This window comes from Leguminivora glycinivorella, chromosome Z, assembly GCF_023078275.1.
Source record: "Leguminivora glycinivorella isolate SPB_JAAS2020 chromosome Z, LegGlyc_1.1, whole genome shotgun sequence".
Classification (NCBI taxonomy): Eukaryota; Metazoa; Arthropoda; class Insecta; order Lepidoptera; family Tortricidae; genus Leguminivora; species Leguminivora glycinivorella.
The window spans coordinates 37,884,421-38,172,778 of record NC_062998.1 but is presented as its reverse complement, the minus strand read 5'-3'; the positions used below and the strand labels follow the sequence as shown (position 1 = coordinate 38,172,778).

The 288,358-nt window shown below is 37.6% G+C and overlaps 2 protein-coding genes across 3 annotated transcripts; both read left to right on the top strand.

Moving 5' to 3' along the window:
- Positions 1-100,313: 100,313 nt before the first annotated feature.
- LOC125240887 (potassium channel subfamily T member 1) lies at positions 100,314-226,393 on the top strand. The gene is made up of 24 exons (XM_048149036.1): positions 100,314-100,830; positions 179,697-179,776; positions 191,902-192,001; positions 193,248-193,446; positions 193,721-193,795; positions 194,363-194,446; positions 195,745-195,839; positions 198,449-198,632; positions 199,340-199,567; positions 200,794-200,951; positions 201,454-201,651; positions 201,728-201,877; positions 201,982-202,394; positions 210,389-210,538; positions 210,907-211,054; positions 212,481-212,561; positions 213,286-213,636; positions 214,251-214,385; positions 214,634-214,745; positions 215,784-215,969; positions 216,195-216,329; positions 219,902-219,991; positions 224,356-224,561; positions 225,033-226,393. The coding sequence occupies exons 1-24, from the start codon at positions 100,634-100,636 to the stop codon at positions 225,649-225,651; spliced, it is 4,374 nt and encodes a 1,457-aa protein (XP_048004993.1). The 5' UTR covers positions 100,314-100,633; the 3' UTR covers positions 225,652-226,393.
- Positions 226,394-231,143: 4,750 nt separating this feature from the next.
- Positions 231,144-243,362, top strand: LOC125241481. 2 transcript variants are annotated; one of them, XM_048149995.1, is made up of 10 exons: positions 231,144-231,295; positions 231,367-231,390; positions 232,526-232,543; positions 232,664-232,690; positions 234,556-234,582; positions 237,845-237,871; positions 237,973-237,999; positions 241,548-241,574; positions 242,085-242,117; positions 242,920-243,362. In XM_048149995.1, the coding sequence occupies exons 1-10, from the start codon at positions 231,236-231,238 to the stop codon at positions 242,953-242,955; spliced, it is 306 nt and encodes a 101-aa protein (XP_048005952.1). In that variant the 5' UTR covers positions 231,144-231,235; the 3' UTR covers positions 242,956-243,362. The 2 variants fall into 2 exon arrangements, with proteins under 2 accessions (XP_048005952.1, XP_048005951.1); XM_048149994.1 differs by having other exon boundaries at positions 231,361-231,390; positions 242,920-243,341.
- Positions 243,363-288,358: the final 44,996 nt, after the last annotated feature.

Sequence of the window (288,358 nt, the reverse complement as noted above, 5' to 3'; positions counted from 1 at the left end):
GTGATTGTATGTGTGTGTGATGTGTGTGTTTTTATAAAAAGGTAAGTAAACATATAAGTAATTTTTAAAATATAAAGTTTATGTAACTGCGAAATGATTACACCTAAATAAGTTTCTTCTCGCCTCGCTTCGAAATGGTCCGTATTAGGCTTGTGTCGTTCACGAACTATGAACTGTTAGGAATAAAATCCCATCAATGACCGAAATGAACTGAATCTTTCCGTGGTCTGAGAATCGGTCTTTGCTCATTTAGTTCCGTATAGGATCGGCGAGCGCGAGCGGTTTGGATCGAGAACGAATGTGTGACTGCGCCGACCGAGAGCGATAGCTACTTAGCAGAGCAACAAAAAAAGTCAAGTTATCATATTAAACTTCGGTTACTTACAACCTTTCGGCCTGGAATGTTACTATCTGTGGACTATTCGTATAATTTTGACACTATTCGGTCCCATTCGTTCTGATCTTTCCGACCGCAGTGGTCGCTGGTCTGGCTGAACTAAATGAGCAAAAGACCTAAAAGAGCGAACTAGTTCAGCGATTGAACGAGATCGGAGCGCTCTGATTGAACGAAACGATCGGAGCGCTCTTTGATCAACGAACCGAAACTTTGTGCTTTTTGACATACTAAAAATATATTTATGCCGACCGGCAAAAGTTGTATGAAAAATTACTATGGAAAAAAAATCCTAAAATTTAAAAATCGTTTCTGGTATCAACTTATGGGGAATTAGGCGGCAAATTTTTTTATAGCGTTGATGTTTAGCATAAATATAAATATTTTTCAGTATTTTGGTAAAATAAAAAATGATAAAAATCATAAATTTGATGAAAGGAAGTAATTAAAACATAAATTTCAGCAATGTAATTTTTTTCATATGTCCCACACCATGGTAAATACGGGTACGATCCGCCTGGTGATTAACAGTTACGGTAGCCTATGACGCCTGCCAATCTAGAGCCTCCACATGCGCGTTGCTGGCCCTTTAGGGTACCTTTCCGCTAGAGATGCGCAACGTGATAGTGTTTGATATCCACCAATCATGTTCACTGTTCACAAAGCGTAGCGCTAGTAGGAACGGGTTCGACTAAGCTGATTGTGGATATCAGAAGCATCCATAACACATCTCTGGTGGAAAGGCACCCTTAACAGTCCTCAGCTAGCTCGCAGGATAACGCGCGTCCGCGGGAGAAAAATCCTCCTAAGCCTACATCGAAAACAGATGCCTTAATCTCGCTGTCCAAGGCTCTAAGTCACGCGGCCCCGGTAGCCCAAAGAAGCGCTGGCTGGACGTCGTGGGAGCGGACATACAAGAGAACAATCTCACGTCTAAGTATGCTGAAGACCGGGCAAAGTGGAGAAGACTGAGTAGGAAAGCGGACCCTGGCGCTAGGCCGGGAAAACGCTAGGTTGAAGAAGAAGAAGCCGCAGTGTGCGACCATATACGGGTCTAGGGTGTGTGGATGCGCAGATTTATGACTAGAAAAACCGATGATTATTAGGTTTTGGTTTTCTCTCGTGTTCGATATAATGCTTTATCGACAGTTTTTTTATGGGATGCGACAATTTACATACTTATATTGAACCCCACCAAAATACAAGTTCATGGTAAATACGGTTACCCAATAGGAGGATTTTTCTCCCGCGGACGCGCGTTATCCTGCGAGCTAGCTGAGGACTGTTAAGGGTGCCTTTCCACCAGAGATGTGTTATGGATGCTTCTGATATCCACAATCAGCTTAGTCGAACCCGTTCCTACTAGCGCTACGCTTTGTGAACATGATTGGTGGATATCAAACACTATCACGTTGCGCATCTCTAGTGGAAAGGTACCCTAAAGGGCCAGCAACGCGCATGTGGAGGCTCTAGATTGGCAGGCGTCATAGGCTACCGTAACTGCTAATTACCAGGCGGATCGTACCCGTATTTACTATGGTGTGGGACATATGAAAAAAATTACATTGCTGAAATTTATGTTTTAATTTTATTTTACCAAAATAGTGAAAAATATTTATATTTTTGCTAAACATCAACGCTATAAAAAAATTTGCCGCCTAATTCCCCATAAGTTGATACCAGAGACGATTTTTAAATTTTAGGATTTTTTTTCCATAGTAATTTTTCATACAACTTTTGGCGGTCGAAAAAACGCATTTTGCATAAATATATTTTACTATATTTTTAGTATGTCAAAAAGACACACACAAAGAACTAAAAAAACCAAACTTCGGTTCTGTGGTAATTATTATGACCCCCAAGGCTATATCTCCTCTACTACTAGTCCGTATGCATGTTCCTAAGTGTCATTTCTTTGGGACTAATGTAAAAAAAACCTGTGAAGTATATACGAGTTGGTGCATGAGTTCATGGGCATGGGAGCATGGGGCATGAGAGAATCCGGATATGCTCCTTATTAACTAAAAGATAACTTGTCAAGAAAGAGGAGTGATTTGATAGGTATGTACCTATTTTTAGACGGACGGACGGACGGAGACGAGACCATCAGTACGGTGGTAATACCGTTTTAGCTACAAAATTTGAACAACAGATTAGATGTAATGTCACTATTACTACTGGTGTGCAGTCTTCATCACGACTTCTATCGAACTAAAATATGATAAGCATCTTCTACTTAACGTTATCCCTTTTCTAGTATTCTTAAACATTTCTCGGAACGGGACCGTGGGGTTCAGTACCTATGGAGCCGAAGCCAACAGCGCAGAGGCCCTTCATGACATTTTAATCTACAGGTAAGGGATGCCACCCCCGAGCGCACAATATGATAATTTATAAGAAAAAAAAACAGCCGCCTTTGCGGTTCTGGTGAAAGCTACTTGCGAATGTTCGATTATGTAGAAATGTGTAGGTATTTTTTTAAACTGCTTTTAATACTTTAATTATTTGATGGCAACACAAATGAATTAAGGTTAAGGTTGGAGGAGTTTCCTCAACAATTCCTCATGTATCCGATTATAAGAAATCGAAGCTTGACAAAATTTGACTTGAAAACTCAATATTCTTAACAAACATAACTAAATAAATGTCATTGTTCTGAACTTAAATGCATGCTATTTTTATAAAAATACCAAAGTCACTATAAGTGTGCCGTTCAGCTTTAAGGAGTTCCGATCTGATCTTCATCAGCAGTTCCACTGCACCAAATGTTACTGTTCTGGATGTAACTGCATGCTGTTCTTATAAAAATACCAAGATCACTATAAGTGTGCCGTTCAGCTTTAAGGAGTTCCGATCTGATCTACGTCAGCAGTTCCACTGCACCAAATGTCACTGTTCTGGACGTAAGTGCATGCTGTTCTTATAAAAATACCAAGATCACTATAAGTGTGCCGTTCAGCTTTTAAGGAGTTCCGATCTGATCTTCGTCAGCAGTTCCACTGCACCAAATGTCACTGTTCTGGACGTGTGCATGCTGTTCTTATAAAACTATCAAAGTCACTATAAGCGTGCCGTTCAGATTCGAGGAGTTCCGATCTGACCATCATCAGCAGTTCCACTGCACCAAATGTCACTGTTCCGTACGTAAATGCATGCTGTTCCTTAAAAAACACAAAAATCACCATATGTGTGCCTTTCATATTTGAGGAGTTCCCTCGATTTCTCCAGGATCCCATCACCAGAACTGGGTTCTGAGAAAAATGGGACCAATCTGTATGCATATACATTCAATCAAAAAAAAAATTTCGAAATCGGTCCAGTAACGACGGAGATATCGAAGACAAACAAAAAAAAAACAGACGAATTGAGAACCACCTCCTTTGAGATATTTGAGGCGGCGGTTAAAAAAATACAGACGAATTGAGAACCATCTCCTTTGAGATATTTGAGGCGGCGGTTAAAAAAATACAGACGAATTGAGAACCACCTTCCTTTGAGATATTTGAGGCGGCGGTTAATAAAACCGTCCGTCCCCGCCAGGTGCAAACACTTATGTAGTGGCGAGCTGGCGAGTGCAGCGCGTTTGTGCTGCGATGGGAGCAAAGATCATGGGTTATCGTTTTGTAAGTTGGAAAAACTGGATAAAGGAAGTACTATCCGTTGACATATATATATTAGAATTAGGATGCCTTGTATGCAAACTTCCACAGTTTTTCAAACTAGTTTCAACTAATAGTTTAAGAGCAAGGGATGAATTTAAACACAGATGCCACTATGTAAGACATCCTTATTTAAGAAAAATTGCTACTTAATGAGTATTCTTGTATACAACCACTTGCCCTATGAGATAAGACAATTACCCGACAAATTATTTGCTACCAGATTACGCAATTGTGCACATTCAAAGAATAAAAGTATTTGAAGACAAATGCTTTTATTCTTTAAATGATTTTATGCACTATTCTGATAATCTAGATGTGTGACTTTAAATTAATTTTGGAATGCTATTTTAATGCTATTATTTACTGTCCTTTTTTTTGTAATTTCATTTGACTTTTTTTTTTAACTGCAATTGCGTATTATTATTATTTATTAAATGTAATTTTGGTTAGTTAAATGTGTTTATAATGTAATTAATATTGAATTCTGAATTGCATGTGATTATGTACAATCTTGAATATGAAAGCTTTAGATTTGAGTTAATTTGCATGCCATATTTTTTGGCTAATCATGTGGTACAATTTAATTCGTAATTACTTTGAACATCTGTATGCAATTACCATGTTTAAGCAAATAAATACTTTCTTTCTTCTGTCTTCACAATATTAGTCTCTCGATTGTAAATTACAGGCGGTGAGTGGCTAAATCGTTGAGAGAATCGTGCAAAACGGCTGCACGTATATTCGACAACAGAGCAACACTTGAAGAGTGCACGTTTAACCGTATCATAACTAATGATAGGTTGTCGAGAGCGAGACTGCGGTATCCAGATTCCGGTGATCCATTCAGCAGCCGCCATCGTTATGACATTCTACACTTCTAACCTGAAGCATATATAGGTCCCGCTCTTGCGAGTCCACTCTGGCCGGCCGGTTAAGGCAAGCGCAGAGGCAAGTAGGTACCTACCTATATAATGACTCGAGTTTGCAATATTCATACTCCCCGAGTTACATGCAATATGTTTCATCACACTTTAATATAACATAAAAAAGTTAAACTTGGTACTAGAATATTAATATACTATAACTCCCTTTGGAGAACGATTTTTCTATAACTCCCGCCTGCGCGCAAAATCACATTTAGTGTGCGAGTGTGATGAAAATACTATTATACCATGCACATCGATGTAACTACGAGATAACTACATCGACTACTGTAAATTGTATTTTAATCTTTAATACCTTATTATTATTATATAATGCAGGTTGCAGGCAATTAATTGTAAGTAGTGTAAAACCAAGGTAAGATGGCAGCGTTTTTGACTAGTTTTGATAGCCTCACCGGTGGAAAAGTTTTTTTTAAACGCCAACTTCTATAGATAATGATGTTATTTATAACCCGTAGGTTGCCAACTTATCTTGACTCGACTCAAGACTTCGAGAAAAATAACTTAATGATAATGTTGAAGCTCAAATTTCGGTATTTACATGACAGTAGGTACGTACCTATTGCCAAACCCGTAACCATCATATATGTATTATCTAAGTAGGAACTTCATCAACTCATTATATGTGGGCACCGACCGCCCAACTTCTGACTTATATTTTGATCGTAGTCACAATAAAACAATGAATTAGTAGGTGGAATCTATCAATGTGATACGTCATGCTCTCCGGCAGAACCACTATGTCTTTCGGAAACATAAACATATCAGAAAATATCTATAAGATATCTATAAAATTCTAGGACCATTTAAAAAAATTCTATATATGCCTAGTTTTTGTGTAAATCTAATTTCAAAATGGTTCTGCTACAGAGCTTCTTCCCTGCAGAACCACCAAGATATTCTTCAGACCGATTTTCATGAAACATGACTAAGAACACTCCCGACTAACTATGCTTTCAGACAAAAAAAAAACTGCATCTAAATCGGTTCATCCGTTCGGGAGCTACGATGCCACAGACAGACACACACACAGACAGATAGACAGATAGACAGACAGACAGACAGACAAACAAACGAGACAGACACGTCAAACTTATAACACCCCGTCGCGTCGTTTTTGCGTCGGGGGTTAAAATAGTTTTGATATGTTCAATTTGAGCTCTTTCTAACGATACCCCACTTGACCTAGTAGCTTGACATTTACAGTTTGCCCCCCTTTCATTTTCTATAGTTAATAGGTATTAATAAATAAATAAAAATAAGACTTTTAATTTGTAGAGGTTAACAATGTTCATAACTATTCCAAATTTCACGTCGATAGCATAAGTAGTTCTCGAGATATTTAGGAATGTGACAGACGGACCGACAGACAGACGGACAGAGCGGCACCATAAGGGTTCCTTTTGTACCTTTTCGGTACGGAACCCTAAAAATATACCATTCGTCTGTCTTCAAAAAACTTTACCTACCCAATTGTACAATGAGAGAAAATACAACCAGTTTTCACGTTCGTTCAACAAGTTTTTTGGTTAAAATAGCGCTTACGTGCTCTTTGGTTCAAACAACAAGCTACTTGTCATTTGAATCAACAAGTCGATTTTATAAAAACAACCTGACACATATTGTTTTAAACATACGTTTGGCTGATTCAAACGGATAAACCGCAACAAGTCGAACTTGTTAAATTCACAATGCAAATTTCTCTCAGTGTATCACCATCGATCGAAAATTTCAATATATTCCTTTTTATTCTTATAAATATCTGTTTCTCACAATTATATAATTATATAATAATTATATTGCCGTCACTCTCTCGCATCGCATGCTCGATTGTGACAGCATACCACGGACGAAAGGGGGCGAGAGGCAAATCCTGGCAAAATTTGCCGCTCGCTTACTCACAGCGTTGTGCAGTGCAGCGCGTCACTTGCATTATTTCACTGTTTAGAAATAGAAATATATTTATTGAAAGAACATAGTTTTGTTACAGTCAGTGTTGTGTTGAATGAATGAATGAATGAATGAATGAATGAATGAATGAATGAAATCGTTTATTCACAATGAACATATGGTTACAAAAGATCTTGGTATACAATAGTGTGTCCCTTAATATATTCAGTCTAGGTAGACGTGTGAAAACAGGATGTCAGTGATATTATGATCATCAGTCATTTAAAATTAATTGCAACTATTTTATTACGTCTAATTAGATTTACAAAATGTTTATTTGGCAACGAATAGGTGTAAAGATTTAATGAAATGTCACTAGTATAATTGAAATTAACATTAGGTATTGAATGAAGAAAGAATACAGGCAACAAGAGCTAATTAAGAATATAATAAGTTATATAGATAAGATCTTCTGATATCAGTTAACATTTAAAAATTATGCAACAAATAGTCATTTATACTGTAGAAGCAGTTATCAATTAATATTTGATACAATGTCTTTTTGTACTTGTTAATAAGCAATGTTTTTATTTCAGCTGGTATTTTATTAAATATATTAATGCACATGCAATACGCGCTTTTGTTCCTAAGTGCTAACTTACTGGTAGTTGGCAGTGCTAACCTATGGCGCCTATGGGACCGCGTTGTTTCTTTGTCTGCTACAAACGTAAATAGTTCAGAGTTAAGTTTCACAAAGAGACATATCTCGTAAATATAGAGGCAGGGGAGGGATAGTAGTTTATGCTTAATAAATAAAGGTTTACACGGTTCTAGTCTGTCCACTCCGCAAAGAGTACGAATGCATTTTTTTTGAGCCACAAAAGCGCGGTCGGCGTTAACAGAGTTTCCCCACATAATTACACCATACCGTAGGATGGACATAATATATCTATGATAAGTTAATAAGGCGCTTTTGAACGAAACAGTTCGTTTAATGCGCCAGAGAGCAAAGTTGAATTTGTTCAGTTTTGTGTAGACCGTATCTACATGTTCTTTCCAACTACAATGTGTATCGAGTGTCATACCAAGAAAGACAGTGCTAGTTACTTCTTCGACTTGTTGTAAATTATGTTGAACTATAACTTTAGGAATATTAGATTTATATGATTTAAATAACATGAATTTCGTTTTATGTACATTGATTTGAAGGTTATTCAATTCTAACCACTCGATGACGTCTCGCAATGCTGTGTTTATATCATTTTCAAAATTATTTAGGTCTGTTCCTTTAATTATTAATGTAGTGTCGTCAGCAAATAATATACAATTGTGTTTTATTGAGTCAGGTAAATCGTTAATATAAGCCAGAAATAAGAGTGGGCCTAAAATACTGCCTTGTGGGACGCCATACTTATTTACTTTGTAACAAACACGACTGAAAAGTAGAACGTTCATCATTAACAATTTTGGCTATTTCTGTACATTGTTCTCGATTTTTGATGTAGCTTTCGATCCAAGAGTATGCTGGTCCACGTATTCCGTATTTTTCTAGTTTTTGTAGAAGGCGTTTATGACAAACCGTGTCAAATGCCTTTGACATGTCGAGAAATAATACTCCAACTGGAATACCTTTGTCTATGCATTCCGTTACTTGATTATTGAGTTCGAAGCAAGCCAATGTCGTGGATTTATTTTTCCTAAAGCCATTTTGCTCTCGTTTCTAATCTGGTGCAATAAGCTTTCTCGTATATTTTGGATAAAACGGGAATTAGTGTTATAGGTCTGTAGTTATTAAGATTATTTGGTTCTCCTTTTTTGAACACTGGCTTTACTATTGATTTCTTTAATCTAGTCGGAAAAGAACCTTCTTCAAATGATAAATTGATAAGGTGAGATAAATGAATTGAAATTGGCAAGGCTATTGTTTTTAATATTTTAGTGGGTAGTTTATCGTAACCGGTTGCTTGTGTATTTCTGAGGGATAGGATTATTTTATATATTTCTTGGGGATCAGTTGGTGATAAAAATATAGTGTTCTGTATAGATTTAGTAATTTTAGGGGCATTTGATGTTTTCTTAGTAGTTGGTATGTTACTAATATCTATGAAGTAGTTGTTAAATTCTTCTGCTATGTCTTGTGGTGTGTCTAGTTCCACTCTAGACCTGCCTATAACGTGATCAATTTCTTTAATGGCTGATTGATTGAACGTGTTTTTCACAACATTCCAAGCTGCTCGGCATTTATTTTTCGAAGATTCGATGTAATTGGTGTTGTAGTTTTTTTGAGAGTCGGATATACATTTTCTCAAAATGCGTGAATATGAAGTGAATTTGTTTTTTGTTGTGATATTATTATCTTTGCGGTACTGATAGTAAAGTTTTCTTTTTTACAGTGCAGCATTTTTTCAGTGATTTTGTGAGCCAATGGTTTGTCCTATCTTTGCTTGTGTATTTAATTTTAATGATGGGAAAACAAAGATCATGAAATAGTATAAGCTGGTCGTGAAATAGCTGAACTGCATTTTCCAAAGATTTTTCTTCGTATATGTCTGAAAAAGATAGACTATAGATGCATTCCCTGAATTTTTTCGTATTTTCATCGCTTTTGTTAATGTCTGGGCAGTATCGTGATCTGATAGGCCGAGTGCATGGGTTTCACCTTTAGCAGTCTTAATATTGCTAAAAATATGGTCTATGCAATTTTCTCGACGTGTGGGTGTATTAATATGGCTAAACATATTATAGTTGTAAAGTAAATTTAAATAGTCTGTAGTGATTTTATTTCCATTTAAAATGTTAATGTTAAGGTCTCCACATACGACTATCTTTTTGTTACTATTCAAGCATAGAAATCTTAAAAGCTTATCTAATTGTTCTAGAAATTTGGCAACGTTGCTATCAGGAGTTTTATATAAACATACGACAATAACATTAGAATTCAAAATTTCTATTCCACAGCATTCAAATTCTTTCTCGATTGCAAACGTTTTAACGGCTGGGATTTCCTTATAATTTACGTCTTTCTTTACAAGTATGGCAACTCCACCGCGCTTTTTATTTTTACGTGAGAAAATTGAGGCAAGCATATACTGGTCAAAATAAAGGTTAGCCTCAGAGCCGGATAGTAAGAATGTCTCTGAAAAACATAAAGTTGTAGGGGCGTAACCATTTTCTTCAAGCTCTTTAATTACTATTTCTATTTCATCTCTTTTTGATAAAATACCAGCTATATTTTGGTGTAAAATACATAACGTAGTATTTATATTAGTACTATTTAGAACTTTATTCACGAAAAAAAGTTTTAGGTGTTGGAGCGCTTATCATGGTCCAAGAGCTGGCAGGATTTTGGAGTAGGTCCTTGAGGCAACCTGGAAAGGTGCTCAGATGCTTCTCTGATCATAGCCAACATCAGGTCTGCAAGTCTGGCAGCTGGGGAGCGGGGCTTTATCGAGCTATGAATTTTTAAAGATTTAATTTTTTGAGGCCCAAAAAAGGTGTTTGAGGCAACCTGGAATTATTAAAAAGTGAAAATAGAGTTCCTCAGAAGTCGCATAGTATTTATGCCAGATCATTTGGCCGGGTCCTTCACCGTGCCAGAACGGTACAAAGTGGTAAAAAAAAAAATTCCAAAAAAGGTTCTTGAGGCAGTCTGTCATTTTTACCAGTGAAAGATGAGGGTCTAAATAGCCATGGAAAAATAATGCCATGACATGAGGTGGGGTCCGTACCCTGCCATTCGATCTTGAAAGTCAATTTTTTAGTTTTTCGTAAATAACTCGTAAACGGTGGCCCACAGCAAAAAAATATGTTAAACAGAAAATATCTACATAAAATTTCCTACAAGAAAGGTTATGTACGTTTTTTCGATAGGATCAATATATAAATGGATAATTTAGTAAGAAAGTTTTTTTTAATCGATTACATGCTCCGTTTTTCGTCAATACCTCGTAAACGGTGGCCCACAGCAAAAAATTATGTTAAACAGAAAATATCTACATAAAATTTCCTATAAGAAAGGTTATATAACTTTTTCGCTAGGATAAATTTTTTAGTTGGAAAGTATTTTTAAATAGATATTTGGGCCGTTTTTTGTTGATAACTCAAAAACGGTGGCTCACAGCCAAAAATAATGTTAGACAGAATTAATCTACATAATATTTCCTACAAGAAAGGTTCTATACGTTTTTTCGCTAGAATCAATATTTTAGTTGGAAAGTATTTTTAAATACATTTCATGGGCAGTTTTTTGTTAATAACTCGAATTCGGTGGCTCACAGCCAAAAATAATGTTAAACAGAATTAATCTACATAATATTTCCCACAAGAAAGGTTCCATAACATTTTTCGCTAGAATCAATATTTTAGTTGGAAAGTATTTTTAAATAGATTACATGGGCCGTTTTTTGTTAATAACTCTAAATCGGTGGCTCACAGCCAAAACTAATGTTATACAAAATTAATCTACATAATATTTCCTACAAGAAGGGTTCTATAACATTTTTCGCTAGAATCAATATTTTAGTTGGAAATTATTTTTAAATAGATTTCATGGGCCGTTTTTTGTTAATAACTCGAAATCGGTGGCTCACAGCCAAAACTAATGTTACACAGAATTAATCTTCATAATATTTCCTACAAGAAAGGTTCTATAATATTTTTCGCTAGGATCAATATTTTAGTTGGGAAGTATTTTTAAATAGATTTCATGGGCCGTTTTTTGTAAATACCTCGTAAACGGTGGCCTACAGCTAAATAAAATGTTCACGAGAAAAAAATCTACATAAGATTTCCTACAAGAAAGGTTCTATACGTTTTTCGCTAGAATCAATATTTTAGTTGGAAAGTATTTTTAAATGGGCCGCTTTTTGTTGATAACTCAAAAACGGTGGCTCACAGCAAAAATAATGGTATACAGAATTAATCGTCATAATATTTCCTACAAGAAAGGTTCTATAAGATTTTTCGCTAGGATCAATATTTTAGTTGGAAAATATTTTTAAATAGATTTCATGGGCCGTTTTTTGTAAATACCTCGTAAACGGTGGCCCACAGCTATATAAAATGTTCACGAGAATAAAATCTACATAAAATTTCCTATAAGAAAGGTTCTATACGTTTTTTCGCTAGGATCAATATTTTAGTTGGAAAGTATTTTGAAATAGATTACATGGGCCGCTTTTTGTTAATAACATCAAAAACGGTGCCCCATTTCCAGAAATAATATTAAACAGAAATAATCTATATAATATTTGCTACAAGAAACGTTATGTATGATTTTTCGTTAGGATCAATATTTTAGTAGGACAGTATTTTAAATAGATTACACGAGCCGTTTTTTGCAAATAACTCGAAAACGGTGGTCCACAGCTAAATCAATCTTCAACGGGAATAACAAACATAAAATTTGCTACAATAAAAGTTTTGTACGTTTTTTCGCTAGGATCTATTAATCCTAAAATTGATAATATATTATTATATTTAAATAGATTTATTTATTTATTTACACAAAGAAAATTACACAGTATGACAGTATACAAAACTAAAGCACCGTGAATTTTAAATAAACATTACAACAAGTAACACAAAATTAAATATTAAATAAACAGCAAAATCAAAACATTACATACCATAACATAACTAATAAATAACAGATGAAGGCCTAGCATCCAATCCCACACAAAACCTCATGCATTCGTCACGTATAAACGCCCATCTGCTCGCAAGAATATCAACATTAGGTGCCACGTCTAAAAACTCATTCACTATTTGCAGTGCACGAACTAGCGGTTACTTGCGGCAAAACACGGTTCGAGCGGCCGGCACCGCCAGTAGGGGTTATATGCTTTTCGTGAATGTAGGCATCACGAAAAGCATATTTCGTCACAGAGGGAACAAGAGACGGACCAGCTGGGATACTAAAACCGGGCAATCTGACTCCCCCTTCAAAATACCACATGCAACAGACATCAGCACGACATTACGCCTAACTTCTAACGAGAAGAAACCCAACGTCCCCAAAAGGAATTTTGTTGGGTACAAAAATCGGTAATACCCGTACATATTTTTATAAAAGAAACGCAAAAATGTTTTTTTGGACCTTTTCGAGCAGCAGGATGTAGGGCGCTTCATGGGGATTCCAAACGGCTGAGGCTGTCTCAAGCTTACTTCTCATGAGGGCAGTATAAAGAAGCTTTATGTCCCTGGGATTGTCAAATTCTTTGGCGTTGCGGACAACAAACCCAAGCCTGCGGTAACAGTCTGCAGCAAGCATTGTCATTGTGCTCATGAAAGTTAAGGTGGTAATCTAAAACAACCCCCAAGTCCCGTATCAATGTGACACGGGCGATGGGTTTCCACCCCAGGAGATACTGCCTACACAGGGGACTACGCGCTTTACAAAAAGTAATAACCGCACAGTTGTCAACATTGAACTGAAGTTTCAGAAGTTTGTTTACAAGACTCAATTCATAAACCCGATCAATATCACTTTGTAAAGATTGTAAGTCAGAATCTTCCTGGACCCTGTAAATTAGTTTCAGGTCGTCAGCATAGAGTAGGCATTGCGCATGCTTAGGCACCAAGGCCAGATCATTGACCATAACACCAAAGAGCAGAGGACCCAGAATAGAGCCCTGACTGACCCCGGAACGGGTGGGGTAGGCACTCGACACAAAGCATCCGTGCTGCACATATTGCCGTCTATCACGTAGATAACTAGCAAAAAGGCAAAACAGTTTAGGCGAGAAACCAATGCTGCATAATTTGCTTAAGAGTACGTCGTTATCTACGCGATCAAAGGCTTTTTTTAAATCAAAGTACAGCACGTCCACCTGCATCCCTCTATCTAAGTAGCGCGAAACGGAATCAACCAAGGTTAAGAGGCCTTATTCCTAAAGAAGAGCGTTTTTTGCAAAATGTAACATTTTTCATTCAAAACTATAAAGAAACTATACTTAAGTGATTATTAAAAAACTGATAATGTTCCTAAAAGAACATATCTTAAGCTAGTTAATCATAATATAATATTTTAAAATATGTCTTTTTATACTTAAAACAAATCAGTTTTTTCGGTAGACGTTTTCAAATTTCGTAGTGGGATCACTCGTTTAGAATCGTGATTGTGCTGTTAAATATGTTATTTGGGGTAATAAATGATCACAATCCTATTTGTTATATCCAGCACGGGAAGCATGGTCGCGCGATAGACGATAAAATATCAGGCCGTCCGGATATCGCACTTACAAATAGTGCGATAGGGACGGCCTGCTATTTTATCGTCTATCGCGCGACCATGCTCCCCGTGCTGTACGAGGTAATCATAGTTTGACATTTTAAGATTTATTTGAAATGGTGGATTTAATAAATAACCTTCCGTATCTTCCCCATTTTTTCGATAAAAAGAGGTTTACATTATGTATTTTTCCTGGGATTCCTGCATTTATTGTAACTCTTAAATAATATTATCCTAAACTTGAACTTCTTGTTGACATATAAGAAAAAAATTATACATATAGGACATACCTTTCTGTCGACAGACATTTTTTTAAAGCACCTAAAATTCGAATAAAATACACTTGATACGGGCCCGCTCAGTCTGCGCCGAGCGCTCGTAGACAACGGACTTGCGTTCGATCGTCCGGCGCTCTTTGCTTTCGTAAGTAGCTAGATAGTTCCGAAAAATGCTGTATACTGCGACTTAACAAATCTTGATCCCGTGGGTGGCAAACAGGCATACGGTCTTATATATAGCTGCAACCCCACTGATTTCTAACCTCTCCCTATATCTGGAGAACGGCTAAACCGATTTCGACGGTCGAAGTGTCTTTGTATAGAGGGAGCGGGGAGACGTGTGGGAAAAATATGGAATCTGGTCTGCGACTCTTGGGTCAAAAAATGTTGGACGGCCTGGCTAAACGGGGGAGATATTGGGGGGTGCTCGACCAAATGTCATAGAGGACCCTGGGCAGTTTTTGAGGCCGCCATTTTTTTTCAAAATGGCCGACTTGTTTTTTGTCGATTTTTCAAGTTTATCCTAGAGTGCTCAAATTTTGGTCATAGAATCTCTCTAGGGTCTAGATTAGAATGATACAAAAAAAATTTGAAAAATGCTACAAATGGGAAAAAAAATTCCACTTTTTTTGTATGGCAACTTTTAAACCGTAAGAGATAGCCGGGGGGTGCTCGATCAAATGTCATACAGGAGCTCGAGTAGAAAAAAGTTGCATCAAAAAAATTCAAAATGGCCGACTTTTTTTTCAAGTTGGTCCGAGCGCGCTGAAATTTTGCATGCGGAGAGGTATGGGCCCCTAGAATACAAATGTCGAAAAATTTTTTTCGAAAATCCAAGATGGCCGCCGTTATGGCAAAATAATTTTTTCAAGTATTTTCGCGAGCCCGAAGCTTCAGGGTGGGAGGCCGAAGGCCGACCCCGCGGAGGGCCGCAGGAACGGAGCTCACCTTTAGGCTCCCACCCGGGCCAAATCAAAGTAATTTCACTGCGGGCATAAAGTGCTCCCATACAATTTCCTTACAAAAGTGTCTTAAACAAGCGTAACCGGCGGGCCGAAGGCCCAACGGTGGAGCTTCGGAGCCGAGCGAAGGCCGAAGGCCGAGCTCCGCGTAGGGCCTAAGGCCCGGAGCGTCCCTGATGGACTCGCCGGCGGTCCGGGAAGTTGGAAAAATACTTTCCAACTAAAATATTGATCCTAGCGAAAAATATTAAAGAACCTTTCTTGTAGGAAATATTATGAAGATTAATTCTGTGAAACATTAGTTTTGGCTGTGAGCCACCGATTTCGAGTTATTAACAAAAAACGGCCCATGAAATCTATTGAAAAATACTTTCCAACTAAAATATTGATTCTAGCGAAAAATGTTATAGAACCTTTCTTGTAGGAAATATTATTTAGATTAATTCTGTATAACATTATTTTTGGCTGTGAGCCACCGATTTCGAGTTATTAACAAAAAACTGCCCATGAAATCTATTTAAAAATACTTTCCAACTAAAATATTGATCCTAGCGAAAAATCTTATAGAACCTTTCTTGTAGAAAATATTATGTAGATTAATTCTGTCTAACATTATTTTTGGCTGTGAGCCACCGTTTTTGAGTTATCAACAAAAAACGGCTCAAATATCTATTTAAAAATACTTTCCAACTAAAAAATTGATCCTAGCGAAAAAAGTTATATAACCTTTCTTATAGGAAATTGTATGTAGATATTTTCTGTTTAACATATTTTTTTGCTGTGGGCCACCGTTTACGAGGTATTGACGAAAAACGGAGCATGTAATCGATTAAAAAAAACTTTCTTACTAAATTATCCATGTATATATTGATCCTATCGAAAAAACGTACATAACCTTTCTTGTAGGAAATTTTATGTAGATATTTTCTGTTTAACATATTTATTTGCTGTGGGCCACCGTTTGCGAGTTATTTACGAAAAACTAAAAAAATGACTTTCAAGATCGAATGGCAGGGTACGGACCCCACCTCATGTCATGGCATTATTTTTCCATGGCTATTTAGACCCTCATCTTTCACTGGTAAAAATGACAGACTGCCTCAAGAACCTTTTTGGAATTTTTTTTTTACCACTTTGTACCGTTCTGGCACGGTGAAGGACCCGGCCAAATGATCTGGCATAAATACTATGCGACTTCTGAGGAACTCTATTTTCACTTTTTAATAATTCCAGGTTGCCTCAAACACCTTTTTTGGGCCTCAAAAAATTAAATCTTTAAAAATTCATAGCTCGATAAAGCCCCGCTCCCCAGCTGCCAGACTTGCAGACCTGATGTTGGCTATGATCAGAGAAGCATCTGAGCATCTTTCCAGGTTGCCTCAAGGACCTACTCCAAAATCCTGCCAGCTCTCCGTCTATCACTCCAGGTGCAGAAGATAACGAAGTGATCGTGGCGGCGGGGGCGGTGGGGGCGGCGGGGGCGACGGGGAAGACGGGGGCGACGGCGGCGGCGGCGGGGGCGGCGGCGGTGGCGGTGGCGGCGGCGGTGGCGGCGGCGACGGTGGCGGCGGCGAGGTATGGTGACGTCACTTGTGTGGTTCCTGTAGGCTCGGTTGGTTGCGCACTAGAGCCAGGGGTAATGCTGGACTCGTTTATTTTTTGACTCGGTTCCGGGGACGATTTGGATGGACTGTATTCTTCGCCGTTTATAAACAGTTTGTTATTCCGAATAATTGCATACTTTCCTTGTTTACGTGCGTTTATTAGGCATTCCCTGATATGTTTTCTATTTTTTAGTGCTAATTCATCTAGAACTTCAGATACGGCATATCCAGTTTTGTGAAAACAGTATGCATTTTGAAGAACATATTTTTTCATTCGTAGACTCGTAAAGATCCAAGATAATAGGACGACGGCTACCTTTTTTCCCTTTTTGTTACATTTAAGAGCGTTATAACATTTCGGCGTCGGACGAAACTAGGTATTTTACCCGCCGCGCGAGCCCAATATGCCGACCCTTTCTAGCACGTCTTATCACTCGCTCGCACTACAATAATGGGCAAAACAATCTTGATCCTTCCTATGGAATTTTGATAACAACCACAATCTACTATCTCGATATAAACTTTTGATTTCTAATAAACATTATTTTGTACGAAAATACTAGAATATAGCGCAAAATAATAATAATTATGTTAAAATTTATTTAAAAATTTAAAGTAATAATTATAAACTATGATTATATTTAAGTAGATCCCATCCCAAATATTTGCTTTTGTTATATGATAAGTATTAGAGTATAGTACATTACGATACAAGTGCGTAAAAAAGGAAGTTCGAAACAAGTGGCGATAAATTAAAACACGACCGAAGGGAGTGTTTTAAATCGACACGAGTTACGAATTTCCTTTTTTCACGCGTATCGTACGACGTTTTTCAGTAGGTACAGATGACCCTCCGAAGTTTCGACCTGGCATATAATGAACCACTTCTCGCACTAGTGCGTAAAAAAAACACCATCTGTACTGAAATAGTACATTACGATACAAGTGCGTAAAAAAGGAAGTTCGAAACGAGTGGCGATAAATTAAAACACGACCGAAGGGAGTGTTTTAAATCGACACGAGTTACGAATTTCCTTTTTGCATGTGCATCGTACGACGTTTTTCAGTACAGATGAGCCTCCGAAGTTTCGACCTGTTATATAATGAACCACTTCTCGTACTAGTGCGTAAAAAAAACACCATCTGTACTGAAAAAGTATATATTAATATGATGATAAAATATGTCAAATACAATTCTAATTACTTCAAGGTGGTACTCAGGGTCTGATGATGGAGCCAGATGGTGGTCACCAGGTACTAATGAACCATGTGACTAAACGACTTCGTGTTTATGCTCGTTGGGTTCGTCTCAACAAGACCTTTGAGAAAAGGTGGTACTTAGGGTCTGATGATGGAGCCAGATGGTGGTCACCAATACCAATGAACCATATGACTAACCACTTCGTGTTTTTTTATGTTATTCACATATGCGAGTTGATTTTTTGGTGACCACCATCTGGCTCCATTATCAGACCCTGAGTACCACCTCTTGTCAAAGATCTTATTGAGACGATCCCATTGAGCCTATACATGAAGTGGTTTAGTCATATGGTTCATTGGTACTGGTGACCACCATCTGGCTCCATCATCAGACCCTGAGTACCACCTCTTGTCAAAGGTATTGTTGAGACGAACCAATGACCCCAAACACGAAGTGGTATAGTCATATGGTTCATTGGTAGTGGTGACCACCATCTGGCTCCATCATCAGACCCTGAGTACCACCTCTTGTCAAAGGTCTTGTTGAGACGAACCCAATGACCCCAAACACGAAGTGGTATAGTCATATGGTTCATTGGTACTGGTGACCACCATCTGGCTCCATCATCAGACCCTGAGTACCACCTCCTGTCAAAGGTATTGTTGAGACGAACCCAATGACCCCAAACACGAAGTGGTAAAGTCATATGGTTCATTGGTACTGGTGACCACCATATGGCTCCATCATCAGACCTAAGTACCACCTCTTGTCAAAGGTCCTGTTGAGACGAACCCAACGAGCCTAAACACGAGGTGGTTTACTTACATGGTTCACTGGTACTGGTGACCACCTTCTGGCTCCATCATCAGATCCCGAGTACCATCTTGATGTGTCTTATCATCTTGACCGTATTGTAATTTTCACATATTTATCATCATAACATTGTAATATACTTTAACATTCAAACATAACAAAATATTACAAAAGCAAATATTTACGGATCTAGGATCAAATTCGTTGGTCGCTGTTTACACACACACAATGCGAGGATAGCCCGTGTATAAACAAGGTGTCCGACCCACACAACGATAAATATTCTCGACGTTCGCGATGAAAACTCGGAGAGCGAAGCGACATACGTCTGACCTCCACGAGCTCCGACGCGGCACTGAAATCGCAGGCGTCCGTCGCCGGTAAAATAGCAACAGGAAGGCTAGTTTTCAAAAAATTGGCAAAAAATCATTATAAAATATTATAACGACAACTGGATAACAGAAATTTAAGCAGATTATTTATATACTAAAATAACTTCGATAACATGTAGATTTTCGAAGAAATGATCACTTGTTTCGATGTATTTTCAAGACAAAATTGAGTTCGTTTTACTCTCAATTTCTCAATTTCAAAGGATTAAATGACAAATATTGTTTAATGGGCCTAAAGTACAAGATATTAGGAACTTAAATTTATCGCATTTATGATAGTGAGCTTATCAAATTGTACATAATAAGAGCTCCGAAATCAGTGCTTCACGCGGTTTTTCCTAAACGAGCATCAGAAAAAAAATCATTACCAATTGAATAAGCTTTTTCTTTCATATGTTTTTTGTTTAACCTACGGTTAATAACATGTTCTAACTGAAACAAGTACTTTTTCTCAAACATGCAATGAAATATTGTCTTTACGTTCCTTAAAATGGGCTGGGAAGTATCGCTTTTTGGGCGCAACAACTCGAGAGGACTGTAAAGGGATTTCATATTATTTTTTAGGCCTAGGCCTGCAAAGTAACTTTTTTAAGTAAGCTGTCAGTACTGTCATGTCACTTTTTTTTTAATTTTTGTGTGACCTGGATACTTGTCACACTTGACGTTTGAGTGTATTTGTATTTTGTCACTTAATAAAATATTGTCCTTTATTTCATTGCATGTTTGAGAAAAGCACTATACATGCCTCGGCGTGAAAACGGATTCCCGGCCTCGTATCCCTATCCGGCCTCGCTCGCACGCTCGCTCGGCCGTATATACCCACTTGGCCGGAAATCCTCATTTTCCCGGCCTCTGATGTAATGTACTATTACTGTCTTTTAGTATGGGTAAAGTGTACAATTTTATCGTTGAATATTGCGAATTTTACAATATATCGCCAATTTTTGTCATAGCGCTCTTAAGAAGGTCCTTATGTTCTACCCTATGATAGGCATGCAATATAAATAGCCTAAGAACGGTGCGATATTTTTGAAAATAATTCTACAACAGTAGTTTTTTTTCATATACAGCGTTTAATCGCAATTTAAAAAACCTATATTTTCGAATCCACCAATAGTTTAGAATGGAAGATATTAAAAAAAACTACGCCCAAAAAATAAGCGTTTTCTTTTAGCAAAATACCTCACAGTAATTTAATGGTGGACACATGTAAAAAAAATCAGTTTTAAGGTTTACAACCCGAAGTCACCTAAATATATGACGGGAAATAAGACTTTTTTTAATGATATAGAATTTTTGAATTTTTTCTAACGTGCTCTAGAGCAAATATAACAACAGATATTTTTAAGCAGAAATTAATAGCACATAATATTTCAGATATTTAGCATATAAAAACCACCAATATATTTATATGGAAATAAAAAAATCTAAATATTTGACCGGGCAAATTAGGAACAGATATATTGTACGAGGTTGACTTTTACTGTCCCTATTTAACAATATTAACAGCATGATAGTCCACACAATAAGTTTGACCTTTATTTAATACTTTAATTTAATAATATATTTACATTTTTTGCGTGGTTTGGTTTGGACCTTAGTGTCTTACATTTAGGAATCCATATGGCAAACCACCACGCCAGTGGAGCTGGGCCGAGAGTAGGTGATGAGCCGTGTTGCATGCTTTTTATTCTGTTCTTCTATTAACGTAAATGAGGAGGCACACTGACATTTAACCCCGCCAGGCGGCGCCTATGCAAGAGTCTAGGCATGTCACTGTCATTCATATGTGAGAGAGAGAGAAAAAAAACCATAATTATCAGCTTCTCGCTCTCACGTCTCACGGACTAATAGGGTGGCGCCATCTGTCGTATCCTTTGAGTGTTCCTCCTCATTACATGCCTATTTCTACATAAGTAATATTTTAGGTAGATTAAAAACAGACGTTTCCCACCGATAATAAAGTCCAAAGTAATTTAAAAAATTACATATTTATTTTAGGCATGCGATTTGACAGTCGTCGAAAAGAGTATATACTTGTCAGTACATACATCTATCTCACGTTTTTCTCTTCTACCATTTGACAGATCTCCGTCATCTTGTGAAATGTATTCTTCCATTCTTCAGAATCGTTGAAGCAACGCTTGTTACAAACACGCGAAAGCTATGCAAAGTCTAATTTCGACCCATATGTCACGGCCAGGTATAGCCCCGGCGATTATCGTTAAACTTACAAGCCACAGGTTACGGGTTCAAATCTCAGTCGTCGCATACGTAGGTCGTAGATATTACAGCTTTTTTAATTATTTTTTTTTATGTTTTATTTATATTATAAGTTGATAAGTACAAGCTACTGCAATGACATTAAATACAAGGACGCACAATTCATAACAAAAATGTTTTAAAAATCTGGGTCTAAATTGCATTTATAACATTCTTGTTGATGCTAATAACGTTAACTTCTTATCTGCTTAGGAAAAAAATCGTTTATGCCATAACCAACTTAGTGTATAAAGACCTAAGTATCAAAATTGCAAATGGAACTGTGACACACTAAAAACTCTTTATCAAAATACCTTTTGTCATAATATGCTTAAATGAGTTACATGTCAAAATGAATTGCGAATGAATATTGAACGAATGGAGCCGCTACCAATATATAATAAGTATGTAGGTATTAGATATTTCCAATTTATTCCATAAATAGAAATACCTAAAAAAGGCCGCAATTTTACTTCTTCATTACATAAACTTTAAAAATACCCTACTGTATCATCTTTATCTTGGTCACTTGTACTACGTTTATTACAATAAATGCATGTAATGTAAGGGGGTTCAAAGTTTGTATGGGGAAACAAGATTAGTTTGACTATTTTATACGAAACTTCACAGGAGGATTCCTAAAGACATATGACTAAATAAATGTTTCAGCTTTTTTGAAAATTTGACCCCTAAAGGGGTGCAAAGGGGGTAAAGTCAAAAACACAATATGGGTATCGTTTTTATGGTTTATCGGGTCGCTGATTACGATAAATACAACGATTTTAAAATCTAATGAGGTGGAAAAGAAATTTTGTCCCCTGTCGTAGTGCAATAGGGTTAAAATATCCAAAATAGCCATAAGAAAGGATTTTCACCTTCTAGCATGATAATTTGACAGGGGCAAGGACAGGGACAGGGACAGGGACAGGGACAGGGACAGGGACAGGGACAGGGACAGGGACAGGGACAGGGACAGGGACAGGGACAGGGACAGGGACGGGATAGGGTTAGGGTTAGGGATAGGGTAAGGATAGGGATAGGGATAGGGGTAGGGGTAGGGGTAGGGGTAGGGGTAGGGGTAGGGACAGGGACAGGGACGGGACGGGATAGGGTTAGGGTTAGGGATAGGGATAGGGTTAGAAATAGGGATAGGAATAGGAAACGGGGACGGGGTTAGGGATAGGGGAGGGACAGGGACGGGACGGGGACGGGGACGAGGACAAGGATAGAGATAGGATAAGAATAGGGATTGGGGTCGGAATAATCGGTCGGCAATCGATATCTAGGCAGTGTAAAATGCAGGTGGCTCAGTGGGAAGGGATTAGTAAGTAGGCATCGGCGAATATCCTGCATCCGTGATAACTATTATATTCAATGTGCTGTAAGAAGATCGTTGTTTGCTTGCCTTTTATAAGTTTACGTTTGCAATAAGTATAAGCAAAATGGAAAAAATTGTAAGCGATAATGCAAGGAAGTACTTTTTACCCTACCGACCATAGCGTCGAGATACTGGCTATGTGGGTTGTATGAAGTTTCCCCAGTATAAATATTTATATAGGTAAAATACATACATATTCGTACCTACTACCTACGCTGTGGTAGCTGTGTAACAATTCTACAATCATTGCAAGAATTTCTTTTAAAACAATAGTAATTAATATGTGTAAGGTACAGTCAGCCAAAAAGCAGTGTAAGGTTCTTGGCTGACTGTACAGCAAATAGATCAGTTACAATGGCCCCCCAGTCGACAATTGCCCCGCTTTACCTTAACCGAAATAATCGCGGACAGATGTACCTACAAAGAAACCTACGGATCCAAATGAAAATCTTATTTTTTGTAAACGTTTCAATAAGAATACTTTTATTACGCGGGTGAAGCCGCGGGTAAAAGCTAGTATTTATATAAGACCGTTAAGTGTCTATTTTACTAGAACTTGAAATACGAGGGGTGATCCAAAAGTAATGATAACTGAATACTTTTTGCATCGGATTAAAATAAATAGGTATGCCGTTACTGTCCACAAAGACTCCTTAGTAAATAAAAAAAAATAAAAATAAAAAATATGTATCTGTCAGAGAGTTGCATTTGTTTTTTCACGAGCAGTCGGAACAATATCGCAAAAATGGAGAAAACTGAGGTGAGAGCGGTTATTAAATACTTCTGTTTGAAAAAAATGTGTACTAAAGATATATACGCTGAATTAGTGGGAACACTGGGGAGTCCGCTCCGCCGTATTCTACAGTGGCACGCTGGTCAAAGGAGTTTAACTTGGGAAGAACATCCACTCAAGATGAACACCGCGAAGGCCGTCCATCTGTCGCCCTTACTGGAGAAAACGTAAAAAAAATTAATGATCTCGTTTTAACAGATAGAAGGATGACTATCAGGCATCTAGTTGAGCTCACAGGCATCTCGTATGGCAGCATTCAAAGAATCTTAACTGATGAATTACATATGAAAAAAGTCTCCGCTCGTTGGGTGCCTAGAATGTTAACGGCTGAACAAAAGAAAATACGTTGTGAGATTTCGAAGTCTAATCTTGAAAATTTTCAAACTGATCCCGAAACATTTTTGCGTCGGTTTGTAACCATGGACGAGTTTCGGATCCATCATTTCGATCCTGAGACCAAACAGCAATCCATGACCTGGAAGCGAGCGTCGTCCCCTACACCGAAGAAATTCAAGGTAGCAAGCTCCGCTGGTAAGGTCATGGCTTCAGTGTTTTGGGATGCTGAGGGAGTCATAATGATCGAATACCTGGAAAAGGGAACCACTATTACGGGCTCCTACTACGCTGACCAAATACGCAGATTGAGAGAGGCAATCAAAGAAAAGCGGCGGGGTAAACTTCGAGCTGGCATCCTGTTTCACCAGGACAACGCACCGCCCCACAAGGCCGGTGTTGCGATGGCTGCCATCCGTGATTCAGGGTTCGAATTGCTGGAACACCCCCCATATTCGCCAGACCTAGCCCCCAGCGACTTTTATCTCTTTCCACGGCTGAAGGAAGATCTTAGAGGCAACAAATTTTTGAATGATGGCGAGGTAATGGCCGCTGTGGAGGCATTTTTGGAGGGTCAAGAAAAAGATTTTTTTTTTAAAGGAATTCGTAGTCTGGAGAAACGATGGTCCAAGTGTGTAGACTTGGAAGGAGATTACGTAGAAAAATAAATTATTTTATTAAACATTTTATGTGTCTTTCATACTGATTATCATTACTTTTGGATCACCCCTCGTAAACAACGACGTTGCTCTGATATTAGAGAAACGACATTTTAAGTCTATTTCTTACAATTCCTTTTTATATTATTTATTATCTTATTGTCTTTCCCATCACGGAACAATGGTGTTCCGGACCTTTGGGAGGCGTGCGCGGGGCCGAAGCCAACACGTAGAGGCCCTTTCGACACTTTAATGAAATGTAAGGGGTACATCGAGCGGATGTTGCCCTTGCCCGTATCATGGGACACACGCAGAGGCAACACCCGCCAGGGTGTATGGACTATTTGAGAGGTAATGGAATCTGAAATGAACTGGTCTATTTTGATGAAAGTGATGGACTAAATACTGGGCTATGGATAAAAAACCGGACGCCTGCCTAATAAAACGGTATTCAATTTTATTTCCGGCAGACGGTGACTCGTCCCCACAAGATGGGCCCCCACAAAAAGCGACATCCAAGATGGCTCAAGGGCAACACCGGTGTGAGAACTCAAGGGTGTCGAGAGGTGTACACCGCTTTCTGCCCAGTGGCTGTCAAGCCACTGCACCAACTCGCGTCTTATGCAAATTTTCACTTCCACCCCTGGGGCATGTAGCCCTAACGACCCCACTCTGGACAGCCAGCCAAGGCAAGCCAGAGGTAGAGAGTACTGTATACGGGTAACAGAACTCCCCAGGAGCACTCGGGTACGTGGGGTCGTCCTGCGTTATCTTATTTATTGTTATACAATTTGCATTTCCATGATATACGTGACATAACGAGTTATATTCTATCACCTAGCAACCGTTCTATTTTAACGACTGCGCAGAACGCTGTTATGAATAGCGCCATCTATGCCATTCTGTATGCAACCTGTCACTGCTCACCGGCCTTCAGCACTGAGCAATAGATTTTTTTTTTACATTTATGCTTCGTTTCTGATATGGTCTATATTGCATAAGTTTTGTTTTACTAAAATTAAGCTGTAAATTATGATCATTTAACCAGGTAATTAAATTTAGAAGGGTCGAATTAAGGCTATTATTTATTTAAATTTAGTTCATTGCGGCAAGGTATTATTACAGATATGTCAGCAAAAAGGGTGCAAAGTTTATCTATAGATTTAGGCAAGTCATTCATATAGATTAGGAAGAGTACGCATCCAAGAACGCTGCCCTGAGGCATTGATCAAGTAATATAAGTTTTTTCTGACTCAAATGTGTGTACATTACCCGTTACATAGTTATAATATTCTACTTCTACGCGTCCTGTAAGATACGAAACAAACCAACTGTGAGCTGAGCCTCTGATACCTATACCATATAGCTTTTGTAGTAAGATATGTATCATATAAAACGCGCTCTTAAACTTTGCTCATATCTAGTAACATTCCAATTGCGTAAATTTTGTCGTTTACTATGTTTAACGCTTCGTTTATGTATTTAAAAACCGGCCAAGAGCGTTTTTTTTGTCTATTTTTAAGTTCACGGTCCTCGCTTTCAGTACGGGCGGCCGATAACTCTTGTTACTTTATTTGATATATTTGCTGTTTATAATGTTTTTACTGTCTTAATAGTATTTAGATAAATATTAGGTATTTATATGTATGTGTGAGTTCTTTCTGTTTTATGTATTGTTAAATTTTTTCAGTGAGTTTACTATTTTACAGATAAATTTTTGAAACGATGTTGTAGTTGACTCTTTTCCTATTATTTCGGATATGTCGTACGGGTTAACTTTTTCTAGATCGCAGATAAATTCATGGTCGTATCGGTTGTGACAGTACTTAGGACAGTGTTTAAGCAGATGGTCGATGGTTTGTGGTGTAGTGTTATCGCATGGACAGGTATCGCTGTTGGTGATGTTGAAGCGTGCTAGGTAGGCTTTATGATAACCGTGACCGGTGAGTATTTGAGTGAGTTGGAAGGTGAGTGGCATATGCTTGCGGATTGTTGCTGCGTGTGTAAGTGTAGGTCATACGACGTGTGTAGGGTAGCCATGCAGGAGTGTGGGGTCCGTGGTCCGGTGCTCGAGTGGTTTAGAAACTACCTAACTAACAGGACATTTAACCACTGTGATAGACGGCAAGAGCGGAGAGGAGGCCGGGGTGATGTACGGCGTTCCGACTGGTTCCATATATGGCCCTGTAGGCTACATTATGCATGTGAACAGCATGAGTAACGTGGTCCTCGACTGTTCGACCTATATGTATGCAGACGACACATGCATAATGTACGCAGACAAGGACATAAAAACTGTTGAAAAATGTATCCAGAATGATTTTACAAACATAATAAAGTGGTCCCATGACAACGGATTCATTCTAAACCTGGATAAAACTAAATGTATGTTAATTAAGTCACCTTATCTACCGGTCCCAAGTGATGACATAAAAATAATAGGACACACCTACGCCTGTTTACATAAGAATCAAATAGATTGTAAATGTTCCAGTATACAATTCGTAGGAACATACAAGTACCTAGGTCTTACCATAGATACCAAGTTCAGTTGGGGCACTCACATTGACATAGTATGTAATAAACTAAGAGCAATAATGGCAAAATTATATAGTTTAAAAAGTATTGTAAACCGGAAAATAATGCACAATTTATATCACTCATTGGCTCAATCTGTAATCTGTTATGGCTTAAACGCGCACGGGCGAACATTTAAAACATATCTTGATAAAATACGTAACATCCAAATTAGAATAATTAAAAATATACTTGTAGACAAAACCACTAAAACTAACTGTAAACAAAATTATTTGTTATTATATAAAAAGTTAAATATATTACCAGTATATGAAAAAGTTAAGTACCTAATATGTTTAGAGAACTACGGCCTTGATAGTTTTAAAACATGTAGAAAAACAATTCGTAATTTTAGGTTAAGCACAAAACGGAAATATGTACAATATAACGCTAATAATTACTACGGCCAAGGAACTCGCAAATACATAATACCTAAGATTCTCAATCAGCTAAACAGTTCAATTGATCGATGTAATAGTAAACAGATGTTTAAAAAAATATTAATGTCAACACTATTAGATAATATAACTGCCTAAGTAGTGGATTTTCAGTTAACATATCATGTCATGTAAATGTTAGTGGGTAGGAATGCGTAGATATTTCGTTTCACGAGAGCGACATATTGCAGATCGTAAGAACGTATAAATAAGGTTCAAAGACACTGCTGTCGTGAGACGAAGTAGGTACGCAAACGCATGTTAGTTGTAAGTTGCATTGTGGTTTGTGGTAAACAACTTAATTAAGGTAAAATATATTTGAGAGCGCACTATTCGCCAACAAACTGGTTCCAGTTTGGCGAAAAGAAAAAATGTAATATAGTCATAAGTTTTTTATTAAATAAATAAATAAATAAAAAAAAAAAGGTAAAAATTGCTTTGTGTGGGTTCCTGTTGTGCTGTTAATGTATATTTGCTGGTGCTTTTCTGTTATTGTATTGTGTATTTTCTTTTTATGAAAGGATAAGGGAAATCTGTGCAGAAGTCGGATCTTCTATCTAATGAGGCTGCGTGTTTGGCGGCCGTGTCTGCTGCCTCATTGCCGTGAAGGCCGACGTGTGCTTTAATCCAACAAAAATGAATTTCTCCTGCTTGTTGGATGAGGAAGATAGATTTATAAAAAAAAAAAAAATTAAACTGTTTATTTCTATAAATAATTACAAATAACATGTTTTTTCTTAACTACTAATCTTAACTAATAAAGATTTTTTGAGTTAAGGAGTCCTATCTATTATGGCTAAGTAAATTATGAATTTTATTTACAGTGTTGTTTGTACTGCTACGTTTTGAAATTTCTTGTAGAACAGATTTGGAGTCCGAGAAAATTGTGGCTTTCTTCAAACCTAGTATGTTGCATTCCTGACACGCTTTTTCTATGGCCACACATTCAGCTTGGAAAACTGTACAGTTTTTATGTAATTTAATTTGTTTTGTTGTTTCCCTTCCATCGGGATGGTGTATAACAAACGCCGCTCCTACTCCTCCGTCGTGCTTGCTTCCATCGGTATAAATTCTGTGCATGTCTAGTGTGTAAAAAGGTTCTAAGTCAAGTTCAGTGTGTATGTCGGTTATGTTAATAGTAATTCCGTCTGCGGGGTGTAATAAGTCAGTCACTGGTGCTCTCTTGTCATATGTTATGTCGTCTGGTAGGTATTCTGTCAGTGAAGTTCGTTTAACTGTTTCGATGGAAGCAATTTCTTCCACTTTAAGCGGAAGAGGCGTGAGTCCTGCCAGTGCTATCGATTCTACTGTTGGGAGAGTTCGAAATCCGTGAATAATTTTGATAGCAAAGCTACGTTGCAAACTTAGTAGCGCTTTGCTAGCTTTTTTATATTTAATGGCATGGTGCCATACCTCCGCCGCATATGTTATTATAGTTTCAATGACTTGTCGATAAATTGTCTTAACATTTTCAGAGTGAACCCCCCCATGTAGGTCTTACATGCATAGTTTTTTGTAAATATTTTGTGCCTTATTAATTACATATTCTACATGTTTAGTGAATGTTAAACGTTGGTCTATAATTACTCCGAGCAATTTGAAGTATTTATTAAATGGGATTTGGATATTGTTAAAAATTATTTTGGCCTTTCTGGCCTTCGATGTTGGTGAAATCATTTGTGTTTTCGCTGGTCCGAATTTTAACTTATTATTTTCCCCCCATGTATATACCATTTTTAGGATATTACTTATTAGTGTTTAATTCAAGCTCAGTCAGATTTTTAGCGTGACAGATTATTAGTATGTCATCCGCATACGCTTGTATGTGGGTGTTTGTTTTTGATATTTGTTCTAGCAAAGTGTCAGTTATGGTATTCCAGAATATGGGTCCAAGAAAAGATCCTTGGACGCATCCTCTGGTTTGCGTTTTGGTCACGGCAAGCGCGGATCCAGCTTCGTGCCATGGGGGGGTCACGTGGTTAGGCCCGGTGCCCCAGGGGGGGGGTCACGTGGTCTATTTGTATGGCCAACTTAGGCTCCAGGGGGGGGTCATGACCCCCATGACCCCCCCCCCCTGGATCCGCGCATGGGTCACGGTGGCGTCAGAGTAGTTTAGGGTAACTGTTCGTTCTGTAAAGTAGCTACGTATGAGATTTAGAATATTATTTGGACAATTTATCTTGTTAAGACGGTTAAACAACGCGACCAAGAGCGTGTCAGGCCACGCTCAGTTCCGTTCCGTAGTTTTCCCTATTTTTCTCAAAAACTACTGAACCTATCAAGTTCAAAACAATTTTCCTAGAAAGTCTTTATAAAGTTCTACTCTTGTGATTTTTTTCATATTTTTAAACATATGGTTCAAAAGTTAGAGGGGGGGGACGCATTTTTTTTTCCTTTAGGAGCGATTATTTCCGAAAATATTAATATTATCAAAAAACGATCTTAGTAAACCCTTATTAATTTTTAAATACCTATCCAACAATATATCACACGTTGGGGTTGGAATGAAAAAAATATCAGCCCCCACTTTACATGTAGGGCCCCGGTACCCTAATAAAACATTTTTTCCATTTTTTATTTTTGCACTTTGTTGGCGTGATTAATATACATATTGGTACCAAATTTCAGCTTTCTAGTGCTAACGGTTACTGAGATTATCCGTGGACGGACGGACATGGCGAAACGATAAGGGTTCCTCGTTGACTACGGAACCCTAAAAACTGCTGTGGTTGTTGAGTGGTCTTTTCGGAAGCCATTCTGGGAATCGTTAAATATTTTGAACTTCTCACAGAAGGAATATAAGCGGTTCGACATTGCAGTTTCAAAATTTTTAGAGAAAGTGGGTTGAGGGCTATGGGACGGTAATTGTTACATTAATTTTGTTTGCCTTTTTTATAAATTGGTTTTATAACGGACATTTTAAGTAGATCTGGAAAGGTTCCGTCAGTAAATGATTGGTTTATCAGGAGCATCAAAGGTGGCGTTAGTTCCTCAGCGCATTTTTTAACTAAATAGGAGGGCAGCTCATCGTTGCCAAAGCTTCTTTTATTTTTTAAATTTTTAATCATTTTGTAAACCTCTTGTGTTGTGACGGGACTAAGGTACATTGAGTTTGCTGATGGTGAGATAACTTGAACTCGGAACTCTGAACTCTGAGCTCGGAACTTGAACTCGCTGCGCCCACAGAAGTAAAAAGGTGATTAAATGAATTTGCAACTTTTGTGGGATTTACAGTTAGTGTATCATCAATATTCAACTCAATATTTTTTATATTTTTTTGTGGAAGTTTGTTAGTCTGTTCTTTAACAATATGCCACATCGTTCTAACTACATTGTTTGCTTTTTGACGCGATTTATATTTTGAAGCTTTTTTGATACTACTACTGTTTTTTTCAATGATTTTTCATACTGCTTATAATATTCGTGTATTAAATGATTTTCTGTTTGGGACGCTAGTGATTTTAAAAATCGTTTATGTCTGCAAGATATTTTTATACCTGTTGTTAACCAAGTTTTTCTGATACTTGTTTTTATTTTAACATTAGTTTTTGGTATGAACATGTTCAGTATATTTGTGATCTGTTTATTTAAATTGTTATAATTTTCATTTACATTATTATGTTTGTTGATTATGCTACAAAGGTCTATTTCACCTAATTCTAGTTTGAAGCGTTGGATATTTTTATCACTAAATAGCCTCTAGGAAAGAAGCCAAGTATTTCGTAAATTTATTTTTTTGGTTGGTATATTGATAAGTTCTCATGTGATCGGAAAAGCCATACTCATTTACATTTACAGATATGTTTTTACAAGGGAAAAGTGTAAAAATAAGGTCTATACAGGTAGCCTAGAATTAATGAATTAATTTACAGTCAACAAATAATTTAAATTTTATTTTTATATTAAAATAAATTAAGGAGATGGAGAAAGAAAGAAGAGAAAAAATAACAAAGGTTCGGCCACACGTAGGGCGTTTCGATAGCGTAGCGTCAGCGGAGCGGTATGCGAGCGCATTCAGATCGGCGGCGCATAAGCATAAAAAATAAGATAATCATGTGGCAAGGCCGCATTATTGTTTCCGAAATTCTGAAAAAACTGACATTCGAGTTCCATCTCAGTAGGCCTAGCACATGATGGCCGCGAGAGTATGTCGCCGCGAGATAGACTACCCGTCCTTATGTCATTAATACAGTTAGAGGAAGACGTGTCATCTATCTCGCGGCGACATACTCCCGCGGCCATCATGTGCTAGGCCTACTGAGATGGAACTCGAATCGAGTTGGACAGGACAGCAAAAATTATACTGCATTGTGCGCGTACTGTCTATATCGCACAGTGTGGGGATTTGCCATCAGTTTTGACCACCATCGTTTTATATTTCTATTATATGCTTTATAATATACAACATTCTGCTGTAAAACTCCCGGGTGATTATCTTGCATAGTTTTTGTATAATATTTTTTAGTTGATTAGGTCAATGACCTCAAGAAATCCTGCTTATTGGTTTATTTTCTGAAGTATTGATAATATGGCCCCAATTTTTATTTCTAACATTTAGTAAGAGATATTCATTACATGTACGAAAAATCAGCATCTTAGTGTCAATAAATTAAAAGTTTTTAATTATTTAAGTTTTTTTACCTTTTTAGGGTTCCGTAGTCAACTAGGAACTACTAAGATAATTTTTTGATAATATTAATATTTTATATTAATATTTATTAGTACTCGAAACCGACGAGCGTGTATGAGAAATGTTATGAAAGTGTGTGAAGCGAAAGTGGTTTGTCAGGATCGTAGTAAATGGAAATCCGTGATCTCTGCCTATCCCTCTGGGAAACAGGCGTGATTGTATGTATGTATGTATGTATGTATTAATATTTTCGGAAATAATCGCTCCTAAAGGAAAAAAAAGTGCGTCCCCCCCCTCTAACTTTTGAACCATATGTTTAAAAAATATGAAAAAAATCACAAAAGTAGAACTTTATAAAGACTTTCTAGGAAAATTGTTTTGAACTTTATAGGTTCAGTAGTTTTTGAGAAAAATACGGAAAACTACGGAACCCTACACTGAGCGTGGCCCGACACGCTCTTGGCCGGTATTTTTTTTATATATTTTCCAATATTAGCATTTCATTTTTTATGAAGTGTATTTAAAATATGGTTAACTATGTAATAACTCCTCAAAATTTCAAAAGCTAATCTTGCAGGATCTAGGAGTTATGACATTTCTAAGTTTTTTTCCGATTTCTATGGAAATAGGGTTGTCACATTTGACTTTAACAAATAATATTGTAGTTTAATTTGTGACATGGAAAATTTTGAATTTTACAGTTTAATTAGATGACGATAACGACGAATCATTCAATATCACCATCATCATCATCATCATCTTCCGAATGAAGAAGAATTTCTTCTGTACGGAGAAAGAAGTCAGTCAAGTCAAGTGACTCCTCTGACTCGTCGGGCTCCTTCTCTGTTACATTATGACAATTTGTTGGTTCCATTGGTTTCAAAATGGCCATAATTTTTGCTGGAATAGGCAGACGCTTTTGTTTTCTAATACGATCTTTTTGGGATAAGTGGGATATATACGGATTCGAAGACTCTAGAGCACGCCGAAAAATATCTAACAGTGTGATTTTCCTGTCTGTTTTTCGTGTGTGGTGCTCTCTGTCATATCGATCCAGTTGCGGCTACGTGTACACATGTACGCTCACTCCGTATGCAGCTTTCTATGTGGGCAATTAAAAAAATTGGGACTTACAGTTGTTTAAAAAAAGTTAAATCACTGTCAGTTTTGCAACGATAATTAAGCATGGGATTTCAATAAAAACATCGTTTTGTTTTAATTATGTAAATTATAATAAGCTATAATCTAAATTCAGAACGTGAAAAAAGTTTAGTTTTAAATAAGATTTCAAGCTTGATTGTTGTTACAAAACTAACTGCGTTTTATGTTTTTTGTTAACAACTCGCGCTAATTGAGAGTCATAAATTAAAAAAATGCCCATGTAAACCCATGTCACTTCTATACTACGACGTCTAATCTATGCACTCTATGCAGGGCTCATCATCGCGACCGAAAGGTCATAAGCGCCGAGTAAAATCGTAGCGCTTGCGACGTTACGGAAGCAGGCCATTGGTTCACACCCCGCCCCCTCGCCCCGCCTTCAGCTTACAGGTCCTCTATACGAAGTAATAATTACTCAAAATTTGTTTCTAGATTCACCTGCCTGCTCGGATAGCATTCCGATGGGTAAAGGGCTTTTTTCGATTATTTGCCAACCGTGAATGAGTATTTTATGCAAAGTGACTGACATGTAGAACCACTTGTAATATGCTACGTATTTTTCTGCCAAAGCCAAACAAAATACACGAAACTTGTTGGTATCTATTGGCTCTTTAACAATAAGATGAGTCCACCTTTTGTTTACCTCTTTCTAACATATACTTATGTAATCTGTTAAACAAAGGCCTTTGTTTCTATTATTCCCGGCGGCTAGCTCCCGTTTCCACAGCACGTGCTAAAGTCTCAGTGTAGTTAAACAGCAACTATCATATAGCAATAAGGTTCAAATTTATTAAACAGTTTGCAGTATGCAGGTAACTTTTTTTGAAGATGACATAACGTGTTATCTCCGAAAGCTCTTTTTATGGATTTGAACCTTATTACATTATCATGATAGTTGCTTTTTAACTACACTGAGACTATAGCACGTGCCGTTTAAACGGGAGCTAACCGCCGTGAATAATAGAAACAAAGGCCTTTGTTTAACAGATTACGGCTAAAGCGAAAAGTTCATCTCAGAAAATTCACACTATTCATAGGGTCCGAGACATTGCATTTCTCACTTTAACGGCTTAGGTATGTAATCTACTATTACTATTTGTTCTGTAATTGTCTTTGAGGTGCAATACAGAGTTATTGTATTGTAATGTTATACTCGTAACATATGGCCGTTTGTGATTGTCTTACAGGCATTTTAACTATGTAGATACACCATCGGAGATGAAGGTGACAACCCTGATACAAATATTTAAAAAATCATATCTCGGACATTCTGCCTTATTTTCGTTCGAGTTTTTTTTCAGTAGTGTCTCTCATACTCATAGCAAAAAATTGTTCTGTTTGGAAAAAAATGCTAGAAATGGAGGATTGTCGAGAAAAATAATGTAATATGTTAAAAAAAAATATCTTCATCCACAATTATACTTTTTAAGTTTTTTCTTTATGTAATCAATGTTTCAAAATATCCCTAACAGTTTCTAATTAGAATCTTAAAATAGGTGCACCAAAATCGAGAAATTAGGTTTCTTAGCTTTCTATGGAAATTTCTCGAGATTTTTATTATCTCCAAAACTACGCATGATAGAAACTTTGGAGTTTCACTACGAGCTTCAATTTTAAGAACTTAATGCGCTGTAAACTGACAATAGTCAAAATTGAAGGCAAATCCCACACTGTGTATCGCGCAGCAGCGGCTGGTCCATACAAGTCGATTCCCACCGGCTAGTCTAAAATTGATTACAAGTACCTAATATGTTAAAGTAGGTTTCTTTTTGCTCAGTGTTGCCTAGCAGAAATTTTCACCAGCCGCCACTGATATCGCGTTAACCTTTGCCCTTAGAGATGTACTACCTAGAGTACTTAGTGCATTTATTAGCCATTCCTGGAAATACCTAAACCCTATATTAAGTTTCGATATATATATCCTTGTTTTTAGGACGTCTGGTCTGGTTTTTATGTTAGAGCTCAAGATTTTAATTAATATCAATTATATAGGCAGCGAATTATTTAGTTTTACTAAATATAAATTAGGTATGTTATAATTTGATATGAACTCGCGTGGTAACGTCTAACAAAAGTTACTTCGTTGGGTTAGTATCGACTGGAGAGGTCGTTTATCGATACAATATTTAAGTTCGATAACAGACGACACGTGAGCGGAGTAAAATTAATACAAGTTAAATTAAAACATGTAAATAAACAAATAAATTACTTAACTTTCACTTTTTATATTTTTATATATGTATAGCGATAAAATTTGATAGAAATCCATTATTCAAAAATATTATTTAAATTTGAAATAAGTAATCAGTAGTACGATTCCTATATTATATATGTTTGTAAATTGACAGTAGACATTAATTCGGGTCAAAACAGTAAATAAGTTTATTATTTAATGAAGACCGTTTTAACTGACTTGGCTGGTTTATACACAATCATTGCCATGTACATAAAAAAATGATAAGTATCGATACTTTGGCATCACTACAAGAAACGTCATTCAATATGTCACAGGACCCTTAATAAAACGGCCGGGAATAACTTGAATGTTATTCTTAAGGGTCTCTCTTTATGTATGAGAAATCGCTCGTTGGTATGAAAACGTTTGCGCACGGAAAGATGGAAGCATGCGTGCGTACACTCGTTAGTATGAACATGCGTAGTTACGCAACTAACGAGCGATTTCTCATGACACACAATGCGTGTGATACTATACAGCACGACCACGGATGATTTTATTAATTCTGATGCGGTACAAATTTACGAAAAAAAATGTACTTTTTTGTACTGACGTTTAAAAAAAATGTACCCTTATGATTTTGGAGTTTCGACATAGGGCCCGTGGTCGTGCTAGGTAGGTACTCCCTGGCACGACCACACTATATTTAATGAGATTTAAAATTTCTGTTGCAGTACAAATTCACGAAAAAAAATGTACTTTTTTGTACTTACCTTTTAAAAAAAATACCCTCATGGTTTCGGAGTTTTGACATGGGGTGTGGTCGTGCTAGATAGGTGGTACTTCCTGGCACGACCACACTATATTTAATGATTTTTTAAATTTCTGTAGTGGTACAAATTCACGAAAAAAAATGTACTTTTCTGTACTTACCTTTTTATAAAAAGTACCCTCATGGTTTCGGAGTTTCGACATGGGTTGTGGTCGTGCTAGATAGGTACTCCCTGGCACGTCCGCACTAAGTTTTTGAAGTAATTTACATAGTACAATTTCAAAACACTTGTTTAGTATTCATTTGACCATCAAATTAAACATAAATATAGTGTGGTCGTGCCAGGAAGTACCACCTATCTAGGACGACCACACCCCATGTCAAAACTCCGAAACCATGAGGGTATTTTTTTTAAAAGGTAAGTACAACACACACACACACACACACACACACACACACACACACACACACATTTCCTGAGGAGATGGCCAGCCTAGATAGCCATCCCGCCCAGCTCTTGCCACGCACCAGCCGTTTATCGAAGCTTTCGGTGACAATGGGAGACGACGGACTTATGCGTTTGTCCGGCCGTATAGGAGCAGCGTCGTGCGTCCGTGACGAAATGAAAAACCCCATTGTGCTAGATGGCAAAGATCCAGCTGTGCACCTGCTTGTCGAGCATCATCATCGCAAGGCTGCCCACGGGAACACAGAGACCGTAGTTAACGAGATGCGACAAGATTATCACCTTCTGTCCTTGAGAAGTACCGTCCGCAACATTGCCTACAACTGTCTATTTTGCCGAATACGCCGGGCTAAGCAGTTTCAACCCGTGACGGGAGATCTTCCAGAAGCTCGCCTTGGGCATCACAAACGGCCATTCACATTTACAGGGCTGGATTACTTCGGCCCAGTACAAGTCTCCGTTGGTCGAAGGCGTGAAAAAAGATACGTCGCCCTTTACACCTGCCTCGTAGTTCGTGCGGTCCACCTGGAAGTGGTGGACAGTTTGTCAACTGACTCTGCTATTATGAGCCTCCGCCGATTCATCGCTCGAAGAGGTACCCCATCAGAGCTGTGGTCAGATAATGGGACTGCATTCGTCGGCGCTAGCCGTGAACTTCGACGTTTATATGACGATGCTACGCCACAGTTCGCTGCTACGCAGAAGATCAACTGGAGATTCATCCCGCCGTCGGCACCTTTCATGGGTGGAAGCTGGGAAAGGCTGGTGAAGAGCGTGAAGGCAGCACTCAAGGTTACCTTTTTTTTTTTTTTTTTTTTGACCCAGGGGGAATCCGTTATGGATCCCACTGGCCCTGGGAGAAGCCAGTGGGTATGTCGGACTCTCACCGACTAAACCCCCTGGGGTGTTCCGCCGCTCGCTTTTTGGACGGGGTTTCGGGCACTTGTTTTCAGGCCTCCGATACCCCGTCAGCGTTGCCCTTGCAGGCCCATCGCTTTGACTCTTTTAAAAGTCTTCTCCGCTGAAGGCCCTCGGAACACTAGAGGGCCTTCCAGCCCGAACCTCTTCAGGCGGGTGATGGGGCTCCCGACCCATCACCCACAGGTTCCCGCTATGGCGGCAGGAAACGAGCCACGTAGGCTCTTCGCCGCCTAGCTGGTCTGCGTCGGCGCTGAGGGAGCGAATTTATATCGTCCTCGCGCGTTCGCTCCGCGGCCTCCTTCTGCGTCAGTACAGTGACGCTGAAGGTGGCCACTGCCGCCCAAGCCTCCTCACTGCGAATCATGCGGCGTACTAACGCCGGCAGTGAGAGGTCTCCGCCCACCACCGTGGACATGGCAGCGCGAGGCTCCGCCCACGCAGGGCACTCTTCGCGCGTATGTTTGGCCGTGTCCACGGCTCCCCTGTCACAGTGGTGACACTCTGGGGTCGGCTCTCGTCCAACCCTCTCACACAGGTACCATCCGAAGCAGCCGTGCCCCACTCACCCCACTTTGCGGCCCCACTTTGCGGCGGCCCCTGCGGAAGCTGGTGAAGCTCCCTCTTTAATAAAAAAAGGGGGAAATGTCGACGACGCACCTTTTTGGAAGAATTTACTTTTTTATATATTTGAATTTTATTGTTTTTTATACCTATGTTCTTTTTTACTTTTGACTTTTGATTTTATATTCATTCTGCTTCTGATTTTCTGTGAATAAACTACCTAAATTAAACCAGCGCCTTTACATCACTATCAGTAGGTATTCAGCGAGGTGTCAAGCAAGGAGACCCGCTTTCTCCTAAACTTTTTACGAGCACGCTCGAAGAAGATTTCCGAAGCCTGACGGTTTCCTGGGAAGAGAAGGGGATAGTCGTCGACAACAGAAGGTTGTCAAATCTCCGCTTTGCCGACGACGTTGTCCTTTTTGCCTCTTCTGCCACAGAACTTCAACAAATGCTCCAAGACCTGAGCAATGCAAGCCTTCAAGTGGGACTTCAAATTAATCGTGCAAAGACTCAGGTAATGACTAAGAGCTCGAAGCGTAGGGTTAAGGTAGACGGGCAGACTATACAGTATGTCAACGAGTACATTTACTTGGGCCAGTTAGTTTATTTCAGCGACAAGCAAGACATGGAAGTTGAGCGCCGCGTTCAAAATGCCTGGAAGAGCTACTGGTCCATGAAGGAGCTAATGAAGGGCGACCTTCCAATGTCACTAAAGCGTAAACTCGTTGACATGTGTATACTGCCTGTCCTAACTTACGGTGCCCAAATTTGGTCACTCACCGAGAATCAGAAGTCCCAACTGAAGGTTTGCCAGCGAGAAACGGAGCGCAGCATCCTGGGTGTCACAAGGATGGATCGCATCAGAAACAGTACGCTGCGCTCAAAAACTCGCATAGCTGACGTAGGAGAAAAGACCGCCAGGCTGAAGTGGGGCTGGGCAGGCCTCGTTTGCCGCATGCATCAGGATAGGTGGGCTACTATAACCACCAAGTGGATGCCGACAAAGAAGCGGGGACGTGGCAGGCCTAGGCGAAGATGGCGGGACGACTTGGACACTTTTATGAGTGACTGGCCGGAAAAAGCACATCATAGGGAGTTGTGGAAGTCAAGGGGAGAGGCCTTTGCTCAGCAGTAGGACACTATAACGAGCTAATTAAAAAAACGTATTTACTAAAATGTTCATTTATTTTTGGCCATTCTTTCGCTTAGCATCATAAAATTAGGGGTGATTTATATTTTCACAAATTAGTGGAAGTCAAATTAGTAGATTCCTAGACGAAGCAAGTAATTCTTAGATAATACTTGAGCACAGAATTGCTAACTTTTAAAAAGAATATAAAGTCGTATTTTAGCAAAATGTGTTCTAGGATATTAAAGGTACATTCCCTTCATGTCCCATAGTCTTGGGACGCCCTACGCCCTGTGTAGGCGTGCGACAAGGCGCCCAATGCTATACAAACAATCAACTATCTCACTTACCTATGGGCTAGGCAATGAGTGGGCAAATGGTACAGAGGAAGAGGAATAGATTTAAGCACAATTATTTTGTCGCATTCATCTCCTAGTTCAAGCTATACCTCGCTAATGGTGCTCCCACACTGGCTTTTATATGCAACGTTATATAGATATATAAATATAACACAGTGTGACAGGGACAGCGCATTGCGCTGTTTCTGTCACACCATGTTTATAACGTTATGTAACAGCCTGTGTGGGAACACCATTAGCATATTGACAAACTAACTGACCAATTTTTACTTTTTCAGAATATAACTTCTATTGCCAGACCTACTATACAGGTACCTACAAAATATCATTTTTTTATATCATACCTTCATACCTGTTTATTAACGCATGTTTTAATTATGTTCTTTCTAGACAACAATTTAAGAAATGAAATGAAATTATTTATTCGTAACAATCGTAACGTACAGTTGTAAGTCAACAAATATGTTCATTATTTTACGATTGTTACAATTTTTATACTTATCTGGAATTGGCTAATACAACAGTCGATATAAATTCAGCCTTCAGCGTTGACATCCTCCATCACTCGTAGTAAGTGTACAGGCCGGGATCCCTATCTTTCCCATAAACTTATTGTTCAGAATTTCGTTAGTCAGAAGTTGTTATTCATATATTTTGTGGTCATAAACATCACTAGTCATAATTTTTGTTACGAATAACGCTTAATGGTTCTAACAACCCATCATATTGGATGCCATAACCTTAAAAGTCATAAAGTTAATGTGTATTAATTTTTAAAGCATATCAATAATTATTCAGAAATATTATAAGGCATATAGTTTAACGCCCTAATGATTGTTCTGCATATAGATTTAATGTCTAAAATTCCTAAAGTATATTATCTTTCAGACATATATATTAACACAGAAAAATTTTAGACATAAAATACTTTTTATGACTTCCAAGCAAAAAGTAACCCTATTCCTCAGGTAGGTTAGTTAGTTTCCTATGATTCCTTAGAGCGGAAATAGGAGCCTCGAGTAGCGGGGCTCCGTCGACTTATGGGTGGAACAAAATTGTTTCAAAAACTAACCCTTTGCCTCGTATAGGTTCGTTAGTTTGCTTTCGCTAGTTATAGCGGATATAGAAGTCGTCGACGTCGGCTCCTTGGCGAGACCAATTAATTTAATAGGTACCATGAAAATTTAATAAATACTGGGGAAGTTAGTAAGCCAAATTACAACTTACGAAAATTTAGACGAAAAAAACATTACAACATGTTTTATGGGAAATAATAGAGATCCCATTGAATGCTATTCGTGAAGAAACACATGGTTATTAATCATTATGACTTGTGATAAAGTCCTTAGAACATTTATTCCGAATTAATTTATTTCCTTCAACATTATGGATTTGTATAACGAACTTTGATTATTATGGCTAATACATTTTATGACTAACAATAATTATGACTTTCAAAAATCGGACTACAATTTGTAATGTTTAATTTTATGACTAGTGATAATATGACTCAGAAAAATTATGACGGAAAACGTTATGGATAGTAAAAATCGGACTTCAAAAAAAAGAGACCCGTACAGGCCCCGTAGCGAAATGGCATTTCTGCAACGCGAAACGAAACACCACCGATACGCCGCAGAAATGTAGTAGCTCTGTCGCGCCAATACGCAAGAGCGATAGAGAAAGATAGCTACGAAAGTTATTATCGTGAGCGTTTGTGCATTCTGATGAGATTGAAATGAATAGCACATTCTATCGTCTTTCTACGTACCCTAACTTCAGTCACCAGACATTAGTATTGTTACTTTCTATTCATTTTACACCTTAAACCACTTACAAAATATTTTTCTCAAACATGGTATGAAATATTGATGTTATGTGCCTTATAATCAGTGATCGGTTTTTTGGATTCGACATGGGGTGAACGACCTCAATCCATTATGTTAGTATGGATATGCCCCGGGAATCCGGACTTAATGTTGTTAGAAAAGGCAAAAAAATATGTACAATGTCCACAATGCCAAATGGTTTTATTGCTCAACCAAAAATATAAAGCAACAACATTAACATTATAAACTTAAACTAAAAATAGTACATAACGTAATAGGCCTTACTAACATGCGATTTCATAAGTTTCATAACCACTATAAATCTCTCCAACAATTTAAAAATGTGAACTCTTTAGCTTTGATATTCTTACAATAAAATTTAGAAAAACAATTTAAATTTAATGTTCGGTTTGTATAAAATTAAAATAAATAATCATTATTTTTTCAATATTATCAATTTTTAATCTATTTCTTTTTACATCCAGAATCCATTTGTACGCGGAAAAAGACCTTTCTACCTCAACTGACGTCAGCGGAGCGAATTTATATAAAAAAGTTTCATCGGATGCTGTCTCAGACAAAATTTGTTGGGCGTATACTCTAAGTTCCTCCAAATCTGGATTACGAACCATGACCGCTTCCATTTTATTCTGTATAGGTAAACTAGAGCTCCAATTTATAACAGTCCGAACTTCATCGAATATTTCAAAGGCCTCAATAATTGAAATATCGCGTTCCTGTAGTCTCTTTAGTGCAATCTCGATTATTTTAAAATGTTCGTCGTATCAATATTAACTTTTCTACTTGATATCCCGCGAGGGTGAATCCAAAAAACCGATCACTGCTTATAATTGGCAGCGAAGTATGACGTTGCAGGTGCGGCTAGGACGATTGATAGATAATGGAATTTCATACAAACCTTGCAGGCCAAGGCCGGCAAAGTCCTCTTTTTTAATTTCCAAACAGATAATTGTGACATCCAGGTATTTAGCCAATTAAAAAAAAAACTATAAGGGGCTTTATAGATGTGCCGACTGCAACTGGTACGGGCCCTAGACAATATTTGGTTTTGGGTGCGTTTTCATACAAAAAAAAATTTTTAGTTTTTTTTTTAATTTTTTTTTAACTTTTTGTTTTTTTATAAGCGTATACGGAGTATCAAAGGGGAACGAAAATTCTATTATTTTTGCGCTACGACGCACCGTTTAGGAGATACAGCCATCCAAAGTTACTATTTTCAGTAGACTTTATTTATTTCATACCATGTTTGAGAAAAGCACTATACATACCTCGGCGGGAAATGGGGTTGCCCGCCTCAGACCTATCCTCCTAAAACTGTAATAGTTATTTTAAAATAAAAAATATTATTTAATAGCTACATTTATATCATTTGTTATAGAAATATATTATAGGACGAGTAATAAAAAATGGATTACCATTATCTTGCATAATAATAATAGTAAATATGGTTTCAAAGGAAGCGCGGAGAGAAGTGCATCCTTCCCCTCCTCCTCCCTCCTAAATTAAGGGGGGCTCTCGATGCCTCCCGATCTTTATCTACTCAGGGCCACCCAAGGAACAACTGTGCCAAGTCTCAGTGCTTAATCATAAAATGTAGGGTTCCCATACAAGACATAGCAATAGCCTCCCCAGTAATAGTATTGTTTGAATTCTGATGATGTAAACTGCGGGCCATTGTCAGATACCTACTATTATTTCTGAGAGGCCAAAAGTGCAAAATATGTTGTCTTACTCAGCACACAGTTTCGATGTGGTAATATTCTTCATAGGCTTGACTTCTATCCATTTTGACAAGGCATCGTTCAAGACTAACCAGTAAGAGCCTTCAAAAGGACCTGCAAAATCGATATGAATCCTTTCTCATACTTTCTCTGGGATATCTACTATGAGTACACTGGAAGTTCAGGGCAATGAGGTATATTTTCCTGGCATCTACAACATCTCTTGACATATTGGTCTGCGTCTTCATCAATGGATGGCCACCACAAATAAAAGCAGGCAAGTGCCTTCATTGCTGATATCCCTGGATGCCCCGTATGAAGATATACGAGGACTTTACGCTGTAGTTTTTCTGGAATTACCGTTCTGCCTTGCCACAATATTATTTTAAGCGCTCGCGCGCTTATTGAGAGCTCGTTGCGCTTTTTGAAGTAATGTTTAACGTCATTACTAAAATATATATAACTCCAGCCGGTTTTTCTGCATTTTAAAACTTCTGACAGAATTACGTCTTGCTTGGTTGCCTCTTTCAAAAGTTACTCGGAAAGATATAAATCTACCATCCTGCTCCCTAGGAGACGTGACTCAATTCGATGTAGGTACAGCACATTCTGTTTCTGATGGTTGTGTTTCAGAATTGGGTAAGCTAGTATGTTGTTTTCACCTTTCTGGTAACATAATTATGTCATAATTATAGCAGCTGATTATTAGTGCCCATCTAACAAGTCTATTGTTTGCTACTTTAGGCAGGTTACGCTGAGAACCTAGTATGTGAATTAAGGGCTTGTCATCAGTATGTAAGGTAAATTTAGTTCCACGCAAATACTGGTCAAATTTCTTTATTCCAAACAAAATGGCAAGTGCTTCGCGATCAATTACTGAATATTTTTTCTCCTCTGTTCGAAGTTTCCTCGAAGCAAAAGCAATGGGTAGTTCCGTGTTCCCGTTTTTATGATACAAGACAGCTCCAACGCCTTTTTTCTGAAGCGTCACATGCAAGAAAGATGGGTCGAGTTTCGTCAAACGCAGTCACAGTGGTTTTGAAAGAGCAATGTATTGCTTAGTAGTTTCAAATATATGATTTTCGTGGTCTGTCCAACGCCACGGTTGTCTGTTACCAGTAAGTTCGTGGAGGTCGGCGCATAACCCGTGTAAATGTGGTATAAAACGTTCATAGAAATTTACAAGGCTCAGAAACTATCTTAATTCTTTAGGGTTGGTAGGTGCCGCAGCTTTAGAAATTGCTTCCAGTTTTTCTTTTGTAGGGTGTATGCGTTTTTGTCTATAGAGTGAACATATAGAGTGAAATGAACATTTTTTTAAATTTACTTTTAGGCCTGCTTTTTATAATATATCAGCGGTTTCACCGCTCGTCGTGATTAGTCATGTGGATACTCAGCCGGATATCGTGGATTCTCAGCCTACCAGTATTGAACCGTTGGGTGACAGTGTCGATAATAAGTCGAAGAAAGTGGTTGGCAGGAAAAAGCCTTTTATGACGGGTGAAAACACATCATCTGGAATTCGAGTCTCGGAACGCAAGAAACATTTACATGTATGGAGGTTAGCACTCGACACAACATTGGAACAAGTTGAGACACATGTATTAAATGAGTGTGGATCACAAATTTGTGTTAAAGTTCAGAGAATAAAACACAAGTATGAAAAGGACTACGCGTCATTTGTTATAGGAGTGCCGGAGAATATGTTCCATGTTATAAATCAACCGAAGGTGTGGCCTCAAGGAGCCCAGTTCAGTGAATGGTTGTGGTTTCGCGGATCAAAATATGAAACGGAAGGAAAGTAGATCGTTAGATATTTTTTATCAAAATGTGAGAGGATTAAGGACAAAAACATCAAATTTTCTATGTTTCTTGGAATCTTCCATGTTTGATTTCTACGCAATAACGGAAACTGGCTGCAACGATTCGATTTACGACGCGGAATTAATTCCACCTACTTTTCATGTTGTGCGATGTGACCGGACTGATGGTCGCAAGCAAGGCGGTGTGCTTTTCGTGGCCACACCACGATATGAACTACGTGAAGTTAAAACAGATGTTAACTTAAATGATTATCAATTTGAAATGGTGTGTATTACTGTTTATTTGCGATGTAATTTTATGTTCGCTTGTTGTGTGGTTTATATACCTCCTCAAACAGATGAAAATGAATATTTTACAATGTTTAGACTCATAGAAAATATATGTAAAAAATATAAAGGTAATCTCATCGTACTCGGTGATTTTAACTTGTGCTCTTGTAACAATAATGTATCATCGTATTATGAATATTTAATAGCTTTTTGTGAGTTCGAACAGAGTAATCTAATACCTAATTGCAACGACAGGCAACTCGATCTCGTGCTCGTGGGCCCGGGCGTGCGCGGCGCCGTGCGCGTGCGCGCGGCCGGCGACGACGAGTGCATGCGACCAGTGGACGCGTACCACCCGCCGCTCGTCGCGTGCGTCGGCGTCGCGGCGGCTGTCGCCGGCGTCGGCGTCGACGTCGGCGACCGTTCGCCCGAGCCCGAATCCTTAGATTTAGGCTCTGAGTTAGAGTCGCCTAGTAATAATTGGAATTTTTATAAGGCTAATTTCCCTATGCTATACCATTCGTTAGCATGTTTAGAATGGAGTAATTTATTTTATATCGACGACCCTAATGAAGTAGTTGATTATTTTTATGATAGCATTAACAAGGTTATGAATGAATTTGTTCCGATTAAAAAGCGAAGGCATGAAAGTGTTAGGTACTCTTACCCTGAATGGTACACGGCCGAGCTCATTCGCGATATCAAGCGTAAACATACATTGCATAAAAAATATAAAATGAGCAGGACCGCCTATAATTATGATATGTTTTCTAAGTGTAGGGCTTCTGTAAAGATGGCAATAAAAACAGCTCACGATGCATACATGGACCGCGTTCAGAAGCACTTATCACGGGAACCTAAAGCTTTTTGGGATTTTATAAGGAGTAAGAGAGGGAACACGACTAAAAGAAAGTTGGTAGTAAACGGACGTCAACTATCGGACCAAGAATGTGCCAAGGAATTTGCGACATTCTTTGAATCTGTTTACAACCCAAATTCGGCTCGTTTAGATGTTGAAGTGGCGGATGCCTGCTCGACGGCAAGCAGCGCGCGGGTGCACGTCAAGAGCCTGGAGCTGGCGGAGGTGCAGCGGTCCCTGGCAGCGCTCCAGCCCAAGAGGTCCGCAGGCCCCGACGGCATCCCGCCTTACATTTTTAGGGACTGTCGTAGTGTTCTGGCTGTACCATTACATTATATTTTTAATACTTGTCTGAAATCGAAAGTGTTTCCTGACAGGTGGAAGTTAACCAGAGTGGTACCTGTCCCGAAAGGTCGCGGTGGACCGAATGCTAGCGACTATCGACCGGTGGCAGTACTGTGTACGGTAGCAAAAGTATTCGAGTCTGCGATTTACCAATCGGTTCAGGCCCAAGTAAACTGCCAAATGTCTGACGCTCAATATGGCTTCCGGAAGGCGCGCAGTACCACAGGCAACCTACTGCATCTCATGGTCAACATAGTGCCGGCTGTGGATGCAGGAGACCAAGTGGATGTGGCATACTTCGACTTCCGGAAGGCATTCGATACCGTAGACCATGACGTCTTGCTTATGAAGCTGGCGGACGCGGGTTTCACTCCACATACTCTAACTTTCCTCGCCAGCTATATGAAAAATAGGCGACAGTATGTGGATTGTGCTGGTCACGTGTCAGAAGCGTATTTCACGAGGTCTGGCGTTAGTCAGGGCAGCAATTTAGGTCCTTTAGAGTTCATCTTAATGATAAATGACCTTCCTGACGTTGTCAAAAATTCCATTTGTCTACTCTTTGCTGATGACCTCAAGCTTGTCCGCAGAGTTATTGACAGCTCCGATTGTATTAAGTTACAAGAGGACATACATCGAGTGGTCAAATGGAGCGAAACGTATAAATTACATTTTAACGCGTCAAAATGCGCCATCGTTTCATTCACCAGATCTCGGAACCCACTTTGCTACCAGTATGTGTTAAAAGAGACACCGATGCAGCGCGTCGGAGAAGTGAAGGATTTAGGGGTGCTGCTGAAGTCCGACCTCACGTTTAGAGACCATATTGTTAGCGTTTGTAAAAGGGCTTACCGAAATCTGGGGTTTGTAATGAGGCAGGCCCACGCGTTTACCAACATTAACGCAATTCGCGTCCTGTACGAGGCAATAGTCAGGAGTCACTTAGAGGGTAATGCGGCCATCTGGAGTCCACACGAGTCTAAGTATAGGGTAATGTTGGAACGCATCCAGAATAAATTCATTCGATTTGTGTACTTAAAGTTATACGGAGTTTACCCTTTTTACCCGTTAAACTATCCTACATTGTTTGTATTAGGCATGGTAGGATACAATAAACTAGAAGTTAGACGGGAACTGGGACTGTCTTTGTATATATTTAAGTTGGTACGAGGCAAGTTGTGCAATCCTGGAGTCCTGGCAGAGGTGCGTTTAAACGTACCTGATCGGTATGTGTGGCGGCGGCGGCGGCCGACTCTGCTGGCCGAGCCGCGCGCTCGAACGCAACTCCTTCGCCAGGCCCCTTTCACGCGCGCACTCCGGACCATCAATCGAGTAGCGATCGAGTTAGATATATTCTCTTGTTCTCTGAACGAATTCACAAAGGCTACGCTATATGTTTTGTGCTACGGCAGTGTATAAAATTGTTGTGTAAATTTCCATACTATCGTATTAGGATGCCCTGTTATTGATAGTTTATGTGTATGTAATAAAAAAAAAAAAAAAAAAAAAAAAATAATTGCTCAGAGATGACGCCGAGCGTACGTAGGTATTTCTTCACGTCTTCTCTGGCCACTGCAACGTCGTCAAAATAAACTGCTTTGTTGGGTATGTCTCTTAATAGTTCGTCTAGGTAATGTTGAAATATAGAGGGCACCGTGGATATCCCGAAAGACATTCTATTATAGCGGAAATATCCTAAATGTGTTGATAGAGTAAGGTACTTTTTTTGATTCCGGCGCTATTTAAAATTGAAGGTAAGCGTCTCGTAGTTGATCAAAAAGTGGGACTGGGTGTAAGTGTTTAATTAAAACAGGATTTAATATGCTCCTGAAGTCTCCACAAATTCTAATGTCACCGTTCGGTTTCACGTTTAGGTACTGTGGGTGTCGCCCAGACGCCCACTCTACTGGTGTAACGTTTGGGTCTACGGAATATATAATTATGTCAGCCACAAGACGTGCTATTTCTTTTTCAATGCTTTTCTTCATACCGAACTTGATAGGTCGTGCTGGTAAATGTACAGGAACTGCTCCTGGTTTTACGTGGATATTTACAAGTTAGTTCTCAACTTTGCCAAGTTTTCCATCGAAAAGTGGTTTGTATCTGTCAATGACTTGTTCTAGTGTCGTCGGTGTTGCTTTTTTAACGGAGTACACAGGCTTGGGGAACTTCATTCCAAAAGGTTTACTCCATTGTAATCCAAAAAGTATTGGGTTTGCATATTTCATGACAACTACGGGAACGATTTTCTGTGTTCCTTCAACTTCCACTGTCACGTCTGTGAGCCCCTCTGATTTGAGTTTGTGGTTTCGGTACGCTTTTAACTTAGCGGCTTTTGTCAATATTGGGGCACCTATTTGTCGCCAGAAACATGTGTCTATGATTGAGCAAGCTGATCCTGGGTACAGTATCTTCCGTTACCGTTAATAATAACATCTATTCTCTTACAGTCTCTGTTTCGTGCTAGAGTAACGTTGCATACTAAATCATCATCAGTATCGCTATCTTCTGAAGAGTCATGGTTCGTCGCAGATGATCGGGATGATCTGGTGTTTATTACACGTTGTGTTTGGTATCTGGGTTTTGTAGCTGTAGGTCTGTGTTTCATTAGGTAAGCTCAGCCAGTTTTTATGCAGCAGCTTTCATAATGTCCCTCTGTGCATGGTGCATTCCTCGCACATGTGATTCTTTGCTGAACAGTTTGTTATATACTATGTTTGTCATACTTGCCGCAGCGTAAACATTGGGTAGATCGAATGTTTCATGGGCTTCTGTAATTTGTGTTTTCTTGTTTGTAAGCTTTAGTTTTCTGTCTGATTCTTTTGACTGTGGTTGTTTGTGTATCATTTTCGGCTTGTTCTCGTGACTGTGCAACTGAAAACAATGTGGCGAATGTTACTTCGGTTGTCTGTCCGTTAATCAATTCCGTTAAATTTGGCCACTTTTGTTTTAAGCCTGTTTCCAGCTCTGGGTGATTCAGGCCTGTCGCAAAGTGATCACGAAGCTGGCGTTCCAAAAGTTTGTCGTCGTAACCGCAGTCTATGCTTAGTGCTTTTAGATGATTTGTATAATGTTCCATGGACTCGTCTCTTTTCATTCGCACGAAGAGGTTTGCCTCTTCTTTCCTAATGCGAACTGCTAAGGAATGGAACATGTTGCCTCCTGACAAAAGACTGTTATTAAAGACTTCTGTGAGCCGACCGAAAAAGCGCTCCTTCGCCGACCGTCTATGCCATCCTCCTCAATACCCAACGACTGTGACATACCAAGGTACTGATTCAGAAATAGATCTGAACGACATTGTCTCAGAAAGTTGTAAAATTTCTGAATTTATAACCTTCCCCCTCTGTACATGCATAACCGCACACTTATCGACACCAAACTCCATTCTGATGGCGTTGTTAAAAACGTCTGTGGTTTTCAATAGATAGATAGATTTATTTATTTATTTAAGAAAAAGAACACAGTATTTCACACAATTATAAAATAAAGGCTTTCACTAAAAGATAGCACCATCAGGTGCACCTGGTGCACGATAAAACATCAGGCCTTCCCTATCGCACTACTTATAAGGGACGGCCTGATGTTTTATCATTTATCGAGCGACCATGCTGGTCTTGGGCGTTTGGTGCTAACAGTTTGAGATTGTTCATGTACAGAAGGTGAGAAATGACTTCACCCTCGCTCCGAAGCCGGCAATCCCAGAAGCCTTCAGCAGGGTGCTGAGGGGATTCAGAGCTAAGCAAATTGTTGACATGAGTGAGATGAGTTTTGAAGTAAAGTACCATCTACAACTAAAAATTTGTAGCTTGTAGATTTATAATATTTATAAGAAGCATAGCAGGAGAACAAAAAATATGCCGATCGGTTAACATGCTATTACAGTCGCTTCGCGGCCTCGGATCTATAGGAAGCGTTTTAAAATGCGTTCACTGAACCTTTTTTTTTCAGGATTTACTTCAACATATATTCATGATTTGAGAGCGTGCTATAGATTTTCGTTATTCATAGCAGATTATTGGGAAGCTAAAAAATTTTGCGAAGATATGGATGCAAGATTGATTACCTACGAAAGCCCGTACGAGAAAGAAATTATGGCTAAGCATCTCAGCAACGAAACTTACTATTTCTATTACACCGGCTATGTTTGGCAGTTAAGGAAAACAGGAAACGTTTGGATAGAATATTTTTCAGGTAAAGTATAATCGTGTTTTTACGCATAATATAAATACTTAGGTACTACTTAGGTGTTTCCCACAACTTCCCTTCCTTTAAAGGTCCCATTTTTCGGTTGTTTGGTTCTCTTCTTTATCGCCGAAAATTGTATGGCCGAATATCATTTAACATTTTGCCTTTTTTTAAGACCTATTTTTTAAAACCTAACTTTCATGTTGTGTATTGTTTAGCTTGGCGTAATATACAACTAGTTGTTTATTGTATAGGTACCAAATGTTTTATTGAACACTACTTAATAACAATATGTAAGGCGTACCTATTTCGATAAATATACAATACTGAGTCTTCTATAAAGTTCTTAATTTATTGACAGGGCGAGGGTTTACTGGTGAAACCCGATAAGTTGAGCAATCTGGTTTTTGAAATTCGAACTATGTGCAATTTCCACAATGTTGTTATTTCAAGGACAAATTATCTCGATTTATCGGGTTTCACGAGTAAACCCTCGAGGGATGCAATTTATACTTACGTACTTATAAATATTTTTAAAAATAGTTACCTACTTTTTTACAAGAATGTTGTTTAATTATATTATATTAAAAAGTTTTTTTCCGGTTTGCTCACGGTCAACCTAACACGGTCTTCCTCGCTTCGCTCGCAGTCGCACCTAACTGGGTAATTGGACTCTGTCATATATGATTATGCTAGCAACATATAGTCCTTGCTCCCTACTAACAGGGAAGAAAAGTACCCTTTCCGAATGGGTGATGTTAATAATTATTTGTAACCCGTTACAAAACGTTATTCGTCCAAAAGTTGTTTGATCAAGTGAAATATTTAACAAATGATTAGTCTGCCAAACGTTTATATGGACTATAATTAGAATAATACTGAAAATACTATAATTAGAATTATTGTGTAACCTTTTTTGAGTAAATAAATTTAAAATAATAATAATAATAATCTGCTTTTCAATAATTCTGCCAAATGAAAAGTTGCCATACAAAAATTTGCTAAACGTTAGTTGTCAAAATTAAACTTCGGCCAAACGTTGGTTAGCAAATGAAATTCGGCCAAAAATATTTCTGCAAAACGGCAGAACACCCCTCTCACTAGTACCAGTAGTTAATATTATGAAAACGAAAAATACTATTTCAGAAAAAACAGAGGATGAGTTAGGGTTCAATATACCCAGGATTGATGAGGATTTTCGCACAAGGTCTAGACTTGGAAGATATGGAGCTAGTGAATGCTTGGTTTGCGTTCCGTCTAAGGAAATGAGAGCGATCCCGTGTGATTGTGATAAGGATCACCGCTTCATTTGCAAATTACCGTTATATAGACACCATTGATTTTTTTATTAAAATTAACTTACCGAAACCGATATGTCTTGTCTGTATACTGATATATTTTTATATATGCAAGAAATAAATGATGTCAAAATTGTGGTATTGTTTATTATTTCATTAAAATATAACACTGTAAATAATGAACTCCAGTAGTTATGTTTCTATGACTTTTGAGACATGCCCTACCAGCCTGTACTAATGAAAAGTGGTTAGGTTAGGAGTTTGATAATTTTAGGATGTCTGGGCTCAGTAGGCGCCCGTAGTACTAAAAGGGAGGTGAGTGGAACGATGAAAAATATGAAACTTTGACATGTCTTTTTAGGGTTCCGTAGTCAACTAGGAACCCTTATAGTTTCGCCATGTCTGTCTGTCCGTCCGTCCGTCCGTCCGTCCGCGGATAATCTCAGTAACCGTTAGCACTAGAAAGCTGAAATTTGGTACCAATATGTATATCAATCACGGCAACAAAGTGCAAAAATAAAAAATGGAAAAAAATGTTTTATTAGGGTACCCCCCCTACATGTAAATTGGGGGCTGATATTTTTTTCATTCCAACCCCAATATTTGATATATTGTTGGATAGGTATTTAAAAATGAATAAGGGTTTACTAAGATCGTTTTTTGATAATATTAATATTTTTGGAAATAATCCCTCCTAAAGGAAATAAGTGCGTCCCCCCCCCCTCTAACTTTTGAACCATATGTTTAAAAAATATGAAAAAAATCACAAAAGTAGAACTTTATAAAGACTTTCTAGGAAAATTGGTTTGAACTTGATAGGTTCAGTAGTTTTTGAGAAAAATACGGAAAACTACGGAACCCTACACTGTGCGTGGCCCGACACGCTCTTGGCCGGTTTTTTATATGAGGAGGAGGAGGTAAGGAGGTACCTTCAGGGTAGTTCCGTTTAATTTTAATCTGATGACATGTATGGATATTTCAGTGTTTTCTTAAGTAAGTAGGCATTAGTTAGAAGTTGGTATGTAATATGTTGGCGTTTAGTATTTTTAAAGTGATTGTTTAGGTTATAAACTGAAATAGATACCATACACTAAAGAAAAAGCGATCAAGCCCACTGGTGGCGAAGCCGGGAATGGAACCCGGGTCTCCAGCTAACGCGGCTAACAGAGATAACATACACTAGAGAAATTTCGACGGGTCGGCGGTCGAGGTGGTGTAGCGGTTTATCACGTCAGCCGCGTTAGCTGGAGACCCGGGTTCGATTCCCAATTGGCCATGTTGCTAGGCTCCAGGATGATAGATGGACCATGCGAACCACAGCTTGGAGGGGCCCAGACGGAAAAAGAAAAAGGAGCCGTCCATTAGCACGTTGGAAAGACGACCTGGTTAAAGTAGCGGGGATCAACTGGACATGGGTAGCCCAAAACCGCACGAAATGGAGCCAGCTGGAAGAGGCCTATACTTCAAATGAGGGTTCTGGTGTAACATAAAAACGGAAATGTTAGATTAGTTTAAGTTATAAACCAGAAATAAAAGGCTTTTTTATTTTTTATTTTATTTTATCTATATTCAATCTGTCCTTACGATGTGCTCAGTATCCATCTTGTTGGAAAATATCAAGGGTAACTCCTGTGCCTAAGAATGGTACAGGATCCGATGTGGCGGGATATAGACCTATTGCTGTACTGTCAGTGTTTGGCAAATTATTCGAATCTATAATAGACCATCTAATCACCCAACAGATCGCGATAAAAATGGATGATGCCCAGCATGGTTTCCGTAGTGGCCGGTCAACAACGACAAACCATGTTGTGTTAGTTGACTATATCGCAGAAGCTATGGATGACCGTAGGCAAGTAGATGCAGCATATTTTGATTTTCGTAAAGCTTTCGATCTTGTAGATAATGATATTCTCCTGCGAAAGTTTGCAGACATTGGTTTTGCTCCTAAGCTTCTAAATTTCTTTGCCAATTACCTACAAGATCGAAAGCAATATCTCAAACTAGCAGGATATGAATCCCAACATTATTATACTCGCTCTGGTGTAAGCCAGGGCAGTACATTAGGACCCACTCAATTTTTGATTATGATTAACGATTTGCCAACCGTTGTCAGTGCAGCAAAATTTTTGATGTTCGCGGACGACATTAAACTATTCCATCATATTAGGGGTGACCACGATCAACAAGAACTACAGAAGGACATAGACGCGATCGCTACATGGAGTGAGAACAACCGCCTACACTTTAATGTCTCTAAATGTGTCTATATCACTTTTTCCAGACTGCGAACGCCGATTCCCACCACCTACCGACTGCATGACACACCCTTAAAGCAAACCGACGAAATACGTGACTTAGGACTTTATTTGGACAAACAACTAGATTTCAGACATCACATAACAACAATATGCAAAAAGGCCTCGAAAATACTAGGATTCATATTTAGAGTAGGTTCTCAGTTTGATAACGTCAAAGTAGCTATCATGCTTTACAACGCATACGTTCGTAGTCGCCTTGAATTTGGTTCAGTAGTTTGGGACCCCCATGAGGCTAAATATGTCACGATGCTGGAAAGGGTCCAAAAAAAGTTTACTAGGCATATTTACAAACGTCTTTACGGATATTATCCGTACATGTATCCGTCTCTATTTGTAACAGGGATGGTTGGCTTCCAAACAATACAGACTAGAAGAAAGATGCTACATATAATGCATTACCGTCAACTGCTCCACAATAAGGTAGATGGTGCATGCGTGCTCGAAAGGATGGGATTGCAAGTTCCAAGAGCGAATGCCGTGTCCGGCGTGTCAGGCGGCGCGGGCGGCGCGGTGCCGGCGCGGCGGCGGCGACGCCAGTTCGCGGCGGGCGGCGCTCGCACGCGGCGCGGCGCGGCGCTAACGCTCCCACCGCCCGAGCGAGAGCAGCTCTCGATCGCGTCATATTAGAGTCGGATGATGATGTTGACGTATTTGCCGACAGTACTGGTGTATTTTACAGGAAAGTCCTAAGGTGCATTGATGTGATATAATCTTGGATCTCTCTGTTAGATATACATGTATAAGTTAAGTTTTATTGTTATAAATGTTATAATTGTTTCTTTATTTTTTCTAACTACGATGCACGATGTAGTTAATAGTTATAATAATATTATAAATTAATGTTTACCACATAAGTGCTTTGGTGTAACACTGTAAACTTTTGTGTTGATGTTTTAAATAAATGATTAAAATGATTAAATGATTAAATTTATTGCGAGGCATTTAATTCAATGTGTGTGTAAAAATATTGATGATTTTATGTCGCATTTATTTAAATAATTTACCCGTAATAGAAATATATTGCCAACAATATAAAATATCAAGGTAATAATATGATAAAAACGGTTCTTTATCTCACCACATACTTAAAGCCTGGAATCCCGCGGCATATCCATACTAACATAATGATTGAGGTCATTCACCCCGAGTGGCATCCAAATCCCCGATCACTGATTATAATAAGTTAATAACTGACAGGAAAATCAAACTTAATACCATGAGGTATTTTCTACCATTCAGCCCTTATAGTCAAAGCGCAGATTTTACAAAATTTACACAAAATTAAGTATTTAAATAGGTTTATTTGAATGTCTAATATTGTAGTTTTAGTTATTTTTATATGATTATGATAAAATTGGTAATATTTTTAAAAATGACCGATGTTCTTCTGACTGCGAAACAACGCGCGGTGGAATTGGTTCAAAAGTTCGTGCGTGAAAGACTTATCGTAAATAACGACACCACCACATGTGCACAGAGCTATCACGCCAAATTATCCAGAAACAAGGCACTTACCTTAGAAAATTGTATAAAGAAAAACCTGCCCATGACTGTGACAAAATCAAAATTATAAAGAGTGATGGAGATTTTTTGCGAATAGTAATCGCTGCATATGATGGGAAAAGGCAAGTTGATTTGGAAAAAATCTCAAACATGAGCTATGCAAGGTTCCGATCTCGTTGGCAACACTAAATGGAGAGCTGAGACCGGCAGAAAAGGCATCGTTAGTAAAAGAAATTATTAAGGAAATAAATTGCCCAAAAGATCCCCTATTTGAGATATGACCAAAGAAGCCCCTATTTGAGAAATTTAGCTCTGTGCTCATAATTGATGGTATGGCGTTTGTTGCGTCTCTAGGTCGTCCAATAGGAGCCGAGACTTTTGGTGACTATGCGGATTACTTTATTCAAAGGATGGTAAATTGGTAAACCATGGCTCAAAATACCACGAACTTCAAATTACATTTGACCGGTATTTAGCGCAATCAGTGAAATCTGAAACCAGGAAAAAAGTTCTAAAGGTTTTGCTCAAATACGCAGAGTTATAACTGACTAAGTAACGTACCTTTACCATAAAACTGGAAAAGTTTTTTGACCTTGTCAGAAAATAAAGCTGATTTGTGCGAGTTTTTGTTGAACAGAATTCTGAACCATGACTTTGGCAATCTTGAAGTGGTGGTCTCAGGTGGATTTAAAGATGATATAAGCTGGTTCGACCAATCCAACCCGGAATGTTGATGCCTTGAGAGCCACCCACGAGGAAGCTGATCCTCGCATCGTCCTACATGTAGTTAACAGTACAGCTGCCAATATATTCGTTATGACTAGGGACACAGATGTTGTACTCCTGCTTGCACACCATTATGAAAAAATGAGTTGCGATTATTTGTGGGTTATCAGCGGCACAGCACGAGATCCTAAATGTATCCCAGTGCATGAAATAAACAATTCTCTATCTGGCGAAGAACTGGCCCACCTTTTAGCCTTTCATGCGCTAACTGGTTGTGACACAACTTCAAAGCTAATAGCCTCCATCACAAAACTGAGCGCATGGAAGATATTCCAAACTTCGGAAAACTGTCAGCTTTTGAGAGGTCTTGGAGTTTCGCCACTCGACGAGATTGTTATAAAAAGGGTGGTATTTAAACGCAAATCAAAGAAATAACTTTTTTTGCGCAAATATAGTCCAAATTCATATCAAAAATACTAATTGCACAGCAAAATTTGCAACTCAAAATATTACTAAATACACTACAATATATATTCGTGGCGTACATCTATTTTAACTTTTAGTAAAGCTTTTTCAATAATTACTAACACACATTATACCTAGCAACGCAATTTTTTTTTAATGTAGCTTCTATTTTTACATAATATTCATCAGTTTATCTAAATGATACAGCATTTTATTCTAATTGCAATCAATTTTTTTATTAATTACAACATAAAGTGATCAGCAAAAAAACATAAAATTTAAAGCGCATTCGGTGCTAAGTCCCACAAAACTTTACAAGTGTACAATTCGACAAAATTGTTTAGTTGTAAACATAACAACCCTACGCAAGACGACGCGATTGGCGGATCGAGCAAGTTCTAACCTAACCTAACCCACTTTTATCACAAAAGTTTGATTCCGTGAGGGTCACAGTTCTAACCAAACCTAGCCCACTTTTCTCACAAAAGTTTTGTTTCCGTGAGGGTCGCAGTTCTAACCTAAGTAATAACCTAACCCACTTTTCTCACAAAAGTTTGTTTCCGTGAGGGTCACAATTCTAACCTTTTTTTTTTGTTTAGGGGGGGAAAATGCGTTCCGCATACCACTAGGGTGCGAGGGGGGACCCTAGTGGTTATGTGGGACTCCCGTATTGGCTGATGAGGCCACGGCATACCCACTAAAAACCCCCCCACATGCCACCTCGCCGCTTTGTTGCCGGGGTTACCGGAACACTTGCGCTCACAACGGCGACCCCGCCGGCGGCAGCCGCCCACGTGCAGCTTCTCCGCGGATGTCCAAAGGCCCTCCACAGTGAGTGCGCCGGATGACAGGGCGCACCTTCCTCCTTGGCCGCTTATAGGTACAGTGACGGACCCCCTCGAGTCCGCCACAAAGAGGCCATGGGCGCCAGAATGTTCCGGCGCCCAGCGGTGGAAATGGTCTTTGGTTCCACCGCTAACCAAGTCGGCCGCAAAGGATAGGGAGAACGGCGCACCGTAATACCGGCACTCCTCTTCCCTTGCGGCCCCACCAATGCCGCTACAGCGGAGCGGCCCCGCCAAGGTCGCAGGGGATAGGGAGAGTGGCGCACCGTTATACCATCACGCCTCTCCCCCTGCGATACCACCTCGGCTACCGTGGGAGGGCACAGAGCGGCATCCCATACTGCCGGATCTTCCCTCCCACCGCAGTCCTCCCAGACGCGTCTTAAATGGGCTTTACAAGCCCACTTAGAGCGACAACCTCGGGCCAGCCAGCTCCCCAAATCGGCCGGCCCTGGGTACCTCTTAGCTTCACCGTGGGTGACCAGTCCACGGTTACTAAGCCCCCCACCACGGCAAGGTGGGCACCCTAGGGGGGGTCACAGTTCTAACCTAACCTAACCCACTTTTCTCACAAAAGGGGGGGGGGGTGTATGGGACTCCCTCCTTCGGCCCCCTCTCTTATCGAGAGGGAGGGAAAGAGGTTTACCCACTAAACCCCACTCCGGCGTTCCGCCCTCTGTGCCATTCGCGAGGGCGTCATGGGATCATCGGGTCTCCTCTGTCCACCATGGCGCCCTCCGGCAGCCCCGAATTGTTTCAGGGCATCCGCACAAGGGAGGAAGAGATCAGGAAAGCTTGATCCCTCCCTCGACGGGGTTAGTGGGGCCGGTGCAATGCGGGTCCCGTACCCGCTGGCCTTCTTCTTAGCCAATCCTCCATAACAGGAAGGATGGCCCCTATGGTTCGCGTTCCATAGAGGCTATCCTCCAGGGCGTCCCTCCATTGTCGGCGCAGGTGCTCCTCAGCTGCCCGCGCCGCTCTTTGCTCTTCCTCGGGGTCCGGCGGCTCTCCCCGGCTCCTTGTTACCACCTTCTGCTGGTACCTTTCGGCTAGCACCACCGCGTCCAGCTCCCATGGAGGCGTGCCAGCGAAGAGGCAGGCTGCGGCATGGGAAGTGGTGCGGTAGGCTCTGACTGCCCTTTGGGCCACCATTCTGGGGCTGACGGAGTAACGCCTTGGTGCGTTATTTCAGTCTTCCGGCCCAGATTGGCGCTCCGTAGAGCGCCATACTCCGGACGACCCCCGCGAACAGCCGCCTGCAGGGGGCGTTCAGCCCTCCCAAGTTGGGCAGCAGATTGCCCAGCGTCGAGGCAGCACCCACGAGACGAGGAGCGAGTCTTGCGAAGTGCTCCTCAAAAGCCCACTTTCTGTCCAGGACAAGGCCCAAGTATTTTATGTTATTATTATTAAATAATGCAATGCATGCATGCATGAAGAAATAATGCAATGAATTAAGATATTGTAGCTATAATAATTAATAAATTAGCTGAACGTGAATACTTAAAAAATAAGAAAAAAGGATGTATCCTCTTCGAATTAAATAATTTGCTATGAAGACAGGTAAATTGCTGCGCAATTAGTATTTTTGATAAGATTGTTGTAGTTTTGTTCCTAAAGGAATTTAATTGTCTTGCATTAGAGAAAAAAAGTAATGTCGTGCTGATGTGTATTTTGGAATAATCTGGAGTACTAGTTTTGTTAATCATTTAGTTTATTTGCAGTGAAGTAATTAATTTGATGTACAGAAGTATATTATTGATGACGATAAATTGATAGGAGATTATTTTTTTGCTGTGCGTTTAATAATATCCCTTATAAAAATATAGAAGAGTTTGTTGTGAAGTTATATAAGGTATGACATTCGATATAATTTCGTAATGATTATTGGCTTGCTTTCAAATAATTAAACTTTTCGTTCATCCAAACAGGTTAGTCCTGATGTAACGTGCGTGGATGATGCTCGTAGCATTTTGTTTGGAGCATCAAGAAAGCCTGAGGCGATGCTCCCCACAAGCGATGCACTTCGGCTTCATATTAAAAGATGCCATTATATTATCAAGTAAATTACTACTAAATATTTTATGATAATACTCAAAAAAATAGCAATACATATAACCTCCATTACTAACACACTTATAATTTTAGAACAAAACGGGACTTAATCGCGTAAACACTTACATTTATATTAGGCCCGACGTTTCGAACATCACATTATGTTCGTGGTCACGGGTAGACTGGCGAGGAATTGCATCAACATCTTCTAGCCGCGCGAGTTTCTCGAACTACCCGCACTTGTTCTTGATTATTCACTTTTGCGCTAGGGTTGTCACTTTGCCTACACACAACACTCACGACATCAGCCGGTGTGTCCCTCGGTGTTTTTTCACGCTTACATTTGCTAATCACTGGATTCCACGAAGAAGAAATTCCCTGTCCCTCATTTTGGTTGAAATTTCGATGCTTCCTAATTTCAATCGCTTCACGTACTTTTCTGCTGTAGAACAGACGTTCCGTTGATAGAATTTTGGGACTATGGAGCTCGATCCAGTGGTTTGGTCCCGACTGTAGCAGATGTTCAGCTACCGCAGACTTATTAATTTGGCGGTTTTTGACAGCCGCGATATGCTCCTTGACCCTTACCGCTATTGTGCGTTTGGTTTCTCCAATATAGGAACTACCACAGCTGCAATCTATCTTGTACACACCTGGTGTCTGATACGGGATAACATCCTTTGCTGACCTAAGTTGCCCTGACACTTTGGACATCGGTAAGTACACGGTACGTATAGAATACTTCCCTAGTACCGTCCCGACCTTGTCCGTCACACCTCTGACGTAGGGCATAAAAGCTGGTCGCCTTGGAACATCCGGATGCTTCCCCCTCGGCTTTCGTCTAGGCTGTCTACTGTGTAATCTGTACCCATTCTTTCTAAGAACCCCCTGAACGTGTGACAACTCACTCTCAAGAAATTCCGGGTCACACAAGTCACGCGCCCTGTTCTTTAAGGAGTTCACGACGGACAGCAGGTGACGGGGGTGGTGATGAGACAGAGCGTTAAGATATCTGTCTGTGTGTGTAGGCTTCCTGTAGACAGTGTACGCCAGAGTACCATCCATCCGACCTACCACTTTTACGTCCAGAAAAGGTAAACTGCGTTCCGATTCCAGTTCATATGTAAATTTTACCCTTGAATGAATGGAATTGAGATACTGGAGTAGTTGCTCAACTTCTTGTTTTCCACCTTTCATGATGTCGTGAGTGTTTTGTGTAGGCAAAGTGACAACCCTAGCGCAAAAGTGAATAATCAAGAACAAGTGCGGGTAGTTCGAGAAACTCGCGCGGCTAGAAGATGTTGATGCAATTCCTCGCCAGTCTACCCGTGACCACGAACATAATGTGATGTTCGAAACGTCGGGCCTAATATAAATGTAAGTGTTTACGCGATTAAGTCCCGTTTTGTTCTAAAATTATGAGTGCAAATCGTGTTAGTCTAAATCAATATAACACACTTATTTTTTTTATTGACAGGCTTGTGTCTGGGAAAATGCTCATGTTGCATAACCAAATCTTCCACAGCTACAAGACTGTGGATGGATAGTCAGCGATCAGAAAATATTACCAGAATTTATGACGTTAAATCCTATACCCGAGACATGTCCAGAATTCATAATTTGCCACTGCAGAGGGTATTGCAACACAAAAAAGTGTAGTTGTAGGAGGGCAAACGTCCCATGTTTAAAATTATGTGCTCCGTGCCAAAGTACCTACCTGTATGAATTCTGCGGAAACATTGACTTTGCTAAATCTTTACTTGAAGTGGGTAGTGTAGGTACTCAGCAATTGCGAGCTTAAAGTCGAATATTATTAAAATAGTACTCTATTTCATGATCTTAAATATTTATTTAGTAAGCTAATACCATTGCCATAGCTAATATTTCTAGCACTAAGAGATTTATTTAAAAAAATGCATGGACATGATGTTACTACTGTAACACCTATGTATGTAGTAGTATCTTTGAAGGGCTGTAAATTTTAAGCTAAAGTAGATAAAGATTTCAAACTCTTAGATAATATTTATCATAATAAGTACTGTTTTTACAATAATTACAAGGTTAAAACTGAAATAAATGTCATATACAAAGAAAAAATGACCAAGGCCTCCAAGTGTCCGATTAAATTTCGACCCTTGCCGCCGTGACCGGTTGGCTGAGTGGTTTAAGCATCCGTGGCTATAACGGAGTACGCTGGTTCGAATCCAGCATCGGACACTTGGAGGCCTTGGTCATTTTTTCTTTGTATATGACATTTATTTCAGTTTATAGTTAAAATAATAGTAGTATGTCTACTAAAAAAACACAAATTAAAATATTTCCTATGAAATAATTTAATTTGGTCTTAGAGTGAATTACAAGGTTACAAAAATTATCAAAAAATGCGATTTTCATACATAACCCCAACCACGGTACTTAAACCCCTGTGTAAGATTTGAATAAGCCTTCCATGCCTCGAATGCGGTTTTTCCGACTCTTCCGTTAAAAGATGAGGTTGTGTCACATCCGGTAAAGGAATAAAATAATGGCAAAACATGTGTTCTTTCAGGTCCTGAAACAAGTAAAGTATTCAATTCTTGCAGATGCTGTCCTGAAAGGGCATTCCAAAATAATGTTAAGAACAGTCGTCACAAATGTCGTTATACTAGCCACATCTTGTGTTCCAAAGCTAGAAGGGCTAAAAGAACTTTGGGTACACATAGGATCAGTGCGAAATCACCAATACTTGGCATGTCACACTATGGCTTCATGTTTAGGCATCGGAGTTATTAATGCCCAGATCAATTGTTGTCTCTTGGCACGATGTACAATAATTACATTTTACATACAGAATTTAATACTTTCTTGTTTAAGAACCTGAAAGAACACATTTTATTGCCATTATTCATCCTCCTTCCTCATCATTCTTTTACCGGATGTGACACAACCTCATCTTTTAACGGAAGAGGCAAAAAACCGCAATTGAGGCATGGAAGGCGTATCCAAATATCACACAGGGGTTTAAGCACTGTATAGAGGGGAAGATGCAGGCTCTGAAATTCAAAAATTTGTGATTGCAATGTATGACAGGTAAGGTAACGAGATTTAAGAGATAGACTGATCCAAACTTACATGTTTTCATTAGTATAATTGTTTTTCAGATCATGTCCCTATGAGGTAGTAAATGAGTTCCGACAGTTTTTGTTTACAAAAAAGCACGCATAAATGTAAAATTTGCCTCCTACAGATGCTGTTCTCAAACAATAAACCTTAAGGGCAGTGTTAAAGGCGGTTTATATTTGCAAAAGACTCAAAATCTCCCTTAGCCACCTGAATGAGGTTGGCAGAAGGAAGACGAAGCTTGGGTGTCACTTTGGAACTGCCATAGAGTATCCAACACTGAAAAGTTAGCACTTACAGTTTAGTCTGTGGTGTCCTAATTGACAGATTACAGTCGACAGGTAGAAAAAAATCTTTAAGTAAATATTTATTGCGAACCATGGTATGTACCTACAATGTTACAGTCAATACAAGTTTCATATGGCCCCCGGTGTTGTCCCCTATGCTGCGCTGGCGATCATTGCAGTATTTTCAATATTTTTTTCTTACATCAAATATAAGAAATTTTATATTGAATGTTATTATTTTTAGATTACTAATAAAATGAGCTTTTTAACAGTATTTTTTTAAAAACAAATTTAGTACAAAAATATGGAAATATGAGGATTTGTTTGCATTTCCTGGCTACTAAAAATTCATTATATTAAATATTGTGCTATACTTTGCTATGGAACCCTAGAAAACTAGTATTGGGAATAAATTAGTTATATAAAAATAACACTAAAATTGACTCAAAAGCTCAAACTAATCAGACAGAATTTTTTTTCTGAGCAACGGGAGCTCCATACTTTGACCCCCTTCCCCCCCCCCCCTTCGGACACGGAGTTAACGCCATAAGAAATTATCAGTTCTTTCGAACACTAGCTAAGTAATTGCCAACAAAATTCCTGTAGGCGCTCGATGTATATTTACAAAGTAGTTTTAATGTGAGTAGTGGGTATGCAATATATTTTGTAGGCGATATTTATTGTCAATGGTGTTGTGCAAGACTGCACAAACTTTTTATAGTATTTTACCTTTTTATTTATTGTCTATGATTTTTTATATTCCTTTTTGTCTACTTTTATTGACATAATTACATTTTGTTTTCTGAAAAAAAAAGTGTCAGTCTGTTTACGATACTTGATGTTGAATTTACGTGTAAAATGGATGATAATATTGTTTGTCAGTTATTTAAAACATCAAAAGGTGGTTTTAAGTTGAATATAAATGGTCATTCATACGAGAAGAACAAAAACGTGAAGTCCAAGTTTTACTGGGTGTGTGAATTACGCAAGGAGTTAAATTGCAATGCACGGGCAATAACGTTAAGCAACGAAAATACTGAAAATCATACGGTTGTGAATAGTGATACTTATCATAATCATGAGCCCGATGCCAATAGATTGCACATCGCAAATTTGACTAACGATTTAAAAAGCATTGCTGCAAATGACATAAGTCAAAAACCTTGTCAAATTGTTCAAAAAGCTATTGCTAAATGTCCCGAACAATTATTACAAAAACCATCTACAAGTGCTATGAAACAGATAGTTTACCGTGAGAAAAAGAAGCATAAGGATATTTTTCATGAGCCTACTGATATTTATTTTACGGTAAACCATGACAAACTTAAGTTGAATGGCGATAATATTATTATGAAAGATGAGTTGTTTAAGGAACACAAGCGCATTATAATTTATTCAACACGGAAAATGATGGAGTTTTTGTGTCGATCTACTTTGTGGATTCTTGATGGTACATTTAAAATCGCACCTACACAATTTCTGCAGTTATATGCTATTCACGGGAATGTAATGGGCAATAGGAAAACCACATTACCACTTATGTTTGTACTGTGTACACATAAAGATAAAAACACATATAATAAAATTATTGAATTCATCATGGAGTACAGTAATGACAATAATTTAATATTAAAAGTGGAGAATTGTATAATGGATTTTGAGTTGGCAGCCATACAGTGTTTCAGGCAACATTTTAATGACATAAAATTGAACGGCTGCCACTTTCATTTAGCCCAAATTATTTTCAGGAAAATACAGACCGACGGGCTGGTCGTATTATACGGTGAAAGTATTGATTTTGCTGTAGAAATGAAGTCTTTGCTGGCATTATCATTTTTGAGCCCCAGTGAAATTCCCCAATATTTTCAGCAATGGGTGAAAACGATTTTACCAGCAAGTGTCCCAATTGCTTCATGGTTTGATAAATATTACATTTCCGGTGCTGATAATAAACCTCCGCGCTTCCATCCTTCGTTCTGGAGTATTGTTAACATTCAAAGTGATGACCTCCCACGAACACAAAACTTCGCCGAAGCTTGGCACAATCGAATTAATACACTTATGGGTAAATCCCATCCCGGTTTTTATTTCTTCAGCACAGAAATAATGCATGAGTTGCATAAAGTAACGATGGACATACAAAATGTTCTCAATGGCGAACCGGAACCAAAAAAAAGGAAGAAAACATTAAATCGTACGAATAGAATCAATGAGATATTGTCTAACAAAGACGTATATACAAAGGAAGAATTTTTGCGTGCTTTGGGTTCAAACCTGTATTTACATTAAACTATGAAGATTTTTATTAGAGTTTAAGAGTTATAGTTGATTGTTATTGTTGTGTTGATTAGCACATTGTAATAAAAATATGATGATTGAATAAAATTGTTTCATTGTCTAGGGGTCACAGTTCTAACCTAGGTCAAGGTGTACCAAAGGGTACGCAAAGAACTTTGTATACATATTTTTGAGCACTTGGTCCGTATACATATTTTTGACCACTTTGGCCGTATACATATTTTTGAGCACTTAAAATAAGCATGTTTTGTAGAGAAAATAATGGACTTTGAAAATGGCGAGTTTCAGACACTTAGAAAAAAAATCATCCAAGTGGTGTTATTGTGAGACCTAAGATTCAGCCTTAGCTCCGGCGCTTCGGGAAGTGCAGCCCTTCCGCCCTTGCGTGGCAAAGCACGGTCGCTCGTACTCCGCTCCGCAGCTTCGGCTTGTTGGTCGCCTTCGGCGACCAGCCTCAGCCGCTCCGCTTCGCACGGCTCCCGAGCTTTGTCACGGCGGGCGAGGGCTGCCCTCCCTCCGCGCCTCCGGCTCTACAAAAACACTCTAGGGCGCGCAGTGTCGGCACGCGTCCTAACCGGCGAGAGCCCTAGATTCGGACTTTCGCAGCCTAATATTGTTCACATAATATGTCATCATTGAAAATTTCACATTTTACAATCCGTCATTTATCTTGGTAATTATTAAGTTTAGAGAAAAGTTGTCCATACAAAACATGCTTATTTTAGCGTCCTCTATACGATAGCATCATAAAAAGTTAAGTTTAGAGAAAAGTTGCCCATACAAAACGTGCTTATTTTAGCGTCCTCTATACGATAGCATCATAAAAAGTAGGTGTCATAATGATACCACTCCCATCAAAATTTTTCTAAGTCCTGCGTACCCTTTGCTACACCCCAACCCTCTAACCTAACCTACTTTCTAACAGCACTCTCATTTTCCGGGGGGTCACAGTTCTAACCTAACCTAACCTACTTTCTGACAGCACTCTCATTTTCCGGGAATCACAGTTCTAACCTAACCTAAAATTGACTTTTCTGGTAGCTAATTTAGATGACAAATGATGTTATGGAATGTGATCATTACGGATTTCGATATTTCTGTTAAATGACATTATGAAAATTGACTTTTCTGGCAGCTAATTTGGATGACAAATGATGTTATGGAATGTGATCATTACGGATTTCGATGATTCTGATAAATGACATTATGAAAATTGACTTTTCTGGCAGCTAATTTGGATGACAAATGATGTTATGGAATGTGATCATTACGGATTTCGATGATTCTGACAAATGACATTATGGAAAGTGACTTTGTGGGAAACAAAGTTTCTGGCAAATGATCAATATAGTAAACAATGAGTATGGCATAAGCTGTTATGGGAAACAAAGTTCAAAGTGGCTACCGGTCCTGTTTGACTCAGGACTCTCAGGAGGACCTGTATAATACCCATACCAAACGCCAATGCTGTACTCAAAAATTCATACCTTTTCCCAATAGAGAACGGACTATGAGGCACGTCCAACCAATACAGTAACAGATCATAATAGAATAGAAGCAACTCACGGTAGCATTTAGCAGTCTGGCAGAAGCTTACAGTCGCAATATGACAACCAGAAAGATCTTCAAGGTTTTTGTAAATAATTTATGGAACTAATTAACCATCGTTTAGGCAACATTTAGCTCCCATCTCAGCAGCAACTCTATCTTCATCGCACCATGAACTATCATGGTGCGATATAAGATTTTTTTTACGTTCTCTAGACATAGATTTTACAACAATATTAATTAATTGGCATTACATAACATCAAATAAATTAACACAACAGAAATTAATTACAATCACAATAAATCACAATTCATACAATTTTCACTGTCAGACGTCAAGTGGGTATTTTTCATCGTAACGTTTCCGTATTTGTCACCAGCATCATCATTGGATTTCTTCATTATCTTCAGCATAAAAACTCTTGACTTGACTTTAGGAATACCAGCTTTCTTTCCGCTTTCAGACCATCGTTAGGTATTTGCCAAATCTGAGCTACTAGCGAATTCCAGTTGTTCGACCCAGCTTCTTACGTCAGGTCGTGGGCGTATCATACCAGAACCGTTGTCAGGACCTTCCGTAGTTGTTTATGAGAGCTTTCAATTAAATACGGAAGGTAGGTTAACTGGAAGATATCCTTTAAAGGGATAAGCTCGCCTTTGTACATAACCGTTATAATTATTGTCTGTACATGTAATTTGTTCTGTACAATAAAGTGTTTACTACTACTACTACCATGTTCAAATCACATAGTTTACTGCACAAAACCGATTACACATCAAATCACATCATATAATACATTTCGCCCGTTATTTCGAGCAAACCACCGGATTAGACCGATGAATCTCCAACAACGCCAGCACTCGTCAACCATTTCCCCTGCAGATCGATTGGTAGCCTCCAATTACTGTTCATCATCTGTTTTTAGGGTTCCGTAGTCAACTAGGAACCCTTATAGTTTCGCCATGTCTGTCTGTCCGTCCGTCCGTCCGTCCGTCCGTCCGTCCGTCCGTCCGTCCGTCCGTCCGTCCGTCCGTCCGTCCGTCCGTCCGTCCGTCCGTCCGTCCGTCCGTCCGTCCGTCCGTCCGCGGATAATCTCAGTAACCGTTAGCACTAGAAAGCTAAAATTTAGTACCAATATGTACTTAAATCACGCCGACAAAGTGCAAAAATAAAAAATGGAAAAAAATGTTTTATTAAGGTACCCCCCCTACATGTAAAGCGGGGGCTGATATTTTTTTTCATTCCAACCCCAACGTGTGATATATTGTTGGATAGGTATTTAAAAATGAATAAGGTTTTACTAAGATGGTTTTTTGATAATATTAGTATTTTCGGAAATAATCGCTCCTAAAGGAAAAAAAAGTGCGTCCCCCCCCTCTAACTTTTGAACCGTATGTTTAAAAAATATGAAAAAAATCACAAAAGTAGAACTTTATAAAGACTTTCTAGGAAAATTGTTTTGAACTTGATAGGTTCAGTAGTTTTTGAGAAAAATACGGAAAACTACGGAACCCTACACTGAGCGTGGCCCGACACGCTCTTGGCCGGTTTTTTTTTATTATGTTCTTTTAGACAGTACTTAGCGTCCTCTCTGACGTTTTGGCAGAACTCAGTCGAATACCAGCCAGGTCGTACCAAGTTGTAAAACCCTTGTTTGCTCTACATATTTGTCAAAACAATTTATACTACTTAGGTACTTCTAACCATCCAATGTCCATATCTCACAAATATGCGATGGAAACTGGATTTTTCTCCTTGCCTTGTGTAGGGGGGGGGGACTACATTTAAATATTAAACAATTCAAAGAAAATCTACAGGGCCAAAACCTATTACTATTTGGCTTGGCAGTTGGCACCGACCTCATACATATCTGTCGCTAACGCATATATTTAAAATACTGATAATATTTTATTTGTTCTTTTTTGAAGTCGGTTGTATTTTTTTGAAAAAAGTTTTTTTTTACACTTTTTAGTTTAAAACATTGTTACATTATGTGTACTGACAGCACACTTACTCTTGATCACTACATCTCTCTCTATGCCATTCAGAATTGATGAGTTCCCTCAATTGCTATGAATTCCATCAGCAAGGCAGAACCATAAATATTTATTAAAAGAACACCTTTAAGTTACCGCTTTTCATATAAAAAAGGAATTACTCAAATCGGATCAAGGGTGCCTGAGTACTCACTGATCACACTTTTGACCGACTGATTTTTTTAAATTAAAATATCGTCATAATTATCATGAAAACGAGAGAAAATGCTCGAGTTGTTTAAGATAAGACTGAAATCACCATACATGTGCCTTTAAAAAGTGAGGAGTTCCCTTAATTCTTCATGGATCCCATCATCAGAACAGCACCAGATAAATATGGGACTATATATCTAAAAGGTAGTTCCTATCGAACAAAAAAAATAATCATACAAATCGGATGACGGGTCTTGGAGCAATCGGTCAAAATATGAAAACAATCATCATCATCAGGTCCACTTCAGAGAAAGTGGTAGTTTTTTTATTTCAAGAAATTAAATTAATAACGGAAATAAGGGGCGACAATAATCTGACGATTTTGGTTGGCCAAAGTATTAATCCCCTCCCCCCCCCACCACAAAAGGCTCACGTGTAGTGGAGGTAGGTACTTCTACACCTACAGTGTGCAAGGTCCTTCATACCTGACGCGCTCGAGTAACTGCAAAAAGTCCCTCTTGGGCTCTCCTACAGTTTTATTGGTGCTTTAGTTGTTGTTGTTGTACTTGTTGTTTTATTTGCTTTTAACATTTCCTGTAATAACAACAGTCTTTTCTTAATGCTTGCTAAACTTTCCTTACTCATGGTAGACACATCTCGTGAAACTGAAGAGAAAACAAAATCGTCTAACGAGTCCGGCAAGAAAGAAGAGAAATCATTGAAAACTTTCGATGGAAATCTGTAGAATTGGGTAAAAGCTGATTCTGAAAACTTTTTGAATTTGATCAAGTCTGCATGTTCTTTGTCCCAAGCCCCTTTAGGAATCCATGGAACTACTTTCCTCAACCAATCTGGCAGTTCGGTCTCCATATGTTGAAATCGGTTATTCCACACTCCAAGCGCGTCTTCGAAATTGCCCCTCATCCAATGCGGAAATCTATAGGAAACATAAATTTGTATTTTTTTTGCAAACTTTGTAATACCTACATCGGGACAATTTCGACTGGGGGGCAAATGCAACTGATCCATTTTTTTCCATGTTTGCATTATTATTTACTGTCCACTGGTTATATATGGCACGCGTGTTCAGTGGATACATGTAGAACTCGACTTATAGTGTAATAATGGAAAAAATTGATCAGTTACAATTATACCCCCGTCGGGATTTGCCGCACTGTACCTTATTACATTTCGTTCTTAAACATATTAATTTTGAATCACATGGAACCCTTAATAGCGTGGTAAAACAAAATACATAAAAACTTTTTATAAAATGAAACCGACTTAATAAAGATAGAAATAGGACTAAAACTGGTTTTAACTATATCGTTTAGGTCTAAGACGCATTTGGTCTACCTACAAATTAGGCCTAAAAAGCGTTAGGACTAAAACTGTTTTTAGCTGCATCGCTTTAGGTCTAAGACGCATTTGGTCTACCTATAAATTAGGCCTAAAAAGCGTTAGGACTAAAACTGTTTTTAACTATATCGCTTTAGGTCTAAAACGCATTTGGTCTACCTAATATACATTAGGGCTAAAAAGCGTTAGGACTGAAAATGTTTGAGCTAGATCGCTCTAGGTCTCAAATACTATTTTGTCTCGGAAAACTGACTACATGTATGTTCAGTTACTTTTATAAACTCATTTTTTTAATTTATTTTAATCGAAGCACTGCACTCACTTCTTTTAGAACACCGCCATAAAGTACTTCCGTCTTTGTTATTTTTATTTTTTGAGTAGGAGAAACCAGCATGGAGCAGATTAGGCGAGCCTTTTTTATTGGTGACGAAAATAATATTTTCTTTTATATCCATGATCGGTGGCTATTTTACTAACGTAAAATACAGACAGACTTGGCAGTACGAATAAAATTCTCTTCAAACTGCCACTTAGGCCAGCAAAGATAAAACAAAAAAAATATCTGAGTTTGTAAAGAATTATTTTATAATTTTAAAGTTTAGGCAAAACGCGAATATGACAGTTCGAGAGTTAGTCAAAAAGCGAATTAGTCAGTCTACTACATAGTCTTAATGCCGCTGTTGATTGAAGTTTAGGCATAAGTCATAACTCGACTTAGTCATAAAACGTTTAAGGTATTCGACGAAACAGGCAGTCTACCCATTAGGCAAAAAGCGAAATAGTCAGTCCACTACATAGTCCTAATACCCCTAGCTGTTGCTTGAAGTTTAGGCATAACGCGTTTAAGGTATTCGACTAAACAGGCAGTCTACCCATTAGGCAAAAAGCGTAATAGTCGGTCTACTACATAGTCTTCATGCCCCTGTTGCTTGAAGTTTAGGCATAACTCGACTTAGTCATAAATTTGAGAGGTTATAAAGGCCCGTGACACCATAAAGTTTGAAAAACACTTAAGAGTCTAACCAAAACAAATATGAACATAATGACATATACCTATTAGAGCAGGCTCCAAGAGGATGTTCGTTTGCAAAAATAGCGCACCTTATTCTGACTTCAGATATATATTTTATAGATCCCGGACACCATATAAACACATGTTGCCAACCAGTTTTGTGGTCCCCTTTCCCGCACCCTGGCAATCAAAAATCGCATACAAAGAAAAATTTTCATCAAACCACGCCGTGTGGGGTATCGAATGAAAGTGCTTACTGAGTAGTTCACGAATATATGTCATACTATAATATTTCTTACACTTCCTCTAAGAATTTTTATGAAAGTTTACTAAAATGCTCGATTTTCGAGTTAACTTTAAACCACTATTGCTTGAGAAGTTATGAATATATTTTAATGTATGTCTTTCCCATCACGGAACAATGGTGTTCCGGACCTTTGGGAGGCGTGCGAGGGGCCGAAGCCAACGCGTAGAGGCCCTTTCGACACTTTAATGAAATGTAAGGGGTACACCGAGCGGATGTTGCCCTTGCCCGTATCATGGGACACACGCAGAGGCAACACCCGCCAGAGTGTAAGGACTATTTGAGAGTTAATGGAATCTAAACTGACCTGGTCTATTTTGATGATAGTGATGGACTAAATACTGGGCTATGGATAAAAAACCGGATGCCTGCCTAATAAAACGGTATACAATTTTATTTCCGGCAGACGTTGACTCGTCCCCACAAGATGGGCCCCCACAAAAAGCGACATCCAAGATGGATCAAGGGCAACACCGGTGTGAGAACTCAAGGGTGTCGAGAGGTGTACACCGCTTTCTGCCCAGTGGCTGTGAACCCACTGTACCAACTCGCGTCTTATGCAAATTTTCACTTCCACCCCTGGGGCATGTAGCCCTAACGACTCCACTCTGGACGGCCAGCCAAGGCAAGCCAGAGGTAGAGAGTACTGTCCCACCCACCCGCCTTACGGGTAACAGAACTCCCCAGGAGCACTCGGGTACGTGGGGTCGCTGTTCCCCAACAGCTCGCCACAAGCTGCCCTGCGTTGACTGATTGCACTGGTAAAACCAATGGGCGATGGGGTCGTCACATCCCTACGCCATTTACTTATCCCTATTTTAATCATTATTATTTTAAATAACTAACAATAGTCTATTGTTTGCGAACCAATAGTTCGTACAGTGAAAAAGTTGCATGGAGGAGCGGGGGAGCAATCAAAAATGGCGAGTTTCGATGTTTCAATATGGTTCTTAAAAGTCGGTTTCTGAGTGGAATTTGATTGCGGGACAATATAATTGACAGATTAAAGTGGGAGGAGGAAAGCAGGAGTAGAAAAATTATAAATTTAAAAAAACCCCGACACAAAAAAAGTTGAATTTAATTATAAATTAAATAAAAAAAGGGTGAAAAAAACTAAAAGTGCGACCTTTCAAAAAGTAATAAAATAACTAAATAAGTAGCTCTAGGAATACCTACCTTCCTTCTTACGAAATACCTACCTTCTTCTTCTTAGGAATATCTACCTACGAAATACGTAAGATGAAAACCTAATTCAACTACGAAATTCTTGAACGTAAAAATTTTGGTACTTAAACATAAAATTACTTGAATTCTTAAACACAAGAAATATGACAAAATAAATTATTAATTATTATTCTATTTATTGATTTTCATTCTTAATTAATGGTAAAGTGTTGTCGCGTCGGGGGACCGCTCTCAATATTAGCGCGAGGGCAGGACGTCGTTGATGGTTGTGTTTCCGATGCAGTCTTTAGAGTCTTATTTTAAGATTGGGTGTTGAAATTTTTGCTCAGCACTTATCTAGTTTGTTTGGTTGTAAACATATACGTTACTTGTAATTCTAATACTTCCTTTGACATTTTGGTTGTATAGTTACATTGTTCATGTTCAGGTAGTTAGTTTAATGTATGTACCTAGTGAATTTTTTGTTAAACATTTATTAAGTTAGTTTAGCTGTGTAAATATTTAGTTTTTAAGTTAGACAGGCAAAGAGCGGTCCCCCGACGCGACAACACTTTTCCATTAATTAAGAATGAAAATCAATAAATAGAATAATAATTAATAATTTATTTTGTCATATTTCTTGTGTTTAAGAATTCAAGTAATTTTATGTTTAAGTACCAAAATTTTTACGTTCAAGAATTTCGTAGTTGAATTAGGTTTTCATCTTACGTATTTCGTAAGAAGGTAGAAGGCAGGTAGATATTCCTAAGAAGAAGAAGGTAGGTATTTCGTAAGAAGGAAGGTAGGTATTCCTAGAGCTACTTATTTAGTTATTTTATTACTTTTTGAAAGGTTGCACTTTTAGTTTTTTTCACCCTTTTTTTATTTAATTTATAATTAAATTCACCTTTTTTTTGTATCGGGGGTTTTTTAAATTTATAATTTAAGGTTTTTATTTCTTTCTTTTTGTAGGGGGCTCTTTCTTTTGTCATATTTCTTGTGTTTTGGAATTCAAGTACCGAATTGTATGTTAAGTACTTACCTACATTTTTTACGTTCAAGATGTTCTAGACATAAGTGCATGCAGTTTTTATAAAAATACTAAAGTCACTATAAGCGTGCCGTTCAGATTTGAGGAGTTCCGTTCTGACCATCATCAGGAGTTCCACTGCACCAAATGTCACTGTTCTGGACGTAAGTGCATGCTGTTCTTATAAAAATACCAAAGTCACTATAAGCGTGCCGTTCAGATTTGAGGAGTTCCGGTCTGACCATCATCAGCAGTTCCACTGCACCAAATGTCACTGTTCCGTACGTAAATGCATGCCATTCCTTTAAAAACACAAAAATCACCATATGTATGCCTTTCAGATTTGAGGAGTTCTCTCGATTTCTCCAGGATCCCATCATCAGAACTGGGTTCTGAGAAAAATGGGACCAATCTGTATTCATATACTATCAATCAAAAGAAAAAATCAAAATCGGTCTAGTAACGACGGAGATATCGAGGAACAAACATAAAAAAAAAACAGACGAATTGAGAACCCCTTCCTTTGAGATTTGAGGCTGCGGTTAAAAATCAGCACCGATAGCATGGTCGCGCCAGGCCGTCCTTTTCGCACTTACTAATACTACGAATATCACAGAATATTATATTAGTACAAATACAGAAGGCTCACTCCTTTGATGTTCATAAAATGCCGCCATTCTAAATTCTTACCTACATTAACAAACGGACCGCACGCGAGCAGCCGACATTGAATTCTATTGCGCCGCGTGAAGGTCGTCACCAGTGAACGGGCCGCGAAACTCGCGGCCGCCGCCATGTACATGTAGTGCGGCGATAGAATCGCGGAATGAGCCGCCCCTTTAGGCCTAGCACATGATTGCCGCGAGAGTATGTCGCCGCGAGATAGATGAGATGACACGTCTTTGTCGTAATTGTATTAATGACATAAGAACCGGTAGTCTATCTCGCGGTGACATACTCTCGCGGCAATCATGTGCTAACCCTGCTGGTTTTATCATTTATCGCGCGATCATGCTTGCCTCTGTAATCCATAATAAATAAATAAATAAATAATTTTGTGGCGGCAACCATCTTGGACCAGCGGCCATCACCTACAGCTACATAAATACATACATACATACATACATACATACATACATACAATCACGCCTGTGTCCCGTGAAGGGGTAGGCAGAGCACATGAAACTACTCAGGTTTCAGTGCCACTGTTGGCAAATAAGGGGTTGAAAGAAAACGAAACTGTGACATTGCAGTGACAGGTTGCCAGCCTCTCGCCTACGCCACAATTTAACCCACATCCCACAGTCGCCTTCTACGACACCCACGGGAAGAAAGGCTTTCACCTACTGCTAATATAAATAAAAACACTCGACTAATTCACCTTTTATAAACAAAAAAATAAATCAAAATCGGTAGATCCGTTCAGGAGCTACGACACGATACGATGCCACAGACAGACACACACATACACACACACACACACACACACACACACACACACAAACACACACACACACAGACAGATAGACACGTCAAACTTATAACACCTCGTCGTTTTGCGTCGGGGGTTAAAACACAACTTTCTATGATAATTGGTCAAGTCAAGTGCGAGTCGGATTTCGACTCTTCCATACAATTTAGTCATGAGCGCCTGATGGAGTGTGATAGCAACAATTTCACAAACAAATAGTAGAAGTTTAGTACATTTCGTACTTTCAAGACGTTATATCTCGGAAACGATAAGAGATAGACGAAAATGGAGTTCAGATTTGGGCTTTCGGTAGCACAATAGTGCCACACGAATTTTATATTTTCGTATATATAGACATTTTTTTGGACCGATTTGGATAATTTTTTTTTTTTTTTTTTTTTTTTAATCTAACCCTGGTGTAAAATCTTTATTTTTTGAGCTAGAAGGCTGAAAAAAATAGTACTTGGGTGTTTTTGTAATACATTTCGGGCCGCTAAGAATCAGCCACATACCATTGTAATTTTTTTTTATAAAAAAAAAACTAATTAAAATTTTTAAAAACCTCCGACATAGTGGACCGATTACCATCAAACATGGCTAAGAACACTCCCGACTAACTCACCTTTCAAACAAAAAAAACTAAATCGAAATCGGTTCACCCGTTCGGGAGCTACGGTGCCACAGACAGACACACACACAGACAGACAAACAGACAGACAGACAGACAGACAGACAGACAGACAGACAGACAGACAGACAGACACGTCAAACTTATAACACCCCGTCGTTTTTGCGTCGGGGGTTAAAAAATATCTAAAACAACAGTTATACACAACGTTTGGCCACGAGAGAAATATCGAAACTCGCCATCTTTGATTGCTCCCCTCGCTCCCCCATGCAACCTTTTGACTGTATTAACTATTATTTTGTATACAATGGACTATTGTTAGTTATTTAAAATAATAATGATTAAAATTGATTCATAACTTCTCAAGCAATAGTGGTTTAAAGTTAACTCGAAAATCGAACATTTTAGTAAACTTTCAAAAAAATTCTTAGAGGAAGTGTAATAAATGTTATAGTATGCTATATATTCGTGAACTACTCAGTAAGCCCTTTTATTTGATAGCCCACACGGCATGGTTTGATGAAAATTTTTTTTTCTTTGTATGCGATTTTTGATTGCCGGGGTGCGGGGAAGGGGACCACAAAACTGGTTGGCAACATGTGTTTATATGGTGTCCGGGATCTATAAAATATATATCTGAAGTCAGAATGAGGTGCGCTATTTTTGCAAACGAACATCCCCTTGGAGAAAGCACATATTGTCCCTGATTTGTAAGAACCTCTTTTTGACACATGACAGCGCCCACAAAACGTAAACTCGCGCAACCTAATGAAATTTTAAATAAAATCCTGTAATAATATTAAAAAAAATCAAGTACTTAAAAACAATATTTCGCTTACTTTAAACATAATGTAACACATGTTTCATTTTTGCGGATCTTCGTTAGTGAGTATTTTACGATATTAATTTATCACCCAGAATTTACTTATTATGTCATTTATCATTCATTTTTATTTTTAAACTAGTGATGTGGCAGAGTCTGTCATTTCGATTCAAATGACATTTCACTAAGTTGATAGAAATCGTATATTTGTTTAAGCACCTCCTTGTACATAGGGCCTAATCGATTCAACCAATTCGAAATTAATCGTTAGATTTGGCAAACGATACGTCTTAGCCACATCGCAACAAACTTCAAAACAAATGTGTCAAAAATGTGAACTTACAAATCTGGGACAATACGTAAGTGGCATTGTTACTTACAAGTCCATTGTTCTCAAAGCCCATCTGTAGACGCCGGTGTAGTAGATGCCTCTGGTGAGGTCCATCGATTGGTCGTCGGCCCCATATTGCACGCCCTGCAGCAGTCCCAGTATGGACGTCATGATGTCGTAGCCATTTACCAATACCACTAATCCAGCGTGGATATTTTGTTTATTTGGTTGAAAAGCTATGACCGCGGTTTCTAGAAAAAGGAATGAATGTGTTTATTGAAAGGTCACTTTAATAGGCACATTGCCGGGTTAATTATGTTATCGCAGTCAGGCTCTGCCTTGCCAATACAGAACAGCAACAAAGATACTCTATAAATAATTAAAGGCATATAATTAACCAGGCAACTAAAATATTAAACGGGGAGTTATATCGGGCATAGGTACATTAATATAATTTGGCTGTGTATAAATATTGTGGCGACAAAAAAATTATGTGCCTCAAATATTAAGCATCATATTATTGAAAAAACGGCAGCAAATTCAGGCGACCAAAATATTGCTGAGGAACTTTAAACAATATTTTGGCGACTTAAATAATAATTGGCACCTAAAATTGTAAAGCGTAAGATTTTTAATATTTGTATTCATACAGATGTTAGCACCTAAATAATTTTATTATACTTAGCTCATCGAAGTAGTATTTAAATTGCGGAGGCAACTAAAAAAATAATTACGGTGACCGCCTTTCAGCAAGCAGATCGTATGCTTGTTTGCCACCGACGTGGTATAAAAAAAAAACAATGATAATCGTATGGTATAATATTAAAGAGCAGAATTATTTTCTCCTAACAGAAAAGTGGGTTAGGTAATCTTTTTTTGTAGAATAAGTACTCATATTTTTTAATAATATCAATTACAAGTCAAGCTTACATAATTTAGAGATGGGTCGAATATTCGGTAAATATTCGGTATACGGCATATTCGGCAAGATTTTCAATGTTCGTATTCGGCAGAATAGTTTGGTTATATTTTGGTTGTATTGCCGAATATTTACCGAATAAACAAAGTAAATAATGTCATGTGTGCTCTTGTGTACATATCGAAACGGATTGACGAAAATGGGTAAATATCGAGGTTTCAGTGGGACGAAGGAGCACAAGAACAATAGAAGCAGAAGCAGTCCATCCACTGAAGGCTTATCACATTTTAAATAAAATTCCAGAGAACTTATTTCATTGCATTGATGATTACATATTTTTAAAGATATTTTAAGCGGGTTACTCACGTATTAAGTCGATATAGCGTTCGACATGTTTCGGTCCAATTTCGAGGACCTTTCTCAAGAGTAGCAACCCCGCCTTTACATGTCGAGAGCGCGACGCATACTGCGGGCGCTTTAAGTTGCTCGGTGCGCGCGGCTGCTGAGGACAGGCGCAGGGGGGGTCGGCGGCGCGGGCGACGTCACCGTGGCGAGATCGGAGCTATCGACTTAATACGTGAGTAACCCGCTTAAAATATCTTTAAATATGTATGAGTCTCACGGGAGTTTTATAGTTAAAAAAAATTACATATTTGATGTGATATCTGGTAAACCTCCAATATTTTCAAGTAAATGAAACAAGTTTTTGTAATGTATATTATAATTAAAAGTTATTATAGCTAGTTTGGTTTTATTTTACATTAAACCCTCTACCCTGTAAATGATATTTATAATACCTATAATTAGCCTATGAAAATGACATGGCATAGCAGTCAACTGATCAACAATTTTAAGACAATGATTTATTTATACTTTATTGCACATAGGTACAAATGGTGGAATAATGTCTTCAATCTGTAGAAAATGCCCAGCTAGCACCAATTTCTTGCCTTTATTCATCGTCTCAGGTTGGAAAATGATTTCGTGAGCGATGGCACGAAACCCGTTTTAGTCACCAGTTTGTTAATTTCTCACTGAAAACAACAATTTTAATGTTTTTTCCGAGAATGTTGTAACCACCATCGTCCAAAATTGTCTAATATAGTAAAATAACACAAGATTTCATTCATTTTTTCACAATTTTTACTTACTTCTCGCTTGACAGCGGTTACAATATTGTCCATAATGGTCACCTGTCACGTGGCGTTGTCGTCGCGCACGGTCCCACTTGACATGTCTGTCTGTGGCATCATAGCTCCCGAACGAATCAATCGATTTGATTTAGTTTTTAATGTTTAAGGTGAATTCGTCGAGAGCGGGCCTTGAATGAAACGACAACTCAGCTGTCTCAATGGTTCGCATGGAATGGCTTAGCTTTAAATCTCAAAAAGACTCACTTTGTGCATTTTAATCTTTCGGGCCGCATGACCACGCCGTTGATAGTTCATGTTAATGGGAAAATACTTGAACAGGCATCCACGACTACTTTCCGAGGTTTTAAGATTGATCAGGGCTTAAAATGGGACCAGCAAGTAGATAAACTGTGTGGTAGTCTGGGCAGTGCGACCTGTGCATTAGGTCGAGTTGCAAAGTCTGTGGCTCCAGAAGTAGCCCGGACATGCTATTTCGCCACTGTCCATTCATTAATACAGTACGGTGCGGAGCTGTGGGGACGCTGTGCAGAATGGGAGAGGATCTTTCGCTTTCAGAAACGAGCTGTCAGGATCGTTGCTCAGGTACCTGTAGACACCCCGGCCAAACAACTCTTTAAAAAACTAAGAATCCTCACACTGCCTGCAATAGTTATCATGCAGGTAGCCACTTATGTAAGAGAGAACTTGGCAGCATACAAAACTAACAACATGTGTTCCAAGTACAACACTCGAAATGCCGGAAAGTTAGTAGGTATCGACCGTAAATTGGCGAAATCCAACAAATTGTTACATGTGATGGGCCCTGCCGTCTATAATACTCGTAAATCGCCGCAATATGTGGTTGAAGTGCCTAGTGTGTCGAATTTTAAGTATCGCTTAAAAATTGGCTGGTGGAGCACCCGTTCTACACTTATGACGAATTTTTTATTGCCTAATTAGAAAAATTATTATTGTGCATTTTTAATGTGAATATTGCCTAACTTTTTGTAATCTCAATCTTCTGTCTATTTATTTTCTTAAGTATTATTGTTGTATGAATATTATTTTTTTAAACCAAATCTTGACGTGTAAAATGACTTTACAAATAAATTAGTATGAGTATGAGTAGTATGATTATTTTAACCATTGAAAGTTTGTACGGAACCCTCGGTGGGCGAGTCCGACTCGCACTTGGCCGGTTTTTTGCTCATATATGGATATATATATCCATATTTATAAATTACCAGAATAAAAAATATATATTTCAGATGCTTATAAAATGCTCTTTCATTTGATAAGTAACACGATATAGTTTTAATAACTTTGATTTTTAATTTTACCCCCCAAAAGTGGCCCCTATGATTAAATTTCATTTAATTAAATTACATCTCCGTCTTTGGGTCACAGCCCAAGTAACATTTTAGTGCTATAATTTTGGTTTTCGACGCCAAAAGCTACTATAGATGTCGTATAAAGGTTTTCGGCGTGACCGCTTGTCGTATAAAAGCCTCCAGTAACACCTTTTAGCTCTATAAGCTTATACCGCTAAAAGGTGTTATTAGGAAGTGATGTAAACGTTTATATCACCATTTTATAGAGCCGCTATAGGCCTGGTCTATAACAGCATCAAATATGACTACTATAGATCTATATTATTGTATAATAGTGTTAGGAATCACTGCTATGCAATCAATTTGCGCTATTAAGGTTCCCGACAAGCCGCTATAGTTGTTGCGTTATACAGCTAAAAGGTGTTATTAGGAAGTGATGTAAACGTTTATATCACCATTTTATAGAGCCGCTATAGGCCTGGTCTATAACAGGATCAGATATGACTACTATAGAACAATATTATTATATAATGGTGTTAGAAATCACTGTTATGCAATCAATTTGCGCTATTAAGGTTCCCGACAAGCCGCTATAGTTGTTGCGTTATACAGCTAAAAGGTGTTATTAGGAAGTGATGTAAACGTTTATATCACCATTTTATAGAGCCGCTATAGGTATGGTCTACAACAGGATCAAATATGACTACTATATAACAATATTATTATATAATGGTGTTAGAAATCACTGTTATGTAATCAATTTGCGCTATTAAGGTTCCCGACAAGCCGCTATAGTTGTTGCGTTATACAGCTAAAAGGTGTTATTAGGAAGTGATGTAAACGTTTATATCACCATTTTATAGAGCCGCTATAGGCCTGGTGTATAACAGGATCAAATATGACTACTATAGAACAATATTATTATATAATGGTGTTAGAAATCACTGTTATGCAATCAATTTACGCTATTAAGGTTCCCGACAAGCCGCTATAGTTGTTGTGTTATACAGCTAAAAGGTGTTATTAGGAAGTGATGTGAACGTTTATATCACCATTTTATAGAGCCGCTATAGGCCTGGTCTATAACAGGATCAAATAACCTACTAAAGAACAATATTATTGTATAATAGTGTTAGGAATCACTGTTATGCTATCAATTTGCGCTATTAAGGTTCCCAACAAGCCGCTTATAGTATTTTTAGTAGTCGTATTTTAACAGAAATTAAAACCTAACTATACCACTATATTGGGATATAGTGGCTTTGGAAAACACTGCTACAGTATTTAACACTGTAGTAGTGATATAAATACCATTATAGAGCTATTTTGCTGTATAATGAAGTTTTCAGGATACGTTTATATAGCTTTGAAAAGCGTTAATAGTCGTTTTCTAATGCCTTTTATATCTCATCGCCGTATACGTCACAATTACTCTTTTATATCACAGAACTGTGGAATAATGGTTTCGGTATCTCTTTTAAAACACAATAGCGTTATAGCTGAGTTTACTATATGTTTTATAAAAAAAAAACTGTTTAGAAGATCTTTCTATAGTAAAACATTGAAAACAAGTATTGTTTTCTATATAAAGAACTTATAAGTTAAACTGGATCATAGTTAAAGTCTCATGCAACCCTAATTGAATCCACAATGGCGGGCTTATGGCAGTGAATGCGTATGATAAGTGACATAGTCGAACTGTAAAAGCGTATGTTTTACTTCTTGGATCCATAGTAGAAACTATGGTGCCAATAATTTTATTGTATTAAATTGTATTTATTTATTTTATTCAAAACAGGTATAAATCGAGGGCGCACTTAAAATACTCCATTAAACTAATATTCTTTTAACGGTAAAATTTCCATCGCATACCTTTTTGCAGTAATGATGGAATTGTACGAAATCCAAATTATATTGATTGACACTAAACTTCACAAGTTCACATGCCACTTTTCATAAAGTTCCTCGTTTAGAACAGTTTTTGTTAAATATTACACACATTAAATTATTTTAGAAATTTCATTCATTCGCATTAAAAGGGACGGCAACTACTATTACAGAACAAAAAACCTGTATAACGGAATCTCAAATGCTACTATAGCATAAATTGATACTATAATAGCGTTACTGTGTCCTCTATGTCAACAAATTAGCACAATAGTCATCATCACATCACCATTATAGACCTTAAACGTCACGGATGATACTGCTATAGCCCTATTATATCACTAAATGGCTGCATAATTGCGCCAAATCGGCTCTACAGTACCAATATAGACTATTTATAGGACCATTTAATGTGATTTAATTTGGTGCTCTCGACCACTATAGGACCAGAAATTGTTACTTGGGAGGTTTACATATGTGTACCAAATTTCAAGTAAATCGGTCCAGTACTTTCGGAGAAATCGTCTGTGACAGAGGGACAGACAGACACACGAGTGATCCTATAAGGGTTCCGTTTTTCCTCTTTGAGGTACGGAACCCTAAGTGCGTTTTCACATTATCCGATCCGATATCGGATGTCGGAAGGATTTCAATAGAAAAAAATCCAAGATGGCGCCTGTAATGTATGGGATATAGGTCCGACATCCGATATCGGATCGGATAATGTGAAAACGCACTAACAATATCATGAAAACTAAACTTAAAACCTAATTTAGTGGCTGTGCTACAAGTATGTACTTAGCTAAGTGGCAAATTATTTCTTACTTCACTTAATGGTCCGAATATTGGTGGGCGACTAAGTAATTTATTGGGTTGGCACAAAAGTAATGACACACTCTACAAAACTCTATACATTTCCTATCTTAAGTTAATTGTTTTCGATAATATTCTAGTATGTTATAGAACATTCTAGGTACTTCTAATGTGAGGGTATATAAAGCCGCCCTCGTGATTGGTTTTGTTAGATTGAAATAAAATGGACGAGCGACAAGTTCGAACACTTTACTTATACGAGTACTTGTTAGGCCACAGCACAGTGCGCGGGCTGCGGCTGACAATATCAACACTGCATTGGGCGCTGGAAGTACAAGCCATGCCACGGTGTCCAGATGGTTTGACCGTTTTAAATCAGGAGACAGGAGCCTTGAAAGTCAGTCACGCTCAGGGCGACCACCTGCATTCAATGATGACGATTTACGCCGCGAACTACAGTCGAATCCTGATGCTACTACTCGTGAACTAGCGGAAGCACTTAACTGCAGTCACCACGCTGAGGAATACCATCTGCATGAGCTTGGGTATCGAAAAGTTTTGGCTCGATGGGTACCGCACATCCTTATCGACGCCAGTCGTGCAGTCCATGTCGCCATCTGTCAATCACTTTTGCTGCGACCCCGACGTAAAGAGTTTTTGACTGATCTGGTTACGGGAGATGAATCATGGATTTATTATGAGAACGATACACGTCGTGCTTTTTGGCTGCCTCGAGAAGAAACGCCACCAACTCAACCGAAGCTGAGTCAAAAGAACCGCTTAAAAGTTTTGCTTTGTTGTTTCTGGGACTCGCGAGGCATGCTGTTTCATGAACTATTACACAATGAAACTGTAAACGCTAACAAATATTCAACACAGCTCACCGAACTATCTTCTGCTATCGAGAAAAAACGACGAAGACGAGCCACTGTAATTTTACTACATGATAACGCTTGACCTCATGTCGCATCTACCGTTCGCCAACAGCTGCAGAACTTGGGCTGGGAGACGATACCCCACCCACCTTATTCTCCAGACCTCGCACCATCAGACTTTCATTTGTTTAGAGCCCTGAAACGACATTTGCGGGGTAAACAATTCAATGATTTCCATGATGTACAGGTGGAGTTGAACAACTTTTTCGAGGCACAGCCATCAGAGTTCTGGGCGAAAGGCATCCAAACTTTGCCGGATCGTTGGCAAGAAGTCATAGATGCTAATGGTGATTACATCATCGACTAAACTTTTTGTATTGTAATAATAATAAAAAATATAAAACGTAAACCAAGTGTCTCATTACTTTTGTGCCAACCTAATATAATAAAACAGGGTGCACCTCCTTTGCAGAGTACTTGCAGTGACAGGGTGTGACGACATCTTTTTAATAGATCAAGAGCCCAGGCCCGCCAGACCTTCCTCAAATTCTCAAGGATGAAACTTTGGGACAATGTAGAGTTCACATCGGCGTTTAATGTGTGCATATCTTCTAGTTCGGCCCATCGGCCAATTTTTTGCTATCAAGTGATGAAGGTGAAAAAAAAAGTGCTTACTTTCCTTAAATTCTCAAGGCTGATTTTTATATATGTGTTAGAGCACATTGTTATAAATTGGTTATCATCAATGCCAGACCGTTTCCGCCGGCCATAACTTTTACCAGACGCGACAAAGTTGGCAAAAAACGACTCTAACTTACCTCATTTTCTCAAGCCTGATTTTGACATATGATACGCAGGGACCTGTAACTAGACCGTTTGTAAGCAGCCAGACCAATCGGATGGACCCAACCATCCGCCAGACCGACTTAAAGTTTCGATATGAGCATTAGTAGAATTGAAATATTCCGGGTCTATAAAAGCTAAAAACTTGAATTTTCTACATTAAGCTACGTGTATATTGTATACTTGACGTAATAAGCGACTTTCAAAAATTTTACTTCTAAGGAAATAAAAAAATGAAAGTTTATATGTGGTGCAAGATTAATTTTAAGCTATGAATTTTATTTACACTGCGTAAGTACATGTGTATTTTATTATAAATATAACTTTTACCAGATTCGACAAAGTTGGCAAAAAACGACTCTAACTTACCTCATTTTCTCAAGCCTGATTTTGGTATATGATACGCAGGGACCTGTAACCAGACCGTTTGTAAGCAGCCAGGCCAATCGGATGGACCCAACCATCCGCCAGACCGACTTAAAGTTTCGATATGAGCATTAGTAGAATTGAAATATTCCGGGTCTATAAAAGCTAAAAACTTGAATTTTCTACATTAAGCTACGTGTATATTGTATACTTGACGTAATAAGCGACTTTCAAAAATTTTACTTCTAAGGAAATAAAAAAATTAAAGTTTATATGTGGTGCAAGATTAATTTTAAGCAATGAATTTTATTTACACTGCGTAAGTACATGTGTATTTTATTATAAATATAACTTTTACCAGACGCGACAAAGTTGGCAAAAAACGACTCTAACTTACCTCATTTTCTCAAGCCTGATTTTGATATATGATACGCAGGGACCTGTAACTAGACCGTTTGTAAGCAGCCAGACCAATCGGATGGACCCAACCATCCGCCAGACCGACTTAAAGATTCGATATGAGCATTAGTAGAATTGAAATATTCCGGGTCTATAAAAGCTAAAAACTTGAATTTTCTACATTAAGCTACGTGTATATTGTATACTTGACGTAATAAGCGACTTTCAAAAATTTTACTTCTAAGGAAATAAAAAAATTAAAGTTTATATGTGGTGCAAGATTAATTTTAAGCTATGAATTTTATTTACACTGCGTAAGTACATGTGTATTTTATTATAAATATAACTTTTACCAGACGCGACAAAGTTGGCAAAAAACGACTCTAACATACCTCATTTTCTCAAGCCTGATTTTGGTATATGATACGCAGGGACCTGTAACCAGACCGTTTGTAAGCAGCCAGACCAATCGGATGGACCCAACCATCCGCCAGACCGACTTAAAGTTTCGATATGAGCATTAGTAGAATTGAAATATTCCGGGTCTATAAAAGCTAAAGACTTGAATTTTCTACATTAAGCTACGTGTATATTGTATACTTGACGTAATAAGCGACTTTCAAAAATTTTACTTCTAAGGAAATAAAAAAATGAAAATTTATATGTGGTGCAAGATTAATTTTAAGGTATGAATTTTATTTACACTGCGTAAGTACATGTGTATTTTATTATAAATTTAAAGAAGAAAAGTAAATTAAACTTTTTTTTCGGTCGTCGAACAAAGTGGTTTAAAATCGATCCTTTTTGCCAACTTTGTCACGTCTGGTAAAAGTTATATTTATAATAAAATACACATGTACTTACGCAGTGTAAATAAAATTCATAGCTTAAAATTAATCTTGCACCACATATAAACTTTAATTTTTTTATTTCCTTAGAAGTAAAATTTTTGAAAGTCGCTTATTACGTCAAGTATACAATATACACGTAGCTTAATGTAGAAAATTCAAGTTTTTAGCTTTTATAGACCCGGAATATTTCAATTCTACTAATGCTCATATCGAAACTTTAAGTCGGTCTGGCGGATGGTTAGGTCCATCCGATTGGTCTGGCTGCTTACAAACGGTCTAGTTACAGGTCCCTGCGTATCATATGTCAAAATCAGGCTTGAGAAAATGAGGTAAGTTAGAGTCGTTTTTTGCAAACTTTGTCGCGTCTGGTAAAAGTTATATTTATAATAAAATACACATGTACTTACGCAGTGTAAATAAAATTCATAGCTTAAAATTAATCTTGCACCACATATAAACTTTAATTTTTTTATTTCCTTAGAAGTAAAATTTTTGAAAGTCGCTTATTACGTCAAGTATACAATATACACGTAGCTTAATGTAGAAAATTCAAGTTTTTAGCTTTTATAGACCCGGAATATTTCAATTTTACTAATGCTCATATCGAAACTTTAAGTCGGTCTGGCGGATGGTTGGGTCCATCCGATTGGTCTGGCTGCTTACAAACGGTCTAGTTACAGGTCCCTGCGTATCATATGTCAAAATCAGGCTTGAGAAGATGAGGTAAGTTAGAGTCGTTTTTTGCCAACTTTGTCGCGTCTGGTAAAAGTTATATTTATAATAAAATACACATGTACTTACGCAGTGTAAATAAAATTCATAGCTTAAAATTAATCTTGCACCACATATAAACTTTAATTTTTTTATTTCCTTAGAAGTAAAATTTTTGAAAGTCGCTTATTATGTCAAGTATACAATATACACGTAGCTTAATGTAGAAAATTCAAGTTTTTAGCTTTTATAGACCCGGAATATTTCAATTTTACTAATGCTCATATCGAAACTTTAAGTTGGTCTGGCGGATGGTTGGGTCCATCCGATTGGTCTGGCTGCTTACAAACGGTCTAGTTATAGGTCCCTGCGTATCATATATCAAAATCAGGCTTGAGAAAATGAGGTAAGTTAGAGTCGTTTTTTGCCAACTTTGTCGCGTCTGGTAAAAGTTATGGCCGGCGGAAACGGTCTGGCATTGATGATAACCAATTTCTAACAACGTGCTCTAACACATATATAAAAATCAGCCTTCAGAATTTAAGGAAAGTAAGCACTTTTTTTTTTCACCTTCATCACTTGATAGCAAAAAATTGGCCGATGGGCCGAACTAGAAAATATGCACACATTAACCGCCGATATGAACTCTACATTGTCCCAAAGTTTCATCCTTGAGAATTTGAGGAAGGTCTGGCGGGCCTGGGCTCTGGGTCTATAATGTTACCTGTAGTAGGAACAGCCAAATTAATGCGCAATCGAGGTCTCCAAAAGAAGGTGCCCGGTATGGCTCCCTGAAACGTAACAAGTTTGTTTTTTACTCGTACATACACAATAGCAAATCTAAATACGACCATAGTACAGATTCCTGTACCTATGTCTGTTTATTTTCTCCGTACTACCGTAGTTAAGCGAATAACTATTTTTCCAGATTTTTTAAATATGATACTGCATTTAATTAACGATAAAAAATTAACGAATATTATCTCAGTCACTTACACTTTGCAGACGATATAATACTATTCTCGGATAGGTACAAGCTTATAACTAGACAAGACTAGTCAAGTGTGGGACTAGAAATGAATCTACAAAAAACTAAACTCATGACGAACTATTTATACCACTGATAATGATAAATAATGATTATCTTGAATAGATCTATATATACCTCGAAAAACAAGTATCGTTTCATAGAGATAATAATCTAGAAGAAATAACTCGAAGAATAAACATATCGTGGCAAAATACTGTATCCACAAAGAAAAAATATTAAAAGGAGATATGCCGCTCACTGTAAAAAATAAAGTAATGGATAGTGGCACTCTTCCTTGTCTAATTATGGCTCACAACACAAACATGGTCATTTACAAAAGAAATAAAGGAAAAAAATGGAATTTGTCAAACGTGTTAGATCATACATCGACATAGAACGATCCATCCTAAATCCTCATATTCTCAAGGATGAAACGTTGGGAAACGGTAGAGTTCGTATCGACGTTTATTTACAAATCAAAATCAAATCACAAATCACAAATCGTTTATTTGCCAAATAATTTTTAAGAAAAAAAAACCGTCGCCTTTCGGGTTCTGGTGAAAGTTACTTGCGAATGTTAGATTATGTAGAAATGTGTAGGTATTTTTTAAAACTGCTTTTAATGCTTTAATTATTAGATGGCAACACAAATGAATATACGTATAACGTTAAGGTTTGAGGAGTTTCCTCAATTCCTCATGAATCCGATTATATTATAAGAAATCGAAGCTTGACAAACTTTGACTTGAAAACTCAATATGCTTAACAAACATAACTAAATAAATGTCACTGTTCTGAACTTAAGTGCATGCTTTTCTTACAAAAATACCAAAGTCACTTATGAGTGTGCCGTTCAGATTTGAGGAGTACGGTTCTGACTATCATCAGCAGTTCCACTGCACCAAATATCACTGTTCTGGACGTAAGTGCATGCTGTTCTTATAAAAATACCAAAGTCACTATAAGCGTGCCGTTTAGATTTGAGGAGTTCGGTTCTGACCATCATCAGCAGTTCCACTGTACCAAATGTCACTGTTCTAGACGTAAGTGCATGCTGTTCTTATAAAAATGGCAAAGTCACTATTAGCGTGCCGTTCAGATTTGAGGAGTTTGGTTCTGGCCATCATCAGCAGTTCCACTGCACCAAATGTCACTGTTCTGGACGAAAGTGCATGCTGTTCTTATAAAAATACCAAAGTCACTATAAGCGTGCCGTTCAGATTTGAGGAGTTCGGTTCTGACCATCATCAGCAATTCCACTGCACCAAATGTCACTGTTCTGGACGAAAGTGCATGCTGTTCTTATAAAAATACCAAAGTCACTATAAGCGTGCCGTTCAGATTTGAAGAGTTCCGTTCTGGCCATCATCAGCAGTTCCACTGCACCAAATGTCACTGTTCCGTACCTAAATGCATGCTGTTCCTTTAAAAACACAAAAATCACCATATGTATGCCTTTCAGATTCGAGGAGTTCCTTCGATTTCTCCAGGATCCCATCATCAGAACTGGGTTCTGAGAAAAATGGGACCAATCTGTATGCATATACATTCAATCAAAAAAATTTTCAAAATCGGTCCAGTAACGACGGAGATATCGAGGAACAAACATTAAAAAAAAAAAACATACAGACGACTTGATAACCGTCCTTCTTGAGAGATATGAGGCGACGGTTAAAAAATATCTACATAGGTACATTTTCAAGCAGAACGGATTTAACGTCTGCATATTGCCTAGTTCGGCCTGTAGGGCATCTTTATCTATGAGGTTTTTTAAAAAACACCAATATTCCTTAAGACATGCGAGCATGCGACGTATAATTTAGTATTAGAAAATTGAAGGCCGAATTCGCTTTGCCTGGGGTGACCGCAATGCTCACACTTCCCCTATATATATTATATCTATTAAATAAGTACTAATATATAAACGAATACTACAATAACTTCGACCTTACCTTACCGAGCTTCACTGGAAGAAGCATAAAGAAAACGAAAGACAAATACTTTTTATAAAACATTATCAGAAATAATAATAATAATAATGTATAATACTCCGTGGCCCGTTCACAAGTTGAATGAGAAGAAACTAAGAAGAAGCATTGCCATAGCTTAAATAGAGTATCGGTATTTGATTGTTTCATTTGGTTGGCTGTTAGTGTTTTCAATTCAGTTTTCATAATATTTGGCGGTAGGTATATGAATGCAGAATGCGTCGGATGCCGGTTTATCGACAAGGTCTAGCAAAGTCAATGAATGCTCAAAAGGGGGGTCTAGGTGGAATGGCCGAAAGCAGAAAGTTTCACTACGGGATGTTGTTAAGGGTAGTCAGGAGACATACATACTAAAAGTCCTCGGACTTTGGACGTGAGCTCGAAGAGGAGGGGATGAAAAAAGGTCCCATTTTTTGGTTTTTAGCTCATATTTCTGAAACTATGCGTCATACGAAATTTTGGTTTACCACACCTTGAAAGCTTATAAAATTGTTTATAACTTTCATCTAGAAACTTTTTTCTATTCTCAACCCTTATCTAGGTATGAGCACCTAAAAACTGTAAATTTTTTAAAAATCGTTTCCCCCCCACTTTTTGCTTCATACATTGCTCCATATCTTGCAAAATATTTATCTTAGACAAAAGTTTTCTTAAAAAAATCTTGTAGATCATTCAAATACCTTTCATAATATGTGTACATATGCTTCTGGGTCATGTACCGTTGAATAATTATACGACTTTAAAACGAAATGAAACAACAAATGTATGTGATAAACGTGTAAAATATGTATTTCATGAACATGATTGTATTACGATGCTGTATAAATGCATTCACACAACAGGTAACAATACAATTAGCTGTATATAAAGGCCTTCTCACACCCACATCTACCACTACTACAATCTGTGGTGCACCGGCAAAATATTGACTTCAGTATTTCTTCCGGAGCAGCTGGTACTTTGGTTTGCACAGGAATCAGTAAGTTGCTTTCGTTCCGCGCCCATCCCCATTCATCATCCTCCTTGCGTTATCCCGGCATTTGCCACTGCTCATCGGAGCCTGGGGTTCACTTTGACAACTAATCCCAAGATTTGGCGTAGGCACTAGTTTTACGAAAGCGACTGCCATCTGACTTTCCAACCCGAAGGGTAACTAGAACTCATTGGAATTAGTCCGGTTTCCTCACGATGTTTTCCTTCACCGAAAAGCGACTGGCAAATATCAAATGACATATCGCACATAAGTTCAGAAAAAAGTCATTGGTATATTAGCGAGGGAGGTAAAAAAAGTGTGGAATACTAATACAACTAACTAACTTAGTTTCAGAGGTAAAAACTGCAAATAACAGCTTCAGTGACAATTATGTCCTAACTCTTAAAAGTTTTCTACTACTATTCTACTTTAAATCAAATTTTAACGTAAAAAAAGGTTTTTACTTGACGAATACTGGACCAAGTGCGCTAAAATACTCGTACTCTTAGATCTAGAAATCAAGTACTCTTAGATCATATCATAAACTGTTATAAATTTGAAATTCTCATGAATGCAGAAATAACCTCATTGATTTCGTTAAAACAAATCCGAATTTTTATGTTATTACGTGAACAAATATGTTAGTTATGTTACTTTGTACCTTTGAACGGCTCTCCTCTGTAAAATCATGAGTTTACACTTGCCTCAGTATCATTAGGAGGTATGGATATAACTTACACGTGTTTTAATTTACTCGCTGCCTCTTTGGGCGGGATGATACTAATCGGTCTTCTTTGTTTGTTTGAAATGCTGTCGATCTCACACCTTACTACTGTCAACACTGCAATTCTCAATTATAACCTTGTGTGTCACTGTGTTTGTTGTCCCAAATAAATCAAACAAATTGAAACTGTTTCTTCCATGTCATCTGGATCAGATGTGACAACTGTATCTTAGACAATATCCTCTCCGCCGTTATCATTACTGTCTTCCTCTATCCTGGGGGTGTCGTTGACTTTCGATCCGGAGGTTGCGGGTTCGAACCCGGCTCGTACCAATGACTTTTTTCTGAACTTATGTGCGAAATGTCATTTGATATTTGCCAGTCGCTTTTCGGTGAAGGAAAACATCGTGAGGAAACCGGACTAACTCAAGTTCTAGTTACCCTTCGGGTTGGAAAGTCAGATGGCAGTCGCTTTCGTAAAACTAGTGCCTACGCCAAATCTTGGCATTAGTTATCAAAGTGAACCCCAGGCTCCCATGAGCCGTGGCAAATGCCGGGATAACGCAAGGAGGATGATGAATGGGGATGGGCACGGAACGAAAGCAACTTACTGATTCCTGTGCAAACCAAAGTACCAGCTGCTCCGGAAGAAATACTGAAGTTAATATTTTACCGGTGCACTACAGATTGTAGTAGTGGTAGATGTGGTGTGAGAAGGCCTTTATGTACAGCTAATTGTATTGTTACCTGTTGTGTGAATGCATTTATACAGCATCGTAATACAATCATGTTCATGAAATACATATTTTACACGTTTGTCACATACATTTGTTGTTTTATTTCGTTTTAAAGTCGTATAATTATTCAAAGGTACATGACCCAGAAGCATATACTGTACACATATTATTTGAATGATCTACAAGATTTTTCAAGAAAACTTTTGTCTAAGATAAATATTTTTCACGATATGGAGCAATGTATGAAGCAAAATGTGGGGGGGGGGAAAACGATTTTTAAAAAATTAACAGTTTTTAAGAGCTCATACCTAGATAATAGTTGAGAATAGAAAAAAAGTTTCTAGATCAGAGTTATAGAGAATTTTATAAGCTTTCAAAGTGTAGTGAACCAAAATTTCGTATGACGCAAAGTTTTTGAAATATGAGCAAAAAACCAAAAAATGGGACCTTTTTTCATCCCCCCCTCTTCGAGCTCACGTCCAAAGTCCGAGGACTTTTAGTATGTATGTCTCCTGACTACCCCTAACAACATCCCGTAGTGAAACTTTCTGCTTTCGGCCATTCCATCTAGGATCGTTCGTTGACCAAGCTATAAGCCTTAAATGCATGATGTTGCCGTATGGCAACTAACCAAGTCAGACCTTATGCTAGTTAAAAGAAAAAAAAACGGTCAAGTGCGAGTCGGACTCGCTCCCCGAGGGTTCCGTACTTTCAATAGTTGAATCATCAAAATGTTATTCATAGAACTCTACAGATTTGACTAAATCCCTCAAGACTCAATTTCCCACATGACAAGTAATATTTTAATATACAATTTGTATGTCTTTCATAATATTAGTAATTAGAGCTATGTCTGTATTATTGTAAACATACAACTCTAACTAAACATATGCATTCCTATGCACTTAGTTATAAATTAAAAATATATGCATGATTGTTGAATTAATGATAAGTTCGAAAAAAAAAATACTTGTACTATTTTTTTTCTATTTTCCTCCGTGGGAGATGTAGTGTATTTTTGTTAACAACATTCGCTAATTGGGGGGTCCCAAATTCTGAAAATGCCCATTCATGGCTCAACATGGCACCCAATTAGATCTCACCTCTTTTGTCGTTGAAGTCAACAACCAAGGCATATAATATAATAATGTATGTATGTATCATATTATTGAACGTGGCTCGCATTTCACATTTATGTTTTTAATGGGATATCATTAGTTTTTGTAGATAAATTATGCGCTAAATATTGAAACAATAATTAATACTAAATCGCAGTTAATAACGTAATAAATACATAATAAGGATTTTTTAAAGTTTATATTGGTATAAAAACGGGATTGTTCAACTAAAGAATTTGTAACCAAAACGTGAACTAGGAACATTTTCTGGTTCATCTTTTAGGATTGCAGTAAATGAATTTCGCATCAAATTAGTTCGCTTTCGGCCGTCATCGCAACCATGTTTCGCAACCAGGTGCGAGGGAAGAATTTTCCTCCTTTGTTTGCAACTAGTTGCGGTAGACGAATGTTTTATCTTGATAGGCAACCAGTTACCAACGCGTAAACCATTTTACGCGTTGGCAACTTAGTTTCGCAACCAGTTGCGAACAATATTTATCTTTTCTTGCTATGTAACCTATATGAACATCACACGTTATGGTCTAAAACGCAGGTCGTCTATGCAACCACCTCGCCTAAAATCATTTAGGTGAATATGCAGATAGTCGAATACGTAAGCGGTCTATGAATTTGTAACGTAGTATAATACATTTTTCTTGGTCGTAATTACTAATTAATAATTTTTATAAATCAAAAATATAAATTTTATTTCGTTTGTAAGGTTGCAAACCTGGCTTTATTATACCTAAAGATATTTAGATCCATTCATAAATGCACTTTTCTGCTTAATCTATGCACGTGTTGCCAGATAGCTCAAAATAATGCGATTTATAAGATTTCTTGTTACTCCAATACATTTTGATATATTAATAATATTAAATTAATATAATTATATAGAAATAACGCAGAAAATTATCTTAAATACATAACAAAATACTGTAATATTAATACTCTAAATAAGAGGCCTGTCTGGAGTGACAATCTTGCTATACCGGGTGGGGCCTGTAACAAAAGCAAAAAATTAAACTGTAAGCTGTACTCCTTACACAGACCAACATTTGTTCAGCGACTTTTAAAAATAACTTGTATTTTGTTATTTATCACCGTTGAAAGTTTTTCCTAAGAGGTAATGTATTGCGAATTCTGTTAAGTCTAAAGTGTGACTGACAACGTCAATGACAACAATAATGGCGTCCATTGAAGCTAATATTTATTTTGTATGAAAAATAAGAAAATTAAAGACTTCATAATTTTTAAAAGTCGCTGAAGAAATGTTGGTCAGTTTAAGGAGTACAGCCTACAGTTTAATTTTTTGCTTTTGTTACAGGCCCCACCCTGTATACAGTTCGCATCAGAGTAAAGGACCCCTCCCTAGGAAATGACATGTAGGTAAGCGTTACATTTTTTCGTCAGCATCGGTAAGAGGATTGTTAGTGAAAATAGTGAAGCGGCTACACCGTCTGACTCTCAAAGGTGAGGTCCCCGGTTCCAATCCCAAGATTGGCATAATTTTTTGTATTTTTTCTTGTTTTACTCTGTTATTTTTTTTATTATAATATTTATAATAAAGAAAAGTAACAAATTTTCTTTATTATAATATTTATAATAAAGAAATCTTTGCTTAAATAAACATGAGGTATACAGGAAAAGAAAGGCACTTTGCTAAAAATAAAATTATTTATTTACTTAAACATAAATTTTCGTAAAGTTTATTAATAAACTTCAAAATAATAACACGAGCTTTTTTATATACATAAAATGAATATGCTTTTTCTTAATTAAAATGAGACCAATTTCGCGTGTCAGTAACTGTAACTTAAGTGTCCACTTCATATCATTATATTTCATTATACAGTATGTTTATTTATTTATGATGCAAATTGAAGTATAAATATATCTCATATAAGTTAACTTTTAATAACTAGATGTAAAAATAAAGATAATTAAACCTCCATTACGAAATAACATGCAAATAATATCAGCGTTTTACCTTACAAAAAAACGCATATTAAGCAAAATACATTATTTGAAGCCTATTTAATATATTGAGAGAGCGATACTGATTGTATGCACCTCGTTCTATTCATTAATATTGTGTGCAGAACATGAACCAAATAAATTAATTCGTTCAAGTTTTAGGCAGTGGTTGCGAAAATGTACGCTTTAATTTTCAGAATATTTCTATATTTTTTAATTAACTAAAATTACTGTTTTTAAATATTGTAAGACCATTTTATATTAACGCCAATGCATTTACAATAGGCGCAAAGTTAAAATGTTTCCCACAAATGCTACTTTTGTTCATCTATTGGAATTACATCGTTTATATATTGGGCATATTACTCTGCTCTGGTACATCTATTAGAGGCACGTTGTTCAACTACTGGGATATTTGACCCCTTTTTAGATATAATTATTTTTATAAAATTACTGAATCGTAACACGAATCCCGAAAGTAGCTTATTCTAAACTCAATTAAATGCAGTAATTATCACATAAAATTGTAGAAAATGAGTTACATCATATAGAAGTAAGTTACACAAATTCTACTTTTTGAACTACTCGCGGTTCAGTATTGGAGTATTTCGCTTGCTCGGGTATCAATAGGTATTAGCACGTGCGGTTAAACAACAACTTTGCCACCTTCTATAACAAATAACTAATGTAAAATACCTTATAATGGACGGTGATGCCATTATGTACAAAGAAAACACAAATCCTTAAAAATCTAAAATTAGTTTCTAATAATTTAAAAAAAAAACCGTCGCCTTTCGGGTTCTGGTGAAAGGTACTTGCGAATGTTGGATTATGTAGAAATGTGTAGGTATTTTTTAAAACTGCTTTTAATGCTTTAATTATTAGATGGCAACACAAATGAATATACGTATAACGTTAAGGTTTGAGGAGTTTCCTCAATTCCTCATGAATCCGATTATAAGAAATCGAAGCTTGACAAACTTTGACTTGAAAACTCAATATGCTTAACAAACATAACTAAATAAATGTCACTGTTCTGAACTTAAATGCATGATTTTCTTACAAAAATACCAAAGTCATTATGAGTGTGCCGCTAAGATTTGAGGAGTTCGGTTCTGACCATCATCAGCACTTCCACTGCACCAAATATCACTGTTCTGGACGTAAGTGCATGCAGTTCTTATAAGAATACCAAAGTCACTATAAGGGTGCCGTTCAGATTTGAGGAGTTTGGTTCTGACCATCATCAGCAGTTCCACTGCACCAAATATCACTGTTCTGGACGTAAGTGCATGCTGTTCTTATAAAAATACCAAAGTCACTATAAGCGTGCCGTTCAGATTTGAAAAGTTCCGTTCTGGCCATCATCAGCAGTTCCACTGCACCAAATGTCACTGTTCCGTATCTAAATGCATGCTGTTCCTTTAAAAACACAAAAATCACCATATGTATGCCTTTCAGATACGAAGAGTTCCCTCGATTTCTCCAGGATCCCATCATCAGAACTGGGTTCTGAGAAAAATGGGACCAATCTGTATGCATATACATTCAATCAAAAAAAATATTTCAAAATCGGTCCTGTAACGACGGAGATATCGAGGAACAAACATAAAAAAAACACAGACGACTTGAGAACCGTCCTTCTTGAGTGATTTGAGGCGACGGTTAAAAACTGACGGCATTGTACTATAAACAAGAGTCATAGAGCTGCTTAATTTTGAAGTTTCATTCAATTCGGTTATTTCTAAAGGATTTTGCGGTAAGATAAAAGTCATAAGTTAACTGAAAAAATTTTCAGGACGAATTCTTAGTACATACCTAATGTTAGTAGTAGTAGTAATCACTTTATTGTGTACAACAGTTTATATACAATTTGTAGGAATAGAGATACAAAGGCGAGCTTATCCCTATAAGGGATCTCTTCCAGCTAACCTTGGAGAAGATGAGAGGATCGTTCCGGTACGTAAGATAGACAAACTTACAGGAGTACAATAAAGGTCAAAAGTAATCCAAAATATTGCTAACAATTATATAAACTACATAAATACAAAATGACACTATAAAATAAATTACATACTAGAGTACATAGATATAATACAAAATAAGTACCTAACCAATATATAAATATATCAATACATACATAATATATATATATGTATACATAAAATTCCCAACCATTATCATACTTGTTCAGAAAGCCAAAGTTTCTTCAGATTCACCTTGAGTGATGTCACAGACTGAGACCGTTTGAGCGACAGAGGCATCTCATTCCACAATGTTGCTAAGAGAGTTGAGTTCATGTATAAAATAAAAAAAAATAATACTCTGTTTAAACTTAAATGAGTTTTACTTACTGCATTAACCATGAGATAAGTTATAAAACATACTAGTTTGTTACTCCAAAGATATAAAGAAATAGTGTTATTTTGCGATTGTCCATAACTGGAACCGGAAAACTGCGTACTGCGTACGATGGACAAGGAACAATTTACGACCCCAAAATTTACAAGAAACAATCCTTTGTTAAAATAACCCAAACTAATTTTATTTGGGGTAAATATAATTGACTCATTGAGTATCAGTTGGCTTTAAAAGTAAAATTTGAAACTTATTTTACGGGGATCTTTTACTGGAGAACTGACGTCCATGATTGGAGAAAAAACACCTCGTTTTAATTTGTTAACTATGAAGAAACCAATAGAAGTATCTATTTTGCAATTCGCTTGAAATGTAAAAGAAGGATAAAACATTCAAGTTTTAACACGGTTAGCGGTAGAATTTTTACATGTATCAGTGAAAATAGGCAAAATTTTATCTTAAACTGTCCATGATTGGGTCTGTTTACTTAGGTATCCAAAATATCCTATCTGTCACTAAAATTAACTTATTGCTAATGCGGTCAGTTTTGTCTTTTAGAAATAAAGTGATGGTTTGAAGGCATCGCATGTAAAGTAGGTACCTAATTGGACATTTACAAAACGTTATTATTAGATAGTTGTAAATAATATCTACCAAAACAGTGCGGTAGTTTGTAACATTATCAAACTATATAATATTAAACAAGTAGTATATAATATTAAACAAGTAAATGAAAATTTATTATTTATTTTATTGTATCACAAGAAAGACTGTAATGCGCATGACTGACATTAAATTACATATCTAAGTGACTGAGTTTAGGATAGGACACATCAAGAATGTAACAAATAAATTTGAATCGTAAAGTAAGTTCATGACGACATACAACATTGTGGCACAGTAGTAATTAAATATGTATGACAAGGGAGATTAGAACCGCACGCTGGAGGTGGCGCGGGTAGCTCGCGTGGGGCGCTGTGGTCGTAACATTGATCCGCCGCGCCGCCCCGCCCAGCGCCACTCGGCCGCACTTCACGCTGGTCGACACGCAAACCGTTGCTCACTTCGGTTCAACTATTTTATGTATGAAACATAAGTAGTATCTATGCAATTTGTTGTTTGGTAACCTTCCATTAACTAAACTTGTTACCACTCCACGACGTCCTCGACGAAGACCTCATTAGTCGTAAACGGGCCACTCAGGCTTTCCACACTATTGACGTTTTTTACTATATTCACTTGATACAGTGAGCTACGGATCGAAAGTCACGAAATACGCGATGACAGCTAGTAGGAACGTTCTTGAGTTTTTCCTTCTCATTGTTGTTGTGCATAATATACAGTTGTAGCAATATACATTTTAGTAAATAACTTTTAATACGCGTAACGCTGTTTTTGATCTTGACAGTGTTCTATATCTGTGTTTTAAAGTGCAATGCAGTGCAATAATAAGTGAAACAGTTAAGTTTGTGATTTTTAATTTGCAAGAAAGCTAATCGTTTGACGAAAGGAAGCGATAAGGCGGCACCACGTTTCGCCACAGCAAATTACGTTATTCAAATCATTTTCCGGCAAGAGGTTCGCCGTCAACTGTTCGCGGCCCATCTGTAAAAGCATCGTCATTGAGTCGAATAGAAGCGTCGCCGAGACTGTCGGGAGCGGGATCCGAATGCGGCCGCGGCGGGGGCGGCGGAACGGCCACCGGCGGCGTCCGCCCCGGGTACGGCTACGAGGCGCTCTCGGCCGCGAGCGATGGCAGCGAGGGCGAGCCGGAGGATGCGCCCGAGTACACCGCCTTCGAGATGGAACTGTCAGGCGGTGGCGAGTCCGCCGAGGGGCCTTCATCAAGGGGCTCGGCTAAAGTTAACTTCCCCCCCGACGTGGAACTAGAGAGACGTCCCACCGCTACCGCCGCCACCGCCACGTATCACCGCGGCCGAGGGCGGTCGATGAGCGCTTGGAGCGATATCAGCCGATCTAGCATACGCTTTGAAGAAAGGTCAGTCTTAAATAAATTACGATTTTCTTCGTAAATCATCAAGACAGATAGTATTGTTTAAAAGAGTTACTACTACACAGATACAATCCAGGTGAGTAAACGATATCTCTGGGTATATCATTGAAAAAGTTAGTTCAGGGTAGGCTTTAGATATTATGCTACCATGCTATTCACTATCCAATGATATAGGGTGCCGTGAGATAAATATTACGGTGCTACGCCTACAAGGTACATAGTCATGCCACGAACGGTCAGCTGCAGAAGATAGGAAGACGAACATGAGGGACGTAAAGGAGATGTCTACATACACTTACCAAAACAACTAAATCTTACATTTTTAAGAGAATTTAGTAAGCGCCATTCGTATCGCTGAAAATGTTTGACGCATTCTGCCGCGACGAACCCGTCTTTAGCATGCGCGATTCGTCAATCTTGCTTAAATTCGCAAGAGCTTTAGTACAAACGTTACATTTTGAACCTTAGACCACTCAGAAATTGCTGTTTTAATCGAAGTTTCTCGTGAACTTTCCTTTATATACATATTAACCTATTCTTGTATATAAGAGCCTGTCCATTTGAAGGTATAAGTAGTCAGTATTTCCAAAATGACTAAACGATTATATTATAAAACTGTTCAAATTTCATTGCCAGTCTTAACTATGTATTAAGAGCGCGGCGGTTAAAAAATAAATCGGTTTGTTTTGATTATTGACTTTAACTTATATTATATAAGTACAGGTGAAATAAATAAAAGGACCGTTCAAATTTTGCAATAGTGACTTTTGAGGTCGTAGTGAACGAACATTAAGTTATCATAGTAAACCCTAGTTTAGAGTGCGGATTTAGATACAAGTGAAAATTAGCAAGTGTGGGTACTGTGGGTAGTAACTATAGTCTGTATATTTAGACATTTAAAAAAGTGTAAACTAAATTTACCTTCAAAGGGCTTCTTATGCCAGTTGATTGTAAATTAAAACATCAGGCGACCAAATATGAAAGTTAAAGACAGATTGCTCAGTGATAAATCCGGTTGGTTAACCTACAAATGTTTTTTTTTCTTCCTCCTCTCTCTTTTTATTATTTTTGATATTTTATAGGTAATTCAAAATTTTAATTTACTTATTCTTTTTTTTTGTAATAACGACAACTATTCTGTGATTTTATTTTATTCATATATTATTAACAAAGCTGGTAATTCTCTTTTCTTATGCTATAATTACAACAAAACTAAAGTACTTAACAAGTTTAAATTCTCTTTCCTTATGCTATTTAACAAACTAAAGTACTTAACTCGTTTAACGGGATTTATTACTGCTTTAATAATGATCGACTTTATTTATATAATCTTTAGTTCTTATATATTCTATCATATAACAACATAAGGTAACAGAGTTTTCTCCTCTTAGATAATTTCTTGTAATTTAAGTTTCGAGAATCATTTTTTACACTAGTATATAGGTAACAGACCTATTTGGAGCCAATAGGCTAATACAATATAAAACCGGCCAAGAGCGAGTCGGACTCGCCCACCGAGGGTTCCGTACAAACTTTCAATGGTAAAAATAATCATTACTCATACTCATATTCATATATTTGTAACGCCATTTTACACGTCAAGATTTGATTTAAAAAAATAATATTCATACAACAATAATACTTAGAGAATCAATAGACAGAAGATTGAAATTACAAAAAGTTAGGCAATATTCACATAAAAAATGCACAAAAATATTTATCTAATTAGGTCATAAAAAAATTGTCTTAAGTGTAGAACGGGTGCTCGACCAGCCAAATGTTTAAGCGATACATAAAGTTCGACACATAAGGCGCTTCAACCACATATTGCGGCAATTTATTTTTCCCCTCACTAGCTCGGAAACACGTTTTGTCCTTCAATACCAGCGGGTACCTGTGAAACTACTGGAAGCAGTGATAAACGCGCTTTTTGCGTTGTATTTTCCTCGGTATAGTGAGGGGAAAAGTTTTGTGTTACACTCGGGTGCAAATGTATTTTACTTCTCGTGTGTTAAATTCCACACTCGCCGTTAAAATACAACTTTGCACCCTTGTATAACAAATAACTAATAGACGGCAGGGTCCATCACATGTGTTAATTTGTTGGATTTCGCCAATTTACGGTCGATACCTACTATAACTTTACGGCATTTCGAGTGTTGTACTTGGAACACATGTTGTTCGTTTTGTCACAGAATATATAATAGTACAAGTACAGAAGGCTCACTCCTTTGATGTTCACAAAATGCCGCCATTCTAAATTCTTACCTACATTAACAAACGGACCGCACGCGAGCAGCCAACATTGAATTTTCGCGGCCGCTGACATGTACACTGACATAACTCTAATACTAAATTGAATATACTCTAAGGCCGTTTTCACATTATCCGATCCGATATCGGATGTCGAACCGACATCCTACATCCGATAAACGCTTCCGATAATGTCGGATGTAGGTACGATAAAACGCATTGTTCCAAATCAATGAAGTATGATTTTGTATCAAAAATATTTAAAAAATAATTTATATTTAATAATTATAAGCACTATATTCCAAATATTATATTGTAAAATTAAAATAACGATCATAAAAAATATTCAGAGTGTCAGGCAAAATAAATAATTTTACATTCAACTATATAAATATATATATTATTATATATATATTCAATATTATATATTGTAAATAATATTGCTATACTTGTCAATAGTTGTCATGCTTTCTAAATTTATTTTTCTCACTGCACCCACATTCGCGAATTTCTGTTTGGCCCTATGGTTGACTGGTAGAGAATGCCTTAAGGCATTAAGTCCGCGATTTGTACTTTTTTCCAATTGTGCAATAAAGTTTAAATAAATAAATAAATAAATATATCTACTAAAAGATGAAAAAACTAGTATCCGCAATTCGGACCGATGCATTACAACCTTTTTTTTTTTCAATGGAAATTGTCAACTAATTTGAATTTCGATCAATTAACAGCTGTTTAATAGACGCCATTTTTGTCACGCACACTACTACATACGTATACCTACATTATATACGCACACAAACAAATATTATCGGCCGACAACTGGCGGGGGGTCCGGCATGCCAAAAATAGTCGGAAGCGTCCTGCCGATATCGGCAGTTCGATGGTGCCTCGGACAAAAACTGTTGTAGGAGAGTGCCATCGGCATTAAATCCGCAATTTTTGCGTTTTATATCGTTTTTTAGTAGTAATTATCTATTAAATACATAAATGAAGACCTGGAAGCGTATAAATCTTACATTTTACGTCCTTCCTACATCCGATATCGGATCGGATAATGTGAAAACGGCCTAAGGTAGAGCAGAGTCTAACTGGGGAAGTATACCTCCGCTTTACAAAAGACCGCAGTCAAGTAGCACTAGACCTTACTCATTGTTGTGTTCCTGCCGGTGAGTAAGGCAGCCAGAGCTCAACGAGGGTGCGGTATGCTGACAACGGAAGTAATTAGGACAATAGATTGTCCTTTGAGTCGTCGGCACCCAGGCCCCTTCTAAGTACAGATTTGTACAAGTTTCTAATGAGTCGAGTCGGCAACGCACATGTGCCACTCCTTGAGTGGCAGGCGTCCATAGGTTATAGTGACCGCTTTCCATCAGGCGGACCGTATGCCTGTTTGCCACCTAAACACTTCGTCGTTTTTGCGTTGGTGGTTAAAAACAAGAAACCTCCTTCAAAACTATAATAAAACACAACTTTCTAAGAACATTGGTCAAGTGCGAGTCGGATTTCGACATTTCCATACAAAAAGGTCATGAGCGCCTGACGACATGTGATGGCAACGTACACTAAATATATTTTGGAAACTATAAGAGATAGAGCAAATAGACTTCAGATTTTGGTTGTCGGTGGCACAATTTTTTTGTTTTCGTATATATACACCTTTTTTTGGACCTATGTGGGCAATATTATGGTCAGTGAAGTTCTAAATGGTCTTAAGCGCCTCCTTTTTAGTAGGAACTTAAGTCATTTTGGAAAATGATTTTTTTTTAACAATTTCTAAAGCAAAACGAAACAGAAATTGATTTCTTTATACCTGTCCAACGCGCTTACACCATTTTAAGACGTTTAGTAACTACTTGCAGCGGCAGTGAGTGAAATTCGTAATCTGAGTTTTTTTCTCTTAAGTCCGACTCACGCTTGACTGTAGATTTCTAATAGGTTTTCCTGTAATCTACAGGTAGAGGGCTATCTCGTGTATTTTTTTGAAAATTTTACGCTAAGTAGTTTCGGAGATAAGGGGGGGGATGGTCATTGTTTGCTTATTTTCTTAAATTACTTCTAAATTACCAAAATAAAAAATATAAAAAAAATATATTTCAGATGCTGATAAAATGCTCTTTCATGTGATATGTAACACAATATAGTTTTAATAACTTTGATTTTTAATTTTCAATTTTACCCCCCAAAAGTGACCCCTGTGATTAAATTTCATTTAATTAAATTACATGTCCGTCTTTGGGCCACAGGTTTACATACGTGTGCCAAATTTCAAGTAAATCGGTCCAGTAGTTTCGGAGAAATCGGCTGTGACAGAGGGACAGACAGACACGCGAGTGATCCTATAAGGGTTCCGTTTTTCCTCTTTGAGGTACGGAACCCTAAAAATAGGATTTCTTAGGTTTTTAATGTTTATTAACAATTTATTTTCAAATCTTTTATCTTTGGTACAATTTTTTGACAAAACAATTAATAAATCCCAATTTTATACATTTATCATCCGTTTTAAAATTTTAATAGGTAAACTACACACTGCTGCGTCACTCCTTATACTTAAGTCTGGTTTGTTAACACAGACAAAGTTATATTTTTTTAACAGGTGTTCCAAATAATCTCTAGGTTGGGGGCTTTTTGGAAATCGTCAGGTTTTGTACTGGTTTTTATTGAATTTGATGGCATTTTAAACCTAATAAGTGCTATTTGAGACTCTGTGGGAATAATCCCTCGAAGGTATTAAAAGCAGAGTGACCATATTTGTAAGTAAAAAAACGGGACAAAAAATCACAAAGTTTTTCTCACAAGGGTAAGTTTTATTAAATGATTTTATGAACAAAATAATCACTAAATGAAACCAAAAACAAGTTATTTGACATCAACAATAAATATAAGTCCTTGGCATAAGTAAGTCATAACAAAAAACTAAATAACTTCTCGTATTTAATTTTTTTTGACATTTGAATATGGGTCAAATATAAGACAATATTTCGGGATTTTCCGGCAGACTACCCAAAATATAAGCGCTGTAAAGGTTGATTTTCTTATTTAAGCGCTACTGTTACCCTTACTGAACCACTACGGAATAAGGAAAACGGAAAAGAATACGGAATAATGTAAGTATGATAAAATCATTATTCACAAGCTCACAGAAAAGAAAACTTGTGGTCTCAGCTGAACTGTAGAGTTATTTTTTCGTGTTCTAGTGGATAGTTTATGGTCATACCCCCTACAATAACTACGGAACTCACGTTTGTATTTTCGTACCATCGTCCTGTTGAAAATAAAATGATGGTCAACTTACCGTTACTTGTTATAGGTACTTAGCATTTTAGGTCCTACCGACTGCGCCAACAATAGTCAGAAATATATTCTAAATGTGTATTATTAAAAAAAAACTTATTATTATACAGTCATGTAAGTCAGGGGATATTTAGTAGTAGTATTAGTTCAGTTTATTGTGTTGTGCAACAGTTTAGATACAAAATGTCGGAATAGAGATACTTGGTACGAGGAACCAAATAACCCCAAAAGCTGGCTCAAATAGCCCCAGTTAAGAAAATCATCGATATCTAATTAAAAATAAACGGCTAAAATTATTTATAACTACCTAAAAACTCTCGAGAGTATGTACCTACATTTAGGTATGTATAGTTAAGAAAAGCTTACCCCACAAACAACCAACATCTGAATTGCCACGAAAAAAAATATAGGCACACAAAACTTATAATTATTTTATTCCAAATAACCCCGTGGTTCTTACATAGCCCCATTTTATAGTATATAAAAGATTTGAAATATATATGTATAATACATGTTTATATATACAACGAGTTATGTACATCAGCCTGAAAACCTCAGACACCCCAACAGATTTTTATTATTTAGAGTTAGTCTAGAGAATTTATTCTTAAATCGGTCTATTATTTCAAAACATATTGCTGTTTAAGAGTTTTGAATGATTCACGGTTATTTTCAACAAAAATCAACAAAAGCTCGACAAAAATCAAAAAGGTAATCACGGTCTAAATCCCGGTCAATATAAGTCTAATATTGCTGTTTCTTTTGTTTTCGTACTTCTAGTTAAAGTAACTCTACGTTTGTTGATTACGTATGTGTGACGTAGTTATTGTATCGTGGTATTCAGACATGGTCCATACAGATTACTGACAATTCGTAATCCTTACTGCAAAGACATAGGCTTTATGCTTTATCTTATCATGAATCTGATATCCAACTATGTACACTCGCGGTCAAAGAAACCGGGTCAGTACGAAAATCTGTAATATCTCCTAAAATAATTAAGCTAGGGACATGAATTAAACTGCATGTTGTAAATAATTTAATACTGAATTAAATAACATCAAATGGTGGAATCGTAATTCTTTTCTTTAATTAAATTACATAGGAAACAAAACATCAACCAATTTTACGTGCATAAATTACCAGTAGGTACTTCACATACAACACAAAAACTAAAAATTAATACTTCGTATTGCCTTCTCAGGCTCTTTTTACAGCTTCTAGACGATTCGGCATGCTGTTTATTAAGTTCTTTATGCGTTTTTGCGGGATATTATCCAATTCTTCCACTAACGCCTGTTTCAGGTCTATAAGTGTAACTGGGAACGGTTTCAGCTCTTACATACCTCCGAACCTCATCCCATACATGCTCAATCGGATTTCAAGTCCAGGCTCCTCGAGGGCCAGCTTATAAAGCTGATAACCAACCTCCAAAAAATAATCTCTGACAATTTGTGCTGTGTGTGGCCCAGCGTTGTCATGCATAAACATAGAATTTTCACCCATATTAACTAACTTTGGGTAGACATGCTCATTAAGATTCTCTTTCGCATATCTTGCACTCTTTAATGAACTATTTTCAATTAAAATTAACTCCGTGCGACTTCCAGCCCAAACCATAACTGACCACCGCCGAACGCCACTTTTTCCTCAAAACATGCTGGAATAAAACGTCCACCAGGCCGTCTGTAAACTTTTCGCCGCCTGTCATTTGCATAGAGCATAAATCTGGATACATCAGACAACAAAATTCTTGCCCATTCTTCGTTACCCCAGTATCTGTGATCGCGGGCATAAAGTCGTCTTGCTGTTCGATGTATTCTTTCAAGTTTTGGGGCATTGACCGGTCTATGTGGGGTCAAATTTGCTTCTTTGTGCTGCCGCCTGACAGTCCACTCGCTGATGCCATCCTTTTGGGTCTCTAAACACTGATTTTTCACTTCAACTGCTGTTAGGTGCCGATTTCGGAGCCTGGTTTTAACAATAAATTGATCTTCTCTAGCTGTAGTACATTTTGTATTGCTGGTTTCTGGTCTTCTAAAGTTCTGCCCAGTTTGTAGGTAACGTTGGAGGACTCGATCTACTGTAGAAAGTGACACACCTGTTCTTCTCGCTGTATATCTCTGACTTCTTCATTCTTCTAATATAGTGATGATACGAGTACATTCATCTCATGTTCACGGCGTGATAGACATTCAAGAATGACCACAAAATACAACAATGACAGCCTTTTATCATAATTCATTCACAGATTGAAAACAATTGCTTAAAAAGAAGCAGAATTAAAACGAACGCAATTCCAAATGAGTACCTAATTAACCTTTTGTTTCAATTAAACATTTTTCCAGTTAGTATGTAGAACATTGAAGATTGGATTTAGTAGGATATTAAATTCTCTTTAAAACAGAGTTAGTTTCATGCAGTTATGACCAACGGTTCCGTGTGGTGTCCGGCAGAGTAGAATAGCACCAACCCATCACACTTCGGGTGTCGTACAAGGCGACTAATAATATAAGAGGTAGAAGATCTGAAGCTTCCGTAAACCAGGAAATGGGCAGCAGCATTTTCTGGTTCTCTTAGCAACTCACTGCGATCGCCAACCCGCCTGCCCAGCGTGGTGATTAGGGCATTACCCTTCAATGATAGGTATACAGACCAAATGGCCCCCAGTTCCCGGCCGCCGCACCAGGCTTGACTACGGTAGCGGTCATAGCGTCGGTGCGGCACAGGGTGCTAAGAATCCCCGGGCTACGGACGGCTACCAAAATCACAAAACATTGACTTTGGCTACGTATAACGGACGAACTCTGAGGCTCAACGAACTTCTAGCCGAATTGGAGGTGGAGTTAAACAAGATACGATGGCACGTTCTGGGGCTATCTGAAGTCCGAAGAGAGGGGGAGGACACAGTAACCTTAGAATCAGGCCATCTACTCTACTTTCGAGAAGGCGACAACCTCTCCCAAGGGGGTGTCGGATTCCTCGTGAACAAGGCCCTCACTGACAACATTGTAGAAATCTCCAGTGTGTCGGCAAGGGTAGCGTACCTCGTACTTAAATTGACTGATAGATATTATCTTAAGGTCGTACAGGTATATGCGCCGACCGCCGCATACTCGTATGGTGAGGTGGAAGCTATGTACGAGGACATAGGCAAAGCCCTACATAACACCTCGAAGGCTCACATCAATGTTGTCATGGGGGACTTCAACGCCAAAGTGGGAGTACGCACGGACACCGAATCGGTTATAGGAGCGCATGGTGTTGGTAATTGGAATCACAGGGGGCAGATGCTGGTTAACTTCTTAGAGCGGGAGGGGCTATTCTTGATGAATTCGTTTTTCAAGAAGAAGCCCCAGAGAAAGTGGACCTGGCGGAGCCCCGACAATGTGACAAAAAACGAGATCGACTTTATCATGGCGGATAAGAGGCGTATATTTAGAGATGTCTCAGCGATAAATAGGTTCAACACCGGGAGTGATCACCGACTCGTACGAGGCACTCTGAATATAAACTTCAAGCGGGAACGCACCCGTCTGATAAAGTCCACGCTCCGGCCTACTATGGTCCAAGCCATTGCGGGCTTCGAGAGATTCCAATTGGAACTCAAAAACCATTTCGATGTGCTGGAAACCCAGTGCGATGTTGACGAGGACTTGAGTGGCATAGTGGAAGCTATGAGGGATGTGGGTAACAGGTTCTGCCGGAATAGGCATGGGGGCAGGAAGTCCAAACTTTCGGACGGGACTCTGGAACTCATGAGAGTGAGACGCGATAATACACAGGCCACGGTGGCAGATCAACGAGCCCTCACGAGACATATTCGAAAAGCGGTACGGCGGGATCTTCGGGCTTCAAATACACACCTCATTACGGAGGCAATAGAGCAAAACCGAGGTCCCAAAGTATTCATGAAGCGTCTCGGGAGGAGCCATATGTCTAAACTGACTACCACCGATGGCCGTCTCGTCTCTTCTAAGCCAGAGATACTCTCGGAGGTGGAAGACTTCTATGGCCAGTTATATGCCTCGCAATCTCCGCAACCTGAACCTGTCTCCAGCGATCCCCGAGCTACTTTAGTCCGACACTATACCGATGAACTTCCCGACGTCAGCATTGACGAACTTGAGCTGGCCCTCAAACAACTTAAAAATGAATTCTAATGAACACAAGTTAAATTATAATCTATTGAAAATATTTCAACTTGTGCTAATAAAGTACGCTGGTTCGATTCCAGCCTCAGGCACCAGAGGACTTGGTCACTTTTTCTTTCATATGTGTAATTTACTTCGGTTTTAACTTAAAAATGGAAAAGCCCCGGGAGAGGACGGGGTTACGACTGAGCTCCTAAGGATAGGGGGAACTCCTGTCCTTATGCAGCTGCAGCGCATATTTAACTCCGTTCTCCACGAAGGGAGAACTCCAAGTGCGTGGAGCAGGAGCATGGTAGTTTTATTTTTCAAGAAGGGGGATAAGACTCTTCTCAAGAACTACCGCCCTATATCGCTCCTGAGCCACGTGTACAAGCTGTTCTCGAGGGTCATCACAAATAGGCTGACGCGGCGTTTAGACGACTTCCAACCACCGGAGCAGGCCGGGTTTCGTAGAGGATTTGGCACCATAGACCACATTCACACAGTGAGGCAGATTATACAAAAGACCCAGGAGTATAACCAGCCTCTGTGTCTAGCTTTCGTGGACTATGAGCAGGCCTTTGACTCTGTCGAGACCTGGTCTGTTCTGGACTCTCTGAAGCGATGCCAAGTTGACTATCGATACATCGAGGTGCTAAAAAGCCTGTACAATTATGTCCGTCCACAGAACAGTCAAACAAGATCGATTCCATTACATCGAGGAGTAAGGCAAGGGGATGTTATATAACCGAAACCGTTTATGAATGTATTGGAAGACATCTTTAAGACTTTAAACTGGAATAGACGGGGCATAAATATAAATGGTGAATACATCTCGCACTTGAGGTTTGCAGATGATATCGTGATCATGGCAGAATCGCTGCAGGAAGTCCAAGAAATGCTGCACAGCCTAAATGTAGCCTCCCAACGAATTGGTCTCCGGATGAACCTGGACAAGACGAAGGTCATGTTTAATGATCTCGTCATTCCGGAGCCAGTAATCATCGACGGCACGCCTCTCAAGTTGTCAAGGAATATGTATACCTTGGGCAGTTAATGCAGTTGGGTAGATACAACTTCGAAAAGGAAGCCGATAGGAGGGTCCAGTTGGGTTGGGCAGCGTTTCGGAAGTTATTACACCACATATTTTCGTCAGATATACCACAGAGCCTAAAGACGAAAGTTTTCGACCAGTGCGTCCTTCCTGTTATGACGTACGGATGCGAGACGTGGACTCTGACTGTGGGGCTAATCCACAAGCTTAAAGTCGCTCAACGTGCTATGGAAAGAGCTATGCTTGGAGTGTCTCTGAGGGACAAAATTCGGAACGAAGTGATCCGCCAGAGAACCAAGGTGACCGACATAGCTCTGAAAGTTAGTAGGTTGAAGTGGCAATGGGCTGGCCACATATGTCGCAGAACCGATAACCGCTGGAGCAAGCGTGTTCTGGAGTGGAGACCGCGTCTTGGTAAACGTAGTGTGGGACACCCTCTGGCTAGATGGCGGGGTGATTTGCATAGGGGGGCCGGCGGAAACTGGATGCATAAAGCAGCAGACCGGGCTCTGTGGCGTACCTTGGGGGAGGCCTATGTCCAGCAGTGGACTGCAGCGGGCTGATGATGATGATGACCAACGGTTTGCAAGATATTGAGGTTTTCGTCACTGACCCGGTTTCTTTGACCGCGAGTGTATAATAAATCGAGCTTGACAAAATTTGTTTGTGTATATAATAATAAAAATACCAATCAAATCAATCAATCAAAAAAATGTGTGAAAAGGGAGGCCTCTGCCCAGCACTCTAGGCTCATATAAATAGTATAAATAAATAGGTGGTTAAAACAGCTTGAGCAACAGTCAACATCAATCATTTTCTAGGGTCTTCGGAAGGTTTAGCTTCTCATTTTGTGATGTTAAAAAAAATCCCAGTTAAATTTCCTCACTATAACAGAAATTAAATGACCTGCATTTCACAGTTTTAAAAATTTCGTTCATTCGAAGAGCAGTGAAGTAACTGGGGCGGAATTATCGCTAAAATCAGCATTGAGCATGGCGAACCGCTCTCGCTTGCTGCGCTTTTGTTTAAGACACACGTAGCGTCAGTATTTCCATAGCCTACGCTGCTATTTTAATACTGCTCACCATCCAGTCAATCTTTATAATTCTAATATTTCTAACTGAATTCCAAAAGAAGTAGATTTTTAACATGTCAGTTGCGTACGTGTACGTAATAAAATATTATTTTTAAATTGTATAATTTCTTATCTTATTTAAATCTAAGGACTGTCTATGATAAAAAGTGGTCATAAATAACATGGTAAATCTTTTGATACAACGAGAGCATGTTTTTCAAATAATTTGTAGATATCAAACTACAGAATAAAAATACAAACAAATTATAACGTTAGGTGGACTACGAATTTTAACAGTAGGTATGTATCTCATGATACCTAACAATATTTACAGCACAAGTAAATTAGGTCTCCGCGCATATGCATAATATCTATGATATTATATGTATGTATATTTGTATTATATATTTGTGTATAAGTATATATGTATTGATATGATATGCTATGTACTATATTTGTATTATATTGATTGGATTGTAAATAATAGTGTTAATAGTTGTCGTAAATTGCCTATACTTAGTTGTCATGCTCTCTAAATTATTTTTCTTACTGCACCCACATTCGCGAATTTCTGTTTTGCCCTATGGTTGACTGGTAGAGAATGCCTTAAGGCATTAAGTCCGCCATTTGTACTTCTTTTTTTTTATTGTGCAATAAAGTTTAAATAAATAAATAAATATTTTCTGACAGTCTTTGCTAAGTTTTTCTGTTAAGAAGATTTTTGATTTTTAATTACGTAGCTAAACCAAAATACCTATACCTATACGTCAGTACGTCTTGATTTCACAATAGGTAACTAGCAACCATTTTTCGAATTGTGATTAGATTGAGATAGTTCAGACGTTTTTAACTTTGGTAAATTCGACTTTTTGAAAGAAAATGTCCCCATAACAAAACAACTTTGAGTGCTTGAAGTAAAAAGTCTTCTCCCAAAAGTCGAAATGAGTATCAAAAAAATTTTTTTTCCTAAAATGACATTCTAATGTGCCTAAAACAGCTTATAAAAATATAACTACAGTTATGAAATTGTGGTAGGAAGAGTATGAAGATTGTTAAAAAAAACCGGCCAAGTGCGAGTGTGTCGCCCACCGAGGGTTCCGTACAAACTTTGAATAGTTGAATCATCAAATGTTATTTCATATTACTCTATAGACTTTACTTAATCTTTCAAGACTTCATTTTCCATAAAACAATTATAATATGCAATTGTATTATTACACAACGTCCAAAGAAAATCAAGACAATTCGACTTTAATAGTTCTGTTTACCACATGTCGTAAGGACGCTCCTGACTCCTGACCCGACCCCACTATATCAGGAAAAAAACGACGTAGAAAATGAGCGTTCAACGTACAGCGACATCTATCAGCAAATTAAGTAAACTAATGTGCGCGAGCTTAAAGTGTGGAAGATGATTTATAAAGCATATATGCAGTGATCGGTTTTTTGGATTCGACATGGGGTGAACGACCTCAATCATTATGTTAGTATGGATATGCCCCGGGAATCCGGGCTTAATGTTGTTAGAAAAGGCAAAAAAATATGTACAACGTCCACAATGCCAAATGGTTTTATTGCTCAACCAAAAATATAAAGCAAATATATATACGAGGGACGTTCAAAAAGTAATGAGAATGGATATGTTCCTGTATCTTGATTTAATTTTTCTTAACTTGTCCATGTAGCAGTACTCATTAAAGTGAAATTTCATAATTCAAATTTTTACTACTTTCATTTGTTTTTCTTTGATATGTAAATAATTGACACAAGGTGGGGGATGAAAATTTTCAGTAAAATAAGAGCATGTTTTCATGAATATTTGACATGTCGTGAGTTCATTTCTGACATGAATATCAAAAATAATCATACTTTAAATTAAAGCTGGGTTTATCGTTTGTTAGTAACAGCAATAAAAAAAGTTCGTATAATGGTATAGATACATTTTCAAACGGTATGGTATCCAAAAAAAATATAGGTGCTGTTTTGGGTCATGTTCACGATTTTTACAGATTATCACGAAAATTGAGAATATAGATTGGAAACAAAATTACGTCAGTATTAAATAAGAACATACAATCATTTTAATATTTAAAAAATGATTAGTTACAATAAGAACATTTTAAACAAACAAATAATAATGTTTTTGGCCTTCAAAATGACAGTCGACAGGGCCGAACCCTCAAATTACCGAGGGTGCTGCTCAAGTTAGTGTATTTAAAGCTACAAGTGACATACCTAATATTAAAGGCAATATAAGGATCATTCATATTTTATACCCGACCTTTAAATAAAATTGTAATATAATCGCTACTCTGAAGTATAATGAAGTGAAGTGCTTACTGACATGGTATTTAGCCTATCGTTAAGATTTTAATTTTTAAAGGGGGCAAAAAAATAACAATTGAAAAAATTAAATATTTAAATAAATCACAAAAGAGTTACTTTTAATTATAAAAATATAAGGATACTTACATTCTTATGTTTTAATACTCATTATCATTACTTATTGAACGCCCCTCGTATATATAGTCTAGTACTCCCCAAAAATATTCCAATCATACGCGAATTTATACGCGACTAAAAAGTTCAATTAGAGTAAGCCACAGTTGTCTTTAAAAGGTAATCTCAAAGTCCATGAAACAAGTCGATAAAATGAAAATTGAACCATAGTAAGCGAACTTTACGTGGCTACTTATTTATTGGATCGCCTTTGAGCTATAAGATCTATGTATTTGCACTTATACGATAACCTGTGACATAATATTATGGTATAAATTATACAGCTAGTACTATTTATTTATGCAATCCTTAGAAGAAAATAATTAGAACTGAAATCCAAAGAAAATAATAAAAAGTCAATGTCAAGATTTTGAAGTATTTGTGGAGGTTCTAATATATTTTGCTTAATAGAGTGTAGAGATTAGGAAAAGAATAGAAGTTTTTGTCTCAACTGGTTGCCATGTAACAGTAAAAAGTTCTTTAGAGATAATTTCGTCGTATCAATATTAACTTTTCTACTTGATATCCCGCGAGGGTGAATCCAAAAAACCGATCACTGTTTATATGGGATAGTTATATTTTATTGGGTGAACCGATTTTAACCATTTTTCATCTAGGTACTTATTTGAAAGCAGTTACTTTCATTGTTATTCTGTGAAAATAACAGGTACATTAAACACCCGCAAGGGTGGTGAAATTGAAAATGTAACCCTGAAATTTTTTTTTGTAAATAAAAAAATGTTTTCTAGATTCGTGTGCGATTTTATTTTTCCTGTAATATTTATTACAATAACCATGTCTGGTGAAATTTTCATGAATTTTCGTTGGTAAACTTCGGAGATAAGGGGGGAACGGTATTTTTTTTCACATTTCCTTCAAAAAACATTTTTTTTTCACAACAAAAAAATATAAAAAATGGTTTTAATATAGTACAGTTTGAGCTCTTTCTAACGATACCCCACTTGACCTAGTAACTTGAAGTTTACATATAGCGTAAGTTGTTAGTAACTGGCCACAGTGGCCACTTTACTACCTTGCTTGCTTAGAATAAGTAAGTATGTATTGTGATTATCTGTAAAGTGATATCGCTCACATTTTAGGGGAAGAAGTGAATGTTGAATAATTACAAAAAGTGTTTCATCCATTCTCCTTGCGTTATCCCGGCGTTTGCCGCAGCTCACGGGAGCCTGGGGTCCGCTTTGACAATTAATCCCAAGATTTTGCGTAGGCACTAGTTTTACGAAAGCGACTGCCATCAGGGGGCCGATTTTTGAGTCTCACTGTCACTAAAATACCGGTTGAAAACGGTGAATTACCTATTATTTTCAGTGACAATTTTCTGAATTCGAACGCCGTGAGACTCAAAAATCGGCCCCCTGACCTTCCAACCGGAAGGGTAACTACGCCGTATTCTAGAATTAGTTCGGTTTCCTAACGATGTTTTCCTTCACCGAAAAGCGACTGGCAAATATCAAATGACATTTCAATAACAAAAAGTGTTTATTAGACGATAATATTATTTATTTCCTCAAATATATACTTATTTTCTTGGACATTACTTTTAACCTAGTGACTGGCCACTATTTACATTAGGTACAAGCCATTTTTAGGGTTCCGTACCTCAAAAAGGAAAAACGGAACCCTTATAGGATCACTCGTGCGTCTATCTGTCCGTCTGTCACAGCCAATTTTCTCCAATAGTCAGTATCCATAAGTCAGTATGACATAGGTATCTTGCCAAAACATTAATTGAAAACAGACATTAATAAAGCTATTTAGAAAGGCGTTATTCGTCAAACGACGGGCCATGGGGAAAGGTTGCCATCAAAACTCGGTCCTATTGGATAGCATACGAAACGAGAATAACCTATATTCACAATTCAGAAATACTCCGATTTTCCTAACAATATACTGATATTTTTACGGGCTAGCAGGTAGGCTCATCAACAAAGGCTGTGATCCAGCACAATAGGATTAGGTGAGGGAGATAAGACGATGTTCTAAATTTTGGCGGGCATGTAATCCTGATGTGGCCTCCTAAGAACTGTTCAATTTACTAAGCGGAAATAAAAACAGGTTCATTTACGGATTTGTTATTAGGTAGATACTACTAGTATGTCTGTAATTTTTCTTGTGTAATATATCACACTAGAACAATAAATTTAATTAGAACGGTAAAATTTCCGGACTTAAGCTCGGATTCGTGTTTGCACATCGCTTTTTGACACTTTTTAACAAGCAGCAAACCACATCCGTGTGAATTCTGCCAAAATACTAACTTCGCGGCCATCCTTCCTCAAATGTCTCTTTACGGTAGCTCAGTAACTATCGTTCGATGGGGCGGAGCTCCGGGCATTTTAGTGGAATGTCGTATTTTTTAACAAAATCGATGTTTTTGAATGTAGACGCTAGGTCTCTGTCTCACCAGCATAATGAGCACTCGCCAGGTCAGGCCAAAAGAGGGGGAACCGTTTGGTGATGCATTCCTTTCTATAAATTTCGCCACCAATTATGCCGGTTGCTAAATAGGACAGGACAGGACAAATTGCTTGCCATAGGACTTTTTTCCCGAATTTATCAAGTTTTATTTATTTATTTATTTAAACTTTATTTCACAGTAAAAAAAATGTACAAAAGGCGAACTTCATACCAAAAGGCATTCTCTACCAGCTAACCTTTGGGCCAAACAGAGATCAATAAGAGCTAATAGGTGCAAGAAATATAACAAGACGAGAAATTGAATATCTACTTAATAAACCTAAATGGTTACATACATATCACATCATACAAACGTTTACAAAAATAAAACTACATAATACGAGTATACTTACTTACAAATTTACATAAATATACTTACATATACTATACATATATACATATTATATACCTGCCCTATAACTATTACGACGCTTGATTAAGAGACTTTTCTAAAAGATGTCTGCGCAACTTGATCTTGAACAGAGACTTGGTCTGAGTTTGCCTTATCTCAAGAGGGAGATTATTCCAAAGACGAATTGAATGTAATGTGAAAGAGTTGTACATGGATCCGGTGCGATAGAGAGGGACTGACAATATGAGTTTCCGAGAAGATCGAAGCTCCCGGCCTGGCTGTGCAGTAACAAAGTGAAATTTAGACCGCAGGTACTCCGGTGTTGCTGGGTCATTTAATATACTGTACAGCATACATAGCACTTTGAGGCATCTGCGATCACGTACGCAGTTATTTAAAAGTCTATCTAACCTGTCTGATAATCCTTGTGAAAGATTGGTAAGGCATACATCGCTATAATCTATGACTGGTAGCACAAGAGCCTGTACGAGTAGAATTTTAATACTGGTCGGCAAGAAGTGCTTAAATCTGTACAATGACCTTAGGGTATTTGTAACTCTGCGACATATGTCAGAAACTTGTGGCTCCCAGGACAGGCCCCGATCGATGATCAACCCCAGGTTTCTCACTTGCGACGACAGCGGTATTACGGTACCCTCAAACAGAATGTGTCTTACATATGTAAGGTCGGAGAGTAGAATTGACCGTGGAGTCCCGAGAATGATAGCTTGACACTTAGACGGGTTGACATCGATTCCAAAATCTTTCGACCAGGAAGAAATGCTACAAAGGTCGTTATTTAGCCGCGTTATAGCCTCATCTATATTATCGATCCCCACTTGAGTGTACAATTGCAAGTCGTCGGCGTACAAGTGATATGAACAATTAATAAAGGGCGTGATTAAATTAACAAACACAGAAAACAGCAGAGGTGAGAGTATACCACCCTGAGGAACACCAGAGGAAAGTTCGCACCAGTCAGAAAGTTCCCGATTGGCACGAGTTGCCTGCCGATGACCGCAAAGGTAGGAGGATGCAAACCACTCGGCCGCTGACGTCGAAATATTGAGATGGTCGAGAGCGGCAAGGAGAAGCTCATGGTTAACAGCATTAAATGCATTAGAAAAATCTATTAACACCAGTACAGTGACAAGAGACGCTTCTATGCCCAGCCGCACATCTTCAATAACCTTGAGTAAAGCGGTAGTCGTACTATGCCCGGAACGAAAGCCTGACTGGAATGGTGAGAGAATGTGGCTATTGGAGATATGAGTGGACAATTGCTTATGCACTACGGCATCTAAAACCTTGGACAAAAACGGGAGAATTGAAATTGGGCGAAATTCTTTGAGTAATGGGTTAGCTACTTTCGGGAGAAGTATTACATGAGCGCTACGCCACAGAGATGGAAATACACCTGTATGCATGGAAAGATTGACGACGTGCGTTATAATAGGTACAAAGCAATCAAGGATATGCAAGACCATAACTGTACGTAGCTCGTCCTGTCCTATCGCATTCGACTTAATAGTTTTTTGCAGGGAACTTTCCCGGATTTACTTAAACGCGCAAGAATTGTAGCTTTACATAAAAAAGGTAGTAAACTAGATTTAAATAATTATCGACCCATCTCAGTTCTTTCTATTATAGCAAAAGTTTTCGAAAAATGTATAGCCAGCAGATTGGAAGCACATTTTTTAAAATACAATCTCTTCTGTAAACATCAGTACGGATTCAGACAGAACAAGAATACTCGTACAGCAGAAGCCGTAAATAATTTGGTAATGGAGGTATTACAATGCCTAAACCGAGGCTCGAAATGTGGAGGGGTATTTTGCGATCTAACAAAGGCATTTGACTGCGTTGATCACAGAATACTACTCGATAAACTAGAGTACTACGGAATACGTGGTGCAGCACTTGAACTCTTAAAGTCATATCTTTCTGAGCGATCTCAGTTTGTAGAAATAAAAGAACCTTCGAAAAACAGTGTTGTTCGATCTGAAGAAAAAGTAATAAAATATGGAGTTCCTCAAGGATCCGTTTTAGGACCACTCCTCTTCATAATATTCATAAACGACCTACCGAACTGTATTACATGTGGAACGACTTATCTGTACGCGGATGACACCAGCATAATTCTGAATTCTGATTCTGAAGACACGTTTAATGATTTGATGCAGAAGTGCTGGACTGAGCTCACAACTTGGTTCGCAGCAAATGGTCTACGTATCAACTGCAGTAAATGCTTCTATATGATCTTCCGTCGCTGCAGTAATAGCTCTGACTTTGAGTGTAATATTCCTATATCTAAATCTAACTGTGTATGCTTTCTAGGAGTAAATCTTGACCCGTATCTTAGATGGAATATGCAAATTGACAAAGTTAATAAGAAATTGGCTAGTGCATGCTATGCACTAAAAAGTTTGTCCAGTAGTTATGATAAAAATATATTGAAACATGTCTATTTTTTTTATTTTAATAGTATAATAAGCTATTGTATTGAAGTTTGGGGAAATGGTGTCAATATAAACTCTGACCTTTTGAAACAAAAAAAAGCTCTTAGGATCATAGAAGGCTGTTCTAGAGTACCTGTCACACATAGAGATATGTTCATAGGTAATAATATTTTGACTGTAGTATCGCTGTATCTTTACCGTATATGTTTGTAGTTATATCCATCGTAATAAAGCATCTTATTCTACGATTGGGGATAGTCAAAATTATAACCTAAGGAACAATGACAAACTAGCTTTACCTGTATCTAGTTATGCACACTTTAACAAAAGTCTAGGTAATAATGCTATCAAGGTATACAATAAGCTGACCAAAGATTTGAGAGACTGTGATGACATTAAATTATTTGACAGAAAAGTGGAAGAATATTTTATAAATAGACCATATTACTCAATTGACGAATATTTTGCTAATTTATTCAATTAATTTGACATTTTTTTTCTTTTTTTCATCTCAATCTTTTAAATTATATCTGTGACGTATTTTGAAATCTGTTTAATGTTAATCTGGTTTTTATCTTAAGAATTTTGTTATATTAGTATAAGGATTTTTAAACTGTATTTGCATGCATATACCTGTGCTTACATTTTAGCAAATAAATCAAATCAAATCAAATCAAATCAAATGGAATCAATTATTCATGTCATTCCACTTCCAAAAGTTTTCAACCCCAGTGCTCTCAAAGATTTTCGGCCCATTTCTATTCTTCCTTTTCTTTCAAAAATATTAGAAGCAATAGTCCATAAACAACTGTCTACTTACATCCACTCCAACCAACTGCTTACTTCACTCCAGTCCGGTTTTCGTCGTGACGACAGTACTTCCCCCGCTTTGCTGAAAGTGGTCGATGACGTGAGACTCGGTATGGACTCTTCGTTGTTAACAGTGTTAGTACTTATCGATTTCTCAAATGCATTTAATGCTGTCAATCATGATCTGTTACTGGCCACTCTCAGGCACTTGAATGTATCTGCATCTGTGGCTGGGTGGTTTTCTTCGTATCTGGAGGACCGCCGACAGATGGTCCGTGCTGACCGTACGACTTCTGACTGGTGCACGATTACATTTGGAGTTCCACAAGGGGGAATCCTATCACCTCTTCTCTTCTCTATTTTTATCAATCTCGTTACTACTAAATTAAAATGCTCTTACCATCTGTATGCTGATGACTTGCAGCTTTACACAACAGCAGGTGTAAAAGATTTGGATCAGGCCATTGCTGAAATTAACATGGACCTTAACGACATTTCCACTTGGTCACATTGCTTTGGCATCACAGTTAACCCAGCAAAATGTCAGGCTATATTACTCGGCAGCCCCCGCCTACTCTCTGGGGTGAACACGGCTGACTTGGTGCCAGTTCTCTTCGAGCAAGAAGTTATACCTTTTGTGTCACAAGTGAAGAATCTGGGGCTAATAATCGACAGTGGGCTTACATGGGAACCTCAGGTGTCCGATGTTAGTCGTAGAGTGACTAACACATTGAGAGCACTCTACCGTTTTAATTATTTTCTCCCGGTCAGCACAAAAACTCTCCTTGTCCAAGCTCTTGTTCTGCCAGTACTTGATTACGCTGATGTTTGTTATTCTAATCTCACCCAAGATTCTTTGAATAAGTTAGAGCGGTTACTTAATAACTGTATTCGTTTCGTTTTTGGCCTTCGTAAGTACGACCACATCTCTTCTTTCCGTAGAATGCTCAATTGGCTTCCTATTCGAGAACGTAGGTCCCTTCGTACTTTATGTACTCTATACTCGATTCTCTTTGACCCGTCAGCCCCCGAATATCTCCGCTCGAAATTCAAATTTGATACACCACGCCCTGGCGCTGATCTTCGTTATTCTCGTAGTTTAAGGCTTATTGTCCCTCAACATCGTACCGGTTTTATGTCCAACTCTTTTACTGTCCAGGCAATTAGACTTTGGAACTCTCTTCCTCTCTCAATTAGACAAGCACAGACCAAATTCACATTCAAGCGCATGTTGCACAAGTATTTCCTTGACAAAGTTTCTTCATCGTCATCTTAATGATTCACACTAGGTATAGTATAGGTATATCAATGTAAATATATATGTATGTTTATTTTTATTACGTATCTATGTAAGTTTATCTTGAATATGTATAGTTTAATATTCATCTATCCATAGTTTAGGTTACAGTTTCCTTTTTCCTTCTTTTTATTAAGACACTGCACCTACTTAATCTTTCTGGTTTAGCCCATTGCTGGTAGAGAATGCCTTGAGGCATTAAGTCTGCCATTTGTACCTTATTTTGTTGTGCAATATAGATTAAATAAATAAATAAATTATTTTACGAATTTCGTCATCAGAGGCCGGCGTGAAAGTAAAGGTAGAACGAGAAGAAGAGGGTAAGCCGCGAAGGTACGAGATACTTTTGGACGTAGTTGCGGGATCTAGCGAAAAGGATTTTGAGAAATGCGTATTTAAATCGTTCAGAGAAAAAGCAGATGAAGTGTTTGAATAAAATGAAGATTTACCTACGCCAATAGTTTTGAGAAATTGGATTTATGGCTTTATTGGAATCCGGTACATTTTCTCATATAACTGCATTGTAATCGTCCTATCCTTATCAAAAGATGTGCAGACGAACTGTCCATTCTGTCCAAACCCTGAGCCTCACTGATAAACAGAGATCGGATTTTTGTGCGTCATCTCATACTAAAAGTCATTAAAATGACGTAAGTCACTAAGAATATCGCAAATCCGTCCAATCTCTGCTGATAAACCAATCTTTCTTGAAAGGTACCTATAGTTCCAGATTCACTAAAATTATCAATCATAAAACCCATTTACAAAAAAGGTAAATATGTACACTCCCAACATTTTCCACCCCCATCGAACGATATTATTGTGTGTTTTACTTAAATATTTGTACCTACATACTTATATGTATATTATTTATTTTTTCTCCCCCGACAAGACTACACCACCACTGACAGTGACAGTAGTTTAAAGATCTGTGATATAAGATAGGTATAACTATAAATTATTATGTAATAGATCTGGTATGACATTTGATGTCCTGTACTTACCTTACCTTAGCTTATATACTACACAAAACGATATGACAAGCAATACCACAAAAAACACTTACAAAACAATATAAAAACATATAAAGACATTATAAAAAACCTAACCTAGGGGAGAGGGGAACCGTCGGACTATCCGCGCGGTGACCAAGATATATTATTATTTGTATGTCTTTCCCATCACGGAACAATGGTGTTCCGGACCTTTGGGAGGCGTGCGAGGGGCCGAAGCCAACGCGTAGAGGCCCTTTTGAAACTATAATGAAATGTAAGGGGTTATTACACAAAGATTGAGTCAAATTATTACAATTTATAAATTATACAGCTGAGATATCAAATATAGATACTTAATGTCAGGATTTACAATAAATTGAGATCTTTGGCAACTAAAATATTCTTTAACCGAATTAAAACATTTGTCTAGGAGCCACTCCGTAAGTGATTTGACGATTCCTTAAAGCGATCTGTAAGACATTCTAAGATACATTTAGGCAGCTGGTCATAAATTTTGAATAGCCATACATAACGAATTATTTTTGTGAAGCTTTACTCTAGAATACGGCAAGAATAGTTTGTCTTTATTTCTAGTAGATCTAGGATAGAATGTACTTTTCTTTAAAAAAAAATCAGGATGTTCTCTTACAAACATGCACATCTGTTTGATGTACAAGCATTGAAGTGACAAGACTTTTATTTCTTTAAATAAAGGTGTTACAAACGGCTCGTACACATTTTTATGTAGTAAATGCATCATTCACATCACTTTCTTACAATATCGCTTATTAAAGTAAACACTCCTTCATTACTTAAGGGTCTGAAACAGTACAGTGGCTCGACGGTTTGTCTTCATAGAAACACACAGTTATATTGCTCTGGAGCTCTTACACAGTAAGCCGATGACTTTTCTTGATATATAGCCCAATCAGACGAGAGGTCTTGCCTATTTAGCGAAAATGCGACTGTAGCCTATGTCCCGAACAAGAAATATTTGTGCATTAAGCATTTTTATAAGCCTACTAGCTTTTACCCGCGGCTTCGCCCGCGTAATAAAAGTATTCATTAAGATTTTCATTTGGATCCTTAGGTTTCTCTGGTATATTTATCTGCGATTATTTCGATTGCACATAATACTTTTGCTTGCAATGATTGTAGAAATATTACACATCGACCACAGCGTAGGTAATTCTATATACGCTGGGGAAACCTTTATAAACATCCCACATAGCCCGTATTTCGACACTATATGATCGGTGGGTAAAAAGTACTTTTTTCTATTATCCCTTACAATTTTTTACATTTTGCTTATACGAGGGTCATGCCAAAAGAAGTTAGATACTCCATGGTCATTTAATCGATACTGGCCAGTTATACACCATTTTAAAGGTAGGTTTTTTGCTTATAAATTTAAAAATGGAACACTTGGAAATTCTTAGGATTCTTTTTTTAATTATTTTTTTTTCTAAATAATTTTGGCGGGAATTTTCTGCAACAATGGAGCTTACTCGACGTGATTTTCGTGTTATGACATATTATGACTTTAAAAAAGGTTTAAAACCTCATGAGTGTTTTGAACTTTTAGTTTCGACTTTTGGAGAGTTTGCGTGTTCACGTGCAACTGTTTTTAATTGGTTTTCTAAATTTAAAAGAGGATGGGAGAGCTTTGAAGATGAGGCGAAGACCAGATGGCCGCCAACCGCAGTCACTGAAGAAAATGTACAGGCTGTGGAAACAAATATTCGTGCGAACCGACGAATTACATAGGTATGTAGAGCTCGAGCGTGAACTGGGCATTGGATCAGCAGCATTGCAAACTATAATTCATAGTAATCTGTCTCTTCATAAGCGTTGTTCAAGATGGGTGCCGCACAAGCTCACCGATTTACAGAAAGGCCGTCGCGTGGATTGGTGCAAATTTATGATAGATAAATTCCGCGCAGGCGAGAAAAAAAACGTATATGATATACTTACAGGTGACGAAACATGGCTATATAACTACGATCCCGAAACAAAGCGACAGTCCACGGTATGGTGTTTTGAAGATGAGCCGACGCCAACAAAATGTCGCCGAACCCGAAGCACACAAAAACAAATGGTTGCCTCATTTTTCTGCAAGACGGGACATATTGATACAATAGTGCTAGAAGATCAAAAGACAGTTAATTCAGAATGGTATGTGACAGTTTGTGCCCCAAGAGTACTGTCAGCTTGGTGTGACAAGCGGCCGAAGTCAGGAACCCGGCACCTACTCTGGCACCACGACAACGCTGCCCCGCACACTTCCGCTAGAACACTTGACTATTTTAGCTCAAAAAACGTGACTATTCTGCCCCACCCCCCATATTCCTCTGACCTAGCCTAGTGATTTTTACCTTTTTCCTAAAATTAAAGAAAAATTAAAAGGAAAGCGATTTGAGAACAAATAAGATGCCCAGGCTGCGTATAATTACGAAATTTCTGAGGTGTCTAAAGAAGAGTGGTCATCGGTATTTTCTAAGGGCCACTTGCACCAACGAAAATGTAGGGTTAACCCGATGGTTAACCCACCATTTTATATGGGGTTTGACAGATGACAGCCCACTAACCCTGAGTTAAGTGGTTGGTGCAAGTGGGTGTAAGTGGTTTAGACGGATGGAAAAGTGTATACGTGTTCACGGTGAATACTTCGAAAAAATAGATAGCTGTAATAAAGAATAAAGTATGTAAATCTTGAGTATCTAATTTCTTTTGGCATGACCCTCGTACTTATCGCAAACGAAATCTTCAAGCAAGCAAACAACGATCGTCTTAGAGCACTTTGATTGTAAGAGACCTCCGACCGATTATCCGTATCCCTCTAACGATACCCATATTATCCGTATCCTTATCCGTATCCGTATCCGTATCCCTATCTCTATCGCTATCGCTATCGCTAACGCTATGGCTATCGCTATCCCTATCGCTATCGCTATCGCTATCGCTATCGCTATCCCTATCGCTATCCCTATAGCTATCCCTATCCCTTTATTATCAAGATAATACTAAGTTCTCGCGCTTTGTACACATATTTAAAGTCACATAAGGTAAAATACCCCATAATGGACGGTGATGCCATTATGGACAAAAAAACACAAATCCTTAAAAATAAGTATCTAAAATAAGTTTCTAAAAACTGACAGCTATGTACCATAAACTAGAGTTGTAGAGCTGTTTCATTTTGAAGTTTCAATTAATTCGGTTATTTCTGAAGGATTTGGCGACAAGATAAAATTCACCAGTTTACTGAAAAAAATATCAAGACGAATTCTTAGTAATGTTGCTAAGAGAGTTGAGTTCATGTATAAAATAATAAAAAAATAACGCACGGTGTAATCTTGAATGCGTTTTACTTACTGCATTAAGCATGAGGTAAGGTATAAAACATACTCAGTTAGTTTGTTGCTCCAAAGATATAAAGAAATGACGTTATTTTGCGAGTGTCCATTACTGGACCCGAAAAACTGCGTACCTCCTATAATGGACAAGGAACAATTTACAAAACCAAAATTTACAAGAAACAATCCTATGTTAAAATAACCCAAACTAATTGTATTTATGGTGTATTAAATTGACTCATTGCGTATCAGTTGCCTTTAAAAGTAAAATTTTAAATTTATTTCACTGTCCATAATGGGGGATCCATTACTGGAGAACTGCCGTCCATAATTGGAGAAAAAACACCTAGTTTTAATTTGTTAACTATGAAGAAACCAATAGGTGTATCTATTCTGCAATACGCTTGAAATGTAAAAGAAGGATAGGACATTCAAGATTTAACACGCTTAGCCGTAGAATTTTTACATTTATCAGTGAAATATCAAAAACAGGCGAATTTTTTTCTTAAACTGTCCATGATTGGGTTCGTCACCTTACAGGTCGAATGCGATTAATTAACATTATTTTTACCTTTTTTCCCAACGTTTCGGCCAGGTTGCACTGGCCGTGGTCGCGGAAGACTGACGTCCCAGCAAAATGTCACCGGAGATGTAAACAACACAAAACTACCCGATATTAATTTATATAAATGTTCGGGGTAGATAAATAAATATAATCTACCCGCATGTAATTATTTACGACATCACATTAGAAACCTCAAAAATAACAGTACTTCTCCACTATTTAATGGATGTTATTATACATATAAACCTTCCTCTTGAATCACTCTATCTATTAAAAAAAACCGCATCAAAATCCGTTGCGTAGTTTCAAAGATTTAAGCATACAAAGGGACATAGGGACAGAGAAAGCGACTTTGTTTTATACTATGTAGTGATGATGATGATGATGATAGTGATAGTGATTAGTACCTAGGTACTTCAGATAATTATTTGCTGCGATAGTTTCACATACGAAGCCTAGCAGTAAGTACGTGCGACTTTCGTTCCGGAGGTCGCGGGTTCGAACCCCGGCTCGTACCAATGAGTTTTTCGGAATTTATGTGGGAAATTTTGCCAGTCGCTTTTCGGTGAAGGAAAACATCGTGAGGAAACCGGACTAATTCCAATAAGGTCTAGTTTACCCTTCGGGTTGGAAGGTGCCATCTGACCTTCTGAGTAGCTTTCGTAAAAACTAGTGCCTACGCCAAATCTTGGGATTAGTTGTCAAAGCGGACCCCAGGCTCCCATGAGCCGTGGCAAATGCCGGGATAACGCAAGGAGGAGGAGGAGGAGTTTCGCATACGATGATTCATGTCACTAGAGAAACAAGTAGCCTCGATTTTGAGGGACTGGAATGTAGGGACGAGTTAATCATTTCTGAAAAAATCGCTGCACCTTTAATACAAAAATAACGATTTTTAACAAAATAATGTTTTTTTTATGTACTTAATTATAACAGTTATGGCATTCACAATTACATCGCGGCAATTATCAATTAATAAAAAATAGGACAGGACGATAGTCCATAACCCAGTTCTGATGATGGGATCCTGGAGAAGTCGAGGAAACTCCTGAAATCTTAAAGGCATAATGTAGTGATTTTTGTGTTTTTACAAGAACAGCAAGCGTTTACGTTCAGAACATTGACATCTGCAGTTGCACTGCTGATCATGATCAGAACGGAACTCCTCAAATCTGAACGGCACACTTATAATGACTTTGGTATTTTTATAAGAACATCATGCATTTACATTTAGAACAGTGACATTTCGTGCATTGGAATTGCTGTAAAAAAGCATAATTTAAGACTAATTATTGTAGTGTCTCAGACTTACAACCTTTTTTTAATCCTTCGCTACTTCAGCGCGATGCGTTAAGAAAGTGTAATTATTAGCAGTGGTGGGTGGCGGGGCGTCGATACAACTCGATTCCCTACGGGTTGCCTAAAATTCTCCAGTATCTGTAGAAGTCCATACAAAACACATCCCGAAAATCCCTCCGGCTTAATCAATCACGCCACGCCACTGGTACTTAGTACCTATTTTGTTGAATTATCTCACTATCAATATTGAGTGCTAAATATAATTTTGTGTTTCCTATTCTTCCTAGCGTTATCCCGTCATTTCGCCACAACTTATGTTCTCTAACTAGGTATTTAAGAATATATGAATTTCTAATAATATTACGTGTGCACGGGAAAACGTCCCACTTTGTCGATTGCTATAAAGCCGCTTTGTCAGTTTATTCATATAAAGATACAAGTAAATCTCGCCTTAATGGTAACCGACAAAAAATGGGACGTTTTACTAAACACACTCACTATGTACCCACAAGCCTCCTTAAGGTTACCGTTGGACTCACACAATTACTCATGTATTTACATATGACATATTCTATTTTTAGGGTTCCCTACCAAGAAGGTACAAAAGGAACCCTTATGGTGCGACTCTGTCCGTCTGTCACATTACTAAATATCTCGAGATCTATTTATGCTATCGATTTGAAATTTGGAATAGTTATGAACATGTTATTAAGATTAACGTAAGGAAATGGCAAAAATGAAAGGGGGGCAATCTGTAAATGTCAAGTTACGAGGTCAAGTGGGTATCGTTAGAATGATTGTACATATCAAAACAATTGTACGGATACGGAACCCGGTGGGCGAGTCCGACTCGCATTTGGCCGGTTTTTTTAATTTGTTTTCAATACAACCCTCTCTAAAAATAAATGGCTAGAGCCTGTTAGATTTAGGGAGACTCATCAGTGGTACAATGAGAACTCACTCGATTGATGCAGACGAAGGCATCGGTATATTAAACTTTTTAAAAATTGTTTTTATCATGTCGTAGGGATTCATCATTCATCATAATGTTGGCTCCAATTTTGCTTCCTTGTAGTGAACCTCCACTTCCTGTACTTCACTTTCTGAGCCAGAATTAAAATTGTAAAATGGATTTTCTTCATTTTTTGTAGGTACTGTCGTCATTTTCGTCATTCATATACCTACCTATGCTTAAAGATGGACTTGGCTTTTTCTTGATCTTGTGGTGTGGAAGTGACGCAAGGAAACCATTTATAGTTAAACCTTGGGTGGGCTAAGGAAACAATATTTTCTAGCTAGAAAACACCGTAGAACATTAATTTATCTACGCTGTCTGCGGAGATGCGAACAAGTTCTCAACACCTTAAAGTGGTGTTTTGTATTACTTATTTTGATTTTTATCGAAGAGTCGTCAAACATGGTAGGTAGTTATTTGTTATACAAGGGGGCAAAGTTGTATTTTATCGCCAAGTGTGGAATTGAAAAACGAGCAAGTGAAAGGATTCAATAGTCGAAGGTTCGAGAATAGAATCCTGAACTCGGCGAGTTTTTCAACACACGAGAAGTAAAATACATTTGCACCCGTGTGTAACACAAAACTTTTCCCCTCACTATAGCGAGGAAATTACAACGCAAAAAAAAAGCGTTTATCACTGCTTCCAGTAATTCCACAGGTGGTAAATCATCTTTATCACTAAATACATCCACTTTTATCAGTTTTAAAGCAGAAAATTTGACTATATTCAAGGTCAAATTACTTTATCCACTAGTGGATAAAATACGTTTTTACCCGCCGGTATTAAAGGAGAAAACACGTGTTTCCGAGCTAGTGAGGGGAAAAGTTCTTTTCACCTTGAGAATGTCTAAAGCTTCACCGATGGCCGCGGAGCAATATACTCCTTTAAGTAAGTATTTGATCTCACGGTCAGTGAAAAAGGACACTCATTACCAAATTGTGTGGCGATGCGTGTCCCCCATGTTGGATACAAAATTGGTTCACTTTTCTGCAAGCACCACCCAGAAAACTATAAAACAAAAACATCGTATTTGTTCACAAAATTAACCCAGAGAGTTATTCAAGTAGTCAATCGATTGAAGAAATTTATTGCTGGAAATTAGTCAATGATTAATTTAACCCGCTTAACGTTAATAGAAGCTTTTCGAATAAAACTAATTAAGTATCCCTTCTAATCAACGCTCGCGATTAAATCGGCTAATTGTAATGTTTATCGTTAGTCGATTATTTTTTGCCCAGGGGGCCGATTTTTGAATCTCGGCCATTCGATTTCGTGAAATTCGTTCAATAATATCTCCACTACCAGCGATTTAAATTCTACTAACAGAATCGAAAACGAGTGGTCATTACCACTAGTTTTAAAATGACTAGCTGTCCTTTTTCAAAAATAGCAAATACGTGGTTTTCAACAGACTTTCGAAAGGCGAATTCGTGCGTTCGAAATTCAAATATCGATCTCCTGGACATAGTGTTTGAAAAATGGTAACAAAGTGGAAAAAGTAAATTGAGACGCGCATTTTTCTGCTTAGTAGGATCGAAAGGGCTCGAGATTCTGAGTAAGAAATAGTTATTGAGGCGGCAAAGTTGTTGTTTAACCGTATACGTGCCAATATTGATACCCGAGCAAGCGAAAAATTCCAATATTGAACCGCGAGCGTAGCGAGTGTTTCAAAAAGAGGAATCTTGAGCGTTGTGAGGGTTTCAAGGCAGGAAGGTTAAACAAACTTTGCCACCGAGTGAAACACAATTTTTTTCACCACACCAAAACGAACAAAATATTGACTAAACATCAAACTAAATAAAATCCATCAATTTATTCAATATTTATGATTCAAAATCATCATTTAGGTAAAATCTACCAGCTAGCTGAAGACATCAAATTAAAATTTGTATGGAATTACTTTGCACTCTTGTGGATAAAATGCAATATTGCTATCTGTTTTCGAATAGAAACGAAGCCATTACCATTACATTAAGTTTGTGTGGTGAAGAACATTTTAGAAAAAAAGTTTTCGAATCTTTTTTCGCGAAAATGCTCAAGACCATGTTCAAAAACATGCTGCACGCAGTATATACAATACAATGCTCCGGCAGCCGCAAGAGCATCTTAAAAAATTAAATATTGTTAAACTAAATAATGAATAAATATTGGGGGACACCTTACACATATCAACCTAGCCCTAAACTAAGCAAAGCTTATACTGTGGGTGCTAGGCGACGAACTACTTACTTATATAGATAAATACATACGTATACCTATACATAGAAAACATCCATGACTCAGGAAGGGATATCTATGTTATCACACAAATAAATGCCCTTACCGGGAGTCGAACCCAGGCAGGGCCACTACCGACTACGCCAGACCGGGCATCGAATATTCGATTATTTAATATTGTAAAATATCTTAAACATTGTTCCTTACACGAGCACTCGCGTTACTAAAAAGGCCGCGGTTACTCTAAAGGCAAAAAAAAAATTATAACAATATACAGGGTGGCTCATTCAAATCGGTCAGTATGGGAAAGTCTGAAACTATAAGACATACGAAGATCTGTTCCTAGGAACCATGTCACCGATTTTAATAAAAAGAAAAACTGCATTTATGGTATTCTACGTATCTTGTCAACAAAGACCTATCTGTTATCTTCCTCAGTCTTGGCCTAAAAACTGGCTTCGTAAAGTTTAAAGTTACTTAATCTTAATCGGCATAATCGCTGCTTCATTGCCCATTCTCAGATATGGTATTTGCTTCATCGGTTATACTACGAATGTGTCGAGAGAGCCAAATCGATTCCCAATCAAGCTTCAATATACAGAGATGATCGATTGCCTTTGGTTTAGCCAGGAAATAACTTCTCCCTGTATGCACATGCAAAGCACATCACTCATTGATCTTCCAGTGTTGACGTCTCCAGACGAAATCTAAGGTAACCTATGGGAGGTTTATACATCGGTACAGTTTTATACCAGATTATTTGTCTGGCATAGTTATGTAGAAATTGCAGAACATTCCCAAAAAGCGGAAACATTCTTGAGAATGTTCGCAGAACATTCCTACAACATGAAATTTATTGTTTAAACGACAGAATATACTTGAAATAAAGTTTAAATGGGCATAATATAAAACTATATGTTATTATACATATAATATTGTCTATTACAGTTATCTATTTTGTTGATAAGTTACCAATAAGTTGCTTAAATTCTCACTATACTTCAGGGAACATTTCGACTTTCAGACTTCACAGTTTTAGTCCTGACTTTTTTAAATTAGGTACCGAACGATTATTTCTTGATGCCTGTCGTTGGTCATGTCATAATATAAAAAAAAAAACAAAAAGATCGCTGTCAGGATCAAACCTGAGAACATCCCATACAACCATTTCAGTCGCAAAATCTTCAAATCAGTAACTAACTGTCAAATGTGACATAACGCGTGGTAACGTCGTGCAAACAATGCGACCGTATTGATACAATAACAAAATGTAGTCGTCGTGTGCACTCGTTACGGTAACAAAATGTGTACGAATTTGTGGCTGTCAATGTCACTGTCAGAATGACTTTTAACGACACTTTATTAGTCGACGTTTGCACACATAACGGTAACAACATGTGGACGAATTTGTGGCTGTCATTGTCACTGTCAGAACGGTTTCTGACAGTGACATTGACAGAATTTGTACACACATGTGTAGGTCTGATTACCGAACTGCTCCTAAACCACTGTATCCGCAAATGACAATCTGAAATACGAAGGTTTCTCTAACTGTCTTGTGAAGTTGTGGACTGGTTGCTTTGAATCATTTAAATATGAGCGAATTAAATAATAATAAACGACGACGACCATTTAAGCACTCTTCGACATTTTATAGAAATGTGGGAAAGTTAAGAAAAGTGCAGAATGATAATACAAATAGATAAGCACTTTATAGTTACTTAATGTATTAAATATATAATTTTTAATTCTTATTGATAAAAATGAAGTGTAGTGTTGCTTTACACAATAAAAGTAGGAATCAAATGAAATAGAGTATTTACTGTGATATTAATAGAATTTCTGTTGCGCAATGATAGTTTTTTTTCAGTACAGATGCTGCTTTTTCTAACGCAGTAGTGCGAGCAAATCAAGCAATGATTCATTTCTTGTCTGGTCGAAACTCTTAGCTTAGATTTAGGTACTGAAAATCGTCGTACGATACACGTGCGAAAAGGACATTCACAACTCGTGTCGAAGTAAAACACTCCCTTCGTTCGTGTATTAATTTATCGCTACTCGTATCGATTTTCCTCTTTTCCGCACTCGTATCTACAAGTATTTTGTTTGGGTTACAAAAAAAAACACATTATTTACTCTACTACGTTTTATTTATGTCTCTTTAACATTAAAAATTTGTAGACACTTATCTATACAAAAATCTTGACTTAAGAAGTACAGATCGCTGAAATTAATGTTGATAGTAATATTAATGACGACTACTTCAACAAGTGTCAATTGTGAAATGCCGCAAAATACTAGTTGCTCTATAGAAGACCATAATAGATAATATGATCCCCGATCCTTTACAACCCAGCAGCTCGGTACGCACGTTACAATTTTTTTTTAATCTTCGTTAGTGAGGGCAACTGAGTACGACGGCATATTTAATTGTTTATAAAGTTTGAGGATACCTGGAAAAAATTAATACATGAAGCCATTTTGAAAATATAATAAATATTCACTGCTTTCGGTCACGCGTGTACGCTGCGACCATTTTGCGACCGTTTGTCGACAGTTTGGTGACCGTTTGGCGACTGTTTTTTACATGGAATATTACCGTCTTAATCCATATTTTAACAACTTTATTGGTTTTCTAGGCATTATTTTTATTATTTCAGTATAGTATATGCACCGGAGCACTAAAACTTCACCAATCAATATACATAACACGCAAACACCGAGTAGTCAATAATATTATTACTGGTTAAACTGAGGTAAATTGATGGCGCGTTGATAAATTTAGACTTATTTTATGAAATCACTCGAGCAATTTAATTGGCCATGGTAATTAGCCCACATTATATTACAAATGCAAACAATATTTTATCTTTAACAAATTCTTACGCCATTACATTTTAATGTCAAATGATTTTATTTCTTTTTTACTTTGACGTCTCTGACAGTCGCCATTTGAAGAGAATGAAATGAACGAATGATTTTGGGAAAGTAGTCGCCAAACGGTAACAATGTGTGCACGCGTAGTGCACACTTCTGTCACTTTTGTGACCATTTGTGCCTGTTACCAATCGTCCCCATTTGGGTCGCCGCGACTAAACGTCGACCGTACTGCGACTAAGCATTGAGACCCGAAGACCTGTGTGTACACAAAATAGGAGGATTTGCGTAGGAACGGCGACCGATTATGGTTATATGGGATCGGCATACGAAGCCAGCGCACTACCACGGGACTACGTCTTGACTTGCTGAGTCCGACGAAATCATGGTATAAACTACGAAGTTACTAAGTATTCTGATAAATTCTCGTTCTTGAGAACATTCTCAGAAGTTACCGAAAATTCTCTTGAGGAAAGTTCTGCAGCTTTGGAAACTTCTCGTCCGTGCATTGCTAGTCTGGCAACATACAGAATAATTTCCATTACAAGAAGACACCCACTTGTAAAATTAGACGTCAATATATAAATAAGCTGTTAATTAATCTAACTCTGATCATAACTGATCCGACTGCAAAACCAAACGAGTTTGATCTTCCTCGGAAAATCTGGTGTTGCTTCACGTCGCTTGAACAGGCTGAGAACCAGCCATGGCCGCTGCAAATCAGCCACACATAAATGGGGTTGGACGGCTTCACCACTCTACGACTGCGGAGAGGAGAACAGACCACCGAACACATCTTCCAACGCTGCCCACTCCAGTCTGCACTCATACCTATGATATACCCCGGGCCTTCTGAAGATCTGAACATCGTGACACCGGACCTGGTTGCCTGGCTTGTCTACCTCAAGGCTACACTCTGATTGCTTTTAGATATCATTTGCCATACGATAAAATAAATGAATACCTAACTCCAACTTAGCTAATTATTTTTTAAATCGGGACTTAATCGCGTATCTATGACTACATATTAAACTGACCTCCAACGATTCAGGGACGGCGTTAGGGAGGGTAAAGGAGCACATCGCGCCTGTGAAAAATCGTCAGGTCAACAAGTTTGCCGTGGTTGAACATTTATTAGAGTCAGGGTCAGGACCAAACCACTGGATCGAACTGCATGACCCTAGAGTCCTTTCCACAGAACGCCATTTCTACAGTAGAAAAGTGCGTGAAGTCATTGAAATCAAAAAACATCGCAATTTCAATTGGGACGAAGGTTTTAGGATCTAATCCACGTGGAATCCTGTCATTAATAAGTGTAAGCAGAAAATAATATCGACAGTCGTTAAATCGAATATCGTCAGTGTTGTGTGTCGACAGAGGGGTGTATATCTAGATTCCTAAAGTTTTTTCTTCTATTTATGTTTCGCCTAAAACTCTTTGGTATAATGATCAGTTCGCCTAACGATGATATGCCCTAATTGTGGTTGCCCTATTAAGTTTTGGATGAAATTTTTATGTCCTAAAATTTTGTGCTCTAATGTTAATTGACATACTCATTAGTTATACTAATACAGATTTTCATAATAATTCATTGTCATAATCCTTTTTCTCCCTAATGCATTGTATGGCCTACTAACTATTACTCCTATAGCGATTTCAGCTAATAGTATGTCCTAATATTTTTGTTGCTACTATAATTTAACCCACTTTTCTTGCAACAAGTTGCTTCTTTAATGGTCACAATTCTAACCTAACCTAACCCACTGTTCTGACAACAAGTCGTTTCTTTAATGGTCACAGTTCTAACTTAACCCAATTTTGTGCCAACCAGTCGATTTTGTGGTTGTCGCAGTTCTAACCTAACCTAACCCACTTTTGTTGCAATAAGTTGTTTCTTTAATAGTCACAGTTCTAACCTAACCTAACCAAATTTTCTGCCAACAAGTCGTTTTTGTGGCTGTCGCAGTTCTAACCTAACCTAACCCACCTTTGTTGCAACAAGTTGTTTCTTTAATGGTCACGGTTCTAACCTAACCTAACCCAATTTTCTGCCAACAAGGCGTTTTTGTGGCTGTCGCAGTTCTAACCTAACCTAACCCACTTTTGTTGCAACAAGTTGTTTCTTTAATGGTCACAGTTCTAATCTAACCTAACCCAATTTTCTGCCAACAAGTCGATTTTGTGGTTGTCGCAGTTCTAACCTAACCTAACTCACTTTTCTTGCAGCAAGTTGTTTCTTTAATGTGACCATTATGTACCAACAAGTAGTATACTGGTTAGGCAACAGTTCAGCACACAAATTTAGATTAGTTAGTTATGCCACACTTTATAGAGCTTGACAACAATTAATATGTAGCCAATCATTATTACGCGCATTATATATTAGGCTAATACATATGAGGCGAAAAGAGTTATAGAATAATAACATAGATCAAAAGTTTTTATGATCATAAATTTTATCGCAAATAAAATAAGGCCTTTTAAATAATATAGTAATAATAAATAGGACGAATAAAGACTAGGCCATCCATTACACTATGCCAAGTACGATGTTATGCTAATTGATTATTAGGTTACATGCCCATTAGGCCAAAACGGTTAGGCCAAGTGATAATAGAACAAACGTTGTTAGGAATGTAGAGGGACACCCTCGACAGAGTAACATCCCTAGTGCGCAAACAGTTCAAGTTGATAATCAAAACCAAGTGCGGGTAGTTCGAAAAATTCGCGCGGCTGTCAGAACGTGTTGATGTCATTTCAAGCCAGTCTTCTCCGAGACCACGGGGACAACGCCGTCCCTGAAATGTTGGTCAGTTTAATATGTAGTCATACGCGATTATGTCCCGATTTTAAAAATAATTAGGTATTTGTAATAATCGTGAAAGTTTAAATCAGTGTCCAACTTAGCTATCTATACATAATCATTTTTAAGAAAAAAAAACCGCCGCCTTTGGGGTTCTGGTGAAAGCTACTTGCGAATGTTGGATTACGTATTTCGGTTCTGACCATCACCAACAGTTCCACTGCACCAAATGTCACTATTCTGGACGTAAGTGCATGCTGTTCTTATCAAAATACCAAAGTCACTATAAACGTACCGTTCAGATTTTAGGAGTTCGGTTCTGACCATCATCAGCACTTCCACTGCACCAAATGTCGCTATTCTGGACGTAAGTGCATGCTGTTTTTATAAAAATACCAAAGTCACTATAAGCGTGCCGTTCAGATTTGAGGAGTTCCGTTCTGACCATCATCAGGAGTTCCACTGCACCAAATGTCACTGTTCTGGACGTAAGGGCATGCTGTTCTTATAAAAATACCAAAGTCACTATAAGCGTGCCGTTCAGATTTGAGGAGTTCCGTTCTGACCGTCATCAGCACTTCCACTGCACCAAATGTCACTGTTCCGTATGTAAATTCATGCTGTTCCTTTAAAAATACAAAAATCACCATATGTATGCCTTTCAGATTTGAGGAGTTCCCTCGATTTCTCCAGGATCCCATCATCAGAACTGGGTTCTGAGAAAAATGGGACCAATCTGTATGCATATACATTCAATAAAAAAAAAATTCAAAATCGGTCCAGTAACGACGGAGATATCGAAGAACAAACATTAAAAAAAAACATAGACGATTTGATAACCGTCCTTCTTGAGAGATATGAGGCGACGGTTAAAAAAGAACCGCACTATAAACGTATTCAATGTCCCAATAAACTCCCGGCCGTCTGGCACATACTTAATTTTATTCCCTGTCTACGTAATGTAACGTCTCTAAGAGTACTGTATCGGCACATTTAGTTAATGGCTTCCTAAATTAATTAAATGAATTAACTCATTTTATGTATGTATGTATATGTCGCAGGGAAATGGCCAAAACAGAGATTTGATCAAATCTCTAAGGGATTTGATCAAATCACGCAGGATGTCAAAATGGCGAATCCATTTCATCATTTCCCTAGAAAATTTCAGTCATTTGACTAAATCCCTGACTCTGTTTAGTGAGATCACAAAATCGGCCAATAGACACGCCACGTTTTGTCATTTCACTAGATTTCTTTAGGGATTTGATAAAATCCCTGAACCACGACAGTGAGTTGACGAAACGAACTCAAAAAGTCAACTAGTTTTAACATTTCCCTAAACAAATTTAGGGAAATGATAAAGTCTCAACTGGTGATTTCATCAAATGTCTGAATTAGATTTATTAGACTCTTGCCTTTGTCACTTGATTTGATTGAACCCTTAACTAGATTAGTGAAATGGTAAAATTGAATCCGTTTTTAACAGTTTTTGGTTTTCTATAAATAAGAAAAAAATAGAATAAGTGAAGAAACAAAGCTAAAAATGTTTCATTTTAAATTATTTTCATATTTATTAAAACATTTTGTCTTTTCACTGAACTTGTTTAGCGAAATAATAAAACTAGTTGACTTTATAAGCTCGTTTCGTCAACTTACTGACGTGGTTCAGGGATTTTATCAAATCCCTAAACAAGTCTAGTGAAATGACAAAACGTGGCGTGTCTATTGGTCGATTTTGTGATTTCACTAAACAGAGTAAGGGATTTAGTCAAATGACTGAAATTTTCTAGAGAAATGATGAAATGGATTCGCCATTTTGACATCCTGCGTGATTTGATCATATCACTTAGTGATTTGATGAAATCTCTGTTTTGGCCATTTCCCTGCGACATATACATAATTATATGGGTACACGTTGTGAATGGGGTAAAGAAAGCTCTGTTCCTTTTACCCCACCTAAATTATGAGATGTTCCGTGGGATATATATACCTAATTCATTTTTCAATTCAATGTCAGTTTTCGACAAGGCGTACAGCGCACAGGTTCCATCCAACTGCACGACCGCAGTGGCCTGAACGTATCGGTGTTAATAACGTCAATTTCCATAATAAAATGAGCAACAACAACGACTGCAGGTACTCTGGTGGTGGTGAGTTAGTTTATTTCGCGTAGCGCGTTGGTTATACGACACGGATGGCAACTGCAAATGCAGACTGCACGACAAATGTGTCGCCTACACTGAAATGTCTTTGGTCACATATGTATGTATGTTAGTAATTCTAATCAAATGAATAAGATATACAACTCCCAGTGTACCTGATGCTTGTAACTATTAGTTTGCTAATCTTAATTGGCATTTAGAAACGGTTGTGTTGTGGCATGCTGAAATTATACTGATTCCAATTTTGTCACATAGATAAGTGATAAAATTGGAAGCATAATACGCCGTATGGTCTAGGTACCTACTCTCTGAATGACCCAATTTAACCCACTAATGAAAAAACAAATTACTCTTATTAGGGTCACTTGCACTACCAATAATGGAGGGTTAACCTACCATTTTATATGGAACTAGACATTGCAGTTGACAGCCCACTAACCTTGAGTTAAGCGGATGTTGCAAGTGGTCCTTAGGGAAAATACTGTCGTATTTTGTTTGATATATTGATGATGATGATAAATTGGTCAGTTGCAGTCTCTTTAAAAAAAAAATTGCTAGCACACGTATACTTTAGCATTATAGGTTTTTTAATTACCTACCCCTCATTGATCTTCGGAAATCATTGACGTTTACCGTAAAATGTGACACGCGAAAATCAAGGTGAGTGGTCGAGCCGAGAGAAGGGCGAGGGCGGGGAGGAGCTGGAGGGAGGCCTCTCGCGGCGCGGCGCTGCCGACTGAAATCACGTTTAGTCTTACGGACGATGTGAAACGCGCGACGAACGCGCCGCCACCGCCACCGCCCGCCGTCCGCGACCGATCACGCGAACGCATGTAAACACTGACCGGAACTCGCCTACTCGTGTCTTCAGCAAAAACGACCCCTCATCACAGTAAACTCGCTCAACTTATTAATTGGCTAATAATAACATTTAACTCTTATTTATCTTACTACGAAATATAACTTGGTTTAAACAGTAACAAATACATTTTCAAAATTAAAAGCAATAGAGGATTAATGGAAATGGAATTAGGGGACGATATATTTTTCATATATGGACGCAGTGGGTTCGTATTTCTTATATGACACTGTAAATAAAATCATGAGCTAGTCATTGGTTGCACACTCACATCCATCTGCTATGTATATCTACATGGATTGTAAATTACTTAAGCTTTGTAGAGCAATAATTAGTTTTTCGTGACGTTGCGTCACCGCTATTTCACGCCAATCACCGACTTACTGACTAACACCGGCGAGATCACTGTAAATATTCTGTATCGTAGACAGGAGAGCATGTTGACATCATTTCCTGCTATGAAAAATCGTGTAGATATTGTGATAAAATAATTTGAGGTAACTAACACAACAATAACTGGCGGGGGCAAAAATAGACTATTGTATTGCGCCGCGGCGGTGCAGCACTCAAGACGATGGCTCTTCTTCCGTCCTACTCGCAGCCAGTCGTCCACCTTCCATACTGCTTCGTTTTATTTTTAACTAGGTAACTGTTCATGTGACCTCCGGTTCCGGGATTCACATTACGACCAGTTCCTCGGAATATTCATTTTTAAAGCTGTATTTGATCATTATTTTTCCCTCCAAAACACGTATTATAAAATTCATAAAGTTTATAAAGCATTTCTTACTAGCAATTAATCGAGCAAAATTGCTCAAGTAATTTTCAAAACTGTCACAATGTTAATTGTCACCGATGTTAAAATCTACAATTTGAAGTTTAATTTAATGTAAAAGTTTCAGCTGAAATATAGGTGTACCTACAGATAAATCTAGTACATATGTCCTTAATTAGCAAATGTAGGTACTATGTAACGGTACAGATCAGTACTTACCTACATTATCCGATCCGATATCGGATGTAGGACCGATATCCCACTTATTTATGCCGCCATCTTCGATTTTTACCTTTCAAATCCTTCCGACATCCGATATCGGATCGGATAATGTGAAAACGCACTAAAGGTTATCCATTCATCCCGAAATTAAAAGATTTATAAATTTTATAAAGCAGGGTTTTTGAATTTTCCCAGAAATATCATCAATGAAATCGTTTATCACCGGACATCTACTTACATATAATAGCAATGCGCAACCAATGGATGTAGGGTGATACGATCGACTATCATACTGCTTGTCCCATATTTGTGTCCGGGACAAACAAATGGGTACATATCGACATATATGTCGATATGTACTACTAGGTGTGTGTGTGACATATATGTCGATATGTACTACTAGGTGTGTGCATGAATCATGCTGTATACAGCATGATTCATGCACACCTAGTTTGCGATACACTCGCATGAGCTATACCTAACTAAAGACTGTATCGTTAAGTATGAAGACAACTTTGAGTAGCCGTATTTATTTGCTATTATATTTTTTTCTTATAACAAGCCATGGGCTTAATAAGGCACATAATAAGGTACACATTTTGTCCTAGAAACTCGACGTAAAGCATATGGTTTAGACAGTATTGACTTAATCCTCCCGAGTACCAATTACGATTCCGGACAAATGCTACTAGAAAATTTACAAAGTGCGTAAAAGACGATACGATTGCGAAAAAAAATTGTATGGTGCGAACCTCAACGACACATGATCCACAAAGCAGAATATCTGGACATAGTCTAGCCACTGTTATTTAAAAAAAAATAGTTCAGGATCTGTGTATGGCGGCCATTTAGAGAATGTGGCATGGTACTTACTCTAACTCCGACTTTGATGTCGAATTTGACTATCATACATTGTTTATATCGATCTGGTTTAAGCACTGTTCAAACACCATGAATGTCAATTAGACTTTGGCCTATGGCTAATTTTTTTATCTGTTTCTCTCATCCTGCTAGCATCAAAAATTTACGGCAATCCGGAACGTTGCTCAAAATTGCGTTTTTTTTAATTATATAAATTCGCCGCATTTATTCTACAAGTACCCAATTGGAAAAACCATGAAGAGGACTCTTAAAGAATATATTTTGGCAGCATATTAACCTTTGTTTGTTGAAATCGTACAAAGAGTCATTGAAATATTCTCAAATTAAGCCAGATAGGGGTTGTCCGAAATTTATTTGCTAGACCTTAATGAAAGTACCATAAAGTCCCTAAAATAAAAAAAATATCAGACATTCTTATATCAAATAGTACTTACCAATACCTTAAGATCATACTCTCGGAACATAATAATACAAAATTATGCACATGTCAACATTTAGACGAGGTTTGTTTTGTCCTTATACTTAACGATACAGTCCTTAGGTACCTACTTAACAGCAAGGGCAACTTACGTCAGGAGCTAATGTTCGTATGATTCCCATAATGTTTATTTGAGAACGTTTCGTAACGAAATCGTCGAATTTAGTTTTTTTTTTCCTTTTTAGGGTTCCGTAGCCAAAATGGCAAAAACGGAACCCTTATAGTTTCGTCATGTCCGTCTGTCCGTCTGTCCGTCTGTCCGTCTGTCCGTCTGTCACAGCCGATTTACTCGGAAACTATAAGTACTACAGTGATGAAATTTGATGGGAATATGTGTTGTATGAACCGCTACAAAATTATGACACTAAATAGTAAAAAAAAGAATTGGGGGTGGGGCCCCCCATACATGTAACTGAGGGATGAAAATTTTTTTTTTCGATGTACATACCCGTGTGGGGTATCAATGGAAAGGTCTTTTAAAATGATATAAAGTTTTCTAAAAAACATTTTTCTTAAAGTGAACGGTTTTTGAGATATCAGCTCTCAAAGTCGTAAAAAGTATGTCCCCCCCCCCCTCTATTTTTATAACTACGGGGTATAAAATTCTAAAAAAAATAGAGGTGATGCATGCTAATTAACTCTTTCAACGATTTTGGTTTGATCAAAGTATCTCTTATAGTTTTTGAGATAGGTTGATTTAACTGTAATTTTGGTTAAGTTATTGGTTTATTATATTTGCTGCTACGGAACCCTTTGTGCGCGAGCCCGACTCGCACTTGGCCGGTTTTTTTATTATCTATGTCGAATTGCGTAAGTATGTAAGATCTTTACGGCCCTACCTTTCCTTCGATACTATTCAGGAAGGCAAGGCACGTTTCTCGCTTGCAGTACATACCTACTTCTTATACGTAGTAAATTGATTGTACGACTCTCCATACACAAATAAGTAACGGGGAGTAGCTTATTGTAATTATTATAATAAGTTGCTTTTGCCCGCGGTTTCGCTCGCGTTAAATTCGAAATGTTCCATACACTTCCACCTCCAAAATTAGAAATGTGGAAGGTGATGGAAAGAGACAAAAAGTATCCCTTTAACTATCTCCACTTAAAAATCATCCCAATTCGTCGCTCTTGCCGTGAAAGACGGACAAACAAACAGACACACATATTTACCCATTTATAATATTAAAATAATAAATAATATAGTACGAATTGGCTTTTATCGCGCTGGTGGCCTATCGGTAAGAGCGTGCTACTTTCGATACGGAGGTCGCGGGTTCGAACCCCGGCTCGTACCAATGAGTTTTCGGAACTTATGTGTGAAATGTCATTTGATATTTGCCAGTCGCTTTTCAGTGAAGGAAAACAGCGTGAGGAAACCGGACTAATTCCAATAAGGCCTAGTTACCCTTCGGGTTGAAAGGTCAGATGGCAGTCGCTTTCGTAAAACTACGACAAATCTCGGGATTAGTTGTCAAAGCGGGGAGCCTGGGGTCCGCTTTGACAACTAATCCCGTGAGCCGTGGCAAATGCCGGGATAACGCAAGGAAGATGATTATGAATCTCCGTGCGTAGCCCGGGCGGACTGCTAGTTACTCATAAACGTCTTGAGTGTCCGACTTGTTACGTTACACGACATTGCACCTGCGGCTTTCCCAGGAGCCACGGTTACGGCAGTGGCTATTTAATGTCACATTACTAATGTCGTCTCAGATTCATACAATTACACGTTTAATCGTATATAAATCGTATGTTTCCTGATTAAATTACTTAGACATAAATCGGCAATATCGATCTTGTATAATTTGTTCACAGATCAACCTAGCCCCAAACTAAGCAAAGCTTGTACTATGGGTGCTAGGCGACGATATATTGGGTTGGCACAAAAGTAATGAGACACTTGGTTTACGTTTTATATTTTTATTATTATTACAATACAAAAAGCTTAGTCGATGATGTGATCACCATTAGCATCTATGACTTCTTGCCAACGATCCGGCAAAGTTTGGATGCCTTTCGCCCAAAACTCTGATGGCTGTGCCTCGAAAAAGTTGTTCAACTCCACCTGTACATCATGGAAATCATTGAATTGTTTACCCCGCTAATGTCGTTTCAGGGCTCTAAACAAATGAAAGTCTGATGGTGCGAGGTCTGGAGAATAAGGTGGGTGGGGTATCGTCTCCCAGCCCAAGTTCTGCAGGTGTCGGCGAACGGTAGATGCGACATGAGGTCCAGCGTTATCATGTAGTAAAATTACAGTGGCTCGTCTTCGTCGTTTTTTCTTGATAGCAGAAGATAGTTCGGTGAGCTATCTTCTGCTATCAAGGAGGTGTTGAATATTTGTTAGCGTTTACAGTTTCATTGTGTCATAGTTCATGAAACAGCATGCCTTGCGAGTCCCAGAAACAACAAAGCAAAACTTTTAAGCGGTTATTTTGACTCAGCTTCGGTTGAGTTGGTGGCGTTTCTTCTCGAGGCAGCCAAAAAGCACGACGTGTATCGTTCTCATAATAAATCCATGATTCATCTTCCGTAACCAGATCAGTCAAAAACTCTTTACGTCGGGGTCGTAGCAAAAGTGATTGACAGATGGCGACACGGACTGCACGACTGGCGTCGGCAAGGATGTGCGGTACCCATCGAGCCAAAACTTTTCGATACCCAAGCTCATGCAGATGGTATTCCACAGCGTGGTGACTGCAGTTTAGTACTTCCGCTAATTCACGAGTAGTAGCATCAGGATTCGACTGTACTTCGCGGCGTAAATCGTCATCATTGAATGCAGGGGGTCGCCCTGAGCGTGACTGACTTCCAAGGCTCCTGTCTCCTGATTTAAAACGGTCAAACCATCTGGACACCGTGGCATGGCTTGTACTTTCAGCGCCCAATGCAGTGTTGATATTGTCAGCCGCAGCCCGCGCACTGTGGCCTAACAAGTACTCGTATATGTAAAGTGTTCGAACTTGTCGCTCGTCCATTTTATTTCAATCTAACTAAACCAATCACGAGGGTGGCTTTATATACCCTCTCATTAGAAGTACCTAGAATGTTCTACAAAATACTAGAATATTATCGAAAACAATTAACTTAAGAAAGGAAATGTATAGAGTTTTGTAGAGTGTGTCATTACTTTTGTGCCAACCCAATACATACGAAGAATACTCGTAATAAATAATATGACGCTTTACGGTAGTATGTGAGGGAATATGAGAGGGCAGCTGGAGTAATAGGAATCACGGATCACAGGTACAATGTTTATTCTACAGATTCTTTTCAAGTAATAATGACAACAATAACAAACATTATAAAGTTACGTAGGTTTGTCAGATTTGAATTTCGATCAGCGTCGAGTCCCGTGGCCAGTAGGGGAGGGCGGGGTTCCACGTGCCGATTTTACTAAAACGCAAGATATCTTCTACGCTATTCAAGTAATAATTAGGTTTTTTGAAGTATGTTATGTGAAATTTAATGTACTTTTTGAAACAATAGGCCGTTTTTAATCATATGCAATATTAATTTCATTATAAGCCATATTATACAAAAAGTCAGAGGAGCACAACTTCCATCAAGGGGCGGGTATTTTGCACGGTGATCAAAATGTTACTGATGATAATGATAACATTACATTTTATATACAGTATGGGTACCTACCAATATTCTTGTTAGAATATGCTTTTGTCAAAACTGTGTTGTCGCCATTTTGCGTTTGTTGACTGACTTTTATGTGGAAAAACGCGTAGGTACGAAGTGCAGACGATCGATCGTAAATCGTAACGTAGCGCAAAGCTCTAATTTACACCGCTACCCGAACCACTCATTCCCCGTGTTGAAAACACGATCTCTGTCCAATAAAAATATATGATATCCAAATGACGGAAACGTGTTTACTTTATCTTATGTCACATTTGAATTTGAGAGCAATAATATATTTCGGGGATAAGTAAGTAATGAAACAAAATAAAAATAGTACATTACGATAATTATAAGTGGCAGAAGTTCGAAGGAGTGGTGACAAATTAAATCACGAATTCACGACTGCAGCGAGTTTAGTTTAGTATTTCGACGCATGTACGTGAAGTGATGAATAAGTTAATAAGTACAAAGGGTTATAAAGTCACCAGGATTACTGTCTGTATAAGAGGCAAAGTTAAAAAAAAAGCAATAAAATATCTCGTTATTAATAACATTACAATAATTGTAATTGGACGCTGATTATCAAAAGTACTTACTTTGCTAAATATCCAGCGTGAGTTTCGCTGACCCAGATGTTGCCTGCCGGTTTATTTATGTTCGGCTACATAATTTATGTAGGTACCTACGACATCACACCACTGACTGTTACTGCCTTTCTGTAGACTGCCTCATGACCTGTGCTGTGTTAAGGTTAGGAACTTTTATTATGGGGTTGCAATTTAGAATATATTATGCGGCCGCGCGTGAGCGAGACCGCGGGCAGAGGCTAGTGTTTCGTATGAATAAAAACAACTATCAAAGCTCTTTGAGATTTAATTAGAAGAGTGCGTTACATTAGTACAAAATACTGTAATAGACATAGGTACACAGTGTCCAATAAGTTAGAATTCACATATTTATTACCTCATCTCTAAAGATATCACATCACAGGTCATAGGATTGTTATTTAAAGTAAAGCTAAAAAGTATATTCACTTTATCAAAATATGTATAATCATTAATCACAAAGTATATGGTACCTATTTCCAAAGTGCCTAAAGAAGAGCGCAAAGATCCAACACACGATTATGAGTCATTTTGCAGAAACTGTAGGTGATAGTCACAGCCGCATAATGTCCAAAATTATCGATTATGGGATTTGTGGACACTGCGGATAGAAGACATTCCGGGCAACCAGATTTTTTTTTCTTTTGCTCATAAATGAGTGGTTAAGACGCAACAGGAGCGGTCAATTCTACACACAGAGCAATGATTTTTCCAACACAGATTATTATTATTTTTATCTGTGTCCGACCGTTCTGCTTTTTTTATATTCTAATTTTTAAAGGCCTAGGCGCATCAAAATTGTCCAAAAACGGCCAAATTGATTATTCCGCAACAAAATGTGTGTGATGTTCAAAATTCACAACACTTAACCAAGAAAACTAAACGTCGAAACGGTCGACACAGATAAAAAAAAATATATTGGGGACACCTTACACAGATCAACAGCCCCAAACTAAGCAAAGCTTGTACTATGGGTGCTAAGCGACGATATACATACTTAAATACATAAATACATACTTATATACATAGAAAACATCCATGACTCAGGAACTGTGTGTCAGGAACTATGTGTATCTGTGTTCATCACACAAATAAATGCCCTTACCGGGATTCGAACCCAGGACCGCGGCTCAGCAGGCAGGGTCACTACCGACCGGTCGTCAAACAACAGATATAGGTAGTGACAGTGATAATAAGCAACAATAAAGTTATTGGCGGGCCAACACTTTCATTTTGGGTTCATCAGATAGCACTGGCTGACCTAAATGTGAATTAGCTTTAAATCAAATTGACCTTTTCTCCGTCTGCTCGGAGATACTTTTAGATCAGTCAATGAATGCTCAAAAGGGGGGTCTAGGTGGAATGGCCGAAAGCAGAAAGTTTCACTACGGCATGTTGTTAGGGATAGTCAGGAGACATGCATACTAAAAGTCCTCGGACTTTGGACGTGAGCTCGAAGAGAAGGGGATGAAAAAGGTCCCATTTTTTGGTTTTTTGCTCATATTTTAAAAACTATGCGTCATACGAAATTTTGGTTTACTACGCTTTGAAAGCTTATAAAATTCTCTATAACTTTGATCTCAAAACTTTCTTTCTATTCCTAACCATTATCTAGGTATGAGCTCCTAAAAACTGTCCATTTTAAAAAAATCGTCACCTCCCCACTTTTTGCTTTATACCTACATTGCTCCATATCTTGAAAAATATTTATCTTAGACAAAAGTTTTTTTAAAAAATCTTGTAGACCGTTCAATTACCTTTCATAATATGTGTACATATGCTTCTGTGTCATGTACCGTTGAATAATTATACGACTTTAAAAAAAATGACAATTTTAGCAATTTTTTCAGTGAACGAAATGAGACAACAAATGTAGGTATGTGATAAACGTGTAAAATATGTATTTAATGAACTTCATTGTATTACGATGCTGTATAAATGCATTTGCATAACAGGTAACAATTACAATTAGCTATACATAAAAAAATAGGCCCAGAAGACAGTTAGTAGTATATCGATACCTCCTAAGTGTACTGAGACTGAGAAAAGCGACAATTTTCCGATTTTACTAGGTATACCTTCCACTGACAACTCATGCTGATGCAACTAAGAACATATTTTTTAATATCGAACAGTGTAGATATACTGAGACAAGTCACATACACCACTGTACCCAGTGTACCCCGTGCAGTTATAGTGGAGGGAGGTAAAAAAAAGTGTGGAATACTAATACAACTAACTAACTTCGGAGGTAAAAACTGCTAATAACAGATTAAGTTACAATTATGTCCTAACTCTTAAAAGTTTTCTACTACTATTCTACTTTAAATCAAATTTTAACGTAAAAAAAAAGGTTTTACTTGACGAATACTGGACCAAGTGCGCTAAAATACTCGTATACTGGATCAAGTACTCTTATATCATAAACTGTTATAAATTTGAAATTCTCGTGGATGTAGAAATAACCTTATTGATTTCGTTAAAACAAATCCGAATTTTTATGTTATTATTACGAGAACAAATATGTTAGTTATGTTACTTTGTACCTTTGAACGGCTCTCCTGTAAAATCATGATTTTGCACTTGCCTCAGTACCTATACTTAGGAGGTACGATATAACTTACACATGTTTTAATTTACTCGCTGCCTCTTTGGGCGGGACGGTACTAATTGGTCTTCTTTGTTTGTTTGAAATGTTGTTGGTCTCACACCTTACTACTGTCAACACTGCAATTCTCTATTATAACCTTGTGTGTTGTGTTTGTTGTCCCAAATAAATTAAACAAATTGAAACTGTTTCTTCCATGTCATCTGGATCAGATGTGACAACTGTATCTTAGACAATATCCTCGCCGCCGTCATCATCAGTGTCTTCCTCTATCCTGGTGTCGTTGACTTTCGATCCGGAGTTCGAACCCGGCTCGTACCAATGACTTTTTTCTGAACTTATGTGCGAAATGTCATTTGATATTTGCCAGTCGCTTTTCGGTGAAGGAAAACATCGCGAGGAAACCGGACTAATTCCAATAAGTCCTAGTTACCCTTCGGGCTGGACAGTCAGATGGCAGTCGCTTTCGTAAAACTGTGCCTACACCAAATCTTGGTATTAGTTGTCAAAGCGGACCGTAGGCCCCCCATGGGCCGTGGCAAATGCCGGGATAACGCAAGAAGGATGATGAATGGGGATGGGCACGGAACGAAAGCAACTTACTGATCCCTATACAAACCAAAGTACCAGCTGCTACGGAAGAAATACTGAAGTTAATATTTTGCCGGTGCAACACAGATTGTAGTAGTGGTGGATGTGGGTGTGAGAAGGCCTTTATGTACAGCTAATTGTACTTTTACCTGTTGTGTAAATACATATATACAGCATCGTAATATAATCAAGTTCATTACATACATATTTTACACGTTTGTCACATACATTTGTTGTTTCATTTCGTTCACTGAAAAAATTGCTAAAATTGACTTTTTTTTTATAGTCGCATAATTGTTCAACGGTACATGACACATCAGCATATGTACACATATTATGAAAGGTATTTGAATGGTCTACAAGATTAAAAAAAAAACTTTTGTCTAAGATAAATATTTTTCAAGATATGGATCAATGTATAAAGAAAAAAGTGGGGGGATGACGAATTTTTAAAAAATTGACAGTTTTTAAGAGCTCATACCTAGACAATGGTTAAGAATAGAAAAAAAGTTTCTAGATTAAAGTTATAGAGAATTTTATAAGCTTTCGAAGTGTAGTAAACCAAAATTTGGTATGACGCATAGTTTTTGAAGTATGAGCAAAAAACCAAAAAATGGGACCTTTTTCACCCCCCCCCCCCTCACTTTGAGCTCACGTCCAAAGTCCGAGGACTTTTAGTATGTATGTCTCCTGACTATCCCTAACAACATTCTGCTTTCGACCATTCCATCTAGAATCGCTCGTTGACCAAGCTACTTTAGCTTTTAACGTCGCCTAAGTAAATTAGGAAACAATCATATTAGGTTAAATACTTAACAACTAAGAAACAAATCATCCATTGCATCTCTTTTTCACAATTTTCAAAGATTAATGTACATAACATAATAATTAGTCCGACGGTTCCTCTCTTTGCAGCCCTAACGTAGGGATAGGAATTTTATAATATGTTTATATGTTTTGTATTGTTTTATAAGCGTTTTTATATTTTATTTTATTTACATATTGTAAAAAATCCTAGCCTAGAGAAAGAAAATAAATACACATAATAACCACACAACCAGAAGTAGGTAGATATGTACTTACCTACTCGTGTAATCATAAGGCCAGACTTGGATTACTCATACCGTAAAATGGGATGGAATGACACGATTTCCATCTCCTAAGACCACATTTATATGTATAAGTCTTGTAAATTTTTCTGATTTTGGTTATATTCATTTAGCAATTGTTAAAAATCTAAGAAAACTAAGTAGGTACTTAGCCGATTTCTTTTCAAACGCTTTTCAGTCACGAGAAATACTTAAATAGTTATTAATTATTGTTAAATGTAGTTATTCGCGTTGCGTGTATTTTATAATGACCATATCCAATGTAAACCTGAACGAAAATACCCACTTTTCGGTAATTTTAGTCGGTGGATGGTTATATGCACCTAACCCAGAAGTAAATAGTAAATGTAAGTAGACATTACATCAAAATTTGATATGCTAATGTAATTTTGGCCGTGTCGAATTAAATATGAAATATAATTTATCATTAAAACCCGGACTGCGGCTGTCGACGCCTCAATCGGATAATGAAATGATGAACGCCCAAGGAAATATCTAAGTATATTGCCGCGGGCCGTTCGAAAAGTTGTTCATTATAGAAGAACCGTTTACAGTATCCAATCATTTTCGGTTTGTTTTCTTGGGATTTTATTGCGAACAGGGAAGAATCGCCACTGTTCACTAGTAATGACTGTGCAGAATAGCGAATGAGGTGAAATACTAATTGCGTAGAATTCAGATTGTCCGGAATTGCGAATAGGAAGAAGTAACATTGGCAAGAACCTCGAATAATCCTATGATCATTCGTGCCATTGACACATATGTATACTAAATCAAAGGCGAATAAATGATAAGTTTTGATCGTATCAGTCGTTCATGTTTGTTTTAATTAGGGAAAGGAGTCTTTAAATACCGTAGCACCTTTTAAGCCTAAAATACGTACATATTAAATAAAATATAAAAATCAACCTTGAGAATTTAAGGAAAGTTAGTGTTTTAAAAAAAAACCTTATAGCATAAAAATGCCCGGCGGGCCGAACTAGGTAATATGCAGACGCATTAAACGTCGATACGAACTCTCCATTATTCCAAAGTTTCATCCTTGAGAAAACGAGGAAGGTCTGCTGGCGGCTCTGGGCGCTTAGTCCATCAAGTAATTTAAAACATTTACTTAAGACGCAACTGAAGTAAAAATGCTGAAATGGAAAGCCCCCCTTTCAATTTGGTAATTTTAGATAAATATACTGGTATTTAACTAGATTTATCAAAAAAAACTATTAAGAACAACTTAGTCAAAAGATATTGCGAAAAAATCTTTAAAGTCGAGGTGTCGCTCTCGACTGTTTCCTCCTCCAAAAGACGATATGATTAATCACTGGATTCACTGGCTCGCGATTTCACGATCGCGCTCGTTAGCTATATAAAATAAAGGTATACTTACTTTTAACGAGGACAATACTAGGTGTGTATAAATGCTTCTAGATGACACACGATACAATCGGAATATTAAAACTATACCACTATATTTACATAACTTAATTAAACAAGAAACAAACAAATAAATCAATAATCGATAAAATTAATATATGTACATACCTATTCTGTTCCCGTGATCTCAAAATATTTAATATCTAGTATTCCGTTAATGTGTTATCCCGGGTGAGTCTGGACTATCTGGAGCCTTAGATCTGCTTTAGATAACCTAATCTTCAGAATTGGTTTATTTTAAGATAATTACATCTGAGCATCTAAACTCTGAGGGGAAGCCAGGCCTTAATCGGGATTAGTTCCAAAACATACTAAGTAAATGTAAATTATAACTACGTACTAAAAATTTCTAAGAAACTCAAACCGGAACCCAATAATTAGGATGTCACACGCCGCCAGTTACCTTTAGACAGCATTACATTTAATATAATATTGTTCATTTTTCCTCCATAGACCAAAAAATATCCAACAAACATTTTCAATACAGTGAACGGATGATGGATTGTGTGCGCTCTTACCTACTTTAGCACCTCCTTTTGTCGTGGTAATTATACCTACTTAAATTTTATACATAAGACAAATTACGTGCAGGGTACGTAGCCGAATGGCACAAACGCTCACGAAACGCTTACGAAACGAAACGCTCGTAGATATCTATCTCTATCGCTCTTGCGTATTGGCGCGACAGAGCCAGACTACCTTTCGCTGCGTTTCATTTTCGTTTCGCGTCGCAGAAATGCCATTCGGCTACGGCACCAGGTATGAAGGTTCGTCTCCAGAGAAAAATGTAGCGGGATTTGAGACTCAGTAGTTAAAATAATAAATAATAATTTTATTATAACGTACTACGTACAAAAGGAAACTGCTTTTTACCTCGCAGCTTCGGGTTGAACAATAACTTTTTGTATACTTAATAAGTAATACCTAATAGGCTAATAGTATCAACCAGCCTTCTCCCCAAATAGACATTAGACATGCTCCAAACTGTATAGTAATAATAGGTATAGTGAGCGTCGCATTACAATAAACATTAGAAGTATGTACCGACAATGCCGACTATAATATCTGACAAAATCAACAAATAGTACAGGGTAATATGTAGTAAGTATACATACACACTTTTCTCTCAGATGATGCCGCAAAGGCACGATTGTTCCTTAAGGTCATCATAGCATGAGGTTCGCAAGTTTTGGAATCCACACTTTTGTACTTTGACACATCGCAATACACGCGCATCATTTCCATGTCTCTGTACATGCGAACGACCAGCGCGAATCGTGCCTGTCCCGCCGTCTAGTATTATATGGTCTGAGGTGTTTGTTAGTCTAGAGTCGAAGCGTAGTCTCGTAGATGTTGACATGTTGAGTCTAGTGGCACAGAAGATGTCTAATATGACTATACAACAGGTTCATATTTTGAATACGTATACTTAGCTGTCTGTTTTTTTTTAAACTGTGGCATTAGTTTCATGCACGTTAGTCTGTGCGTTACTGTTGATGCTGACTATACTTATTTGAATCACTAACACATTCGAATATCAGTAAATATCTTACTTAGCAACATGGCTGAGCAAATTGAAATTTTATATACATGCCGTCGTGAATTTTGAAACCTGCGAAACCTGAAAATAGACTAGGATTTCATACATTATGCATAGGCCGTCGCTGCCGAAGTCCAATGAAATGTAGGTCGTCAGATTCAGGGATATTAAAATACACGGTTAAACTTTTCTGGTGATGTTTAATGCATTATTTCATGAAAACTTTTACAAAAGACTTAATCTGTGTTTTATGCAATCTTTTCGTTTGGACAGTACGGATTAATCTTGTATTAAAATGATATCATTTGACGCAAAGATATAACCAGTGTAAGTGAGAAAGCTGCTAAGACATATGTGAAGTTATCATTCATTTTATTCGTTTCGCACAGAGAGACACGAGTGTCGTTGCCAACCGTTCCGCTAAACGGATACAATGTCGATGTTCTTCTTTCGTTTCCACAATCTGCGCCGTGCTGAAGAGAAGAGAAAGAAAAATAATAGAAACGCAAGAAACAGCCGAAGTATGGCAATGGACACGCTGACGGCGCCTTCGCGCCTGCTCGAGCGGCCAGCCAGCTCCCCGGTCGACTCACTCGACGAAATCGCTCTGCAGATTCCCAGGTTTACCCTTCTACCATCATTACGCTTAGCTTTGTGCTCTGTCCTCTACTCTGCGCTTTGTGCTGCATAACCACGGAGCGGAGGTACTCTTTAGTTATTTGATTACTTGTCTCATAATTAAACTAGGTATAGCAAAAGTAAAGGTAAGTTCGACTTGGTATACAACTATAAAACTACACATTTAACCGAATTATGTTTTATATAGTTGTCTAAATATTAAAAACTCATGTTCTCGTTGAAACTACCATTTCTTAAGCTGTTTTAAGCTGGGTCACGTACCTATACAGAACCAATATTTACCTGTGAATATAGTGACGGGCCTTATTCGACATGGATATTTGCGTATATAACTGTCGAAATTCGCTTCGTATTAAAATCAACAGTTGACTTTAACACCTGTTGACTTCTGGCTTGGTTCGATTAACTGTACAATCAAATCGCATTAGTAGAAAAAACATGTCAATACTTTGGTTTGTTATATAGGTATTCAATTCGACATGAATTTGACGGTTTTCGTACGTCGAATAAGGACCCTGATCGATCAACAAAATAACGTATCCAGTGAATTTATCAATGCATTCATTCACTACTTCTCTATGCAGCTCACTGTACATGCTATTGGTAGCATCATGAACACCGCTTTGAAAAATTAATAAAACCGGCCGATTTCGTGTCGGACTCACCCACCGAGGGTTCATTTAACTCTAAACAGTTCACTAGAAGTATACATAGGTACTAATAACCATTATCATGTGTAGCGCCATCTCTCGGTGAATTCGCTAACTAATTTTCGCGACCTGTATAGTATGTTGGTTTTTCAGGGATTATTCTTTATAATTTTAACCGATTTCGGCAGTTTTTACTTTATTTTTTTTTTATACCACGTCGGTGGCAAACAGGTATACGGCCCGCCTGATGGAAAGCGGTCACCGCAACCTATGGACGCCCGCAACTCAAGAGGTGTCACGTGCGCGTTGCCGACCCATTAGAAACTTGTACACTCCTTTTTTGAAGGACCCCATACTGTAGTTCATCGGGAATACCTCGACAGGGAGCTCATTCCACAGCCGGAGCGTTTATTTGAAAGAAGATGTTTCATTAAATCTCTCTCGTATTTCCCGCAAGTGTGGTTAAATTGATTTTTTGTGAAATAAAAAAAAGTTTCCAAGATAACAAGACAGACACGGTTTTATTTTTCCGGTATCTTAACATATATACCTAGAATAAAATCTTTCATAAATAGAGTCGATCTCTCGCGGACTCGGTCATACAAAAAATGATTTTTCACCACACTATAAACTGGTAAAGGCTTCCTATACTATTCGAAACCAGATAGCAAAATTGCATTTTATCCACAAGGGGCAAAGTAATTTCATACAAATTTTAACTGATAAAATGAATTGTTTATATAATATAAATATAACCTAGTCTGCGAGAGATCGACTCTATTTATGAAAGATATTTACGTTGGTTAACTCTTGTTTCATAATTTCTTCAAGTCGGGGATTTCAAAATTATTTTATCTTTTTTAAATGAGGTCTCCCTCGTGGGTTTTTTTTCAAAATATAAGATTTGATCAAATCCCTTAGCTAAAAATTAAAATTGTATAGGTACTTATTAGATTCTTGCCGTCGTCATCACGAAACCAGTTCAGAGATTTGATCAAATCACCATATATGTAGGTACCATATTCCGGTTGAAACTCTTATTTTCCTAAATTTGTTTAGCGAAATGTTAAAATAAAACTAGTTGACTTTTTGAGTTCGTTTCGTCAACTTTCTGTCGTAGTTCAGGGATTTTAACAAATCTAGTGAAATTACAAAGCGTGGAGTGTCTATCTGATTCTGTGATTTCACTAAACAGAGTCAGAGATTTAATAAAAGTGACTGAAATTTTCTAGAGAAATGATGCCATCCTGCGCGATTTGATCATATCCTTTACAGATTTGTTCAAATCTTCTGTTTTTTGCTCATTTCCCTGCGACATACATACAGGCAGGACGTTCGTCGATAGTTTCGCATTTAAATTGCAGTCTCTTTGTATATTACTTTTAGCTTAAGATAATCTATTTAGATACGTTGACCAGAATATATAGTAGTGCACTTCCGCATTATGTAGTTCGAGTCCTATCAGATCAAGCTAAGTTGCCTCTTTCTCGGTAGCTGCATGTGTAATTTTGAACGTCAAACTTTTATGAAAATATAACGTTTACTTAAATTTTGCGCATCAAAATCATTGTCAAATTACTTAGCTTGGGATGACTCTAACCGCCTGGCCACGACTCTGCGCGACTGGCTTCGGGGAGGGCGACTAGTGGATCGCGTATACGAGTGCTAAACTGAAAGTTCTTAGAAAATCAAAAACTAAGAAAACTAGCAAGTTATTACTTTTATTATATATTTTAAAAATAAATGTTCCTTCACATCAATACATCGCTGCACCCGATGGAACCACTGAGAAAATCACTTTGCCTATTCGTCTTTAGGGGTAGTTTTTGGGTCTCTGTCAAATTATGAAGTGTCCAACGGGCACAAAGCCTCCTGACTACTAAATGTCCATGGAAGATCCGATGCCTAAGGTTGTCGGAATATGCTGGTAGGTCACTCTTTTGTTAGTCATACGCCAGCCGAATGCACAAACGCTCACGATAACGTCGTTATTGTAGCGAGCTATCTCTATCGCACTTCCGTATTGGCGCGACAAGGCCACATAGCGTTTTAATCGGCGTCTCTAGCGTCACGTCAACGGTTGTCATTTCGGTTAGGCCGACAGAAATGGCGTGTGATCAATGATTCTTTCTATATAAAACGAAGTGCCGGAAGATCCGGCCCGGGCCCGTTCTGACGTGCCTCATCCTGTAAGTACACATGTAATATCATGGCACCTAGAAAGTTAGGTTGTTATTTTTATGCGTTATCCACTTGTGATAAGATACCGCCCGACCCGAGGCCGAGCAAGTGTATCCGTTAACATAAAAGCTTCGCACTTGACAAATTTATTAACACCCACACTTTGGAACTTTAACTTTGATTTGTAAGTGTGCACAAAATTAAAGTCGTAACTATAAACAGAATTTGGTCTAAGAAATTATTCACGAGACCTTTGAGCCAAGCGGAAACTTGTATTAATATAAGACAATTAAGAAACATGTATATTAATTGAGATTAGGAGGAATTCAATGCTAACGACGACAGTGTTGATGACAACGTAAGTATTCGAAGTTAAATTGACCGTAAATCAGAATAAATTGGGTTAAATCAGTTTCCACGCCATAGCAAAAATTCTAGGGTGAAAACGTAAAGAACTCTATTTAGCTCTGTCAAATAGGGTCAACCGTTAACCGATTACTCGGCTTTTGGATTAAAATGCGTTTCTATCGAAACTTTCTTTAAATATTTATATAATATTTTACTTACTTAAAATACATCTAAGAATGTTTTTCTACTCGTCGACTTTAATCTGTTAGTTAGGACACTACAGACTAAACGATAAGTGCTAACTTTTCAGTGTTGAATAGTCTATGACACTTGACAACTATAATATTTCATTATGATTCGCTGGTAGCCAACTATAATAATTTCAAAAATAGAACTTCATACAAGTTCCATACTAATTTGCGATACCTGGCAAAGTTTTCTGCATCTGGAACACATTTTTTTATCTGTCGCGTTGTCGGTCAATCAGAGACAGTTTTGTAATAAATAACACTTGTTTTCCAGGAAATTCGATGTCGATACAACCGTGAACGACGCTACAGATGTAGTGCGAAAAGATTTCTTCGTATTGTTACGGAAACGTACGAACGTGTCATGCTATTTCAGTCAGTCTCAGCAGAAGATGTACTGACATTGACTGAACTAGCATGACAAATACGAACGTTTCCGGAAAAATACGAAGGAAACCCTTTTCGCCCTACATCTGTATTAACATTAACTTGAATGATGATATTATTCGTCCAATAATGATGATGATGATGACTCCAGTACTGTACTATTAGGCCATTATAATTAACACGGTTGTATAAAATACTATCATAAATCTAAATAGTAAACGGGCACAACACGTACCACCTCACAATTGTATTGTAAGACCAAGACACTATCGACAACGTTTCAAAATGTTCAATGTCCCTAAATCGAAAACGCTTTCGAGATATATTTACCTATATATGTACGCCTGTAGATCACATAAATATTTTTTTTTAATCTTTTTTTTTCCGTATTTTTAGTAAAAATTCTTAAAAAGGTCGTTCAGCGCACAAACGTCGTCGGTGCGCTGAACGATCTATCTTTACTAGGTACCTGATTATTAATTAAAGATCAGTTCTGACTACTTAACTTTGCCGTTTGAGTTTAAGGTTTGCTGGTAGGACCGAACTAATTAATTCATTTAGGTAGAACCTGTTCGTAACAGATATTGATTCTGTTAGTAGGGTGTAGCGCCTACAGGCGCCGATACGCTTATAATTGTTGTAGGTAGTGTATGTATATACAGCTCTTCGATCCGCAGGGACGGACAGGAGCAATCCCTCCAGCCTTTCCAACCAACCCAATACGTTATGTGGCAACATAAGTAAATCCGGAGATTTGTGTGAACATGCCACATTTTATAGGCTGTCGTCGTCTCACACATCTACTTTAATACAAAAAAGGCTTCCAGGTTTTATTTATAAGGAGCTTTTTTAAATTTATTGTTGAATAAGTTTACGAACTGTGTGCCAAACTCATATTCTGCTTTGTTTAGATATTACGTGGGTAAACTATAGTTCGTAACGCTAGAACATTCGCGTCCGACCATGGATATAAATACTGCTGGGTCAATCACGGAACCATATTCATTAGAAAGAAAGACGCAAATGCTGGTAGCCCCGCCATACGAATCAACTGTGATGACGACCTCAACGGCCTCCTCCGCACGGCAAATCCACCGCACCCCGACTCGTCCTAACTGGCTTTTTTATGACATTACTTACCGGTCACTACTCAAATTGGCTTTCCTTGTAAATAGTCTCTCATTTTTGTATAACCTACAGTTTTATAATTATTTGTTTTTTACGTTAAACACCTATACTGCGCTACACTCAAATCACCAACACATTTACTTACACACTTTTTCACAACATAGCTTGCTGAATTTTATTATAAAAACCAAAATTAATACTAACACTATCGCACAATTTTCAAACGGTGTAAGCAAATTAAATCTATTTTTAAAAGTGGCAATATTAACCATCCTGTTATGTAAAAAAACTTTTTTAAATTTTCTGCTTTGTTTAGATATTACGTGGGTAAACTATAGGTACTATGGACATCAAATACATTATACCTAAGTATGTATTTGATGCCCATAGTACTCTCACTGAATATTTACAGAGCTAGCTGGACTTGGCTTAACAACCGTAAAAGTATATCAGAAAATTATTTAAAATTAATATATTTCGTACAATAATTTAAATACCCTATGTAAATTGAGTAAGTAGGTACATAATGAATACGAAGTACGAACTAATTTGATATAACATAACTGTATATTATAAGTTAGTAAATATCGAGGGATACGCCCTTTTAATCAGCTGCCGCGATTGTGATACGATTTAATAACCTTCATTGCCATGGTCCTTTAAAACGTAAATAAATCGTAAGGAATTTAATTTCACTCCGAAAGTATCATGAAATCTACAGCGAGTGAAAAACTACGCCTTTAGGTTTGAGTAATATACACAATGACGGCAAGAATCTAATAACGATAAATTCTACTGTCATCAAAGGAAAGGCCATCACCTAAATATGCTACAGATGAGTTCACCGTGTCTGGTCCGGAGGACGAATGAGTATTCAGCAAAACGCGAAATAATAGTATCAGTTAGTTGGTTAGTTACAGATGGTGCTATTTTATCGCACTGGTGCGAGAAGTGGTTATGGCTACATGCCTATGTCTAAACTTCAAAAAGTCATAAGTACTGAAAAACGACGTACGATACAAGTACGGAAAACACGAAGTTCGGAACGAGTGGCGATAAATTGTGCGACGTTTCTAGTACTATTTCACGGTTGATCCGTAACTCGTGTCGATTTAAAACATTTCCTCTTTTCCGCACTTAAATCTTAAGGTTCTATTTCACCTCACCACCTGGTAAAGGCACTCTTGATACTTTAAAAACTAATTTATATGTGTGCAAAGTAGTTTCATACAAATTTTAATACTCAAGACTCCTTTATCGAATCTTGCCCTTACTCAGGCATCGTTATTAGCAGAAGCACTTCTTGAACAACTTTACCCTCTTGTATAATAACTATCAACAATGAGGAGGCACACTCAAGGGTTGTTACAAATGGCGCCACCCTATTAGTCACCATACGTGAGAGTTCACTCCTTTCGGTCGTGTTTTAATTTATCGCCACTTGTTTCGAACTTTCTTTTTTTCGCATCTGTATCGTAAAATTCGTAAATCGTAATGTACTATTTTATAATCGTGATGTAATAGCGAGCTTTTGAGTGGAATACCGTGTTTACCTACCTACTACGAGAGTGAAAAGCTTGATTATATCACTATTGTCTAATTTCCTGGCAACCAAAGTGTTACAAAACTGTCACTGATTACGTAACGCGACAGATAAAAGAAAATGTGTTTCAGACGCAGAAAAAATTGCCAGGTATAGCAAATTAGTATATGTAGAACTTGTATTAAGTTCTATTTTTGAAATTATTATAAGTAGTTGGCTATCAGCGAATTATAATGAAATATTATAGTTCTCAAGTGTCATAGACTATCCAACACTGAAATTTTAGCACTTATAGTTTAGTCTGTGTTGCCCTAATTGACAGATTAAAGTCGACGAGTAGAAAAAAAGGTTTCGTCACTGAAAATGTTCGAATAAAATAAGTAATGCTCGTGATATCAGCAGTGCCCCCGCCAAGTCGAGGAAAAATGCGGACACGGCCGTACCATCCTTTTCTCGAAGCAATTCAGGCCATTTTCAACCCCTTGTTACTTCGTTGTGGTTAGATCTAGAAGCCTGAGTTTTCAGCAACCATTGTATAAACACGGTATATTATTTCATGTAATTTGAACCAGTAGTTTAAGAACATTGACTAGCCAAATTTTCTTAATTTTGTCACTCACTGACTGACTGACCAATCATCAAAAATCTAAGGCACTTCTAGTAGAGATGGAAGCTTCAGATTTAGAATACAATTTGTGTTTAGTATGTAGATCACACGAAAACCTAAAAATTTTGCATTAATGACTTTGTAATCTCATATAAAAAAAATAGGATTACAAAATTATATTTACATCTGTTTAGGCAATAATATGTAAAAAATATAAAAGCTCATAAAACGGAAAGAAAGGAAAAAAGTTGGACTATGCACAAAAATAAATGAGATCCCCTTAGAACTAGGTAATACGCAGACATTAAACGTCGATACGAACTCTACATTATCCCATAGTTTAATCCTTGGGAAAATGAGGAAGGTCTGGTCTGGCGGCTCTTAGTCCATTACACCTTTTTCTCTTTTTCTTAACTTCACGACAGCATACATAATAGAACGTATCGCTAAAGTAAAAGATTTTCTTTGTGGGTAAAATAAAATACCAAACACAATCGCTGCGGGTATACGACCTAGTCGGCGGAAGAAATGGTAATTATCTTTGAAGTTCCTTGTTATATTTCAGTATTATATGGATATTGAAATCTGCTTACAGAGACTGATAGATTAACATTTTATCATCTTGTCGTGAGCCATAAAGCAAGTATTAATGCTATAACCGTATAAGATTAGGGTGGTTGCATAAACGAAATTTATAAGTTTTATTTAAAAATGTAGTACGATTTATATTTGCTTTTTAAATCTATATGCTATGTTTTGGACATGGAGGCTTTTGGCGTTTAGGAAGCCGCGACCTCCACAATCTCGTAACAGACGAGCGTGGGTGTAACTTGTAACATACGGTGTAGTGAGCAGTAGGCGAACCCTCTGATCCAGGGCGTCCAGTTCGGTTCGGCGGTCCACCTTAGTATTACAAAGGAGTATGTGAGTAGAGACTTTAGCCAGGCGTTAAAGACTAGACGCCGATCGAAACGCAGTCTGACTCTGTCGTGCCAATGCGGAAGACCGAAAGAGATAGATAGCTACGATAACGATATTATCGTAAGCGTTTGTGCACTTGGCTACGTACCCTGAACTGAATTAAAAAAAGTTTTCACTCCTCAAAACTTTATCTTTTAACTACCTAGTAGCGAAACATTCGTGTAAAATGGGCGTGGCATATTTCGGAGATGCCAATATAGGACTATACTTACTACTTATACTTACGAGAGTTCCACTAGGGAGTAAGTATGGCCCAATATAATATGGCTGTAGTATGCATGCAGTGGATACATCATTGAGAATTTATATAATGTAGATGAAATAGTGTAGGTATGTACACTAACGGAGTATGCATTAAATATCTCTTTCTATCATTAAACCTTCACTCGAGTTTTTAATGTCTTCACAGCCAGTTACATAAGCTAATGATTTTGATTAATCTCGTACTTTACCAAGACCACTCAGCAAGCTTCTTGGAATCTTGGCCTAAATCCGGTAGTCGACTAAAAAACTTTCTATTATGACCGTGTAAAATACTATTTCTAAACGTAAGATGATTAAATTCAATATTGTGGTACTTTTTTAGGTTTAAAGTAATAGTTTCAAAGACTCCCACGATATGGTACTTCGTACCGTGTGTACGTTACGTAGTTATACTAAGTAGAATATTATTCGTAAGAGCCCACCACGCAGCGCACCGCGGCCTGCGGGTGAGATCGCGTTAATTAAGTACATTACGCACGTAATAGCATATAGGTGGAAATAGTTCGCGGAAAGCTCTAACAGAATCGTAGAATTGCGTCATTTGCTTAAGTTATTGTTGCCATTATTATCTACCTCGACAAATTTTGAGGTCCCAAGAAGAATCACGGCCAAGCCCGCCGGCCCGCCAGTCGGGTTAGTTATTAGGCACGCATCAGGAGGGGTAATAAATTCATACTCGTACAAACGCTGTCGACTGTTTCCTCCCTGGTTTTTGATGATAGAGCAATGATTTATTTTATTCACCTCAGCAGCTAGAATAAACGTACTTTAACCAGTGAGAAAAATAGCTATCAGATCACTGAGTAAGACATAACCTCCTAAGGCCCAAGGTCCTTCCTATAGTAATAATTAAGTTGGTCATTCAGGCCCAGCTTCTTCAACGACTATATAGTCATGGCGTGCCACGGTCCTACCAGTAGGACTTATTATAAAAGCCGACATTTTGATTTCAAATTTCGCGCCAATCTAAACTGACGTATCCGATTTTCTAGAGGGGTGTTTAAGGTTGAATGTGAACACACTCATAAGCTTGAAAAATAAAAACAAAGTGTCAAACTGACAAGTTACAGACGGCGACATGGGTATTCCGTGAAGGAGAGGTTAGTAAATCCAATTTTATTCATGTAATTTTGAGTACTTTCTTACTAATTTGTAAATAATCTTCTTTTTTATTAGTTATTTTACGAAGTTAAGTAATAATTTCATTGATTTTGCTTATATTTTACGAAATACGGGATGAAAAATATTAAGTCCTATGAGTAGTACCTCGGTTTTATACAACTACATAATTTAACAATAATGTTTGTGGTGGTTGCAAAAACTTACACATATTGCTTTTATTGTTGTAGGATTAAATGACAAAGAAACATAATTCGCTCTTAGGGAATCAGAAATAGAAACTGAAGATGAAAAAACAGACTTTTGCCACATAAAACTCATAGAAACAAATTTTGTTCAAACCAGATCCCGGTATGCTTCCTCTAGTTCCTATGTCGATATTTCTCTGTCAGAACTAATTGCAAAGCCTATCCACGGCAGGACCCGATATTTCTCAGCCTTGCAGCTTCTGCAGAAGGACGTCGTGGAGCGCCTATAAGAGGATGATCTCACGCTCGCAGTGGAATAACATTCGTCGAAGAAGAGCGTAAAATCTTAATTTTTAAGTGATTTAAAAGTGATTGGTGCATTGTATTATTTTAATAAGACTATTATTTTATCTCATTCTTTCTATAAAACTAAAAAATAAACAAATCTTAAGTGAGTTTTTTCATTTCGTAATATAAATAACGTTTCTTTATAAGCCCATGGTCCTTCCTGTAGGACTTTTTTTAATTAAAATCAAATTACCCTAAAAGGCATCGTAAACTGATAATAAATATGCCCCAAAGCTGTTGGTGGCATACAAGTACAATAACATTTAAAAAATGTATACCTAATGTTTGGGCCTGAACGAGTATAAAACAATAGTACTACTGGTAGGACCGTGGTTCGCAATGACTAGTAGCCGAATTTCGCCTTGGGCCTTAGGAGGATAAAAGGTTCAAGTATTCGTATTCAAATGTAATTTATACGTGCGGGGCCTTTAATACAAGTTCCACAGACTCTAATTATATTCTCTCCTGTCACATCGTTATCTAAAAAAAAGATACAAAAACATCAAATATCATTCAACTATATTGACGGTTTATTATACATATATGTATGTGCAACACGAGAAGAAAGGTTTTTACATTTTGTGAAAGGGTTATAGATGGGTAACCATAGTGAAACTACTACCTAAAATCCAGTCAAGTCAGTAAGACGATCATAAATATAACCCCCCCATATCACATTTTGTCTTTTATTCTTGTGCGTCTTAAATTTTATAGCGAAGTAAAACGGCTGACACATACAGACAGACTTTCGGCATGACGAAAGTAGGTATAAGGGTTGTCTGTCCATTTCGGCTACGGAACCCTAAAAAAGAACAAAGCAAATAACAAACACTCTCTGCCTACATAAATGTGAACTAAACGTGCCACAACGAGTGAGAGTGACTTTAATGCTGACTGTACGTTTCTCAGATTAGGTCAAACCCCTTGATACGCCTATACTGAAAGCGCACTAGGACACCTTGGAGCGCACTTCAGTTAAGTAAACTGAAACCCTTCCGTCATTGTAATTCCGTCGGTTTAATTCTGATTCGGCTGCTTTGAAATGCCAGATTGGTACAAGTAGAGGTATAACCGTTAGTCAATTCAGATTAATTTTATTTCAGATACAATTTCCGGGTAAATGTATGTTTTATGTATAAATAAAAAGTGTATAATCCGGTCAAGAGCATAGATAGAGAGGTAGGGCATAGCGAATGATATTCCGCTTTGTGTGGTAGGGCACAGCACAGCGGATATTGTCTCGCTCGAATCTAGAGCAGAGCCCAACTGGGGTAGTACCTCCGCCTTACAGAAGACCGCAGCCAAATAGCACTAGACCCTACTCATAGTGTTGTGTTCCTGTCGGTGAGTAAGGCTGCCAGAGCTCAACGAGGGTGCGGTGTGCTGATGACGGGAGGACTTACGGAACTAACTTGTTCCGTTTATTGTCCTTTGAGTCGTCGGCAACCCGAACCCTCCTTAGAACTTGTACACTCCTTTTTACTGTGTACTTAACACAGCAAAAGGGAATGTACAAGTTTCTAATGGGGTGGCAACGCGCATGTGACACTGTTTGAGTTGCAGGCGTCCATAGGTTACGGTGACCGCTTTACATCAGGCGGGCCGTATACTTGTTTGCCACCGACGTAGTATAAAAAAAAAGAGCATGTCAGGCCACGCTCAGTGTTGGGGTCCGTAGTTTCTCGTCACAATAAGTGTCCCCTCTCAAGAATTCAATTCAACAATTCAACAATTTAATAGCTCATACTCGTCCCGACCACATCAACCCAGGAAAAGTCTTAACAACACGAAGTTGTCCAAAGTGCAGCGCCGTCTCTCGGGAAATTGGGTTACTAATTTATACGAACTAGACGGGTACAACATAATAGTTGGGTTTTCGGTGGTTTTTATTTCAATCTTTCCTTTAACTTTTCAAAACTATAACTCAATACTGAGCCTAAATGGTATTATTAGTCGACTAAAAAAGTCAAATATTATTTGACTTTACAACTGTCATCTTGGCTATTGATGATTACGACATTATTACAAATACTAAAATTGTAATGTTACGACCGATTCTGCGAAACGTCATGTCTGAATTTTTCCCCAATCCACATCGGAGATTTCGCAGGTAAAAGTGACAAAACAAATCTTCAGTTTCGTCATATCCATGCCATCTGTGTTGTAGAAACTTTTTGTTTTACATAACTGCTTATAAGTATACACATCGATAACTCGTGGCATTTTGGTGGCACTTGACAGCTGTTAACAGACTAGTGGACAATGTTTTCCCTGTACCTACGAGTCGGGAAAAAGAAACCAATTAATAGAAGGAATGTCAATAATTTAATACATTATGACATTGTTCTAAATGTTCATAAGTCAGCTTACGTCTTCTACTTGAGAAAATCCACTTTGTGTTTAAGAAAACGATCTTTCAACCTCCACTGACGTAATGGTAAAAGAGCTCTGAATAGAAGTTCTGAATGCTCTCTTAATATATGTAGTAGGGCTTGCAATTATCCGCCCAATTTTGTACCCGGATAATTCGAATACTTGGAATTTGATTATCCTGATATCCGGATAAAACGGATATTTTAATATTTTTTTCCCCTCACTAGCTCAGAAACACTTGTTTTGTCCTTTAGTATAGGTAATTCCACGGAGGTTGAAGTGAATGATAACACACACAGCTAAATGAAGATTAGTACTGATTGCAAAAAAATGAATGAATGAAATGAGTGAGTGAATGTAAAAAAAAAACGATGAATATATTTTTGAAAAACATTATTATTTATTGATATACTTATCATGAATGGTATTAAAAGAAGTAAAAAATAATGAACAAATCTTTTTATAAACCACCGTTACTTGGCATATCTTCATCTGATTCGTTAGGATTGATTATAAGGTTCGGTTTATCTCTTGGAAAATGCAGTTGTCAATAGGTATGACTCCGATGTAACGAGTGCCAGTTACTTCAATCATATTTGAAGAGGTTTGATAACGAAATACCTAATAAGCAGACAGAAGTCGCGGTGGCACAAATAAAATTTTGCTAAAAACAAACGATATTATTTTATTAAATTAAATTATCCGGTGAACTTTATAGCTCATATGAAATTTCACTTCCAAATAAGTATTCAGCTATCGATATAAATTAAAATTGAATTAAAATTGAAATTTATTATATATTATCTTTGATTTCTACGATTAATATTACAATCATAATTTGACAATTAATTAATCACATACCTACGAGATATTTTATTTTCTGTTATATAGAATAAGAGCCCACGACCAAAATTTTTGTCAAATAACTAATTTTATTTAATAAAGCCGGAATAATTATTTTATCTTTTAAGCCAAATGCCACAGTCTCATAGCAATACAGCCAAAACCGCATCAAATCGATAGATACGATTATCCTGAACTCGAAAATACCAATATCAGACATTTTCCGCGTAGCGTTTGATCTGACCGAATTTTCAAAATTGTCAAAGAATTTTACCGAACTGCATCATAGCAATATGTCTGATTTGCAGACTGTAGTTGAATGATAGTTCTGAGATACCGGAAACATATTTTTCAGACGTTAGTGGTGTAGCGCAAACCCGTAAAATCACTTAAAAAAATTAAAAATGAGACAAAAAAAATGTCTCATAGCAATACGTCTGAAAATCTTTTTTATTAGTAAATTTTGGTTATTTGATGCGAACAAAACAATTTTCAGACGGAAATGTGAACGCATTAAATTTTGAGACCGTTTTGAAAATGTTAACAAATTTTACCGATCGGTATCATAGCAATATGTCTGAAAATTGTTGGACATGATAAAATAAGTTGTCCACATGTGCAAAAAATTTATATCAGACAAATTAAGTGTAGCACCTTCTCTATCAGACAACTTTTCGATACTCAGATATCATTTAAAAATCGTATTGAGGCATCTTGAATTCTCTGTTACAAACCAATGAATACGTTGCGACCCTGAATTTATTAGATGATAATTAACAAAGAATTTACCCGAAACCGTAACATTGAAGTTGAAGGACTGAAATAAATCGCACAAAAGGAAACTGGGATGAAGTTGAAAAAAAAAACGGTTTGTTCAAAGTTACAAAATATTCTCGTATTCAATCGCTGTCGGATTCGGAATCGTCGTCTTCGAAATCACTCTCGACGTCGCTCGGGAGATCTTCAACGTCCTCTTCTGTAAAATAAACATCGTTAGTAAAAATCACGAACTTATTTATGAAATTAACAGCAAAAGCCATGTAAACTGTACCTGTTGTGGATGATGATTTGTCGTCCAAAATAACGTTGCTCAACTCAGGTAGTTGGTTGCCAGAGAACCACGAAAACTGAAATCGTCCCTCGTCTTCATACCATCCATGGGAGTATATGCTACACTTAAAGTGTCTGAAAACAGGTTTTTGGTAATCATGGCAGCAATACGAAAAGTTAAAAAAAAAAATTATCCGTATTGCTATGATACAGGTCGGCTAAATTTGTTGACATTTTCAAAAATGCGCTCAGGCTATGTGCTACGCGCAAAATGTCTGAAAACAAACTTTTTCGTAATACAATTATAAAATCTATGTACATTTTCACTATCAGACGTATTGCTATAATACCGACTGCCTTTTTTTTGACACAGCAGAAATGGCCTCCCACGCAGTTGCTACACTTTCGACCGTTACTACACACCTAGTCGGGTTCAGAATCATACAATCTAACGATTTTATAGGGTTTTTGCCGTATTGCTATGAGACATGGTTTTGGTCGTGGGCTCTAGTACTATTAGTACAAGTACAGAAGGCCCACTGCTTTGATGTTCACAAAATGCCGCCTTCTAATACCTACAAAATTCTAACAAAGAAACGAGCCGCACGTGCGCAGCGTCGGACGATAGGGTTGCCTATGGATTAAAACAAATTAATACCTACTCATATAAAATGTTATACTATTATATTCAAGTCTTAGGTACTTTCTAGGTATACATATATATATCCATACAGTATTTATATATTTTTGTTTAAGTCCCAACATCACAAGCTTAGTTAAACTTTTCCGTGGGACTTAATCAATATTAGATCTGTGTAAGATTGTCCTATTCTATTCATGATGTCTATTTAACTAAACATTATTTGCCATTCACACGCGGACATCACATCATATGAACCTAAAATAAAACTCGCGACGTAAAGTAACAATAGAAAATGCGAACGTGCGTTCCGTGAGAACGCGCGCCGCCCCCGATTAGGCCGCGAACTCGCGGCCGCCGGCATGTACTTGTAGCGCGGCGATAGAATCGCAGAGTGAGCCGCCCCTGATAGTGAGAGTAAGTAAAGGTAAGTTAGGTACGTGTAGGGATTTATTTATTATAAATTATTTTCTATAATTTCGAAATCGAATCATCATATTAATATCATGTATACTTAAAGTTTGACATAAGTACACCCGTTATGGAACTCTCTAGCACTGTACGCTGCCACGGTCAGGGTGCGGTTTCGTGGTGTCAAATGTTCTAAGGCCCCATTCACATGTATGCGAAAAATAATAGGAATTACCTTAAAGCAAGATAGCGCTCTAGCCAAGCAGAGTTGTATCCCACTCACACGCGTCAAACGTAGTGTGTTTCCGTGTGGGTGTAAACGCTGGCGCTGTCGGTGGCCTCCACACGCGTGCCGCCGCCGCCGGCCCGCCGCCAAGCGTCGAGCGCCGCCGCCGCCCTCAGTCAGTCGAGACCTGTCGCTCCCCGCAGCGCCTGCCTCGCGCGCTCGCGGCCAGCGCCGCCGCCAACACCACTCACCTCAACACAAACTTGCCATCAAAACTACTTGCCACTCGCCTACCTACCACATCGCTTTATACTTATATTCTAACTGAATTATTAGCAAAGTTAAGGAATAACGACAGATTAATTAGGTACAAAGTAGCTCGCTTTAATGAAAGACATAAACACAAATTAAACCAAACTTAAGTAGATTGAAAGCAAAATCCAGTACATGTAATGCCATCTTACAATTAATTTCATTATATACTAAGCACATGTTGGTAGCGATAAAGTGCTTTGTACGACAAAATAGAGTTGAGTGGTGCGTGAAATTACGAGTAGTTACTCCGAACGAATCAGGTACAAGTTGAGCGATCAAAAGCGGTCTAGTTGTCTGAACACTGAAGACGATAATTGCCGCCAAAGTATTCCCAGTAGATCCCGCTGAGCATTCGAGGTGCAGGCGGCGTGACGTCCCGCGTGGCCCGCAGCCACCACCGCGCCGCGGCTCTAGCCGGGCTACGGTCTTCCCGCTCGACTCGACCGGCTTACACGTCATAATGAACCCTGCACTTAACGGATGAACTACCATGGCTGCTGTTAGCAGATATAGTTCATACAACTGTTTAAATGGCTGGGACAGCTATGACAAAATACCAAGGTAGGTCGCAGCTCTGTAAATACTGTTGGTAGGATGGAAGATTGGAAAATGTCAACGTCGTTTAATGTCGTGAAACTGACGCATTAAGCACGATACAATATATAAATAATAGGATGCAAAATCTTCTGTTTTTTGTGTTACGTTATTCCAGTGAGCGAGCGAGTAAATCGGCATGTTAATAGGCGGGTCCACACAGAGCGAAGCACGTCGCGAGGCAATTTTCTCGTGCGACAAACGTGCCATGTAGACGTGCCTCGGCCGAGGTCGTACGTGTGCGTTATGCTCGGGTGACCAACCTGCCTCGGCTGAGGTCCATCTACAATGGACGTTCGCCGCGTGATAACATGCCTCGCTCTGTGTGGACCCCGCTAATTGGGAACCTTTTACACAAACGCCGTATTATTGTGGGAGCTAAATATTTAGGTGCCATTAGTAAATACAGTGCTCTACATAACGAATTTATTTCAGGCAGGTTTTAGTAGGTAGTTAAAGTATGATTTATTAGATTCAGAAATTCTGATAACAAGGGGTGTGTTTGTAATATATTTCTTTGTGAGTAATGTTCATTTGAATATAGTAGCAAAAAATAAAGGAGACAATTCTTAACTCCATTCTTAAGTCGTTTGGTCATATGATTTCTAGCCTAAAAATGACTAAAAGTAAAGAGTTGGTAATTGCAGACTGAGTCAACCTCTTGCTACGACGCTGACGAGGCGCTCACGTGTTACAAGTCATTGGCAACAGTCCGCTGCTACGGATCATGTTGCATTTGTTAAAAATATCAATAACTTGATAATACATTTATTTACCAGATAACTCCTTAATAGTTACATGATAAGAATAGTTCCGTGCGTGTAGCAATGAATGTAAAGTTAATAACATTGTATACATAGGTACAGCCACTATTATATTATAATACTTATACGAGCAAATCTTATATTGCATCATAATTGAATAAATTCCTTAATTTATGAATAAAGGTTTATGTATTTGTGTACTTCATCTGTGTCTGTCGATATATGCATTAAGTACATAGGTGCCGCAAGAGCTCAGTATCGGACCTGCTTAACCACGCACCATAGCTTTGATAAATAAATAAAACAATGAAATAAAATAAAATTTATTAAATAACTTATTCTAACATGTCCTACTAAATATATATTTTAGGTTAAAATTATATAAGGTCAGTGCAGGTCGGACCGGCATAGTTTATTTGAAATAAAATTTGAGTCGATAAAACTAGATTAAACTAGTCTGGAGCAATCCGTATGGTCCTATGGGTTAATACATATTATATACTACAAAGCTGTTACAATACTTTGGTGAAATAAGGCACTAGCACCAGCTTATATTGGGAAAGTGATAGGTAGCGCAAGCAATTGACAACTTGGCTAGGCCGTCAGCGCGAGCGCAGCTCGCAGTGCAACTCCACATATGACTCATCATATGGGATTAGGTATCAAAATCATGATCATTGGTATTTTCCGTAATTACAGTGCATAATGTGCTAGATATTAAATCAAATAACGTTAACATTTTCAACATATGAGCACGATTCTATTTATAAGGCAAGAGGCAAGAAGAAGATATGTCCTGTAGATGGGGTTCATAACCTTTGTTTTCAGGTCCAGTTATTGCATAATCCTGTTTTTCCAACGAACACCTACGAATCTATTTTAGTCACGTCACTCTTCACAAACACGTTTTAAATATTTTATTCTTATTTTTTAATGATTTTAGTACCTAATAGCCTATTAGGCCACCATATGAATCATTACCAAAAATGAATTTAAATGCAAAGCGGGAACTTACAATTAAAATTAACATATAACACTCGTTTACATTCGACCTATGCACCTTCTCGATTTTTTCACACATCACTTACTTAAAATTAAAAACGGGACTTAATCGTATAAAACATAGGTTGGTTTAAAAACATAGTTTTACGCGATTAAGTTCCGTTTTTAATTTTAAGTAGTCGACTTATTTCCCATAAAGCCTAACGCCGTGGCTTGCGTGGGCGACGGTCGCGCGATGGTCGCGCGGCGGCGATGCGACGCATACGAAATCAAACCTTATCGATATGGATAAGTATGAGACGCGACGGCGACGGTCGCGCGACCGTCGCCCACGCAAGACACGGCGTAAAAAAGGTTGGCAACTCCTTGTTTATCATATGCCGGTCTTGCCTTACTCTTATATATGCTGGACTTTCCGAGTAGACATAATTTCGAAGTTACATATTTCAGAACATAAAACTATAAATTGAACGCGTTTTGAGTACATAATAGTACTAGACAGGAAGAACGATTATTAAATTACTACGTTACATACATAATACACAAATGTTTCGACTGCTTCTATTTTATTTTAATTTTTTGCGGAACCATGTTGAACTCGATGCTCGAGTTCGAAACCCAAATCAAGTTTATTGTGAACTAGTGTTCGTCCTAGGGATATTTAGTTATCTATTGAAGACCAATGGCGTAAGGGTGAAAAACTGGTATACCTTTGGAGGTGTAAGAAACGTAGATAATATAAATACAAAAGTTATAGTCAGTAGGCGGACTTCCTTGATAGACGGTCTTCCTGACACTGACCTTAACTGAGTTTAATGTAAAATTTTGAAATTTTCAACTTAAAAGTCTGGCAACTAGGATTTATGACCAATTTTTCTCAGGCAACCTTATACTACTTTATTTGTTATTAAGTTGGCCTCATTTTAAGACTAGCCCGGATTGGTTAACAAAAGAGTGCAACGACTACTATCAACTTACCTGTTTGACAGCGGCTGCCACTGCCAGGTCTTAGGAACCAAAAAAAGGTAGGCAACTGAGGTGCTGCATAATGTGTATAGAGTACACTTTCTACTGGAGTTTGTTTCATTTGGTAAACACGTCGGCGAAATTAGTTAAAAATATTAATTTTTCAAAGATTTTTAAAAAATATTCTTGACCACTTTTATTGAGGTTGCCATAGTAAGACATGTTCAGAAACTTATTTTATTTAATAAAATATTATTTTCATCTGGTTAACACGTCGGTGAAGATCGAGCTTAAGTACGGATCTTAGACTATATACTATGTTAGTATGAGAACGCATGAGTGACCTCATTTATTTATAAATCATCTTTAAAATGGCAATCATTATATCGTAATTGTCATAATTATAAGTGAGTGTCCATCGAAAAGTTGTTCATCGCAATTCATTTATTCGACGTATTATTACAAAACTTTGTCATTTGTCGTACTACACATTTATAGATGTTTCTATTCTAGGAAACATCAAATTGTCGATTTCATCGTGGCACATCACATACGTCCATAATTAAACTATGATCATTGGCTGAAATCCTATATTAGAGTAGGTTTAGGTTAGAAGTGTGATCACACAGAAACAAACGGCTTACCAAGTAGGTTTAGGTTAGGTTAGAACTGCGACCTTCGCAACAACGAATGGCTTTTAAATTAGGTTTAGGTTAGGTTAGAACTGTGACCACACAAGAAAACAAATAGTTTACAGAGTAGGTTTAGGTTAGGTTCGACCTGTGATTTACAAAGAAGCAAACGTATTGCAGAGTAGGTTTAGGTTAGGTTAGAACTGTGACCACACACAAAAACAAATAGTTTACAGAGTAGGTTTAAGTTAGGTTAGGTTAGGTTAGAACTGTGACCACACAAGAAAACAAATATTTTACAGAGTAGGTTTAGGTTAGGTTCGACCTGTGATTTATAAAGAAGCAAACGTATTGCAGAGTAGGTTTAGGTTAGGTTAGAACTGTGACCACACACAAAAACAAATAGTTTACAGAGTAGGTTTAAGTTAGGTTAGAACAGCGACCCCACACACAATAACGATTTTTATTTAAAGTAGGTTTAGGTTAAGTTAGAACTGTGACCAATCAAACAGTTTACAAATTGTAAAATTTTAGAAAAAATCATAATTGAAATAATGTTATGCGTAATGAATTGTATTTAATGTAAAACAAAATGAAATGAAAAAAAAACACGAAACGAAATACCGAAATAAAAACGTATCTTGTATCGATTGTTCTACGATATAAACTGTCGATGAAATGAAATTATTTGAAACGTTGTCTTTGAAATAATATTCGAAGAAGTGTCTGTCGGCGATTCAAAGGTAAACCATGTTTTGAAGACATGAGTGGAATGTACATCTCTTTTGTATACGGCTCGACTCATTGCGCCACAATATACCAAAACATTTGAATTTTCATTTATGAATCTACAAACTTAGTTCGAGAGAGACTAAACTAAGTTAGTAACTAACAGATAGTTAAGTGGTTTGTTTGTCTAAAAGCGCAAGCCAATTTTATATCGTTCAAGCTCGACATTAATGCAATTAGTTCATTTACTAATGAATTTACTGTCATACTGCCATCATTTATTGAGCTTTGAACACCTAGGGAACTATTGGAATAATTTGAATAGATTATTATTTCGATACCCTAGTCAGAATCGTACTATTTAGAAGAAAAAAAATGATGTTTTTATCACCACAGTGCACAAACCTAAGATCTTTATTACAACTTAGACTCGTATTTCAGTCTGAAACTATGACGCAAATACCTATAGTTGTGTTCAGTAACATCAACACACTTACCAAACACTAATATCTCAACTCACTTTTATTATCTAAATATAATATTATATTTTAGAGTTCCGATAGATATTATTGACCGCGTTAATGTGTAGATGTGGCAGTAATGTCAAATTTAACCTCTAATAACATGACATTAGGTACAAGTCAAGGCGCGCGTCTTGTTGAATGACAATAATTAATATGACAAGTCTAATGATATACCGTAATTGGGCTTGGCAATATCAATAAGTACGTCTTGTGTTCTCAATTTGATCTTGATACTTACACCAAGTTTGACTGTTCACATTAATGATATATATGAGCTTGGTATAGTTTTTTTGTATGAATTGGGAATTCTAATTCACTTATTGGTATCATATTGGGTAGGTTCAGACCAAGCTAAGAGGGCAGTGGTTTAAATAGCATCGCCTGTGCAGGGCTTATTAATTTGTATGAATTCTAATGAACACAAGTTAAATTATAATCTATTGAAAATATTTCAACTTGTGCTGTCTTAAAGTAGTCACACTACTATGTATATAAATTAAAACCGAAATAAATTACATATATGAAAGAAAAAGTGACCATGTCCTCTGGTGCGGTGGTGTCGAGCTGTGTCGAAACCAACCTGAGTTTGGTTCACACGGGGGGCAGGAACCATACCGTTCTGCCCTAGGGATGGACAGAGGGCGCTACGAGTCCTTGTATAGATTACTCATATGAGAGATAATTTCGACCTCGACAGCTGTGACCTGGGTGGCCGAGCGGATTAAGAGGCGTCTCCCGCGATAGGAGAGTACGCTGGTTCGATTCCAGCCTCAGGCACCAGAGGACTTGGTCACTTTTTCTTTCATATATGTAATTTATTTCGGTTTTAATTTGTATGAAATTATGACTTTTGTATTACTTAACACATCCACAGTCTATGCTATCATAATCGCAGCTAACTTAGCTTGGTCTGATTCTACTACAATTCAAATAACATACAAGAGCCCTAAAGGTGGTGTTGGGACACTTTGTTCCAATAGGTCATCAGGCGTTGGAAGATTGTATGTTGAATCAATAAGTAGGTTGTTATCGATGAAATAATTAATAAGGGTTAATTAATTATTAATTATTTAATTTATACATTTGTCTCATACTTAAAAGTCAGAAAATGTTGTTTTCGAATATAATAGCCTGAATAGCCTGATGCACAGATCATCTATAGATTAATTAACTCTGTCAACCAAGTCTGTCAGTAAATAAGAACAAAGAAAACTATAGGTATCCATTTCTCTAGCACCCTAAAGAAAAGGATGCATATAGTTTTCTTTGTTCTTATTTACTGACAGACTTGTTTGACAGAGATTATGACTGTGTTGTTTTCGCCTGATTACGTAAAAATATTTTTTGCTGTTTTTAGGTCATAATAAAATATGGTAATATTTTGTTACTTTCAAGAAATTAATAAGGGTTCCTTTTGTACCTTTTTGGTTCGGAACCCTAAAAAACTACACACAATTTGATTTATTGATTTTTAGTATATTACTTATTGCTGTGCCTATAAATATAAAATGAAATGATCCTTAAACAATTTAAAACGAAATTTGGTGTGATTTGATATAATGCTTGTAAATTGTACCAAACTTGACATTAAATTTAAACAGTAATTAACTTCAAACGTCGCCAAAGTTAAATAAACTACTCCCCATCTCATAATTAAAATGCAGCAAAGATTCATTAATTATTCTGCCCTAGGAAGCAATTGGGTTGTAAACCGTCATTTTTTTGGTGTATGGAAAGTAACCTAACTATTGATAATGAGAAGAATTTAAATAACAAATCTCGGCTTATTTTTCACTTATCGACATTTCATTATACAGAGTGGGGCCTGTAACAAAGGCGAAGAATTGAACTCTAGGCTATTCTCCTTATACTGATGAACATTTGTTCGGCGACTTTTAAAAATAACTTGTATTTTGATTTTTATCACCCTTGAAAGTTTTTTCTAAGAGGTAATGTATTGCGAATTCTGTTAAGTCTAAAGTGTGACAGGCAACGTCAATGACAACAATAATGGCGTACATTGAAGCTAATATTTATTTTGTATGAAAAATTAAAACTTTAAAGACTTCATAATTTTTAAAAGTCACTGAACAAATGTTGATCAGTATAAGGAGAATAGCCTACAGTTCAATTCTTCGCCTTTGTTACAGGCCCCACTCTGTATAAGAAATAGGTGTTTGAGTTTATTTCACAAATATATAAAATTACTTTTTTTTTCGCAAAAACATTATCGAAATAAAACGGTAGTGTGAATAAATAAAGGTAGGTATTAGTGATAAAACCCTTGTCCCTCGGGCATGTACACCCTCGGACTCCATCCACACGCAAGCGCCGTTAACTAGCTTTTAATGTCTACACTTACTGTGAATGGTGCTGTGATGTTTAAACTTTTACTGCTGCTGTATCTCGTTTTTCCTATTAACCCTTAAATGCATGACCTTGACAAAGATTTATTCAAATTTGAATTTTGACATGCTGTCAATAGAATCAAAAATGCATGATGCATATATACATCACTATGCATTTAAGGGTTAATACATTGAATGAATATAAACGTAGGAACTTGTCAAAAATCGATGAAAACCTATTAGTATCATTTACTCCACACATCACGGAAGTCTTCAGACTGCGAAGGCGTACAGACAGCATCAAAAGTAGCGTAGCGGATCAAAAAACGCTTCAAAAGTAACAACCACTTTAAGGTATAACCCTAAAACAAAAAGAGACGGGAGTCTAAACATACGAAGAATAATTAAGCTTTGACATGTCTGTCCTTAAACTGTACTATCAGCTCTGCAAAATTGAATGGGGAAATGAGAAATGAATTCATTGATAAATTCGCCATCCACTTTTGCAGCTGATAGTACATATTCATCGTTATTTATAAAAGTTTTTCAGGATGTCAGATACTTTTGGTGCGTTGTTCCATCCGCTGCTGCTGATGCTGACTGTACATAGATTTTATTGTACGTGGCCTAAAATCATGACATGCCTCAGTAGGCCTAGCACATGATTACTGCGAGAGTATGTCGCCGCGAGATAGATGACATGTCTTCTTCTAACTGTATTAATGACGGGTAGTCTATCTCGCGGCGACATACTTTCGCGGCAATCATGTGCTAACCCTACTGGGGACCCATTTATCGGCCGGCAATGTTGTATTACAATTTGTATATTATATATATCGTTGTCGGAGTACCTGCAACACAAGCCATCTTGTGCTTAACGTGGGACTCAGTCAATCTGTGTAAGGGTGTCCTATAATATTAATAATGATTTATTATTAAATATTATAATCTATTGCCGACCAAAACACTGTGCTTTCCAGTCACAACAGATTTTCATTCATCTTTGAAAAAATGTTGTGCTTTCTATTTTTTTTTTTATAAATACACGCATTAATTATTATTATTGTGTTTTGTTTCAGAGTACGTGTGGAGTACTACGTAAACGAAAATACTTTTAAAGAAAGACTGCAACTATATTTCATAAAAAATCAACGATCGAGTAAGTATATTAGGTATAACAATTCCATATTATTAAGTCATAAATCCGAAATCAATGTCAAAGTATTGGTACAGAACGCGCCATGTGGCGGAATTTCATTAGCTACTATACTGAACTGTCACTGTCACCGCTTACATTAGAATAACAGCGCCCTCTGGACAATAGTCATATATTTCTGTCTGTCCGTCAGGCTTTACGATACGGTATTTTTGTATATAATAAAAGTAATCCTTCCCAACAAGGCTACATAATCGACGTAGACATATGTACAATAGGAACCTTGTGTACTCAAAAAGCGACGGTTACTTTGATTGTGTACCTATTCGTTACAATCTTGGATCAATTTCCAAGTAGCTCGTAGCTTAAAAAGTCTTGTGATAAGAATGACCGTCTTGTCTATGTATATCTGACTGTGACCTTACTAAATTCGCGGTACCCACCTCGGACACTGGCGATAAAATATATGAAAGAGGCGCGTTCCTATCACACAGTCTAAGCTCGTGTTAGGTGAACGCGTACCATGCTTGTATGAGTGACATATGACAGGTCGACTGTTCACGTTTCTGACAGGCGGTAACTGTGAGGTAACCGAGAGGGGGTGGGCGGCACTTTCAGCGGGGAGCGGGAGTGGCCATACTGTACGATAGTACTCTTTATTATACTGTGGTACCGGGGGAGTGGTTAGATCAGTTACCCAAACGCGTTAGTTCCGCGTAGCACCATTTCCAGTCGCATTGTTCCCCAAACGCGTTAGTTCCGCATCGCGCCGTTTCCAGTCGCATTTTTCCCCACTAGAGTTTGTTGTCGTTCATGTATGTTTCTATTGGCATGTATTGACAGGCGATCCTTTATCTAACAGTTTTTTTTTCCTAATCGTTTATTTTACCAAGAGCATTTACCACTTGTCGACCTTCGTCCCATAGCATTTTTTTCTATTCGATTGATGTTTCAGACGCAAATATTAACAGTCGCTCTTATTATAACATTCTTTACATACACGGTACTTTGCAATACAATAAAGAATAAATAAAGAATTTATAGGTAAAGGACTACATACTTAACATCTAATCTCCTTGAAAAGTTTAAACAATTAAGTGCTTTGGGATAAATTCTAATTTGGGGAAATTTCTCGCTGGCAGTACTTGTCAAGACACCATGTCTATCTGAACATTTTTATTTAACATTTTTAAGAACTTTGTTGTTCAGAAAACACCGTAGACAATCACTGATCTTAAATTTCAAAGCGCGGGGTAGATTCGAAAATAGATTGTGTGTTCTTTTTTTAATTCATGATATTTGTAAGATGAATCAGCTGGATTTTTAAGGGGGTAAATTAGAACGAAAAAGATCCTTAAACGCATATTACATTAGAATTATTTCTACAGACTTTCAACATTATCCCACTTGGTGTCGAATTTATCCCTACCTTAAAAATAGTATTCGACATGGTTAACCTTGTTTTGGCATAATCCACCTTTCGCATAATCAATTATGGCCAGTGTTTAGATGAAGATCTAAATCGTGAAGTTCCTACTAGAATTTTAATAGCAATACTCTGAAGAGGCCGTTTGCAGTTCCTTTTTTTTTTCAAATATGTACTATTTCTAATTTCAATTATTCTATGTCATATTTTTTCCTGTCAATATTCTTTCGATATTCATTGTAAATATACCATAATACATCGTTTTTATTAAATCTGGAGTTTCTACGACATAAACCCGTTATTCCCCGGCAACAGCCAAAGATGGGCATTAATCGATTAACTTTTTATTCGACTAATTAATTGATTAAAAAAAATCGTCAAAATGAGTCAACGATGGATTTAATCGCGATTAAATTAATCGACCTAACATACGATTGAAATTCATTTAATCCGTATCTTAATCGATTGATTTTACGATTAATTCTCGATTGAAAGTTGACAGGTAGTGAATTTGTACGTAAATTCAGGCAAAGCTAACTCTGCAGCTCTGCAATCATGGTTTCAAATTGGTCATTATTTTTAAAATCAGCATTACCTACCTAAAACCTCTAAAAACAAAAAGATCATGTATTGTTTTGATACACCGTGTTTGTTTTGTTTTCCATCAAATTCGACACGCAGTTAGGTTTTCATCAGGAGCCGCCCTTAAAGTTAACGGAGTTCAATAAAAACACGGTGTATTTGTTCGTAACATTTATCGAGACAAATTTATTCGATTACCTAGTTAATCGATTGAAAAAATTAATTGCTGGAAATTATTCGATGATTAATTTAATCGCGATTAACGTTAATCGAAGCTTTTCCATTATAACTAACTAGCTGCTGCCCGCGGCTTCGCACGCGTAGAAAAGTGGCTCACTTTATGCAGCGTTTTGTACCTATAGCACCTTTTAACTTAAAACTTCTTTTGATAGACATAGGGAATTTACGAAAGGGGAAGCAGGTTGTGGAACAAAAATCAAATTTTTAAATAGTAATAACGCAATCCAGGATTTAATGTACACAGATTTTTGCCAGCGTCGTATAGTTATTGTGATGATTTGTTTGAGTCCTACTCTGGGGGGAGGGCGAGATACCAGCTCTTCGAATGTGCCAAAATCAATCAGTGAGTAATCCAGCAGCATGAGAACCAATGAGTTAGAATGTCAGTCATCATCATCTTCCTTGCGTTATCCCGGCATTCGCCACGGCTCATGGGAGCCTGGGGTCCGCTCTGACAACTAATGCCAAGATTTGGGATATGAAACGTAAATTTGGAATTTGCACCAAATAACTTTTAATCAAACTTTGAAATCTGAATGTCACAAATGCAGCGAAGTATTGGAGGCAGTAGCTAGTCTGTGTCATAACAACCGAAGATAAGTATTAAGTCAGAAACGATTTTTTTCATAAAAACAATACATAATTTATCGTCCTTGTTTTTAACGATCAGAGTAATAACGGTATATTTTACCTAAGTTTTATCAAATATTTTAGTCATCTCTAGAAATAAGTTGTTCATGTTATGGTTAAAAAAAAGAGTGAAACATGTCAGGCTTAGGGCCCATTTAGACGGTACGAGAACTCGCATACGAGTTTTATTACATTGCGGTATTTGATCGCTGTGCAAAATTGAATGTAACCTCAACAGCCCGCAATGTAACTAAAATCGCATGCGAGTTCGCACGCCGTCTAAATCAGGCCTTAATTGTGCCTAAAAATTTCACGACGACAATCACACGACTTTTCTAATCCTAAAAACGGAGTATAGTCAAATTTACACATCTGAATTTCCTCATACCGGCACGTAATCTGTGGGTCTACAGCTAATGCTGTAAACCTAATGGCTTTGAAGATCATCACGGGGACTTGACACAGTATATCAAATTTTGTCGACATCGGTTAGGTAAAAATGGTTGGTTAATTTTATCGCTGACTGTACTTTCGTTCCACAGGCAGCTAATACTTATCGAGACAGTTCTAAAACCATGAAATTTGACTTAGACACATAGGTATACATGCAAAGTTTCAGCTCTATTGTACATAATTCAGAAAGTGGGTCAAATCATACAAAGTTTCATCCCCTAAGGGTTGAAAAGCTTTCAAAAAGGCTTGATTGAGTTTGTATTAGTTTGGTAACTGTCTTAACGAAGTATCAATGTCCTGGTCTAAAAACAAAACTTTCATCCCCTGTTAACCCCTTTAAGGGATGATTTTTCTAAAATGCTGAAATTACTTTTCTTCCATTTTAATTTATTGCCTTTACACGAAGTTTCAAGCTCATATCTCAAAATGAACAATGATCCCCATACAAACTTTGGACACCCATTTCACCCCCTCAGGGGACGAATTTTAAAAAATCCAAAAATTAGTTTTCTTAGTTTTATATGTACCGCCTGTGCACATAGTATGAAACTTCTAACTCAAAAGATAAACTTTTTTCATACAGACTTTCAACCCATTTTTTACCCCCTTAAGAGTTGAATTTTACAAAATCCCTTCTTAGATTGTGACTTACGAGCTTAAACCCTAACTCTAATTTACCCCAATGAACCTTAATTCCTTCACCTTCTTTCACAGTGACATGAGTCAATCATTGTTATGTCACGTCATTACTTATTCACATTAATTTAGAGTGTAATGTGAAGCAGATCTATAGTAATTAAAAATAAATAAAATGGAACCTGATTCGACACCGGGAGATAGTTGGCTACTCGCGAAAAAAAACTTTGAGTTTATAAGGAGTACTCGTGGGGGCCGACTTTTGATCAAAGCTGGATACCGGCACTATTTGAAAAGACAGAATAAAGATTCTTCTATTTGGATTTGTCACACAAAGGGGTTTTGCAAGGGATCGATTAAGCTGAATAGCGAAGAGACAACAATTATAAGTGAAACTCTACATTGCTGTGTGCCGGATTTCCAGAGTTTGGATATAGAGAAGAAGCTCGGTTTAAAAGAAAAGGTAACAATTGATTACCGGCCCATTCCGTTCCTGTTCAACGAAGAAATGGAATCATTTAGATCTGAAGAGTATGCTGACAAATTACCTACGTTTTTCAATAAGAGGGACGCATTATACAGAGCACGAAAAGTCAGTTCAGGCCTTACAAACTTCAAGCGTTGCGAAGATGTCGTAATACCAGAAAATTTGGCAGAAAATTTTCTTTTATACGGTGATGACGAAATGTTAATATTTGTCTCGACACATTGTAAGGAATGGATGAAAATTTAGACACATACCAAAGGTACAAGGTATGTGTTAATAAAGAAAGAAATTTTATTCATTAATCACTTAAGTTATATATTATGTTCACTGCTTGTTTTGTAATTCAAATAAAGTTGCCATGTTGATTAATAATACTAAGGAATATGAGGGTTAATATTTGTAGGTATATTATTAAAAAAAAATATATATATATAATTATATAAGAACATTCTTACACAGATTGACTGAGGCCCACGGTAAGCTCAAGAAAGCTTGTGTTGTGGGTACTCAGACAACGATATATATAATATACAAATACTTATACACCGTGTTTCACTTAACATTAAAAACCCGAAAACCATTTGTTCAGAATCGAGAGTAGAATCGATTGAACTATATCTTGATGGGGGTAATATTTTTATTTAAATTAGTATTATTAGTTATTTTTTATGTGCCTATTCTATTGTATTCATAATACAACATTGTGTATATCGCATTGCTAGAGGTTGTTTACCTTTTTCAGTATTTGGGGGTATTAATACTGGCTGGTTACTTGGACGATTATTTTTTCCGCTACGAGTTTGACGTTGTTTGTCAATTTCATCTTAATGTTTATCATAAGTCATAACAAATTGAACTCGTACCTAATTACAACCCTGTCATTTTAAATATTTAAATTTGCTTACTGCGATTACCTGTCAAATTTGAAGTTTACTGTGACAAAGCTTTAAAGTGTTTTACAGTGACATCTTAGCTGTCTATTACTAAACCTTATGTCGTTGCAGTAACGTACACAAATAAATAGTTTAATGGTTTATGATGGTAGTTAGCAATTATTTTATTGAGTGTAGAGCTAAAAGTCAAGTAGAGCTGTACAGAAAATTCAATTTAAAAAAAGTAACCATCAGATTAAAAGATGAATACTCTAGATGAGTTTAAAAAAATAAAAATCAGTTGGGGTGTCTGAGGTTTTGAGTGATACCGGGAACACGTTGTATATCTGTGCTCATCACACAAATAAATGCCCTTACCGGGATTCGAACCCAGGATCGCGGCGTAGCAGGCAGGGTCACTACCGACTGCGCCAGACCGATCGTCATATTATAATATTAGTATACTAGCTTTCGCCCGCGGCTTCGCTCGCGTTAGAAAGAGACAAATAGTAGCCTATGTCACTCTCCATCCTTTCGACTATCTCCACTTAAAAAATCACTCCAATTCGTCGCTCCGTTTTGCCGTGAAGGACGGACAAACAAACAGACACACACTTTCCCATTTGTAATATTATTAGTATGGATTATACCTACACGGTCTAACACGAGGATACCGACAGATTCGAAAAAAGCATTTCTGCGTCTAAAAAAGATAAAAAGAGAAACGATAATAGAGGAGTAAGTACATAGATAGGTACTTATAAAAATATATAGGTAATCCACGATAAGTTTGCAATGACTTTCACAGCCCCGCCAGTGCAGATGTTATTTTAAACGTCAAACTTTGATGAAATTATGACGTTTACTAAACCCTTGCAGAGGCGGGGCTATTAAAATCTTTGCAGACTAAGATATTTAGATAACTATACACCGTTTTTTATTGTTTTCCGTTAAATTCGTAACGTAGCTAGGTTCATTATCAGGAACTTTTAGTTAAATTCGCAAAAAAATTTTTTTTTCATCATTTTCATACATAATAAACGAATTTATTAGTGTGAGAGACCCTTAAGAATAACATTCAAGTTAGTGTCAAGTGATTGACGGCACATGTCAAAACAAATAACATAAGACATGTTCAGTAATTATCTTTATTTTTTTAATAACTCGATAACCGTAAGTGTTAAGACGCTAGTTTCTAAGAGAAATTAATTGTATTTGATCTAAAGAACCTTCCCTTAAAGTTAACGGAAATCAATAAAAACACAGTGTATAAGAAACTAATCGCAATGCTGATACGTTGTGCGAGGAAGTCGCCAGCTCTTCGCGCGGTCACCCGTTACCTCAACCAGACGCTTCACGATTTTTGTGAAAAACTAGTTTGCGCAGGGACCCCATGGACCTAGAGTTTCTACGCCAAAAGGTACAAAATGGTACTCTTTGCCAAGGCTCTTGTATTTATGAAAGCTTATAAATAGTGTATTGAGAGAATTTCGTTTGATATACATTTTAGTTTCAAGCACGGGTACAAAAATATAGTTTTCGTTATATAATTAATCATCACATCATCATCACAATCCAAGGGAATACATTCTCCACGGTAAGCCCAAGAAGGATGCTATCGGCTTAGCAGTCTATCGGTCATGGTCTAGAAAAGACGTCTCAAATAGAGGCTCAATCAGAAATAGAAACGCACGTATCAGTATTTTCAACATCAACTCCCAATTCAGAACGTCCTTCCTTGAAATGACGATAAAGGATCTAGTCGGCCGACTGCTGAGCTAAACCGACAGACAAGCAGCGACACCCTACTCAAGTGTCGGCTGCACTGACACTTACCCTCTGCAAAACGCACTCACGATTCAATGTTGACATATATTCGTGGCCAGCTCAAATCAATTTGGCTTTCGAAACCAATTGTATGTAAGTACCTACATATTATTTCATTACGTACTCTTAATTCCATATTTATCTTCCAGTTCAATTACTAAGTCAAAAACTATTCAATTAATGAAACCTAACCTAGTTGGTTCTGTTAGTAGTGACCCTGCCTGATAAGCCGATGGTCCTGGGTTCGAATCCCGGTAAGAGCATTTACTTATTTGTGATGAACAGATTTGCGTTGACTGACTGCACTGGCAAAACCAATGGGCGATGGGGTCTTTACACCCCTACGCCAATATTTATTTACTAGCTTTTGCCTGCGGCTTCGCTCGCGTTAAATTCGAAAATTGCGGAATGCTCCATACAAACTTCCACCCCCATTCTTTGGAAGTGAGGGCTTAGAAAGAGACAAAAATAGCCTATGTGACTCTCCATCCCTTCAACTATCTCCACTTAAAAAATCACATCAATACTCGTACATCGCTCCGTTTTGCCGTGAAAGACGGACAAACAAACAGACAGACACACACACTTTCCCATTTATAATATTAGTATGGATTATTTACCCTAATGAAGATAACAGAAGAAAACTGTATATTAAAAATAACAAAAGAACTTATTAATTTACGCCTGCTACAGCGTGCTACATAGAATATGTGCTATGTAGTCATAAGAACTGTTTGTAGTGTTTGCATAATTGACAACATTTCATATTTTTGAGTACTACTTTTTATTGTTTGGTTTGAAAGAACTTAATACTAAAAGATACACGTATTTTTTTATTTTTCCAAAAACTGCTATTTTAATGAGAAAATCCCTTCTTATTACTACTTCGAGCAGAAAGAGCGTAAGTTACAAACGTCAAGACGCAGCTTCGTGACGTCACATGTGTTGTTTCATACACCTAAGAAAACGACAAAATCTTTAAAAAAAAAATAAAGTTTTAACAGTCAGCTCAAACAGTCCGGTATGTTTGACTGTCAAGTGTCACTGTCAACCCATAGTGAATGACTACGAACCATAGACTAAGCCATGAAATTTTTAATATCTTTGCTACGAACTGTGATAAGTGTCACTGTCAAACTCAAGGGACATCCCAACTGGAAGATTTTTTCTTATAGTGGCAGCTCTAAATCAGCTATTTGACGTCACTTCCCCTTTAAACTATTTTTATGATTTTTTATTTAGTATAAATACGGAAAAAAAAATTCAAAAAAATATTTATGTGATCTACAAGCGTATATCTCGAAATGGTTTTCGATTTAGGGACATTGAACATTTTGAAACGTTGTCAATTATACACGTATCTCTGTTAGGTACATAGATACTCGTAGTTATAACAGGACCGCAAAAGCAGTACCTGTGTCATCGATTTACTAATATTATAGAAACAGAATACGCTAAGGCCGATAATTTTACTGTTCAATACAAAGGTATAAAATTATAATAATATTATAAATCTAAAAGTTTGTATGACTACATTACATTGTAACCTACAAAAGGCCATAGGATACTCGTATAATACCAATCGATCATGACCGAGGAGCGCAACGGGGTAGGGTCATTGTGCAAGTTTTCCTCGCTATATAAAGAATATCTCTTCATACAACTGATTTTCGCAGTTTATATAAACTAACATAAAAAAACTGGCCAAGTGCTAGTCGGACTCGCCCACCGGGTGTTCCGTACAAACTATCAATAGTAATAACAAGGACGATTATAAAGGACCAGCAGAGTCCATACTAAATACCGTACCCCGTTGGCAGCCGTAAATCTATGTCGCTAGATGTCACTAAGAGTGTCATTTGAATAAAAAAGTTTTTTTTTTAAATACGCACGCGGTAGTTCAACGGCATTACAAGTGATGCAGTGAAAAGTATATAGATGACGCTAGGGGCCCGTGTCATGTTTCAGTCCCTGTTTACAACGCAAGCCATCGTTCTTATTTTGAATTATGACAATCATGCAAAAGAGTACCATAATGTCAAATTTTCTATCTCTTTCATTTTGAGCGTGACGTCAATGATTAGTAATATTACTTTCAATATATTTAAAATTTAGATTTTAATGAGGCCATTTCGAACGGTGTTTATGATAGATATCATGTTGACAATCAATCTCCTGACCGTCTCGCTCACACCAATATATTCCCCTATATTTGAACGAGTGCGACCGAAACAGTTGAGTATTATTGAAGATTTTTGAATGTCTAAAATCTTATTGGTAGTTGTCGAAAACCCGCTTTTTCCATAAAGTGTTGGCGCGACGTCAAGTGGGTGATAGGCGTATGAGCAAGTACGCGATGGATGGTCGACTACTATGCGCGGCGGTTTTTACGCGTACTTACGGTGACACACAATCGAAAAAGGTCGTCGAGCCATAAGTACGTATACTTGCTCGTATCATACGTCTATCACCCACTTCAGACTGCGTTTCGATCGGCGTTTAGCGTCAATAATTATCAGCTTGGCTTCATGGCTTTACGAACCTTAGCTCGGACCATCGAATATGAAACTTATAAACTTTTTTATACACAAGGGTATAAAGAAGTTTATAACCAGGTGCTCCATGACACCATTGCACCAATCTGTCGCCAGCACCACTACACTTCAACGGCCAAGTCACACAACATCCATACTAATATTATAAATGGGAAAGTGTGTGTGTCTGTTTAAGTATTTGTCCATCTTTCACGGCAAAACGGAGCGACGTATTGACGTAATTTTTTAAGTGGAGATAGTTGAAGGGATGGAAAGTGACATAGGCTACTTTTTGTCTCTTTTTATATCCCCCCACTTCATTAGAATGGAGGATGGAAGTTTGTGGAGAGATTTTCGAATTTAACGCGAGCGAAGCCGCAGCAAAGGCTAGTTAACTATAATAATAAAGAAATCGCAGTAAGGAACTTTATGTAGATTTCATTACTTTTTAGAGATAAACAAGCAGTTCCATCGAGACGGCTATTTTTTACAGAATGTTTTTGGTGGGATATACATCAGGCATATATAACACTAACCAAGTATCTATTGTCTTAGTCCGTTTTCACATTATCCGATCCGAATGATGATGATGAATGATCTTCGAATGAACTTTCTGGACAATTGAGGTGTATGGGCGCAGTCGAAACCAGCTCGCCCCTTCAGCCGTGTCCCGTTGAAAATCGGAAAGATTCTTTTCCTTAGCACATTTAATGTTTACAAATTGGATTCGCCTTCTGTCACCTAAACTGGTAAATTTATGTATGAGGTCATTGGTCATACAATTATTAATTTATACAGTTATTAATTCTGTATCTCTACTCGCATTGCTGCTGCGATTCTAAAATATTTAATATCCATATTATGAATATTCAATAAATCATACAATGACATTTGTGATGTGTCATGGATGTCACATCTGTTGGCACGTGGTTGGCACAATGATTGCGTTTTGTTGAACGTATTTGAGCTCAACATATAGGTTTATTATCACTAAGTATATTATATTAATGAACAACGAAACGGATGTGACATTTTCCTAGTCCACCAACGTCATCTAGTCATTTTATTTGGCAATAATTAGACAACATGCGAACAAACTTAGCCAGCGAAGCGATCACAACTACGTCGAGGCCGACCAAAAAATATAATTTGTAAAAATTGTGTTTTGAGCCAATATTTTGATATTAAAATAAAGTTTTTTGATAGTTATTCATAGTATAATATAAAAACAAGTAAAAATATGGGTGAAAATATGTTTTTTCCACTCCCGGGTTACGAAACAACGCCATCTAGTTTTAAAGCAAAAACTAAGCTTTTTTCAGGGGTACGCTTTTTTGTATGGGCTATATCAGTCTAGTATTAAATGGTCCTTGGTAATAATAATCTCAAGTTTCTCAGATAACTCTAAAGACTGTATACAATATGTACTAATGAGTATTATTTTGTATATCGCCATCTCTCGGTGAATTCGCTAACTAATTTGCGCGACCTGTATAGTAAGTTATATTTTCATATTCTTTATAATGTTAACCGATTTCGGCAGTTTAAATTTTATTTGAAAGAAAATATTTTATATAAAATCTCGTATTCATTTCAAGAACGATAAACATCCGCAAGGGCAAGTAAATTGAAAGTTAAAATCTACAAAGTTTTTTGTTAGTTTTATTTTTCCTGTAATGTTTAGCATAAAACCAATGTTTCGTAAAATTTTCATAATTTTTCGTTGGTAAACTTCGGAGATAAGGGAGGGGGCGGTATTTTTTTATGTTTTCCTTCAAATTATTTTTCCTTTCATTTTGGCCATTTTCTATAAGAGATATGAGATATTTAGTAATGTGACAGACGGACAGATCGGCGCTATAAGGGTTCCTTCTGTACCTTTTTGGTACGGAACCCTAAAAATAACGCCTATCTTCCATCGATCCTAAGTCCTAACGATTTCTTACTATAAGTATTATACTTGCTATTCCGTAAATACGAGTACTAACCGTCTTTCCGCACCTGTTTCATTAAAAAAATACGAGGTCCAAAAAGACATGGTATAATCGGTGCCTGATCGTGTGTTTTCAGCAAATCGTGAAATCCTTAGGCATATTGTGAAGAGTAGAAATATCCTCGCTACAGTCGCTAGTGTCGCTACGTATATACTTGATGATGTTTGAAAGACTATTTGTAATTGTAACTCTAGCATTTCACAGGTGTTTACTGTACAAAAATTAAATGCGTGATTAAAGTTATTCGGTTTCCTCAATCATTTGAATAATTGTAAGCTCCACAAACCTACCTAGCTATACCTATTTAGGTAATACTACTGAATCGTCAAGGCTAATAAGTAGGAATGTAGGTTAACGTGCGCATGGTGAAACCCCTATTCACTAAGTAGCATGCTAAGTGCGAGTGAGTTGTTTCCGGCGTGACATGACACACTCTCTTTGTTTCAGGTTTACGTATTAGAATAGCGAACTTGTTTTTCAAACTTCTGGCGTGTGTCTTGTATATTTGCCGCGTCGTCGCCGACGGAGATCCTATTACTGCTTCCTGGTAAGTGAGCACTTTACAAGCTTACATATTTCATACTAAATCCTCATGATGAGGTGCCCTGTTTTCCCATAATTCCACTTGAACTGGATTAATTTCCCGTAACAAACCCAAATTAAGCAGAAAAGACAAAAAATACTCTTCCCCGACACTCGTTTTACCTAACGCTCAGAGGTCCGAAGACGAAATTCTGCTAACTCGAAGTGCAAAATCTAAAAATTACAAACATGACCATGGCAGTACTAGTAGTATTGGTAATATGATACTTAATTATATTGCCCGCGAGGTTTTCAGTTTTTTAATAATATAAATCATGTAATATATTTTCGACGAAAAGCAAAATTGTATACACAACCGAACAAATAATGTAACAATAAATAGTATCTCTGTAAAAATGTGAGCTTTGAATTAGCGGGGCGACCCAGACACTACTCGTTACACAACGCGGAGCCGTGAAGAGCCACCACTTGCTCGGAGACGGAGAGTACAATGAGACGAGTCTCGTGAACGCTACCATCTCAACAACCTACTATGAGCTACAAAACAATACAATATTTTCATTGCACATTTTAGAAATAGACACACTGAAAGTATAACAAAAATTGAACTAACAATATTATAAGCAATATTTATTGTATACATTTTTTATTTGTGTAATTAATAAATAATTTTAACCATTTAGAATTAATGTTAAGTACAATATAGGCAATATAAATAAATAATAAATCCTGAGATATTAATTAATTTAGTACTTTGGCTACTTTAACTGACGATGTTTAAGATTTGTGCAAATGCTGAACTCTACCGCGGAACATAGCAGTAATGTCGTATATATTCTACGAGTATAGTAGTATTTCATTTCATTGACCTTAAGAACGATTCTTCCCAGCCTGAGCGTCAACTTACGTAACTCGCCTTCGGGCATTTATTAACGCTATAAAACAAATGGCGACTAAAGTAGCGAATCAACTATAAATAATGGCTATTGGAGAAAGCATAATGCACAAGTTTCAGACATTGTTTATACGTTGGTGTCAATTTTGTTCTTCTTGTAGTAGCCTGTGTGAACACAACGAGCGGATTAGAGCAATAAGCTCATCAATCACTCGATGTGTACACAATTAGACCATTACCGTTGTAAACAAAGGAAGACATTTCATCTTCATGAACAAATAACAAATAGAATTCCATTTCTAATTCCCTCTAACACTAGAGGCTAAGTTCAACAAGAGTTGTTTACTGCTTTCAGTTACGGATGTAAGGTCGGAAATAAGACTGAATTTGAATATTCCGCAAATTTAACGGAGGAGGAGTTTCAAGAGCACCCGATTATCAACTGGGACGGCATAATATGGGTCAACAGACCGCTCTACCTATGGGGAGTGCAAGTCATACTAGCTATGATCTCGTTCACGGAAGCTATTCTCTTAGCTTATTTAGGATATAAGGTATGGCCGCACTGCTACCTAGTAAATCCTTAGTTACACCTCTGTAAAAAACTTTACGATTTTTGCTTATATGACGTTTTTGTTTATGGTTTCTCGTTTTTCACGGAAGTACCTATACATAAATGTGGCGAACTATATAACGCTGATATTATCACACGTTAGTATCGTGATAAAGTAGTTTTCATTTTACCATTTCGGAATGTTTCACGTGTTTAAACAGCGAATTTGTACCCTTGTATTAAGACTTTATTCTTATTCATGTAAATGTTTACAGGGAAACATCTGGCAACAAGTTCTGTCATTCCATTTCATTTTAGAAATGGTAAACACCATACCCTTTGCCTTAACTGTAAGTATTGAATACTAGATAAGACTAACCCTTTAAACATTCCGGCAGGGCCGGATCTAGGGTAGAGCGAGTCGAGCGGCTGCCTAGAGTCAGCGAGCAAAACCATACTAGGCGTCAAAATGGCAAGTTGTAGAACAGCCTCGTTTGCGTGTTTGGTAAAAAAATATCCATAGGCGCCATAGCTCCATTTAGCTCTACCCTTATTTAGTGCACGGGCCGGCGCTGCATTCCGGTAGTGTCTGGCTTCAAGGACACACAACCGTGCTTTCTAGTATAATAATAATGTAGCTACTTACTTAACTGTAAACTTAATATGTAGTTTATATAACTGTTGTGTCGTTACTTTTGCAATTGGACAGTTGACGAGTTGAATTGTAATAACAGTCATTTCACCACGAATCAAATAGGAGACAGCAAAAATTAAATTATACGTTATAGTTGCATTTATAGTGCCAAGGTTAGAAGTCACCTGTAAATAATAAATACTTCCAAGGCTTATGATATAGTATCGATATGCAGTTTACGTAACATATAACAATTGAAACATTTTTATTTTTGTAATGCCAGTTGCCGTTTCCACCACTACGGAATTTATTTATACCAGTGTTTCTAAACTGCTGGCTAGCGAAGCGATCTCTCGAAAATATGTTTGTAAGTACCATGTGCTATAATATTTATGTAACGTTCTCAAGCAAAAGATACCTGTCGCTTGACATGCGAATGCGGTATAATAAAGAGAAAATAGATAAGGGATAATGTGGTACCTTTTAATGGGGAGCGTCACATTTAGTAGTATATTATTATCATATTCAAACAAATATACACGATGTAACATGAGGAAACCGAATAATTTTAACAGTGTTTCAGAGTTAAAAACCATTTACAAAAATATTTGACTCCTGATTAGGTATTTCTTCGTAAAAAATGCCTTTTGTGTTAAAAAATAATAAGTAGGTACACATTTCAAAAAGTAGGTTTTATGAAACGAAAGAAAAAAATCATTTGCCAAATTTATAAAAAACAATAAAAATAATGTTGGCACCCAAATTTACTTAAACTCATATAAAATTAGTTCTTCCTTTGACCTCAGTTATATGTGGTATCTTTCTGGTATAAATCTTTAATATTTTGGGTTCCTCATGTTACAGAGTATATTCGTATATGGACATAATTATACACGGTGAAATAAAAAGGACCTTCAAACTTTGCATACTGACTTTTGAGGTCATAATGAACAACTTTTATTATGGGACCAATGCTGAAATCGCAAAAAAAAATTGCCTGTTTCATACATTTCGATTGTCATGAATGTCATGACATGATGCTGCCCATTTCTATGGAACAGCCAAAATTTTTTTATTCGCGATTTCAGCATCAATTGGTCATAATAAAAGTTGTGCATTATGACCTCAAAAGTCAGTATGCAAAGTTTGAACGGTCCGTTTTATTTCACTCTGTATTATACCTTATTTTATTAGATAAGCTTCTTAAAAAAGACTTTCATAATTATTCTCTTTTACTTCAAATTAAAATATGTTTATGTATTTTTTGTATATTTTAAGAAGAAAATAAAATGAAGGAAAATACGTATTTATAAATATTAAATTATAAAAATATTTATTTATGTATTATGTGTATTCGGGTCATTACAATCTTTAGACTATCATGCTATTCTAAAATCAGAGTCAAATATGACGCGCAGGTTTTTAAGGGCCCGGTCGTTCTGCCACGCGACGGACGGCGCGCAGCGGCCCGTCGGGTCGGCGTCGGTTTGGGAAATGTTCGAATGAGGCCGCTCTGACCCACGACGCACGGCGAGCTCACAACGGCAAACAACTAGCCAAAACAAACGAGGCCTGAGTAAATTATACACTAAGAAACATGTACCTACCCACCTAAGTTAAACTAAACTAAGAATAAATCTCAAATATGTATTCTTTACGTTGCAGAATGATCTTCATCGAGCGATGCAAAAATCTCAATCCGCTCTTTCACAACAACTGATGATCCTTTGTGTAACACTATTGTGCCTCGTTTTCACAAGGTAAGGAGAATCAAATAATGTTACACCGAACTAAACAAATAGAAACACTCCTGCTATAGTAGGCGTCAGTTTAAACCTCAAACGCTGCAAATATGTAGCTACTGACACATATGTACCTACTCGCGACCTCAGGTGCCGTAGCCGAATGGCATTTCTGCGACGCGAAACAAAAACGAAACGCCGGGAAAGGTAGTCTGGCTCTGTCGCGCCAACACGCAAGCAATATTTTAAATTATTTTACACAGATTGACATCTACATAGGGCCAAATCCAGGCAGCCGAATGTCGACAACTTCGTTTCATACAAACGTTCGTTCGTACGTTCTCGATTACCACTAATCAGTACTAACTCCTCTTGTCACAAATTGGAATACTTATATCGCGAGTTATACTCGCATTTCTCCGGCTTTTCATAATTGTTACAAACGTACGATGTTACGAGCCTTGACCTAAATGCTGATAACTATATGTTTTAATGAATTCAGCCGGCATTTTACGATTCAAGTAATTGTTCGTTAAAAATGGTTCAAGCACTATTATTCTACCCGTTGCGGCGAATGATTATTTATTAATTAGTGCCATTAGCAGAACGTCTAGGTTCTACAGGACAAATATGATTGCTAACTAAATCGTAGCTATAGCAAAACCCGGAGAAAGGATTTTTATACCTATCATTCTGTAACCGCTGTATAAAAAGAGATGTGTGTCTATACATAGAAACAAATAATTAAACTTTGACATTTCTGACCGCAACTGTACAGTACAGTACAGTAAATTTATGTATATATTTATTTAGAAAAGTTATTCAGGATATCTGATACGATTGATGCGTTGTTTCATCCGCTACTAATATTTATGCTGAGTGTAGGTCGGAAGCCAAACGTTAATATCCGCTATCTCTCTTTCAATCAAATCCGTAAAGCTCGAGAAAATACTTCCAATTTGTTAACCAAGTCATGAAAGGTTGTCAGACACAAATTCGCTTTTTTAGCGTCTTCAGAAGTATTAGAAGTATTGCATGTCGTAAGCTCTAGATGTCTAGAACTATATTATAATACGAAAACCCCAAACATGAGCTTATGCAGATGAGGTTTAAAATTCCGATAAATATATATGTATATATATATCGTTTATACTCGTATTTGTTATTTCATAAGTTTCATAATTCAATATCTATTAATTTTTGACTATTCTGAAAAGTCAAATCCTTGTGTCGTTCCCTCCCGTTTCTGGACCGTTTGCTCTGGGCTCATGAGCATATCCGGCAACCTAACGAACATATACAACTAACCTACCTATCAATTGATTTAATGCGACTACCGTCAAACCATTATTTACGTTATGAAAGTTGGTTAAATTGGACACCGAAAAATCGAAAGTTACTGATTACTGATTATTATTAGTTAGTGATTGATTACTGTAATTACGGTATTTTTTTTACATTGCTTGGAACCTGAAGTACATTATTTCGGGCCAGCTTACATTTTTTTACAAATTTATTATGTACCGTGTAGTTATTCAGTAGACTATTAACAGACATTATTGATTAACTGTAACAAAGTAAACAAAGTATTACGACATGTATGTAGGTAATCCATGTTGCTTAAATATAACCAACAAGAAAATATCGGGCTGATATTGGTGGATGCGATGTTGTTTCAAATATACATAGAGTAATAAATTCATTTATGCAACCTTTTAAGGGTTCACCAATTCACGTTTTAGGGCTTTTATGAAGAACGAAGATTGCTTGAAAAGCTTTTGCAGCTGTAAATATACTTTCCCTTATTATAACTAAGTGACAAGAATTTGGTTCCACAAATGCACAGCAATGTAATTTTTTGTGTAAAGACTAGAAATGGGCCGAATATTCGGTTAGTTATCGGTATTCGGCATATTCGGCAAGTTTTTCAATGTTCGTATTCGGCCGAATAATTCGGTTGCATTGCCGAATATTTAACGAATAAACAAAGTAAATAACTAATGAAGATCTTACGTATTCCATTGGATAATAAGCTCCTATTTGTAGCTTTCTAAGGAACTACTAAAAATGCGTCAAAATATAAACACAATTGTTTTGTAAAAAAAGTTAAAAAACCGTAGTTTAAGAGTTGAGAAGAGTTCAGAGTTGTAGTAGTAGTAGTAGTAAAACACTTTATTGTACCAGAAAATAATACAACACACAGGAAAAAGAGCTTATTATAAGTACAAAGGCGAACTTATCCCTTTAAGGGATCTCTTCCAGTTAACCTTTGAGCAATTGAGGGAGAATTGGAGATGGTAGGCATACAGTACAAACGGCGCAGGAAACGGAGTTGTTTTAACTAAGTTTTAGTTATCCACTAAATCATATTAAGAACATAGTTGTAGTATGTATAACCATTATCAATCATTTAATAGTTTTAATCTTTCATTACCTTTAAAAATATGGCGTAACCGAATATTCGGCCGAATGTTCGGTTCGGTAAGAGCTGAACCGAATGTTCAGCCGAATATTCGTATTCGGCAAAGTCCATATTCGGCCCATCTCTAGTAAAGACCATGACTTAATTGGATTGCGAACTACGAGAAATGGGCACATTAAAATGGAGTACATTGATCCTTTCACAGCGTATGTGGCATCCAGCACTTCCAGAGGGCGGGGCACCGCCACCTGAACCTCTTCCAAGCCACCTACTTCGTGGTGGTGACCTTCTCCACGGTGGGGTACGGCGACTTCGTGCCCGACATCTGGCCCTCGCAACTTTACATGGTGATCATGATCGGCGTCGCGCTCGTCGTGCTGCCCACGCAGGTATGTCGTGTCGTGTCATCGCACACATCAATTTACTTAAGCTTATTACAACCATGTCGTCTAAACATCGGTATATATATATATATATATATATGTCCGCACAATATACCGATGTTTAGACGACAATGCCCTCTGAGGGCATCATGCGAAAGTTACACGTTCGATATTAATCTTTAACCTCGCAGCTAATTGCCGTAACAATTGCGCGTGTTTTGAAGACTAAACTAATTCAGTTTATCTAAGGAAAGTGTAAATGACGATCATCTAAATTTACTCCAACCAGACGGTTGAGGATAACTTGCGTGCCTAAAATTGAATTATCTTTACATCTACTTTATTAACTAAGTAAAATATTAGATACAAATCGCACGTCAATATGAGCTAGCAGATCTCTATATCTACGCACGAGTATGTCGTAAGGGCCTTATCACTTTTGCGATTTGCGAGCGAGTTGAAAACGAAGCGAACTCGCTGCGCACTCGCGGCGAGCTCGTTGCGCACTCGCGGTGAAATCGCTGCGCGTTCGCTTCGCTTTCTCAACTCTCCCGCAAATCGCAAGTGTGATAAGGCTCTAAGATACACCTGTTTTCGTGAAATACCAAAACTTGAACTTGGCTTGACGCGCTACCGCGTGTCTGGATGGATACCGACCCGTCAGTCCCGTGGCTGTTTTGAATAACCATGAGATCTTCAATTGATATTTTCAGTTCGAGCAACTCGCATTCACTTGGATGGAGAGGCAAAAACTAGGCGGTTCTTATTCCTCCCACCGTGCCCAGTCCGAGAAACACGTTGTAGTCTGTTCAACAACACTCCACGCTGACACTATCATGGATTTCCTAAATGAATTCTATGCCCATCCATTGCTTCAAGATTACTACGTCGTTTTACTATCACCGATGGAATTAGATACAACGATGAGAATGATTTTGCAGGTAAAACGCGTCCTAACTTTAATTGCTTAGGTAGTTAATAATCTATGTAAATTCAAAATAGTTGCAGAGCTCGCGACGGCCAGGAATACATTTAGCCTAATTTCTGCTGACCCAATGCTTAGGGATGAGTAGGTTTAACGAGTATAATTAGGTAGATATTTTAAGACTAGTTGAGTTAGGGGAACTTTTTATATCTGTTCCATATTAGGTATGTATGTATATTTATTGAACACACTAATATTTTTAAATAACACATCGTTAACATATTTAACAGTAGGAATGGTTTTCAATAGATGTATGGTCCAACTCGCGATCTACGTATATAAAATCATGAAAATTTATTAAATATACATATTATGAAGTTCGCTATTTTGCTCAAGTGAATGTAAAATGGCACTGACATAAAAGTCTCAAATAATGTCAAATGGGTCATATAGTGCTTAAATTTCCATAATTACACGATATTAATTGATTTATATAGTATGTAAATTGAAATAAATACCTAAATCAATCGGAATTTTGTATTATTTTGAACCGTAAAATTAGGTAAGAAGGGACAAGGACAAACCATTTAATCCACTTAATTAGTACCTACCAGGATTCTAATTTTAATTATAGAAACAAAGTAATGGGAAATCCATCTCACCCCGGTATGGATTGGTTGGGAAAATGAATGCGATAAAGTTTTGGATTGTGGATTCTGGATAAGCTTGCCATAATCTGCCGTCCGTCCCAGTCCTGCCCTCCGCTCGTGCTTATTGCTGCTTTTCTGAATGCTCCTCCCTGCTCCGCCAGCCCGGCCAAGCGCTTACTTCTAGAGATTCCACGTTGAATATAATGCAAGTAATCTGTTAAGTAAGGTACTAGAAAATTCGTAGCTTGGGAGAATGGTTTTTCTATAACTCAAGTGCAACATTTAGTGTACGAGTGTGATGAAAATAGATTCACTCTTAGGCCAACTAAGCTAGAAAATCAAAGTAGCATCTGAAGATCCCTTCTCATCCCATTTGACGGTACACAATTGGTGTTGAATTTGTACTTAATAAAAATAAGTATCGGTTAAATTTGGGAGCAAAATTGAATAGTGGTTAGTTAGTTTAGTAGAGGGTACCTACTGACAGCAACAGCTTGCTGTAAAGCTTATGTGCTTAAAAGCTCAGAGATAAATCGTTTGTTGACATCTCTGGTACAAAATTAATTGCTTATGTTTAATTGCACTTTTACAGGTGCCAATTTGGGCTCAACGCGTCATTTACATACAAGGTTCGTGTCTTAAGGACACTGACCTAATACGAGCACGCATGAACGAAGCCGAAGCATGCTTTGTGCTAGCGGCCAGGAACTATGCCGACAAGACTGCCGCCGACGAACACACAATACTAAGGTACCCATTTTGAAAGGAAGTTTAGCCATTGGAGTCATGGACGTCATGGTCCATGGAACACACATAGTCATGATAATCGATAATCCGTCACAAAAAAATATTTTTACTGGTCCACTATAATGTATTATATTACTATAAAAGAACACAAACACAACATAGTAGCGTGTTTTTTGCGGCACTGCCCTGCTAAATTAACGATTAACGGACTAAGGGTTAACGAGTCCGCAATTTTTAGAGTTAACAAAAGTTAATCCGTTAATCGAAATGTTAACTTCGTTAATTAACGTATTAACGAGTTAATGCAGTTTTCTCCTACACATTTAAACAGTATGAACAGTTTACACAAGTAGATACAAAAATGTTACCGGCATCAAGTAAACGTAACACGAATTAACATGATTTCGTGCTGTTTAGTTACGAGTATGTGTGCGTGCTAGTATCGAAATAAATAAATCAAAGAGTCAGCAAATAAACAGTTCGGCCTTTTTGCTTACTTCTACAGGTCATGGGCGGTTAAAGATTTTGCACCGGATGTTCCTCAGTACGTGCAAATATTTAGACCGGAGAACAAATTACATGTTAAATTCGCTGAATTCGTAGTATGCGAAGACGAATTCAAGTATGCGCTATTGGCCAACAACTGCACGTGTCCCGGAGCGTCCACGCTCGTCACGCTGCTGCTGCACACTAGCCGGGGGCAGTGAGTAGTTCGCTACGTTTTCTATTACTTTCAATGTAAACACTGATTAATATTAATACTAATACTTCTCAAACAGGGAAGGCCAGCAGTCCCCGGAGGAATGGCATCGACTGTACGGGAAATGTTCCGGAAATGAGATATATCACATAGTCTTGGGAGACAGTCGATTTTTTGGAGAATACGAAGGGAAAAGTTTTACATACGCAAGTTTTCATTCTCACAGAAAGTATGCAATTTATATATTATTCCTAGCGAAGACATATAAAATCAATTCACTATATTTCAGCCTAAGTGTAAGAAAATAAAAGAGTATATTTTCGTGTTTTCAAGGTACGGTGTGGCCTTAGTGGGGGTACGTCCTGCGGAATTACCAGAATTTTATGAAGAGACGATACTTTTAAACCCCGGTCCTCGTCATATCATGAAAAGTAGTGACACCTGTTATTATATGAGTATCACGAAAGAAGAAAATTCCGCCTTTGTTATATCAGAGAAACAGATCGAAAACAAACCTACAATACCAAAAGACCAAACCGCATGTAGTCTGCTTTCGAACGACAAGAAGGCAGGCGATCCGGAGGAGGGCTGTGGCCAGCAGAAAAACACTGACGGTAGTAACGTCGCTCAATACGAACTCCCACAAGTGATTCTCCAAGCTCCCGCGAGTTCCACACCAAACGCATCGCCATCACGCATCAACCAAGCTAATACTGTATCATCCGCTAAGTTAACTGTCGCTGGCTGTGAGTGTCACAGTTGGATAACACCCGAAGTAGATCGAATACAGCTTCGCCAATCATCTATCAACACGTGTATTCGATCCACTTTATAATGCATTTGCTTAAATTGCTCTATGCTAATGAATATAATGTTCCGAACAAGATTTTAATGTTAACATCGTACATCGCACGTGTTTGGAATAGTGTGTGGGGTGCACTCGGCACTTGACGGCTTTGAATAATGTAAACCTTCTGGAATGAACCGGTATACCAGATTGACTGTGCGAAACACGATTATTTTTCTGCCAAATGGAGATAATATACAACATCGAAATGATTTATCAAACCTAATATTATTTTCATAAACGACAAAGGGAAACCAATATCTATATCGCTTCGTATTTCATTTCATTTCATCATCAGAAATTTAAGAGCTGGGCTCTTGTCGGTGAAGCAATCTCCAGCTATATCTTTCCTGGGCTTTTTCTTTGACAGCCTGATACGACACGACATTCACTTTCTCTTTCACTTGGTCCATGTATGCCCTCCTTGGCCTTCCTCTCTTTCTTCTTCCTTCTACTTTCCCTTCTATGATGATCTTGATGAATTCGTCGTGTCGTAACAGGTGTCCCAACATATTTCCTCTTCTGCATTCAACAGTTCTTAAATACACCTCTTTTCTTTCACTCTGTTTAAGACTTCTTCGTTTGTTACTTTCTCTGTCCAACTTATTTTCTCCATCCGCCGCCAGCACCACATTTCAAAAGCTTCAAGGCGTTTTCTGTCTTGTTGCAGCATCGTCCACGTTTCGCTGCCGTATAACGCTATGCTCCTTTCATTTATGATATTGGAATAACATGTCCATGTCCATTGGAACAAGATGTCCGTATTTCGCTCATTATAATATGTAACTTCTAAAGTGTAACTGTAAACATTTAACAACTTTGAAGTTGATAAACATTCGAGTTGAATAATCAGAATTCGAGTATGATTAGCTATTTACGTGCAAGATTATATAAGTGCAAGAAGTACGAAAATGAAACGACTGGTGATAATTTAAAATACGAGCAAAAGAAGTGCTTTTACTGCCTTTATTGATAACCCCTGCGACAATATGTTGGTAAATAAGGGCCTTTAATTTGACATAGATATAGTAATTGTTCCCTCATTTCGATTGTTATAAGACTTTTAATTTATCACGACTCGTTGCGAGTTACTTTTCACACTTGTATCTTAACTATTATGCCACACATTATGCGGTTAATCGTAGTGCGTTTTCACATTATCCAATCCGATATCGGATGTCGGAAGGATTTCAAAGGCAAAAAATCAAAAATGGCGGCTTAAACTCTGACATATTTATTTTTTATACATTTATTACTTACATCCGATATCGGATCGGATAATGTGAAAACGTATTTTTAGTTGAGCCACACAAATGCGAGGTGTTAATATAATCATACTGGCAAATATCTAATCAAGACTTACGACTCTACATTCCAGAATGTTTCACATTGATTCGTTTAAAAATGTGTTGCTTGTATCAGATTTAAAATGTTACTTTTTGATAGCATCCCAATGTTTAGTCGAAGAGACCTCTGTGTCAGTAGAACAATCACCAGCAGCCTATTACCAGAAGGCCTAGCACACTGGTTTGATGTAGCCTAACACGTCAGTCTGAGATATGTTCTACTGCATGCCAAGAAAGGCTTTATACCACACGTTTTATAGAATATTTAGTCGTCCGTTCGAGTGTCAGTTGATTAAAAGATCGATATGCATACTTAACGGAATTTTTACTATCTTGGGCGTGGTAGCAATAGCACCGTGTGGTTTAGAGAGGGCGGTCAGCGACAGTTAAAGTAATAGTTGTGGATGGACCAACGCACCAACTATATACCTGGAGTTCTGTAAACCATGTCTGTTTACGTGTTTTAAGTTAATGAAGTTTTTAGAGACTGGCACATAATTTAATGAAACGACTTCTGATGCTCCCTGTAATTCGTGCAAATACTCGTAGACCCAACCCCGTTCCAGTGTAGTATAAATTTGTTAAGTATGCTGCTAGCTCAAGGCCAAGCTTTTCAAAGATGTAGTCAATGTTATCTCTTTCTGTTAGCCTTAAATGTTAGATAAATAAATTCAGATTTCTTATTTCATCTTTGGAAAACGTGATAAATTGATAATACACTGAATCTTATTCAATGTAATCGTTAAATTGCGTTCTTCATAATTAATCATTTAGCACAACGAATTAAGTCACGTAAACGCGACAACAGTCTGGTACGAAAAAAAACTGTCCTATTTATAAGGGAAATACTCGTTTTTATTATTATTATATTTGCACAAAATAAGCACCAGACAATCGAGTATATGTACCATGAATGTTGATGACTAAGTTAAAAAAAAATTGACGGCAGCTAATTTCGAGCGACTTTATAAACAGTAAAATGTTCCCGATCGATGATAAATACAGACAAAATACTATCAAATAAACTTATCGTTTCCCTGCAACAAAAACGCAGACAAGAAGCGTGGATTAAGTGAATAAGTATCAAACATTAACTTTATAACCGCTAAAACCCGGCATGATATATTAAGATTAGGGGAAGGTTGCTATCATTGGACCACTTAACTTCGCTGCTCTATAATTCATAAATTTTATGTCAAAAAATAAAACTGGTTTGAGAAGTTCTAATTCTTGACATCTATTTATGAATTAGCTTATTCACAATAAAAAAAAGTATAATAAATTTAGAGAAAAATCGTGAAAAGGTTTTCATAAGCTGTTGCCTTCTTTGGACCAGAGTCGCCTTCATTGGACCACAAAGTCGCCATTAATGGACTTAGGAAATTTATACCAATGGTCCAATCAAGGAAACTTATGGAAATCGACAAAAAATATTTTTTAATAAAATATTTTTTATACAAATTTTATAATTAAAAATATATACACCGTGTTTCACTTAACACTAATAACCTGAAAACTGTTTGTTCAGAATCGAGAGTAGAATCGATTGAGGTATATCTTGATGGGGGTAATATTTTTTGTTTTAATTTGTATTATTAGTTATTGTTTACGTGCCCATTCTACAAATTCGTAATACAACATTGTGCATATCATATTGTTAGAGATTGTATACCTTTTCAGTATTTAAGGGTATTAATACTGGCTGGTTACTTGGACGATTTTTTTTCTGCTACGAAATAGACGTTGTGCGTCTGTTTAAATTTAAAGTTTATCATAAGTCATAACAAACTGAACTCGTACCTAATTACAACCTTGTCATTTTGAATTTTAGGTTTAAATTTGCTTACTGAGTCACCTGTCCAATTTGAAGTTTACTGTGAGACAGGTTAAAGTGCTTTACATTGCCATAGCTGTCTATTGGTAAACCTTGTGTCGTTGCAGTAACGTACACAATAAAACAGTTTGAAGGCTTATGATGGTAGCTAGCAATTATTTTATTGAGTGTAGAGTTAAAAGCCGAGTAGAGCTGCACAGAAAATTAAAAATTCAATTTAAACAAATAATAATCATCAGATTAAATAAAAAATGAACATTCTAGATACGTTTAAAAAAATAAAAATCAGTTGGGGTGTCTGAGGTTTTGAGTGATACCGGAAACACGGTGTATATTCTTTTCATATGCACTAGTTTTTTCTTACGTATTGTCTATTTGCGCACGGTTAAATAATTATTAAAAAAAAAGTTGCCATGATTGGACCGGTCCGATGATAGAACTCACAGGTGATCCATTGATAGCAACTAAGTATCACATCACAAATAAAAATATTAAAAAATAGAGAAAACAAATGCCTGGAAACGGTTGTTTTAAATTTGCTCATTAATAAATGTTTTAGCAATATACATCAACATACAAATTCAATTGCCAATGTATTTATACTTTCGTGATTTTATTCCTTCGCGTAATTTAACTTCAACAGAGCTCGAAACACACTTGGACGCGTCACTCTTTTCCGGGAAGCGAGGCGCGTCTGAGGTTAGGGGGTGGCCCAAGGTGAGGCCTAAGCTCACCTTGTACCTTTAGAGCAGGCTCCAAGGGGATGTTCGTTTGCAAAAATAGCGCACCTCATTCTGACTTCAGATACATATTTTAGATCCCGGACACCATATAAACACATGTTGCCAACCAGTTTTGTGGTCCCCTTCCCCGCACCCCGGCAATCAAAAATCGCATACAAAGAAAAAAAAATTTTTCATCAAACCATGCCGTGTGGGGTATCAAATGAAAGGGCTTACTGAGTAGTTCACAAATATATAGCATACTATAACATTTATTATACTTCCTCTAAGAATTTTTTTGAAAGTTTACTAAAATGCTCGATTAAGTCCGCCATTTGTACTTTTTTATATTGTGCAATAAAGTTTAAATAAATAAATAAAATGCTCGATTTTCGAGTTAACTTTAAACCACTATTGCTTGAGAAGTTATGAATATATTTTAATCATTATTATTATAAAAAACTAACAATAGTCCATTGTTTGCGAACCAATAGTTCGTACAGTGAAAAAGTTGCATGGAGGAGCGGGGGAGCAATCAAAAATGGCGAGTTTCGATGTTTCAATATGGTTCTTAAAATTCGGTTTCTGAGTGGAATTTCATTGCGGGACAATATAATTGACAGATTAAAGTGGGAGGAGAAAAGCAGGAGTAGAAAAAATAATAAAACAACAGTTATACACAACGTTTGGCCACGAGAGAAATATCGAAACTCGCCATCTTTGATTGCTCCCCTCGCTCCCCCATGCAACTTTTTGACTGTATTAACTATTATTTTGTATATAATGGACTATTGTTAGTTATTTAAAATAATAATGATTAAAATAGATTCATAACTTCTCAAGCAATAGTGGTTTAAAGTTAACTCGAAAATCGAGCATTTTAGTAAACTTTCAAAAAAGTTCTGAGAGGAAGTATAATATATGTTATGCTATATATTCGTGAACTACTCAGTAAGCCCATTCATTTGATACCCCACACGGCATGGTTTGATGAAAAAATTTTTTCTTTGTATGCGATTTTTGATGGGGACCACAATACTGGTTGGCAACATGTGTTTATATGGTGTCCGGGATCTATAAAATATATATCTGAAGTCAGAATGAGGTGCGCTATTTTTGCAAACGAACATCCCCTTGAGCCTGCTCTACTTACTGGATTCCATCTATCACGATTAGATTTTGAAATATTTAAGTGGTCCAATCAAAGCGCTGGTCCAATGATCGCAACCTTCCCCTAATTTGAGACCCGTATGAATATGCATTTCGTACGAAGTACCGGTCAAATTACATCAATACGTTGTTTTTAGCGGTTAAAAAGTTTGAAAATATATTTTCTGCACGGACATACGACGTTTATGTAGACTGACTGACTACTTTAGGTCTTAACGGAAGATGTTTATCTTCAATTACTTATCGACATATCAGTGATTCCTTAGTTTAATAAAATTAGCGTAGCATAATAAGTATGCTAATTATTCGACGTCTATTTAAATGTAAGTCTGTGATGTTTTGCATGTTCATGTGTTTTTGTAGTTAATTGAATGCGAAGGGTTACCGTGTGTTTTTTTGTTATATTCAAAAACAAACAATACTTTGCACGTATCCATTGCGTGCAGAAAAGTTCTAAGCCTGTGGTGTACCTACTTCGGGCTTACATAAATATACGTTTAGTAACACTGGCCACTTAAACATAATAGGTAGTAGATCAAATTAATACCTAGGACACTGTCCTAAGACGCTAACGAACGCATCGGAAAGCTGAAAGCATGCGTACGCATGTTCACACTAACGAGCGATTTCTCATACATAAATGCGGCTCGATGATGATAGATGTGACTTCACCCTTAAGTAAGACATGTCTCAGAACACATGTAATAGGCTAGTTTAGTTTCCTACTACTTAGTCAAATCAGATTATTTTTAAATATTATAAATATTATAAGACATTCTTACACAGATTGACTGAGGCCCACGGTAAGCTCAAGAAGGCTTGTGTTGTGGGTACTCAGACAACGATATATATATAATATATAAATACTTATATACATAGAAAACATCCATGACTCAGGAATCTGTGCTCATCACACAAATAAATTCCCTTACCGGGATTCGAACCCGGGACCGCGGCGTAGCAGGCAGGGTCACTACCGACTGCGCCAGACCGGTCGTCAAAACGTCTTTTTTAGAACTGCCAAAACGATTTGCTAATATGGAAGTAGTACGAAATGACGTCACGGTCACGGTCAATTCATTTTATTTTTATTAAACATAAATTATGTTTAAAATAACTACTGTCCATATTTTTCTTCTAATTATTTAGTGCTTTATTTCGTGCACTGCATACAATATTTTGTGATGAACATGATTGTGATTGGAGGCTCTTCCTTATTTACTGGCCAAGCGTGTATACTTTTTTTCTGCTTGACGGAGCCGGGAAGCGGTAAGTTGGCTTAGGATAGAAAAGGCATTTATGTTTTTGCGAGGCAACTCCCGCGCTCGTGTTACCATGCTTGCTCGGAAGGAAATAGTTATTTGTTATACAAGGGGGCAAAGTTGTATTTTAACGCCGAGTGTGGAATTGAAAAACGAGCAAGTGAAAGGATTCTATAGTTGAACCACGAGCGAAGCGAGTGGTTCGAGAATAGAATCCTGAACTTGCGAGTTTTTTAACACACGAGAAGTAAAATACATTTGCACCCGAATGTAACACAAAACTTTTCCCCTCACTATAGCGAGGAAACTACAACGGAAAAAATGCGTTTATCACTGCTTCCAGTAGTTCCACAGGTGGTAAATCATTTACGCGTTCGTTTACGCGATTAAGTCCCGTTTTGTTCTAAAATTATGACTACATTACCTACATATGTATGGCACATCATTGCGAGTAGATTTGGTATTTAAAAATAACACTTTAATTGCGAACACTATTTTTGGAATCGTCGTTCTTAAAGTTAAAAAATGTGGCTTTCCATTACGCGTGGGTCGACACACACGTGGCTTTTTTTTTTTCTATCTCAGGCTTAGAACCTTTTAGTCGCCCCTCGTAAATCGAAATTCGAATATCCCGTTAACCCTTAAATCCATGATGATGTATATATGCATCGTATATTTGATCAATAATTATGTAGCTATCCAAAATCACATTTATTACTTAATTATTATTTAATAAATAATTAAAAACTTAATAGTTGCACAAATAGTGTACCTTTCTAGTACTTAGTAGTAAAACTTTTCATATAAAATTTACCAATAATATATATTTGTATAAACAATTACTTATGATTTCGCCTATTTAACTTCTAAAACTGATTTAGTATTAAAATCAATATGAAATATATTTTTTTTATATTTTTCCCAGTCAGAAAATATAGATTGTCTATCACATATATTATTTTTGCTGTAAAAGAAAAAATCATGCATTTAAGGGTTATTAGTACATTTGGTAACCCCAAGCGCAGCGTTAGTTTATATTCACAAGATGACTACTGACACGTAGAAGTAGATATACTACTTCTACGTACCAAGCTATTACAAAATATCGATCACTCGGCGCATTGTTCTCATAAAAAATGTAAGATAAATAGAGCGGAAGCCTGGCCGCCAGGACAGGCTCGAGCGTGCAATATTACCATGCGCCTCGTGCACTCGATACATACCTATCTAGTCGTCGTTATTCTGTGTTTACATTTATTGTGACAACTTATTGGCATAGATTGTGCAGGTTTTGATATTTTTAATGTTATGCAAAGTAGACCTGGATTTGTAATGCCTGCTAACCCATTCAATACATTAAAATGACTCATTTATTCGCATATTCGAGACTCATTTGACACAGCATTGACCTACATACTCGTATCATGACACTCGCTACGTATGAAATGTCGATGAAATAAATAAGCTTAATCGGTTAAGATTATAAGAGGTGTGAGGTATTCATATGATTTATGTACGAAAGATTTATGCATGTTCATGATTTGCCCTGTCACATACAGCTAAATATGGAGAAGGCACCTCTGCATCGGACTCTAGAACGTGTTTGAAAGATTCACCTGGTACAGATAGTGCCACTGATAGCCACCTACTATTGCCCAAGCCGGATAACACAAATTTCCTCAGCCCGGACGCCCTGAATTATCGAAGAGGTACGGTTGTTGCTTCTAGTATCCGTCTTCTTAAGTTAATTCTGCTAAGTCAGAAGAGTTAGCTGTGTGATTACAGACTGACTGCGTAGAGTCAAAGTTCCGCGGCGTATCGTAGTTATATACCTATCTCTTTGTCGCACTAATACTGAAGAGCGATTAGAGACAACTACCTACGACATGCTAAGAAGCCTGGACGACTCTTGTTTACGCATCGGCACTCATCAGATATTGTCTCGGTAATAATTAAGTCCTAGTATCTGACCTGCAGTCTGATGTGAAAGTTCAAGTAAAAAAAATATTTTAAAATAGTTTGAAGATGTTAGGTATTAAGTATTTAAAGAATGAATATATAAAATGAGTGTGGGCAGGGAGCCGGCGGCCGTCGATCCTGCCGGTGCCGGACATGGTGACGAGCAGCCTGAGCATCCCGTGCGACGCGGCGGACGAGGACGCCGCCGAGAGCGAGGACGAGCTCGAGGACGACGTGCCGTGGCGCTCGCCCTCCGAGAAGATCGCGTAAGCTTCCCCGCGCGCCCGCTTTCTTGCATCTACATGCACGCTATAAACGCCCTAACACACATTTTTTCTCAATTCAATTTTATTATACTTTCACTACAAAATGTTCGTATATAGTTGAATTTCTTACTTCTCAGCACACGACGCTATGATTCTCCATTGCTTAGTTTTATTTTCTATTCGTGTGACGGTGGCATTTTCTATTAAAATCCATTGACTCAGTGAAGTATTGTTGTTTTCATCCTTGTTTTAGCCTGTACAGTCACTAGATAGCCGAACAGGATCACGCAAGCTGCATGACTCCTGCACAATACGTTGTGTTCCTCATTGTTCTTACATGTAAGTGTACTTGGCTTAGCTTTCATCGTTATCTTTTGGCATCGCTTATTACATTTAGTTACATGGTCTTCTGAGGAATGTTTCGTAAAATGTTTAATATTCAAAGTTACTTGTTTGCTCACCGCACCACTAATTCATGTAGTTATTACGAGTACATTTAAATAGTGTTTTTACTCGTATTACCTATTTCTAAATAATTTCTTAACTACTGAAAAATATTTATTGAGTAATACTCCCACCACTTATACCTACACAGGCCAAACAAGTACCTAAAGCTAAGACAAGACCACTAGGCAGTTAAAGTGTTTCGCGAATTACCTAACACATACGCAATTACGCGCTTTAGTAGCAGGCAGCAGTGGCTGATCCATACAAACCGATTCCCACAGGCTTGTCTAAAATTAATTAGGTACTAGTAAAGTACCTAACCTACCATTATGTTAGGTTTCTTTTTACTCAGTGTTGCCTAGCAGAAGTTTTGACTAACCGCCACTGGTAGCAGGTGACGTGATATGTTAATAACAGTAGAAGTAATTGATATTTTGTAAACCTAAAACAATATATCGCGGTATTTCTTAAGCTTTGGTCTTAACTTAACTTTTCTGAATAATGTAATTGTCTGGCTAAGCACTGTGTTTTTTTATCCTGATAACATTGCCGCAGTTCACGACAGTACGGTATAGGTACCTATGTTTGTATTACTTAAATAAAATAACGTACCTACTCAGATGAAATCAATATGAAATGTGCAATATTATAGTTGTCTAGTGTCATAGACTACTTATCCAACACTGAAATGTTAGCACTTATAGTTTAGTCTGTGGTGTCTTATTGACTTGATTCTCAATTATTGGTGATATTTTCCCAGTTATGAAAAAAAAACACAGTGTAAATCAATACTTTTTAGTTTAGTATTTCGCGCACTTGCAATCTATATCTACGCAATATTTTACCTATATTGTAAAAACGGCCAAATTAGTACACCGTTAGGAATGTTGAGTATTTCTTATGCAATTGTGTGCATTGTGTGTATGTGTATAAACCCCGAGCATATATCCCTCTCCGGCCCGTCCCGCTCTGCCTCCAGCGATGACGTCACCACTAGCAGCTTCTCGTCGCTGGCGGGCAGCGAGACGCCGCACAGCGCCTGGCGTAACGACTTCACCAGGTGAGCGACCACCGACCCCCGCCCGAGGCCCGTACCATTCATTCAACCCATCTTACTATGACCGACGTCGACATCACACTTCAAGATTACAATCAGTCAAACAAACAATTGACTGCTATGTATTTCTGTTATCTTGCAGAGTTTTAAAAATATATCTTTAATTTTCAAATTTGCAAGAAATAACACCGACAATGGTAAATTTTTAAGCATTTCAATAACATTTACCTTACCTTACCTACCTTCATTGCAAAATATTGTTTTTTATTAAATATAATCATTAATTTAAAATTTATATTAATAAGGAAAAATTAAAACCCCCAATGAAGATCCAAATATGCATCGTAGTTAGGTATTAAGTATTTTTCTTCAATCCAACTGCACTTAAGTACATATCGTTTGATAAGCATGAAATTTCCTAAATTATATGTTAGATGTTAGCATTTAGACAAGGAACGTCACGAAACTATAAAGTAGATAAATTTATATTAGCGTGAAATGCAACAATGTTGTAATTCTATTTTTCTATATTTATTTCTATCTTAGTTATTTTTTCCTAATCCATTTAACTCTTGGTAAATAGTTATTTTGTTTGTATTAACGAACAAATATTAGATACATATTTTTATAACTTGTGCTTAGCTTTCGGCCGAAACGAAACGGTTACTTTACATATATTAAAAATGAGAAAATGTCGATTTGATTGCAACGTGATAAGTTTTTTCAGGATCGTAAAAGGGTTTCCCCCCGTGTCGCCATTTATCGGCGTAAGTCCGACACTGTGCTACTTGCTCAAAGAAAAGAAGCCATTGTGCTGTCTGCAGCTGGCGCAGGTGTGCGAGCACTGCGCCTACAGAAACGCTAAGGAATACCAATGGCAAAACAAAACCATCATCCTAGCTGCGGACTACGCCTCCAACGGGATTTACAACTTTATAATACCATTGAGAGCACATTTTAGATCGAAAACGTCGTTAAATCCAATTATATTGTTGCTGGAGAGAAGACCGGACATTGCATTTTTAGATGCTATATCTTATTTTCCATTGGTCTATTGGATGCTTGGATCCATCGATTGGTCAGTGTTTTTATTTCAATATTTCAAATATACCTTTTTATTTTAGAAAACGTATAAGTACAGACATAGAAGGCGATTCTTAAAAACTGTCTTATTATATGACTTAAATCAAGATAAAATTCATAATAGTATTTTATGCAAATGTCGTTTAAAAGAGGTCAAAAATGGCGAGTGGAGTGGGTATTTGGAGCTCCGCCTCAAATTGTTAAGAAAGATGCCACGAGTATTTTTGACTCAGTTAAACACCGTTGCATACCTACAATACTTTTTCTACGACCATGCACTTAGTTTTTGATAGTTTTCTATAATTACTTTCCTGAAATACCCACTGTTTCTGTTTTCCTGCGCAGTAACATTATAACAATGCGTTACCGTGGTTACAGAGCCAAAGAATGCCTACTAGCCAGTTGCATTTTAGTGACTTTATAATCCTAGGGTCATTATGAAGATTAGAGTAGATAGACTTTTCTGAAACTGCATGTCATGGTTTTATAAAAGTGCCGGAGAAGAACAAATATTTAGTATGTGTATTTAATACAGTATTATGTGATTAGTAGTTGTAGAATTATATAGTTATTTATTACAAGTAAGTAACTTACTTTATATTTTCACAGCCTCGACGACTTGCTCCGAGCAGGAATAACGTTGGCTGAAAACGTAGTCGTAGTGAACAAGGAACTCTCCAACTCTGCAGAAGAAGACAGCCTGGCAGATTGTAACACTATAGTGGCGGTGCAGACAATGTTCAAGTAAAACAAACCTTCTATGTATTTATTCTCGATATTTCTTACAAATTCCTATAAGCACAGCGAAAACTCTGCAATAGCGAACGATCTTATTTTTATTAATAGATACACAACATATATAATTTATTCGGAGAACCGCTCGCTTTGGCTCGTATTTTCATCTAATTACCTACCTAAATATTTTTTATTTAACTAAACGCGCGTCATCGGAACGACACGAATACAATTATTGTATTATATTTCTTTTTCAGGTTTTTTCCATCCATCAAATCGATAACGGAATTATCACAGTCATCCAATATGCGTTTCATGCAATTTAGGGCACATGACAAGTACGCCTTGCATTTGTCTAAAATGGAAAAGGTAAGGTTACATGACACACGAAGTTTGCCATCTATACACACGGTTTAAGTGTGAAACACGATCAAACCAAATAATTTTAATATCGTTAAAATATTTCGATTTCCTCATGTAATCAGTGATCGGGGATTTGGATGCCACACGGGGTGAATGACCTTAAACATTATGCTAGTATGGATAAGCCGCGGGATTCCAGGCTTAATGTGGTTAGAAAATCGACAGTTTTTTTATCATAATATTATGTACTTACCTTTATATTATCAATTTATTGCTATTACGGGTCAATGTTTTGAATGCGACATTTTAATTCACTTATACGTACGATAAAATATGCGTATTCACTTTATTATAGATAAATACTTTAGTGGAAAATTAACAGTCATTTTTCTTAGTGACAAAGAAAGTTTGACTTTTTTTAATATTACACGTAAATAATACCTACATTTCTGTACAATTTCATTATTTTTATATAATCATTCCTATTCCCCTATATCATAACATTCATAACCAACACTTGCTAAATTTGCTTATTCAATATCGTTTATTTTATAAATATTATTACCTACACGTGGATTGCGTTTATTATTCTACCAGTTACTTGTAACCTCATTGTTTATGAGCTACCATGATAACCATCAGGCGATCCGTCTGATCATTTGTCTACTAAGACATACATAAGAAAAATTATCACAGGTCGGACGGCATATCCATATCACTGTTTCTACTTGACATCCCGCAGTGTGGCATCCAAATCCCCGATCACTGCGTCATGTTACACCGTTTAGTATTAAAATTTACTTGCACATTGAAACTAAAACTCTTAGCCTTTAATATCTCGCTTAAATCTAAAATAGGCCTTAATTAGTTTATTTACTTGTTATTCAAGTTTTAGCATAATGTTACAACTTCGTAGGTATTACGTATGTGCGTTTTGGGTATCGTTTAACTACTGTATTGCAAAATAGTTATTAGTGATTTGAACACCAATAAATGTATTATATTTAGGTGGATGTAGATACCTAACGAATGTGTGTGTTTCAGCTGGAAAAGGAGCGCGGCTCACATATTTCATACATGTTCCGGCTGCCGTTCGCCGCCGGCTCGGTGTTCTCCGCCTCCATGCTGGACACTTTGCTCTACCAGGCGTTCGTCAAAGACTACGTCATTACGTTCGTCCGGCTTCTACTGGGCGTGGACCAAGCTCCTGGATCAGGATTTTTAACTTCTGTAAGTTGTAACAGATCGATAAGGAGCGCTACGCTACTATAGTAATTACACTTATTTTAAGCTGTTTGCGAAATCATTATAATGGGCGATATTCACCTCATCCTCATCATTTTTACAAAAGCGAATGATTTTTTATAAAAGCGAATGTCATTGTACGTAATAATTAAGATAAAGGTAATAAATGGGAATTATTAATTTAAATAAGCATTCTTGGACTTCTAACAGATGAAAATAACAAAAGAAGATATGTGGATTCGTACGTACGGTCGGCTATATCAAAAATTGTGTTCGACTTCGTGTGAAATCCCAATCGGGATCTATCGCACGCAGGACACGAGCTTAGCCGATCCCTCTCACCACGTGAGTATGACGCCACGGACTACGTCAAACTGGTTTTGGTCACGCCTGGCGAGAATGCGACCATCGCGTCCATCGGTGAGTCGGTTACCTCTACACTCAGACTTACTTTCCTTAAATACAGTCCTTCTTTTCCAATACTATTTGAACGCTATTGGCCCGAAACATTTCTTTTCATATATTCAGTTATATACCCTTACCACATGAATGCATTTTAGTAGTCCGAGTCCTTGGACTGTATTTTCGGGTGTTTTACTCCGGCTTGATCTTGATTCTCGGGGCAGCGTCACACTTTTGTCCATGATTGTAACTTGTTGACACACATCTCCAGCCTAACACTTGTGACGTGTCTGTAATTAGTTAGAATATTTACATAATAACTTTATATTCCTCACGCGAGACTTGATTTTCTTATGAACTACACGTGCTTAATTTTTTTTGTTTATCGCAAAACTGCTATTCCTTAATGACAAATCTTGTTGCTTTGTGCGGACGCGGAATAAGATAACAAAATCATCCAGAACCTATACAATTGCATTAAACACTGGAACCCATTGCGTCAATGTGTTTTCACTGAGGAACCATCTAAATTAATTGCTACATAACTCGATGATCGCAATCCCGCCTCAGTATTCTAAATGTTGTAGACGTTTGCATGCTTATATATTAGTGAAAATAGAAGAAATTGTATTGAAGATGTATAAAATTGAAATCCAGGCATCAATATCCAAATGTACAGATGGATAGGTACTAACAGTAATGGAATTCATGTACCTAACACAGCAAGACCAGATAGATCTCTAATGCATGGAGTCGGAAACGGATACGTTCAAACCCTGGATAGACTTTGTTCTGACCTAACACCGCCTTTTGGCCTGGCCGTTTATTCGCATTAAGGACACTTGTCAGCAACGCTTCTATAATATTTCTTGCTTTTGCTTACCGCATGCGAATCCATTACTGTACCCAAAATATGGGATATATAAATCACGTTCACGAAAACTGTGGTTGCATATACATTTACAATTAGTTAGACATCTACAATTAGATAGTTTTTTATTCTCAAATTTTGTAAAATATGCGAGTACCTATAGTCTATTCCCATTACTTCTAGTGCTAGTTCTAGTGGTACAACAAGCGAGAATTTGCAATTTTCAATTTTTTATATTTTTTATTCCATCCTTCAAATGTGTACAGTATATTACTGGTCAATTTTTTTTTAAAATACGAGGTAACAATGAACTGCAACATAAATAGTTTTTAATAAATGACTATACCGATAAATCTGCCTTGGATTTTTTTTAACCCATATTGAATTTACACATATATAGTGCGTGTATCCTGTCTGAAGAATGACCTGTGGCACCATCTGTGTGATTACTATTAGAGCAAGAGCAGAGTCGCCATAGTTACCTTTCTAATTTTCTGAAGGATGAAACATTGGGATAATGTTAGTTCATATTGATGTATTACTAATTCCCCCACTTTTGGCCTGTATCGCATTGTTTTATTTTGCTTATGGTTCGCGTTATTTATTAGAAAACATGGTCACCACTTGCGGTTTAGTGAATAACGAGAAAGATAAAAAAGTGGGGGTGTCTCTAGGACAACAGTAGTAGGTAATATATTGATTTTTATAAAAACTAATTGGTTCATTAGAAAACACAATTTCTCCAATGATAGCGTCAGTGGTCGGATTATGGGGTCTTAATTGAAAACTGGAATATTAAGCCATCACTATACGACTCCCAGTTTTTCAGTTGTGTCTAAATGTGCGCGCCTTAAATATGTACTAGCGACCGTCACCGGCTTCACATGGGGAGTAAAGCATAAAACTAGTAAGTTGTCCTTAATAGATAGACATTAAGCCATCGCGGACTTTTTTGTAGACCTATTTGAGACACAATTTCGCCATAAATCCGTTCAGTAGACCTATTTGAGACACAATTTCGCCATAAATCCGTTCAGTAGAATTTTAGACACAAACACGGGGAAAGACCCGGCACCGCTTTTTATAAGGTGTAGTTATAGTGAATAAAACAGTAATAATTATACCTTTTTCTATCACTAGAACTAGCAAATTGACTAGTGGTCATATACCGCCAGCACTTATAACACAACTTGCGATGAATCCTAGTTTCTTTATAATTCTGTAGGTACAGTACGTACGTAGATACGAAAAGTAGTTACTTAGTTCTATGAAATGTCTTAATGTGTTCGATAACACTGAGCTGACCCTCGTGGCACTTTACCAAATCTAACTTGAATTAAATCATTACACTGTGATCTAGAGCAACGGGAATTATTTATTCTCGTCAAATTAACAATTAGTTAATCTGACGAGACGACAACAGAGTAAAAAGCGTTATCTTAACATAGACCTAATGAAAATTCGTTGCTAGAGCGAAAATAGACAAATTTAAAAATATGGGTCCACCCAGCAGAAAGCTTGAATAAACCTCAATGTCGATACGCAAAAAAATTGTTTTGATATGTACAATTTGAGCTCTTTCTAACAATATCCCACTTTACCTAGTAACTTCACATTTACAGTTTGCCCCCTTTCATTTTGGCCATTTTCTATAATTAATATTAAAATAATACATTCATCTCCATTCAATTTCTAGAGTTTAACAATGTTCATTCATAACTACCTATTCCAAATTTAAAATTGATAGCGTAAGTAGTTCTCGAGATATTTAGTAATGTGACAGACAGACAGACGGACAGAGCAGCATCATAAGGGTTCCTTTTGTATATTTTTGGTACGGAACCCTAATGAACTCTAGTCTGAACGAATTGTCGATTCCATGAAAAATATGCATGATAAGCACCTATAGGTATATTTTGCCGCTACACTGAGAAAAATTTGCATTGTGAATTTAACAAGTTCGACTTGTTGCGGTTTATCCGTTTGAATCATCCAAACGTTTGTTTAAAACAATATGTGTCAGGTTGTTTTTATAAAATCCACTTGTTGATTCAAATATATTGCCGATTCAAATGACAAGTAGCTTGTTGTTTGAACCAAAGAGCACGTAGGCGCTATTTTAACCAAAAAACTTGTTGAACGAACATGAAAACTGTTTGTATTTTCTCTCAGTGTACTATGCGAGCAAGCCATGCATACCAAGCTTCATGCTTTCTGCTGGATTCGTTGCAAATAACTCAAATACCTATTACATTAGACTAGCCTTTCAGCTCGTTTCATAAAACAACACTCGTGCACAAAGGAAATGGTATACCTACACGTAAAGGGTCTGGAATCGAAAATATCCATCAAGCTTTTACAGAACAATACTCACCATTTGATCATTTACTTTAATCAATATAATTTCAAGTAGGTATTTATTTGCGTAGGCTGACAACATGTTTCAGGTCAGATACGTACAAACAACACACGTTTCTTTCACGATTCAGCCAAAAAAATATTTTGGGTGCCGTAAGCGCAGAAATTTGATATTCGACCAGCCAAAAACACGCCCATCCCTTAAGTGTAACACAGTAGTTAGTATTGTATGTGCAAAATTGGCGAGGTAAATAGTAGGAAAACAAGTGTGACACGATAGTTGCAGCAGGACGAGGGAGAAGGAGGTTTCCCGGCGTGCGGGCGGCGGGAGGCCACCGGCTGTCTCGGCGGCTGCTACGGGGAACGCACGCCGGCGGTAAGCCATTATTGGAGCCCTTTCACATGGACTTACACTTTTCTGTATTACATCTATAACCCGTTATTCCAACAGGTCCGAATGGTTTTGTGTGTAGGACTACAATTGAGCACTATTTTGTTAATATAATTTTCGGACTTGCGGATTTAATCATTAAATACGAGATACAGGATTACGGAAATATCGTCCTATTGTATACATTGGTAATAGTAAAATGTATTGTAATCTAAATAGTTTGAATACACGCCGTCACCGGCACCCCGATAACGTTTTCACCACATCAACAGGTATGACCTAGTGGGATGGTGACCCTACCTGCGAAGCCAGTACGGGGTTCAATCCTGGCAAAACATTTGTGTGATAAAGTCATGGTTGCCCTCTATGTACCTACCTAATACAGTAATGGTCAAAAGTTTTAAGTTTTACGCTTGTTTACGGTACAAATTATTAGTCTAGTTCGATAATTATCTTTAATTTGGTAGTCGAAGGTCGTTTGATTAGTCATTTTAGTCAAGCACCATTTTTTTTTATTGAGGACACCTTACACAGATCAAATTAGCCCCAAACTAAGCAAAGCTTGTACTATGGGTGCTAAGCGACGATATACAAATACATATTGCATACTTATATACATAGAAAACATCCATGACTCAGGAACAAATTCTTTTTTTTTTTTGACGGAATGGGAATGCAAATCTGTTACATGCCTAGAAAACTTAAAGTAAAACATACATGTAGGAATGTATGTAGGTAAATTGTACCTAACTAACCAATCAAACAAAACATTTGACTACTACTGTACGTCTTTATCCATACAAGTACCTATGAAGTTATAGTAGCACATTGTCGCCTAATAGCTTATCACAACCTATGCTTATTGTTTTAGTTAAGCTGTCACAGCATTCTTACTATTGTTTATTTATATAATATTCACATGTGGGGCAAGGTGTAAAATTCAGGTTATTTTTTTATGTTGTCTCCGTTGTCTGGTGGAATTGAGATATGGTTGTTAATGATAAATACCTTTAACTAAAGATGTTTATGTGCATTTACCTTGCTTTAATTTTGTTTGATTTCTCACAGAGGTACAAATGGAGCTTTTTATCCTCACTAAACTTCAAATGCTCATATATACTATGTAAAACGACGGCGACGTACAATACACATGCGAAGAAAGAATTCGTAGCTAGAGTTGATTTAAAACGCTCAATTTATCGACACTTGTTGGTACTATTTGGGGTTGGTGTGGTGAAAAATTGTTTAACTCTGAAGGGCAAAATTTATTTAACCCTCGAACCTTAAAGCCTTATCCTAAGATACCTCTTTTAATTTTAGAATTTGTTAGAGCAGATAGGTAAAGACAACTTTGCCCAGTTGTAAAAAAAAACTATTTTCACTTTGTAATTGTATTATATTATAACTATAAATACTAAAGTATTATACAAATCATTCCTTGTGAAAGGACTCGTAATTATTTTTTCAGTACAGATGGTGTTTTTTTTACGCACTAGTGCGAGAAGTGGTTCATTATATGCCAGGTCGAAACTTCGGAGGCTCATCTGTACTGAAAAACGTCGTACGATACACGTGCGAAAAGGAACTTCCTTTTTTACGCACTTGTATCGTAATGTACTATTAATTTAACGTGTTCACACTACCTATTGGTCAATGAGCAGGTACATGAATGAGGTTATATCGATCTTCTAAATATTTAGTTTGTCTAGTTATTAACAAAATCTTCACTACATAGGTATATGGGTGATTCTCTGTAAGGATGTTCAACAAACAGTCCCCTGGCAATGATTTTTTGAAATATTTATTAATGAAATCCTAAATAGTTAGTATAATTTAATAAAACCCATTTGCCTTAATTAAATTATACAAACTATTTCTGATTTTATAAATAAATATTTTAAAAAATCATTGCCAGGGGACTGTTTGTTGAACATCCTTACAGAGAATCACCCATACACTCGCGTGCAAAAGTATTGCATCACTTTTCATTTTTTCGTCTGCACTTAATATCTTTGTAATTCTGTATCCTAACCTGAAAATTTTGATGTCAAATGAAAGCTTACTATCTAAGGCATTAAAATATTTGCGAATGAAATAAAATTTCAAGGCTGAAAACTATTATTATTAAACTAATACTTGGTATTGCTTCCCCTAGCTCTGATTACACATAATAAGCGGTTTTTCATGGACCTGATCAATTTTCTGAGGAAATCTTGGGGGATAGCGTCCCACTCCTTCAGCAAGGCTCCTTTCAAGTCCTCGATGTTGGTTGGATCAGGATTCCGCCTCCGAACTCGCCTTTTCAGGTAGTTCCACATGTGTTCAATGGGGTTCAGGTGCGGGCTCATGGCTGGCCAGTCAAAGGTGGCGATGCCGACTTCTTGAGGTAGGCTGTGGTGGCCCTTGCAGCATGACACGGGGCATTATTCTGCATTAGGATGAACCCCTCATCAAAAATCCCGGCGTAAGGGACAACATGCTCTTCCAGAATATCCGTGATGCACTTGGCAACGGTTAAACCACCACCACGGCCGCCACCATGGACGAAAACCAGCTCTGTCCGCCCGTCGAAGGAAATGTCACCCCGAACCATTACGGATCCACCTCCGTAAGCGACCCTTTCGGAGAACCAACATTGAGCGAACCGTTCTCCGGGTCTTCTGTAGAATCTTCCTCTTCGGTCACATCCGTTCAAGCACATTCTGCACTCGAACGAGAAGAGAACTGGGGTCCATTGCTCAAGGGTTCAATCCTTGTGGATTTCAGCAAATTATCTTCGCACCGTAGTGTCGCGGCAACAAACGAGGCCCCGTTGCGGGCCTCTTGGGTGTTATATTAGCTTTCTTCAATCTTCTTCTTACTGTCCACTCATTGGCAGCCACTCCTCGCACCTCATGCAGACGCTGCTGGACGGCAACACCAGTCAGGTGACGATTTTGGAGAGAGGTTGTGACAATGAAGCGGTCGTCCCTCTCTGATGTGCACTTTCTGCGGCCGCTTCTTGGTCTTGACTTGAAGGACCGAGTCCGCTGGAACCTCTGGTAGACTCTACAAACTGTAGATTGTGTCAAATTCAGCTCGGCAGCTACTGAACGTTGGCTACGCCCCTGTTGCAGCAGTCAGACGACTTGGCGGACTTCATCTTCAGTGGTTTCCATTTTTTCAGGTTTTCTTCACGAGGAAATATGCGTAGATGTGTACCGGTTGACTTCAGAGTGACTGATAACAATCCCCCCCCCTACCCCCCGTTTTACAGGGATTAAGGGTAGCGCAACTTGAGGGGTAACATCGCGAAATCGCTTACCAATCGGGAAAATGCCGATAATTTGGAAAATACTGGGCCGAGTTCCATGTTTTAATATATTTCTTAAAGCTTAAGCTTCATGAAACTTAATCACAATAAAATAATTTTCGGGAATTTATCGGTTTACAAAAATAATAGGTGCGGACGGAAAAATGTAAAATGTACTTATACATATACCAAATGTAACAAACCTTATATATAATTACTTGCTAACGTGTTTCTCACTGACCTAAATTCATGGCATTTTATACTCGAGTACTGAAAATGGTAAAGCAATTACCTCTAGGTACTATCAGCTGCAAACGTGCATGGCGAATTTATCAATGAATTCATAATTTCACCATGCAAATTTGCAGCTCACTGTACAGTTGTCAGTTCTTCGATAGGATTGTTTCATTTAGAAATTAAACACAAACACATAGCACTAAGTAATTTACTTAAAATTTAGTTTTTTAGTTGTAGTTTTTAGAGCTGCTTTAGATAACCTTGTGCGCGTCTACGCACAGAAGCCATTCGAGATATGTTGTATTATTATCCATCAAATTAACTATACTATATGAATTGCGTTTTATGCATATCAAGATATTAGCAATATTTGCATGTCACCAATTAAAAGTCAACAGCAATACGAGATTAAACGTATTTAATGTACATAAATATATTTACTTGTGATGTGAATAATGTGCATTTTGTGAGAACTGAGTGAGCACAAGTTAATGAGTGTATATTTTGATTTATCTTTTTATAAATTCAGAGATGAGTTTTACAATTGTTTTAGAACTTTTACTAAATGATCAACATGTTTTTATTTTTATTTTCGGAGGGTGCTCACTCAATCCACACGCACCATGTAAATAAGATTATGCTGATTACAACGTAAGTTTTTCTTGATCATTCAAATCTAGATGCTGTAGGTACAGTCGGTGCCCTAACATGAGAACTCTTTCCTAAACAGCTATTGTGGCGACACGGGCACTCTCGGGGCACTTACTGTACTTATGTACTCTGGCCAGCTAATTTCGTTAAGTACTAATAAAATCCACAGTATTCTACAAGTCTTGCTGACGAAGCAAGAGACAATCATGCGCAGCAAATAGAAAGAGCAGAAATCGCAAACCTAGTACGCTCGCGTATGGAATCCTTGAACCTTACTGGAATCGACTACGATGATGTGAGCGAGAAGAGGAACAGTTTGTCCTACGTTATTATCAACCCAAGTTGTGATCTTAACATACAAGAAGGAGATATCATGTAAGTGTAAAAATGTATACAGGGTAAAAATTTTATTACCGGCAATATATCTAAGGAGGTGATGATATAGCTGATACTATATATACCTTACCTACTATATCCATAAATTAATTTTATTTATTGTTGGAAACATTTATCGAAAAATAATAAACAAACGGTTTTTATTTATAAAAAAATAACATGTTGCTCAAACTAGACTTTACAATTTGATTATACTTCTGTAGATTTAGGCAAAACTAAACGGGTTCTGAGTAACATGAGTTTCCTCGTTGTTCATTCTATTTAAATCATGAATTCCATCTTTGTAGGTACAACAGCAGAAGATCAGCATGATTGTGTCACCCCGTATGAATATTATTCAGATTAAATATATTGAGAAAAACAATATTATATCTTAGTTGTACCTATGTAATTTGTCCCAATATTGTTGTCTATCCCATAAGTACAATATATATTTTCTATTTGTTGTAGATATTTGGTGCGGCCGTCCCCTTTCTCAGCACAAAAAACCTTTGAGAGACACAATAGCCGACGAAAATCAAATATTAGTTTCTGTTCTCAAGCTTTAATTCAAGCGCAGAGCGTTGCCAGCAGAAGAGGGTCCGGTATCGGTGCCACGTTCACCCAACCCAGAGCTCCACCGCTCTGCACAACAAAAGCCAATTCCTTGTCTTTGCCGGATAGTCCAACTATCATAACGGATTTCAGAGGACGGTCCAATTCACTTCGAGTAGTAGATGACATACTACTGCGGAGATCTAATTCGTTAAGACAAAGTCTCAGTGGCGTTGGCTCTCGCCGAAGAAAGAGTAGTCTCGAAGAAATAGGCATATCACATTTCAATTCCTTATTGCAACATCAGCAACAACAGCAACAGCAAAACGCCAATGCAATAAAAATCGCTTTGAACGGTAGTATTGGGTTAGAGGTTACACCGCCGGAGGAAACGCCCCCCGAGAGGTTTCCAGGGACGAGCATGGGACTCGGCGGGTACCAGGAGGCCGCCGCGGCTCTGCCCTCCACGTCGATAGGCGCGGGCGGCCCGGCGCCCACGCCAGACACTCAACACCTGCAAGGAACTATTGTATGATACCACCTAATGTGGGGACGACGACTAAGCTCCGTGATAAGAAATAAGTGGACGTAAATTGACTACTCGACATGTCACTGAATCCCTGGATACACGGAGCCTTTTTACAGTAGCGTCTCTACTTGCTTATACGTAGCAACTTAGTTTGAAAAAATAAGTGATTTAATAATTAATTTATAACTAGGAATGGTAGCTAACTGCTAAAGAAGCTGTGTAATTTAAGCGGGATCAATTAGATACTACTATAAGCGGGATAGTTATACAGCATAATATAGTAATGTACATAGCAGAGCTTTTACGTTCGTAATTAACCATGTAAATGTACATAGATAGTATTAAAACCAAGAAAGAATTCTTATTTATTATTGTTATGTGTAAATATGGACTATAGGTTAAATATATACTGAAGAATTACATTTTATTTATTAAGTATATTTTACTGACCAATAAAAATGACTACTTTAATCATTACATAGTAAATTGAATGTCCTTTTAACTCTTTATTATTGATAGATTGGGTCAAGTAAGTCACCAAATATTCTAAAGTATGAATGTACACAAAAGTTTATTTAGATCTTTAGTTGTAGAGCTTATTATACCTGACAATATCATGTAATTGTAATCTTTATCTGTGTTTTTATATACAATATAAAACAACTTAGTCCGTTTCACTCTGTAAGAGTATCGATAGCTGCCTTTTGTGTATATTATAAGATAAATATAGATTTGAACAAAAAACATACAATTTATTTGCGACTAATTATTTCCCTTTCCTGCTCTTTATACATACTCGTAGAACACGCAACGATATCAAACGTACTGTCCCGAATGTTGGCAGGAAACATATCACCCATTCGAAAAGGGTACTTTTTTCCCCTGCTAGAAGGGAGCAAAAGTGGTAATTTTTTGTTCAAGGGCTTTATGTTGCCAGTATAAAATATTAACGCAACGGAAAGACTTTTTACATACATAATATAATCTATAAACTGTAAAACTAAGAGCCCAGAACCGCCAGACATTCCTCTTTTTCATACCTCGTAACGGATGTAGCAAAACTGTAGCATTTGACAGTTTGACGTACGTTAGGCTGGTTTCGCATTATCCGATCCGATATCGGATGTCGGAAAGATTTCAATAGAAAAAATCCGTCGTCTATTATAGTACGAGTTCTTAACCAAATCTATAGTCCGGTCTGGCAGAAGGCATGAAACTTGGCATGTATATAGCTTATAGGGGTATAAGAAAAAATAGAAGTAGAAACACGCCGAGGTGTCAATGTTTCCCCTCCTTCCCCCCACTTTTGTATCCCTGTTTTCAGTTTTTTTATGTTTCCATGAAAACCGTGAAAGCTACCATCACGATGTCTAGGAGAAGTATATTCTCCATATAATTCTCTACTTATACTTTTCAAACTATGTTCATTTTCCCCTAACAATATTTCTGTTTGATGACCTGTACGATAAGTAAGACTAGCGACTTGGTTTTGAAGTTGATGTGACTGGAGAGTATACTGCTGACAAGTGGTATCGTTGTGATCGGTAGACTTTACTGAGTACGAAATAATGACTTGTCGCTTTCTCAGACTGTGGAGTTAACTATGACGTCACAAAAACCTCGGTCCCGGGTTTAAATTTTTTGCCAATTTGTCTAGAACCCCTTATCCAATTTTGAAAAATGAGGTGTCGATTGAAAGCGTATAACATGCTGATTAAGATTTCTTGTATGCGAAAAGTAAAGTTTTGTTAGTTATTCTTTTATTAAGAATAATGCAAAAAAAACGTTTCTTTGACTCTCTTTTTTGACTTTTGTGACTCAAAAAGGCAATGAAAACGGTCACTTAGATAAAAAATATGTTATATAAATCATTTAGCCACATTATTAAGCTAACTGTTGCTTTTTAAATTTCTTCGATCGGATAATAAATAAGCAAACTACAAGCACATAACCGAATTCGAGGCACACCGTTTGACACGCGTTCCCATACATTCGGCGTCAAACAAATTACACCTCACGCAAATATTCGTTTCAAGCAAATACAGCTCTAATCTTATTCATTGTAGCTTATCAATATTGGTATCATTTCAAAGTACAATTTAAGTCCTTACACATAAATGCATGATGTTCTTATAAAAATACCAAAGTCATAACTTATGACTCATAAGTGTGCCATTCAGATTTGAAGAGTTCCGTTCTGATCATCATCAGCAGATGAAATGCACCAAATGTCACTGTTCTGAATGTAAATGCATGCTGTTCTTATAAAAACACAAAAATCACTATATCTATTATCTATATATTAAGATTTGAGGAGATCCCTCGACTTCTCCGGGAACCCATCATCAGACTGGGTTATGTTATTCCTAGTTTTTATTTATTGATAAGATAATTGCCGCGATGTAATTGTAAATGCCATAACTGTTACAATTAAATACATAAAAATTCATTATTTTGTTATAAAATCGTTATTTTTGTATGAAAAGGTGCAACGATTATATATGATTTGCCCTAGTCGCTAAAAGCAAGAAGATGTATTGCATAGATTTCATCGAGGGAACCGGCCCCTTCCCCTTCTCTTTGTGGGGAGTAGTCATGTGCGATTTCATGAGTATTGAGCTAAATCGGATCAGTTTGACCCAATAAATAATTTTGCCAAGCAGCATCGCCACAGGCAAAAGAACAAAGTCGCTAGCCTTACTTATCCTACTGGTCACCAAACACAAATATTGCAAAGGGAAAACTTCTCTAATAACCACTCTACTTCTAATCATTCTACTTCCAAAGACAATATTGTAGAGAATTTTATAGAAAATATACTTCTGTTAGACATTATTTATAGCTTTTACGGTTTTTATTAAAATGTAAAAAAAAAACTGAAAATAGGGACCTAAAAATGACATGAAAGAGGGGAAACATTAGCACCTCGGCATGTTTTTAGGGTTCCGTACCTCAAAGAGGAAAAACGGAACCCTTATTAGGGTTCCGTACCTCAAAGAGGAAAAACGGAACCCTTATAGGACCACTCGCGTGTCTGTCTGTCCCTCTGTCACAGCCGATTTCTCCGAAACTACTAGACCGATTTACTTGAAATTTGGCACACGTATGTAAACCTGTGGCCCAAAGACGGACATGTAATATAATTAAATGAAATTAAACGAAATTTAATCATAGGGGGCACTTTTGGGGGGTAAAATTGAAAATTAAAAATCAAAGTTATTAGAACTATATTATGCTACATATCAAATGAAAGAGCATTTTATAAGCATCTCAAATATATTTTTTTTATAGTTTTTATTTTGGTAATTTAGAAGTAATTTAAGAAAATAAGCAAAAAATGACCATTCCCCCCCCCCCCTTATCTCCGAAACTACTTAGTGTAAAATTTTCAAAAAAATACACGAGATAGCCCTCTACCTGTAGATTACAGGAAAACCTATTAGAAATCTACAGTCAAGCGTAAGTCGAACTTAAGAGAAAAAACTCAAATTTTAGATTTTCACTCACTGCCGCTGCAAGTACTTACTAAATGTTTTGAAATTTTGTGAGCGCCATGGACAGGTAGAAAGAAATTCATTTCTGTTTAGAAATTGTTAAAAATTTTAATCATTTGCCAAAATGACTTAAGTTCCTACTAAAAAAGAGGCGCTTAAGACTGTTTAGAACTGCACTGACCATAATATTGCCCTAATAGGTCCAAAAAATGGTGTATATATACGAAAACAAAAAAATTGTGCCACCGACAACCAAAATCTGAAGTCTATTTGCTCTATCTCTTATAGTTTCCAAAATATACGCAAAATCTTTAAAGTACAAATCTAGTGTACGTTGCTATCACATGTCGTCAGGCGCTCATGACCTTTTTGTATGGAAATGTCGAAATCCGACTCGCACTTTACCGATTTTCATAGAAAGTTGTGTTTTATTATAGTTTTGAAGGAGGTTTCTTGTTTTTAACCACCAACGCAAAAACGACGGAGTGTTATAATAATAATAGGTTTGACGCTTGACATGTCTGTCTGGCATCATAGCTCCCGAACGAATCAATCGATTTTGATTTAGTTTTTAGGGTTCCGTAGAACTAGGAACCTTATAGTTTCGCCATGTCTGTCTGTCCGTCCGTCCGTCCGTCCGTCCGTCCGTCCGTCGCGGATAATCTCAGTAACCGTTAGCACTAGAAAGCTGAAATTTGGTACCAATATGTATATCAATCACGCCAACAAAGTGCAAAAAAAAAAATGGGAAAAAATGTTTTATTAGGGTACCCCCCCCTACATGTAAAGTGGGGGCTGATTTTTTTTTCATTCCAATCCCAACGTGTGATATATCATTGGATAGGTATTTAAAAATGAATAAGGGTTTACTAAGATCGTTTTTTGATAATATTAATATTTTCGGAAATAATCGCTCCTAAAGGAAAAAAAAGTGCGTCCCCCCCCCCTCTAACTTTTGAACCATATGTTTAAAAAATATGAAAAAAATCACAAAAGTAGAACTTTATAAAGACTTTCTAGGAAAATTGTTTTGAACTTCATAGGTTTAGTAGTTTTTGAGAAAAATACGGAAAACTACGGAACCCTACACTGAGCGTGGCCCGACACGCTCTTGGCCGGTTTTTTCTTATAAACTATATACACGCCATACACGCCAAATAAGCTATATACACGCCAAGTTTCATGCTTTCTGCCAGCAGGGACTATACATTCATACTAATTCGCCGTTTCCGCCCCGCACTATTATATCAGGAAGGTCATTTATATATATGACAAATAACAAACAGCCTAAGACACTTCCCTGGGGTATAGAGTCTGTTACCTTGGCTTCGTTGAGGATTTTATTTACGCCTTCGCTGTAAATATGTAATTTTGCTCCCTTGTAAGCAATCTACTGTTTTGTCTCAACCTATTTTCTTAATTGACAAAATGTTGTCATGTATAAATGGTGTCACTTAATAGTTATTTGTTATACAAGGGGGCAAAGTTGTATTTTAACAAGTTCTATAGTTGAACCACGAGCGAAGCGAGTGGTTCGAGAATAGAATCCTGAACTTGAGTGTAACACAAAAGTAAAATACATTTGTAACCAAAACTTTTCCCCTCACTATAACGAGGAAACTACAACGCAAAAAATGCGTTTATCACTGCTTCCAGTAGTTCCACAGGTGGTAAATCATCGTTATTACTAGATTCACCTACTTTGACCAATTTTAAAGCAGTTAATTTGACTTTATTCAAGGTCAAATTACTTTACCCACTAGTGGATAAAATACGTTTTTACCCGCTGGTATTAAAGGACAAAACACGTGTTTCCGAGCTAGTGAGGGGAAAAAGAAAATAATCGCTCTTATGTAGGCAACTGTTCGTATCTATTATATACCTGTCGATTGCTCATCAGCCAAGCAATCAATATTCAATCAATGGCCAACATGACATGAAATTGAATAGATTCTATGATGAAAAATTCTAACCTGTGCCGTAACCGTGAAAAATCACGCAAACCATGCCGTAAGATACCTGGCACTGTATTTTATTTGCACGTCACTACGTTGAATTCACGCTGGCAGAAGTTATACATATAAAGGGATTGAAATATGACCTCGTTAAAATATTGGAGTCACGGTTATTATATATTCTATGTAATACTTACGCAGGTAAAGAATAATTATTACTTGAGTATACTTTTTATCTATAATATGAATATATCGTTATTTTATAGTTTCAGACCACTATTGCGAATGAAAAATCCGTAAGTCTGAGTCTCTTTTCGCTGCCATAACTACAGGGTGGTAGATTTCTATTTTTAACTTGTAATAAAAGAAAATAACAGCTTAAGCTAAAAACTTTATTAATATCTGAAAACATAGATAACAAATGCGGATTTAGTTATTTAAAAATAATATCGTCTAAATGTCGTCATTCTACACGTACACACTCCTCGAAACTGAGCCTCGTGTTTTGTATCACTCGCCACAGCATATCCTGCGAAATGTTGCTGATTTCATTAGCGATATATTTTTTAAATCATTTATAGATCATGGGTTGCTATTATAAACTCTGCTATATGAGATAACCCCATAGAAAAATCCATAGGCAGGGGTTAAATCAGGCGATCTCGGCTTATCAATTTTCTAGGGAAATACTCGCGAAGAACATGTATTGACACTGTGGCCGTGTGGGGTGTAGCACCATCCTGCTGAAACCAGGTGTGTGATGAATTAGACGGATTTTCTTGCAAATTAGGCAAAAAGTAATCCAGTATTAGTCGTCACTATTCACATTAACTGCCTGAACCCTTGCATTTCCAAAAAAATACGGCCCAATCACTCCATTCACGGATAAGGCACACCAAACCGTAACTCTGGCACAATGTACAGTGCGATTAAAATCAGGTAACGATTCGACTTTTATCCTTCGGATTCGGCTCTTATTCGGGATCGCATAAGTGCGAGCAAGACCGATATAAAACCAGAATCTTTAAACTGATATTAATCTGTAAAATCCTTTGGCATTTTAACCGGCAAAGTATTTTTTTTTTCAATTTTTTTTAACCCCCGATGCAACGACGACGACGGGGTGTAATAAGTTCGACGTGTCTGTCTGTATGTCTGTCTATCTGTGTGTCTAGTCGGGAGTCGGAAGTGTTCTTAGCCATGATGTTCTGAAAATCGGTCCACTTGATGATGACTTGAGTTTTACTGCACATGGCATTATGGTAAGTATCATGCGTGAGTCCGTGGGGATAGACCACGTGGACCCCCCCCCCCCCCGGCATAAAGCTGGATCCGCGCTTGTTAATTGTATTAATTGTACTACTTAAGTATTTTACTAGTGCCAAAGTTCTTTATCTTACTAATGCCATAAATTATTTCACTGTTTTTCAGAAAACTTGTTCAGCGATGGTATGTATTCAGATTGAGAGTTTGAAATAAAAGTGAGCTTCAATAAATAGGTACCTACTAACAAATTCTGGCATGATCTTAATTTATTTCGTAACTATCATGATTCAACATATTTTACAGTGTTTAGGAAATAATTGTCAGACATATGTAAGTACAAAAACCTTAAAACTAACTTAACGAGAGTAAAGTAAGCACCCACATACTTATATCCTAATAAAACCACACTAACGGCCCAGCCACGACATTGGTCTAAGCGCGACAGCGGTGAGCGGCAGCCATACGTGCGAATGAAAAGTCCCATCGCTGTGTCTCACTCCAATGTACGGCCGCCGCTCACCGCTGTCGCGCTTAGACCAATGTCGTGGCTGAGCCGTAAGGTTTTCAGGAAAATAGCAGCTAGGCGAACCACTTGAAAAGTTAGCTAAACTCAGTCTCCCACAGTTATAGGCTAGTGTTACATATTTAAATTTCTTCGTCTTCATAGTTATAAGGGCAAAATCCAGTAATAAAACATGCATTACAGTTTAATAAACTAGGCTAGTCTTCGCCTTCGCCCGACCGACCTCGCCATGTAAAGATAACCCATTGTTAACACATTTCAACTCCCAGGCCAAGGTTATCACTTTTATATTGCAGTCTGAACGACTGCAAAACGTTTTTAATTTAAATGGGTTTCGAACCTCAAAAACGTCAATTTTGCGTACCATGAAAAAGTAAAATAAGCGATGATGAGGTCATACAAAAACCGGCCAAGAGCGTGTCGGGCCACGCTCAGTGTAGGGTTCCGTAGTTTCCCGTATTTTTTTCAAAAACTGTTCCACCTATCAAGTTCAAAATAATTTTCCTAGAAAGTTTTTATAAAGATCTACTTTTGTGATTTTTTTTCATATTTTTTAAACTTATGGTTCAAAAGTTAGAGGGGGGACACATTTTTTTTTACTTTAGGAGCGATTATTTCCAAAGATATGAGCATTATCAAAAAATGGTTTTAGTAAACCCCTATTCATTTTTAAATACCTATCTAACAATATATCACAAGTTAGGGTTGAAATGAAAAAAAAACACTCCCCACTTTACGTGTAGGGGGGGTTCCCTAATAAAACATTTTTTTCTACTTTTTATTTTTGCACTTTGTCGGCGTGATTGATATACATATTGGTACCAAATTTCAGCTTTCTAGTGCTAACGGTTACTGAGATTATCCGCGGACGGACGGACGGACAGACAGACATGGCGAAACTATAAGGGTTCCTAGTTGACTACGGAACCCTAAGTGTAAGGCCGTTTTCACATTATCCGATCCGATATCGGATGTAGGAAGAATGTAAAATGTAAGATTTATGCGCTTCCAGGTCTTCATTTATGTATTTAATAGATCATTATTACTAAAAAACGATATAAAACGCAAAAATTGCGGATTTAATGCAGATGGCACTCTCCTACAACAGTTTTTGTCCGAGGCACCATCGAATTGCCGATATCGGCAGGACGCTTCCGACATTTTTGGCATGCCGGACCCCCCGCCAGCTGTCGGCCGATAATATTTGTGTGTGTGCGTATATAATGTAGGTATACGTTTGTAGTAGTGTGCGTGACAAAAATGGCGTCTATTAAACAGCTGTTAAATGATGAATTTCTGTTGAAAAAAAAAAGATTGTAATTCATCGGTCCGAATTGCGGATACAATTTTTTTCATTTTTTAGTAGATATAGTTAAATGTAAAATTATTTATTTTACCTGCCACTCTTGAGTATTTTTATGCTCGTTATTTTAATTTTACAATAAAATATTTGAAATATAGTGCTTAAATATAAAACTTAAAAAAAAATTTTTTTGATACAAAATCATACTTCATTGATTTGGAACAATGCGTTTTATCGGACCGACATCCGACATTATCGGAAGCGTTTATCGGATGTAGGATGTCGGTCCTACATCCGATATCGGATCGGATAATGTAAAAACGGCCTAAGGTATAAATTTTTGGTTTACGCTGTCTTATTTTTTTCAAGTGTAATGGGTCAATGGCTGTAGCCTCGGTAAGTTATAAATACTTATTAGTTATAATCGGCGTTCTAATTTTTGTGTAGGTACCTATGTACCTTCTACTTCTAGGTATAGCGACTATAGAGTGGACTTGATAAATTTGCAAAACAATCGCGACGAAAAATATAAATTGATTTCGTTTATCATTATCATTTAACAAAGTGCGTAATCCTCCGTTGATTAGGTACAGTTAAAAAAAACAGATGTCGCATACCATTTGGATATATTTACCACTTTTGTAGCCTAACATTCTCCACTCAGATAACGGACGTGAATTTTGTAACCATGTGAAAAACAGTTTGTAGGGACTAGTGACTAGTACTCTATGTGGCCACGGCCAGAGCTAAACATTTTTCACGGCAAGCCACGACATAGCCAGAGCCAAGGGTTGGTAGAGCAAACCAAATAATAATAATAATATAGCCATTTATTTCCAATAGAATCTAAATTTATACATGCATGATTTTATACGAATTTAAATATTAATTACTAATTACATTTTGAATAAATATCTTAAACTAACATACTTATCTATTATTGTCTACAAATTATCATCTATATAAATCAAAAAATAGATACAAGTTGTCAAATAATTACATAATGTCATTGTTATTATATTCAAATTATTAATTATTTTGTTATTAAAATACATATTAAATTCTATTGGCTGTCCATTTGTGGACATAGGCCTCCTCCATACTATGCCATGTTTGTCGGTCGGCGGCGGCACGGGTCCACGCGACGCCGGCCACGGCCTTAATGTCGTCTCTCCAGCGGCATTTCGGGCGGCCGGGCGGGCGGCGTTTGTCTCTGGGGTACCAGTGTAACATCGCTTCGCTCCATCGTCCGTCTTTAGTCCTAGCTGTATGCCCAGCCCATCGCCATTTTAATTCACACGCCGTTCGCGCTGCGTCCATTACTTTTGTTTTTTGCCTTATTTCACTATTTCTGACTCTATCGCTCAACTTTATTCCTAGCATAATCCTTTCGGCCTTTCTTTGGAAAACTTGAATCTGTTTTATGCTATGTTTAGTAATCGGCCATGTTTGACATCCGTAGAGCAGAGTTGGGGTCACAACTGAGTCCATAACTTTCTTTTTGAGTTTTATATCCATATTAGATTTAAATATATGCTTGTAGGACCAGAATGCGCTCCACGCCTTTTTAATACTCTATTTCATTTCCAGGGAAACTCTGTTGTAATGAGATTAGTTGTCCTAGGTACACGTATTCGTTTACATATTGAATATTTTTATGATTTATTGTAATCGGCACTGGATCGTTGTTCTTCATTACACAGGTCTTTTCTGGGTTCATCTGTAGACCTCGTTTTTCACTCTCGTAGTTGAGTGATTTGAGCATGTACACAAGGTCTCTTCGATTATCTGCCAGTAAAACTATGTCGTCCGCAAAACGGAGATGATTTAAGCGACGTCCGTCCACTTTGATACTACAATACGACCAGTCTAGTAGGCTTGTGCCGTTTCGTTCGTTGATCGGAGCGCTCCGATCTCGTTCAATCGCTCCCACGAACTAGTTCGCTCTTTTAGGTCTTTTGCTCATTTCGTTCAGCCAGACCAGCGACCACTGCGGTCAGAACGAATGGGACCGAATAGTGTCAAAATGATACGAATAGTCCACAGATAGTAACATTCCGGGCCCAAAGGTTGTAAGACTTGTAAGTAACCGAAGTTTAATATGAAAACTTGACGTTTTTTTGTTGCTCTGCTAATTAGCTCTCGCTCTCGGTCGGCGCAGTCACACACTCGTTCTCGATCCAAACCGCTCGCGCTCGCCGATCCTATACTGAACTAAATGAATCTCAGAACCTGGAAAGATTCAGTTCATTTCGGTCATTGATGGGATTTTATTCCTAACAGTTCATAGTTCGTGAACGACACAAGCCTACAGTCTAGGTTTCTGAAGATGTCCTCTATTAGAGCCGTAAATAGGTTCGGAGATATTGGATCGCCTTGTTTTACTCCGCGGCCGACCTTAAACTTGTTACTCTTTCTTTCTAATTTCACTGTTGCTTTGCTTCTTTTGTATATTTCCTTTATTATGTTTATATATTTTCTTTCGATCCCCTGTTTACTCAGAGCAGTCCATAGAGCCTCATGTGATATAGTGTCGAAAGCCTTGGAGTAGTCGACAAAGGCAATAAACAAACTCTTTCTGTGTTCCTTGTATTTTTCTATTACTTGGCGTAGTGTGAATATATGATCTACTGTAGAGTAATTACGTCTAAAGCCAGCTTGCTCTACCGGCTGTTGTGACTCTAGTGTTTGTAACATCCTGTTCCGTAGTATACTCGTGAAGATTTTATAAATACATGGTAGGAGGCTAATTGGGCGGTAGTTATTCATATCTAAAGGGTCGCCCTTTTTGTATAGGAGAGTAATTATTGATGTTTCCCATTGATTAGGTATTGTTTCCTGTGTTATTAAATAATTTAGTCAATATTGGTGTAAGAGGTTCAATAAGGGCTTTCAGAGCAAACCATGACGTTAAAACACGTTATTCATGGATTCGAACCAAACGACCAAAATAGTCCGTAAGCCTAAAATTATGATAACATTGATAACCGACATGCCCGCCTCATCATCACAGCCTTATGTTACACATATTAACTTATAAGTTTTTTGTTTTACCAAAAAGGTTTTTTTAAAACGAATTTAAGCTATAATATGAGTACAATACCTATATAAGTACCTAGAAGACAGAAGAATATTATAATACACGTATTTATCATGAATGTATCTGGCACGCTCGATATCTGTAGATAAATCGACCCTTCGAAATGCCCTCCTTTTCGGACTGGGGGCCGATTTTTGAATGTCGACTATTCGACTTCGAGAATTTCGTTCAATAATATCTCCATTACTAGCCATTTAAATTCTTCTATCGGTATCGAAAACAAGTGGTCATTACCACTAGACTTAAAATTACTGGCCGTCTTTTTTTTTTCAAAAATAGCATTACGTCGTTTTCTACACATTTTCGAACCGCAAATTCGTGCATTCGAAATTCAAAAATCGGTTCCCTGATCGGTTAATCTTCGGTTTTATTCGTTGGCCACTCCTGTAAAGTGCTAAATAGACTGCGCCGCACGAAAACGAACAAAAGTGCCCGTACTTTTTCCCTACTGATATACACACAGGAATAATTCGTGTATAAGAATTATAATTACGAGGGAAAATATAATTTAGTTATTGCTGTGAAATATTTATTCCTGTTCATATTTTCCGCTTCCAGGCTCAGGGCTTTAACGCAGCTGCAACGGTTAGTTAATTAGAAAAGGAATATCGTAATATTTTCAATCTATAGTATCAATACATACCTACTACCAATACAATTATCTAAGATGCTTATGTACATTTTAGGTAGATGGCGAATTAAGTACTGTTGAGGTATGATTTATATCTTTAATCTTAATTTTAACGCAACCTCGCTCGCGAAAGTGTCACGTGTGCGTGGCTTAATTGTCCGGGATTTCAAATTTTAGCTTCGGCGGTGAGATGCTGTGTTAAAAAAAATACTCTCGGCTGCCTACATTTTACGTGAATTAATTATTTACATTTTTATGCCCATCGGTCATCTTTTGGGTGTCGGTCATCTAATGGTGCAACTACCCTATTATAATTGAGTGAAGGTAATTAATAATAGCGAAGGATCACTTCATTTTACCAATACATATATACCTCGTAGATCTGTTGATGTACAAATGTCGTTTTCCCTGTATAACTAAGTGGATAGTGTGGTGTAAATATACACCGTGTTTTTTGTTTTCTGTTAAATTTGACACGCAGTTAGGTTCATCATCAGGAATCATCCTGTATATCACTTTTTGTTAACTTCGAAAAAATTGTTTTTGTTTCCAATATATGAATTAATTAGTGTGAGAGGACCTTAATCATAAGATTAAAGTCAGTGTCAAGTGTCTGACGGCACATATCAAAACAAATGACATTTAGAAAGTGGTAAGGGATGAAACACACATGTTCGGTAAATCAATTTATTTTTTAACAAGTGTATAACCGTAAGAGTTAAGTTATTTTAGAGAAATTAATAGAGATGGGCCGAATATTTGGTAAATATTCGGTATTCTGCAAGTTTCTCAATGTTCGTATTCGGCCGAATAATTCGGTTGCATTGCCGAATATTTACCGAATACACAAAGTAAATAACTAATGAAGATCTTACGTTTCATTGGATAATAAGCTCCTATTTTAGTGACATTTTAAGGAACTGCTAAAAAGAAAGAAGTAAGTTTTAGTTATCCACTAAATCATAAAAACATACCTATTTGTAGTAACATATGTAACCATTATCAATCACTTAATAGTTTTAACGAACATCCACTTTAAAAATATGGCGTAACCGAATATTCGATTCGGTAAGAGCTGAACCGAATGTTCGGGCGAATATTCGTATTCGGCAAAGTCCATATTCGGCCCATCTCTAGAAATTAACATGTTGACGTCCGCGCCACTCTAAAACGCTCCCTGAAGTTCACATACGAGTACCTAAATTAGTCCCGTGCCGATCGCTCCGTGCGGTCGGACCGCGTGACACTAAAACCAGCCTTTAGCTGGGTCCTCACTTATGATATGGCGACGGACCGGACTACGTGGCATCGAACAGGCAGGCAATTTAATTATGGTCGCGTGATAAGTGATAAAATAGCAGGCCGTCCCTATCGCACTATTTGTAAGTGCGATAGGGACGGCCTGATATTTTATCGTCTATCGCGCGACCATGCTTCCCGTGCAGGACATGTTACGCTAAATGTGGACGATCTAAGTTGTGCTGACACGGTCACAATCTATACGGCGTACGTACGTAATCCATACGACGAAATGATACAAGTGTAGACGCATGGTGGCGAACTAGACTGCTGCGTGGCGTGGCACGCGCGATTGTTATTCTTCCTTCCAATAATTGCTAGGGACGTAGTGGACGCACCGCCAGGACACGTCTTGACGTGATCCACTTCTATCCCGTGACAGTCCCATGTCTGTATCTGTGTTATCTGGCATACTTCGACACGTGTCAAAAATGCAAGTGTGGACGTGTCCTGGTCACGCGGACAATACCGAACATCCTTTCAAAATAACTGACTTTAGATGGATCGGCTCGAAACACGTAACTTTGAACGTACACAGGTCAGCGTCCACATTGAGACTGGTTAGTAGATCGTAATCTCATACATTCTCCTGTCAGTCATCCTGTGTCCGGGAGTTTCTTCCAGTGTTCGGAATGGATTGTGCCGTACTGCAGCTTGTAAAAAATTGTTCGCGTAACAAAAAACGTCCACATTAGCGGTACTGACACGTGTTCGTGATTCGGTCACGGGATAATGTTCGGTAAATTGTCACAAGTGTGGACCATGGACTTTCAATAGGGACTGAGCTAACACTTTTTTTGCCATACTAAATTGAACTTTATCACCGGTGCAGAAAGGCGTTCTTATCAGACTAGTTAGTAAAAGTGTGTCCAGAGACGAGAGGGTCAAAGTTGGGGCTGGTGTCCCTCTCGCACGTGTGACCAGTGTTAAAGAGATTACTATAGTAGTAGTATTTTTACCAGTATGATAACTAAGTTTATAAACTTCTTTAATTATTTTTGTATTATATCCAGGCAAGGATATTAATACCTTGTAACGAATTGGTAAGTCATTATTATGAAGCCATAAAACCAAAGATTTGCGCAATTAAAAAAAACCTTTAATTCGGTATTTGTAGATTTGGTAGGTAACTTTGAATATTGACTGGCAACCCCAAATAATGACAGTGATGACGTGATGAGTGATGAGTTTTAATAATATGAGTGATGACGTCATTCAAATAATTTTGACACTGGCAATAAGTGCGAGAGGGACACCAGCCCCAACTTTACCCTCTCATGTGGACACACTTTTTGGCCTAACAACTCAATCTAGCTTAATGATATATAAATCTATGGTGTGGACCCAGCTTTTGACGTCAATTGCATCCGTCGCGTCGTCCGCTCTTTACCGAGCGTAGCGAGGTGTTTTATGAAAATGAAAAAAATTCTTTTTATTGTATCGTCCGATTTTGACAAAACGTATCTCAAATGAAAGGTATTGATTTGTGTAATTTAAAAAAAAATACAAAGAAAAAAATTTGAAAGAAAAGTAAGAAAAAAATAAAAAAAGTAAATTTACGTCTCGCACTGAATAACTTCAAAGAATGACAGACAAAATGTACAATGTCGATATACTAGTTTTTTTAATCGAAGACAGATAAATTTTTAGTTGAAAACTGAAGACCGCATCGAAATCAGATTAGCATTTTTTAAGATACAAGTTGCCTAAGTTGGGAAAGATCGCTTTATATGGCCACTTTGAAATTCCTTTGCCAGAAAGTCAGAAATAATATGTTTTTCTGACACAGAAAAATACATAGTAACAGTACACATCAAAATAAAATTAAAAACTCCGAGGATATTATAATTTCATCCCTTAGAACGACGAGCGTAGCGAGGTCGGTTACGTGAAATTTCGATATCCTCGCAACCCACCAGGCCCATTTTTAGCAACAAGACTTTCTACATATAAATTACTAACTCGAGAGGGATTAGTCTTCTTCCCTCAAAATCTTTAAGTATTTATTAGTTTCAGTTTATCGAAAAGCGATTGGGAAATATCATAACATAATCACCGAAATATTACCTATTTCGTAAGCATATTATTGCGCCCAGACATGTAGCCAATCGTTCACGCTTCGTACCTAGTGTATACTATTATTTAGTTTTCTCTATCGCACTAAATGGAAGAGTGGTAGAAAGAGATTGGCCACTTATATACACGTCCTGCTCTAAATCTCGTATCAGTGTACCTAAAATCTACACCTACATGTTTTATTTAGTTTCTAAGTCCGCTAGGGGACAAAACAATGACGACCGCTAATTTTATAAAACATCTATTCGTCTTCAGTGTACCGGAGCTTTTTGTCGTTCTAATGTAAGTTTACTCGATACATACATGTATACCTAATAATATAAAACCGGTGCGCCGGACAAAGCAGATTGCGAGCGTATTAGAGCTTTGAATACGCTTTCATTCAGCGCGCATTCAGCTCCTCTAAGGAGTGGCCTGATGATACAGTCCGCCTGATGGAAAGCGATTCCTCTATTGAATTCCTAATATTAGTTCGACATGGTTAGGTAGGTAGTCCCTATTATTTCCCACCATTATACGCTCATACATAAATTAAGGCAATATTGGTCTTCTAAGGGTGAAGTCACATCTTTCAGCATCGAACCGTTAGAAATCGCTCATTAGTGTGAAAATGCATACGCATGCTTTCAGCTTTCCGTTGAGTAAGGAGAGTCTTCATATTAACGAGCGATTTCTCATACATATAATGCGACTTGAGGCTGATAGGTGATGTGACTTCACCCACCCAACTAAACGTATTAACTCGAATATAATTATAACTAGTAAGTAAATTGTTTGGTTCTTGATTTTCAGTGTAATGGTTATACAAATACATGCATGTCGAAGGTAAATACAAAATTTATTGAAAGTTAACATATACTTACTGTACCTATGTATCTTCATCAGAACGACCACTCTGGCCTCGAAGGCACAATTCACCGAACGTAAAGTCCGCGTAGGTCCAATGCTCCAAATTCCGAACGAACAGTCCCCGTATCCCGTATGTAGGTACAATTTCCCAAACGTCCACAATGTCCAATTCACCGACGCACATCCGATCCGATTTCTATATCGTACTCTATAGTCCGATATCCAAATGTACAGGATCTCACGCAATCAGTCAATCATATTGTAAAAAGTTATTCCAATAACGTAGACTTTATTCCAATAACGTGCCATGAGGTGTGTGGTTTGGGGTCTCTTTATTAAATGGAATGGCATATAAATAAGTATGAAAGGACTACAAATATAAAGAACGAAGAAAAAGACTGCTGAACCATAGCACACACACAAACCAGTGATTATTTTTTTTCCTTTGAAGAGGTCAAATGACTAAGAAAAATCATACTGCATAAGCTATGAGGAAACGAAAATAAATCGAAAGTAAAGCATTTTGTGAGAAACATTTCACGTCGATAAGGAGATTTGGCGTTTATGAAATTAGATACAGAGGGATTGGACATACGTTGAATGGTCATTCAGGGAATTGGACCTTTGGGATATAGCACGTTCGAGGTCACAGCACAACCCAGCCAACGAACAGTTAGATTGTTTAAATCGTCATTATCATTAGGTACAACATTTACTTCACAGGACACGCACACTCACGTGACCTAAACTGTTACTACAACATTTTTTATGCTTATAGTGCTTTGGACGTGCATGCAGTGCTGAGGTAACGTAGTTCAAAAATTTCAATTAAGACCCAACAGGAGGGGTCATTTTCCATAAAACGCTCTCGACTATTTCCTCCCTGGTTTTTGAAGCTAGAGCAATGTTTTTTCAGCACAGATTATTATTATTATTATCTGTGTCCACCTCGACTTTAAAGTTTTTTGCGCAATAATTGCAAAAAAAAAATTGCAAAACTTGTGCGGCGGAGACTGGTGCCCAAACTAGGTTGATCCTGTGCGTCAATATTTTTTAACTAAGTTGTTCTCAATGGTAAATTTTTATTCGATAAATCTCTTAGTTAATAATAAGAGTATATTTTAACTTAAATTACCAATTTAAAAGGGGGGCTCCTTTCCATTTTCGCATTTTCGCTCCTGTAACATCATACTTTCGTGAGCGTCAAATGGCGGGTGTACATCAAGCAATCCTGGTGTGGTATACGTCAGGAGTTAGTGCTAGCAATGTGCCAAATGTGCGCCAAAATTCGAGCAATGTGCTCTTTGAACTCCAGAGATATTTAAGAAATTAATGACACCCGCCATTCTGATGTCAGGTTGGCGGGTGCACTTTCAGTTCTAGCTAATGGCTGCTTACTGCCTCAGATGCTTCGGGTGACCAGAGGGGCTAGCCAATATGTCGCTCAGTGAATTAGCTTTGCTATCCAGCCGGCTATGAGGCCAGCCTTCTGGCAGGCAAGCATGGTCGCGCTATAAATGATATAACATCAGGCCGTCTCTATCGAACTTACAAATACTTAGTGCGATAGGGACGGCCTGATGTATTATCATTTATCGCGCGACCATGCTTGCCTGCCTGGGCACCTTATCTAACGACCCGGACTTAGGTTTTTTTTAAATTATGTTACTTGTTTTACGTTATTCATTAAAGTAATTCCAATGAACATCGTTAAAAAGTTGTTTTTATCAATAGGCAGATGGGACTGCTGGCGCCACCGCCGTTGTAAGTTGACTTCCCTCCAAAGATATTCACGTCGTTGCAAGATTAATTGTTTACTATTTACTTACTTGGAAATTAAGAACAATGAGCAAATCTTGTTTACCAATTAATTCCTACTACTACTTGATGACACTGGCTGGAATAAAGGTAAAATCGATAAATTTCAATGATGAAAAACTTAGGCACAGAGTTAGGTTTATCATTCTAAAATTGTTTTTCCACGTGGCACTAAAGATCGCCTAGTTATTTCCGTATCCTTGACACAACCTAAATATTGAATTAAAGCCAAATAATGGGCAGTAGACAAATTACGTCAAGCAACTAAAAATTTTATTTTTGTAGCGTTGATTCAATAATGGTATTCCTAATACCGGAAATATTTTATCCCGAATTTCATAATCTCGATTTTTATTATTCTTATCTACTATTGAGTCCAAGACGAAAAAGCCAAAAAACTTGGCATCCTGTTTAAAATGAGGCGGTATTTCTTGTCGGAGCAACTTCTCTCTATAAATAAGGCGCAGGTTCGCTCGTGTATGGAATACTCTTACTGCTGCCACTTGTGGGACGGCTCTGCCAAATACCAGTTGGCAGCCTTGGACCCAATAAAACGTCAAGCTCGAAGATTCATCGGCATCGTTCCGAAAGCATAGCCTCGCCGTCGAGTTGCGTCTGTGGTGTAACCACTGTACTTACCTATCTTTATTAAATACATGTATATAACATTAAATAATCATCATAATATTTACTTATATACATACCTATTACATAACTACTAAATATCATTAATACCATTAATACTATAATATCTATCACACTAAACATAAATAATAAACACAAACACTTATATAATAACATTCACTTGTACATTAAAAATTCACATGCAATATAAACATAAATAAACTTACTAAAATCAATATCAATACTTAAATCATAAACTATATCTATACTTACAATATTCATATTTCATACATTATCCTAGCTACTCTATTGAATCTCCTTCGTCCGCCGCGCGGGCGCGGTGGGCGGGGACATCCGATCACGCAGCGGCGAGAGGCCCCGCGCTCGCGCCGGCCGACACGCCAGTATCCACCCAGCCGCGACGCCGACTCCACGCTGCCCCGCGCCTCGCCGGCGCCCGATCCACACTTACGCGAATTGATTGTTTTTCACGTTCTGAATTATCTTTTGTGCTGTGTTGTTTACATGTGACATTTTCTGTTCAAATAGACTTCATAAAGAGAACATTTTTGTGGTTTGATTGAAGCAAGACCCGCTACATAACCCACACTGGTGACCCGACCTTTGGACAATTACCGCAGCTTTCTTCTGGTGAATTTCCATAACAACCTACGGAAACCGTAAGTCAATCATAATGTCTGATAACGAAGAGGAACGTGCTAAAAGTGTGAAAAGTGTCCCACCTGGGAAAAATAACGAACATGTTGCAACCGGCGCCGAGACGTTCCGCGTCGGCGTAAAGATACCTCCATTTTGGCCGCAAGAGCCGGAAGTATGGTTCAAGCAAGTCGAGGGCCAATTCATATTATCGAATATAACTTCGGATACGACGAAATTTTACTACGTTCTATCTCAGCTGGAACAACAATACGCAGCAGAGGTAAAAGACATAATTATATCCCCTCCCGCGTCAGATAAATACGAAAAATTGAAAAGTGAGCTTATTAAGCGTCTGTCAGCTTCACGGGAGAAGAAATTGAAAACCATGTTGCTCCATGAGGATTTAGGCGACAGAAAACCCTCTCAATTTTTAAGGCACCTGCAACACGTCGCCGGGCCGGACGTCCCTGAGGACTTTATGAAGTCCATATGGACCAGCCGCTTGCCGCATAATATTCAATCAGCTGTAGCTACCCAGCCCACGTCCACCCTCGATTCATTAGCGGATTTAGCAGACCGTGTATGGGACATCGCTCCAAGTACCCCACAGGTAGCAAGCACAACCGGCCATCCTGAATCAGTCACCGACCTCATGGTTAGTAAAATCGCCGCACTCACAAAACAGATGCAGGAGCTGACCAACGAAATGCGATCACGATCTCGTCCTAGATACAGAGATGGAGGTAAGCCACAGCACCGTGAGCGTAGCGACAGCCAGCGACGTGGTTACAGTCAGCAGCGTTCGCAATCTAGCTACCGCAAATTTCCGGTATGCTGGTACCACTTCAAGTTCCAACAAGAGGCGACGAGATGCGTCAAACCCTGCGACTTCCCATCGGGAAACGAGCAGGGCAATCGATAATAGCGGCCAGCGATTGCCCCAGCCCCAGACCCGGTCGCTTATTCGTCACGGACCGACGGTCAAAGATGCAATTCCTTGTAGACACCGGAAGTGATCTTTGCGTCTTTCCTAAAACCGCATTACGCGAATATCGACCAAAAACCAACTACGAACTGTACGCTGCCAACGAGTCAGTTATCAATACTTACGGTCACCTTCAGCTGAGCCTAGATCTCGGGCTCCGCCGAGACTTCTATTGGGAATTCGTCGTAGCAGATGTCTCCAAAGCCATCATTGGCGTCGACTTCCTATCTCATTACAATTTAGCTGTCGACTGCCGCCAAAAGCGCTTAATAGACTGCACTACACTACTGTCAGCTATCGCCACAGCCGTGACTCCAGAGGACAACGTGTTTTCCGTCAAAACCCTCAACGGTGAGTCGAAGTATAATGATATCCTGAAAGATTACCCGGAGATAACACGGCCACCTGGTATTCACCGCGAAGTGAAGCACAACACTCTGCACTACATCACGACGACTGAAGGACCACCGGTGCACTGCACACCGAGAAGGTTAGCTCCCGATAAGCTGAAAATTGCCAAAGCCGAATTCGAAGCTATGCTCAAGAACGGAACAGCGCGCCCATCGTCAAGCCCCTGGTCTTCGCCATTACACCTTGCACCGAAGAAGGATAACGGCTGGAGACCCTGCGGAGATTATCGTCAGCTGAACGCACGAACTGTCCCAGACCGTTATCCTCTCCGCCATATTCACGACTTTGCCCACCAGCTATCAGGTTGTAACGTCTTCTCTACTATCGACTTAGTAAAAGCGTACAACCAAATACCGGTAAACCCTGACGACATCGCCAAGACTGCCATAGCGACTCCTTTTGGATTGTACGAGTTCCCATTTATGTCATATGGCCTCCGCAACGCCGGGCAGACATTTCAAAGGTTCGTAGACGAAGTCACAAGAGAAATGGACTTTGTATTCGCCTACTTAGACGACTTTCTCGTCTTCTCGGAGAATGAAGAGGCTCACAAAGAACACTTGAAACAGCTGTTCGGCAAGCTACGGGACTACGGCATGGTCATAAACCCCGCCAAATGCACCTTTGGCGTACCGGAAGTAAAGTTCCTTGGTTATCACATCTCGGCGGAAGGCACGAAACCTCTGGCAGCGAAAGTTGAAGCAATCGAGACATTCCCAGCTCCCAAGACCATCAAAGAACTCAGAAGATTCTTGGGAATGATCAATTTCTATCGTCGCTTCATTCCTCGAGCAGCTCAGTTACAAGCTCCACTGCACAACTTACTGATTGGATCAGTCAAAGGATCACAGCCAGTTGTGTTGCAGGACGACACTTTAAAGGCGTTTAACGACTGTAAGAAAAGCCTATGTGACGCAGCCATGCTAGCACACCCAGATGGTAAAGCCGTTTTAGCACTTGTCACAGACGCGTCAGATACGTCGATTGGCGCAGTACTTCAGCAGAAGCACGGAGACGATTGGCAGCCGATTGCGTTTTATTCGAAGAAGCTGAGCCCCGCTCAACAAAAATATTCTCCATATGACCGGGAGCTGCTAGCTATATATAACGCAATCAAATATTTCAGACACATGCTAGAGGCACGAGTTTTTACAGTATACACCGACCACAAGCCTTTGTGCTTCGCCTTCGCGTCACACAAGTCAAACTGCTCACCTAGACAATTTCGCCATCTAGACCTGATATCTCAGTTTACCACGGATATACGCCACATATCAGGAAAGGACAACGTGGTAGCTGATACACTGTCACGGATAGAAGAGCTAGAAAAGCCTGTCGACCTTGAACAACTTGCAGAAGCCCAAGGAAAGGACTCAGAGCTGAAACGCATTTTAGACGGTGACACAACCCATACCATCAAGCTGCAGAAGATGAAGATACCTGGTTCCGCCACCGACATATATTGCGACTGTAGCACCTCAACTCTGCGACCTTACGTGACTCCTGAATTTCGACGACAAGTTTTCAATAGTTTACACTCGCTGAGTCACCCTGGAGTTAGGGCATCAGCGAAGCTTGTAACCGACCGATTTATCTGGCCAAATATGAACAAAGATTGTCGTAACTGGGCACGAGCCTGCACAGCTTGCCAACTTTCTAAAGTAACAAGGCACGTCCAGGCACCCTTAGGAACATATCAACTACCTAAAGCCCGATTCTCGCATGTTCACATTGATATCGTCGGACCTCTGCCGCCATCTCAAGGTTACCGCTACTGTCTCACTGCAATAGATCGCTACACACGCTGGCCAGAAGCTATTCCGATGATGGACATCACAGCCGAAACAGTCGCCAAAGCCCTCCTGTCTGTCTGGATATCCCGATTCGGTTGCCCCATAGACATTGTCACCGATCGCGGAAGCCAATTCGAATCGGCACTCTTCAGATACTTGGCAAAAATCGCCGGATTCAAACACAGACGTACGACGGCATATCATCCTGCCTGCAACGGCCTCATCGAAAGACTTCATAGGCATTTGAAATCAGCCATTGTCTGTCACGCGCAGGAAAACTGGACGGAATCTTTACCACTAGTCTTACTAGGAATAAGATGCGCGTTCAAAGAAGACCTGAAGACATCATCCGCAGAGCTTGTATATGGTGAAACGTTAAGGCTGCCTGGCGAGTTCTTCCAGCCAAGCGAAGCTACGACAACAGACATCACCGACTTCACTGCGCGCTTACGCAATATTACCCAGCAGCTGCACCCTGTACCTGCTTCGAGACATGGAAATAAAAATACTTTTATTTTTAAAGACCTGAAGTCAGCTACTCACGTCTTTGTAAGAGATGACGCTGTACGTGGTGCACTAACGCCAGCCTATACCGGGCCACACGAAGTAATAAAACGTGGAGATAAAGTCTGGAAACTAAAAATAAAAGGAAAGGAAACCACCATATCCATTGATAGACTGAAGCCAGCTTATACGCTCGAAGATAGCAGCAACAGCCCAGTCAAAGAACCTGAAAAAGAAAGAAAGAAAGATAAGACGAGTACACACCCCCAGAAGACCACGGATACTGAAAACAATAATCCAAAAACACTTACCCGATCCGGCAGACGAGTGACGTTTCCAGATTACTATAGAGATTATTATCGCCCGTGAGACGGTCTCTGGGAGGGAGTGATGTGGTGTAACCACTGTACTTACCTATCTTTATTAAATACATGTATATAACATTAAATAATCATCATAATATTTACTTATATACATACCTATTACATAACTACTAAATATCATTAATACCATTAATACTATAATATCTATCACACTAAACATAAATAATAAACACAAACACTTATATAATAACATTCACTTGTACATTAAAAATTCACATGCAATATAAACATAAATAAACTTACTAAAATCAATATCAATACTTAAATCATAAACTATATCTATACTTACAATATTCATATTTCATACATTATCCTAGCTACTCTATTGAATCTCCTTCGTCCGCCGCGCGGGCGCGGTGGGCGGGGACATCCGATCACGCAGCGGCGAGAGGCCCCGCGCTCGCGCCGGCCGACACGCCTAGAGATGTGCCAAACCGAAAATATCGCAAACCGGGCTGAACGGTTTGATTTTCTACGTAAACCGGTTTCAACCCGGTTTGACCAAACCGAGTTGCTACGACGGTCCTTAGCGTATTAATGTAGCGGTTAGGTTTGGCCCGTGTGAAGCGATTCGTCAAAATTGAACACGAATCAAGTCGGTCGGGTTGAGTCGAGTCAAGTTATGCCCGAAACACATGATATAAACGTGTGTTTTTTTATTTATTTAAAATTAAAGTTGTGTTTGAACGAGCTAAACTGAAACTAAATTAATGCAAATAAATATATTTCATTTCATTTCATCAAAATATTCGTAACGGAGACAGAATTCACAGAATATCGGCAAGGGCGGCAACGGCAGAATAGCGGGAGCATTTAATTACAGTTGTAAACTGTTATATTTCCCCATTTATTATTAGGAAAAAGAGCACCATCTGTTATAATTGATTTCAAACCAAAGCGAGCACGGTCGGGCGGACCGCGAGCGTGTTTCAGATTCTGGCCGTGGCGCCACTTCCGCGCGAAAGTACAGCTATCCTGCTTGCACTCGCTGGCTTGCAGTTCCGATACCGATATTGCCGGTTTCGTTATCAACATTTTCGAGTTGAGTCATGTGGGAGTGGGACCGATCGGTACGTTCGTTCGGCTGCGTTCCGTCTGCTCGTTGGAACCGGTTTGGTGAACTGTCAAACCGAGTCGGGCCGAGTTGAGCCTAACTCGGTTTGAACCGGGTTGGCAAACCGGGTTGACACATCTCTAGACACGCCAGTATCCACCCAGCCGCGACGCCGACTCCACGCTGCCCCGCGCCTCGCCGGCGCCCGATCCACACTTACGCGAATTGATTGTTTTTCACGTTCTGTTATCCTTGTTTACATGTAGACTTCTACCGGTTACCGTCTTCTACCGGTTACATTCTGGAGAGTGTGCACAGGAACTGCATGACCTAGTAGTTCCTCCTTCCCCTTTCGATCACCGGACAACCAGAGGCGCGGAGCTGTTTCACCCTTACGTTGTTGACCTACCTTTCATTCGCACGAGAGGTGTGCAGCTCTTCTTTCCTAATGCAAACTGCTAAGGAATTTATTTATTTATTAATTAGTAAAACATGTTACAGTAAAACACATAGATTCCGACATAGATTATTTCATTGTTATTCAGATTCTCAAATTTCGTTCCGATTGATTAAGTTTTGAAGGAGGAAAGAGTCGAGAGAGGAACCTCGATTTTAAAGATTTTTTTGAAATATCTTTTGACTGAATTGTTCTTAATGGACAATTTTTTTCGATAAATCTAGTTAATAACACTTGTATATTTAACTAAAATTCCCAAGTTGAAAGGGGGGCTCCTTTCCATTTTAGCATTTTCGCTACTGTATCCTCTTAAGTCGCCCGGCAGGTACATTAGAAGCGCTTTAATGACTTGTAAAATATATTTCAGTGTTCGGGTCAAAGCTGTAATGCGATAGTAAGTATTCACTGTTTAAAATAATAAGCCAGGTCTAACAATTTGCATTAGTCAATCCTGTTGTCAAATTATAACTATTATAAGACAAACACGTAATATAAGAGCATTTTCAGAATTTGGGACATCCCAATTAGCGAAAGTTGTTAACAAATATTTTTTTTTTTTTTTCTTTTATTTAGAAACAAACAGTCATATTCAAGAAATAACAGAAAATAAGCAACAAAAAACCAGACCTATAGTTTCCTTAATTGCACATAAGAATTACGAAGCTAATACTTTACATACAGAAGAAATTGTTTTGTAAAGATAACAGTGTTTGTTTTTTATTAAGTATTATTATTATTTTGTACTCAATCAAATGCATTAAGTAATTTTGTCCAACAGAGTATCAATACTATATTGACATGTAAAGAAAAACAAAACGGAAAAAAATTAAAGATGTAAAAATGTGGGCGCCTATACAACATTAAGAAAAGCATGCTTTGAACCATTCAAATAATATATATAGGTGTATGATATATTTGTATATTAATTATTATCTAAATGCTTGCTTAAGTGAAATTGTTGTACAGTTAAATATATCCATGCTCTTTAGCCTATCGTTAGTGTTAAACAGTTTACATGCACGCTTAATAAACTCATTACGAGCATAACAAGTCCGACTGCGGGGAATTGAGAAAGTTCTTTTTTGCGACATTGGCGCTCTCGTCTGCGCGGAACCCTGAAACTTATTTTGTGAAGCAAGGTAGGGGCATCTAGCATTGAATGAACGATTTTGTAAAGCAAAACCGAGTCCACTGCATCACGACGGTCACTTAGCTTTTGCATTTTGAAATGTGTACATACATCCGTATAATTAGTATAATCGTGCCCAGTCCGAAATGCAAGTGACCTAATAAATTTCTTTTGAACCCTTTCGAGTCTATTAATATGAATGGCGTGAGATGGTTTCCAGACAGAACATGCAAACTCTAGGTGACTTCGGACGAAACTGTTGTACAAAATTTTATAGGTTAATGGATTTTTAAAAGGTTTTCCCACACGTAAAATGAAACCCAGCCGTTTGTACGACTTATTTAAGATATTATCAAGATGTGGAACAAATGTAAGGTTACTGTCCATTAGAATACCAAGATCACGAATTTCCGTAACTCTTTTTAATGTTTTACCTAAAAGATTATAGTTAAATTCAATTTTCTTTTTCTTTTTTGTGAAAGTTATAACGTTACATTTGTCCAAATTTAAAAACAAGTGATTAGCTCTACAATAAGTGACAAGGTTATCCAGATCGTCCTGCAGTTTGACACAGTCATCTTCGTTTTTGATGACCCTAAAGATTTTGGTGTCATCTGCATATAGTAGCAAGTTAGAATGCTTGATGCAACTGGGGATATCGTTCACGTATAGGGAAAACAGTAAAGGACCTAAGTGGGAACCTTGAGGCACGCCAGAGCTAATAGACTTCCACTCTGACTGAAAACCCAGTAAAACTACGGACTGAACTCGATTTTCGATATAGGATTTGATCCAACGAAACAGATCGCCATGAATGCCGAGTCGCCAAAGCTTAGTTAATAAGGTATAGTGAGAAATTTTGTCGAAAGCTTTAGCAAAATCGGCATAGATAGCATCAACACTAAAACCGTCATCCATTGCGCTGAAAATAACGTCTGTGAATGTTAACAGATTGCTATCGACTGATCGGCCCTTGAAAAAGCCATGCTGATTTGGTATAATGTGCCGACGTACAGCACTAAAAAGTTGATCGGTTACTATTTTTTCTAATAGCTTGGCACATATACATAATTTGGAAATCGGACGGTATTTTTCAATATCGCGGCTGACTGTACCCTTGGGAATAGGTGTAACCCAAGCCTGCTTCCATATTTTAGGGACATACCCGGTTTTGAGGGATTTGGTAAATAGTATGGTGATAGGTTCTGTAAGAGAGGAAATGCAATTTTTTATTAAGAGGGGGTGTAATTCATCAGGACCGGCTCCTTTATGAATATTAACTGACCTTAAATATTTTTCTACAATCTGTGAGTTGATTTCTATGGAATTTAAAAATATAAACTTACTGTCAGTTTTGTGACGACAGTTAAGCATAAAATCATATATTTCTGGTCAGGTTTTACAGATTATGGCCTAAAATCATGTGGGCCACTTGCACGAACGAAAATAGAGGGTTAACCCGAGGGTCAACCCATCATTTTATATGTAATTTGACAGATGACAGCCCACTAACCCTAAGTGGTTGGTGCAAGCGGGCCTAAGGCCGATAATTTCTTGTCAGGTCGAAACTTCAGAGGGCCATCTGTAGTGAAAAACGTGCGAAAATGAATTCGTAACTCGTGTCGATTTCGCCACTCGTTTCGAACTTCCTTTTTTACGCACTTGTATCGTAATGTACTATTTCCGAAACTCTATTTTTTTTAATAAAAACGTTACATTTCAGTGTGCGGGGGACAGATGTAAATCCCTTGTATGTATAAAAATAACTTATGTTTATATACACCCTGTTTTTATTGAATTCCGTTAACTTTAAGGGAAAGTTCTTTAGATCAAATACAGTTAATTTCTCTAAGAACCTCTCACGCTTCTGAACTCTCACGGTTGTCGAGTTATTAAAAAATTAAAGATAATTACTGAACACGTTTGCGACAGCCTTTCGAATTCCTCATGTTATTTGTTTTGTCATGTGCCTGATGTGCCGTCAATCACGTGACACTAACTTGAATGTTATTCTTAAGGGTCTCTCACACTAATAAATTCATTTATTATGTATGAAAATGATGAAAATTTTTTTTTGCGAATTTAACTAGAAGTGATATACAGGGTGGTTCCTGATGATGAACCTAGCTACGTGTCGAATTTAACGGAAAACAAAAAAACACGCTGTATTTGTTTTTTTCAGCTAGTAGATATAAAATCCAGATATATTTTTCTTTAGCTAGTACCTAGATATAAATAAACCCGTATAATTATGCGTAACGTGATGAGATGCCGCCACAGCTCCCACTTCCTCTTATACATAAAATCTTGACAGTAACAACACGGTAATAGCACACATTAACTCGTTAATCCGTTAATTAACGAAGTTAACATTTCGGTCAACGGGTTAACTTTTAAGTCAACTTTAAAAAATTTAATGGATTCGTAAACTTCCGTTGAAATTTTCGAAGTCCGTTAACCGTTAATCCAGCACGTAAGGCGCCAGCTGCGCCTCGAAAAACACGTTCTATTCTAACCGCTACTGTAATAGCCCGAAGTACGGCAATATCTAGGATTTACCGGTAAACCTAAGTTTTACCCATACCGAAACCCTAAAAGCCCGAAATATCACCTAAAGATGTATTTCGCTTCACTTTATTACCAACGTCCACTCGGTGTATTAGCACGCCTAACGAAGACATTTAACTGTCCGTCGGCGGAAATAATTCGTGTATAGGCGAATTTTGGCATAGTTGTAGGGAATGGTGTTCTAATTCACATACTCAAAGTACTGATGGGTAGGGGAGGAGCTAACGGGTGGAGGGGGGTGTAAAGGTCCCTTTTTTTAGTTTTTCGTGAATAACTCTTAAACTGTGGCACATAGCAAAAAATGTTCTGAAACACAAGTAATCTTCATAAAATTCTCTACAAAAAAGTCTTATACACTTTTTATCTGGGACCAATCGTTCATGAGATATGGAAGGGAAAAGATGGACAATAAAGGAATAAACTCATTTGTTTATGAACAATACGTTTATTCATATAGAGACGCGGTAGCGTGTCAAGCCAGGTTCAAGTAACAAAAGTAGCAAGCAGCACCGTGTGTAATATTACACGAACCGTTTGGAGCCACATTTGACCCCCTTCTAACTCAAAAACTATTTCACATAAACGTGTTATAATGCAACGTAAAAAGAAACCAACGCGCGTAGTAAAAGTATGAGCTATAAGCGCTCCTCAATAAGCCCGGTACTAGCAGCCCGCCTTAGTGCGTGTTCACATTATCCGATCCGATATCGGATGTCGGAAGGATATCAAAGGCAAAAATCCAAGACGGCGCCTTAAATGTACGGGATATCGGTCCTACTTCCGATATCGGATCAGATAATGTGAAAACGCACTTAACCCGCGCGCGCGCGCGCAGCCCTTTATAAGCCACCGCGTGGCCGGCGCTCGCTCATCCCAGTCGTCCTCAAAACGTCGACGTAAGATCGCCCCACAAGGATGGGGCGCGACAGCAAAGCATCACGACTGCCCAGTATTGCTTTGATGGGATAAATTCATAAATAAAAATCCTAACTATCTTCCGTCTCTACTTCGATGGGAGCTCCGTTAGTGCATGCTCCCGAGCATACACCACGGACACTTGAGCAGGCAATTTCTGCTTTTCGGCAACCGCATCGCACCCCACACCCAGTCTTGCATCGGCAAAATATAGTTTTGAGAATGGAGTCAGGTTCCACTGGGTCGTTGGTTGTCACTGGCTTTAATATGCCATCGCCTCTTCTAGTTCATCCCCATTCAGTAGGTGGTAAATAAATTGTACGTTAAATTCAAAATATTTGTACGCCTGCTTGAATATTGAGTGCACGTGCTGAACTTACCTCTATTTTAGGAAAATTTTACTTATTGAATCCGAAAAAAAGGCGTACAAATATTTTTTGTATTTAACGTACAATTTATTTACCACCTACTGAATGGGGATGAACTAGAAGAGGCGATGGCATATTAAAGCCAGTGACAACCAACGACCCAGTGGAATCTGACTCCATTCTCAAAACTATATTTTGCCGATGCAAGACTGGGTGTGGGGTGCGATGCGGCTGCCGAAAAGCAGGAATTGCCTGCTCCAGTGTCCGTGGTGTATGCTCGGGAGCATGCACTAACGGAGCTCCCATCGAAGTAGAGACGGAAGATAGTTAGGAATTTTATTTATGAATTTATCCCATCAAAGCAATACTGGGCGGTCGTGATGCTTTGCTAGTCAAGTCAGCTATAATGTGATCGGATCGCTGCGCGAGGCAAACTGAGCGAGCGCTGCTGTAATGTCGTTCAACACCCCTGCTGGGGTGTGAGTAGCCCCTTCCGCGCTGGGCGCTGTGAGGGCTGTATCTGGTCGCGCCCCATCCTTGTGGGGCGGTCTTACGTCGACGTTGTGAGGACGACTGGGATGAGCGAGCGCCGGCCGCGCGGTGGTTTATAAAGGCCTGCGCGCGCGCGCGGGGTGCGTTTTCACATTATCCGATCCGATATCGGAAGTAGGACCGATATCCCGTACATTTAAGGCGCCGTCTTGGATTTTTGCCTTTGAAATCCTTCCGACATCCGATATCGGATCGGATAATGTGAAAACGCACTAAGGTGGGCTGCTAGTACCGGGCTTATTGAGGAGCGCTTATAGCTCATACTTTTACTACGCGCGTTGGTTTCTTTTTACGTTGCATTATAACACGTTTATGTGAAATAGTTTTTGAGTTAGAAGGGAGTCAAATGTGGCTCCAAACGGTTCGTGTAATATTACACACGGTGCTGCTTGCTACTTTTGTTACTTGAACCTGGCTTGACACGCTACCGCGTCTCTATAAGAATAAACGTATTGTTCATAAACAAATGAGTTTATTCCTTTATTGTCCAACTTTTCCCTTCCATATCTCATGAACGATTGGTCCCAGATAAAAAGTGTATAAGACTTTTTTGTAGAGAATTTTATGAAGATTACTTGTGTTTCACAACATTTTTTGCTATGTGCCACAGTTTAAGAGTTATTCGCGAAAAACTAAAAAAGGGACCTTTACACCCCCCTCCACCCGTTAGCTCCTCCCCTACCCATCAGTACTTTGAGTATGTGAATTAGAACACCATTCCCTACAACTATGCCAAAATTCGCCTATACACGAATTATTTCCCGCGAGATAGGCTTCATTGAGTGTGCTATATTCTTAGCTCCTACCATGGCGAGTTCAACTAATGTCAGTGTGCGTAGCCGTGTCTATCGCTCTTGCGTATTGGCGCGACAGAGCTAGACTGAATTTCTGTCCGCATCTGGCGATCCCCTCGACTCCTACTTCTATGTATCATGCGACATACTAATACTGGGCTAAACTAAACACTGCCAAACCAATTCATTAGCGCTTTTGGCTCACTTTTCCAATCTTTGGATCAGACCGGCTAAAATACACCACGGTCGCGTGAATGACCCAATATTTACCGGTCACCAAGGTAAAACCGAGGATTCAGCGAACCATCGTCGGTAAAAGCCCGAAAATTAACGGATTATTGATTGTTAACTTGCGGAAGTAACTTTTTTAGTAACGGATTAGCGATTGTAGAAGTTAACTATTTGATTAACGGTGCCCAGCTATGGTCAGTTATATATGACACCTTAACCGCTTAGATACCAGTGTTTTTTTTAAAGCTTATTAGGTATAAAAAACCGGCCAAGTGCGAGTCGGACTCGCCCACCGAGAGTTCCGTATCCGTACAAACTTTCAAAAAATTTCATGTTTCTCATATTTAACTCTAATATAGGTACTAATGAGCATTGTTGTGTATAGCGCCATCTCTCGGTGAATTCGCTAACTAATTTAACCGACCTGCCGGCGTATCATGCTGCCAATTTTATCACTTATCCACGTGGATAATGTTAAGTAATAGTGTGTACTCCACTTGTGGTAATTGTAGTTAGTATTGGAACGCAACCTGTCAATCTGTCTCCCTCCTTTTTTAATTTTTAAGACGTTATTATGTCATTGTGTTTGCTATCAATCTGTCATAAAATAAATGCAAATACTCTACTAAAATCTTTATTTTAATTTATAATAAAACCTCTCATGGTAGCAGAGGTCCGTGGTTCATCACGAGTAAAACGAGTAAGAACACTAAAACCGTACTAAAACAAGTACTACAACAATACGTTTTCTCTGTGACAAATGTAACAAGACGCCACGTGTTGAAAGAAGCTAAAATAAAGAAAAACGATGGAAATACCAATTACGGCAGCCGAATTAGCCAACATTCAACGCCTGGAGGACGCCGAGTCGTTCCCAATATGGAAATTTCAAGTCGAAATCCTGTTTAAAAGCTACGGTTTGTACGAAATTGTATGCGCATCGACAAACGCCATCGAAGGTGCCGGCTCGTCCCAACAAAGCCTGAAAGATGCACAAGCTCAACGCATTATTATGCAAACTATTGATAAAAAACACTTAACCTTAATTATGACATGTGAAAGTGCCTACCATATGTATAAGAAACTATGTTTCCTATTTGAGAAATCTGATGAACAGCAAAGGTGCAAATTAATGCAGAATTTCTTTCAATGCCATTATAAAAAGGGCACTTCCATGACGGAACACTTAGGTAATTTAGAAAATCTGGCATATAAACTACGAGGGCTCGGTGAAAAAATTGAAGAAAAAATGATCATCTCAAAAATCATATCAAGTTTACCTGTTGAATATAACAACTTGGTAACTGCATGGGAAAGCACTTCTTTTTCTGAGAAAACGTTAGAAAATTTACAAGCAAGAATATTAAGTGAAGAAAAGAGAGTGAACAAAAGTGAACTTGAATCTTCATCATCTGAAAAAGTAGCTTTTAAAGCATTCAAAAATAAAAATCGGGCATGTAAAATCTGTAAAAAAACAAATCACCTAGAAAAAGACTGTTTTTTCAAAAAGAAGTGCAGCATCTGTAAGAAAACAAATCATGAAGAAAAAGACTGTTTCTTTAAGAAAAATAAGACAAAGGAAAAGGTGGCCTTTCTAACAACCTTGAATGACACAAGAAACCATGACACCTTCATTGAAGAATTCATTGTTGATTCAGGTAGTACTTCACACATGACCAAAAACAAAAATATCTTATCCGAGATTAAAAAAGAAGAAACTAGCATCCAAATTGCTAAAGAAAATGAGAAGATAATATCCACTGGAAAAGGTGCTATTGAATCGGAGGATGTAAACCTGACAGAAGTACTATATGTTCCTGAACTACCAAAAAACCTGATGTCTGTAAATGAAATCACCGAAAAAGATGGACAAGTTTTGTTTACTAAAACCGAAGTAATAATTTCTAAAAACAATGAAGAAGTGTTAACAGGTAAGAAAAATAAAAATGGCCTGTACTCCATAAAACTGCACATTAATAAAAAAGAAGAAACATCTTTATTGACAACTAAAAATGATACAGCATTAAACTGGCATATAAAACTAGGTCATGCGGGTAAAGAAACAATGAAGAAAATGCTAGACAAAGTAGATGGCATTAATATAACTAAAAAAGACATAGATCAACTCATTGACTGTGAAGTTTGCCTAGAAGCCAAACAAACCCGTTTACCGTTTAACACCCAAAGAAAAAAAGCTGAAAAAAAATTGGAAATTATACATACAGACATATGTGGTCCTATAACACCCGACACCTGGGATGGAAAGAAATATATACTCACTGTGATGGACGACTACAGCCATTTTACAAAAATATACCTGCTGAAAAATAAAAATGAAGCATTTGAATACTTGAAAGATTATATACAAGAAGCAGAAAGAACCCACAGCGAGAAAGTAAAAATGATAAGATGTGATAATGGTGGAGAGTACACCTCTAATAACGTAAAAGAATGGTGCAGAAAAAAGGGAATAATACTGGATTACACAATCCCATATTCACCTCAACTTAATGGAAAAAGCGAGAAATTGAACCGTACAATATTGGATAAAGTAAGAGCATTGTTGTATGAGAATAATGTACCTAAATATCTATGGGGTGAAGCAACAAGAACTGCAACATATATAATCAACAGACTACCTACAGATGGAAAAGAGGTTACACCCTCAGAGCTATGGACTGGTAAAAGACCGGATCTGAAGAATCTGAGCTATTTTGGAAGTGAAGCTCATAGTAAAGTACTTGGAAAGCTGAGTAAACTAGATAAAAGATCTGAGAAATTCCTTATGGTCGGATACTCCCCTACTGGATACCGTCTATGGGATGAAGAAAAACGGCGTATCATAGAGCGAAGAGATGTAATTTTCTCAAATCTAATACAAAGATCTTTCCAACCTAAAAATATAAAACAACCTGTAGTAGAACTGGAAATAATAAACCTGGAAAACAGAAGAGAAGAAGGAAGAAATGAAGAAAACCCAAGACAAGAAGAAAGAAATGAAGAAAACCCAAGACAAGAAGAAAGAAATGAAAAAAACCCAAGACAAGAAGAAAGAAATGAAGAAAATCCAAGACAAGAAGAAAGAAATGAAGAAAACCCAAGACAAGAAGAAAGAAAAGACGAAAACCAAAGACAAGAAGAAAGAAAAGAAATGTTAAACCAAGAAGAAAGAAATGAAGAAAACCTAAGACAAGAAGAAAGAAAAGAAACTAGAAACCGAAAAAGAAGAGAAGAGCAGCTAAACCAAGAAGATAGAAACAAAAATCAAAACCTCAAAAAAGGAGAAGAAACCATTGATGAAGAAGAAAAACCTGAAACAACTCGAAGGCCTGGAAGAATAAGAAAACAACCTGTAAAACTGGATGACTACTTCACTTACCTCACCTACAGCGAAGCCACAACTGGTTCTGAAAAAGAAGAATGGATAAAAGCTATCAACTCTGAAAAACAATCATTGAAAGACAACAATGTATGGGAACTCGTTGATAGAGCTGAAGCTGGAACAAGGAAAATTCTGAGCAATAGATGGGTCCTGAAACAGAAAAGTGATGGAAAGTACAAAGCTCGATTGGTGGTGAGAGGATGTGAACAAAAACCTGGTATTGACTATGGAGAAACTTTCAGTCCTGTGATTAATAACAGTTCTATCAGAACTATGTTAGCTATTGCTGCAAATAAACAATACCATATCATGAAACTGGATATAAAAACAGCTTTTCTCTACGGAGAAATAACTGAAGATCTGTACATGCAGATACCGGAAGGCTATGAAAAACAAGAAGGAAAAATATGTAAACTGAAAAAAAGCCTATACGGATTAAAACAATCTCCTCTGAAGTGGAACCAAAAGTTCTCAATGACTCTAAAGAAGAAGGGATTATGTCCACTAAATACAGATCACTGTATTTTCAAAACAGAAAATGGAGATATTATCCTTGGAATATATGTAGACGATGGATTGCTGATAGGAAGAAATAAGAAAGAAATGTTGTCATTGTTGAAAGAACTCGAAGAAGACTTTGAGATGACTTTTGTAATAGATCCTACTTGCTTCCTAGGAATGGAAATAGTTAGAACAGAAAAACAAATAAGAATCGGACAAGAAGAATATGCCAAAAGCGTAGTGGAAAAGTTCAAGATGGAAAACTCTAAACCATGTCCAACACCATTAGTAAAAGATCAGAAGGAAAAAGACAAAGAAGATGCAGAAGATGTAAGATTTCCCTACCGTGAAGCTATAGGTTCTTTAATGTACCTTAGTAGTAAGACTCGACCGGATCTGGCATTCTCTGTTAATTTTGAAAGTCGTAATATGGAAAAACCTACCAATACTGATGTGAAAAACGTAAAGAGAACCCTAAGATATATACAAGGAAGTAAGAATATAAATATTGGCTATGACACAAACTCGGATCTTACCAAATTAGAAGCCTACAGCGACTCAGACTTCGCTGGAGACCTTGAATCGAGAAGAAGCACTACCGGATACATCATTATGTACTGCGGAGGTCCCTTGCAATGGTGTGCTAGGAAACAACCTATAGTCGCACTCTCGAGCTGCGAAGCTGAATATATAGCAGCTGCAGAATGCAGTAAAGAAGTGCTGTACCTGAAAAGCCTGATAGAAGAAATGTTACAAATTAAAGTGAATGTGAATTTAAAAGTGGACAATCAAAGTGCTATTAAACTCATAGAGAATGGAGTGTTAAATAGACGTTCCAAACATATAGACGTTCGTTATAAATTCATTCATGAAAATGTGGTAGAAGGCAATTTATATGTAGAGTATGTACCTACTTCATATAACTGTGCTGACATTCTAACGAAGCCATTAGAACCTGTTAAGTTTAAAAATATTTGTGAACTAATCTACAATTAAGGGAGAATGTTAAGTAATAGTGTGTACTCCACTTGTGGTAATTGTAGTTAGTATTGGAACGCAACCTGTCAATCTGTCTCCCTCCTTTTTTAATTTTTAAGACGTTATTATGTCATTGTGTTTGCTATCAATCTGTCATAAAATAAATGCAAATACTCTACTAAAATCTTTATTTTAATTTATAATAAAACCTCTCAGATAAAGCATCCGTCACGCTTTAGCAAGTATGTCAGTGTGAGAGTGACATATGTCTTATCCACGTGGATAAGTGATAAAATTGGCAGCATGATACGCCGGCTGTATAGTATGTTGGTTTTTCAGGGATAATTCTTTATAATGTTAACCGATTTCGACAGTTTTAACTAATTTGAAAGAGAATATTTTACGTAAAAGCTCGTATTAATCTGAAGTACGAATTAAGTACGATAAACATCCGCAAGGGTGGTTAAATTGAAAGTTTAAATCTGAAAAGTTTTCAGTCAATTAAAAAAAAGTTTTTACGATACAGACACGATTTTATTTTTCCTGTAATATTTAGGATAAAACCAATATTTTGTAATTTTTTCATAATTTTTTGTTGGTAATCTTCGGAGATAAGGATATTTTTAAGGATAGTTACATCCCTGATCTCAAGAACTACTTATGCTATCGATATGAAATTTGGAATAGTTATGAACATTGTTAACCTCTACAAATTGAAAGTATTTATTTTTAATTTATTAATATTAATTATCGAAAATGGCTAAAATGAAAGGGGGGCAAACTGTAAATGTCAAGTGACTAGATCAAGTGGGGTATCGTTAGAAAAAGCTCAAGATGTACATATCAAACCTATTTTTTTATATTTTTTCTGCTGTGGAAACAATTGTTTTTTGAAGGAAAATGTAACTAACAAATATCTACATAAATAATTAAAATTCATGAATTTTTTTTTAGCAAACAGGGCTATTATAGTAATTAAATATTATAGGAAAAATAAAATAGTACACATATCTTATATATTTTTTTTAATTTATAAAAATCCTTACATTTCATTTTCAATTTAACCAACCTTGCGTTGCGGGTGTTTATTGTACCTGTAATTTTTACAGAATAACAATAAAAATACCCGCTTTCAAATGGTTAAAATCAGTTCGAAATAAATAATTATCCCATAAAAATCATCTTCCATACTTTACGCTCACGAACATTAGTTTACTCAAGTTGAAGATAGATGTCGCTGTACGATGAACGCGCATTTCCTACTTCGCGTTTTTAAGATGTTTAAAGTCAGGGGGCCGATTTTTGAGTCTCACGGCGTTCGAATTCAGAAAATTGTGACTGAAAATAGTAGGCAAGTCACCGTTTTCAACCGGTATTTTAGTGACAGTGAGAATCAAAAATCGGCCCCAGGTCCTTAAGATATGTCATAAACAGAGAACGGACGGATTTGCGACATTCTTAGTGACTTACGTCATTTAAATGACTTTTAGTATGATATGACGCACAAAAATCCGATCTCTGGCTCATAAAGTATTGAATTTGAATATATTTATATATATTATATCACTATCACTTGTTATGAGGGAAATTGAGTCTTGGGATATCTAATTAGTCAAGTCAAGTCTGTAGAGATATATTGATGATTCAACTATTGAAAGTATGTACGGAACCCTCGGTGGGCGAATCCGTAATAATTATAGCTCAGCTCCTAGATATACATTATAAAAAACGTTTTTTTTTTCTTTTACTCTAACGGCTCCGCCGATCGTTTTACAAGACTTCTTTTCTTTTAAGAAATTGTCTGTTTTATTATCGCGCGGTTCGTATGTTTGGGAGGACGGTTTGAGAGCGATAATCTCCATAAGTTATTTACTGAATCCAAAAACAATTTTAGCGATTATATTATTTGTGAAGACATAAAAGTCAGCCCCTCTAAAATATATTTACATAAATTATTGCTTTTAAATTAAATTGTAGCTTAAAAAATACACCTAGTTTCTTAATCTTACTTGAGATATATGCAATTATACATATATAATGACCTATTCCCTGTAGTCGTACCAGTTGAACCATAGGGAATTTGCTTCCCAATAGACTTACTGATAATAAGGATTCGCTTTTTTGTACGAAGCCAGACCGCGACAAATGTTTAGCGGGGCTCCTATTTCTACACTGTTTGCCCTTCGGGCATCTATAGGTACCTAACAAACCTAACCTACCTACTGCCTGGCCCTTACTAACAGTAAGTATATTGGGAAGAAAATTCCCAGTGGTTCAAACTACGCGGCGAGACTAGAGGGAATATCCTTATATAAGACAACAGAAATAAATAGGAGGTACATATGTATTAATCATTTTTATTTATAGTGTACAGGACCCTCATGTATATCAGAGGTAATGGCAAATCTTACTCTTTGTTTAGTACGTAACCTTTTTCTTTTACTCAAGCTATACTAACTCATTGGTTATAGAGCGACTACTGACCTGCTGGTAAAAAATAACTCTAATAACTAATTTCAATCTTCAAAATAAAATCTGTGTCATCTCAAAGTCTATTGGCTTTTACTCCGTCAGGGGTACAAGTTATCAAGAGTGAACAGGCATCTTCTGGGCGAGCTCACTCCATCGTAGGCCACGTCTTTGCCTTTGGCTAGTCTGTGGCCAAGAGCCCATTTATTTATAATATTTAAAAAAAAAAATCAAGTACAAATTCAGCACCTATTGTGTATACTAAATACTCTTATAATAAAAAAGAAAACAAAATGCAAAGTGGGTTTGCTGGAGAGCATCAGATCTTGATTTTTCATAAATGGATGAGAAAGTTGCATTTTATCCACAAGAGTTCAAAGTGATTTCATACAAATTTAAAAAAAACTGGCTGGTAGATTTGACCTGATGATTTTTAATCATAATTAATAAATGTACAGTCGAGGTCAAAAATACCTTTACAGTTGAGTGTTACAAAAATACCTTTACATTTAAATACCTTTACGCATTGCATGACGAAAATATACTTACAACTCACATGACAGATTCTGCTTTTCGGTTAATGCTCCAAATTTCAGTTTTCAATCTGTCTTCCATAAAAACATTTACAAAAATTGTGTCATGACAGATGTACATTGCATGTTACAAAATAAGATTTACTGCCAATGTGCCGGAAATACGTTTACATTTTCAGTGACATTAGAAACTTTACGATCAAGCTTAATTTTGGATTACATACACCTATTGTTACATAAATATCTTTACAGATTTGATTTTCTTAATTTGAATAATGACAATCACCGAAAACAGTACCATACTGTCAAATAATCTATCTCTTTCATTCACTTACGATTAGCAGAATAATGTCATAGCATTATTAGTAAGTAGACGAACTTTTTTCTTACAATTTTTATTGATTATTTCAACATATATGACAGTGGTAGGTTTCCTTCGATACTATGTTCTAAATTTAATTTTTCAATATTCATTTATCTTTATGTATGATGTCAGGGCTCGTGCCAATCTTGGAATAATAAGTACTCAGAGCATTTACTAGGTTTCACAATAAAATAATTATCTGAACATGGCAAATCGTATTGACGACCACACCAAACATCGAATTATTACAATGCGGGAAAATGGTGAAAAAATAACTGACATATCCGATGAATTAGGAATTTCGGTAAGTTCATTTTCGAAAATGGCTAAATAAAATTAAATAAATAAATAAGTAAATGGATAAATTATGCTTTGTTTGTCAAATTATTACCTATTCATATCACTAATTTTACTAGGTTTCACAATAAAATAATTATCTGAACATGGCAAATCGTATTGACGACCACACCAAACATCGAATTATTACAATGCGGGAAAATGGTGAAAAAATAACTGACATATCCGATGAATTAGGAATTTCGGTAAGTTCATTTTCGAAAATGGCTAAATAAAATTAAATAAATAAATAAGTAAATGGATAAATTATGCTTTGTTTGTCAAATTATTACCTATTCATATCACTAATTGTTTTAAATAAACTATCCTACAGTTAGGAATAATAAATACAAAACATTACATATTTGCCTCTCATATTCTTTGTTAAGCATTTGTACTTTATTAATGTTATTATTCAAATATTTTGATTGCAGAGACCAACCATATACTTGTGGTGTCAAAGATGGGCCAGTGAAGGAAACGTTAAATGCCAAACATCAAAAGGGCGTCCTAAGAAAACTACCGCAGCAGCCGACAGTCAATTAATTGCAAATGTTTTGGTTGAGCGGTTTGTAAGTGTTCCGACGTATGCTGCCGAGTTACATGTTAGTGGGAACACCATCCGAAGACGCCTGAAAAAAGCTGGGCTCCGTCACAGGATCCCCGCACGAAAACCTCTACTTACCGATAGACATAAGCGATTGAGGCTAAGTTTCGCAAACACGTATCGGCATTTTGACTTTGAAAAGGCGGTTTTCGTTGACGAAAAAACGTTTACAACCAATCAAGATGGACGTGTTACATTGTATCGACCGGAAAACACGAGGTATAACGAAGAAAACATTTTGGCGAACAGGAGAAGTGGTCGCTTATCTTTAGGTTTTGGGGCTGGATATCATCTTCAGGACCAGGAGAACTGGTCGAAATCTCGACTCGCTTAAATTCAGCAAATTATATCGAAATTCTTAGAGATGTTTTATTGCCCACAGTTAAAAGTTCATTTGGTGAGGATGTAACCATATATTTGGTACAAGACAATTCCTCGGTGCATAATTCACGTCTCGTCCAGACATGGATTCAAGAACAAGAAAATTTTGAATTGATAAGATTGTCCCCTAAGTCACCAGATTTGAACGTGATTGAAAATATGTGGGCCATAATGGTTCAAAACTGGGATGCATCGCAAATAAGAAATATTCACAATTTAAAACAACACGTGCACGAACTGTGGGAGCATTATCGCGGTTTGGACTACTGGCAAAAATTAGTGCAATCGATGGGACGGCGGCTACAGGATGTGATAGATGCGGAAGGCGGTTATACTAAATATTGAAGCAAAATAATATTTAGCATTATGCTTATGTCTAAGAAATAGCAAAAACACTTGTATTTTGTAGTATGATAGTATAAGAAGAATATATTATTTTTGGTTTAATGCAGTTTTATGGTTTCACTTGAGAAGTTAAACTATTCGCCGCCATTGTCTTGACATAGTCAATCTTTTTTAGTATTTTCAACGCTATAAGGCTTAAAGGCAGTCGCTCAGACGCCACATCACCGAAGTAAAGTAGGGTATATCATATCCTAGAAGTTCCATATGGAACTTCCGGGATATCAATTTTGTGAAAAAATCACAGAAATACCATATGGTACTAATGGTACGGTCAGCTCCAAAAATATGTCTACAATTATCATTCTTATCCCGAATCAATGACAAGACTGACTATGATATTTATGATGTAACAACGAATAACTCTTAAAATATCAATAACTCAGGCGTACCTTTCACGTTAATAGTTTATGTTTGGACGCTGTAAGTCGTGTACAAGTCGCAAAATAGTGATAACAAATACTTTCTGGGATAATTAACTTGACATTTACAAAATGTACCATTTGTTTCATATGGAACTAGGAAGTATGGAACTTCTGGGATATATCCGTAAAGTAAAGTAGCACTTTGATCCTGCCTAGCAGAAAAGCAAACCCTCATTTCATGTAGATGGTGTGAAAACATTTCAATGAATTAGACCTTTTTTGAAGTCGATTGTAAAAATAATATTTATGACTATTTCATTTCATTATATAAATAATAAATTAAAATTAAAATATCAAACTTATAATCTAAAACTAATAAAAACTACTTTTAAAAATAACTAATCTAAAATAATGTTTCCTCCCATGGCAGGGTGCAGTAAACACTTATATAAATTAAGAACGGGCAAATCAAATCTGTAAAGATATTTATGTAACAATAGGTGTATGTAGGTAATCCAAAAGTAAGCTTGATCGTAAAGTTTCTAATGTCATTGAAAATGTAAACGTATTTCCACTTCCGGCACATTGGCAGTAAATCTTATTCTGTAACATGCAATGTACATCTGTCATGACACAATTTTTGTAAATGTTTTTATGAAGACAGATTGAAAACTGAAATTTGGAGCATTAACCGAAAAGCAGAATCTGTCATGTGAGTTGTAAGTATATTTTCGTCATGCAATGCGTAAAGGTATTTAAATGTAAAGGTATTTTTGTAACACTCAACTGTAAAGGTATTTTTGACCTCGACTGTATGTATGACAAGTTTCGTGTTTCACTCGGTAGCAAAATTTGTTTTACTTCAATACCTCGATACCATCGCAACGCACTAGATTCCACTTTTTGAACCAATATTGAAATTCCAATTCATTTCTTTGTCAAACTTAAGTACAACAGTAGATCTTACATGTATAAAAAAAGTATCACCACCTATGCTTCGCCACATGGCGTACAAATACAATATGGCTCTTTCGCATGTTCAGGTATCAATCTTGGCACGTGTGGTTAAACAGGAATTTTGCCCCCTCATAAAACAAATAATTATTTTCAGTGTCGAGCAAGATTTTGCAATGCTACAGTAAGTAATTAAAGTTATTCTTTTCCCCCTAGACCCACTGCTCCACGTTGCTTCCAGTTTCCTTGTATTCACGGGCTCACCTTAGTAATACACTTTGAACGCAACGCCAACAAACTGTTCCGCGCACGCTCCGCGATTAGACAAAACGTTAATATTTAGGGTACACAACAAGTCTGGCCAAAAAGAGACGAAATTAAAAAGTGGCAACATTGTTGTGTCATCCCTTTCAAATCAATATGTGAGAAAAAAAAACAGGACGACACCACGATGTTGACAAATTTTAATTTCTACTCTTTTTTTTGTCAGACTGTACAGTCACCGGCATAAATAAGTGACGATTTCTGTACCTTGTCGCTTTTAATAGTTTGACAATATCGTATGACATTTTAAATAAGAAGTTAATGTGACAAGATATAGAAATAATCACATATTTATGCCGGTGGCTGTACCTGCACAATGAAATTTTAAAATATAATAAAACAAAAATATCCAAAATTAGTTTTGCCTTTTAACGGCAACTTCTAGCACTTTGAGAGCAATTATCGGCATAGATAAGTGTAACTAATTAAAATAACGATTAACAACCTTTTGATTGGTTTGCTGCATTATGTTATTTTACTACATTCTTTTTTTTTCACTTTATGTAACATTTATCACATTTATGGAAAGCTACAAAAGTTGTAACTTTGTTTTGTTGTAATAAGGGTGGCCAAAATAAGAGGTTATTGGATAAAACATAAAAAAATATTAAGTATTCCTTGTTAAATATAATATTTAGGGTCGGCAATGACACATGGAACATAATGTCAGACAAATGTCCACCTCTAGCAGCATGGCAGGATTGGCAGGTGCGAACCCTTTTCATTGCGTTTTTCATCAGGTTTCATCGGCTTTATCTCAATGACTGTGTCAATGTTTCGAATATTTTGTTTTTAATCGCCGCCCAACTCTCAAGGAAGGGGGTTCTAAATTCGTCTGTATGTTTTTTTATTGAATACATACAGATTGATCCCATTTTCATGAAAACCCAGTTCTGATAATGCGATCCTGGAGAAATCGAAATCTTAAAGACATAAGGCCATTACCGGAATCACGCCGTTTATATGAAATCCGCGCCTGCAAGTGCAAGTGTCTAGGCATGTCACTGTCATTCATATGTGAGAGAGAGAAGAAACATATCATCTTCTCCTTTGAGTGTGCCTCATATATTGCAGCAATATGGTATTTATTGAATCGAACGACTAAAATAGGTTTAGGATTTGCACATGTGTAAACAAATGTATTGGATCAATTATTTAACACAATTTTAAATTCTTGTACAAGAAAGTGGGTAGGGGGTAGGGCTGTCGCATTATCGCTATCGTAAAAGGTGGCGAAAACCTGTAGGACAATCAACCTCAACAACTAAATTGAATATTGCTTCCAGTGTTCTGGTCACGAATGCAAATCCACTGTACGTATTAAATCTCTATAATATTATACTCTGTCAAACAAGTCTGTCAGTAAATAAGAACAAAGAAAACTATATGCATCCTTTTCTTTAGGGTGCTAAAGAAAAGGATACCTATAGTTTTCTTAGTTCTTATTTACTGAGAGACTTGTTTGACAGAGTATATCTGCTTCCCGTTATGGCCTGGCCACAACATTGGTCAACGTCTTGGCCATGACATTGGTTTAAGATGACCGATAAAATATATATGACATTTTGATACAGAGAAATACAAGTTTTTACAAGGAAATGGTTAAAAATTACATTGAAATCGAAACATTTATTGCGATGTTTTTAGTAACTATGATAGTAACAAAAAGTTAAAATTTACTTGAAATCAACAATAACAATATAAGTTATAAAAAAAATACATTGTATAGATCTATTTTATTCACCACCTTCTTCTACACTTTCAAACATTTCTATATTTTCAGTATCCTCAGTGCTTATGTTTTCTATTATTAATAATTCCAAAGCTTTAGAAGAGAGGTCTTTTTAGTCGCTTTACTTAGCGGTGGCCTCAAAAAAGACAATCTTGGATCAGATGACACCAAAAAATTGTTATTGTTGATTTCAAGTATATTTTAGCTATTTGTTTACTATCAATAAAAACACCGCAATAATTGTTTCTCTTTCAATGCAATTTTCTTGTAAAAAATTGTAATTTATCCTTAATAAAATGTCATATATATTTTGTGTGGGGCTGCGAGCGCCGAATATTCATTAGCTCATAGGACTATGCGGATCAGCCCAGACTACTTTAATCATCTAGTTTTATCCACTCAAACTCTAAAAAACGTTAATTTATTAAACATCAAAAATACAAAGTACTTTTCGGCATCATATAGTTTAAAAAAAAATTATTTCATACAAAAATACACGTGTTGGCAAGGCGTTCATTTTCTCTTGTGATAACAATACGAGGGCGACACTAACAGTTTTTAAAACTGGTCACTTGTAAAGAATATAATAAAAAATAGAACTCTTTTCCAATATAATTGAAATCAAAATTGAATGTTTCACTTCATAGTCCGAGTTCTTAACCAAATGTACAGTCCGGTCTGGCAGAAAGCATGAAACTTGGCATTTACATAGCTTATAGGTTTATAAGAAAATATGGAAGTAGAAACACGCCGAGGTGTCAATGTTTCCCCTCTTTCCCCCCACTTTTGTATCCCTGATTTCAGTTTTTTAATATTTCCATGAAAACCGTGAAAGCTATCATCACGATGTCTAGGAGAAGTATATTCTTCATAGAATTCTCTACAATATTGTCTATGGAAGTATAAAGCTAGAACTTATAATTTTCAAACTAATGCTCATTTCCCCCTAACAATATTTCTCTTTGATGACCTGAACGATAAGTAGGACTAGCGACTTTGCTCTTTTACCTGTGGCGATGTTGCTTCACAAAATTGTTCCTTGTGTGAAACTCATCCAATTTAGCTCAATAGTCATGAAATCGCACGTCACTACACCCCACAAAGACAAAGGGAAAGGGCCGGTTTCCTCGGTGAAATCTATGCATTACTTCTTTTTGCTCTTAGCGACTAGGGCAAATCGTATATCATTTTCGTGTAATATAGGGACGAGTTCATCATTTCTGAGAAAATCGTTGCACCTTTTCATACAAAAATAACGATTTACTGCAAAACAATGAATTTTTATGTATTTCATTAAGTATGGAAGTTATGGCATTTACAGTTACATCGCGGCAATTATCAACAAATAAAACATAGGACAGATTAGCCAATAACCCAGTTCTGATGATGGAATCCTGGAGAAGTCGAGGGAACTCCTCAAATATTAAAGGCATAAGATATAGTGATTTTTGTGTTTCTATAAGAACAGCATGCATTTACGTTCAGAACAGTGACAAATCCTTATTTATAACCGACTTCAAAAAAGGAGGAGGTTCTTTGTATGATAAGGTGCATCGATTTTATCAGAAATGATTAACTCGTCCTTATATTACACGAAAATGATATACGATGTGCCCTAGTCACTAAGAGCAAAAAGAAGTAATGCATAGTTTTCACCGAGGAAACCGGCCCTTTCCCCTTGTCTTTGTGGGGGGTAGAGACGTGCGATTTCATGACTATTGAGCTAAATCGGATCAGTTTGACCCAAGGAACAATTTTGTGAAGCAACATCGCCACAGGTAAAAGAGCAAAGTCGCTAGTCTTACTTATCGTTCAGGTCACCAAAGAGAAATATCGTTAGGGGAAAATGAGCATAGTTTGAAAATTATAAGTTCTAGCTTTATACTTCCAAAGACAATATTGTAGAGAATTTTATGAAGAACATATTTCTCCTAGACATCGTGATGGTAGCTTTCACGGTTTTCATGGAAATATTAAAAAACTGAAATCAGGGATACAAAAGTGGGGGGAAAGAGGGGAAACATTGACACCTCGGCGTGTTTCTACTTCCATATTTTCTTATAAACCTATAAGCTATACAGTATGTAAACTAACGAAAACCATTTACTGTAACCCGTAAATGTCCAGGTGATACTGAGAAACTTTTACTATGGGATCAACCCCGAAATCACGAAAATATCTTCTGACAGTTTCATAGGTAGTTTTATTTTATAGTAAGTATTTCCTATGGGAGAGTAAATTTTTATTTCACGTTTTGGGTGTTGGTCCCATAGTAAAAGTTTCTCAGTATCACCTGGACATTTACGGGTCACAGTAAATGGTTTTCGTTAGTTTACATACTGTATACATGCCAAGTTTCATGCTTTCTGCCAGCAGGGACTGTACTCTCATACTAATTAGTCGTTTCCGCCCCGCACTATCAGGTGTATTTCACGAGAGAAAATTATCGTACCATGATTTTCTATGACTTTCGATGTCATTTAAGTCAACAAAAAAGTTAAGGACTGTTCATTTTACTAAGCGGACATACTGCATTCAGTATTAAACCATCAAAAATTTTTTTTTTACCGGTGGTGGCTGGTTATAAAAACAACATAGATATGTCTGTCAAATGTTTCATTTGTTTTTTTCAATATCTAAATATTTTTCGTGTACACCATTTTTGCAAGATTAATTTGCAATCTTCAACACTAATACGCTCCATGTATTAGTGTTGAAGATCGCAAATTAATCTTGCAAAAATGGTGTACAGGCCAATTTTCACAGCGAAAAATTGCGAGTGAGTTTAAATGTTCCAAGTCAGCAGTGTTCCAAATTATCAAAAAGTTTGGAGAGCATCATACCCTCGACGATTTGCCAAAATCGCGTCGGAGAAGTGGCCCGGCAAACCTAAAAATGAAAAAGTGGTGCGTCTATTGAAATCTAAAAAAATATATGTCCGTTCGTGAAATTGCTAAAAAAGCAGGTATTAGCGTAGGCACTGTACAAAATATCAAGAAAAGAAATAACATACGGACATATAAAAAGCAAAAAATGCCGAAGAGAAGTGCCGAGCAACAAAAGCGGTCAAAAAAAAGGTGCCGCAATTTGTACGATATTTTGCTGCAGAACAAATCTCGTTGCATACCTACTCATGGACGATGAAACGTACGTAAAGTTTGATAGCAATACGTTACCTGGGCCCCAGTAAGTATTACAACGCGTTTGTTGGAGAAAATGTGCCTGATTCTGAAAAAGCCATAAAAATTGACAAATTTGGGAAGAAAGTCCTTGTATGGCAGGCAATTTGTTCCTGCGGCCTTAAAAGTACGTCATAAATATTTTACGACCGGGACTATTAGTGGAGAAATTTATACATAGAAAAGAATGCATCACAAAACGGCTACTTACTATATATAGAAAACACAGCATCCCCCCTTTGTTTTGGCCTGATTTAGCGAGTGCTCACTATGCCTGGCGAGACTCTGCTGCTGCTAAATTCAAAAAACATCGATTTTGTTAAAAAAGATGACAATCCACCTAACTGTCCGCAGCTTCGCCCCATCGAGCGATATTGGGCAATTGTTAAGAGGTACTTGAGGAAGGATGGCCGAGAAGCTAGAACATTGGAAGAATTTAAACCCATGTGGACTGCTGCCTGTAGAAAAGTGTCAAAAAGCTGTGTGCAAACACTCATGAGACGAATCCGGGCTAAAGTCCGGGAAATTTTTACCGTTGCAATTAAAATAAATACTATTTCTGTTATACGTAACTTTATTTTATTATCCCTTTTCTATATCTACCATAATAAAGCCACTTTTTAATATAAAATGTATAAATTAACCTATTTTTGTATGTCCGCTTAGTAAAATGAACAGTCCTTATATAATCCACTTCGTTTGGCCTTTCACAATGAAGCCCCATCTCATGGCACTGTTTACAACTGGTTTAATAAAATTAAACGTGGTCACACTAATTTTACTGAAGATAATATCAGTGTTGTGCCACGTATGATAGAGACTGACAAAAGAGCCCACCAGCATATTTCGACAACCTTAGGCATCGGTATGAGTCAAGTGCACAAAATCTTCCATTTGACAGAGACCAAAAAACTACCCCTAAAGATAAGTGGACAAAATGCTTTTATAAGTGCCTCGGATGCATATATTGATGTGAAGGAACACTATTTTAAAAAGATATAATAAAAATAATAACTTGCTAGTTTGCTTAGTTTTTGATTTTCGAAGAACTTTCAGTTTGGCCCTCGTACTTAGATAGATGTGCAATTGCAATTGTGCAACAAATAAAGAGAGATGGACACGTATAATTCATATTATTGTTATTTATCAGTGTACTGGAACAAATTGTGTGACAACCATAGAAGAGACAGTAACCGAACAGGACGAAGGTAAAGTTAATGTTTCATTTACTAACATCAAACATTTTAACAATAATTTACATTTAGTACAGCAAAAAACATGTTTCGCAATATCCGATCCGATATCGGATGTCGGACCGATATCCCATACATTACAGGCGAATTCTTGGATGTTTTCTATTGAAATCCTTCCGACATTCGATATCGGATCGGATAATGTAAAAACGGTCTAAGGGGCGTTGCCTTGCATCAAACGAGGTAAGGTACAGGGGGACAAATTCGACTGGTGGGTAATTTCAATTCAACTACATAATTGAAATATCTTCCATGTTTTTTACACTTTTCAATTTTATCTTGAGTTCCGTATTTGTCTACTGAATACACTTGCCACATGCGACTAGTGGACACTATTTAATAATGTATAAAAATTACAACATGGGAAAAAATGATTAGTTATATTATATTTATAAATTAATGTTTTTTTATCAAAATTCAGGTTTTCATAAGTGTGAGGATTGAGTGAGCATAAGAAACAATATGTGAAAAATTATTTATACGTACGTACGTCACTAAATGATTTAGTAGAATTTATAGAGGTAATTTGGCATATTTTTAACCCCCGACGCAAAAACGACACAACTTTTTCTGTACTATCTATATTCTATACGTAATCATAAGCTGCTGGAAAAAAATAAGTAGATAATCTATACGTAAATTAGGTAAGCGTGTGTATGTCTCACTGAGGTCTTTGTGGCGGCTTAAAAAGAAGCAAATAAAAGAAAAAGACCCTGAGGAATAAACCAGCACTGGAGACAAGGACAACGTAGCCCGTGGCCCTTGCAGGAAACATGGCAGAATTGCTAACCTAGATAATTTTGACATCAATGCAGTAAAAAATAAAATACATGAACAAACACAGTGAAAAACTAAGTCCTAGCAATACGGACTTTCAACTTTGCTACCCGAATTGAGAGAAGCCATCCCATTCATCACACGAGACGCTGCGGCAAATTTCAAAATACCCTATTACCGATCCGAAAGGCAGGCTCTTATAGAGGATAGAAATATTCGCAATGGCGTGAAAAGTACCTATTTAAGGTCAATACCAAAAGTCAGGAAGGGAAACCCAGCAAATATATTAGATGAGACTTTGTACATCTTAACTACAAAACCAAAAAATCTTGGCAGAGACCGTCGGTCAGAGGGGTAATAGAGCAGGCTCCAAGGGGATGTTCGTTTGCAAAAATAGCGCACCTCATTCTGACTTCAGATATATATTTTATAGATCCCGGACACCATATAAACACATGTTGCCAACCAGTTTTGTGGTCCCCTTTCCCGCACCCTGGCAATCAAAAATCGCATACAAAGAAAAAACAAATTTTCATCAAACCATGCCGTGTGGGGTATCGAATGAAAGTGCTTACTGAGTAGTTCACGAATATATGGCATACTATAATATTTCTTACACTTCCTCTAAGAATTTTTATGAAAGTTTACTAAAATGCTCGATTTTCGAGCTAACTTTAAACCACTATTGCTTGAGAAGTTATGAATATATTTTAATCATTATTATTTTAAATAACTAACAATAATCTATTGTTTGCGAACCAATAGTTCGTACAGTGAAAAAGTTGCATGGAGGAGCGGGGGAGCAATCAAAAATGGCGAGTTTCGATGTTTCAATATGGTTCTTAAAATTCGGTTTCTGAGTGGAATTTGATTGCGGGACAATATAATTGACAGATTAAAGTGGGAGGAGGAAAGCAGGAGTAGAAAAAATATCTAAAACAACAGTTATACACAACGTTTGGCCACGAGAGAAATATCGAAACTCGCCATCTTTGATTGCTCCCCTCGCTCCCCCATGCAACTTTTTGACTGTATTAACTATTATTTTGTATATAATGGACTATTGTTAGTTATTTAAAATAATAATGATTAAAATAGATTCATAACTTCTCAAGCAATAGTGGTTTAAAGTTAACTCGAAAATCGAGCATTTTAGTAAACTTTCAAAAAAATTCTTAGAGGAAGTGTAATAAATGTTATAGTACGAGTATGCTATATATTCGTGAACTACTCAGTAAGCCCTTTTATTTGATACCCCACACGGCATGGTTTGCTGAAAAAAATTTTTTTCTTTGTATGCGATTTTTGATTGCCGGGGTGCGGGGAAGGGGACCACAAAACTGGTTGACAACATGTGTTTATATGGTGTCCGGGATCTATAAAATATATATCTGAAGTCAGAATGAGGTGCGCTATTTTTGCAAACGAACATCCCCTTGGAGCCTGCTCTATAACAGAAAATATTTCAGCTGCCAATGAATACATCTTTGATGCGCCATGCTGGGTCAGGTAAGGGTTGGCGTCCCCCAGCAGGTTGCTCACCTTGTGGTGGACGGGCTTAGTAACCGTGGCTTGGTCACCCACGGTGAAGCGGCAACCAGGGCCGGGTAGTCGCTGGGCGAGCTGGCCCGAGGACGATGCTTGTAAAGCCCACTTGCCGCTCTGTGCCCTCCATCGGTAGCCGAGGTGGGATCGCAGGGGGAGAGGCGTGATGGTATAGCGGTGCGCCACTCTCCCTACCCCCTGCGACCTTGGCGGGGCCAGCTGTAGCGGCATTGGTGGGGCCGCAAGGGAAATGGAGTGCTGGTATTACGGTGCGCCGTTCTTCCTATGCTTTGCGGCCGATTTGGTTAGCGGTGGAACCAAAGACCATTTCCACCGCTGGGCGCCGGAACATTCTGACGCCCATGGCCTCTTTGTGGCGGACTCGAGGGGGTCCGTCACTGACGTCACTGTACCTATAAGCGGCCGAGGAGGAAAGTGCGCCCTCATTGTGGAGGGCCTTTGGGCATCCGTGGAAAAGCCGCCGGCAGGGTCGCGGATGTGAGCGCCGGTGTTCCCATAACCCCGCCAACAAGGCGGCGAGGTGGCTTGTGGGGGGGTTTCTAGTGGGTATACCGTGGGCCTCATTAGCCAATACGGGAGTCCCACAGTCCCACATAACCACTAGACCCTAGTGGTATGCGGAACGCACCCCCCCCCCCTCCCCCTAAACAAGAAAAAGGTAAGGGTTGGGGTTCCAAATACACTTTTTTTATTTAGTACAAAAGAACGTGACGAAGACAGTACCACCAGTTCGTTTATTGAAACGTACCATGTACCATAGCGGAAAGGGCCCAGGAACATACTGCAGTAAAAGTTCAGTTGCAATTGAAATGTATACGAAAACAGGCGAAGGGGCGCCCCTATAAACCCGACGCCCTGGGCGGTCGCCCTACCGCGCCCCACTTTAACGCCGGCCGTAGAATTATGTATGGTCGACGACCGGTCTGGCCTTGCGCGTAGTAACCCTGCCTGCTACGCCGCTGTCCCGGGCTCGAATCCCGGTAAGGGTATTTATTTGTGTGATGAACACAGATATTTATTCCTAAGTCATGAATGTTTTCTACGTATACTTATATTTGTATATTATACATTATATCGTTGTCTTGAGTACCCACAAGTGCCTTCTGGCGCTTACCGCGGGATTCTGGCAATCTGTGTAAGAAGTCCTATAATATTTATTTATTATATAATTGGAAATACTAACACTGAAAAATTTAATGGATTTTCAAGTAATTAATAATGACCCCATGGCTATTGGAGGTGGAAATCTTACACTCACACTCAAACGTGGCATCACTATTTCATATCAAACAATATGTAACACCTATTAGACCTACCACATTTGATGCAAGGCAGAATGATGTGAGATTTCAATGGGGAGGCATACTGACATTTTATCCCGCCAGGTGGCGCCTGTGCAAGTGTCTGGGCATGTCATCACAGTCATTCATACGTGTGAGAGAGAAAAACATATCTTTTTCTCGCTTTCGCGTTTGAAATCTGTGCAATGAACTAATAATGTGGCGCCATCTGTCATAACCTTTGAGTGTCCCTCCTCATTGATTAAATATGATAAAGCTACCAAAATATTAAGGAATTCCTTTTGCGCCAGGTAGCCCCTTCAAAAATAAACTTTTTAAAATGTATTTTTAAAGGAGCTTTGAAAAGAAAAGTACATCGTAATTTATAATAAATTTTACTATTACACAGGTACAGATACAGATGTTCGTGTGTAATCGAGACGGTTTGCCTGCAAAGATAACAGAGGACAGGGGCGGGCGATTTTTATACTTCTATCGTTCTTTCGTGTTTATCGTTCTATAATATCTAGGTACTACAATTGGAAACTAGTGGTCAATAGCACTAGATTCCCAATACCTGTTTCAAAAGTAGAATATCTGCGTTTTCCAGATTTTCTAATGACGACTTCGTGCCTTCGAAATTTAAGAATTACCTCCCTGCCCTTTTAGATAATTATCTGAGACTTCTCAGGTCGTCGCTTTGTAGGTATGACAATAAAGTTAATTCTTTACTTTTAAGACTGTTTTTATTTAGACATGTTATTTTTGTTTATAATCATGCTGCACCGACCCCAAGTAATTACTGATCAGGTAAAGGACAAGCAAATAATAATGATTATTGTTTATAAAATTCCTGCTTCATACTAATTACACTTGTGATCTGCAGCTAGTGCAGAACTTAGTCTCAGCAGATTACCCGAGGAGAGATAATTTTTGACAAGCATGTTAAATAGCGCTTACCAATTTATTTTACTCTACCTGCGGCTATCAGAATGGAGAGAAACAAAAATAAGTAGATGGTCTTGTTCCAACATTACCTCGACCTCGACAGTATTTAGATGCCCTATTTTCTAACATATAGTATTCTATTATAATATATAGTAATGACATGTAAATCTTGATTCTTTGATTTAAGTAATTATATATCTATGCATATACATACTCATGAATCCCACTGTCAAACTGTAAACCGTCTTGGGGGACGTAGGTACTTATCTTTAGGTTCCTATGTAAAATGTTTTATTTGTTGTTGTTGTTGTAGTCCTAAGGCACCCCAGAGGTGCAAAGGGCCTTCACAAGCTCGCGCCACGCCTTCCTATCTTCAGCGACCCTCGTGGCCTCGCTCCAGCTCCAACCAGCCGCTCGTACCTCATTTTCGACGGGCCGCTTCCGCTTCTGTTTTATTTAATAAATAATAATAAAGAAGGCGGAGAGACTTGTAGATAATCATTAGCATTACCCTTGATAATGACGTAATTATCACCAGATAATTAAAATTTATATTTATTGAAAGATTTATTATCATTTGCAAATGTGTCGCTTAACTTCAAAACTGGGTAAATCCATTCTGCTGTAAGGTTGATTATTTTTCAGATCATATTATATTTTTTATAGGCATATAATTAACCGGGCAACTAAAATATTAAACGGGAAGTTATGTCGGGCATACAATAATATAATTTGGCTGTGTTTTAATATTGTGGCGACAAAAAAAATATATGAGCCTCAAATATTAAGCATCATTATTATTGAAAAAATGGCAGCAAATTTCAAAAATATTGCCGAGGAACATTAAACAATACTTTGGCGACTAAAATAATAATTGGCACCTAGTATTGTAAAGCGTAAGATTTTTAATATTTGTAGTCATATAGATGTTAGCACCTAAATAATTATACTTAGCTCATCGTTTAAAGTAGTATTTAAAGTTGCGGAGGCAACTAAAAAAAATATTGGGAAGTAGGTTTTTTAAAACACATATAAAATCGTTTCTTTATGGAAACGATGGTCTCATCGGAAGATCAGCGCTGCTGGGATGGAAGTCACCAGCAACACGCTGAGGTGAGGCCATTTCGTGGCACTTCATTCCTTTCTGTCTTGTTATTATGTGTATTTTGTCTTGTCTGTGTTCACGATTAAATGTTTATTCTATTCAAACATCGTATTTGCGACCCGTAAACCACGGGTACGGGTATATTAAATATCTCACATCTATTATCGAGCGAGTTGCAAGCGAGGGAACGCGTACCAAATCATTTTATAATAAGTACACAGCAAAAAGGAGTGTATAAGCTTCTAATGAGTCGGTAACGCGCATGTGACATCCCTTGAGTTGCAGGCGTCCATAGGTTACGGTGACCGCTTTCCATCAGGCCGATCATATGCTTGTTTGCCACCGACGTGGTATTCAAAAAAAATTGCCATGATAATCGTATAGTATAATATTACAAGAGCAGAATTATTTTCTGCTAGCAAAAAGTGGTTAGGGTTAGGTTATTTTTTAGTAGAATATAAGTCCTACCAAATTTGCTAAGTATGGCATAATTCTTAGGTGCTTTGTATGAACAAAACAACGATAGCAAAAAGATTCGATAGACATAACAATTAAAATTAAGCCTAAGAATTAAAATGAATAAAGAGGAACAATAATAAAGATCATAAAGAAAGAAAATAGTTTTATTTTTTAACAACATTGTGATTCCTAGTTATGAAACGAGAATAATAATTCCTATTAAGTAACAATACTTGAAAAATTCCTAGTTGGCAACTATAGATGTGTAGCAAGAATAGGCATTCGTCTTTGGCAACTGGTTGTCTAAGAAGAATATTCAATACTTTTCAGCAACTGGTTACCAAACTCAGTTGCCATCGCGGCCGGAGGGATAATTCTTAGGTACTTTGTATGAAAAAAACAACGATAGACATAACCTAACCACAAAATTAAAATTTTGAAAAAACCCCCGACCACGACATAGTGAACCGATTTTCATGAAACATGGCTAAGAACACTCCCGACTAACTCAGCTTTCAAACAAAAAAAACTAAATCGAAATCAGTTCACCCGTTCGGGAGCTACGGTGCCACAGACAGACACACACACACAGACAGACAAACAGACAGACAGACAGACACGTCAAACTTATAACACCCCGTCGTTTTTTCGTCGGGGGTTAAAAAGGGAATGAAATACAGTCCCAGAGGCATGCATCCCCAACACACATGACTCCCTATCAAAACAGAAATAGAAAGAAGATGGACAACTTTTTACCGCCTAAATATTATGCAAACAAAAATCTACGGAAGTATTCTTAATTTAGAAGATTATTTTGCTCATGAACATTATGACAGCATAAGATTCGATATTATAAAATCTGCGGAACGATTTATGCCAAAGCATATTCTGAGTAAGGTTTTCCTGCCAAAAAAATTAATCTTTCAGAGTGATGTTAAGTTAAGACTGCGTAAGGCCAGCCTTAGATACGATAGAGTAAACGTCATGAAAAGTTAAATTAATTGTATAGACGAAGTTGCCAGCACCCCCAAACACCTAATTTCTTACCCATAAGTATAATATTTTGTCGACCGTTATATTTTATTTATAAGAATCTTTTTTTTTTAAATTAAAATGACAGATCAGGTGATGTGCCGATGTATACATTTTAAATGTACTTTTTATGTTTATTTGCTATATAAATATTTTAAAAGAGCTGTATTTTTTTTTGTATATTTTATATTAGTAGACAGCCGTTTTCCTATTAAACTGTATGGCCGGCAACAGACAGTCTTAAAAATTCATAATCTTAAAAAAAAATTGTATGCAAATTGACAGTTCAAACTGACACTGACAGATCTGTCAGTGTCAGTTTGCATACAATTTTTTTTTAAGATTATGAAAATTAAGACTCGTCTGTTGCCGGCCTATCTCTTAAATTGTTTCCAATATTATAATAATTCAGTTGCCAAATAAATGGTACTCGCGTCTGAATAAACCGTAGCCGTTATGACATTAAAATGCTACCTCATATTGAAATATTTTGAGGCCCCATTTTAGTCGCCAAACTATTATTTTTGATACCCATTTCTATGGTCATTTAATCGCCCGGTTAAATACGTGCCTTTTTATATTTTCAACCTTAAAACAGAATGGATTTACCCAGGTTTGAAGTTAAGCGACACAAATGAAACCATCAAACTGTTCCTAATTGTTATTGATTATGAAAACCTGTATAATTATTGGTAAGTTTTATTTGTAAAGTTTTACTACTACATATTAGAAAGGTACACTATTTGTGAAACCCCCATGACAAAAAGTTTAAACATAAATTAATTACTAACTCCGAATAAATCTGCCAAAATCACGTAATTCATAATATTGTTTAATTTATTTAATTATTTTTTAAATAAAAATAAATACAGAATAATAATTAAGCTATGTGATTTTGGATAGCTACGTATTGAGCCCCAGACCATCAAATCCATGCATTTAAGGGTTAACCTTTATAGTCATACCACAGTATAATAAAGAGTACTATCGTACAGTATGGCCACTCCCGCTCCCCGCTGAAAGTGCCGTCCACCCCCTCTCGGTTACCTCACAGTTACCGCCTGTCAAAAACACGAACAGTCGACCTGTCATATTTCACCAGGGTGTCACCTACTGAACCCAAAAAAATTTCCCCGACTTTTCCCTGACTTTCCATGACCATTTAAGAAAATTTCCCTGACCAAATGTTCATTTTATGACATTGAGGTATAATGTACTAGAGAGGACACGGCGAACAACAAGTTTGCGCCACGAACATAAGTCCAGTGGACTTATGTTGCCTCAGTCAGTCTCTGCGCGTGGTGGGAGGAGGTTGTCTCTGACTGCACACAAATAAAATGAAAAATGCCTTCCTGTGCTATAAGATACTGTTGAAGCCATACGAGAAAATCTAATAAAAGTGACGGTGTCACATTTCATCGGTTAGTAGGCAAGCTATTTTGATCTAACTTAATTTAAGTAATTATTATAATGAAGGGACGGGCTCCTTAAACGCGATGCTATGGCCGCCATTTTGACAACTGGAATCATAGATGAATCGCGCAGACATGACATGTAGGTAATAAGGTATAATAATTGTGATCATATTCTATTTTCAATATATAATATAAAAATATTTATTTCAATTTTTAGTTTTGAATATTACATGGTTCTAATACGAATTTAGTCGATAAAATATTATACAATAAGCATGATTTTGAATTATTTCTGAATTATAATTCTCATTATTGACGAAAAATAGTGACACCAAAACTGAAGTAGTATTATAGTATTTAATGCAACCGGCGTTTAAGGGAGGTAAAACAAGGTGAATGGCGCGATTATTATTCTGAGCGACAGAAACTTACAAAACTAATTTTATTCAAAGGAAATTAAAATTTATGAAAAAAACAATTACTTATTTTTATTTCACTGAGTAGAAATTAAATATAACACAATGTATAATAGTGCTAAAAATAAACTACTTAGTATTTCACACACAAAGTATAAAACAAAGGTCTACATTAAAAGTGTCGCGTCTAGGTGGTCAAGTCTTACTCTATGACACGGTTCGCTTCACGCGCATGCGCCTCGCGCTGCCGCCGCTGCCGGTCGGCGCACAGAATATGTTCGAGTTGTCATTTCTAGTACGTAGTACATAGTAGTTCAATGTTTTATGATGACATTTTTACCACTTTTGCTCAGGGTTGTGAAAAAACGGTTTTTTTCTGTCTTGAAAAAAAGAACCTGAAAAAAGCAGTTTTTTTTAGAAAAACGGAACCCTTATAGGATCACTCGTGCGCATGTCTGTCCGTCTGTCACAGCTAATTTTTTTCTGGAATATGTTTGTACACGTAGGTACGTAAAGTACGAAATTTTAACATTTTCAAGGCAGTTCATACTTATATACCTACGTTTTTTTTTACCTTTATGTTAACTATTAAACTTTAATTTCTCATACCAGCGAGTTTGAGTTTTGGCACCCTTGGATATAGTGTGGCAGAAAAAAATATCGCGAGCGCTGCGAGCGCGAAAAATTTTCACTTTTATACGTCCCTGGGGCTGATAGTAGTTATCACATACAGTGAGCTGCAAAATTGCATGGAGAAAGTATAAATGAACTCATTGACAAATTCGCCATGCACTTTTGCAGCTGATAGCACATAACATAGCAAACAAAATGGAGTACCAGAGCGAGCAGGAGAGCAAGAAAGCAGACTTTTGAAATGAAAACGAGATATCGAGCGTAGTGAGCGCGAAGTATTGACCAAGAACAAAAATATGAACTATGTAAAAGTAGTAATCGCGAGCGAGGCGAGCGCGAAATTTTTTGTCTGTTGTCAGAGTCGGGATGCTCATTTAGGTGTTTTGCCACGACATGCCTTTAGGTTTCAAAGTGATTCTTATCGTCAGGCTCATTATCCTCCTATGCTCCTTTGACTCATACAAGATTGCGCCTTTATGTGACGTTTTGCACCATTGGCTTTATGAGGAACTCCGCTTTGGAACGTCGGATAGATACTTAGAATTCTGACAGCGATGTAACTTTGTCGTTTTCACGTCGCCCATTATGAATGTTGCACAAATATATATAGATAAATTAAGTTAGAGCATGAAGATATCCCTTATTAGTAATCACTGGCATGGAGGCCAGGCACTATACTTGTCATAAAAGTCTAAAGAGACAATTCTAAGTTGCCTTAAAATCACTACCGGGATCCATCTTTGCTGTCATGGATGTGGCCAAACCCAAGAAATCGTATACATTTTTCAATACTTTTTGTTTTTTTTTCTTGGTGCCAAATTTTTCCCTGACCTCCAAATAATTTCCCTGACTTTCCCTGACTTTCCATGACCACTATGAGCTTCCCTGACTTTTCCCTGACTTTCCAGAAAGTGGACACCCTGTTCACTCATACAAGCATAGTACGCGTTCACCTACACGAGCTTAAGACTGTGTGCTAGAAATGCGCCTCTTTCATACATTTGATCGCCAGTGTCCGAGGTGTGGTCATACCTCCCTCTCCCCTATTAAGGCACTGGTCCCACCGCGAGCTAGTAAGCTATGAGCTATCGGCTATAAAAACGAACAAAAGATAGTCGCTCCCGTGCAAATAAAAGAGACACGGCGATGTTTATAGTTACTCGCCCAGCGGTGAGCTATCAAAATCGCCGTGTCAAATGGTGAGCTATCAAAATCGGAGTGCTTATCTTTTGTTCGTTTTTATAGCCAATAGCTCATAGCCATAGGTGGGCATTAACTCGTTAATCCGTTAATCGTTAATTAACGAAGTTAACATTTCGATTAACGGATTAACTTTTAAGTTAACTTGAAAAAATGTTAACGGACTCGTTAACTTCCGTTAAATTTCTCCGAGTCCGTTAATCGTTAATCTAGTAGAGCTCAGGCGCCATCTGCGCTGCGAAAAACACGTTCTGAACGCTATTATAAAAACCCGAAGTACGGCAAATCCTATGATTTGCCGGTAAATCCTAGATTTTACCGATGTCGATTGCTAAAAGTCCGAAATATTACCTAAAAAAGTATTCTTCACGTGGATTTGCTTTTACTAACTTTGATTCGGTTATCTTAAGCTTTACCATGGCGACTGTTGTAGTGATAGGGCAGCAAATTCCAGCCCTATTTACGACCACATTCGCTTCCCTAGCCTCTACCGCCCAAAGTGCCACAACAGTCCCGTCACCGCCAGCATCTCTCCTGACACAGCTCTTGGCAGTAGCTCAGCCGATCACTGCCTTCCACGTGCAGCCTAGAGTTCAATAGGCTAGCTGTACTTCGGCCTTTTACAGAAATATAGTGGATACTGATGCAACTAAATTTTTAAAGAAAACTTCTTTTTTTTTCACGTGTTAACGGATTAACGATTAACTTTAACTTACGTTAAATTTGTCGAAATGTATCGCTTTAACGATTAACGAAGTTAACTTTTTTAGTAACGGATTAGCGATTAACGAAGTTAACTATTTGATTAACGGTGCCCAGCTATGCTCATAGCTTACTAGCTCGCGATGGGACCAGTGCCTAAGGGAGTTTGTAGGTAATGGAACCGAAACTTACTATGAATCAGTAACGTTCAACATAAACTTAGACACAGACACAATCTTAAACGAAAATGCACGTTTGTCACTGTCACCAGAATTCAATAGAGATGTCGGATGATAAAGTTTCTTATATGCACCGAACAAAAAAACGTTGTACTACAGAATATATAATAGTACAAGTACAGAAGACCTACTGCTTTGATGTTCACGAAATGCCGCCTTTTTAAATGCCTACAATTTTTTTACAAAGAAACCAGCCGCACGTGCACAGCGTCGGATGATAGGGTTGCCTATGGATTAAAACGAATTAATTACTCAGATAAAATTTTATACTTTTATATTTTTGGGTACTTTCTAGGTATATATACCTACAGTATTTTGGTTTAAGTTCCAACATCACAAGTCTTATTGAACTTTTCCGTGGGACTTAATCAATAGTAGATCTGTGTAAGAATGTCGTATGGTCCGAGCCTATGGTACATATTTTATTCATGATGTCTATTTAACTTAGCATTGTTAGCCATTCCACACGCGGACATCGCATATGAACCTTAAAAAAAAACTCGCGACGTAAAATAACAACAGAAAGTGCGAACGTGCGTTCCGTGAGAACGCGCGCCACCCCTGATTAGGCCGCGAATTCGCGGCCGCCGGCATATACTTGTAGCACGGCGATAGAATCGCGGAGTGAGCCACCCCTGGTTGTACAGAGCTAGGCAGGTGTTTTTAGGACAGGACAACACCGAATCACCAAATTTTATGAATTCTGAAGTCTTGTTTCTTATAGTTTGTATTACCAGATGTTATTATAGACTACTAACATCAATAATAGATACGATATGAGCAAAGGAAAACGGGTTTGAGGTAGGAGAGAAAGCATATGTAAAGAACTATAAAGAGAACAAATTAACACCAAATTTTAATTTTATTCTACACCGAATTAGAGGCGATATTAGTGTTCGAAATTATTTAACTGGGCAAGAGTACAAAAGAAACATAGTTAATATGTGGAAAGGATAAAGAACAGTCCGAATAGGGTTTGAGATCCGGATATCCGGATAAACGAAATATCAGGATATCCGTTGAATTTGAGATCCTGATTCGTCTTCTCATAAGATCCGGACAATACCGATCCCACGGATCCGTTAAATATTGCCATAACCTACACCAGAAAGAATTTCCGAATGAAATGCTTATTCACATTTATTTATTTCATACATATACTAATAATAATATAATACCAATCTAGTTTAGGTACATTACGCCATGCGATGAATCCATAAAACGATAACCTACCTATGTGCTTGTCATACAAGAAGTTGCTAACCGCTATTTGTCAAAGTGAAAGTCGGCGAAATGTTGGTTAGAAAATTAAAACCGCCCAAAAATTGTTCTGCGAGTGCGAAAAGGCAGAACACGGAAGACAATAATACGACAACAACGAACGCAAAATAATGCTAAGTCATGGCACAGAAGAATATAGATATTAGTAGGTACCGTTA

What these genes read in the sequence shown, in the direction of transcription:
- LOC125240887 (XM_048149036.1), top strand. Translation starts at nt 100,634, where the DNA reads ATGGAACTGTCAGGCGGTGGCGAGTCCGCCGAGGGGCCTTCATCAAGG. An exon ending in CGATGAGAATGATTTTGCAG is followed by an intron (nt 199,568 to 200,793) that starts GTAAAACGCGTC and finishes GCACTTTTACAG; the next exon opens with GTGCCAATTTGGGCTCAACG. An exon ending in TCGCCCTCCGAGAAGATCGC is followed by an intron (nt 211,055 to 212,480) that starts GTAAGCTTCCCC and finishes CTCTGCCTCCAG; the next exon opens with CGATGACGTCACCACTAGCA.
- LOC125241481 (XM_048149994.1), top strand. Translation starts at nt 231,236, where the DNA reads ATGACCTCGTTAAAATATTGGAGTCACGGTTATTATATATTCTATGTA. An exon ending in GAGCTTTTTGTCGTTCTAAT is followed by an intron (nt 241,575 to 242,084) that starts GTAAGTTTACTC and finishes CTTGATTTTCAG; the next exon opens with TGTAATGGTTATACAAATAC. An exon ending in CAAATACATGCATGTCGAAG is followed by an intron (nt 242,118 to 242,919) that starts GTAAATACAAAA and finishes TTATGCTTATAG; the next exon opens with TGCTTTGGACGTGCATGCAG.